The sequence below is a fragment of the Elgaria multicarinata genome, chromosome 7 (genome assembly GCF_023053635.1).
Source record: "Elgaria multicarinata webbii isolate HBS135686 ecotype San Diego chromosome 7, rElgMul1.1.pri, whole genome shotgun sequence".
Classification (NCBI taxonomy): domain Eukaryota; kingdom Metazoa; phylum Chordata; class Lepidosauria; order Squamata; family Anguidae; genus Elgaria; species Elgaria multicarinata.
The window spans coordinates 40,341,966-40,630,323 of NC_086177.1; the positions used below are offsets into that span (position 1 = coordinate 40,341,966).

Here is a 288,358-nt window from a genome sequence, read left to right on the forward strand (position 1 = left end):
AAGGAAGGGTTAGACACAATTTTTGAACTAGATTGACTACGCTTGGGGCATGTCAACAGCCCACTCAAAATCCTGTCCTGGAACATTGCTGGCTGGAAATCCAAAAGTAGAGACCCAGATTTCCTAACATACCTTAACAACTTTGACGTTGTCTTGTTCCAGGAGACTTGGGGCCTTGCTAGACCTGCCGGCTTACGCTGGCAGGGAGGCGGGGCCGAGGCGCGCTACCGTTAGTGCACCTCCCCCACGCTTCCAGATGCCAGAGCCGCAGGGAGGACGGAAGCCCTGCGGCGTCCGCCATTTTTTTTTTTTTGTTTAAAGGGGCCGCGGGTGGCCCGAAGACTTCGTGAAGGTAAGAGGTGTTTTTGTAAAAACCGGGGGGGGGGAAGGATGGGAGGGTGGGTGGGAAGGGGGGGCAGGTGACAGAGGGAGCACTGCTCGCCGCCGCCGCCGCCGCTCGCAAGCAGGCGAGCGCCGCTTGCCCAGGCAATGCTCGAGAGCTTCAGGATGAGTCGAACCACGCTGTTTGAAATCGTTGCTGAGCTTACTCCAGCACTACAGAGGAACCAGACGGCCATGAGGAAGCCACTTTCCGTCGCAAAGCGTGTCACCATTGGTATTTGGAAGCTGGCTAACCCTGGGTTCTATAAAAATGCAGCAGAGCAGTTTGGGGTTGGCCGCTCGACAGTTGGCGAAGTCTTCGTTGAAGTGTGCTTGGCAATGGAGCTAGTTCTTCTTCATCGCACAGTCTATCTTGGCGATTTTCGAAAGGTATTTTTTTTTCTTCTAAGCTAAATTGGATGCACATGTGCGCATGTGTGATGAACGAACGCATGTTATGTATATAGGAATTTTTTTTCTTTGGCCCGTAGTTGGATGCACACGTGAGCATGTGTGACGAACGAACTCATACTATGTATAGGATTTTTTTTTCTCCCTTTGGCCCAAAGTTGCCGGTACACGTGCGCATGTGAGACGAACGATCGAGAGTTTTGTATAGGCAGGTTTTGTCTCCCTTTGGCCAGAAGTTGTCTGTCGACATGCGTATGTGAGACGAACGAACAAGTGTTTTGTATAGGAAGGTGTTTTTTTTCTTTGGCCCGTAGTTGGATGTGCATGTGCACATGTGTGACGAACGAACTCATGCTATGTATAGGATTTTTTTTTCTCCCTTTGGCCCCAAGTTGCCTGTATACGTGCATATGTGAGACCAACGAACACCTGTTATGAATATAGGAAGGTTTATTTTCCTTTGGCGCATAGTTGGATGCACACGTGCGCATGTGTGATGAACGAACTAGTGCTATGTATAGGAAGGTTTTTCCTCCCCTTTGGCCCCAAGTTGCCGGTACACGTGCACATGTGAGACAAACTGCTATGTGTTTCAATTTAAACATTCCTGTTGGTTTAAACATTGTCTTTCACTTTTTAATACAGGTAATGGATGGCTTTGCAGCTTTGGGATTCCGGGGCTCCTGCGGAGCCACAGATGGAACACATATTGAAATTGTATGTCCCATTAGGCAAGGCAACGATTTCATAAATCGGAAAAACTATTATTCTATGATTCTTCAGGGGACTACGGACCACACTGGCCGCTTCACCCATATTGAGGTGGGGTGGAGTGGCAGGAACCATGATGCCCATGTATTCTGAAATTCATCCCTCTTTGAGGCAATGGATGCTGGAGTGTTTTGCCCTTCCAATGAGGTTTGGAGAATTGGGGACGTCAAAGTGCCACCTTTCATTGTTGCTGATGGGGCTTATCCTTTGCGGAAATGGCTTATGAAGCCCTATGGGGGTAACCTTAACCCTCTGCAAGCACACTTCAATTACTGCCTTAGCCGTGCCCGGAACGTTGTCGAACGTGCCTTTGGGAGACTGAAGAGCAGATGGAGGTGCCTCAGTGGTCGGCTGGAAGTGGCTGAGGAAAATGTTCCCTCAGTTATTATTGCTTGCGTAATTATGCACAACATCTGTGAAGGCAGAGGTTACGCAATCATTAACAGTGACGGACCACAAAACCGTGTAACACTTGCGACCCTAGGACAACCCTATGTTAATAATGAAAACGAGCGTGGAGCGGAGGGAATCAAAGTTAGGGATGCTATTTGTACATACTTGTGGCATAATAGGGAGTTGCGTCGGTAAAATTAAAGTGTAATATAATGGAAATGTTGCTGCTTTATATTCGTTCACTCTCTTTGCGACTTCATGTTTTGTGTTACGTTGTTTCATATGGAATAAAAAACGTTTGTATTGGCATCTGCACTTCCCTTTTCAATTAATATCAAAGCGCATGTGCGATTATGTGTAATTACTTTTAAGGGATTATAGGGGGCGCAATTCAGGAAGTAAACCTTATCCTTCTCTGTTGGTGAACAGGAGAAACATGGCTCGCAGAGTGGCCTTCTGGCAACGGGACGAGGTGGAGCTCTTATTAGAAGAGCTCCTAAAATCAGGCCAGGCAGAGCAACTCATGAGAAGTTCCAACCTGGAGACTATCTCAATATTTAAAAATGCTGCACGGACTCTAACGTCCGAAGGGTATCCGAGAAGTGCCCTACAGGCCTGGACCAAATTTAAAACCCTTAAAGGGAAATTTTTTGAGTCCATGGAGCGGCATGAAGGGCCACCCCCGGATCATCTAAGACCCCCCCCCCATTATAATGCCCTACATAATCTGTGGGTGGATGCAGGGGAGCCAAGCTGGATGGAGAGGCGACCTGCCAGTAAGTTTTTATTGTTAAGGAAAATATACCCATTTTGCTTTTTAAATACTTCCTACTTAATTCATAAAACTAGTTAGATTTTCGTTGCAGTTTAGTTCTGTTATAGAAAAATTTCAGTCATGTCTAAGAACCTGACTGTAAATGCAGCTGTTACAGCATAACACAAACAAACAAGTGAGTTTAATGCTAAGGCAGTTTCTACTGCTGTACATAGCTACTTGTTGCATTACATTAATTAAAATTAAAAACAGTACTTAATGAAACTGTTGCACAAGTTCTTCACCCCAGGGACGAGATCCAATTAGCCCCAAAGCACGACTCCACACTTCAGCGACAGAGGGTTCAAAAGTGCTTTATTGATTATAATCAAGATCTGAGTCTCTTTGAAAGCAAGCAGTCAGACAGAGAAGCAAGGAATTCAGTACAGCATTTGAAGCCTGCAAAGGGCAGTGCCCAGTAGCAGCATGAACCAATCAGAACGTAACACTGGAGCATAGCTAATCTTTGTTAAACAATCCCTTTGCTCTACTGTAAGCTAACTTTTGCACTGGAGTTGAGGCTCTTGTTGTTGTTAGATAAGACAGACACAAGGAGACACCCTCGCGTACGTGACTCTTTGCTTGTTGCATAATGGCTGCTTCATAGTTTCCTTTTGAAAATGGAGTCACCTATGCTAACATTTCCCCCCTTTAAAGCAATTTAAAACTCAAGCTTGCTAGCTTCTTCTAGGTCATCTATGGCTAAGGCTTCATAATGCAAATACATGGATCACAGATTTTGCAAGATTTTTCACAAGACACAAAATACAGGGAAGACAGAAAGCAAGGATAAGCAAAATCATTACAATAAGACATAATGCAAGAAATCCCTCTTTTAACCACCCCATATTGGGCAACTAACTAGTGATATAAATAATAGCTAACTTACAGTTAGCTGTTCTCTATCAGAAGACAACCAGCAAGGCAAACATGCAGCCTAAGTGAAGAGTCAAGCTGAGGTCAAGAGGTAAGCGCGTTATCTGGAAAGACCCAGCTCAGTCAACAGACAAAACACAGTGAGTTTCTGCTAAGAATAGTATTCGCAATGCTATGAGTTTCTTGTTGAAATATACCCAATCATGACACTGTATGACCTAATACGTAACTTGTTTGCAATACAGTATAAAAGTCCTGGATGCAAAACATTCAGGGCTGCTGCTGCTATTCCTAAATTTGAAGCAGGCAGTCTTTTCGCTGCGGAAAGATCAAGGCTTTGCTCTTACCCCATGTCTATTTGTTATTTGGTTCCAGCGGCTAGACATGATCCTAGAGAGAGAGCTCAATTTGAGGGCTCTTACCACACTAGTGAGCCATCTAAATAGATCATTAGTGGGTGGTTGTCCTGTTTTATGAAAGACTTATGAAAGTGGCTCCACTTTCGCTGAAAAAGAACACAGAGTTGTTTAATAAGGCCACTGATTCATTTTTCCAAATGACATATGTGAAATTTAAACCATAGAGTGTAGGATAGGTAAGACTACAGGAGAGCATGTCACTAAAACTATATGTGCCACTGCATGTAGATTTTTCTTTGTTAACTTTCTTTTCATCAGTAACGTAGGGCTCTAAAAGTCCTTGGGTAGAATAAAACCATAATATGTGTGCACAGTTCTGAACCTTTAACCATCCTACATCTTGGCCAGTTGAATTCTCTGATTCTATGCATATTGAGTGTTTTATTTCATTAGGTATTACTTGGTAGGCTACGAGTCCTTTTGAACGTGGATCTCGCACCCACAAGCCTCTGGTAGCATGTGTGTAATTCATTTTTAAAACCCAGTCAGCTGCCCATCCTGTGTTTACTTTTGAAGTCCAATAGGTTAGGGGCACAGGGACTGGAAGTAATTTATTACCTACATCTTTCTTCCCTAGTTGTTCACAAATCAACAGTTTTGGGCTTGTGTGGTTGTCACAAGCTTTTGTAGGGCAGGAAGATGAGGGTGATTAACTTCACTCCACAATTGCAAGGAAAGTTTGGCAATTGTGGAGTGAAGTTAAGTTACTTATGAGTGGTAAAAGGCACAAATATAGGCAAAATTCTTTCTTAAAGACATTTGCCATGGCAATTAAAGAAGCACTTGGAACCACCAAAGTAAGAAACTTATGAACAGGATAAGAATTATCAAAATTACAGCTACACAATCTTCACACAAATGTAAGTTCATTGGTTTTGCTTATAAAATTTAACTTTAGTGCCCCCTAAATGTTGGGCTGAGTACTTAGGTTGCTCCGTGCTGGTTTCTTCACCTGTGCTTCTGGTGGCTTCCGGTGCACCAGAAGGCAGAGGGCTGTTGCTCTCAGCTTTGCCTGTGTCCTCTGAGTTTCCGGTACTCAGGGGAGGCAGAGGCTGATGAGGCTGATGGAAGGGCTTTATTCTAGAACAATGTGTCCATTTATTTGTCCCTAACAACTTCACAGCAGAATGACTTACAAGTGCAATGCAGTAAGGACCTTCTCACTTCCAGGATTCCACTTTTGAGCAGGACTTTATCATCAGGCTGGAACAGGTGGATGAGTCCTTCAAGTCTCTGGAAAGGTGCAGCGTAACGATGGAGCTGTAAGAGAACAAAACTGCAGGGCAATTGCATATTCTTGGAGTAAATCATTCCCCAATTCCCACTTAATTTCTTCTCACTCTCCCACTAAAACCCGAGGGGGAAAACCAAACATTAGTTCAAAAGGAGACAATTTAAGACCTTTTCTGACTTTTGATAACACAATTGGAAGTGTATCCACCCATTTCAAGGAGGTTTCTAATTGAATTTTTGTTAGGGTTTCTTTCAGGGTCCTATTCATTCTCTCTACCTGTCTACTAGACTGGAGTCTCCATAGGGTATGGAGGTGCCAGTCTATTTGTAAGGCTTTTGCCATGTTCTGCACTACCTAAGAAGTAAAATGGCTGTCTAGATCTGATTCTATGGTTTTGGGCAGGGAAAAGCCTCCACCCAACTAGTCAGTTAGTCAACAAAAACAAGTAGGTATTTAAAAAGCTTTTACATTTCAAGTCAATCTGGATTCTTTGAAAAGGATAACAAGCCCATGTCCTCCCTCCCATGGCTGCAGGGGCTTTTCTTGATGCATTTACTTTTTGACAAGTGAGGCAAGTAGAAGCAATTCGTTGAGCATCTATCCATATTCCTTGACTGATCATGGTTCTCAAAAGTCCTTCAACCATTGAAGAGGCTGATGAATGTCCATCTTGGGAATGTAGGTCTTTAAGCAGGGTAGTCATGATGATTCTTGGCACTACAAATTGACCATCAGGGCTTTTAACAAATCAGTTGTTAATTTTCCATGGGCCATTGGCTGCCCACTGGCAGTCACAAATCCTCTTTCTTTCCAAATCTGTCCATGTGCATGAATTACAGAAAATTCATATTTTGAATCAGCAAATAAATTTAGTCTTTTGCAAGTTTCAGGGCCTCTGTGCATGCTACGAGTTCAGCTGCTTGTGCAGAAAAATTGCTAAGTAGCTTTAATTGTAGCTGGATCCATCGGTAAACAACTCAAGGTCTGCATCTGCTAAAGCTTCATCATACAGGTCTAAGCAGGGTTCAGGTGTCAAATTGCAAGGCTTCAAGGCAATCATGCTCTGGAACATCTTCTTTTCCTTGTAGTTCAAGCATCAATCTGGCAGGATTCAATGAGGCAATGGCTTTGTCTTGAGGGTTATATTATTTATAAACCCTTTTGTTCACTATACCAGTGAATTAGCAGAATAGCAGCGGTTCTTAACTATGAAAGTCAACAAAGACCAAATTAACTTCAAGACAGAGTCTGTTTTGTTTGGTACAAAAATAAAGTATTTTACTGATAGAAAATAACACAGTTTATGGCAATACAAATTTACACCAACATACTCACACACTTGGTCATACACGTTACAGCAGGGCTCACAGCAGTAGAGAGGGAATATTTTAATCTGGTTACAAAGCTCCAAAACTCTCTTTATATACACTTCCCTGAACAAATGATGAAACCACTAATTGGCAATGGCAAGACAATTAGACTTTTGCATCATCCCAATAATTCAATAAAGTCCACCTGCAAACTTGACCTTTAAGCTGATTGACTGATGCTGAGTCTTCAGTTTCTTCCAGGTTTTGCAGGCTTGTACAAAAATATGGAAATCACAAAAACCAGTCCTAATTCAGGACTCCAACACCCCTTCTTTTTGGGTTTTCTACTATTTCACCACGTTACAACATTTGTACAGTTAATCACATTTTTAGCCCTGCCTGAAACCTAACGTTTCACAAATCTCCCAATGTTTGATGGCTCCTAACGGTTTTGTAAAGACGTCTGCCAAATTATTCTGGGACTCACAGTAGACTATGTGTTTAAACTTTAACAGTCACTGGCTTCACCACTGGGACCTTAAAGTCCTTTATTGCTGGATCAGTCAAGTAACTTTACCACTCACCAGCACCATACTTAGCCTTTTTGTAATTCGCCACACAACTCTTGCTTCTTGGAACTTCCATGATTTTGGCTTACTTCCAAATATCAACATTCCAACGTTGCTTTTCTATCATTTGCACAGCCAATGCCAATTTGAATCAAAATAGCACAAAAATTTTCATCTGACCTCTGCAGAAAAATTTCTCCAGTGCTCCAAGGTTCGAGATACCTTAAGATTCCCTTAGACACTCCAGGCTGAATTTGTTTTACTACATAGAATAAGCACAAAGAGTAAAGCATATGATTTCACAGTAGAGAAAATGACGTTAAAGTCCCTCCCTATCCTGACTAAATTCCTTGGCGACTAGTTTCTAAGAAACTCTGTTTACAAGCGGCTTGCTGTTAAAAACTTCTCCTCAGTGGCAAGTTAAAGACTTCTGTCCCGGAGGCAAAACCTTCTTCTCCAAAAACCTCGTTGACTCGAAGACTAAGAATTAGGCTCACAGCTCATATTACAAGCATGTATTCCAAGCCTATGGGGAGGCACGCCTTTGTTTTGTCTTTGAGACCTGCGGGGGATCTGCACCTCCTCCTCCTCCTCCTCTTGTTGCTCTCTGTCTTCTGGCTCGGTCTGAGTTGCTACAGGTCTACTAAAAAAATCTAAATCTAGTAAAACTACTGGATTGTCTCTTGAAGAAATATCTTCCTCTCCACTTTGGCTCATGTCCAGGAAAAACAAAGCGTTTTTTAAACTGGCAGTCCCCTTCAGTTCTCCATGCCTGGAAATAAAACATTTCCCCTCCTCAAAGGAGACAGAGAACTTTTTCTCCATTAGGTTTGACACACCTAAAAGAGAATGACTTAAGTTGGGAACAAAAATAGCATTAGCAAAGCTTTCGTTAAGGACAGGAATATGGCAAATGCCTTCTCCTTTCACTTCCTGCTTTGAGCCGTCAGCAAGGAAAATAAATCTGTTAGACGTGACTCTGAAGTCCAGGAAGCTTTCCTTTCTAGTAGAAATAACGGAATTACAAGCTGAGTCTATCAGCCAGATAGCTGAGCTTCCGTTTCCTTCCTCCTTCGACATCTTGCTCACTCCGGCTGTAACGAGCTGTGCTGACTTCTTTGAACAAGAAGCATTTTTCCAGCGATGCTCAGAAACTTTCTCAGGTTGTAATCTCACTCTACAGTCAATTTTCTTATGTCCAATTTTGCCACATTTCAGCAAACAATTGTTTTTTGTGGCTTGTGCTTTTTAGAAACTGAATAAGCAGATTCAGTCTCCTCCTTTTTCACAGTCCCGGTCTTAACCCCTTCAGAACCAGACCATTGTTGAAATGAGTCTGCCTTGCCGTTTGAGCTCACGGCTTCTCTCTTGAATGTCTTTTCTGTTGTTCTTCTAATAATTTTCCGCACACATAATTCAGGGTTAAATCACGGACGGTCACTCCCTCTAGGGTAGTCACCAACACGTCCCAAGACGTTGGTAAGCTAGACAAAATAATATAAGACTTCATTTCCTCTGAAAGAGTCAAGCCAGCCGATGCTAAACTTTGGAATATTTCTCTCAGCTCCTGCAAATGTTTGCCAATATCTCCAGATTCTTTTAGCATCGTCCTATACATTCTGCGTGTTAAATTTATTCGAGAACCTGCTGTATCTCTTACATATACTTCACGCAATTTTGTCCAGATCACATGAACAGCATCCTCTCTATTAACATAGAATAGCTGATCATTCCTCATACAGAGGATTATGTGGGTTTTAGCTTTCTCTGCATTTCGATTCCACTCTCTCAAATCAGCTGCACTTAAATCTTTATCGGGTGGGTCTGTAACCACTTCCCACAGCCCTTGGTTCCTTAAACTCATTTCAATCTTAAATGACCAAGTAATATAATTTGTGTCTGTGAGTTGTTCCATTTGTGTATTCATTCCTATTTGAAGTGCCATAACTGCTAATTGGTTGTTTTTTCAACCCTTTTGTTATTTGAATTTCCTTTTTGGGAACTGACCGGCTTAACAACCTCAGAATCCCTTTTCAAATTCAAAAATAGCCTTCTATCAGGCACCGTGTGACTTTGCAAGACAAAAAGCTTTACAAAAAAGCCTCTTCCTTTGTCTAAATCCCAACGTTCTTTAGAAAAAGCAACGCTCCAGGGCAATTAGTCAACGCACGGCTTCTCTGTCTTATCAGGTCCTACTGTTTCTCTGTTAAGAACTAGAATTATGTCCAGACTGTTACTGGGCCCATAACCTCTTGAGGGTTATATTATTTATAAACCCTTTTGTTCACTATACCAGTGAATTAGCAGAATAGCAGCGGTTCTTAACTATGAAAGTCAGCAAAGACCAAATTAACTTCAAGACAGAGTCTGTTTTGTTTGGTACAAAAATAAAGTATTTTACTGATAGAAAATAACACAGTTTATGGCAATACAAATTTACACCAACATACTCACACACTTGGTCATACACGTTACAGCAGGGCTCACAGCAGTAGAGAGGGAATATTTTAATCTGGTTACAAAGCTCCAAAACTCTCTTTATATACACTTCCCTGAACAAATGATGAAACCACTAATTGGCAATGGCAAGACAATTAGACTTTTGCATCATCCCAATAATTCAATAAAGTCCACCTGCAAACTTGACCTTTAAGCTGATTGACTGATGCTGAGTCTTCAGTTTCTTCCAGGTTTTGCAGGCTTGTACAAAAATATGGAAATCACAAAAACCAGTCCTAATTCAGGACTCCAACACTTTGAAGGTGAGCCTTGGGTCCAGGACTTTTGAGTAGTACTCCACTGGTCTCCAGGTGGGACTTGACTTTTTGGCACAGCACACTTGAGGCTATTCTTTTCCTCTCATGGATGTACAGTCGGTAAGGTTTTCTTCTATCAGGTAAGGCTAGTGCTGGTGGTGAGTGCAAGCTTGTGTTCTTCAAACGCTTTAATCATTTCAAGAGTCCATTCTTAAAAAGCGATAAATAGCTGTATAAATAGCTTCTTCTGGCTTCCAATTTCAAAGGATACTGATGCAAGGACACAGAAGTGCTTCCAGGCTTCAGTTGTAGTCGCATTTAGGGCTCAGGCTGGCCCAGCATTGTCCCATACATCCACTTCTGAGATCAGCATGTCTTCATTGCTTTCTCGCATTGGAGATTCATCTTGGAGCAGGGTAAAAAGGGCCATCTGGTAGTTGCCTCCTTGTTGTTTAGGCAAAAGCACTTCAAGTGTTCTATTAGGCCAAAGGAAATTAGGGCCTGCAATAAGAATATCTCTGCCCAAAAGAGCCACTGGGCAATATTCAGAACACAATATTCAGAACACACAAAAAATATAGCAATTCAGTATTTCTAATCTTAGTCAGCAGAGGGCGCAAGACGTCAAGATTTTGAAATTGTCCATCCACTCCAACCACTGCTCCCCCTCTCTCTGCCGCTGGGTGCCCCAAGAGGAGACACCCCTGTCCCCGACACTTTCAATCCTCTTCGGCATAAAACATGCGCTGAGTTGGGGCACTGACCAGGGGCAGGCACTCTCTTGTTCCTGCTTTTTGCTTTCTTTTGAGTGCTTCAAATGTCCTTTCAAATGTCTTTTCTTCTAATAAAGCGTACACTTTCAAAATCTTTTCAAGGCGGGGCCTCACCCCCCTTTTCCACTCTTCTGGTCAAAAACCATGCCAATGAACTTCTTATCACTTCACCGCTTCTCTTCAAACACTTTCCTGTTTCTTTCAACTTCATCACGTCTTTCAAAACAACTTTCTTAAAACAACCTTTTCTCAGCCGCCCCTGGTTCTCATTTTCACTCTGCTCTGCGCATCTGCAGCCTTCTCTCTCTCTCCTCATCTTGCATGTGATTCCAGGCAGGGGTTCCGGTTGGCAAAACGTCTGCACTATTTGTGCTTCCGTAGCACTTAAATTCTGTTTTAAGAAGGCTTGTCTAGCCCCTGCAAGGATTTGAGCTTTAACTTCAGGCAGTAAAGACATTGAGCTGGTAAGCTTTAAGGGGTCTTCTGTGAAAGTGGGGTTCTGCGTTTTCTAATTATACAAATCTGAGGTTGTGAAAGGCACATACACAAAGTCACTCTATCTCCTTGGACTACTTCACATAAAGGCATCTAAAAACCAAACATTCTTTCTCCACTGAGATGGAAAGAGTTACTCCCTTATCTCGAGCCACGGCACGCATTAAAACAGGAGAAGCAGCAAACAACGGGAAGGAGGAGACGGAGGGGGAAGTAACGCTGAGGGGGATCTAGCCGCAGGAGGGGAAACAAAAGTATCAATTTCTTCACTTGGGCCGGGTGGAAACACAAACTGAAAATTCTTTTTCTTTCGCTTTTTCACAAACATCTTACTTTTCTGTAATTTACATTTCAACATCCTAGGAGCCGACAATCCTAAGAATGGTACATTACTTAACTACATACCTACGTATACAAATTGATTCCAATGACCATCCTTTGTAACTACAGCGTGCACAGCTGAAATTAACTTTGGATCAAACGATCCACCAGGGGGCAATCCAACACAAAAAGACGTCCATTCATGCTCACAAAAACTCTTTTTAACTCATTTTTACACAGTTTCAAATCTCCATTTCAATGAAAGCTTTCCAAATACAAAGATAACAACCCATTGGGCTTGGGGACTCTTCCAATACGGACTGTAAACTTCCCATTTCTGAGGTCTACAGAGTTACCACCCACTCCCTCATTTCCCCATCACTTGGGGTCCCTGGGAAAGGGGTTTTACTCACCAAACAGCCGCAATTCCCGTCTCTGCCCTTTCTGTCACGTCTGACTGCAATTTGTTGCTGCCTGGTTCCCTTCCGTCCGTTGGGTGGAGTCAATTTTCCAACCTTGGCTCGAATGGTCCCGTCAATTCTGTCTCCGTGGTCTGCACAGTGCACGATCCCGTCAACTGAGAGGCGGAAGAAATCTCCCGGCGATCGCTTCCTCTCAGTCAAGGCTCCCCATTCCACTGGCAGACACAGGCCGAAGCTAGGGCTTGATCCGAGTCACGGCACCAGAATTTTTGCACAAGTTCTTCGCCCCAGGGACGAAATCCAATCAGCCCCAAAGCACGACTCCACACTTCAGCAACAGAGGGTTCAAAAGCGCTTTATTGATTATAATCAAGATCTGAGTCTCTTTGAAAGCGAGCAGTCAGACAGAGAAGCAAGGAATTCAGTACAGCATTTGAAGCCTGCAAAGGGCAGTGCCCAGTAGCAGCATGAACCAATCAGAACGTAACACTGGAGCATAGCTAATCTTTGTTAAACAATCCCTTTGCTCTACTGTAAGCTAACTTTTGCACTGGAGCTGAGGCTCTTGTTGTTAGATAAGACAGACACAAGGAGACACACAAGGAGACACACAAAGAGTCGCGTACATGACTCTTTGCTTGCTGCATAATGGCTGCTTCATAGTTTCCTTTTGAAAGTCACCTATGCTAACAAAACAACACTGTAAGTTTGTATCATTAATACTAGTATGGAAATACATACTGCACTTTAATGTGTTGTGTTTCCAAAGTTACACACATTGGAAGAAGGAACGCATTAAATTGACTTAAGACGGAATAAATAACAGCGCTCAAAAGCCGGGAAACTGCTATTTGAAAGTACGCCTGTGCGTCTTGATGAGCTTCGGGGCGCACTCGAGACGCACGCAAGTGACTTCACAACGACGTGTAGACTTGCCCCTGGTTTGCATGATCACCACTGTAATGGTGGGTTGCAGTGCATGCTGGCTATGGGCTGGTTTAGGGTTGTTTAATCCTTGCATAAGTGTTCCCGTGGCTATAGCCACAGCATCTACCCACTGCAGCCTGCATATTCAAAAAGGTTACTGGCACATACTGCGGTGATTATGCAAACTGGTCCAGGGGTCCAGCAGGAACTAGTTAAAAGGTAAGCTGAGAAATGCATGAAATATGGTGAATAGTTTATTACCATTATTTTTCATTATCAAATACAATAAGTCTGTTTCTTTTCCATAAGTCCACAAAAGTACACTAATTTATTTGGAATTCACCCTGCTTTATTTGAAAACAATGTTAGACTTCTTGTACGGTTTTCAGAATGACCATTTACCAATACTTATGTTAGATCCTTTTCACTTTCTCGCCATGTGCACCTGATCTTTGGATGGGCCAAAGCATATTCAGATTTTAAATAGTTGTTGTCAGGATCAGTGTGTCATCATGAGGTAATTGTGGAAAAAAACCTTCTGTAAATTATGCTACTGTTGCTCATCATGCTTTCTTGACTCGCCAGGTGTGCTGTCTCCCTGGAGCACAGATTAGAGATGTGACTGAAGGGTTACCGAAGCTCATAAAGCCCATGGACACATACCCCTTTCTTCTCATCCATGTGGGAACAAATGATGTTGCCAAGCAGAGCTACGAAGAAACCATTTCAGACTTTGAAGTTCTGGGAAGGAACCTGAAGAACTTTGGGGCCCAGGTAGTTTTCTCATCCATCCTCCCGGTTCTTGGAAGAGGATTAGAAAGGGAAAGAAAAATACTCCGGATGAACGACTGGCTTCGAAGGTGGTGCCGTCGTGAGAGTTTTGGATTCTGGGACCACGGGCTACGCTACTTGGAACATGGACTGCTGGCAAGGGATGGGTTGCACCTCACAAGGGCTGGAAAGAATGAGTTCGGCCACAGCATGAAGAACTTCATCAGGAGGGCTTTAAACTGAATCTTGCGGGGGTGGGAGACGTAAATTTTGAGGCAACAATGGATGAAGGCCAATGCACCACAGTACAGAGAACAGCTCCAACAGAGTCCCAAAATAGTGTCTGCAACAAGGTAGGAACAAAGTCAGACTATAAAACACATGGTCCTCGATGTCTATATACTAATGCCCAGAGCATGGGAAACAAACAGAATGAACTTGAACTCTTATTACATGAAGGCAAATACGACTTGATAGGTATAACTGAAACTTGGTGGGATGACTCCCATGACTGGAATATAGCAATTGAAGGATATAACTTGTTCAAAAAGAACAGAAGAAATAGAAAGGGAGGTGGAGTTGCACTATATGTTAAAAATACCTATCCCTGCACAGAAATACAGGCGGATGAGATTGGGAGCCCCGTCGAGAGCGTCTGGATTAAAATAAATGGGGCTAGGAATAAAAAGAATATGATAATCGGAGTCTACTACCGACCACCCAATCAAGGAGAAGACGAGGACGAAACTTTTGAGAAACAAATTGCCAGTGTTTCAAGGAAGTGTGATGTAGTAGTGATGGGGGACTTCAATTACCCTGATATCTGTTGGGAGACCATTACTGCCAAAAGCGGCCCTTCCAAGAAATTCCTGACATGTATGGGTGATAACTTTCTCCTACAGAAAGTGGTGGAAGGAACTAGAGGATCGGCAATCCTTGACTTGTTATTGACCAATAGGGATGACTTAGTGGATAAAGTGGCAGTTACGGGAACTCTGGGGGAAAGTGACCACGTCATACTTGAATTCTTGATTATGAAGGAGACAAAAGTCGAGCGTAGCCATACACGTACTCTGGATTTTAGGAAAGCTGATTTTAATAAACTCAGAACTATAATAAGTAAGGTCCCGTGGCAAGGGAGCCTAAAGAGAAAAGGAGTGCAGGATGGGTGGGAGTATCTAAAAAATGAAATTTTAAAGGCACAGTTACAAACAATTCCAACAAGGAGAAAAGATAGAAGACAACAGAGGAAACCAATGTGGCTCCACAAAAAGCTTATTGATGAACTGAAAACAAAAAGGGATACATATAGGAAGTGGAAGGAAGGCCAGGCTACAAAAGAAGACTACAGACAAGTGGCGCAGAAGTGCCGTAATGGCGTCAGGAAGGCTAAAGCTGTGAATGAGCTGAGATTAGCGAGGGATGCTAAAAGCAATAAAAAGGCTTTCTTCAGATACGTGAGTAGTAAAAGGCAGAGGAAAGAAATGGTGGTTCAACTGCTTAATGAGGATGGCAAATTGATAACAGATGACAAAGAAAAGGCTGAAGTGCTCAATTCCTACTTTGCCTCGGTCTTCTCCCAAAAGCGGGTCTATGACCCCCCTGGAAAAAGTGAAGCAGAAGTTGAGGGGGCAGGATTGCAGTTTGAGATTGATAAACAAATGGTCAAAGGACACCTAATTTCCTTGAATGAGTTCAAATCCCCAGGGCCCGATGAACTGCATCCAAGAGTAATGAAGGAGCTAGCGGAAGAACTCTCAGAACCTTTGTCTATTATCTTTGCAAAATCATGGAAGACGGGTGAGGTGCCGGACGACTGGAGGAGGGCTAACGTTGTCCCTATCTTCAAAAAGGGCAAAAAGGAGGAACCTGGGAACTACAGACCAGTCAGTCTGACATCCATCCCTGGGAAAATTCTGGAGCACATTATAAAGAAGTCAATCTGTAAACACCTTGAAATCAATGCAGTGATTACTAGAAGCCAACATGGATTTGTCAGGAACAAATCCTGTCAGACTAATTTGATCTCATTTTTTGATAGGATAACCTCCCTTGTGGACTGTGGGAATGCTGTGGATGTCATATATCTTGACTTCAGCAAAGCTTTTGACAAAGTACCACATGACATTCTGATTAACAAACTAGCTAAAAGTGGGCTAGATGGAACAACTATTAGGTGGATTCACAGTTGGCTACAGAATCGGACTCAAAGAGTACTTATCAATGGAACCTTCTCAAACTGGGGAGAGGCAACGAGTGGGGTGCCGCAGGGCTCAGTCCTGGGCCCAGTGCTCTTCAACATTTTTATTAATGATTTGGACGAGGAGGTGCAGGGAACGCTGATCAAATTTGCAGATGACACAAAATTGGGTGGGATAGCTAATACCCTGGAAGACAGAAACAAACTTCAAAGTGATCTTGATAGGCTGGAGTGCTGGGCTGAAAACAACAGAATGAAATTTAATAGGGATAAATGCCAAGTTCTACATTTAGGGAATAGAAACCAAATGCACAGTTACAAGATGGGGGACACTTGGCTCAGCAATACTACAAACGAGAAAGATCTTGGAATTGTTGTAGATCACAAGCTGAATATGAGCCAACAGTGCGATATGGCTGCAAGAAAGGCAAATGCTATTTTGGGCTGCATTAATAGAAGTATAGCTTCCAAATCACGTGAGGTACTGGTTCCTCTCTATTCGGCCCTGGTTAGGCCTCATCTAGAGTATTGCGTCCAGTTCTGGGCTCCACAATTCAAGAAGGACGCAGACAAGCTGGAGCGTGTTCAGAAGAGGGCAACCAGGATGATCAGAGGTCTAGAAACAAAGCCCTATGGAGAGAGACTGAAAGAACTGGGCATGTTTAGCCTGGAGAAGAGAAGATTGAGGGGAGACATGATAGCAGTCTTCAAATACTTAAAAGGTTGTCACACAGAGGAGGGCCAGGATCTCTTCTCGATCCTCCCAGAGTGCAGGACACGAAATAACGGGCTCAAGTTAAAGGAAGCCAGATTCCGGCTGGACATCAGGAAAAACTTCCTGACTGTTAGAGCAGTGCGACGGTGGAATCAGCTGCCTAGGGAGGTTGTGGGCTCTCCCACACTAGAGGCCTTCAAGAGGCAGCTGGACAACCATCTGTCAGGGATGCTTTTGGGTGGATTCCTGCATTGAGCAGGGGGTTGGACTCGATGGCCTTGTAGGCCCCTTCCAACTCTGCTATTCTATGATTCTATGATTCTTTTTTAAAATAAATATCCCATGGTTATTCTGAAATAATAATAAGAGAATGATTCTAAAAATGTACAGGGAGCTGTAGAACTTTGCAGCATGAAGGTAGGTGTGTGTGTGTTTTTGCATGCGCACATGCACCTTGAGGACTAGCCTGCCTGAGCCAAGAGGAGGCTAAGGATACACTTAATTGGGGGATGTACTCAAAAAGGCATTTTTATGACATCCAAACAGACACTTTTAACATACATTTTAAAGCACACATTTATTTGTGTCACTGGATTTTACTAGCTGGATACAAAATGGGATCTAAATTAGTCTGGAAGTCCAAGCTATGATGCAAAGGAATTATATCATCACTGTATGGTAGGGCCTAGAGGCCTTCACACCCCGGATCAAGGCCTGCTCCAGTACTCCCCATATTGCATGATGGAAGACAAAGGGATGTGAGAACTTTAGATTTTATGGAAGCCTTGGATACTGCTCCTACACAGTCATAGGGCAGCTGAGCACTAGACCAAGAAGCTGGACATCAGTTGTGGAAGGGATCACATGATGTCAAGCTGCTCTGGATGCACTCCACGGGTTCACCTCTTAGAAGCCCGTCACCATCTGATGCTTCCAGCCATTTTCTTTGCCTCCTCAGGAAGTAATGTGAAGGGTATATTGGGGAGGGCTCCAAGTTGTAGCATAGGCCTCACACCACATTTCTGAGGCATACTAATACTGATGTCATCAGTGTGCCCCCGTACCCCTACAGCAGGGTTGGGCAATTTGGTGGGTCATTGTTGAACTTGTGCTCCTGAGGAAGGACTTCCTAGGCCTACAAAGAAATATTATTTTAGCATCTGGGTTTCCTCCCTCTTTTTTCTTCCTCCAGGAATTTTGGCTTACAACTCCCATCAGCCCTAGCAAGCATGCACAGTAGTGAGGGATGATGGGACTTGTAGGTTAAAACATTTGGAAGGTCACAAATTGCCCACTCCTGCCCTAGAGGTTTGTGCAAAGGCTTAGCAAGGCCTTTATGTACCAGCAGAGGGCAGAGTAGAGTGATAGCTTAAAAGTCAAAAATTACTTTAAATGAACTTCTTTGGAAATCTAGGTAAATTGTACGGTGTTTCCAAATCAGACTGGGAATGCAGCAGATTTTCAATATAAAGGTGTTTAAAAATAAAGCAATTTGATGGATTTGTTTTAGTTCATTTCAGGTTAAAACACTACAGAACAAGGGATTAAAAAGCAAACATTTCTCTGTGCATGGCCAGCCAGCCAGTCTGCTGGCCCATTGGCTAGCAGCACTGGTCTTTGGGAGATCCTGAACAGTCCAACACTATGTCATAGAATCATAGAATAGTTGAGTTTGGAAGGGTAGCCATCGAGTCCAAGCCCCTCTTCAATGCAAGACTGTTGATGACAGGTTTCTCTTCCAAACAAATATGTTGGTGGTAAAAAATCATTTATTTATTTATTTTATTTATTACATTTTTATACCACCCAATAGCTGAAGCTGTCTGGGCGGTTCACAAAAATTAAAACCATGAAGAGCATAAAAAACAACCAACAATCTGCCAAGTTGAATGTTGGCACTTGTGGCAGCAGTGGGAGATAAGAAGAGTCAGAGTAGCTGCACTGTGTGTACCTTTCCATTGTATTTATTTATTTATTTCTATACAAAAATTAAAACCATTCAAAGTATAAAACAACAGTATAAAACCATAATACTCTTCTTTTTTTACTCCTGGACATATTAATTAATTAATTAATTAAATTTATATACTGCCCCATAGCAGAAGCTCTCTGGGCGGTTTACAAAGGTTAAAAACAGTGAACATTAAAAACCAATATACAAAAATTTAAAAACATCAAAAGCATAAAAACAACAATATCCATTTAAAACAACTATTCTGGTGCCTGGGAGAAGATAGAAGTCTTGACCTGGTGTGAAAAGATAACAATGTTGGCGCCAGGCGAGCCTCATCGGGGAGATCATTCCATTATGGGGGGGGGGGCACCGCTGAAAAGGCCCTCTCCCTTGTTGCCATCCTCCGAGCTTCCCTTGGAGTAGTCACTTGGAGGATGACCTTAGATGTTGAGCGTAGTATATGGGTAGGTTCATATCAGGAGAGGCGTTTCTTGCACACAAAAATTCCTGCTGCGGTGGCACATTCAGTGGCAGGGGGGTGGGGGTGGCCCCTGATGGGTTCCAGAGGAGGGCAACGTGACCCCCTGCCCTCCAGAATTAGCCCACCCCTTGGCTAGAGGCCCATTTGTAATGGGTTCCTTTATGTTTCATAAGATCACAGCTCCAGAATTGGGTTGGAGCCAAGCAAAACCGTTTCTGGAGCTCAATCCTGTGCATGTTTGCTCAGAAATCTCTAAAGTTAAATGAGACTTACTTCCAGTATGCATAAGAACACCCCCTTCCTCCAGCCCAATCCTATGTGCATTCACTCGGAATCAAAGGGTAGTATCCAACTTTAGTCCAACAGTAGAGTAGAACCACTGAAACGAATGAAGCAAGTTAGTTATGACTAAGGTAAGTCCCATTAATTTCAATGGGACTACTCTATGTTGGGGTAACATTGGGTACTACCCAATGCCCATAAATTTAGTTCGATGGGGCTTACTCCCAAGTAAGTGCAGCTTCCAAAGAACCTTCCCTTCTTTAAGATCCACAAGAAAAAAATAAAGAGGGTGGTAGAGGGAGGATCCCTTTCGCCCATGCTTAGACCGCCTCAAACCAGTAGATGGCCCCCGATCTCTCTCCATAGCGCTCTCTGCCGAGAGAGAGAGAGAGAGAGAGAGAGAGAGAGAGAGAGAGATTCCTCCTCCTCCTCCCTGCCTGGCTGTGCGCATGGAATGTGTGCGCAAATGTAGGACTGGCAGGAAACGCGGCTGAGGGAAAGAAATCCTCCCGGCCGCTGCTGTCTCCGTCCGGCAGCCACATCGGCGAGCGGACGAAAGAGCTTCGCGGCGGCGGCGGCAGCAACTACTCGCTCTCGCGAGGTGAAGAGGCCGCCGCTGGACTGGGGCCGGTGCGCGCGCGCGCGCTTGTATATGAAACGAAGCCCTCGCCCGGCTTGGGCTCTCTGGGAGTCGGGAATGCCGCCGCCGCCACCGCCTTCTCCTCCTCCTCCTCCCACGCCTTCCGCTTGCACCTCGGGCCAGGAGGTGGCTGCGTGAGGCAGCAGGGGGAAGCGGGAAGAAGGCAGGCAGGAAAGCCAGACCGCCAGCAGGAAGAGGGGAAAGAAAAGCGAACCCGAGGAGCGCAGACGCAGCGCCAGCAGGGAAGAGGATTAGTGCCACGGGAAGGCAGCTTGTGCTGCGGTCTTGCCTGTGGAAATAAGCCCCCGCCCCCGGGCTTCTCTCTGCGGCTGAAATGAAGAGGCGTCATGTAGCAATAATCTCGGAATTACCCTTCGCTTTCTCGCCTGTTTAATCCCGCCCTCCTCTTCCTCCTCCTCTTCCAGGCAGTAAGGGGCGCCAGAAGCCTTCCCCCCTCCTTCCCTTCCTCTCCTATTTATATATATATATATATATATATATATATATATATATATATATATATATAGCATTTTGGAATTAATTTTAGTCGCCCGTGTGGCGAGGAAACGAAGGGGTCCGCGACGCGAGTAGTTGTCACCAGCAACCACACACACACCTCAGCCTAAAAAAGAAAAGAAGGGGGAGCAACAATGACCGAAGAGAGCTCAGACGTTCCCAAAGAGTTGCTAGGTAAGCATGTGCATTTCTTCCTCTCTTCGCCCCCCACCTCTCTCCCCTGCTGGGTGAATAACAAGCGCTTAAGTGCATGGGGGATATATGGGGAGGAGGGCTCGTTTCCTGCCACAGATATTCAGGTAAGAGCTGAGGTCTGTGCCTGCTCCCCCCGCATTCAAGGCGTTCCATTGCCCTTTGCATTAAATGCTCCATTGTGGGGAGGGGAAATGTAGTTACTTGTTTTCTCGGCTAGGAAGGTAGGAGGAGGGTAGGTGGTGATGGTCGGCGAAAGCCGAGCAGTTTCCCTCGATCTCCCCCCTCCCCTGTTGCTGGAGGAGATTTGCTTACGGGTTAAAGGGAGGGGGGCGTGAGGGGGGGAGTGAAAATTGCACAGCCTTTCAAAACCTTGGAAATAGGCAAAAGGTACGGAGCGTTCCGCATCTGTAAACCAACTAAGTGAAAGGGATATTAACTCCTAGAGGCGGGGTTGATTAAGGCTGCCTGTTCCTGAAAGCCAACGTTTCCTGTTCTCCTTTGCCCTGCTGGTGTTCAGCCGAGGGAAAGGCAGCTGGCAGCCCTTGGGATCGCTCAAGCCTCCGGGGTCTTCTCGTGTGGCCCCAGCAGAAACTCCATTCGTAGTGGTTTCTTCCTTCTCACCCCATTAAATGTATCTTAGTTCTCTCCTGTAAAACTATCCCCCCACCACCACCGTACTAGGGTTCTGATTCAGATCAGCTCCCCTATACTTACTCTGGGGTAAAAATGAAAAAAAGAGAAGATGTTGCTGCTAGATCCAGATTTAGACACAGGAAAAGAGAACCCAGGGGTTGGCAACATGGTGACCATCAGCAACATGGTGACCATAGGCACCAATGTGCCCATGGACACTTTTCTTGGCATCTGGCAAGGTGCCCTACCCCTTCCACTTATTTTTTTTAAAAATTCTTAATGGCCACTGGTGATGAATATGTTTCTGTTGATTTTGAAAACTGTGAGTTCAAAGGAATTTTTTAGTGTTTGGGCGCAGGCCATGCCTGCCATCTACTCAGTTTTGGGCCAGTTACTTGTCTTTTGCCATGCCTCCCATGGCAGCCATTTTGTGGTGGTGGCCAGGACAGATTCTCAACATGAGCCCACAGTCCAAAAAGGTTATCTCCTTCTGTAACCTTTCATTCTCAAGAGTGTTCTCCTGTTCTCAACCTTGCACAAGCTAAGGCAGAAGCTAGCCTGCCCAGAATGTCATGTCTTCCAGATGCTTTGGACTACACCTTTGATCATTCCTGACCATTGGCCATGCTGCCTGGGGCTGATGGTGGTGTTGTCCAAACCATCTGGAGGTGCTAGGTTGGGGAAGGCTGATGAAGGCAAATGGGCTTTAACTGATCAGGTTCATAACAGGGATGGCTTTGCGAAGCATCTGTTGCTATTCATGCTTGGGTATATTTTAAAGCCCCTTGCCTGTGTCTTGATTTGCAAGTGTGTAGTTGGTTAGCAGAGCTGATGTTCCTGGTCCTTCAGCTCTCATTTGATTTATTTATTTTAGGCATTTATGTTCTGCCCTATAATAAAGTTCTCTGGGCAGTCTACAACAATATTTATTTAAATATAAAGTTTGACATTGGTAAGGCTCATTAGGGGAATATATCAATATTTCCTTTGCCTAGTCCACCACAAATGTACAATGCAGATGCATGTGGTTCCCACTTTCCAGGGAGGGAGCTGAAGTTGATAGCCTGGTGCTTTGCCTATTGACTTGAGAGTAAGTCCCACTGAGTTCAGTATAGCTTTCTCCCAAGTAAATATTTCTAGATTGTAGCTTGAGATATAGGCCTTAGCTAGACCTAAGGATTATCCCAGGCAAACGGAGGGGTCGTCCCTGCCTGCTCCCGGGATCCCCTGTGTGGTGTTTGGATGCACAGGGATGATCCCGGGACAATCCCGGGATATAGGCCTGGTCTAGCCATGGCCATAGTGACCTAGCTAGGAAAGATGCAGCTCTTCTTGTCCTTCTAAAGTATATTGGATGTAGAGTGGTATATATATTGTGTAAATAAATAAATAAATTATGCAGCACCTCATTTTGTCTGAGCTACCCACCATTCACAACTCTCCTTCCTCTCCGAACGTCCTATTGCTCATGCAGATACATATATGGTGGTTGCTCTATGAAATAGCTGGGCCTAAGTGGTTAGGTTTATCTGCAGATATTAAATGTTTAATCTCCTATTTCTTACAAATCCAATCAAGTATTTTTTTTAAAAAAAATTATACTGTTTAAAATACCACAATCTACTGTTGTTAATATAAGAACATAAGAAGTAGGGGTGTGCACGGACCCCCGCTCCGCTTCACTTCCAGATCCGCGATTTGCGGATCGGGCCGCTTCGCTCCACCCATGCCCGCTCCGCTCCGGAGCTCCGGATCCGGATCGGAGCTCCGTTTTCTCCCCCCCATAGGCTTGCATTAAGCTAAAAAAGTATACAACTTTTTTTCTTTGAAAGTTAGAAACCTCACGTTTGGCACCATGACACCTCATGGAGGTATACACACGCACGCCAAGACTCAAGGCAGTCCCATCATCCCCTGATTTTTGGGGAATTTATGAAAATCCAACACGCCATTCACACCCCTTTCGATAGCTCCGTCAATTTGCACGTTAAAAACTTCAAACTCGCCACCATGATAGCTTATCCAGGGACACACACGCACGCCCAGACTCAAGGCAGTCCCATCATCCCCTGATTTTTGGGGAATTTATGAAAATCGGGCACCCCATTCACACCCCTTTCGATAGCTCTGTCAATTTGCACGTTAAAAACCTCAAACTCGCCACCATGATAGCTTATCCAAGGATACACACGCACGCACAGACTCAAGGCAGTCCCATCATCCCCTGATTTTTGGGGAATTTATGAAAATCCAACACCCCATTCACACCCCTTTTGATAGCTCCGTCAATTTGCACATTAAAATCCTCAAACTCACCACCATGATAGCTTATCCAGGGATACACATGCACGCCCAGACTCAAGGCAGTCCCATCATCCCCTGTTTTTTGGCAGGGCTTAAACCTGCAGACATCTCAATGGGGCCATTTCAAAGGAAATCCCAACATGCCATGAATTTGGGAGTAGAGATCAACCTAAATGAATCTTCTTCCACACTTGAAAAATGGATTTGGAACTTCCAAAACTCTTAAGTGAGCGCAGGAAGGACTTCTCCCCTGAGTCAAAGCCACACACATGCAACATCCCTGCGAGGTGGGCAGGGGAGGAGGGAGGGAAGGCAGGCAGGCAGGCAGCAGACATTTCTGGGGGCATAAGGAAGTGAGCCAAGGATAAGCCAGTAATGCATATAAAATGGAATAAATAAATAAATAAACAAAGGAGGGGTGGAATTAAAAGCAGCAGTGTTGCTGAATAAACAACAAGAAGAACTTTTTAAAAAAAGGCTATATCTGTCTTTTACCAGCAATAGGGGGACGTGCCCAGGGGAGGGGGATGCAGCTGCCAGTTCAACTCATGAAAGCCATTGCTTCACCACGAGAGCTCTGAGGAGTAGAACTCTCACTTCAACTCATGATAGGCATTGCTCCACTGGGTTACTCTCTTTGGAGGGCTCTGATTGCCCTCCAAGTACAGGAGAGAGTGGGGGCACGTCCACATGGGATGCCCTAGGGGAGCTTATCCCCTTGCACCACATCTTTTCAGTTGTTCCCCAAAGTTAGGGTGGGTAGCAGTGCTGTGTTTCTATCTCTTATTCTTGGCTTAGTATATGATTTCAGGTTGTGTTTGTGCATTTGGTGGGGCTACTGTTTTAAAAAACACTGGGAAAAGTCCGTTCAGACTAAGAAAGAGAAGTTCCCAGAATCCCAAGTTACCCGTTTTGCCTATCCCCTCCTCCAACTGTGGGATCATGTGATCATGACCGGGAGTTGACTCTGCCCCTCAGCCCTTCGGAAAAGGTATTTTCCCGCCGGTTTTTAAAAAAATTCTAGCACACGAACCGCAGCACGCAGAGAGCTGAGAGTAGGCTCAAAATGACCCCCACCCACGACTCTCCAAGTACAAGAATTTTCAGAAAGATAGCTTCAAAAACAACACAGTTATCCCCTTTTCTTTTCCGCAATGCAATCCTATGGGTGAAATGTTTCAAGATGGCGATCAGATCAGACCGCGGAAACCGGAGCGCTCCGAAAATGGGAGCTTCTCTTCGCCTTGCTTCTAGGGGTCCGCAGTCCGCTTCTACTCCGCCTCTGGGCAAGGCGGAGCAGGCCAATTCGCTCCTGCTTCTGCGCTTCTAATCGGAGCGGAGCACATGCCTAATAAGAAGAGACATGCTGGATCAGACCATGGGTCCATCTAGTCCAGCACTCTGTTTGAGCCATGGCCAACCAGCTGTCGACAAGGAACCCACAGGTAGGACACAGATGTAACAGCACCTTCCTGCCCATGTTCCCCAGCAACTGGTGTTTATAGGCTTACTGCCTCGGATACTGGAGGTAGCATATAGCCATCAGGACTAGTAGCCATTGATATATCTGTTATGAATTTCTGATTCACAACAGTAGATATGTTCCACTGGTAGCACTCTGGTGCCCACTGTATAAGACCATTGGGAATAGTTGGGAAATCTTTATTGCTAGTAGCAATATTTGGGGCAGGTTCCTCTGACTGCCAACTGTGTACCAGATTGCAACCCATTACTTTGTCTCTCAGAACTCAATGGAATCTATTAAAAATCCTCTTCTGTACAGCTCTGCCCTTATATTTTGTTTCTATAACACAGAAATAGAACCCTAAATTTGTGTGTGTGTGTGTGTGTGTGTGTGTGTGTGTGTGTGTGTGTCTTTCTTTTGATAGAATATTAAAGTTACTAAAAGCTGATGTGGCTGAAGTGGAAAAAATGTGAACAACTTCCCAAGAGTATTGGGGTGAGATAGCCATAACAATGAATAGATGGTTATAACTGGCTGTGTGAACCCTGTAGATTGTGAAAATGTCATGAAAAGTCTGATAGTGCATAGATAGTTGTCCTTGCTATGTATTTAATGAATTTGAAGGTATGGATAGGAAAAATAATTCTTATGCACAGAATATTTTTTAAGTGTATGCAAGAACTTGCTTTGAATAATGTAGAGTGCCAGAAGAGAAGGCTGCTTTAAAAGGGTGACCATTGCTGGAGGGATGGCGAAGAGCTGGGTGTAGAAGCAAATGGGCATATTTGATTTCAGCTCTTCTTGGCAACTTTTAGATGGATAAAATTTCTCACAGACTAATGGATTTTAAATAGAAATTAATAAACAACGATAGATTAGTGCATTGCTTATCTAGAAAAACAAACCTGAATTTTCTTCCATTGCACACATAAATTAGATGTTTTAATGATTAATATAATACCACTTACCCTAACATCTGTCAGTGTTCAGAATTAAAGCTTGATCATCAATACTTGTGTGCTCTGAGGGTCCTGCTGTGTCTTCAAGATGTAGCAAAATTTCTCCCAAGTTTCACTGTGCACGCACCTTGGTCTTTTGGGTGGATCAGCTTACCAAAGTGATACCTTGCCTTCCTCAATTAATGTGTTACAAGATACATGATCCGAAGATGCATTAGTTAAGCTGCTTTAAGATGGTCATGAAAAACGTAGCTGTTATGCTTACTGTGAGCTGTTCTTCCTTGATGTGTCCTGGACTAGCTCTAAAGGTATAGGTTAACCTCTGGCTACCCACTGATTGGCAGAACCTTTCAAATTTTCAAAGAAAGCTTCGGTCACCACCTCCTTGGCTCCTCCTCCGTCTCGAGCTCCTCAGCCCAAGTCTTTGCCACATCAAGAGGAAAAACCCAATCTGGAAGAGCAACAACAACACAAAGTAGATTGTGGAACAACGTGCATTGAACCATTCAACAACAGGTGGACAGCTTTCAGCCGAAAGCGTAATGCAGGAAGGCATGACTTCAGAAGCTAAGCAAACAACAAGCAATACAAGGATAGGTGGCAAAAAGCCTAGCAATTACCATCCACCAATGCATAAAATGGGTGGGCTTGGAGCTACTCTGGGAGAAGTCAGGCAAAAACAGCTTAGTTGTATTTTCTCATGACTTCTCCCTACAAGCTCCAGAGGTATGGGACATACCAAAGCTATAGTGATACAGAGTGGGGAACAACAGTTCTGAAGAGTGGTAGGACCTCCTTTTAAGCGTCATCGAGTAACAGCCTGAAGGAACTTGTGACTGAAGGCCACCCTGGTGTTGATCTACTCCTGAATACTATAATGATTAACAAAAGGGTGATTAGCAGCCCACATGGCCGTTCATTCATTTCTTCCCAGGACAACCTGGACTGAAGAACCCATGCAGTGAAAGCCTGTCTAGTGAAATGAGCTAGTACCCTGGTAGGTGGAGGAGTTTGTGATTCCTTATAGGCCTCCGCAATACAGGCCCTCATCCACTTATTGAAATTCGGGGGCTGAGACTCTCTTGCCACTTCCAAAAACGATGAACAGGGCCTGATCTATTCTATAGGGTCTTGTACGGTTGATATAAATCTTGAGGACCCTACACAAATCCAGGGAGTACCAAGCTTTCTCACTCAGGAGTTGTGGATTGAGGTTAAAGGAGAGCAGGACCTGCTCTTGTTCTCTTATAACATCCCCTGACCAGATGTTCTACTGCTAGTAGAGTGAGGTGGATGGCCTGGAGCTCTAGGACATTTATATGGAGGGTCTTCTCCTGCTAGTTTCATAGCTGCTGTGTGAAAAAGGAGCTGTACACAGCATCCCACCCTCCAGGCAGGCATCCATCATCACTACTGTTCTGCCTCTGATCGTGAGAGGGGACACTCCTGTGTGTGGTAGAGTCAAAACCCACCAGTCCAGCGACTGGAGAACCTTGTATGTGAAGCTGATCTGCATTTATAGAGCTTTTAAGATCTCATCCTGAAGAGGGGGCAGGAAGGAGAGGAGGGGTTGAAGATCGAGCATTGTCCATGGCACAATTCCCAGGCAGGAGACAAGTAGGCCCAGTAGGCGGGAAGGGATTAGTAAAGGGAGGCATCGTCATGAGTGGGTTTCCCAGAGAGCCTGTAATAGTGTCTGTTCACTGTGAGGAGCCAGAAACATGGTGAATTGTGTTATGTCCAGGATCCCATCATTGTGAGGTGACTTACTGTTAGGTTGACTGTCCAGATGGCCTCTTGATTTGAGGGAGCCATGAGTAGCAGGTATCCAGATGGGTTGAATTGGCCACTCCCTGTTCTCTGATGGTGGCCAAACTGCTACTAGAATCTTGGTAAAAACCTGGGGACTGGAAGAGAGGCTGAATGGGAGAACCTGGTAGTGCCAGTGTTGGTTCTGCACACAGAAGCACAAGAAACGGCTGTGTTGGCTGTGGATGGCTACGTGTAGGTATGCATCCTGAAAGTCCACTGATGGTAGGAAAGCTCCCGAAGGGATGGCTTGGCTATAGTGGACAGTGTCTTCATATGGAACTTTTTGATTGAGAAATAAGGGCTGCAGTCTCAGGTTGAGTATCAAGCATGTCCCTCCTCTCCTTTTATCCGCAGGAAACACGGTTGAGTAGAAGCCTGTGTGTCTTTCAGAGGCAGGAAGCAATTCTATTGCATTTAAGGTCTGTAAACATGACAAAATACAGTCTGTAACTTCCTGATCTCTTGGGAGGGCGAAGGAAAGGAACCGGTCCTGATTTCTTGGGACAGATTCCAGGGCTTAGCCTCTTGCCACCGTGTCTAGGAGCCAGCTGTCCCTTGAAATGTGAGTCCAGGCCTGGACAAATTGAGTCAGCTGACTGCCTACTGGCTCTCCCCTGACGGGGAGGGCAAAGGAGTCAGTCGTTCTTGGGTGGGAAGGGCTTCTTGGAACCATGATTTTATCTGGAATTAAAACCTCCATGAAGTCTGTGGGACTGTGATCAGGGTCATGGTAACCAGGAGGAATAGTATTGACCATGGGAGGAAGATTTGTTGCGATGAAAGGACTGTTTGGAGGTTGAAAATGGCAGGGATAATTTGTTCTTTTTAGACAAGTCCTGAAGACTCTAATCCAATGTTATCCTTATGAGCCTTCCAAAAAATGAAGGCTCATCAGGTTAGCTTTCAAAGAAGGAACTGCCTGCCAGTTTTTGAGCCACAGGTTCTGTCTTGCTGCCACCTCTAGACCTGCAGCCTTGGCTGAAAGGGTGATGGAATGAAGGCACATGTTGGTCAAGAGTGACAAAGAAATCTTGGTGAAAGTGGGTGCTGGCATGTGAGCTTCTGGGAAAGCCTCTTTCAGATCATCCAGCCAAGATCAGGCTGGTGTGAAATATAAGTTTGGGCGGTTCACATACGATCCCATGATGCTTGCTGTGAAGGAGAGCATAACAGCTCAAAGCCACACATGATGAGAGCTTCCAGCTTACGGTCTTAAGCATCTTTGAGCGGGGCCTCTGCTGCCAATGAGACTGCAACTTTTCTGCCCAGGGCTACAGTGGCTGTATCCACCAGCAGTGTGCTGAGGAGGGGTTCCTTGTCCTTGACTAAGCAGTAGAAGGAAAGCCATGATTTGGGAGGCTTGGAGCTCTTAGTTAGATCCTGCCATTCTTGCAGGACTTGTTTCTCGAAGCTAGGATTCAAAGGAAATGCTGTGGAGGTGTTTGGTGCAGAAAAGCCACTGGGTGTGTCCTCCTCCTCTGGCAGATTTGCCTGGGAAAGACCCATCTCCTGGTACACTTTGGAGATCATTCATTGGAGAAAGGCCCAGGGAAAGAGGAGTTGATAGGAGTTAGGAGAGGCCTCATTGTTGGAGCCGGAAAGCTCTCCCTTCTCTGCCAAGGGGTTTGCCTCTACCTGTTATTCCAACCAAGAAGATTTATCTGGTACCTCTTGGTGCTTAGCCTTAGAGGTCCATTTGCATGACCTGGGCATGACTGGTTCACGTTCTTGATTGAGGCTACATTCCATATATGATGATGTTTGTGATTCCTTTGCCTGAGCCCGGAATGCTCTAAATTGTGATAAAAGCAGCCCTGCCTTTCTCGTCTTTCAGATTCCTCTTTGAGGCCAGCCTGTTTATCCTCGGAGAGATCTGGGGGAGAAGAATGAAGTATTCATGAGCAGGTAGAAGGGAGTAGAATATGAAGTGAGAGGCAGGGTGGATTGTATAGATGCAGGCAACCTGAGCCAGCCTGCTGGCTCTTTTGAGCCAGTAGACCATCCTAACAGTTCAATGGCTGAGCCCTGTGGCTGTCTAGCTGCAAACAAGACTGGAAACACTGGGTGTAGAGGCCAGAGTGCCAGCCACAGACAGTAAAACCCAGACGGGGGCGAGCAGGGGTCTAATGTATGCAAAGAAGGAGCTTTCCTAGCATTATCCTTGTTTAAGCTTTTTGCATGTTTAAAAACAGAACAATAAATATGTATATGCTTATATGTTTGTGTAATTCCTTCATGTGAATTTTTTCTTTGCCTTTTTGGGGGGCGGGGTGAGCCAAACATGGGGGGTTGTCAAAAAAGGCCCAATATTGGACTGGGTCAAGTGTGGGCTCCTAGCCAGTATGGGCAGAGATCCAAAAGAGACCAGGAGATGTGGTAGATGCAGCGAGGAGGAGGCCACCAGCCTGAGGGCTGGGAAGTGGCATGAGTGGTAGCAGAGAGGATGTTAAGCAAAAGACTAGGGCTGGACAGTGTGGGCTGTGGCTGCCTCCTGACCGCCAAGGAGGGGAGCCAAGGATCAGGTCTCCTCTAAGTAGGAATCATGGCATTGAGGCTCTGACAGGGCAGGAGCCCCAAAGTGAGCAATTGGGCCCTCCTGCTTGCTAGTGGGATTAGTATTTTCCCCTCCAAAGGAAGATGCGCAGCTCCAGGTCCCCTCTGAAATAGGGGGCGTGGGTGGCTGGACCCACCTGCAGCTCTGAGCCGCTTGAGCAGAGAGCCTGGGAACAAAGACACCATTCCAACTTTCACCCCAGCACTGGGTCCCTCTTTAATTGGTGAGATGGGGTGGTGGTGGTGGTATCTTGCTCCATATTCCTAGTCCCCACCACATTTCTCCTCCTGTATTTTCTGAGCTGAACAGAAGAGACTGGGGAGCTTGAGCCAGAGGTGGAGCCAAGGAGACAGGGACTGAAGCTGAGTGGGTAGCCAGAGACTAACCCATGCTTTTGGAGCTTGTAGGGAGATGTATAGCACCTAATGCTATTTTGTCTTTCGGGCATTATGTGAGTCACAAAATATTTTACCTGAGCATTTTAACATGTTAAGTAATGTTTATTAAAATAATTGTTCTAATCTGCATGCCCTGGTTGACACTGCGGTACCTTCTGCATCATGTTATTATATTTAAATTGATATGGAAATAGAGTTCTTCCTTAAGAGATCAATTTTAACTTAATCACAATGAGTTACAGATGCTGGTATCGTGTTTATTAAGGTGGATCCAAGATGGAAGCAGCCTTATGCTCCTGAAGTGTCTTCATCTTGGATTGTGCATAGAGTTCAGGGCCAGTCCTAGATCAATCTGCATTTGGATAACACGATAGTCAATGGTGGGGTAATAATCAACTTGACAGTTGTTTATCTAGGGGGTACTCCCCACACATTATGATAATAATCACAAGTGGTATGGATTAGGATCAGTGTTGAGTTGACTATTAGTCCACGCTAAGTTGAATCACTCATCCCCCATCCCCTCTCCTCCCTCAGTCCTCCCTCTAGTATCCCATCAGCCATTGCTGCCGAAAATCTATCCTGCAGGCTAGATTAGAGTGGCAGCCACTGCTTTGACTGCTCTTGCCTTGCGACTCAAGTAACAACTGAAGATGAAGTGTTTGTAGTATTTGTTTCAGGTGTTGAGTTGATAACCTGTGACATATGTTCCTCAAGCCTGGCAACCCATGCAGTTACCTGCTCTTAAATCTGGCCCTGGCTGTCTTGTCCTGGTCAGTTCCTTCCAGAACAAGATAAAAATCTCTGCAAGTATTTTGAGTTCTTTGACATGTGTGACAAATTGTACTTGAGTCAAAACTAAACATCAAAGTGTAGCAGCAGTTGTGCTAGTAATAGTTCTGTGGAGGGCATATCACTATGGTAGCTTTCCATGTTCTTGGCTTGGAGATTCAATATTAAACTGAAGTGCTTGTCAAACTACTACAGGGTCATTGAGCAAGAGATTTCCCATGCTTGCTCTTTGACTTCGAGTACAGCAGCGTAATATGCTTGCAGCCCACACAATGTTTCGTGTGAAATTCAAAGGTGGATGATGTATCCTGTGCATGTATGTTTCCTTTTCAAACTACTGTTTGCTGGACTGAGAGACATTCTACATCTGTCAGATAAGAACATCTGGAACTGTTCTTGTGTTACAATTTAGGAAACGACCCGGCTTACTTTTAAAACAGCAGTGATCTTTTATTGGAGTTATTTGACTTCTGAAATGTGAGAGCCTGTTGTGTAACATGAGTGAGTGAATGAGATCAAGCCTTTGAGTGCTTCTATATCAATCAGACTTTTTTTTAATTCATAGATGTGCTTCTCTTATGAGATGAGAAAGTAAACCAGTGCTTGCCTCTTCAAACTTCATTAATAAACTCATGTACACAAAGGTGGTTTTATTTTTTAAATAGAGGTCATATTGGTATATTTGACTTGGGTTGTTTTATAAGAATAGGGGGAAAGTTTATTTCAGAAAAATGTCACTTAAAATGATTTGGGTAGAAAAACATTTTCTTGGCAGTATAATAGCATAGCTACATATTTTCCTTGCTTCTTGAAAATGAAAGCAATTTTATGTTCTCTGCTATTTCAGAAAGTGTCAAGGATGTGATTGGGAGGAAGATAAAAATTTCTGTGAAAAAGAAAGTTAAGCTCGAAGTCAAGAGTGACAAAGTGGATAACAAAATATTGGTAAGTACATTCTGTTTGTGTTATGAAAATCTTTATTTTGAAAAAGTTATTTCTTGATAATAATGATGATATTTTTTGCCTGTGAGTGATAAATTAGAAGGTGAAAGCCAACAACCATTTTTGCTAGATTCATGCTCCTCTGCTAGTTATTTTCAGGGCTTATTCCAGATCAAAATAGCTAGTAAAAAGCTTGCTAATGATCTTCTCCATATATTTCAAAGAGGTTGTTAGAGTGGTGAGCCATCTCCACCATTCCCTCCTGCAGTTCAGGTGTGTGGAAGGGGCAATGAGCTTTTGCTTAAATGTTAAATGCTCATCCTGCCCCCATGAATGGGAACATTTTGCTCTTAGTTTTCATTTAAGATAGTTGTTCAAGAGTATGGGTATCTATAAATAGCTTACCCCTTTCTGAGATTGACTTCTTAAGGAATTTCAAATATCTTTCTTGGGTAGTGCCTCCACAAAGATTTTTCGCTCTGCCCTTTTTTAAATTCATGGCCCAAGGGTCTACAATTTACATTTTCCCTGCTGCTGGTTGGGAATGTGCCTGTTAGTTGATGAGGTCTATTTATTTTAAAATTGTTTACATATTTCACTGGCAGATTATTTCAAGTAGCAGAATGGGACTGGCTTATTCAAAGTTATTAATATCAATGGCATATGTATTTGATCCATTGTAATTCTCTTGAGATGTGATGTCCAAACCCAGCATGCGCATGTGTGTGTTGCTGTAGCTAACGAACCACCCATAACCCAGAAACAGCCCATGGGTTGTAGGTTATTTGTTAACCATAGCAACAATCCACTTTGTAGCCAGGTTCAGACATCCTGATAAGCTAGGATACAAACTTTCCTGAGGCCTCTCCAGCCTCCTTCCCTCCTCTTCCGAAAAGCCCCAGCTAGATGGTCAGAAAAGCCCATCTAGCGCAAAATGCAAAGAAGGAGAATTGGGGGGGGGACCACACATCCTGCACTGCATTGGATGATCATAAGCCTCAAGAGTTAGGAAGCTTGCAATCATTGAGGGTGGAAACTCTAATTTTGTGCCCTGAATGCTTATCTGTTCCTTGTGCCTCTTAGCTCCCAGAAAGTCTCAACACAAGCTGAGAGTCTGAAATGAAACCAGCTTGAAATCCACAGGCCCTTAGTTCTCATATTATTTGTGTGAGCATTGACAATGATCTTTAAAATGCTCCAGCTAGAAGCAGATGAGAAGCAGACTTCTTTAAAAAATAATAATTAATAAATAGTGGACTTCACTTGATTAATTCCAGTTTAAACATCAGAAATTTACTAGTTGGGAGATTTTTTTTTCCTCCATGTTTCCAGCTCTGTCACCTAGGTCTACATTTTAATAACACTTTTTACAATCTTCATCCACCTCCAATTAAATGCTGAGGATTTATACCAATGTATAGCCATCCATGAGAGCGTTGAAAGTGTCTATGCCTATTTTAATACTTTGGGGTTGGATTGTGCCATTGCCTTCTTTATGGTTAAATGTGTGGCTTGTGACGTGGTTAAAAATTGAAGTGGTCCATGTCATTTATTGCATTGTAAACTTTATTCTTGATGGTGGAGTGAATTCTTTGCTTTTAACAACCCTCTTAAATATCTAGCTTTTAGCTGTGGGAATTCATAATTGGATTTTTAAACTGGAGTGAGCAGAGCAAGCTAGACGTCAAGAATTTGTCTGCTTGATGGATTAGACCATTTGGCACTGGACTATTTGGCTTATGTTTATGTTTTTAGTTTGTAGCCTTCCTAATCCCAAAGGGTTAGGGAATGCAACCAATATATTTATCAGCCAGTTAATATCAGTATCCCTTAGCCCACTATGCTGAACCACTAAAAACTATTACAAATATTGTACTGATTCTAGAAGTTAATTAGGCACAGGCTTTGGAGAGTCTGCTGGGCTGAAATTCCATAGTTAAGGGGCAGACACGAAGGGCCAAGCTAGACATTGTACATACAAGTGCATAAAATCACTCCAGCTCTACTGTTGAAACTAGATTCCAGCTATGGTGACACAGAGTGATAAGGACCCATGTGATTGGCTCCATCCACATGGTGGTAGGCCTGTAAACATTACAAAAACCCTGTAGAGTGAACCCTCAGAAAATCAACTTCTTATACCGAGCCTGCTATTGAAGGGATGCAAAGTTAATATTGCATGCAGATACAAGACTGTTAGGTTTTGACTGCCAGTGTCAATTTAAGAGTATTATCATAGTCTTCTAAAATATATGGCTAAGCTAGGTTATGGTTTAACTATATAGTGAATGCTTTTAGGTTATTTCTAAAAGTGTTGGAGTTTTAAACAAGAATAATTGTGATTATGCTGAAGGCAATTCACTGCTGCCGTCTTGATTTGTCTGATGTTTTCTTAACCTTTAGGTCAAACCAGCTTGAATTCATTTATTAAGATCTGCTTTATTAAGAAATTCCATTCAGGAATCTGCTATGCTGAGTGTCCACAGGTGCCTCAAAGTTCAGGGTTCAAAACTACATGGCATGACAATACAACCAGAGCAACCAGGATGATCAGAGGTCTAGAAACAAAGCCCTATGAAGAGAGACTGAAAGAACTGGGCATGTTTAGCCTGGAGAAGAGAAGATTGAGGGGAGACATGATAGCACTCTTCAAATACTTAAAAGGTTGTCACACAGAGGAGGGCCAGGATCTCTTCTTGATCCTCCCAGAGTGCAGGACACGGAATAACGGGCTCAAGTTAAAGGAAGCCAGATTCCGGCTGGACATCAGGAAAAACTTCCTAACTGTTAGAGCAGTGCGACGGTGGAATCAGTTACCTAGGGAGGTTGTGGGCTCTCCCACACTAGAGGCCTTCAAGAGGCAGCTGGACAAGCATCTGTCAGGGATGCTTTAGGGTGGATTCCTGCATTGAGCAGGGGGTTGGACTCGATGGCCTTGTAGGCCCCTTCCAACTCTGCTATTCTATGATTCTATGATTCTATGTATTTAAACCTGGGGTCTGATTTCATGCGAGTGCTAAAGTGGCTTAGCATTCTTTAGTCTGTCTCTTGACAACACTCTTTCTTCAGCTGATCTCTGATATAGGAAGTAAGGGCAGCTGAGTGAGAAATACCTGGGTGGTAGGAACTGGATTTCAGGAAGTTAGCGACTGGTAGGGAGAAGGTTCTGCACTGCTTGCCAGTGTACAGGTTTTGAACTTTAAATTAGACCTACCACCACCTTCTTAAAGACATGGTTCTGCTGTCATTTGACCCTTAGGGATTGCATAGCCTTTGTAAAATCAACTTTTGTACCCTTTCGTCCGTAACATGACAGGTGCTGTAGGAGATATGACAACCCCCTTCAAATATAAGTCCAGTTTGATCCCTGTGTAATTCATGCATTTTGATTTAGGAATAGCAATAAATGTTTGTTTTAAAACTTACCAAAGTCGACAACAATAATAAACAAATACAAATAATAAAAAAAAACCCACCTAGTTACCTACCCCTATGCACTGAAAGTTTTCTAAACAAGCTCTTTGGCCTGTGTTCCCCCATCAATCTGTACAGCTAGAGACAACCCACTTTCTCCCATAGTTTACTCCACAAATTGCTGCTGCTACTTCTAGGCCTGTCCATTTCATGAAGGTTAGTAAATATTCAACTTTTGTGATTGTAATTTATCAATTACAAGAGTGGTAGAGGGTGAATTTTGTTCATCCTTTTTAAAAAATACAATATTTTATTTAATTTTCATGTGATTAATACAAATTCATACACGCAACAACAAGGAAACACAAGGGACAGCATACAGTTTGACAAAGGCAGCGCTGATAATTAATGATTGATTCAGTTATATAAAGAAGTTCTTCCGTCTAGTTATGTGTGAAGTCAGTGGTATTCCTTTGATATCTTAATTCCTGTTATAATCCATAAAGCAATACCAGGTACTGGTAAAAAAGAGTCTGAACCTTGTTGCCCTTTAAATATTCTAACTTTGCTGGTAAATTTTTCAGCCAGAGCAATTGACCATAAACGACTGTACCATAGATTTAGGGTTAAAAGTTTGTCACTTTTCAAATTAGACATCTTGGTTATTTGGGGGATTAGAAATATGGAACTATGGGATAGCAGTTCTAGATTTATCTGTACTATAGATTCTGTAGCTGTAAACACAATTCTGTGTATGTGATAGGCATGTCAGGGCCATTTTAATTTCAAACCAGCTGCTTTTGTGGATCTGGATGGAGGGGAAAGAAACTTTGTTGCTTGTAACATATGGCTCTTTGGCAACCCTTCCAAGGCTATCACCTGTGTGGTAGGCTGGAGGGTTATCTGACTATTTACCAATATTTTTTGTAGTTTTTATTCTGTCATCATTTCTGAACAACAGAGTATCTGGTCAATTTCATTTGTAAATTAGATTTACAATATACTGAAAATAAAAATATTTTTTAAAATATGTTTTTGGGCATTTACAGACAAAAATAAAATAAAATAGTGCTTTTGACTAATTATCTAGACTGTGTACTTCAGAAGCCCTTTGCTTACAGGTGAAATCCTCTGGGCTGGGTGCTTCTCATGAAGAAAGGTTGTATGAATATCTAAAGTTATTTCAGCCTTTGGACTTGTAATGGCTTTCTACACCCACCAAGAACTAATAGAGCTTGATAGTTATCTGCTCCATATATTTCAAAGTAGTTCTTTGGGAAGTGAGCCATCTCCACCCCCACCCCCTCACAACTCAAGGTTTAAGAGAAGAAAATCTCGTCCTTTCATCAAACCCCATCAAGAACTTCCTGTTCCAATTTCTTGGGCTAATTGCCAAAATCATTAAGATCTAAGTATCTTGTTCATGTGTTGAATTCTGGTAACTAACTTCCCCATTAACAAACATCTGTTCTGTACTTTTCCTATCCACCAGGTAGTCTGGTGTGTCCCTGTCAAATCAAGCATATTATGCATTTGGAAAATCTAAATTGGATTGAGCTTGAACTATTTGTTTTTCCTGCAGTCACAGCCCAACACCCATTTCTTTCATTCTTTGCATTTCTTCCTTTTAAACATAAAGATTAAAGAAATGCCTTTTCTGTATTTTGCTTGATTACTAAACTTGGTCCAACCTTTTTGGTCCTAGCCATCTATTGGAGTATGGGTGAGAATTCACTTCTATTTCTGAGAGCTAGAGTACACATAATATTCACAGATGTGTGTGAGCTTCTCTACATTAAAGGAAAACCCTGCTGCCTTACCAGGGCTTGCTGCTCCCACTTTGTGGGATTGCAATCGGCTCCATTACATGGGTTTGAATTGAAACCTTCCATTCCAATTCTCTCCTATGTTTTTCATTAGACAGCACCATCTAATGGTTACAATATTGTGCTACACTGACATTACACACTATGGTTTATGCACATTTTATTTTAATACTTATCTCCAGTGTTTTTTGAAAAGAGATAAACCTGAAAAGGTGTGGGAGGGCCCTGGATGCTGACAACATCATGTAATGGACCTGCAACTTCCATGAGTAGTCAGTCACAAGCATGCAATAAAATCGCTGGTGTAGAGAAGCTCCATATCTCACTCCTGAACCTTTTTTTAAAACCAAAACCAACACACACACACCCCCGGGAGATTAGCTTTTAAGTGGGGGTGTTGGAAACATGGCACTTAACCCTTTGCCACAGCTATTTTTCTATTCAAAAGTGCCCTCCAAATTCCCTTAAAGATGGTGGTGGGTAGCATCTAATTTAGCCCACAGTAAGAGAATAAGGGCCAATCTAAGTATGTGCTTGCCCTGTTGAATAAAGTGTGTGTATAGGCCAGATTCTTTAATCAAATAATGTGTATTGGTGAAGAGAGTTAAACCTCTGCATCCCTGTGCTCTGTCAATTCAGGCTTTGTTTCCTCCATCCCATCTTCTGTTATCCCATGCATTTCTACTCCTATGCATGTCTACTCAAAAGTAACTCCCACAGACTTCCATGGGACTTATTTCTAGGTAAGTGTATATAGGATTGCAGCTTTAATTTTTCAGTAGCTACACTTTAATTATTCTTTACAGGATATTTCTGAACATGTACAGTTTCGGGAGAAAAGGACATTATATTTATGTATGTATTTATTTATAAAGGGGGTCCTCACTACCACATGCTGTGGTAGTTTAAGTAATGGTCACAGGTCCAACATCACCCAGTGATCTTTATGGGATGGGATTTAGACCTTTGGGCAGAATCCAATAGTGACCGCCTGTAAGTGGCCAGTCCCACCAATTCTGTTCCTCAAGCGGCATCCACAACTTGCGCAATGGAGATCTTGCGCTTCTGGAGGCAGCCCGGAACAAATGGAAAGGCTCGTTTCTGGAACAGCTTGCATAAGTGAGCTCTGCCAACCAGTCCCATTCCAGGAACAAGTGTTTCCATTAATTTAGGGGCTTCCCCTGGAAGCACTAAACCTCAGTTGTGAAATCAGTGGGTGCCACTTGCGCATCAGAATCAGTGGGGCTGCCTGCTCGCAGAAACGAAGCCACAGTCCTCACTTTTTGTAGAAAGGCAGCATTAGATACTGCGCTGGGTCTCCCTAGTGTTAGTCCAATGCTTTAAACATGACACACAAAAACATCTATCACCAACACACTCCTCCAATCTACGTTAACTTATTTTCACTTCTGCATTTTCTATAGCTCATGTACTCTCAATGTTCTCACTTCAAGATATTCTTTTGATTGCAATTATCCTGAGTGTTTAGGCATCCAGCACTTTTTTCCCCAGTTTCTGAAAGATCCTGCTTTTCTTTAGGTTATTAATAAGTACCCTAATGTTTGTTCCAGTTTGTTCTCAACAGTTAGCTGTTTCAGACAGGGCTTAGATAAATGCCAACGTTACCAGGCATTTCTTCCTCAGGGAAAGAAATTTTGGAAGCTGTTTTGCAATGTCACTGCCTATTTAACTCAAGGAAATAAAAAGAACCTTAACTAGAAGTGGGGGATTGGATTAAGAAAGAAAACCAGCATGAATATGTTATAAGCCAGCTGCGTTGAAGTTCAGATATGCAAAGGTTGCTAATACTAAACGACTTAAATGCTGGGTCCTATATGGAGGCTGCACAAAAATTGATTCCATGTGGCCGCACGCAACCTGGTTTGAAAGCCCCTTCTAGTAGATGTTGGTGTCTAGTAGATGTTGTATTTAGTGATTCCATGTAATCCCTGGTAACTTGCATGATTGTACGCTCACATACGCACCAGCCACCAAACAAGGCAGGAGATACTGCACTTTACTTGGCACTGGGGGACTTCCAAATATTAATCCCGACAAGCTGAATAGTGTCACAGAGAAGCACTTTTCCGCTTCCACTAGGACTTGTAATATTTAAGTCAGCACTCTGATATATTTCAGAATTTGATGAAGATTTATATTTGCATGTAACTATATTCCTTATTGGGAGACTATAACTTGGTTTAGAAAGTAAAGTACAGGAACTAAGACAGCTAGGTATTTGTGGAAAGATTGGGTGACAGATGATTAGGTGATTAAAAAATTTATTTAGGATAAGATCTTCTAGGAAAAGATTGTTAACAATATAAGGTTTTTAGAAGAAGTGAAAGGAAGCTGAAACACAAAAAAGGAAAGCAATAGAGAAAATTGCCAAAATGCCTTACTATGTATATACTGACCATTATGGTATGTGGTTTACAGCTCCTAAGACTTCTGCTTGCTCTCTGTGGGAAATCTGTTGTCACACTGATTATATTGCATATTCTGCAAAAGGGATAGAAAAATTTCCAATTTATATGCCTGTTTCTATGCTCCTCCTCCCCCCCCCTTTTTTTTTTTACCATAACAGACAAACAGTATGCTGAGTAATGGTTTATGTGTTCTTTGGATGAACATTGATGGATGTGTAATATATAGGTAGTACCTATCTCTGCCTATTCCATAAGCTTGTTACATTTGGCATTAGCAACGTGTTCCCTCCCTTTTCTATTTCTGTAAGTTATTTTCAATTTTTTACAATTTTAAATTGGCTTTGGGTGAATTATCTACATGTCTCCCATTTCTGTTAGGATTACGCTGGTCCACTTCAACTAAATTGTAACCTCACCATCTAGCTTTTATTTTTAACCATTTGACTTCTCAACTATTAGCTATTAGTACTGCTATTCATGTCTTGCTTGCTATTGAAAGCAAGCAAAAATGACCTGAAAAGGTGACATTTGTCTTGGGTGGCAATGATTAAAAGGTATGTACAATCTAGGCTGTTTAACTCATTGTCATCAGCTTCTTCTCAATACCCTGAGTAACTCCTTGCTTTGTCCTAGGCAGAACTAAGTAAAGCTATTATATTATTTCAGGACTTAGCCTTTCCTAGCATGATGACAATATTTTATTAAATGAAAACCTAAGTAGTAGGAGCATATAAATAGGATGGGAACCTTCTATAAACTCTTTGTGGAAATATCAAAATGGGACATGCACACACACATATGTATTCATCTTGAGGCATCAATAAATCTCAAAATTGACCATTGTGTTTGGCAGAATTTTAGACCAACTTATCCATATTAAAAGATGCTCCACGTATATCAAGACTAAGGGACATGTGCTCTGAAGTCCTTGGAACTCTATTTAGGTACTAAGCAGTACTTGCTGAAGAATGCTACGCCTACTTAATGCCTCTTATTCATCCATTCGTAGCAATATATTTCTCTCACCTGTAGCTACATTTCTTTTTAGTTATGTCTAATCTGTTCAATAAACTTAGAGAAGGAAAAAAGATATTCACATATAAAGCATACTAAAATGAAAGATGCATTATAAAATACATTTGTACCGATCCATGGCTGCTTAAATAAATACTTCTGTATGTTTAAAAAGTGCCTTGCCTTGCCTTTAGCAGACAGTCACATGGGGAGATCTTCCAGAACTGGGGAGAAGCCATGCCTTACCTGTTATAATTACCATACTCTGTTAAGAAGCTACCCTGTGCAGCCTGTTATTATCATGATGAGATGTTAAGGAGAAGGTGGGGTTTTAACTATGCAGGAGAACTTTTGACCATTTTATTTTGTAATTGCCATGTCGCTTTACATTTCACTTTGCTTTTCTCCCTTCAATTCTTTGCAGGGGATGGATTAATAGTTCTTGTTCTATTTTTACTTTCAATTTTGTAATGTAAATTTCTTAGAGGCAGCTGCTTCCTTCCTCTTTTATTTTGGGTATTCAGGGATATTTTGGGTAGTCTTTGTGTCTTGTTTCATTGTACCATTTTCCTTGTGAAGCAGAGTGGTTAGAGCTGCAATCCTACACCCAATTACCTGGGAGTACGCCTCTTTGTACTCAGTGAAACTTACTTGAAAAGATTGAGTTCTAAATCAAGACATTTCTAGTTCAGATCTTTCGTCTGGCATGGCCTGAGAAAGGTTGCTGTTTCTTAGCCTTTAGGTCCTTTCTGAGATAAAACAATATAATATTTATTAATTTCTACTTCTTGTAGAATTAGATGATTGCCATCATAAGAGTCCTTTAGCAGTGAAACTGAAAAGAACGTTTTCTAGTGACATTTTAACCCCCGATGGGTTAAATAAACCACAATGGTCTTTTCCTACCCATCATGGGTTATTTCCCCCAAATAAATCACCCTGGGAACCCACAGTCTGTAGTGAGGGTTATTTTACCTATGGTGAGTTAGCGTGTCATCTGTTGCTCCAAGTCTGCCTACAGAGATGCTTGGGAAGAGTGCCCCAAAACTCTGCCTCTGTGACCTCTGAGCGAGCTTGTTTTCTAGTCACATTCAGCTGTGTCTCAGTCTCTGAAAAAGTTCCCCTGCTTGCGTGGTTCCTCAAGAATTTCATTTGTGGATAAATTTTCACTTTTCCATGAAAACGCAAAGTCCTACATTTATCCAGTATGCATGTGGTGGTTCTCTATAAGGGGAACTTGTGTATTGAATTTAGTTCCATTTCTGCACACTTTTAAGGAGTTAACACTCCCCTTCCAATCCACAAAGGAGACTGGGATACTTACCAGGCTGGGCGGGAGGACTACAGGGAGGGGATGGGCAAGGGGAAAAATTAAACTATGCTGTGTAGCTTATTTGTCCAATTCTCTCTCAGAGCACAGTAGGGTATTTGCAAAAGAAGCTACTGTGCGTTGATTATAAGCCACTATGCGTTAATGTGACATGTGAACAAGCCCTATGTAATTTATTTTTAAAATCCTCATTGCACTTTATCTTTCCAGAAACTCAAAGTACTAAACAATAATTAAAACAATAATACAAACTACAAAACAATATACCAAAATAAAGAGCAGGAAAACGGAAATAATTAAGTATATAGAATTGCCTGATCAAGAATGAAAACATTAGTAATTGGTTTGTTAAAGGGAGAAAATAAAAACCTATTCTAACAGAAGGAAAGAATTGAGCACAAAAGTAAATTGAGCACAAAGATCTTCTTGAAGAACCATTTTTTTTCCTTAGCATTTGAAGGCATTTAGTGTTGGGGCCCGGTGGGCCTCCATAGGAGAGGCATGCCATAACATTGGCGCAACTACTGGGAAGGTTCTGATTCTAGTAGGCATCCACCAAACTTGAATTGGTGGCCTTGGGCCTCAGATGTTAAAAAGGGTGCAGGGAAGTACATGTGGCAGGAGGTAGTTCTTAAAGTACTTGGGTCCCAAGCAATTTAAGACTTTAATAAGTACTGTAAATTGAGGCCAGAAACGAACAGGTAATTTGTGCAAATTAAACAATACTCACTGTTTATTAATTAATCTTTGACAGTAACCTGGCACAGTGGCAATTTGTACCAGTTGAAGTTTCCAGATAACAGAGCATGTTACCTGGTGCTCATTTCAGAGGGTTATTCCAACATGTATGCAGCAATGAATTTAAAAGCCAGTTTATGAAGTTTGAATCATTACTTAGAGTGATTTTGTTGTAATTTTGCAGTAGATATGGGAGTCCGTATTACACTGTAATTTAGGGCAATGTTATGTTGTATTTGGGGTGTGGTTGGAATTTAATTAATACATTTAGAACTAAAAAAATGGTTGATTTCATAAAGTGTTGTAACTTCTTTCTATTTGCAATCCCTAGTCTGTAGGCTGATTTTAAAAGCGATGCCAGAAACCCTTGAAAATCTTACATTTAGAGTCCTATATGCCCAGTGTTGCAACAAAATTGAATTGCCAACTTCTGTATGTTCCACATTAGCACTCTAGTGCATTACTTGCTACGATTCCCTGACATGGTAATTCCACATACAAATAAGGTGAACCTAGTTAGAGATGATGTCAGAAATATGTGCCTCTGTATGGTTATATCTTTTATGCACACCCAATGTGATGTTTAAATTGTTACTGAGCATGCAGCGGGAAGGGTACTGGGGTTGGGGTCAAGCAAGTTGTTTGTGACCATTTCATTCCAAATAGTGGTCTGGCGTGGGAGTACCTGTATCAGGATTATAATGCTGTCAGGAATAAGTATTGGGAATAATAAGATAAAAAGAAATTAAATCATATAACTCGGCTTCCTTAATACTGCTTTGAATCTATAAACACACTTTGCATGCAAATGGAGGTCGTGGCTCTCATGGGGATGTATGCGATGCATAACTAAAGCCCTGTGCAGCTATGCTTCTGCACCCCAAACAGGGGTGCTCTAAACCCTTGAAATTTTCAGGACTGGGGCCAAATTTCACCCACAGGTTCCCATTATGGCGATGCATCCAAAGCAGAACTTATGTGGCTATAACTCTCTGTGGGAAACATGGGGATTTGACTTTGGAAGTTTGCAGAGCACACCGCTGAGATAAGGGTGAGGGCAAAGACTGTAATCTATTGCTAGGCAGATCTCAGAAACAGAAATCTCCTGAAAAGAGCAGAATAATGAAGGCAGTCATTTTGACCAGTCTTGCCAGGCGACTCTGTAGGTGATGCGCTTAAACTACTCTGGAGCACCAGACTCAATAAGTCATGATGGCTTAAATAAATCTCACTGCAGACTGTGACTTTTCTTGGTGCCTTTTTTTTGGGGGGGGGGGCTAAATAAACTACCGTGTTTGGGGAAAACAGCATGCAGATGACACAATAAGCCATCATGGTTAATTCAGAAAAATAAGCCATCATGGCTTAATGTGTTGTTCGAACCTAGTCCAAGTGTGACAAGCTTTGAAAAACCCTGCAAAACCTAACGTTCATTCTACATCTCAGGAGACTTGAGATTTATATGCACTGCCACGACAATGTGCCTTTCAAAGTTGTGTGATTGAAGGAATCTATACTTGGACTCTCCACTTTTCTTCTTTTTCCACAGAGAGAAATTTCCCTGCTTCTGCTGTCAGCAGTTTTTGCATCTCAAAATGCAGCCTGTGTTTTAATTTCATTTGGCAATTTGACTTTACCTGTAGAGAGCATTATGTGGTGATCTAAGGCATTTATTTGCTGTGGCATGTTCTAGAGGTGTTGATGACTCAGCAAGGTTGCTAACTATGCATTTTGAGTTGTAGTGTTTTAGCAGGAAATCTATGTTTTAGACTAGAGGAATTCTTGACCTCTGCATAGATTTCACTTTGTTACTACTTTTTGCGAAGATAATGTTGACTTAAGAATAAAGTAGAGCTATGACATAAACTACCAGACTGGTGGCTGGTGGTGAGTTGTTATGTATATAAATAAAAGCTGGAGGAAATTGGCATAGAATGTTTATAGAAGCTACTAACCTTGTTTGGTGGGAGCACCTGAAAAAGGGCCTCTCAAGATGGCCTTAGGGTTTGGGCAGGTATATTATTGTGTGTGTACCTATCACGGAAGCATGGACATTTCATTGAAAAACACTGGTCTATTCAATGGAAAAGTTTTGACTTAGGAAAGTTCTGGACACTTGGGGCTTGTTAGGCAATTGTACATAGAGTATTCCTAGTCCTCTTAACCATGAATGGTCAGAGTGCTGGATTTGGACCAGAAAGAGATGAGTTTCAATCCTGCCAAGGCAAACCTTGTAAATAATTCCAGAATTTACTAGTACATAAAATTGTTATTAGCCTGTCTGCCATATATACCAATGTTGGTCATTTGTCATACATGAACAATTTGAAAAAAGAACTCATTCTCATCCAGTTTAGAACTTATTATCAGGAGTTAAAATGACAAATTATCCAGAAAAAAAGCACCTTCATTTGTGAAAAAGTTGCTTATCCCTGGCTTACACTAACCTCTGTTATGCTTCAAATTCTCATTAAAAGCCTACTCTGGTTAACATTAACCATGGTGATTGGTGGTGCCAACAGAAACCTTATTCAATGATTGAGTGTGGAAAAGATTTAGGGGTGAGAGCAGCAGTTCTCTGAGAGGTAGTGTGTGATCCAATTGCCCCCGCCTCTTAGATATTAAGGGACATGAAGTGTTGCGTCTGCATAGGCTCCTAATGCTGCTTTGAGGAATTTTAGGAGTATAGCGAAGGACACATTTGGCGATAAAGTGCTTTTTATCTTTGTGCCTAACCAAAACAATATGCAGTTTGAAGTATATCTAAAGAACTATTGGAGACAACACGGTGATTGTGAATATTGCCTCTAGTGAAAGTTATGTGGGTTGCTGCTGCTTCATCTTGATTGTCTATTTAATCTTGTGGGATTTTAATATTTGGTCAGTATGTCATAAAATATGGAAATGTACCATAAACAAAGTGCTGTGATATTTATGTTACAAATCCACCATCTGGTTATGTATGTGTTTGGATGTTAATGCCTCGCATTGATATTATTTTAAATTATTTATATTTTTATGGCAGCTGACTGTTCTTAACTGTGTTTCATGATGAGTTGACATTAGTAAAGGCTGACCTAATTACATAACTAAAGCTACATGAAAACAAGAATTTTGCTAACCCATCAGAAAAATGCTGGCAGTTGGTAACACTGTTGCTGATATTAAAGTGTCCTTTTTAATACCAACTTGGCCAGTCAGCACATTCCAATCTGTGGTTTTTGTTCATTCAAGAACTTCTATTTACATTCTAGCATCTTGCTTCTTCTTGCAAGCAGCCTTGGAAGGAGAGCAAAATGTTACTTTTCCCTACTACTTTAGCATTTAGCTTAACAACCCCCCTCAAAATATGCATCTTTAATCTATGCTTTTTATGAGATAATGTTTTATGTTCCCCCATCCCTGCTTTGTTGGGCTTTTGTGTCTTAGAAACTGAATGCCAGACAGAAATATAGCAGGTGAAGCTTTTCGTGGCACACAGATGCAATCACAGAAAAAAGCTGCATCTGCTGCATTTCTGCCTGTTGTACAGCTGATTTTGGGAGGTATATAGTTCTACCAGAAGAAAGTTGATAGCACTATACCAACCTTTCGCAACCTGGTATCTTCCAGATATGTTAAACTGTAATTCACATCATTCCAAGTCAACATAGTTTGCAATTTTGGTTTGTAGAGAGCACTCAAATGATAGTTTCCCAAGTCACATGTTAGTGAAGCATTTGAAAATTCAGAGCAAGTTATATTTCCCACTTCTTACATTAAAATGGGTAGAGGTGTTATGGTGGTAAATGGAAATGGAAAAAGTGATGCAAAGTGTGCAATATAATTCTCATCTGAGATAAACATTCTCTTCCCCTATTCTGTTTAAAGGACAGAAGCAATCTTCAGTCTTTCTCCCCCACTGTTTCCCTTCCAACCAGCTGCCCCCCCTCCCCTGATCTGAGAGCATAGAGGCAGAGTAGGGAATGTATAAACAAACTGAATTCCATGTTCTCACAGTTGAGAGTTGACTGCTGAAAGATGGAACTAGTGCTAACTTGAACTAGTGGAACTTGAACCTGAGCGGCTTGTGAGATGGACAAATCAATAGCTGTGTTCGCATGCAGTTATAAACCAGAATTCTGAAGAATCCTGGTTTATTCTGAAGAATCGTGCATGCTTGGCTCTTCCTGCTAGCATGGCTTGCTAAAAAATCCAAAATTGCTTTGTTTAGGATGCTAGCCAAACCCAGTCTCCTGATTTATTTTTACTGTTGCAAGCCAGAAGCGCAGATCAGAGTTTGTTATTGGCTTATGATTTCTAGTTTGTTTGGAGCAACAAACTAGGATCCTGGGTTCTGATGACTCGCTAAAAAAAACTATTTCTGGTTTATTTCGCTCAGGAGTGCTGAACCTGAGGGCCAGATTCAATTTTGGAGAAGCTCTTGGGTGGGAGGGGCAAATGGTAAAATGAGTAGGGGCAAAGGCTGCAAGGCCAAAATACCCATCATCATCATCATCATCATCATCATCATCCAATATATTTTAGCTTAAAGCTCTTACTGCTAGTAACTAAGCCTTCAGAGATACATTTTAACCCTTTAGAATGGGAGAAAAGCACCCAAAAGTCAGGAAAACATATACTGATTAGCGGTCGTGGGATGGCGGTGGGGCCAGGGGGAGGCCATCTGGAGGGCCAGGTTCTGTACCCCTGGGAGGAGACAAGAGGATGTGAACTGGCTGCATATGCCAGCGTGTTTATGAGTCCCCAAAATTCTGACTTACCATTGTGTGCAAATGTTGTTAGTTCATTAGCAACAGGTACGGTAGAAAGGAATTAGCATAGTGTATCCAAAGAGAGGGAGAGTAAAAATATAAATCCTTCATTTAAAAATATCCATTACAAGGCTAGCAGCACTAGAGGTATGCCTGATTAAGCCTCGCAATTATTGTTCCCAATTTCCTTTTATAGGCTGCCACCCTTCAACTGGGTATAAGCCCAGCTCTCTTAGCTGTTTGTAAACACTCTTTCAGGCTTCTGTTAAACCTTTCAATCCCTGCATTAGCTTGAGGGTAATACACAGATGATCTCCAATGGGTAATATTATGCCCCTCTAAGAAGGTTTCAAATTCCACTGAGGTGAACTGAGCTCCATTATCTGAAATCGGGTCTTTCAGATTTCCTTCTGTACTAAAAACAACGGAGAGGAAGCTAATAACTGTAGCTGAGGTAACTTGAGATGTAAATGGTACTTCCGGCCATTTGCTATAATAATCAATTAATGTGATAGCATAATGACAATCAATTGGAGCAGCATCAAAAGGTCCTAAAATATTAATTACAACCTTTTCCCATGCAGCATCTGGAAGTGGGACTAGCTGTAATGGTGATGCACTTGTTATTGCTGTCTTATCATGTAATTGACAAGTAACACATGATTTTACAGCTGCTTCTGTTTGAGAGTCCATCCCTGGCCACCAATAGAGATATCTTTGCTTAGTTTTAACAATCCCTTGTTGGATATCATGTGCCAAACTTATAAATGTAGACTGCAATTCCTCTGACACAAATAAATGATGTGCTCCCCATAACAAAACACCATCATGGTAGGAGAGTTCGTCACGTATTCTAAAATAAGGCTTTTTCTTATTTGGCCATCTGCCTGTCAAAAAGTTCCCATAACTTTTGTTGGATTGGATATACCAAACATGCAGCTAGAAATTGCTCTTGTGTAACTGCATTAAGTACACTAGTAATAATAGCAACTACATCATCATCATCATCATCATCACCTTCCAATGGATTCTCAGGTGATGGCAAAGGTAAGTGGGACAAACAATCAGCAGTCACATTTTGAATCCCTGGTCTATACTCCATTCCATATGTAAAGGAAAGTAGTTCTGTTGACCATCTAGCACAGTGGTTCCCAAAGTGGGCGGTACCACCCCCTTGGGGGCGGTGAGATTGCATAAGGTGCCGCTAAGAGGCAAAGGGGAGGCAGGTGGTCTTTTGCGAGAAGCGCCTCTCCAGAAGGTCTTAAAACCCAGGGACATTTTTATGGGAGAAGGTAGTTTGGTCCCATATAGGGGAAGAACCCACGCATGTATTGATATAGTTTCAGAAGAGTCCTTTTAACAGTGAATTGAAATGTTTCAAAAGCACCAAAACGCTAATGAAGAGACATACCCTACTTGGTGTGCCCCGCCACGCCAGCTGCAAAACAGAGACGTTCACTCTCTTTTCCCTCCCTCCCTCCCTCGGCAAGCCTGCGGCAGGCACTTCCCATTTAAAGGGGCCGCGCGCAGCGCAGCCAATTTTTTCATTCTCAGCTGCTCAGCTTAGTTCCTCCGCCCGGCCACCACCACTGCTCAGCCTGGGCGCCCAGACCAGCAGAATCCAGAGGAGCGCAGCCCCTTTAAATGGGAAGCCCCCACCCCAGGCTTGTCGAGGCAGGGAAAAGAGAGCGAAAATTTCCTTTTCTATGCAACTGTTAAAGATACAGGAGCCAGTCCTCCTTTTCATATGGTCACCCTACTTACCCAAATATACTACACTCATCATCTAAGGCCCTCCTCAGAATGCTGCCTCCTGGCAGAGGTTTGCAAAAAATTGAGATGATTTTTTTTAAAAAAGTTAGGATACTGCTGTGATTGACCTGCTTTTTAAGCACATGCATTCTCTTGCAGCAGCATTTTGGCCCTGCTGGGCGTTCCTTGCCGTGGGGCTTGCCGCTGCCGTTAACTCCTCCCCGGCTCCATTGGACTGCCAGGGGGCACTGGGCATGAGTTTGTGGAACCAAGGGGGTGGTTACCTGAAAAAGTTTGGGAACCATTGATCTAGCAGTACGATTTCCTACTCAACCCACTCCCTTTGTAGTTAACAACGCTGTCAAAGGCCTATGGTCAGTATGTAGCTTAAATACATGGCCCCATAGATATGTCCTCCACTTTTCTTTAGCCCAAACACAAGCAGGTGCTTCTGTTTCAATAGTTGAATATTTCCTCTCAGCCTCATAAGTGTTCTTGATGCAAATGCAACAGTCTTTTCCACCTTAGCCTCATGAAGCTGTGTAAGTACTGCTCTCAGTCCATAACAGAAGCTCCGTTATCACAATTATAGGTAATGCAGGATTAAACAATGCAAGTGCAGGACTGCTTACAATCAGCCCTTTCACATTTGCAAAACTAGATTGTGCATCTGCTGCCCAAACGAAACTTGATGTTTCTCTTAACAGTTCACAAAGGGGCTCAACAATAGATGCATAATTAGGAATAAGTTTTGCATACCAAGAGGAAAGGCCCAAAAAGAAACGTAAAGTTTGTACATCACTTGGGGAAGGTGCCTCTAGCTTTGCCAACACATGATCAGGTCTCAATCCCTGTGGCAAAATTATATGTCCCAGAAAAGAAAGCTCAGTTTGGCTAAACTTACATTTATCCAAATTATGCTTCAAGCCTGCTGCACTAATACAGCCTGCAAATTACTTTCATGTTCCTCAGGAGTATTTCCAAACACTATAATATCGTCCAGATAACATTGGACTCCCCCTTTTTCTTCTTAAGAATTATTGACATCATTTTTTGGAAAGCACTAGGTGCTGATGCAAGTTCATAGGGGATACGTTTAAAACGAAATAATCTGTCTTGTGTAATAAATGCTGCAAGGTCTCTGCTATCTTCATGCAACATAAATTGATGGTATGCACTCTGCAAATCAAGAGTAGAAAACATCCTTGCTCCCTGAAGTTCTGCAAAAACTTTTTCTATATGTGGAAGGGGATGCCTATCAATCACCATAGCTTTATTTGGCCTTCTCAAATCTACACAAACATGGATGTCACCATTTTCCTTCTTTGTCACTACTATAGGTGAGACCCATAGCATCTTGTTGTACCGTTTTGTTAATCTCTTCAGAAATAGCATCTCTAACTGCAAATGGTAAATGCCTTAACCTCTGGCATACAGGTATCATATTTGGTTTCTTTTTAACTTTATGAACAAACCCATGTGCACAGCCAAGTTTTCCTTCATTCTGGTCTTCCAACACAGCTGAAACTGGTGTTTGTTCTACAAAAGCGCTTAACTGGGGAGGAACAACATGCCCATCAACTATTCCAAGGTTCAGTGCAGCAAATACATCCCTCTCAAGGATAGGAGACCATCAGGGACAATGTAAATCTCTGCAGATGCACAACATGGTTCAAAAGTTACTTTTACAGGCAAACATCCACATACAGGAATTTGGTTCTTCAGATAACACACCAACTGCATTTTTGGTTCCATAAGTGGTATATCTCTAAAGTAATGCCGATAAAATGATTCAGGCGATATAGAGACTGCTGAGCCAGTATCCAGCATTAATTCAACATCTTTTGATACCCTGTTGCAGAAATGTTAACAGTACATATGCTTTTTTCTACCCTGTGCGTGCAACTAGTCCACACTCAAAATAGTAACATCTGGTATTGTAACTACATGTACTTGCTGGTTATTACGCCAACATAACTTTAGCAAAATGTTCCAATTTTTTGCAATAATTACACTGAACCATCTTAGCCGGAAATTCATTGTGATTTGCAAGATGCTGTGAAGATCCACAATGAAAACAGTATTTAATTAGGGTTTGACTCTGTTGGTTTGATTGCTTTTCATCAGCTTTCTCTTCATAATCTATCTTCCTTCTATTTGAATGCCTATGCCAAGGATCCACCGCTTGCACCACACATCCTTTATCCAAACTCATTAGTTTAGCTTCCTCCAGGGCTGCCTCAATTTCAGTTGCAATAGTTATAGCTTTCTCTAATGTAAGGTCCATCTCTAGAAGTAAGTGTTCTCGTATATGGGGCAGAGATGTTTTCTCAAATTAGCTGGTCTCTAATAATCTCTTCCACCATATCTCTAAAGTTACATGAGCCCATTAAGTCTCCCAAAGCAGCAGTATACTGTAGTACTGATTCCCCCGGTTTCTGCTTACGCTGACGGAATTTGTAGCGATTAGCTACCAAATTCACTTTTGGCCCCAAAATTTCTTTAAAGCAATGCATGCAGCCTCATATTTATCATCAACAAGTCCTTCAACTCCCAAGCAATGAGTAAGCAACACCCTTTTTTTTTTGCTTGAGAAAGCTCCTTATTGCTGACTGCCAACAAGTAGTTTTCAAGCATCCAAATCCAAGCAGGGGATGCAACTGGAGGCTCATCTGGGCTTTGAAGAAAAGGTGCTGGTGGGTTCAGTGGTAAAAGAGCCATTCTTCATTGCCAAAGTATTGTATCCATAGAGAGGCAGAGTAAAAATATAAATCCTTCATTTAAAAGTATCCATTGCAAGGCTAGCAGCACTAGCCGTATACCTGGCTAAGCCTCCCAATTACTAATCCAAATTTCCTTTTATAGGCTGCCACCCTTCAGCTGTGTATAATCCCAGCTCTCTTAAAGATGTAATGCCTATACAATCATCACACATAGTTAACTTGCATCTCTAACTGCCTCTCTGATATTTCTGCTTGGATGCTTCATCATTGTCTCAAACTTAATATGTCTAAGGCGTAACTTCACATCTTCCCTTCTAAGCCTTCTTCTCCTTGAACATTCCAAGCCTTCATCTTCTTATCCATGGACAATATTACTACCCACTGTAATCTTTGACTCCTCCCTCTCTCTGCTTTATTCCTCATATCGAGTCTGTCATCAAATGATGTTAATATTCTCTTCACAATATTGCAAGAATATGTCCCTCCCTCTCTGAACCCTTGACAAAAGCACTGGTCTATGCCCTAGTCATCTCTCACTTAGACTACTGCAATCTTCTCACTCTTCTTTTGTTGTCTCATTTTTGTCCCCTCATGTCTATCCAGCACTCTTTTGTCAAACTTGTCCACTTCTCACTGCTCTAACTAAGTGAGCCCTCTGTGGTTAGCAAAACTGTGGTTCTCTGTGGTTAGCACTAACCTCAAGCCATGCTGTTGCACACAACACTTTAAGCCATGGTTAGAGCCTCTAACCCTGCTGCAGATGGTCCGATTGTGGTTAGTGAGTGAACAGGGTTTAGCAAAATGCATCGCACAAGACACTTAAACCCTGCTGCTAAACCAAAAGCCTTAACCAGCAGGGTTTAAGGTGTCTGCTGAACAGGCCCACTGTATTCCTGCTGCTCTTGGATCCAGCACAAGCTCCTCATCCTTAACTTAACTTAACTTTAACGTGCCCCCTTGTATCTCTGCTTTTAGATCCCTTTATGTCTCTGCCTCTGACTTCTGCTCCAGCACTCTCCACCATCCAAAGGTCTCCTGTTCCATCAAATGACTCCTCCTTTTGTGTATTGCTTCTCCTTTTCTCTCTTGTACTGTCTCCAAGAATATCTCCCTAATTCTATCTCTATTACTTCTTTAAATCCTATCTCAAAGTGCAGGAACTTGAGGCTAGAGGTGACAAATGATCCATGATGTGGCTGTTTTAAATCTACTGCTGTGGCTGACTGAGTAGGGAACTCCCTGTCTTTTGCCTCTGACACGACTTTTGTGGCTTGGCATGCTTAGATTCCTTCTAGTGGGACTCGGACTTACATCTCCTATGCGGCAGGGTCTTGCTATTTACTGTTTTACTCTGTACAGCACCATGTACATTGATGGTGCTATATAAATAAATAATAATAATAATCTCCAATTTCCCAACCCTCTGTGCTATGTAGTGGAGGTTGTTGCTGTCAATGTGTGGTTGTGGTTTTTCTTGTTGCCTTTATCCTTTCCCTTCTTAGCAAAAGACTGTCTTCCCCTCTCAGATCTTGTCCCAAGGAGAGCTGTGCATGTTCTTTGCAGGTCTTTTCCCAAGGGAGACGTTTGGATGCTGCGCCATATGGCCTCTCCTTCCTTTCGTTTGCGTTGAAATAACAATAAACAAGTACTTGTGAACAGTGAGAGGTATGTGGGGAATTGAACCTTTGTGACGACGGATGCCCGAGGCTCTTAGTTTCTGGTGTCTTCCTGCCTGTGCCAAAGTGGCTCACATAGTGGAAAGAGCTGTAGCCTATTTGGCAGGTTGTGTGGGTGGGATGGGAGAATGTAATGAAGGTGGATTGGTTCCTACCATGTCTGGCTGAAATGGGGGCATTTCCATGACATCACAATTTTGCCAAGTCATCTCAAGTGACTTCTCCTCACTGGCTGTGATTGGTGAGCACTGGTAGTGTTGCTGGGATGTGACACTTGCTCCATTTTCTGCTTTTTAGAGAAGTTTGTTCCCGCCCCCCTCCTGTATTAGGCTGAGTGAGTGTAAGATTTGACAGACTTTGCACTAGTATAGTTACAGTCTCTCTCTCTCTCTCTCTCTCTCTCTCTCTCTCTCTCTCTCTCTCTCTCTGGCCTTAGCTAGACCTAAGGTTTATCCCGGGATCATCCCGGGTCATCCCTGTTCATGTAAATAACACACAGGATATCCCGGGAGCAGGCAGGGATGATCCCAGGACGATCCTGGGATAAACCTTAGGTCTAGCTAAGGCCTCTCTCTCTCTCTCTCTCTCTCTCTCTCTCTCTCTCTCTCTCTCTCTCTCTCTCTCTCTCTCTCTCTCTGGCTTAATGGAGTGCAATATTGCTTTGTATATAAAACTGAATTTTACTTAAACCGGGAAGAAAATTAGAGAAAAGCAGCATAATGTGTTGGTTTTCAGCTAACCAGTGCTCAGTGCAGTTACAGACTTCTGCAGGAACAGTTAATTTTATTCTCAGAATGTTTTTGCTCTACATCTTTCAGGCTAGCCACCCAGACACATTAGTCATCTGTTCCTAGTTGTTTAATAATTGTGCTAGTCATTGAAGTCCAAAGTGTAAATATGCAAGAACACATTAGCTAGTGGCATTCCATTATGTTTTCACACTATTTGCCCACATACAATATTGCTGGAAGAATATGAGTCTTCTGCAAATACAACCACCTGTAAACTTTATTTTGTAGTACTCTCCGTTTCTCCCAAACCCTACTGATGTTTCTAATTTACAGACATGGCCAATATAAATAGATTCAAATGTATTATGTCATGCACACATCCTCCCTCCTCATTCCCCCTCCAGTTTTAAATCAACATCTTGCTCTGTTTAAATATTGGTTAGACAGCTGAGCTGTCTTTGGGCGGATAGAAACAATTATTTTTAAGAGTTGAGAGTAGTTGAAAGCCCGCTTTCTTCCCATTTCTTTTATCCTACTTTCACCTCTAGTCAAACATTTTTTAAAAAAAGAATACGCAAACCCACAACCCTCTTTCCCAGAGTAAAGCATGGGATGAATGTAAACTCTACAAGCAGCTACCCCTTTTTCAAGCTCTTTTGAGGGCTGAGGGGATACTTTCTTCAGCCTCTTTTTCTTGTCCCTAAACAATGGGATTCTGAACACAGTGGCCCATTTGAGACAATCAATTCTCAACTTACTAAGTTGAGATATGCACAAGCCTTTTTGCTGCACTCACAGTCCTTTGTGTGTCCTTAGTTAATTAGAGTGTTGCTATTAAACCAGTAAGACTCTAACTATAGATTCCCATTTCACCTGAACAGCTTCAGAATACACCAGAATCTTAAACCAACTTCAAAACATGATTTAAGATCTTTGCTTGTTCTGAACCATGTTTGCCAGGTTTGAACAAAATGGGTTATTATGGTTAAGTGGAGAATTCCTGGATGGATGTTTGGTAGGAAGGGAGAGGTGAAGGAGCTGCATGCATGGGCAAAGGGTTAGAACATAAGAAGTGCCCTGATGCTGGATCAGACCAAGGGTCCATCTAGTCCAGCACTCTGAACACACAGTCAATGAGGGACCCACAAGCAGGACAACAGCACCCTCCCACCCACGTTCCCCAGCAACTGGTGTGCATAGGCTTACTGCCTCTGATATTGGAGGTGGCACATTGCCATTGGTTCTCCTCCAGGAACTAATCCAACTCCTTTTTAAAGCCGGCCCAATTGGTGGCCATCACTACATCTTGTGGTAGCAAATTCCATAATTTAACTATGCGCTGTGTGAAGTACTTCCTTTTATCTGTCCTGAACTCCCACAAATTAGCTTCATGGAATGACCCTGGCTACTAGTATTATGAGAGAGGGAGAAAAATTTCTCCCTATCCACATTCTCCACACCATGAACAATTTTGTACACCTCCTTTTTTCCAAACTAAACGATCCCAGCTGTTGTAACCTTCCCTCATAGGGGAGATGCTCCAGCTTGTCGATCATTTTAGTTGCCCTTTTCTGCACTTTTTCCAGCTCTACAATATCTTTTTTAAGTTGTGGTGACCAGAACTATACACAGCATTCTAAGTGTGGTTGCAGCATAGATTTGTATAAAGACAGTATAATATTGGTAGTTTTAGTCTCAATTCCTTTTCTAATTATGCCTATCATGGAGTTTACCCTTTTTATAGCAGGCACACACTGGCCCTTTCTACACCTAAGAGTTGTCCCAGGAAAATGGAGGGATTGTCCCTGCCCGCTCCCAGGGTCCCTTGTGTCGTAGTTGGATGCACAGGAACAATCCAGGGAAGATCCTGGGGGAAAAAGTAGGTGTAGAAATGGCTACTGTGTGACACTTTGGTAGGGCTGTCCATGCAGTCCCAAGATCATTTTCTTGGTCAGTCACCAATACCTCAGATCCTTTCAGGATATACTTGAAATTAGGATTTTTTGCCCCAACATGCATCAGTTTATACTTGCTTATGTTGAAACGCATTCACCATTTGGATGCTTATTCTCCCAGTGTGGAGAGATTCTTTTGGAGCTCTTGTTTTAACCACCTTAAATAATTGAATGTCATTGGCAAACTGGCCACTTCACTAGTCAGTCCTAATTCCAGGTCCTTTATGAACAAGTTGAAAAGCATTGGTCCCAATACAGATCCCTTGTGCGTATATCGAACTAATAGCCTAAGACGTGCTTGTCCAAATGCAACCAATATCTCAAGTAGTGTTATGGCATAGCTTTCATTCATTTCAGTGTTGGAATCAATTATAGCATATGCCAGCCTTCCCCAACCTGGTGCCCTCCAGTTGATTGGATTTCAACTCTCATCAGCCCTAGCCAGCATGGCCAGTGGTCAGGAATGTCAGGAGTAGTAGTCTAAAACATCTTGAAGGTACCAGGTTGGGAAAGGTTATTATATGCAGTCACAGAGTAAAGTCCTGGTTTACTTGTGCTTATTACAAATATACTACTGAAGTTCTTGTCATTAAAATGAGACAATATTGCAGCGCTATTAAAAATACAAAGAGCTTCAGTACATACTTCACTGCTTTGAAGCTATATAAATAAATTTATGGAGGTTCACTAAATTCCTGCTCCTCTGCTGTTTTTTCTTCTTGTTAGCCCATTATTTAAAGGGCTGGTTTTATGATTACTTGTCCTGAATAAGAGAACTGATTTGTTGACTCCAAGCGGAAGCTTGGGATTTTTCAAGCCACCACTCAAACCACATTGAGGTGATTTTCTGGGTTGTGCAAAATTTCCAGATTTGTTTGTAGTTAACAGATCAATTACTTGTTTGCTATGGGCAGGCAAAAACAGCCATTCCAAGCAGGGCAGTTTATGCATTGGCCCTCATTCTGCACTTGCTTTGGGACCAGGCTTTACAGAAACTATATATTGGGAATTGACTGACTAATGATAAATAAAGCTGTAACAGGGAATGTTGAGAACTCTTTTTTTATGAGCTGTTGTGTGCAGGAGTCGGTCATTAATATGGAAGCAAGTCTGTAGGCTAGAGAATATGTGCTAAATTGAAGCTCTGTTCAACATATTGATCAAGGAAAAGATAAAGGAAGCTTGGAGGGAATGCATTCAAACCGGCTGAGTGCTCTGCATATATAATACAACAAGCCTGTATATCTGTGGAGGAATAGAATTCTGAATTTGGATAACAACATTCCCAGATGGAAATGCAAGTATTTTGAGACTTGTAAAAGCTGAGGTGGTATCTACAGTCACATTTTTAATTACACAGCAATATATGCAAATAAACCAAAGATACATTGTTTGCATGCCGGTTTATTGAAAAAATAGGGGATAACTTTTAAAGGAATTTCTGCTAATATTTGAAAGCTTTAAATGATGTACCCCTATTCTTTATTTTCAAATGAAAAAGTTTTCCTAATTCAAGACTTAACACTAAACTACTCACTACAATAACTAGTATGGAGCAAATGTGGTGTAGTGGTTAGAGTGTTGGACTGGGGAGAAACAGGTTCAAGTGATTTGGGTCCAGTCACTGACCCAGTTTACATAATCAAAACAAGCCATTGTACCTTATTTAATCTCCAGCACATGCCAGCCTCCATTTCTCTAATTACTCACCCAGTTGTATGGCTTTTTTGAGGAGAAAACCACCCTCAAATATCCTATGGCTGTTGGGTTATTAGAAGGTAGTTTTTTCTCTCAAACAAGCCATGCTGTTGGGGTTTGGATGACATGACAAGCCATTCCAGGTGGGTAATTAGCTCTTACCTAGGTCTCACTGTTGTCACTTAAGCTTATTTTCAAGTAAGGATGCTTAGGAGAGCAGCTTTAATATTTACTTCTAAAATGAACACTGCTGCAACAGCTGACATTTGATAATATTTTTACTTCTTTCAATGAGAATAGAAAGCATAAAATAAGTGTTACAATCCACATGTCAGTGAAATAAAAAACATTGACTACTGCCAGAGTATTTTAACAAAATATTTATCTGCCAGCCAGTTTCCAGTGTGCTGTCACATAACATACGGTGGTGCTATGCATTTAGGAGCAGGCTTGATTCTCTAAGATTTGGGACTTGGGGGTTCCCAGAGGCAAGAAATAGGTTTAGCCCCTAGTCTAATGGTACCCTTGAGTGCATTCTCCTATTTACTTCCGCCAACAAAGGAATGAATGCAGCTGTTTATCAGGGTGGGCGGTGGGGGTTGTACATTAATTCATCAAGAAAATTTTTCAGTGCAAATATGCAAGGTGTAAATGCACATCACTTCAAGGAATTATGTCATTCAGTATATAAATCTGCAATGGCTATTATACGTTGTGCTTACAAAACCAGTAAAACAAAATATTAGGAAATGTTTGTCTTTCTAAATAAGTGGAAAGTAAACAAAGTGCATGGCAATATGTTTATTCTGTAAATAAGATCCATTTATCCAGGCTACCACTCAGCTTAAATCAAAAGAAATCTGAGAAGCATTTTCATCAGTCTTGCTCCCTCTTTAATATTACAAGACATGTTATAGTCCTGAACACCTATACATTTGCTATAGTATGTAGCAAATATTCTCACCAGTTGGGATGCACATTGCCCTATTCTTGCTTAATAGAGTCGCTGTAAGGGACATATAAGTAGGATATAAACCTAATTTGGTGATTCCATACACGTTCTTCCCAGTTATTGAAATTATGCTCATTGTGTGCAGGTTGCAGTCTTCATTCGCTTACCCTGAAGTAATGTTATATGCTTAAATAGAGCTACTCTAAATAAATTGGCTTGGGGGCTGGCAGTTGTAAGAGTATCTTGATGAAGGTATCAGATTTACAGTCCTGGCCACTGCTGGTCATTGGAGCTTCCATGCCACTTTTAAAAATGAGTAACAGTATACTTTTGCGCACTTTTGTAAATTGTTTTCTTTTGCAGCTGGCTTCTTTAAGCAGGAGTTCTATGTTTTATTTCCAGTTGATCGAGAATGAAGCAAACTCATTGAATTAAACGGAGTATCATTTCAGTGCAAGACATTTTAAGTGTCGTGTTTCTCAAAACTTCTTGCATTCTTGGGAGACAATAACGAGGCCTGCTAAGTAAGCTACAAAGCTTTATTCAAACAATAAACATCTCTTCCCACCTGAAGAGAGTCTAATCTCTAGGAACTTTCCCCTAGGCAAAACTATGTATACTAAGCAAGACAATTGTCCTTTCAAGAAGAATGGAAAGCCTTTTCCCAAGACAGAGAGACTAGTTCTGAGGCAGCTTCTGATGGTATGCGAGCCGGGCTGACTTTCTCTTGCCTTCCTTTAGCTCCTTCCATTTTACTCTGCAGTGTACTCTAGGATCGGCTAACCTGTCTGTGTTCTCTCCTTTGGAAGAATGTTGGCTTCCCATTGACTCTGTATCATTTGCGCTTGATGAGATAAGTTCTGGAGAGAGTTCACTCCCAGCTGGTGAAGAGCCTGTGAGAGCTTTCTCCCCTACTGGTATAGGCTGGCCTGTTTCTGGCGCCGACTCCTCTACTTCAGAGTCTGATTCTGATTGATCACCTGAAACACCTTCTTCCAACCCAGGGGGAGCAGGGCTAGACATGACATTAAGCATTATCCAGAATGCTGGTCACCCTTCATATTCTCTTTTTCTCTACATATAAAACAAAGAAATGTGTGAAGCAAGTGAATGATGATGACAATAATAATTAATGCTGTGAGTACAAACATTATAGGGAATGGTATGAAGCCCAGTTATAGCGAACTGTAACTGCAGCCCAGTTACAGCCACTTTGCTATTGTGCAGGTAAGGAATGGTAATAAGGATGTTTGAATCAATATGATACAAATATAATTATCCCCCTCCTGCTTTGTTGTCATGACAACGGAAACAAAATCAGCCCCAGAGGGGAATATTAAATCTATCTCTTGATTAGTTCTTAATTTCTAGAAAAAGATTCTCAATTGGAATCAACACTCTTGGATGTGAAATCCCTTGGATTGGCCCTTGCTCAGGAGCACTTCCACCCATTCTTTGCGTTTTTGAAGATTAAGCTCCGTCATTGAAACTAGATGTTGAGCTCTCCACAAATTGACTAATGTTCTTGATTCCTTCTCTGTCACTTTCAACTCAATACAGTTCTCTGTGTTTTGCATCAAGGCATTGCTTTTTTCTTTCTAAACTTTAAATTTAAACTTTAAATCAAAGTTGCTGGTAAGAGTAATGGTTCCACTTATAAAATGTGAACTTCTGTTGGTGGGGTTTGTTTCGTTTGTTTTTTTACAAAGCCAGGATTTGCCAAAGTCCCATTCATCTATACACATTCCCTTTATCCCTTTTCTTTCTCAAACACATACACAGATCTGGCTTTAAATCATAGCTCCAGGTGTTTTGCTTGCACAGGGCAGTTTCAGCAGCCAGGAGCATTAGACCTTTTTGTATTCTACTCATGCTAGCAGCTTACTGAAGCAACCGGTTGGACCAGTTGCACAAGCTCCCTGCCAGATAATAAAGAGCCGTAAGCCTTTTATTCCTGACTGCAGGCTTTTGAAATTGTCCTGCCACCCCACTCTATTCACAGGAGCATGGTAGAATGGATCATGCAGTAGACCAACTCCCAGTTGAACCTGGGAATAGCCAAGGCTGCTGAAATTGTAATGCTTGTAATGCTATGTATATAGCATTTTATAGAATTTTCAATAGGTTGGTGTTATTATCCCCACTGGCACTGTCCTCTCTGCACCCTTAGCAAACGCCCTGGTCATCTCTTGCCCAGACTATTACAGTCTTCCCCTTATGTTTTATTCCACACTGTCCTGTCAAAATCATTCACCTGTTGTTGCTCTGATCAAGTGACCCCCCTTACTTTAATCCTGACATTAGCTGCCTATCTACGCCTAGATCCACAGCAAGCTCTTCATCCTTACCTTCAAAGCCCCCCATGGTCTTGCCCCCTTGAGTGCCTAGTTTTCAATATCTATTTATATCCTTCCCTGTGACATTTGCTAGGACACCCTCCACTGTTTCCTCAAAAAAAAATTGTTTATTGCCTGTTATGCCGTGTGCTGCTTCCCACAACAGTGGCATTGTGATATGTGGATGTATATACCTTTAAGAGGCCTGCAGCTGCTAGTCTCCAGGTCCTCATCGAAGGCCTGGGCGGGGCCTCTGTTTCAGCCACTTGGTGGTGTGGGCCTTGCTACAGGGTTTTGGAGTGTCACTGTTCTAGGAGGTTTTAGTAATAAAAGAATCCAACAAGGAAAAGACTCTGAAGTTATTGCCTGGTAGTCTAAAGGCAAGTGGCAGGCTGAGCAAGTAAGCTCACCCGTATGGTCCCTATGCCTGAGGGATACTACATGGTGTCAGAAGTGGGATATCCCCTTCAGAAATCCACTTGAAGAGGGGTTTTAGTGCCCGCCGCCATATTAGAATAAAACAGAGCATTTTAAACCTCCTTCTGAGCTAAGCTTTATTGAGAGACTACAAGTATACCTTACAGTTACAAAAGCGGAGAAAGAGTCAGAAGACTACAAAATTGCTGTAATGCTGCACTGCATAAGAGAAAAGGCTTTAGAAATTTACACCACCATTCCTAATATCTATGCAGATCCTGAAGGTCAGACACTAGAAGAAGCCCTTGCTGCATTCAAAAATTATTGTGAGCCCAAGAGAAACCCTGTTTTTGAACGGTACCAGTTCTGGCAGCTTCCTTATAATGAGGAAGCAGGCATAGACTGTTTTGTTACAGCCCTTAGAGAAAAATCTCAGCATTGTGAATTTGGGGCCTCCACAGACCTGATGCTTAGAGACAAAATTGTTTTCAGCATCTCAGACAGCAAGCTTAAAGAAAAGCTTCTAGAAGACCCTAAGTTGACTGTAGAGCAAGCTATTACCATCTGTAGAGCAAAGTCTTGTCCCCTTGAGTGCCTAGTTTTCAATATCCATTTATATCCTTCCCTGTGACATTTGCTAGGACACCCTCCACTGTTTCCTCAAAAAAAAAATTGTTTATTGCCTGTTATGCCGTGTGCTGCTTCCCACAACAGTGGCATGATTCAATCTCTTTATTTCCTTCAAATCCCTTCTCAGAACTCACCTTTTCCTTAAAACCTGTGACACAAGCCTCTAGTTTGTATGCCATACTGCAATTAAATCTGTAACCAATCCTAAGGATTTTTCTATATGAGGCTTTTAACCTCCCACTTTGTGGGATTAGGATTGGCTTCTTTACACATGCCCCCCCCCCCCCCGGTTTTCTTTCTTTGCCTTTTTATATGTTCCATTAAACAAAAAACAGGTGGTGCTGTGGTATAGTGGAACTGCACAAAAACACCAGGCTTTCATGCTGCCATTCACAGATATACCAGATTTTCCTCATTGGCAAAAAATACGCTACAATGGTTGCAAAGAATGAGAGAGGCCCCGCAAACTACCATGAATGAAGAATCTTGAGCACACAATAAATGCCTCATGTACAAAAGCTCTGTGTATGCTGAACTGGAATAATCAAATTCTTTTCCTATTTACCCTGCCTCAACTTCCTTCTCATATGTTGAATTTTAGATCGTAAGCTTCTTAAGCAGGGACCTTTCCTCTTGTATTCTGTAAAGTGCACACTGATGTTGCTATATTAAAAACTAATGAAGCATTATAATACACCTTAAGTTGGAGTGAGCAAGCTTTTGAAAAAGGTTGATAACTGATCTCCAAAGTTACAACAGTTCTTAGTTTATCATCTGCAGAGAGGAGAATTGTGTAAAGGTCAATTTGGCAGGAATTGAAAGCCTCTAATAGATATTAGTGTCAGAAATATCAGATATATGTGCCATGTATGGTGCCATAATCTCTAGATGAGAAATGAACACAAAAATATTTTAGCTTTTAGTTAGCTAAAGAAAACAAAAACCTAAGTTAAGACTTGAGTGCTGAACTATCAGAGCAGATATGGGAGGTTCCCATATGATGTTCACAGGATGGCTGGATGCAGGCTGCTGGTTATGTTTTATAGAATTGTTTGTGCAGATAAATGAACGATGAATTCCATAGTATTTGTGCACTGAAAAAGTAATCCTAAACATGATATTATAAATATTTTGACATATCTGTCTGGTATACTTCTGTTCTTTGCTATTTAGACTATAAGTGCTTGCAGACATTAATGTTTAAGTACAGGCTACAGTTCAATTACTGGTACTTAAGTAAATAGTTTCACTAAATCTATTACAGTGCCTTCTTTCTCTTCTCGCAAAGTAAATTGACTTCTGCTGATGTGCTCACTTCCAGAAACAAGTATTTCCACTCGTTTCAGTTTGCTCCAGGAAGTGCTAAATCTCTGTTGTGTTTCCAGCCAATCACTGTTGGATACTTCCTTAAGTACATGTAGGAACAAAATGCAACTTCTAAAGCAACCCTGAAAATTTATGATACCTTGGGTTGGTGGCAAAATCTCTATAGTGACACAGGGGGATGTGGATTCTCTCATTTAATGATTGTGCCATATAGTTTTTTAAAAGCTGAATTCCTGAACATTTCAGGAGTGACACACAGACCATGAATGCCGTTCTGAAATAGGAATGTACACATCAGCAAAACCTGAACTTACTGAGGTTCTCTGAATTCCACCGACTCATATCCATATCAGTTTGTGAGCTGTGTTTTTTTCTTTGTGTACGAAAATTTATGCATAGTTTCATGCATATTTTTCCAAATGTACACATTAATTGCGCACATTTTTGAAATGTACCAATTTTTCTCCCATATATTAACATATGTGTGTGCACATTTTTTTGTGCATTTTTCAGTCGTATGCATTTTAAAATACTTTTGTTGTTCTGCGGAGTGCAAGCTTGGAAAAGCACAGACTTCAACTGCAGATCGCATTCAGGTCTGTCTTTGATTCCAGGAGGTACAAAGTGGCTAAACTCTAATAAAAAATGAACTGAAATAAATTTATCATGTATCCCTATTCTGAATTGTTTCTTGTGGCAGCTCTTCTAACTTTTGTAGCCCTCTTGCAGACTCCTATTAAGCATACTGAAAATGATACATCAGCAGTAGCAGTGCTTTTTAAAATCTTTCGGAATTAGATCAGCATTCAGATTCCTGGCCTCTGTGGCTAACTCAATGCATGCATTAGTAATTAAGCTGTGCTTTTTCAAACACACAGTGTATATGATTATACTCTGTTCCAAAGGCCTTACTTTTATGGGAATTCTATGGTGATGAAATGTAGTAGGGCACAGAATAGAAAAAAGGAGGCTTTCCTATCTTTTGTTTTCAAAATAAACATTGCTTTCTTTCCTTCAAACTTAATTTATTTTGCAGATCCTTCATAAAAATGTGCTGTGTTAATGAATGCTTGAGTTGCTATGTGTGTGCACACATCTGTGTCAATGTCTAAACTGTAGAGCAGTAAGTTTGATGGGATTTCTTAGAAAGCTATACATATGCTTTTCTTTACCAAGTATTAGCTTTTCTTTATACTATATTGGCTGATAGCAGCATGGTATGAATAAAATTGTATGTGTGGTGTGCTCTATTTCATCCCTCAGTCCAATCAGATAAGTTGCCTGTTCTAGGAAAAGTCCAGAAGCAACATGAGATGGTAGAAGAGGAACATGCATGCCTTACCCTCCAGAATCTCCCGGTATTCTGAAGTAGTATTTTCCTAGAAGGAAATCACAACTGTGACCGTAGGGAGCCCTTCATAGTTTCCCATTTTTGCTGTAGCCCACTTCTAATGCCAGCATGTGAATAGGACTTTATTTGTGCAGAAACTGGGGTGACTATTCCATCATTGTCAGGCTGCTGATTTAGCATGTCCTATAATGCATTTTTCTCCAATGAAAATTCCAATGTAATTCTCTGGCAGGCTGGCAAGGGTAATGGATTACTTTCTCATTCTTTTATCATCTTCATCCAAATGCACAAAACATCACTGTTCTGTCCTTCTCTGTTGTACTTAGCCACTGCAGGCGGAATGGACAAGCCTGACTTACAAAATGAGGGACCTTTCACAAGATATCTTAAGTATTTGTCATTCTGCCAGAGGAGTTCAAGATGCACATAAATAAATGACGTATTTGATAGTATGGCTTTGTCATTTGTGCAAAATGTGTTTGTGCTTTCTCTTTTGGATATTCAGTAGTTTTCCTTAACGCTCAGCTGCCCACTACAGTGTTTGTGTTATGTATGGAATTTTGAGCAGTACGTGTATCTTGGAGGCAGCCAAGCCTGTGGCCTTTGCAAGGAGAAGCCTAGTTGGAAGTTGGCTCTGATATTCAGCAGACACCAAGGTGCTTCAGAGCTCAAGATTGGCCACCAGGGGATGGAGACAGCCAGAGAAGATCATATCCATTGTTCAGGCGAGATCTATGAGTCTTTTCAGAGGTCACATTTGAAGGTAGTAGAAAGGCCAGTACGGATCAGGTAGTGGGAATATAGCATTTAGGCTCAAGCTGTAGTTATGACCTGCACTGTTGCTTGGCTTGCACAGTCAAGGGAACAGCTATATCTATGTTCAGGAAAATTGGTAGCAAGGTCAACCTTTGGCCTGTCGTTGATTTAGGTCACTTTCTTGAGTCACATGGAGCCATGAATTCCTGAGTACCCTTTCACTTCTCTCTGCTGGTATTATACTGTAGTTAGGATAATAGGTAACTTATTTTATTTTATTTATTTAAAATTATTTTTAGGCTGAATTTAAGGGTAAAACCTAATTTGTGGGAGCTTGAGTATAGAGGTCCTTCTTCAGAGCAGTTGTTTTCTCTGTGATACTGCAAATGCAACTGATCAGAGTACAACTGAAGTCAGATGCTTAGAAAACAAAAGGTTATGGGGGATTTTACTATTTAACCATAGTTTTAAAAACAAATTATTGTATAAGATTGTTAAATTGAGTTAAAAGAACTGGCTTAAAATACACACACACACACACACACACACACACTGTTTATCGTTATTTTTTTGAGATGCACAGCTTTCAAATTCTGTTATACTTAACTGTAATATTCTCTCCTTGCAATGCCAGTATTCCTAAAACAATCCTCAATGGGTGAGTTAAGCTCATGCTTAGATTTCCTCTATTTGAAACCTGTTGGTTTTAGAAACACCTAGCTATGACTAAGTGTACACTTCTATGCATGTTTAGGCAGGAAAACCTCCTGGTTGGGGCATGCTGGGAGTTGTAGGATTTTTTTTCTGTCTAAATATGCATAGGATTGTACCCTAAGGCTGTGATCCTGTATACACACTTACCTGGGAGTAAGTCCCATTGAATTTAGCAAGGCTTACCTCTAAATAGACATTGCATTGTCAAGTCTTGAATGCTGGAGTAGATTTACAGTACAGTTCTATAAATCCTTACTCAGAAGTAAGTCCAGTTGAATTCAGTGAGGTATACTTCCACATATGTGTATACAGGATTGTAGCCTTAGGCCATGGCTAGACAAGGGGGTGGAGGGGGATGATCTTGCTATATGATGATTGCAAGATCCTCCCCCTCAGTCTACATGCGGCGCGCGAAGTCCTGGGAGGATGTCACGGCCACCATTTTGGTTGTTTTTTTTTTAAAGGAAAATGAGCACACAAGTGCTCAAATGCAACTGTAAGGTTTTTTTTTTTTTTTTTAATCCTCTCGCTTCCCCTACCCTGATGGGCACGGAGCTCCTGAGGAGCTCCGTGCTCGGTTCCCAGCTCGTTGCGTTTTCTCATGAGGTGCTGGGACAAACCGGGATGGCAGGCCACACCTCCCATGGTCTCGGGTTCATCCCGAGATGGTGGGGAAAAATGGGATGGAAGGGTAGGGCAATATCCATGGGAAAGGAAAGAATCATCCTTCCCTGCTCCCGGGATCCCCTGTACATCATGTGGATGCACAGAAACAATCCTGGGGCAATCTCCGGGATATCATCCCATCTAGCCATGCCCTTAGTCAGGGGCAATCTGTGGCCCTCTGAATGATGGTAGACCCCAATTCCCATCAGCCCCAGCCAGCATGGTTGATCATCAGGAATGATGAGAGTTGAAGTTCAACAACATCTGGAGGGCCACAGGTTGCCCACCCGTGCTTCGAAGATAAAACACAATGCAATGTTGAGCCGGTCTTCCCCATACTGTTGCCCTCTAGGCACCAACACACATCTGGAGGGCACCAAGTTTGGGAAGCTGCATTGAGATATATAAGTGTAGCTAGGAGAAGTTGTAATGTTATCTTTAATTACTCTCATTTCTAAGCTTCAATTATTATCCTGAATTTATGTGCTATTTTAAAAATACTTTTGTGTGATTAATAGTGGTTAACAAAATTTGAGGCTCATCTGGGTTGGGGGTGGGGATCAGAGTAGTACATTTTGAAGTCAGCTTTCCATCACCAGGGTGGGAAATGAGCCTTTCAAAAACAATGCAGAGCCTAACAAATTATGGTATTAATAATTCTTTTTCATGAGCTGTTTTTGGAAAGTGCCTCAGCAAGTTCTTCAGTGCTCTAATTACATACAAAGACAGGCTTTTATTTTAATCAGTTTGCATAGACACAGCCACATCTGGTTTCATAGTAAGTTCGTAGCTGCATAGCAGCCAGCCTATTTGTTGGCTGGAGAGGGGGAGGGGGAGGGGGAGGGGAGGGAGAGCCACATGCAGATATATTTGCATATAGGAGCAGGTGTATGTGTGTGTGTGCACACGCACGCACGCATGTGCATTTTCTTGCACTGGTGAGCTCTTGTTTCTTCCCCACTGTTCAAAGAATAAATGTGTTGCCCCCAACTCAAATCCAAATAGCCTCTTTGCTGTTCCTCCATGCCCCTGAAGGTGTTGTGTGGGTGTTGTGTAGTTTCTCCTACCCCCTCAAGTGCTTTGTATCTTTTTCTGATCTAACATTTGTTCACCATCTTTTCTTTTCTTTTTTTTTAAAGCAATACTATTTTTAAAACAACAACAACAACAACAACAAAGCTTTCTTAACTTTCAACTTCTCTGAGATGTGGAAGGGTAGGGGAGAAGATGGCTTTGGGACAGAGACAGAATCGTACCTTGCAAAATCTTGAGCTACATTTGGGGGAGATTGCATACGTGCCCAAAATATTGCGAGTCTGCTTCCATACGGCTAAAATGTGTTTGTTTTTATTTCCACCTTTGTGCCAAATTGTGCAATGTGACATACATGGATGTATCTGTAAACACAAGAGTTCTGCATTTCCACCCTTAGGTTTTGTTCTGTCTGTGAAGAGAATATGTGGATTAGGAGTTAAATTCCTCCATCCTCAGTAATTATCCTCTTTTGCTATCAACAGCCCATTCACTTTCTGTTTAACACGTCAACAACTTTCTGCAGAAAATAAAAAGCACAGCTTTCAAATTCTGATATGCTTCACTGCAAAAGAGCAAGATGGTTGCTGCTTGGAACACAATTGTGTCAAAAAAGCTTCTTAAAGGAAGTAATTTATGCAAAGTGCTTCACTACACATTTAGGGTGATCTCATCTGCACCAGTGTAACCCATTTCTTTTTACAGTTTGGGCATAATTGAACTGCAAAGTGGGAATGGGTTTCATAGGAGCAGTATTGAAGGAAGAGCCGCTTCAGACAACTTTCAACCATGTTTAGCTGCCTCCATGTGATAGTTTTCAAGCAGCAGCCATATTTCTCTTTCTATCTCTCAGCTGGGCTGTACTGCAACTAGTCCCTTCCAATTGCTATGGACAAAGAACCATAAACCTTGCAAAATGTGAATATTTCCTGATATTTAAAAAACACATGTGATCTAAAATGTCTCTAGGCAATTTACAATAATGATAAAATCACAAATAAAATTACACTAAAACCAACAATATAAAACTAATAAGCATGCCAACAACAGCACAAACTGTAATTTCACATTCTGCAAGGACAAGGGTAATAAACACTACAGGGACTAAGAGATACACCCTTGACATTCGTAAGCCTCTGAGCTTGAAGGCTTACAAGGGCACGGAATAATGAGCTCAAGTTACAGGTAGCCAGATTCCTGCTAGACATCAGGAAAAACTTCCTGACTGTTAGAGCAGTATGACAATGGAACCAATTACCTAGGGAGGTTGTGGGCTCTCCCACTCTAGAGGCCTTCAAGAGGCAGCTGGACAGCCATCTGTCAGGGATACTTGACAGTTCCTGAATTGAGCAGGGGGTTGAACTCATAGGCCCCTTCCACCTCTACTATTCTCTGGTTCTCTGATCCAGTCCAGTGTGGAAGCACAGTGGAGGCAATTGAGGCATTATGGAGTAAGAGGCCAGGAGGCTGGAGAAGCCTCAGGATATGGCTTTTGCAACTTCGGAGAACCAGCTGGTGAGGTTCTCTGCATCAGCAGCAAGGGGCGTGAAGTTTGGATTCCTGGCTCCGAGGTCAGAGCACTGTCCAGGAATCTGAAATGTCCTATCTCCCCACCTCAGACTGTCTAGGGGTCCGTAGGATTACTCTTTCCAATAATAAATTACTAAAATATTTACAAATACTTTAAAACACTTCATTTAAAAAAAAAAGATACTGGGAGAACAGTATTAGCTTGGCGTCAGAAAGATAGCTTCCAGCTCTGGAGAGCATTCCAGAGCTGGGGGGCCACTAACAAAAAAGCTTGCTTCCTTGTCGTCCTCCAAGCATCAGATGACCTTAAAAGTAGAAGCAGATATGTATGGAAGGAGACTTACCGAGGTAAGTCTGTATTTGAGCGGCCAGATCTTTAATATTTTCTGTGATAGATTATCTCCACCTTAGATTAGACACACACCTTTTCAAAGGAAATACCAAAAAATATTTTCTTTAATTTGTCTTCTGAACAGCAGGATAAATCACCCATATGTATGTGATGAATTGCAGACATATGTGATCCTGGCAGATGATCATGATGCAGAGCATGATAAGCTGTTACTTACTGCCTGCAGTTTTGGAAGCAGTGTGCCCTGAATACCAGTTCTTGGAGAACTTGAGTGGGAAAGTGCTTACACTCGTGTCCTGTGTGTGAGCTTCCTATGGGCATCTGCTGGATTATATAGACCTTTGGTTTGGTCCAGCAGATTTTGTCTCAGATTGGACTACTGCAAGGTGCTGTATGTGGGGTTGCCTTTAAAAACAGTTCAGAACTGCAGCTGGTTCAGAGTAGGCCACAAGGTTATTAACTGGGACTGTGGCTATTTGGACATACTGTGACTATGTTTTGTTGGCTGTGCTGGCTCCCAGTCCCTTTCTGAGCTCAATTTAAATTGCTGATGTAAAGCCTTAAGTGGCTTGGGACCAGATTATTTGAAAGGGTGTCTTCTCCTGTGCCTATCTCCCCAAACAGAGGTGATTTCTTATTAAGGGCAGGGGGTGCCCCCCACATATCCTCCAGCTATGTTCGACCCCCCTCCCTCTCCAGTCCACCAAGCAATCATTAAGTTACTTGTCCTTCCTTTCTAGTTTGTTCCAGCTGCATAGAAGACAGCTATGTTATTCATGCATATTCCTTGAGCCTGTCACTTCCAGGGGGAAAGAAAGGCCCTGCCTTTATTAAAGTCCCTCAGGGATTGCCAGAGGTAAAAGGTATAAACCAGCGGTTCTCAACCTGTGGGTCGGGACCCCTTTGGGGGTCGAATGACCCTTTCACAGGGGTCGCCTAAGACCATCGGAAAACACATATTTCTGATGGTCTTAGGAAACTGTATTGACTGAACTATGTCATGTATCATCTTTTGTAGTATTAAAACTGTTGTTATGTATTATTTTCATTAGCAAACCATCCCATGACAATGGATCGTGTAGAGAAGAATAAAAATAATTTTATGGTTGGGGGTCACCACAACATGAGGAACTGTATTAAAGGGTCGCGGCATTAGGAAGGTTGAGAACCACTGGTATAAACACACCTTTTTGTTGATAAGTGAGGTATTTCTGACCAATGCCCTCAACCAATCATATTACAACATCTTCAGCGCCTCTTAACCTCACTATTAGTTGCAAGGTAACCATATTTTATAGCCTCCAAAGTGTTTGAACACACGACATTGGGAACTGTCCTTTTGGATCAGCTACTTCCAACGTGTTGCCTATAAGACATCTTGGTAAGCTTGAAACTAACAATTGTTTTCTACTTTACTTCGAGGCTTTGACTTGAGATGATATTGAATGTATCATGTCTGAATGTATGCACGTATAAACTTCGTATGCAGTATCGTTATGCTGATATTTTATAGTAAAGAAACAAAAGGGAAATCTTGTCTGAAAAGGTGATTTTTGGAAATAAAAAACTCTGGCGTATATCTAGAGTGAATAATTTAATCTTACTATTAGATGGCATCACTTTGTTTGAGGCATTTAAATATGTGTGGTTAAATAGGTAATCCAGGGTTGCCTACCTATTGTTAACATATTTTGGAAGAACCTCTGAACCTGGCCATGTGCCACAGCAGTTATAACAGCCTTCCCAGGGAGTTACTTCTGGAGTCATCCTTGTGGTCCTTTGTATTCATTCAGGCCTTTTAAATAACTTCTGTAATCTTGGCCTCTCAGTTTTAAAATCTGCGTTTTAACTCTGGGGTTTTTGTTATATTTATGCTGCTTTGATTTTATGGTTTTATGTAATTTTATTGTTTTTAAATTTGCACTTATTTATTGTAAGCTGCCCACAAAATAAAAATGATCCTTTCTGAAATGTAAAGCTTTTATCTCAGCTTTATCTCTTCAGTCTGCAGGTGGGGGCTCACATGATGCTCCACATTGAGGGGTCCTGCATGTAGAAAACTAGCATGTTCTAACCTAGGGCATGTCTACACCATACCGGTGTAGAGAGAGGGAGCGGGGAGATCGCGGGATCCCCCTCTGTCTACATGCGGTGTGCGACGACCCGAGAGCAAGAGGACATCGCGCCCGACATTTTGTTTTTTTTTTTTAATCTGAAAAGCGCACAGGAATGCTCCTGTGCAAAAAATAAGTGTTTTTTAAAAACAAAACAAAACCAGCAAACCCACTCCCCCACCTCATCCCCCCGCCCGATAGGCACAAAGCAGAAGTGTGCTGGTTGTTCCATATGAGAAATTGTAGGTGGTTCTCTTTCTAGTAATCTCTGCACTGTATAATTGGCGTGCTTTACAGAGATCATTCATGTGATTATTGCAAGGCAGCAGGACTTAATCTCATAACTTCCTGATTAGTAAGGCCTTTTTTGTGAGCTAGTCTGGATAAAGTGTGTTCAGATCTCAGTCTCATTGGAAAAAATACAGGGAGTAAAATCTGTGTTTCTGTACAAAGGTTGGGTTTGAAAGTTATTAAATTTGTTGGAGTTAAATTTCTTTTAATAACATAAATTGGCCTTTGTTTTTGACTGGATCTACATTTGTAGCGTACATGACTCATCTCTGGCAGTTAAGTCCCTAGACCTAGATTCGATAAAGGATGTTGTGAAAGAACATATCTTCCTTTGGACACATCAGCCCAGAAGTATTTTCTGTGGTAGCTGATTCCCCCCTCAGCCTTCTCTCTGAAACTACTACATAAATCATTTAAAGGGCTATTTACATGTACATTTGTTTAGGCTTTCAAAACTCAGTTATGGAAGCATTACTTGAAAGGTGCATTTGCAGGAATGTTCTCAATAGATCTCTTCTACATTTTTGTATTGTGTATTCCTAAACTCAAGACACTTTAAGTACCTTTGCAGGAAGAACTGTTAATATGTACCTTTGATTTTAACAAGACATGTTTAATATGGAAGTCTGATTATGGATGATGTTGACAACTGGTTTGCTGCATATTTTGTGTTGTTATATCCATATGGTGATAGTAAAACTCTTCTTGACACTTGTCCGGATAATAGAATCATAGAATAGCAGAGTTGGAAGGGGCCTACAAGGCCATCGAGTCCAACCCCCTGCTCAATGCAGGAACCCCCTGCTCAATGCCAGCTAACAAAGTGGTTACATGCACGCTGTAATTAAAAAGTTGCCTGTCTATATCTTCTAGAGTTTTATTTTTAAACTATAAGTTCTCTTTAATCATGTTTGTATATGTGAACCGCCCAGAGAGCTCCGGCTATTGGGCTGTATAGAAATGTAATAAATAAATAAATAAATAAATAAATAAATAAATAAAGTAGGGCAAAAGTGCAGAAACTAGAACAGCAAGCAAAGAACTAGCATTGGTGAAATCTCTTATAATGTGTAGCAGGTAGGTGTGAACTGGATGCCCAACTGTCTCCTTCCTCATCTTCTAGAGCCCTTGCTCGGAAGGAAGCTGCCTTAAAATCTTTGGGACTTGTGGCTTGTTCACATGTGTGTTCATCACTTGGCTGCAAATTGAATGATGCATGTCGGAATGGCCCATCACAGATCTAACATACTGCACACAAACACACATTTTCTTATCACCCCATGGCACGTCAAACAAAGGCTCTTCAATTAAATCAGTTCACACGTTTCAGGCGACAGCTATCAGGTTATGTACATGCATCAGTGAAATTGTCCTTACCTTCAAGAAAATATGTTGAATCTGTGGGTGGATAATAGAGAAATATAGATTTGGATTCACAGAAGGGGCTGAAATTCCATTGAGGAATTTGCCCTTATGGGGTAGGTTCCAATTTTCATAAGTTAATACTTTTCCTTTGAGCCTTCTGCCCCATCTTCCTCACTGTTCCAGAGGGTCCTTCAATCAGCATGAGGAAGGGGGATTTGTCGACAATCAACATTCCATAAGTGGAACTCCACTCACAGGATATCTGCTTCCAACCTATCTATAGTTATTGAGGTGGAATTGCTTCCAAATGAGTAGGTCAGTTTTAGAGATTCAAGTTGATTACACCAAACTGACCTTGATATTTTCTCATCTGAAATATTTCTGATGTCTCCTTCCTCTCCATTCCTCTGCTCCCAAACTAAGATGACATTTGGTACTTGAAAGGATTAAGACTGAGAAACTGTACCCTACTTTGTAAAAGTCAATATTGCAAGTTTCCAATTTATTTTAAGTGACTGTTTGTAGAAAAGCTTCAGTTTTTAGTACCTGTCAAACCCGCACTTCAGATAGGTACTTTTCTTCAATGTCAATGCTTTTGACTGGCTTAAAACCATCTTGTAGTATTATTACCAGATAGATTCTAAGCCATTTTGGCATTTTAGACCTCATATGCCGGCTTTCTGCTTGTTGTATATGTTATTATCTGGATGGTAATGGCCCTGTGGTCCACTAGATTAAATTAAATGTCCTTACATAATATAGTTGTAGTAGTAGTGTCAACACTATCATTTCCTTTAAATGTGTTTTTTCACCTATTATAAGCTTCTGGACAGGGCTATTTTTGAAAAATAATTTTGTACAAATAGGTGCTTAATATCTTATAGCTGCTATTCAAAGCACTATGTAATATGTCAAGCCTCAGGGAGAGAGTATACTTGCTCAGCCTAGTAAGCCAGGTTTAATTTTTAATTAATTTCATAAGATTATTATTATTTTTACCCCTTTGGGGCTCAAGGAAGCTTGCAAATATTGTAAATAAAATATATAACAAAAGCAAAGCAATAATAAAAACAGGGCGGGATCCAACACCATTTGGTTGCTAGTGTTATTTGAATTATGCTAGGAGAAACCAACTCGTGTGTATTGTTGATAGAACTTCCTAGTGTGATGGGTTCCCCGGGAAACCTAGCAAGCGATATTGGTGTTGGTTTCCCCTAGTGCAATGTAAGTAGCACTAGCGGCTGGAGACTGTTAGATTCTGCCCAGTGAGGTAATAAGCTAGGAGCGGTTAGAAAATACTTAGTGGAGTAGGGCAGCAAGGACTCAGACCAGCCCAACAGTTCTGTAGGTTGTGCTGCTGGCCCTCCATGCCCAAGAATCTAAACTCCTTTAGTAAATTTTACTAAAGAATGTGATATAAAAGAATAAGAGTGGCATGTTTATTACAGGCTGCTCATTATCTAGGATGATGGGGTCCAGTGAGGGTTTCATTTAACAGTGGTCTTAAAATTACTTTATTCAATTTTCTGGCACCTCACTCTTTCTTAAAGAAGCATTCACAGCCTCCACCACTGAACTGGATCGCTTCCTAAATCTGCCAGGAAGGGCAAGGGTCAGTCTGGCCTCAAGCATCCAAGCAACCTGTTCACATACTCACTCTGAATAAATGCAAACATATCCATCAAAACAGGACAAGCAAGACGCTGTGGGTTTATCTATAGATCCTGATATTACTGTGGAGTCTGTAGGAACGGATATGAGCAAACTTATCAGCAAAGTGCCTTTCAAACTAGTCACAGTGGGCCTCTTCTCATTCTTGAGGCCCAGGATGCAATAGGCTCCTTATGACTCAGAATCTATCAGTCTCTGTTAGCTCGCCATCCTAATGAAGCCTGCAGAGATTAGGAAACCCAGTAAATTTAAACCTGGTTAGTGATCTTTCCATAATCGCCTTGCCATCTCAAATTCGCTTACCCGGAATTCACTAATCCTGTCTGGTGAGAACCAAAGCAAGAGTGTGTCTTGCACAATGGATAAAGTCAGAAATTGAAACAGGCCCATGGTTGTCATTGAGACCATGAAATCCTCAGCTGCTGGAGATGAAGGGGGGTCTCAGCATTGATCATAGAATCATAGAATAGCAGAGTTGGAAGGGGCCTACAAGGCCATCGAGTTCAACCCCCTGCTCAATGCAGGAATCCACCCTAAAGCATCCCTGACAGATGGTTGTCCAGCTGCCTCTTGAAGGCCTCTAGTGTGGGAGAGCCCACAACCTCCCTAGGTAACTGATTCCATTGCCGTACTGCTCTAACAGTCAGGAAGTTTTTCCTGATGTCCAGCTGGAATCTGGCTTCCTTTAACTTGAGCCCGTTATTCCGTGTCCTGCACTCTGGGAGGATCGAGAAGAGATCCTGGCCCTCCTCTGTGTGACAACCTTTTAAGTATTTGAAGAGTGCTCTCATGTCTCCCCTCAATCTTCTCTTCTCCAGGCTAAACATGCCCAGCTCTTTCAGTCACTCTTCATAGGGCTTTGTTTCCAGACCCCTGATCATCCTGGTTGCCCTCCTCTGAACATGCTCCAGCTTGTCTGCATCCTTCTTAAATTGTGGAGCCCAGAACTGGACGCAATACTCTAGATGAGGCCTAACCAGGGCCGAATAGAGAGGAACCAGTACCTCACGTGACTTGGAAGCTATACTTCTATTAATGCAGCCCAAAATAGCATTTGCCTTTCTTGCAGCCATATCGCACTGTTGGCTCATATTCAGCTTGTGATCTACAATTCCAAGATTTATTTATTTATTTATTACATTTCTATACCGCCCAATAGCCGAAGCTCTCTGGGCGGTTCTTTCTCGTTTGTAGTATTGCTGAGCCAAGTATCCCCCATCTTGTAACAGCATTTGGTTTCTATTTCCTAAATGTAGAACTTGGCATTTATCCCTATTAAATTTCATTCTGTTGTTTTCAGCCCAGCACTCCATCCTATCAAGTTCACTTTGAACTTTGTTTCTGTCTTCCAGGGTATTAGCTATCCCACCCAATTTTGTGTCATCTGCAGATTTGATAAGCGTTCCCTGCACCTCCTCGTCCAAATCATTAATACAAATGTTGAAGAGCACTGGGCCCAGGACTGAGCCCTGCGGTTCTCCACTCATTGCCTCTTCCCAGTTTGAGAAAGTTCCACTGATAAGTACTCTTTGAGTCCGATTCTGTAGCCAACTGTGAATCCACCTAATAGTTGTTCCATCTAGCCCACTTTTAGCTAGTTTGTTAATCAGAATATCATGGGGCACTTTGTCGAAAGCTTTGCTGAAGTCAAGATATATGACGTCCACAGCATTCCCACAGTCCACAAGGACGTTACCCTATCAAAAAATGTGATCAAATTAGTTTGACAGGATTTGTTTCTGACAAATCCATGTTGGCTTCTAGTAATCACTGCATTGATTTCAAGGTGTTTACAGATTGACATCTTTATAATCTATTCCAGAATTTTCCCAGGGATGGATGTCAGACTGACTGGTCTGTAGTTCCCAGGTTCCTCCTGTTGGAAGTACTCCTCAAGAGCAAGCAGAGTTTTAGACGCTTCCGAGTAGAAACAGTAGAAACCAAGAAAGCTCACAAACTGTTTTAGTTTCAAACAGAGCTTTACTGAAATATAGGTTGGTTTAATTAAATATATATTTACAGCACACACGTAGCATCAAATATTATACAGCACATACACATACTCACATTGGTCACAGGAGAGAGAAAGAAGACACATAACCAGGAGCATTATATACATGACAATCTGTACAATCAGTCCAGCCAATAATTGCAATTAGACCCACCCCACTAGCAACTAATTATCTCAGTGTCCAGATGGTGGCCTTGACATTTCCAGTATGTCTTCAGTCAGAGGGCATACTAAAAAGCTGAGGAACAAAGTAAAACTGATCAATTCCAGGATCCAACACCTCCTTTTTGCCCTTTTTGAAGATAGGGACAACGTTAGCCCTCCTCCAGTCGTCCGGCACTTCACCCGTCTTCTATGATTTTGCAAAGATTATAGACAAATGTTCTGAGCGTTCTTCTGCTAGCTCCTTCATTACTCTAGGATGCAGTTCATCAGGCCCTGGAGATTTGAACTCATTCAAGGAAATTAGGTGTCCTTTGACCATTTGTTTATCAATCTCAAACTGCAATCCTGCCCCCTCAACTTCTGCTTCACTTTTTCCAGGGGGCAATCATAGACCCGCTTTTGGGAGAAGACTGAGCCAAAGTAGGAATTGAGCACTTCAGCCTTTTCTTTGTCATCTGTTATCAATTTGCCATCCTCATTAAGCAGTTGAACCACCATTTCTTTCCTCTGTCTTTTACTACTCACGTATCTGAAGAAAGCCTTTTTATTGCTTTTAGCATCCCTCGCTAATCTCAGCTCATTCTCAGCTTTAGCCTTCCTGACGCCATTTCGGCACTTCTGTGCCACCCTGTCTGTACACTTCTTTTGTAGCCTGGCCTTCCTTCCACTTCCTATATGTATCCTTTTTTGTTTTCAGGTCATCTCCAAACTCTTTGTGGAGCCACATTGGCTTCCTCTGATGTCCTCTATCTTTTCTCCTTGTTGTAATTGTTTGTAACTGTGCCTTTAAAATTTCCTTTTTTAAATACTCCCACCCATCCTTCACTCCTTTTCTCATTAGGGTCACTTGCCATGGGACCTTACTTATCATAGTTCTGATTTTATTAAAATCAGCTTTCCTAAAATCCAGAGTATGTGTATGGCTACACTAAACTTTTGTCTCCTTCATAATCAAGAATTCAAGTATGACATGGTCACTTTCCCCCAGAGTTCCCGTAACCGCCACTTTATCCACTAAGTCATCCCTATTGGTCAATATCAAGTCAAGGATTGCCGATCCTCTAGTTGAAATCCTCAGGACAATTAATCTGGGGAAGGCTAAACACACACCTGAGAGCAATTCCAACATCTCAGGTAGGGCATTATGGGCAGTGGGGTGAACAGTACACCAACTGTCCTGTCTTGATTGCCTGCCACCAGGTGCATGTACTCAAAATGATGACACTATCAGGCAGGACACTTTGCGAGGAGGATAGAATCATGATAGATCACTGCAACTCTGATTCCTGCTCAGCCAGATCTTGCCTGCTGGTAAGTAGTGGGACAGAATTTAGACTTGTTGATTCCGCCTTCCGTATCCAACAAGATCTCCTTCACCACATGCCAAGTCAGCTTGTTCATCCAGGACCAAATTCTGGATTGCATAGATCATCTCATTCACTGACCTAACACTTAACAGTAACATTTTAAGACCTGGAGGGCTGTCTTCAAGATGACCAGAAGGTAATGGGCTTGAAGAAGAACCAGAAGGGGGAATGGCATTCGTATGTCTGTTCTCCCTTCTCCTATGCTGTCTCATTCTATTGCTGCCACCATATTTCACCCTGCCAACCGCATGAAAGATAGCGGTTTCCCACTTTATTTGGGTTGAGGATTTTTTCTGGCAAATCCTCAATCCAAATAAATATACAACCTCTGACTATCAAAATTCATTTTATTTAAGAAATTTCTCCACTGCTTTTCAGTATTAAAAAATTGTAAAGTATGAACAAACAATAAACTATAGTAAAGTAATAGAGCATTGACCCAAACAAACAAACAAAACATAAAATGGGGAAGAATAGTAACAGATAAATGACAAATAATAATAATAATAATAATAATAATAATAATAATAATAATGTTTATTTATTTGAAGTACTTGTAGGCTACCAGTAACAAAGGTCTGAGGGTAGCTCACAACAAGCAATAAAACAAAAACAATATCCCGTAAAAAGAGACAAGACAGAACAGTTTAAAAGTCCAAAACAGAATAAAACTTAAGCTTCATATCTTATTCATATACTCATAAGTTGATCTCAACTCAATACTGTGAGCAAAAGAAACCCCCACAATATCCTTTCACTGGGGTCTCTGAAGGCAAATATGGTTGGTTCTTGGCCTTGTAGCTATCTGAAAGAGCAACCCCAGTGGGTCAATCACCTTTTGATGTGGTGCGCTCCCAAATGTGGCTGCAGCCTGATGAGACTGTTCTTTTGGGCTAGGGCTTCAGGGCCAAACTAGAGATGGTAGGTGCAGTTAAAAAACTGCAACAGCATTTATGACACTAGGGAGCACTTTATATGACAAGCAGCCCTATTTCGTCCTGCATTGCATCCTTCATGCAAGGCTGCTTGTGAATAAGTTCACTTGGAAGAGTTCTATGGGCACAAATTGAAAGAATTTTCTGAGTTTATTCCAATGGGAAAACTCTAGGGAAAGCCTTGGGAAGTAGCTCACTCAGTGGTATCTATGCTTGAGCCTCCATATTTGTATCCTTCGTGTTTCCTAATTGCTTCTCTGCCCACTGCCACATATTTGTTTTTCCCGTGTCTTCTTAGATGTTGAGTAATGGGTTTCCTTCAGTGTTCTTGATTCAATCTGTCCCTACAAACTATAAAGACCAGCAAATTAAATAATTAACCTGAGTGCCATCCTTGTTTTGAAATTGCATGTGTGAAATAAAGTGCATATAGTTACAAATTCTGAAACATTTCTAACTGAATAATGCATACAAATTTAACATGGCATGCTTATTAAAAAGTTTCCCTACTTTATATTTCTCCTAAATAGGCCCTAAATAAAATGTTCTAGTAATATTGGTGCAGGGGAAGATGGAATAGTTTTTGGTTTTAGTTTTGCTGAAGAAATGCTGTAATATGATGAAGTCAGCGTTGTTTGGAACATGAATACATTATATGTATCGGTATCCTATTGAAATCTTTGCCCTTAGTTGTCATATCCAGCTTTCTACCTGTAATTTTCTTTCCAAACCAAAAATATTGCTGAAAGAAGTGCATGTCTGAGAGCTATGTGCGAGATGTTTTCACTGGAATGCAGGACTCTGCTGGCTTTTATCTCCTTCTTTCCTCCACATTTTATAATACTCTTTTCAGTGCTGCTCCAAGAATCCAGAGGAAGTTAAGGAAATGGATAAGCCAATATTAGTATTTGCAGTAAGCCACATCTTCCAGATATGCACAGACATTTTGAGTACCATGAGAAAATGGAGGAAATTACTCATGATACAATGGCCAGCATTTGGTGGAAAAGAGACATCAGTTCTTTATCCCACAATTCCACCTTAAATCTCGTCTTGCTGCTTCATTGCATTCTCTCTCACACAGTTTCTTCCCTAGAACTTGATGCTGCACCTTGATTTCTCATCTCTTCATAAAGAATTTTGACAGGAAGGACTTCCACGCAATAATTCTAATTATGATTCATAACTGAAAGAATAGAATTTTTGGTTAGGTAAATAATATTTGGGGGGCCCTCATTCAATTTGATACTGTTGTTTTAGGTTGATGTACTCTAGGCTGTCTTGCGGTAGAGGATAACTACATAAATAGCACTGTGACTTATCCAAGATTTGGAGAAGCCAAATATTTTTGGAGTTTGAGTAAATGTCATATTATACAGCAACTTAAGACTGTTAGAAATTACAGCCTTACCCATAATGCTATAGATGTTTCCTAACCAGAATATCTTTATAAAACACAAGTACATACGTAAAGAAACAGAGACAAGAATCATGTTGCTTAATTATTTGTAGTAGGGCTGGGTAACTTGTGGCCCTGTAGATGTTTTAGGAGTTATAGGTCAAAATATCTGAAGGGCCACAAGTTACTCAGTCAATATTTATAGTCATAGGTTTATGTCCAACAGTGTCTGTGCCAGCAGGATGGACACTAGCAGGATGCCCCTGTGGCCTCCCCACTCAGTCCCTAAAATCTGCAACAGCAGGTTGGGGACCCACCAGAGCAGATTTGGGGGCACACAGAGGGCTGCAGGGGAGAGGAGGGAAAGGGGAACTCCCATTATGTAATTGGAAATGTCCTTGTGTAATGTTGCATAGCTCTATGTTTATGTGTACTGTATTCAGGGCAGCAATAGGTGAGTTTACATAGGAAAACTAACCATGCTGGCTGGGAATGATAGGGGTTGCAATCCAACATATCTTGAGGACCCCAGGTTGGAGGAAACCGGATTATTGCATGGATGGTTAGACAGTGAGCTGCATTCTCCTTCATTCTAGCTCCCAAGTGACACTGCAAGAGAATGACATTTATTATTATTATTATTATTATTATTATTATTATTTATTATTATTTATTTATATAGCGCCATCAATGTACATGGTGCTGTACAGAGTAAAACAATAAAATAGCGAGACCCTGCCGCATAGGCTTACATTCTAATAAAATCATAATAAAACAATAAGAAGGGGAAGAGAATGCACCAAACAGGCACAGGGTAGAGTAAAATTAACAGTATAAAAGTCAGAACAAAATCAAGTTTTAAAAGCTTTAGGAAAAAGAAAAGTTTTTAGCTGAGCTTTAAAAGCTGCGATTGAACTTGTAGTTCTCAAATGTTCTGGAAGAGCGTTCCAGGCATAAGGGGCAGCAGAAGAAAATGGACGAAGCCGAGCAAGGGAAGTAGAGACCCTTGGGCAGGTGAGAAACATGGCATCAGAGGAGCGAAGAGCATGAGCGGGGCAATAGTGTGAGATGAGAGAGGAAAGATAGGAAGGAGCTAGACAGTGAAAAGCTTTGTAGGTCAACAGGAGAAGTTTATATTGGATTCTGAAGTGAATTGGAAGCCAATGAAGAGATTTCAGAAGTGGAGTAACATGGTCAGAGCGGCGAGCCAGGAAGATGATCTTAGCAGCAGAGTGGTGAACAGAAACCAATGAACTGATGTGAGAAGAAAGTGATTGCCCTACTTGTGCGTAGGGCAATCACGTGTAGCTCCAGGAGCAGGGCCATGCTCCTGGCCCGACCCCCAACATCCCGCTCCTGGGCTAGCTCCACCCCCGACTTCCCATTTTGAGTGTGGTAGACTGAATAAGCAGTTCTACTTGCGAGCAGCTGCTTGTATGTTGGAGATCCACATGATCCGGACATCTGTGCCAACCTGTAAAGATTTACCATAGATCATTCCAGTTATCATCATTTGTCCTGGAACGGAATTGAGGATGTGCAGCAATTATGGAACAAACAGAACTCCTGAATAAATATGACCTTTTTTCTCTCTCGAGCATTCTCTCCACAATTGCTAACCCATATTAAAAATTGGCTTGTAATTTTTGCTACCTCTCTCTCAGCGTGCAAAACCCCTCCCCACCGCTCCGTTTATTACGGTTGTGAGGGAGAACTGGGTAAACAAAAGAGAAAATATTTTAAAGTTTGTGAACTTCTAAAATTCCAGTTCATTTCCAGGTTCTGCTTTTTTGCTTTGTTTTTAATACACCGGAAAGCCATTATCTAAAATATTAAGCGCAGACATGGACTGAGAAAGATATCTGTATACTTGGACTAATCATGGGTCTCTGCAGAAATATGTTCTACAATTAGTAATATTTGTATTTCCTGTGAAACTTTCTTCTTCTTTTGAATACATAGCAAAGCCTTATGTTCCAAAATAGCCCTGAATGAAACTCACACATACAAATAATAATAAAATAAATACCAATATGCTTTTGTTGTTCTGTTAAATATGTTGATTTGACTCCAGAGAAATGTCTGTTTTGGCTCAGAAATCGTTAATTTTATTTATGTATCTTACAAAGCAGAAAATGAAGTGTCATTCTGTCTTTTCGAGGAGTGTTTGAAGCCTGTAGTTGCCTCAAGCTGTAGCTGCACTGTAGAAGAGTGTCTGAGAAAGGAAGCTTTTATTTTTTTCATTTTTGTTTTGTTTTGCTTTCTGAACACAACTGATGTTTAGAGGGTCAAACTGGTTGTTTTTAGTAAGCACTTTATTTCAATTTTTAGAGTATTTTAACAATTTAACAAGGACTGTTAAGTCTTTGCTGCTTTCAGCCAAAGGATGCCTAACCCTCCCTGGAAGGGCTTACGTTGGACCCAAGTAATGATATTAGTTTGATCCAGACTACGTATGTTTAGTTGAACTTTGGTTTCATGAAAATCAGTGGGACAAATTAGTCATGACATACATTTAATTGACAGATGGCTGGTTTTATCAACTATGTTGTGACTTAATTTTCTTTTTGTTTTTGGGGGTGGAGTTTCCATTATCTCTCTTCTCTCTTTCTCTCTCAAAGCAACATGTCAGAGGTGGGGAACCTCATGCCCACTGGCCAAATCTGGCCCTTCTTGGATGCCAATTCGACCATCCAGGGGTCTCCAAATGGCCATGCCTCTTTCCCTGACTGCCAATCATTTGGTAGTTTTCCAGCTTTTGCATGGTTTTTTTTAACCCATTGTAACAGTTGCTGCCATTAAGAATTTAAACTAAAATATGCTTTGGGGTCCACCCCTTTTCCCTTTGACCCAACCCACTTCTCTTAAGCTGAAAGACTTTCTCATCTCTGCAATATGTGATCATCACTGACACAGCTGACAGCTCCATCAGCCTCTATTGCCCACTGCTGCATTGGGCAGTATGTTGATTTCAGCCTTCGTATGCCTATTGTAGGGCTGTCCTACAATAGATCAATAGGATCTTACAATAGATACAAAGGATCTTATTTTGTTTATTTATTTATTACATTTTTATACCACCGAATAGCTGAAGCTCTCTGGGCAGTTCACAAAAATTAAAACCATAAAGAACATAATAAAACAACCAACAATCTAAAAAAACAATTACAAAATACAGTATAAAAAGCACAACCAGGATAAAACCAGGCAGCAGAAATTGATATAAGATTAAAATACAGGATTAAAACAGTAAAATTTAAGCGTAAGTTAAAATTAGGTGTTAAAATACTGAGAGAATAGTATTTTATTATTATGAAACTGTTGGTCTAATCTAAAGAAAAAATATCACTTTTTATATAGGAACATATATATTTTACAATGGTCTAGCAACATTGTCAGTTTTTCTCAAATGCATACACACTGAGATTTGGTAGGGTTTTAAAGGATCGGCCAGGTTGGTTGACAGTAATGCTTTTTATTTGATGCAAGGGTCTCATACCCTGGGTCAGCCAAGTTTCCATAGCTAATAAGATGTTTGAAACATAGAACAAAACAGAGGCAGGTGTTTTTTGGGGGGGGGATTGGTGTTGGATTTCTTTGAAGCTTTGCTTTTATTTTGATGAGTTATGTTTTAAAATGAATATGATAGTAACAAATAAGATCACACCACTGCATTCTTTTTTTAAAAAAACACCCAGTAAATTTATCAGGGTTATTTTTGTTTACTTCTTGACTCTTTGCAGTTCAGCTTCAAGACCAACTTTCTAGGTTTTTGGATGTTCATACTTTCACTTCCTTCTTCTCTTCATAAATCAGAAGTGAAATTGACTTAATTTGCAAATACAGCAATCTCAGTGTGGTAGTCAACTATTTATTTAGGACTTAATAGGGTCCAAGGTATTTTTGTCCTACCATAAATGTTAAATTAGCATAGCAAAATTAGGAAGATTGTGTTAACAGTAATTACTGCTGTTGCGAATAGTCAGTTGACTTATTTTATATATTCTAGCTTTGCACATAAATTTCAAACTGTCTTATGCAGTTCATAGTCTTTTGGCCCCACACTTTACATTGCCGTGTGTGTGTGCGCGTGCGTGCACATGTGTGCATATTATAGATCAAAATCTCGAAATGAATTCTGGTCCACAAAAACTTCTACCACAATACATTGGTTCACCTTTAAGATACCATAAAATTCTTCAGGTTTTCTGAAACAGACTAACCCTTTTGGTAATTAATTCATGTGTGGTAGACTAGCTAGAAGCATTAGCAATTTTGCTTTTGACGGGCGTGCTAATTTTCAGTTGATCAATTGGTATATCTGCTTCCTGGGTTACAATTTATTCATGGATGTGCAAAAACAAGTCACTGCTCTAATATAAACTATAGTACGGTCAGCTCTCCCGCAAGATATAAACTTGTGTTAGGCAGGTCACTGCCTTTTAGACTTCACCGAGCTTTCCTCTAATCAGGGGTTGGCAAGGTGGTGCCCATCAAGGTGCTCTACTCCTCCCATTTATTCTTTTGAATTAGCACATTTTCTTGCCTACAGTTGGGATTACTGTTAAATAACTTTTCTCTTGGTGCTGAAAACTCTGGGTTCAAAGGAATTGTTTAGTATGTTCGGGCTCAGTCTCCCATCTCTGCCTTGTACTCAGTTTTGGGGGCAGGTTATTTGTCCTTTGCCACACCTCCCATGGCAGCCATTTTGTGGTGGTGCTCAGAACTATTTCTTAAATAGATTTTAAGAACACAAATAAATAAATGGCCAAACATGTTCACAGCTCAAAAAGGTTGCCAACCCCTACTCAAAATTGTTGACCTGAGGTGTGCTGCACGAGTAACCTCACTCTGTATTTAGAAGCCAGGGAGAGAAATTGGACACTTCACTAACTAGATGGATTTTCCTGTTGGGTTTTTCACAAAGTGATTCTGAATAATAAAGTAATCCTGATAATGGGCAAGTTAGCTCATTCTTTTATTCTGCGCCTGACTTAATAGGCTTTCAGTGTATGCCAACATAACTTGGCATATCTTCAGAAAACGATATTGCTTTTCTTCCAATTAGCCTTTTAAGCTCTTTGATTAAACGTGGGTTATGTCCTCAAGTGATGAATGTGTGAATTTTCCTATTATTACAAAATCTGCACAGACTGTAGTTTCTAGAGTGACGGAACATGTGTAAGTGGTGAGCTCAAAGTTCACTCTTCAGACATATTGATTACATAATTCAGAAATGAGAGTCACATTACCTGTTCATAAAAATAAAGCCAGCTAGTTAATAGCATGAATGTCACATTGTGGATCTCGCCTGCTGTATAGACTTAAGATCACACACTGGAACTGACTGTAAAATAATAGTTTCAAATAACAATATATCTGGGTCATAAGGAAAAAAAGGTCTAGTTGACAGTGATAGAAAAAACAATAGTCACAGGTTTAAATAATCTTGTATGCTGGATTCCGAAGGTTTGATGCATATCAGGTTTTCGGTTCTTACTATTTTAGCTGTCTAATGCTACAGTGCTGTACCCTGTTGGGTTGAATTTAAGGCCATTAATCTCAGGGGAATTAAGGTGATATAACTGGGTATTACGCTGCAGTCTCAGATCTTAAAAGAGAAATTTGGACTTCTATATCTTTATTTATTTATTTATTTTTAAAAAAAGATGGTTCCAAATCTGTTCATCTTGTCTGGCTGAATTGGTTTGAAGATTTCAATAAAAGAGCACAATTCCAGGAAAGTTGAGCATACCTTTGAAGTGCTACTTGACCCATGACTCACTTCCTTTCTATGTCAGGTGATGTAGAATATTGAGTTTAACTGAGTAGACTATTCAGTGGGATACACAGTACCGATGGTAACTGCATTTGTGATAATGGCCCCATTCAGACAACATGCTAAACCATGCTGCTTAACCACAAAATGGTTAATGGAACGCATTAAGGTTAATACATTCCGTTAACCATTTTGTGGTTAAGCAGCATGGTTTAGCGTGTTGTCTGAACGGGGCCACTGTCTCTTTTTTCCTACAGTCATCTTTGATAGAATGAAGGCAGTCAAGTGCACCGCTGACCCCAGGTTCTGCCTGTTACTCTTGGGTGGGAAACTGAGACATGAAATTTACAATAGCTGTGGTTGTGAGAGCAGATTCATACCTGTAGAACTATAGGAGTAAGGGCCAGGTTTAACCACAGTTTACATTCATCTACATATTAGAAGTGAAGTGACAAAATTTCAAGCTTTTGGCAGTATACAGTACTGTAGTTAGTTAATTAAAGCCATTCATTGGTTCTGTGGAGTATTTTTTTCACTTAACAGAGGTGGGCTACTATGGCATACTTGAGAGTGGTTTGATAGTCCCTAGGAAAATGAAACTGTCTGTGGCCTGGATTCAAAGGGTCATGCAAGAAGCTTCATGCAGCAAGGCTTTTGAGGGCCACTTTATCAATTCAGCCCCTCTGTTCTATGCTACAAGCTGCTCCTAGTATTTGGTGGAATTTCAGGATATCTGTCCAATGAAATACAAGGACCTATGATGTGAAAATAACCTGGAGAAACTCTGGTGTGCTTTGATCCCAGCCCTAGACTGTTCATTACATTTGGGGAAATCAAATGAAGTTACATAAACATATACCTTGCATTTAGAATTTTTATTTATTTTATTTGCAACAATCAGATTTGAATGATTTTTAAAGTTAGGCAGAAAACTTACATTTTTATAAATGGGATAAACTTCCTTGAACATTAATGGGAAATTGCCAGTGCCCAGTTTGTTTGGAAAGTGAGTCATTTTTTTGTGGACAAGTTGGGTGAAAATGAAGGAAACTGGGTACAAAAGCCAAATAAAAACTGAGTAGTGCTGGCCTTCCTGAAAGAGGAAAATGTGAGAGAACAGGTTCTTTTTCTCTCTCCGTGGCTTGAATACTGTGAAAAGAGCTCACTCTCCTGTTTTGGTTGTCTTTAGCCACTGACCTTACAACACATTGCAGGAGGTGTTGTAAAGCTCAAAAGTTTGCATTCTTCTTTTTAACCAACACATGTGGTCCAATTAAAGATACTACCTTATCTATTGTATTGAAAATTGAAGAACTGGTGTTCAGTTTTTATTTATGCAGAACTTTGTGTGTCTTAGGTGTTCTTTTGAAGGCTTGATTTTTGCCTTTGATACGGGCATTAGTTGATGCCAATGATTTTTTCACCTTTGTTGTATCTTGGACCTGCTAAAGCTAAGCATAGGAACATAGGAAGCTGCCTTATTCAGACAGGCACAGGCTCTCCTGGATTTCAGGCAAGTAATTTTCCAGCCCTACCTGGAGATGCCTGTGATTCAACCTGGGACCTTCTGTATGCAAAGTATGTGCTGTACCACTGAGCTATGGTCCCTAATCACTGCGTTTTGGCCCCCCAAGCCACCATATTTTCTTGCCTTTATGCTGTCAAAAAAAGGTCTGTTTGAAAAACTTCCAAAGTAAAAGTCTGCCTTTGGAGCTCTGAATTTTGTACTAACTTGAACCGAAATGTCTTGACTGACATGGAGCATGTGCAAACCTTAACAGTACTTTTTACTTAACAATTTATCTTATACCATACATCCAAAATTGGCCACTGTTTGTTCTAGGGAAAGCCATCATTGTGATCTTGAGGACTGTCTAGAAGGACTCCACAGACCAAATAACTAGTTTATATCATGTAATATCAAGAACGTTTATTCTGCATTGAAACAAGCCACAATTGTGAAGGCAAACCCCACCACATCTTTTGTCATAGATCCCGTGATGTTCCATTAGCAACTTTTAAACTATTGCATAATCCAAGAATTTAAATAGCACAAGGATCTGATTATAAACAAGTTACTTTAATGTAACATCACAGGATTAAAGACAACCAACGTGAAATTAATTTTTTGGGGTGGGGTGCCTTCACAATTGCGGCTTGTTTCAGAGCAGAATAAACTCTCTTGTTATTACATGATGTAAACTAGTTGGATCGGAGGAATCCTTTCCAAAACCAGTTCTTTTTAAATTATTTATTACATTTATATACTGCCCCATAGCTGAAGCTCTTTACAAAGATTAAAAGACTGAACATTAAAAATCAATATACAAATTTTAAAACCATAAAACTATAAAAACAGCTAACATTTAAAACAATTATTAAACTCTCAGCCAGGCTAAAGACAGTTCTATACTAGATGCCTATTCTAGACTGGTTTGCAGTCTGGACATTGGATTGCTATTGTGCATAAACAGTGTTTGAATATCTCTCTTCTCTAATTTATAATTGACTCAGGCTTCTAGAGAGAATTGTGCTACAGAAGCCACTGTAAAACGTATTGATGAAGAAAAACCACATGGCAGATGGTGTTCGGTCTCTTCTAGACAGGATCAAAACCTCTACTCAGTTTCAGACTCTGGGATTGCTTATTAATCCAGAATTGTCATTAGAGCCTCAAATGACCTCTGTGGCTCAAAGTACCTTTTAGCAGCTTCAGGTGATATGCCCAAAGTGACCTTACCTGGATGGAGATAATGTATTTCTTCGATTTTAAGACGTCATCGATTGTAAGACGCACACTAATTTCAGTACCACCAACAGAAAAAAAACCAAAAAACCCTAAGACACACCTGCGATTCTAAGACGCACCCCATTTTTAGAGATGTTTATATGGGGAAAAAGTGTATCTTAGAATGGAAGAAATAGGGTAGCTTGACTAAATTTCCCCATGTTCTGCTGATCTCCTGTTTAGACTATTGCAGTATGAGCCTCTCATAGACTATTGCTATGAGAGCCTTCTTTAAAAACATGTCGGAAACTGCAATAGGACTGTAAAATAGGACTGTAAGATTGCTAACTGTGACTCGGCCATATTACACTTGGGTTTGCCAACTATACAGCCCAGTTTGCATGATCGTGGATGGAGAAATAAGCTATGGTGGCTTATTTCTCCTGCTGTACATGCTGGTTGTGTGGCATGGTTAGCGGTGGATTGACATAATTACCCTTGGTAGTGCAGCGTGTCATATTATGCAAACTTGACTCAGGTGACTTATTTACATGGGTAACAAGGCATCTAGATCTCATTGGCTGTTACAGGGTTTGGGGTGACTTGTTACCCATGGCAACAAACCACCATGGCTGGGTTTGCACAACACAGCAAGGTATGCTGCCACAGGAAATTATGTTAATCTTCCTGGCACACGCAGGAAGATTAACATAATTCCTGCCATTGTGGTTTATTAACCATGCGACAATTGTGTGAACTGACCTTCCTAGAGAGTTTCACCTGGCAGTATTCTTGTGGTCTTTTTTATGCCGGGTGGAGAACTTTCTGTTCACCCAGATCTTTTAAATAATTATTGTAGCCTGTGTTTCTCAATTTTAATATTTGTATTTTAATTTTGTAGTTCATGCGAGTCTTGTTCTTTGTTTTCATGCTGCTTTTGATTTTATTCATACTTTGTTTTTGTTTTAAGTTTACTGTAAGCCACACAGACAACTTTGTTATGAGGCAGCTTTCAAATATAAATAATTAAATGAGAAATATTCATGAAAATATTAGATACAGTGGAGACAATAGATCATGGAAACATTTTGCCCTTTGCGACAAGAAGTGTTAGCCACTGGAAATAATAAATAGTCAAGAATGCTAGAAGACTTTAATTAAATTCTCTGCACCCTCTGCTGTAACTAGTGATCCTGTGTTTGAGTAAGAGACCTGCATATAATATGACTTTCCCTTTTGCATCTCTGTATTTTAACGAGACATTCTTCTGTTGAATCCAAATAAGAAAATGTATTCTCTTGGGCTCTTGCTGTTATTGTGAAAAGGTGATAAAAGGGGGTGGTGTGTAGATTTCTGTGAAAAAGGCTTGCTAGAGAGTGGGAATTTGAAGCAGGGCACCCACAAGGGTCAGGGCAGTACTTAAAACCGTGGGTATCACCTTGCTAGGAGGGTGCTCTTGACCCCTATGCACAGTTTCATCTTGTCAGTTACCTTGTATGTTTGACACCTGAAATATACAAGACAGCACACAAGGCAAACCTATATATTTTTGACAGCTGGAATTTTGCAACTGCACAACTCTGAAAACTCGTCAAAAACTATAACTAAAAAAACTAGGAAGACATTTGTATACATTCCTGGGGCTGGAAAATAATAAAAACAACCCCATTTGCACAAATGTTGGGGCACAAAATATTTTTTAAAATCTCCGAACACGACCGGGGTCATGATCGGAGCAGGGAGGGGGGACTTGGCAGTAGAGAAGATAGGTTCTGCAACCAAGCCCCTGGAATACCTCCTGGAGCCAGCTGAAGGATAATGGGAATGGGGTAAACAACCCACGGTAAGCCCGATCATCTATCGGGCTCTCTGTGGGTGATTCCATGGATTGCATGGCTTATTTGTCAGGGTAAGTTGTTGTGTCATGTGAACTCACCCACTTTATAAAAGTGAATTTTAGAGACTGAGGCTATTTTCAAGAAAATATTAACTTTGTTTTCTTAGTGCTTTAGTATCTGATCGTGAAAATAAGATTTGTTCTCCGATCATGGTGAACCAGTATGATTTTTGAGAACCAACAAACTGTATTGGCTATTTTATAATATTATTGATGACAAAAAGCAAGTGGGTTGGCTTAAAAGAACTGTTGTATTAAACTATTCCCCCTTTGAAGTTTCAGATTTCATTTAAATTCTCTGCAGGTATAAAAACACACCTCATGCTGACCACATGCCTACTACATAATATGTAAAACTCAGCAAGTCTGTAGTTCAGAAGGTAGTGTAGTCTGTAAAATATTGAAACTGACATCTCCAATCAGAGTGAATAAGGAATGAGGAAAAAAGACTGAATAAGCAAAACCAATTGCAGGAACCCCCCCCCCTTTTTTTTTTACACAGAATCAGAACTTCATGCAGTCTGGATGAGAGGGTGTTCAATCTTACCTGCTGTCAAAGCTGTCAATTGCTCTCAAACCTAGACAGAAAGTTTAACCAAAATGCCCTGGAACATAAATATAAACTCATAATTAATATCTTCTAGGTCCTGAGTAAAATATACTTTCTCTGCTTATGAAAAGCAATCATGATTTCATTTAATTGAATTAGTCTTCAGACCATATATTTATTTATTTATACGTATGTGAATATATACGTATTCACATTTTTAAAATACAGACTCAAAATTAAATACAAATAACAAAACAGGCAGTTGTAAAGCAACAACTCAATAATTTATTAAATCTAAGGATATACGGTTTGCATGTAAATATGATTTAGGCTGCACTGATTCCAAATGCATTCAGCAAAGTTCCACTTGTTAGCTTGGAATAAGCTCCATTTTAAATGACATATTAATATGGCAGAGTTAGCCTGCATTAAGTAGGAGCACATTGGCAACAATGTCAGTAACACCCAACATCTTCCTAGTAAAGGTGCAAAGCAGCATAGTTGCCCTGGTAGCAGATATCCGTAGTCTAGACAAAGCCTTAGTGTATGTGCATCTTGGCTATGTGCCAACAGGGAATGAGCAGTCGTCAGCTAAACTATTTGAAATAGATAGAAATGAGGAACAAGAAGTACTTCCACAAATAAAGAGGCATACAACAGGGGCAACAGAATAAAATGTAATAGGGAGGAGGCTTAATGTAGATGTTCTTGTTGCTTCAGGAATTTTAAAATTTAAATTTGCAATATGGTATGAGGACAGACAGCTGATAATCTATCTAAAAGCGGTAAAAATACGTGGTTGAAATAAGTGAAGAAGCAACAGTGTTGTTCCAAGGTTGAGATGGGTTTCTACCTGTTTATTCTGAATCACCTCGATTCGCAGACAATAAATATTATACAATAAAAGTCATTTTAAGTGCAATCCTATGCATGTCTGTTCAGAAATAAGTCCTATTGAGTTCAGTGGAATTTACTTCCAGATAAAGGTGTATATAGGATTAGATCCTTAATTGGAAATTATCCAATATTAATGATGGGACAGGTGAAAATGGCGTTATTTCTAGATGTGTTTCATTTAAAACACACATGCTGATGAAATGAGACAGATATGTTTCAAGTTCTGAAGCAAGTAAAGTAAAATATAGGACCTATTGGTAAGAATCCGATACATTTTTAATGAATCTTGGATTAGACACAAATAGTGCAATCCTATAGATGTCTGCTCAGAAGTAGGTCTTATTGATTTCATTGGACTTACTCTCAGGTAAGTGTATGTAGGATTCCAAGCTTCGGTACTAAAATTATTTTAATGAATAAGTTAGCAAGGAAACTCTGAGATAGGTGGTTTCCATTTGGAAAGGGTCTGTCCCACCCACCTTGACTCTAAAATGGCAGATAAACACTAGTTCTCTTTGTCCCTTTTTTCTGGTGTTTCCCCTGGGATAGAGTGAGTGGAGAATCAAGCAAATTGCAAAATTGCAGTTAATGATAAAAACATAGACCCCTTCTGGATCAGACCAAAGGCATCCTGTTTTTCACAGTGGCCGTTCAGATGTCTATGGGAAACACACCAGCAAGACATGAGGACAATAGTCCTCTTTCACTGTTGAAATTTCTAGGAACTGGTATTCAGATGCCTCCCAATTTAGAGGTAGAATATAGCCTTCATGATAGTAGCCATTAATAGCCCTGTTCTCCATGAATTTGTCTAATTCTCCTTTAAAGCTAAGTTGGTGGTCATCACTATATCTTGGGGTAGTGAATTCCCTAGTTTAATTATGCGCTCTGTGAAGAAGTACTTCTTTTGTCTGTCTTGAACCTCCTACCATTCAGCTTCATTGGACGATCCCAGGTTATTATGATATCCATAATAATCTTATGAACTAGGAACACAATAAGGATTTACTCCAGCAATACTTTTTAGAAACAGGGGAGGGGGGATAGCCTGCAAAGTAGGAGAGAGAGCAGCAATTTGAACAGTGACAGCCCATTTTTGCATATTCTGGACTTGCTTAGAAGAAAGAAGGAAGAAACTATTGTATCTAGGGAGAGGGCTAATGGAATGTGAAGTGCTCTGTGTCATATGGCTTCTGGTAATAAGGTCCAGTTTTGTTCTGACATGCCTCATGTTTCCTACAGTATACAGAAGAGCCTATACTGGTAATGCACTTAAGCTGGCTGTGTTGTGGGTTGTGGCATTACTTGATGTACTGAGCACCATATACTTTAAAACAAAGGAATTCAACAGTGTGATTGCATTTTCAAAGCCCATAGTTTCTGTGTAATTGCACTTATAAAGGATTATTAAAAAACTTTAATTTAGAGGATGAATTTTAAATGCCTGGGATTATACAGTTTAACAATAAAAGTCTTAATGGTTGAAGATGACATTTCCTAATTATGCTGCCATGGTAAACTTTTGAGAGCACCCTCTGTGACAGATTTAAACATTTTGGAGCAGTTATTTTCAAGTGAAGTGACATTTCTCTTCTTAGCAAAAGTAATCAAAGTTGACCCCTCCTTAAATTAGGAGACTATAAATAAGGGGTAGGTGACTATAAATGAAGGATCCAGTTGCAGGGCTTTTTCACTGTCAACTCACAGCTTTTATCTTACAAACCACACAATATTTTACTAAGGTGGCATACCCGAACTTTTTCAAAAGCCCTGACTTCTCTGCTTGTCTTTTTCTCCTGGAACACCTTACTTAGGGGTTACATTCACAGTGCACTAAAATCTGATATTTTGAAAAGTGGGGGGGGGGATACCAACCCTGATGAAGAATCAGTGTGCAGATAAAACAAATAACCTTTATGCTACCTCACATGTGTGAGCTGATTTTTAAAAATGATTTATTGAGGTTCGGAGTTGACACCTGGCACTGGTGCTTGAAAACTGCCCAGAGAACTTCAGCTATGGGGCGTTACATAAATGTAATAAATAAATAAATATAAAAAGAGTTTGCAGGGTTTGCTTCCCACTGCTCTCTTACAGATTCTTGACAGCATCATATTGATTCATGTGGGGAACAAATTAACTGAAGGGGAAATGACTTCAAAGGAAACTAATGTTTTGGGGCTTTAATGGTTTGATGTGGGGCTCAACCTTGTACTCAGTCTCCATCTAGTCTAGCACTTTCCACTAATTTACCCCAAATAGACAATAAACTAACAGGCTCCCCTTCCCCCACCCCTCCAAATTCCTTTTTAAAAATTGGCATTACATTGGCCATTCTCCAGTTCTCTCGTATAGAGGCTGATTAGAGAGACATGTTACATATTTATGTTAAAGATCAACAATGTCAAATTTGAGTTAAGAACTTTCAGATGGATACCATTTGGACCTGGTGATTTGTTTGATTTGATTTTGTCAATAAAATGTAGAACCTAATCTGTTGTCCCTGCTATTCGCTGAAGTTCCTCAAATTCCTTTCATGAAAACATCAGTTTAGGCATTTCCCTACATCTTCTGCAGTGAAGACTGATGCAAAGAATTAATTTAGCTTCTTTGCAATCTCTTTATCCTCCTTTAGTATTCCTTTAGTTCCTACGTCATCCAATAGTCGGACTGCCTCCCGAGACAGATTCCTGTCTCTAAAGTATTAAAAACATTTTTATTCTTCTTAAAGTTACTAGCAATATGCTCCTCAATCCTTTTCTCTGTTTTTGGAATCCCTTATTGCCTCCTTGCCTCTGTGCAAGTTTGTGCTCCTTTTTGTTCTCATTTGGGTAGGATTTCCATTTTCTGAAGGAAGACTTTTCGCCAATAGCTTCTTTGACACAGCTTGTTAACCATGTTGTTGACATTTTGGACTTTCGTGATCTGTGATATTCATTCTAGCTGAGCTTCTATTATTGTGAGTTTGAGTAACCCCAAGCATTCTCAAGAGATTTGACCCACTTGACTTTTCCTTTCAGCTTTCATTTTTCTATTTTCATCATATCCAACACATTTCCTTTTCTGAAGTCAAATGTGACTGTGTTGCACTTCCTTTCCACCACAAGGTCTTAAAGATAACTTATAACACAAAATAAAATAACAAAAAGATCAGCATACAGACAACTAAGCATCAAATTTAGGGCCAAAACAGACATTACTGTCTTTTGTTTTTCCCAAGGGACCCAATCCATTTTGGAAATCCAGCATGGGAGTAATGGGGCTTTAACTTGGGCCAGATCTACACCAAGCAGAATATAACACTTTGATAATGGTTTGAAAATGTTATATCAGATTAGATTATTGCAATGTGCTCTACGTGGGGCTGCCTTTGAAGACGGTTCAGAAGCTGCAGCTTGTGCAAAATACAGTTGCCAGATTGATAATTGGAACCAGAAGGTTCGAGCATATAAAACTCACTCTGGCCCACTTGCCACTGCGTGTATGTTTCTGAGCCCAATTCAAGGTGCTGTTTTTAACCTATAAAGCCTTACACAGCTTGGGACCACAATACCTTATGGAACGCCTCCCCCAACATGAACCTACCTGTACACTACGCTCAACATCTAAGGTCCTCCTCCAGGTGCCCACCCCGAGGGAAGCTAGGAGAACGGCAACAAGTGAGAGGACCTTTTCAGTGGTGGCCCATAAATTATGGAATGATCTTCCTGATGAGGCTCGCTTGGTGCCAGCATTGTTATTTTTTTGGCGCCAGGTCAAGACTTTTCTCTTCTCCCAGGCATTTAACAGCATATGCTGAGGGTTTTTTTAACTTACCCCAGAATAGTTGTTTTTAAATGGATATTGTCTGTTTTTGTTTTTATTTTATGCTTTTTATGGTTTAAAATTTTACATATTTCTTTTTAATATTCACTGTTTTTAATTTTGTAAACTGCCCGGAGAGCTTCAGCTATGAGGCAGTATATAAATGTAAATAATAATAATAATAATAATAATAATAATAATAATAATAATAATAATAATATGGAATGTGTCCTGGGCCCCAACAGTTGTTAAAAAACCATTATGAAGCAGTAGTGTAGATCCTGCTCCGTTCTCTCCCACTATGGGCCTGATCAAGGTCGGTGGGGCCACGCTTGCAATTTCTGCTATGAAATAATGATCCATAATACAAATTAAACTGTTAGTGCTTCTTCTAGTACCTCCTTCCAGTCTGGGTTAATGTAAACATGACAACGCACATGGAGGTTGAAAAGGTTAAATTCACCTTCATCCTGATTACGTTCCCATCAAAGCTTCTAATGTCTCTGGCATCTTCAGCTTTCTCCCATCTGTTGCCTTTACAGATGCTATTTGTTTAATTCCCTCAGCTGCCTGTTGTTATGGATTGTTCACAAACATTATATCACAGTATATCACCAATTAGTGAGGCAGGCTTGCTGCTTTAACACTTTCGCCTACAACATTACAATGTAAGCGTTCTACATTCTAGATGAGAATGACTGTAAGTTCCAATTTGGGTTCAAGTGTTTAAACTTTGATAGCCTTTGAAACTATCTAAGCTTTAAGATTCTGCCATTGAAGGAGCTAAACTTGCAGTCAGAGAAGAGGTGTTTTATCTTGTGTTTATGTATTACATTTATATGTCACCCTTTTTACAAGGAGCTCATCATGGCATACATAGTTCTTCCTCTCCGTACGTTTTATACTTGCATCAACCCTCTATGATAGGTTAGACTCAGAGACTGTGACTGGCCCAAGGTCACCCAGTAAATCCTGGTCTCTCAGGTCTTAATCTAATCAGTACCCCACATTGGCTTTCTCTCTTGCTGTCTGTGTGTGTGTGAGAGAGAGAACACATGCAGCCCAAAGCCATTTTATAATAAATAAAAATTAAGAAAATAATGACTTACCGATCATAATTACTTTGGATGTAATCTCCTTGTTTTTAACACACTGTAGTCTTTCAGGGGCTGAGAGAAGGACGTTTCAGGTTCGTGTTTAAAAAACACACACTTAATTATCCACTGGATATTTTTTTTTATCCTACTGGTGGGCTAATATCTGAAGAGCAGCTTGAAGTTTTATTTTGTGATGTTAAGCAGCTGTCTGGCTGCTTTCTAACATTTGTTGTCACTTATGATTGACATCAATAAAATATGCCATTCTGTATGCAGGTCACATCTCATTGTTATGTGTTTGCAAGTACCCTCCCAAGTAACCTTCCAAATACTCTTGAGAGCATCTAAGGACATTCCTGTATAATTTTATTTTCTTTGTGCTGTTTTTTTTTAACTATACAAAATCAGTAGAAGATTTATCATTTAAAATTATTCCAGATAATTATGTAACTTTTTTTTAGAATTCTGGTCATGATGCTTCCCCCCCCCCCCAATAAACCAATTTTGCTGCTTTTCAACCAAGTTTAATCTCAGATGGTCAGTTGCTAGACATCAATCCAGAATTCACATAATCTTGTTATGCAAGGAGGCTATCCTTGTTTATATATGAGGCTACTTGTAGTCATATGAACATCAATGCCTTTCCCATTATTTGAGAGAAACCAGTAGAATTGAAAAATAGTTCAAATTCAATAATTGAGGGAAGCCAGTAGAATTGAGAAATAATTAAGATGATTCAACAAATTCATTATATATATATATATATATATATATATATATATATATGGTGATGAACAATCTAGTGTAATGTGTAATAGGAATTGTAATGTTGAAGGTAAGGAGATTCAGATTCCCAGATGCTGCTGGGAATAAGATGGGGAAGGTTAGGGTGGCAATTCTGTCTGATTAAGCAGTTGCTAATTTAATTAGAAGACAGAAGTTTTTTGATGTGTTTGAAGCTGGGAACCAGTGGAGACGAAGCACTCCCAATAGCTTAACCATGGTTAAGGAATTGGGAGCAAGATCACGAGCTGCCTTCTCCTCCTTGCATGAATTCACCTATCCTCCGCCACCATGGTTAAAAGTTATGTTAGCACTGACCTTAATCATGGATAACACTAAGTAGGGGTTGCTTTTAATTCGAGATTGAAACAAGCTTCAAAACCCTGGTTTAAAATGCTGATTAAGAGTGAATACAGACTACATGTGCTGCTTTTAATAATGTATTAGTTTTAAATGTTTTAATTAGTTATGTGTATTTTATGGTGTTTTCATTTGTGTTGTACCCTGCCTCGATCTGGAGGGAGAGGCAGGTAACAAATAAATATGTTGTTGTTATTGTTGTTGTTGTTGTTGTTGTTGTTATTACAAAACCGTGGCAGTCAGGTTTCCATCTAGACCAAAAGCCATGCGTAATACAAGAAATGAGCAATCAGTGTAATTATAATGAGTAGGCTCTTGCTGTGTATCTCTGGACTTTGCAGGAGGAATATGTTTCCTGCTTTTTTTGACATATTAAAGTTGTTTCTCCTAATTTTTCTTCAATTGACCATGAATTTTACATCTGAATTGTATGTGAGTGAATTTGATTGATTAGATTAAATGCCTGACCAGATATGAATTACAAAATTCAAGATTTTGTAATTAAAATTACTGGACTGCTGGGCCAGTATACTACAAGAGTTAGAGGTGGGAGTGGATCTACACGACATCTGATGCATGAGGTTAGGGGATTGTGGGAGAGTTACTTTGTATAGTATGGGACAACCGTTCATTTTGAGATCTTTCCATGTCTAAAGACCCCTTCATGCTTTACTCACAAGAAGGTGGGTTCTGATGTCATGTGTGCCAACTAGTCCCACTTCCAAGATCCATATATAAAGTGTTGGTATCTGCAGTGGGAAGCCTATGCACCTACATCTCTGCCTATATAGGCTTCCCTGCTACAGACATCCACACTTAATGCATGGATATTGCCATGTAGGGGTGGGAAGCTATTCATTGTGCTCAATGTCAGGAGGAGGGGTCAACAGTGTGGCCCCAACCTTTCAACACACTAAGCCCACCTTCATGTGAAATAACACATGAAGGAGGATTGTAACATGTCTGATTCTGGCTGGTGGCATGTGTTCCCTTTTTTAATTTTAGAATTTCACAGGACACCTTTATTTTTACTACAGGGTAATACCAAAAATGTAATTAATATTTATCGTAATAAATAGTGCAGGCATTGTAGTTCGCATTCTTTTTATTTTTAAAATTTTCATCTTGCAGCCCTCTTACCGTATGTACTTGGGAGATTGTGCAAATGTTTAATGGTTCTAGGAAGCCTAATTTTCCTTGGAGGTTAATAAGAAATAAACACTTCTAACTATTTAGACTCATTAGTGTAACATCATGACCACTGTTTGAAAATGAAGTGCACAAAGCAGCCTTACTGCATGTTACCTAAGTGAGTGGCTATTACTGGCTCCAGTGTCTCCCACACCTGCATCTTCCTGGTAACATTAGTAAAAGATGCAGTATAAGCACATTCATTATTTCCGTGCCTTCTGAAAGTGGCATCCAGGAGTGGGGACTGAGAAATCCAGAATGTGATGATGTCATATCATGCCTTCCATAGGTCTCACAGGAGATACGTGGGTAAGTGGCAATCACTTGTTTTCAGTAACATCTTGCTAGGCCTAAAGAAGGACTGTTGTGGAGTTTGGGGAATATTCTTTCAAACGAATCTTTGCAAGCTTATTCCAGAAGGGACTGCATAGGGCTTAGTCAACTGAGAAAATCAGAGATGGAATGATATTTCTTGTTTGACAAGAAGGCTGCAAATCTATGCACGCTCATGTGGATTCAAGTTTGTTTACCTGCACATATCAAGTATATCTAGCGTACTGTTACAAAGAAGCATGTAAACACTTCTGAGTATAGGGTGCTCAAGTTTTGTTTGTTTTTAAAGCTGAACATTGCTTTCAACCTTTGCTCTTTATTTTGTAGGTGCTAACATCATGTCGGGCCTTTCTGTTAACTTCCCGTATTCCTACCAAGGTAAGGCTAATTTTTCACTACTGTTTTTTAACATCATGTTAAAGTTCACTTATTTTAAACTAACTTACTGTTTACGATCATGGTAATGAACTATGGGGGTCATGGATTACCTGAGATTAGCTTAATAGTGCATATTCTGTATGAAATCTCTTCCTGTTCTGTCCATGGGGTCTTTTAAATACGACACTTGGAATCAATTTACCCAATCTAGGGGAGGGGCTGGGAAGGGGAAATAATTTTTTTGGTCTGTTCTGCGCCCCTTCCTAGAGTCGGAAGACCTAAAGACGGTAGTGCACGCGCTAGTAACTTCAAGGCTTGACTTCTGCAACGCGCTTTACATAGGGCTACCTTTGTGCCTAGTCCGGAAACTTCAACTAGTTCAAAATATGGCAGCCAGGCTGGTCACCGGTACACCTAGGGGTGGCCATATTACACCAATTTTAAAATCTCTTCACTGGCTGCCAATTTGTTTCCGGGCGAAGTATAAAGTGTTGGTTATCACCTTTAAAGCCCTACATGGTTTGGGTCCAGGCTACCTGCGGGATGGCCTTCTCCCGTACAATCCGCCCCGCACACTCCGGTCCTCTGGGAAGAACTTACTCCAGCCAACAAAAACAAGGCTGACAACTATTACCCAGAGGACCTTTTCTTCTGCTGCTCCCAGTTTGTAGAATGGCTTGCCGGGAGAGATTCGTCAACTTAACAGTCTTCCGGAATTTAAGAAACCATGAAGTTTGATCTCTTTCGGCAGGCCTACCCAGTTGAATTTTAAATTTGTCTTTTAATAATGTGCTGCTTTTAATAATGTATTAGTTTTAAATGTTTTAATTAGTTTAATTAGTTGTGTTGTACCCCGCCTCGATCCAGAAGGAGAGGCGGGTAACTACTACTATTATTATTATTATTATTATTATTATTATTATTATTATTATTATTAAATATGGAGTTACCTGAATATACCATCATGTGTCCAGAAGCCAATTTATGCTAAATTTAGACATGTTCAATACAAGCCAGCCCCATTGCTATGTATATTAGTCCTCTGACCATGGTTAACATGAATAGATGTGTGAAGGTTTGTGATAAGCTGGATGAGTCATGAGTTGAGTTGCCTCTAAGGTTGGGGAAACGATCAATGTTTGAGCTCACCAAGATTCTCCAAATATCACCTCGCTGCTCGTTTCTTGTCGATTTGCGCTCGTGTTTGCGATTTCTGTTTGACGTGTGTGAATGGGAAATTGCACAAAATGAACAGCTATCAAACGTGAGTGTTAATTTTAGGAAAATCCTAAGAAGATCCATTGCCTAGCAGCATTATATCTGCAGGATACAAGACTAATTCATCTTCTGTACACAATGGACATCGTTATTAGCCTTTGAAACGACTCTTGCAAGCGATTTTATTTCAAATTGACAAACTCATCCAAGAAAATTCTATCAAACAATCATCCTCACTGGATTTGGGGGATGAATTATTCTACCAAATTTGTGAGAGAACAGATTCTGAGATCAGATACTTTGTAGGGTCCATTAGGTCCTCTGTCACATCAGCCTCTAATAGGCTTAACCTGGTGCATGCTGTTGATTTCATTAGTGCCATGCCAGGGCCTGCTGCTGTTTCCATATTTACAGTGTGGATTTCTCTGAGCCCATGGATGGAGCAAGGAAGCTCAATGAGAGCTGTTAACGCAGAAAAGGTCTGGGGAAAGACTGAGGTTATACAGACCTGGTTCACACATTATGCTTAACCCATGGTTGTTGAATTCTCAGTTAGCATGATGTGTGAACCCAGTCATGCTAATAAACCATGGTTTCTTAACCATGAGCAACCCAGAAACAGACCCATTATTTGTTCTTGGGTTGTGAACCATGTGCAGTCATTGACCTGGTTGAAACAACACAGTGCAACTCATCATGGATTATTTAACCCACAAGAAGCTGCAGCACCTGCAAGCAGTACTTTGTATATCCAGTTCCCGCTTGACAATTGTCGCATTGTGAAAACCTGGTGAATGTGGGTTATACAAGGGTTAAATAACCCTCGCATAACCCATGTTCTGATCTGGGGTTATGCTAGGGTTGTTTAATCCAGACTTGCCAGGTTTACATAACCCATGGTGCATCTGGTTCATTAAGTGTGAATCCAGAACCATGGGTTGTTTCACTGGGTTACAGAGACCATGGGCAAACATGATAAAGAAAATCCCAGCAGCTCTATGTGCCAGTACTGCAGTGCCACAAAGGCATTTGGGATAGAGGGAGGGAGCAGGCAAAGGAAGAGGAAATCAGACAATCCAAGGATTAAGAAATTCACAATTTGTTCAATCATCTGCCAGACAAACCTTGGGCATGCAGCAAACTATGGGTTAACCATGGGTTAAATAAACCATAGGTTAGTGTTATGTGTGAACCTGGTCATATACTGGCTTTCCATATCATCAGTCTGTTTCTTTCTCATCATGAGTAAATCCTTGCTCCTGAGCAAACCCTAGGTAAAAGGGTCTTCTGGCAGCCAGCTAGGCATCATAATGACAACTCTGAGCTGTCATTGCTTTAGTAGGCCATGGGATGAGGGAGGAGAGTCTGGAACTTGTGACAGGATTGAAAGGATTCTTTGAGACTTCAGGCAAGACATCTCTGCAATGAAACTACTCAGGTTGCCCTATGTCTTCTGGGGGAATAGGATTTGCTGAAGAATACCAACTTTCTTCCTCCGAAGGGGTCTTTTCTTGAGCTTGGGTCAACTGGGTGTCTGACAGGATTGAGACATCTCCATCCTGATTACTCCATCCTGCTCCAGCTTGGCACAAGTGATGGGATTCATGGAGACTCAATATAGAACTTGGTGAATATCCCCTTCTCAGTAGTGTGGTGGGATGACGTATTCAAGCCCCCAAATGGGTTATATCACACACACACACCACTCTGAATTCTTAATTGTATTGGAGTTTCAAAACAGGAATGTTCCCTAGTTTACTATAGCTACATTATTTATTCACAGTGAAGTAGTAACTGTTGTTTTCTCTGGAACCTGAAGTTGCATCTTATGACTTGTCTAACAGCATGTTCCATGAAATACTTTGATTCTCATGACAATTGGAAGTGATTGTCTTGGCAGAGGAAAGACGTCTTTGCTTTTCACAGATGATGAATTTGTATCTGGAGATAATCATCCCACATGGACTCTGGCTAACATGATGTTGGCAGATGTCCATATTTTTCCTTTTGTGCAAACAACTCCAGAAAACTAGCAAAATAAAACAGGAGTGGGTCTTAGTTTTCTCTTCCTTGATTATATGCAGCGTATATAGAAGCTTTAGTCACAGTCTAAATTGTAGTGCAGTAATGTTAGCAGAATGTGAATTATGGTGAACATGCCAGGTTAAATGTGCTACATTGAGGATATGGTTAAAATTTTAAAAATACATTTGGCATTTAGCTTGAAAAATCTGAAAACTACTAAATACCTTTTTTCCACAGCTGAAGGAAAATCAGAAAAAGGGGGAAACAGAGCCCCAGAGGAAAACATGAATAACACAAAACTGTCCTTAAACTTAACCCGAAATGAATACACTTGCAGTACATTTTCTATTTAGGCATGGAAGAGAAGTGCTTCTTTTTCTGTTATTGCAGAACAGAAGCTGAATCTTTTATTTAATTAGAACTGCTGTTTGTAAGGAAATGCTCTCAGATGTTCTACTGGAACTTGTTTAACCATTTTCAGTGCAAACTAAGGACCATGTTTCTGTTGCAGTCCAAAGTGTTTCCAAGTCACACATTCAGAGTGTTTCCAAGTCATGTTGTTTCTTCCATTTACTTTTCAAAAATACTATTCTTTCTCACCGCACAGTTTGGGCACTATAACCTTCTCCCTTCTGGTTTTCTCACCTCTTACTGTTTTGAACACCAGAACTCTTCTCAGATCTCACCATAGTGGCTTCCTGTCCACTGCTGAATCCAGCAAAAAATTCCTCACACTTACTTTCAAAGCCCTCCATAGTCTTGCTTTCCATCTCTTCCCTCTCATATTCTAGTATGTCCCGGCGCATGATTTTCATCCCTTCAGGCCTGCCATCCTCAGCTGTGTGAAGCTCTCTGGCTCCCTCAAATGACTCAAACCTTCCCAAACTCTTCCAAATGGTTGTAAACCGTCCAGAGAGCTTCAGCTATTGGGCAATATAAAATGTAATAAATAAATAAAATCTTATGCCGGGAATTACCTCCCAAACCAACCGTGTTGGGCTACCTCTCAGTTCCTTCAAATCCCTATTTAAAATCCACTCTTTCCAGAAAGATGTTGACATAGAATCATAGAATAGCAGAGTTGGAAGGGGCCTACAAGGCCCTGCTCAATGCAGGAATCCACCCTAAAGCATCCCTGACGGTTGTCCAGCTGCCTCTTGAATGCCTCTAGTGTGGGAGAGCCCACAACCTCCCTAGGTAACTGATTCCATTGTCGTACTGCTCTAACAGTCAGGAAGTTTTTCCTGATGTCCAGCTGGAATCTGGCTTCCTTTAATTTGAGCCCATTATTCCGTGTCCTGCATTCTGGGAGGATTGAGAAGAGATCCTGGCCCTACTCTGTGTGACAACCTTTGAAGTATTTGAAGAGTATAACTTACGTCCTATTGTAACTAAGCCTAAATATGTGTAACTGAAATACCATCTCTCTTTCATCTCTCTCCCCTTCCTCTGTTTTTCCCCTATTTATTGAATTTTAGATATAAATTAATCAGGGCTGAGATTTGTTCTCTTGTATGCTGTGCCACGCACATTGATGGCGTTTTAGGAATTCATTTAATTAATTAATTAATTAATAAAAATAGGTGGCTGTGTATTCATTATTTATCTAATGGCTTAATCTCTGCTTAATGTATATTTCTTACTCTGTTTGAATTACAGCTAGAACTAACTTTCAGCTACTTGGAAATCCAAGGAATCACCTGCAATAAACCAGGCCAGGTGAATATTTTAGTTATAAAAGGATTTAATATTGTGGTAATGCTGTCTAGAAGCTTAGAAATATGTTAATTAGATTGCTAGTCTCTGCCACCTCCACTTCAACCTTCTTTTAGGATGCAATCCTATGATGTTTATACAGAAAAATAACCCTTCTACTATTCCCAAAATATCCTAGTCAGGTTTTTCTGTCTGACTTAGACAGAAAGCATAGAATTGTGCCTTTAGATGAAATACATGAAGAAGTTATGGAAGAAATGTAGATGTAATACCACCAATATTTGAATTATGCTGTTAAAACCATTTATTTATAAGATTTTCAGTTGCTGAATTTGAAAAAGGAGGGTCATTCACAGGAAGATAAAAAGTAACTTGAAACACAAAATATAGATCAGGAATAATTTAGAAAATCAGGAATCATTCCACTATAATTTGGAATGTAATTTGCAATGAAAATATGAAAAATGTGCCTTCTGAATGCAAAATCTATGAGAACATTGTAGGAATATTCAATGGGGAGGAGACAGAAATCCATTCTTCTACTTACAGAATTTCCTTTTAAATGTCCATGTTCCTTTTACACTCCAGTATATACTTTTTCCACCTGCTTTTCTCTCTCAAGGAAAACATTGTTCATATGTATTAACCAAAACATGGTTTGACCATTGAGCCCAAGCCACAGGCTCCCACACTCCCTCCATTATTTATGCCCTGAGATACCCTCCCCAAGGTACTAGTTCATGGCTAACCCTAGCTTGCAATTACCACCAAACTGGGAAAACTAAGTTTTTACAAACCATAATTTGAAACCCACTTCAAATCATGATTTGATGAAAAAGTGAGTCCCGTCCGCCCCCGTACAGATATAGGAGCAAACTAGGATTGTCACAAACAAAACCTACACCTCGGAATGTATGGGAATTCTGTTTGAGGGGTGAAACCTTGATGGGTTTTTTCTGGTTCAGCCCTGCGGGTGCAGTCTGTTTCCTCCCACTAGCGATGACTTGATCTGTAAGAAGTTGAGCCAATATGCAGATTCTTTTTATTTGTTTTTAATGGCAGCAGTCTGAGCCAAAGATTTTGGAGGATCTTGAAATTTGCACGAATGATTTCATGATTTATTTTTTAGAATGTTACTGATGATCCTGTGCAACTACACACAATCACAATTCTGCCACATAGCCAGGCATATTCCCATCTTGTCAATTTTACTCACACACACACTCTCTTTTGCTTAGAAAGTGTGAAAGTGGAGCATGAAATTGACATGTTCTTTGACAAGTACGGAATATGGTTCTGCTGGGCTAAACCCAGTAGTGTATGGAAAGGATGGAATTGACAAGGTTTTTGACAATATGCCTCTATAGGGCTACATAGCAGACAGGCAGTTAAAAATATTTTTTAAAAATTGCAACACTATTTCAGCAAATTTCAAGATCCTTTCTACCAAAACTGCACAAATTGCAATTTGCACAAATGACAGAGCCCTAAAAATATACAAAATATTTTTGGAATTCTGGGAGGTGGGAATCTGATACAGTGTACCACTGCTTTCTTGCTGTAAGGAAATGTGATTCTTTTTGGATTATTTGTTTGTTTGTTTGTTTAGCATAGCATTACTAAATATTCCTTCTAATAGTTGTTACTGAAGTGGTATTTGCGGGGGGACGACATTTTAAAGACAAGTTTAAATATACTACCTCATATTTTACTAACTTTGTTATGCAGCTGATTGTAGAAACTGAAAAATGCAACATTTCTATGAAGCTGACTTCATCTGAAGATGTGCATGAAGTATTGGCACACGTTGGAACATGCCTTAGGAGGATATTTCCTGGTCTATCTCCAGTGTAGGTATTCATTGGGAGAACCGTAGCATATGTTCAAAATCCAGTTATTCAGTCAGACACATACACACACGTGTGTGTGTGTGTGTGTGTATAGTATGAGGTGAGTATTGATTGAATGCACACAGGGGAAAACGTAGTATGCATCAGGTGAATGTGGATGTATTTATCAACAGCTTTTGCGATAGTCACATATTTTTACAATTTCTGCGATCACACGTATTGTAGAGGAGTACCTATGTAGTCATCAATTTTACACAAGACTTCTCTGGGGGCACTTGACACTTCATATAGATAATTTTTTTAGTGTTTTGAACCAGTCTTTAAACAGGAAGACTTCACCCGGAGAATCATTATGTCAAGTTCTGCGTTGCTGCAAGTGATAGTGTAAGAAATCTGGGGATTCATTAATGGGAAAGGAGAGACTGAAAGCAAAACGTGGACTGCAGCCCCACTGCAATCTGCAGTTTATATAGATAACTTTAACATAGTAATCTATGTTTTAACTGGTGTTCTAATTCGTATCTACATTTTGCTCTTGCATGCAGGAGAATCATGAAAAAAGTAATTATGGAGCCCCCGGAAAGACTGGCTAATCTCCAGACACTGTGGGACAGCCAAACTGTGGCAGAATTAGGACCATGTGGTATGTGTGTGTGCTTTTTTCAGATTGAAGTGTGTAATTTCTGAAATCACCAGTACTAGGAAGCTTAATTCTATTTCTGGTGCAAGTTGTGATTTTTGGTAAAGTATAATTATCTCTAAAGTGTAGTTAGAATAGAGTGTCATTGTGATGGGTGTGGGAAGATGCTATTTTTATGCTTTATTGTACCTTGCTGTATATTACACAAAAATGTGGTGTAGACTCAGTTAGTTTCATATTGTGCCTGTAGCATAGCATATGTGCACAGAGGAGAGGAAAATAGAGATTTCTTTTAAGATATATGCATTGGCTTTTAAGGACTTATTCCCGATAGAGATAAATGGTTTGTGTTCCTTTTTTTGTTTCTAGGAGGTTTTTCTCAAATGTATGCTTGTGTTTGTGACTGGCTTGGTTTTCCATATAGGGAAGAAGTTCAGTGGGTAAGTACAGAAATCTCTTTGGTGGACCTTATTTTCAGATAACTGGGCAAGGACTTGGGGCAAAACAAATCAAAAAAAGTAACCAAAGCTAAATGCTTCCTTTCTGCCATGCTATCAATTGGTAAAACCAAATGAACTAGTTTTCCGGTAAAATATATTTCATTGTGCTTTTTTAAACCAGGATGTTGATACAATTTATCTGACTCAAGATACCAGGGAATTGAATTTACAAGACTTTAGCCATCTTGACCACAGGTAAACACTAAGATATTCTATAAATTGCTCTAGGTCTGAAGTATGTTATAGAAGTGTAACTAAATGACCAGTAATTATAATGTCCCCAGTAATATTAACTGCTACTTACACTCCAGTTGGTATGCTGTGCATCTCTAAAATATTCCTTTTTCCACTCATTTGAAATGTTGAAGGCATGACATTGGGGGCTTGCTAGGATGCCAGCATAACTGTATGATCTGCAGTATTGCTCTGATGTAACTACTGGTTTAAACGCCCCCCCCCCCCCGCCATCCTAAACCTTTGCTTGCACTTATAGTGTGAGATCCCTACTCACACATTGAAGAGGGGCAGAAGTTCCTTCTAGTAACAACCTTCCATACTTCATGGCATGCCACTTGGGGAAAGGGCTCCTTATCTTTTGATGGGGTTTATAGGAGGCTGCTCTTTGAAGGGCGGCTTATAAAACCTCCATATTTGTGTAGAACAGCCACTCATGCCAATTTGAGTCTTGGCCATACTTATGAACTGTAAGTTAGGGTTTTCCCTTAAGTTATCATCTGTAATTCTAAAGTTATTTTTTCTCTTGGCAGAAAATAGGAAATGGGTTATAAAAATTAAATATTGAAGTGTGTGTGCTGGGAGGTAATTAGAAATCACTGCGAATCTCATTTCAGACCCTGGCAGACAGTAGCTTCTTGTTCAAAGCCAAGGAACCATGGGAATGTTAAACCATATCAGTTCCAACAGCTTATTGTCACAGTGGAGCAAAACACTAGCTCTTTCTTAATCCAGGGAGGTTTTCAAACGTAGATTTCCTTTTGAATACCCAACTGGCTTACAAGATAATTTCATATGGTTTCAATATTCTTCTTCAGAGAGCAGACTAGCCTTTGTTCTCAGGTCTGTTTGTGTAGTTATATTGGCTGCAGTGAGGATATTGTCATCAGGTTATAGTGGTGATAATGTTTACCTTCTCTTTGATCTATGTAAGTGCCTGGGAAGCAGTATTGTGTAGGGCATTCACTCTGGAGAACTGTGACATGGAAATATCGGTGATGATAGCTGACCTGCTTGGAGCAACCAGATCTGTGTTTTAAACCAAACATCTCCAACTTCTTCTCTGTAGGAGTAACCAAGCTCTTGAAAACACATATCTGGTTCCTGCAAGCAGGCCTGTAGTCATCACCCAGCACCAGCTACAGTGACTCAGAGCCCTGGCAAGTTCTACCATTGCTATACATACATAGGACAGTTGCTATACATGCATAGGACAGTTGGGTCTGGAAAGCTGCCATTTTAAATTTCCCACAATGCTCTAGAGTGCCCAACATAGCATCACTACAGGGCATTGTGGGGGGAAATGCTCATTCCATCTCATGTCTGTATCACATTGCAAGCTTTTTTTTTTCTTTTCACATGAAAATCCATGCATCTTTTCCCCACATCAACTGTACACATCTTTGAAATGTATGCATTCTTCTCTCGTTGAGTAAAGTGTGCTTTTGTGCAATTTTGAAAAGAATGCATTTTATGCTCATTTTCCAACCTTACATACACCGTCGAATGCATTTTTTAAAATCTGCAAATCACATTGCAAGCTCGGAAATGTACGGACTTTGACCACAGACTGCGTTCCAGTCTGCGTTTGGTCTGGAAGCTGTGAACTGGGTAAATCCTGATCAAATACGATCATACATTCCTATCCACAACTGATCACTAAAATCCTTTAAAAGGAAGAACAGTTCAGAAAAGAATCTCAGTTACTTGTGGCGGCATGGAAAAATGCCTCCAAAGTTTATGTATATAAAGAATCCTGAGCCTAAGGATTTATTTTGAGTACAAGAAGAACTGAACTGAGATCAGTCCTTACATAGAAAAGTCCAATCCTGGTTACCCTGAGGTTTCTTCATGTCAGCAGTATAATTTAGGACTGGAGGGGAGTCATTTTATTGCTATTATTAACAAGTCACAAATCCTTGCTGATCTACTGCAAATTATCCAGAGATCTTCCAGTAAATCTAGACCTACCTTTTGCCCACGTCTAAGTTACAATATGTCAGAACCTTGCTTCTGGGCACCAAAATGCCTTTTCAGATATAAGGGATTTTCACTACTTTTGATATGATGGATGCCCTTCGATAACCTTCTGGGGAAGTGTTTTCAAACTGCAGAGCAGCCACCAAGAAACCAAAGTCTACAAATATGATGCACCCATGTTATTAAAAGGCTGCTTTTCGACAGTTTTAGAGCATATGACAAGGTATTTGCAGTGCCTTATAAGTTCAGTGCTGAACCTTGAATTGAAACACTAGATTTGATACACTTCTGTAACATGTTTACATCTTGTTTACATTAGGAGCCTTCTATATTTAGTTGCAACTACACACAACGCATGGCACAAAAACCAAGGCTCAATACAAATGCAATATTGATTATAGTTTCTGTGTGTGCTACTTTCAAATAAACGTATTAATCCATTTGACAGCTTACATGTCTACAGAGGAATAAATGCATAGGTCAGGATGCAAAGAACCATTAACTGATTCTGCAGTTGCAAGGGGTTCTTGAGCTTGTATTTCTCAAACCCCCAGTACCACTGTCTTTGGAATTGAGAGGGCTATCTTTAAAATTGAGAGGACTATCAAAAAATTGTTATATAGTTCAGGATTTCTTTTTTAAAAGGAAAATCTCCTTAAGTGTGCCTAGGGGGTGCCTTTGGTACAGCTGAAATAGTTATCTGGGTCCTAGTTATAATAGCTGGTTCATAGTTTATTCACTATTTAGATTTAGCAGAGACACCACACTGACAACAAAGGTCCGCATAGTTAAAGCAATGGTATTCCCCGTAGTAACCTATGGCTGCGAGAGCTGGACCATAAGGAAAGCTGAGCGAAGGAAGATAGATGCTTTTGAACTGTGGTGTTGGAGGAAATTCTGAGAGTGCCTTGGACTGCAAGAAGATCAAACCAGTCCATACTCCAGGAAATAAAGCCAGACTGCTCACTTGAGGGAATGGTATTAAAGGCAAAACTGAAGTACTTTGGCCACATAATGAGAAGACAGGATACCCTGGAGAAGAGGCTGATGCTAGGGAAAGTGGAAGGCAAAAGGAAGAGGGGCTGACCAAGGGCAAGATGGATGGATGATATTCTGGAGGTGACTGACTTGACCTTGGGGGAGCTAGGGGTGGCAACGGCCGACAGAAAGCTCTGGCGTGGGCTGGTCCATGAAGTCACGAAGAGTCGGAAACGACTGAACGAATAAACAACAACAAAGTCTACCCTTTACCTTCTCTTGCCAGGCAGTAAAACAACTTAAAACCACTATTGTGGGTTTGGATACTCATGGTCACTTTCCTTTTCCTCACAACATGCAAACCATAGTTTGATCAACTTGAACATCACTGGAAAATGGTAGTTTGCTCAAACCAGAGACAAAAAGATCTGAACACACGAGGGAAGTACTGAGGGGAAGGATAGATCACGTGAACCCAAATCTTGTTTCCTCTGTCTTAAGTATAGATTTCCCACATTTGTATATATTTGATTTTTTGTTTAAGTTGATATAAAATAAACTTTGTTTTCTAGTTGAAATTTGAGCATAAAATATCTGAAAGAAACTAGACAAGCACTCTAAAGAATAACAATTTGTAGTAAAATGGCTTGAGCTTCAGAGTGATTGCTTTGCTTTAAAATCCATTGTATGCTTCAAGAATGTTAAATATATTTGTATGAGCTATATTTGAGCTATGTAGCATACTAAATGCTCTGGTAACACTTAATGAGATTTCACTATGGTTGGCATGCAAGCATTTAGCAATGTGCCTCTAATTTAATGGATAAACTGACAGAGGGACAGCATATCAAATTAAAGCGGCTAGGATTAAAAGAAAGAAAACCATGCTATAATTTTACTTGTAAAATATCCTTTACAATTAGAGGAGAGCATGGGTGGATAGTTGTATTATTGTTTTGTAGGTGTCCAGTATACTTAAGAGTATAATGTAACCCTCGAAGAGAGATGAGAGATGTTGGCTGATTCATTCAGGCTGCCTAAAGTCTTTTAGCACTCAACTATAATTACTATGATGATTAAAAGTGACACAAGCTGATTTTTAAAAACTAAACTGTAATTCAGTAGCTGAAATCCCTCCCTAACTAGGTGCTTATTTGTTAATTAATGTATGCCTGCTCGGAAAAATCAGACTAAACAAAATTTTTTGCATTTTACCTTACCACTTCCATTTTATTAGAGATCTATACATTTACAAAACTCTCTAAAATTTGTAAAATATTTATTATTATTATTATTATTATTATTATTATTATTATTATTATTATTATTATTTATTTATATAGCACCATCAATGTACATGGTGCTGTACAGAGTAAAACAGTAAATAGCAAGACCCTGCCGCATAGGCTTACTTTGACTCAAAATAATAATGTATTTAACAAAAACATTGGTTAAGATCCAAATTTAGTCATTCTTTAAGTACCCATATTGAAATCAGTGGGACTTCTTAGTCATGCCTTACTTGTCCTATTGATTTCAATGGGTTCACTCTAAGTATGACTAAATCTTGATCCAACCCATATAATATATATGTACAAATTTCCAAACAGAGAAAATATTAAATCCTATGAGAAAACATTTACAATAGATACTTCGTTACTGGCCAAAGGGTTAGGACCTTTTTATTATCTAGCAGAGTTAATCCTTCCTTCCCACATTTGTATGAAGCTTGTCTACTAGACCATTTCAGCTTGTGAAGATTAGAAAATATTTTCCAACATTTTCCTCTACTTCAAGTTACTTATACCTTGCTTTTTTTTTCAATATATGGTACTTTTCCCCCCTAGGGACTTAATACCTATAGTTGCGGCCCTGGAATACAATCAATGGTTTACAAAGCTTTCCTCCAAGGACCTAAAGTTAGTAAGTATTAGGGTAAAGGGTGACTATCAATTATATGACTTTTTGGAACCTAATTTTATTGAATTTATGATGTTAGGTAATAATAATTGGAATGAAAATATTGTTGCTGCAATTCTGAATGCAGTTCACTCGTGAAAATTGATAAATCATCTCATTTTTAGCTGTGTCGTTTCAGATAATGAAGCAGGGCAACCCCCCCCCCCCTTTTTTTTTAAGCAGCCTGGACATTAAGCAATTCATTTGAGAGAAAGTTACCTTCTGTGATTTTAAACTGTTAGAGTTATTGTACTCAAAAAGAGCAGCTATTCTGGAATAATTTTTGAAAGCTATTGTTTAAGCGTACCAATGTCATTTTGAGATGAATTGGCTTTGTTTGGATAGAGCTAACAATTAAGGTTTTTTTTCTTCTTACATCGAGTGAACAGATCCAGAAAAGTCATTTGTAATTTGATTCTGACTATGACATAACCTTGCAACTAGATTCTTCAGGCTATTCCCCAGGCACATGACTTCATACAATTCGGCAAAAGGGGTCCCAGCCGTAGTGTCATCTTGACTACTTGGCATTCTAAAAAACTATGTGAGTTCTTCAGAAGCCCATTTAATAGTGCAGATCCCTTCCTGTCTATAATTCATTTGTATTTCTTACCCCTTGCACTGATTTTGCTTTGTGTCATTTTATTTTGTGCTATTTTAGTATTGTTGTTTAAATTGTGGTTTTCGATCTTACGTTTTTAACATTTATTTGTACATTGCCCTGACAGCTTCATTTATTGGGCAGTTTAAAAGTCAAATATTAACATTATTTTTGTATAATAGTGTTTTTTCATGGCAAGTGAGGTAACACAGAAGGACTGGACCTCATTTGAAAAGCATAGGGTGATGCAAAGTACTGTGTTAAGCTGGACTACTGAAGAATGAAATGCATATTAAATGCAAGATCAAGATGAGCAGATTTTTTAAAAATTAGCAAATAAATACAGTAAAAGTAACTGTATTCTGTGTCCACATTTTGTCTAGTTAAGGATACAAAAATTGACCTTACGTTTGACTAACTGTGAAAACATCCACACCTGAATTTGTCCAGGGATAGTGGCTCACTGAATTCAACCACATTTCCCCCACAAATTTCTTTTAAATTTTGCCACATCACGATTCTAAACTACTCCCAACTCTTTATTACAGCATCAAGTGAAAGGCTCCTTCTTTGCATCATGTGGGCTGCATGATCACTAAAAAAAATAGCTTTCAGTCTGGTGGAAGATCCAAACTAGGGTTGTGAAGTTTTGTGAATGATTCATTGCATGGAGATGCATGCCCAGTCTCCCATCTAAAATGTTCACCAATCCATGCCTTTCTATGGGATACTGTCTCTAATGTGGAGAGTCTTTGTTTGGAGACCAACCACATGAAAGCAGTTTCTGACACCCACGTCATGTATGGGGACAGGCCGTTATTTGCGACATTCTTAGATCGATGATTATGTTTTCATTGATACTTAATACTATACCACTATTGTCATGACAGTCAACTGATGTTTGTGAGCAGATCCTGAGAGTGGTGAGCAGATCCAATAGATTGGAAGAGCTAGTACTGGAGAACGCTGGTCTTAGAACGTAAGTCTTTTTTTTTTTTTTAGTAAATCATAGAATTCAGCTTAATGCTCTCTCTGAGTTTAAGACAGCTGTAAAGACTAGTCTCTTCCAGGAGGCCTACCTAGATGAATTTTAAACATAAGAATTTTAAGATGTTGTGATTGTTATTTTAATATTGTATTGGTTTTATAAGTTCTTTTAACTAATTTCATGTATTATATTTTATTTAGTGTTGTTCCCCGCCTCGATCCAGAGGAAGAGGCGGGTAATAAATAAAATTATTATTATTATTATTATTATTATTATTATTATTATTATTATTATTGTAAAGTCCAAGAGTATCAGAGGAAGCTGTGAGTCTGAGGTTGCAATAACATATATGCTTACCAGGAGTAAGCCTCATTAAACTCAGTGAGGTTTACTTCTGAGTAGAAGTAAAATGTACAAAATGTAAAATGTGCCTTCATCTATATAAGTTCTTTGCAGTGCAGTTAAAAACATACAATGCTTGCGCTCATATAAGTGCATGGCGGATCTGTAAATAAGAGTAGTAAATAATTAAAGAGAAATCTTAAGAGGGGTAAACATCAATCACGCCAAGAAGATTGTTTTATTGTGGGGATAGGTCTGCCTTGGAGCAACCTTGTAAATGTATTTCAATGTGTTTTCTTGATACATTGTGTATACTCTACCTCACAAAGAGACATATACACAAGGAAAATGCCAAATGCTTTTTAGTCTCTCATTACTGTGTACCACCCCAACAGTGTCTGTTACTAAAAATAGACATGGTATCTTCCTTGCACACTTTCCTCCCTCCATGACTAGTGCAGCATGACACAGAAAACGAGCTGAATGCATAACACACTCCTTGATCTAAAAGAGAAATGGTTCAGGATTGCAACACTGTCCACAGCTTCCCTAATTCTATGTACATGCTTCTCAAGTAATCGGTTCATATCAAGCTCCTGAATATTATGTGATACAAAGATAATATAATCCTCTTTTTATGTGTTTTTTTCTTATCTTAAAGAGATTTTGCACAGAAACTGGCCAATGCCCTATCCCATAATCCCAACTCAGGACTTCATACAATTAACCTTGCTAGCAACCCCCTGGAGGACAGAGGTACTGTAACACTTTTCCCCCCTACTGATACAAGCCTAATAAGAGCATTAGTGTGCTTTCATTCAGATATTGTCTGAATAATACAACGTTCTGCCTAGTGTAATTGCTTTGTAAATATCTTTAGTTCATAGATGACCAAGAACTCTCTTCTTTTGTCCAGCTATTGTCCCGTAGCCTGGAGTGCAAGCCAAGCAATGTTAATAGTTATAGTGGCCATCAATTTAATTAAGATTGGCATGCTTTAGTTTCACTGAAGTTATGAACATTTAAGTTAAAATAGTAGTGGATAGTTTGGAATGGAGGGGGAGGAATTTGGCCACAAATTAGAAAACTTTTGAACTTCCATAACGTTCACCCTAGAGAGAGGTGTTCCTCTTTTCAGTGCTCTATTTCACATGGTTTTGAGTAAATAGATATGTTCGTATCTGATGATATAAAACTTAAATATTACCATATATTTTAATGAATGAGGTGGATCTTTCAGTCATCAGTATCACTAGTGTCTAGAGCAACCAGTCAGTGCAACAATAATGAATGATAAGCTTATCACTTTATAGCACCACACTGAATCATGTTTTAATCCCCAGGATTCAGTCTAACCTTTGAGAAGTGTCAGTTAAATGATTCAGTGGGCCTGAATACTTGTCCATCATCTGATTTCCTGCTTTTTTAAATCTAAATAATTAAAACGTCTTTTAATATATCAAGGGGTAGGAATTCTCATGTATTTCCTTATGTATTAGTATGTGTTCTTCTTAGTAAAAGTCCTATTTCATGTAAGAAATTAAAGTTAAATAGCTATGTCATTCTCTATGGGGATGGGGGAAGAACAGTTGTCTTTACTGTTAAGAATTTGCCATTTAACCCATTTAGCTGGATTGTTTTTGCTGTTGAAAACTTGCCATGGAAACTCATTTACTTGCAAGTTAAATTCCATTGATTTCATTGGAATGTATTAACAGTAAATGCACTTAGGATCATATCCTAAAGGCATCACTGCACTACAAATTCATCAGTCTTAGTTAGAGACGCTTAGCCCACCCAGGACAATGATCCCAGGATTACCTAGGTGAATAAAATGATTATTTTTAAGTCTATGATGTAAATGCGTTATATATAACAGCTAAGATATGAGAATAAGGCATTACTTTTATTACTAATATACCCTTTTTATGTTTCTTAGCCCCACTGCAGCCTTGCAAAATAGGTTACTGCCTTATTTTACAAACCTGACTTGCCAGAAGCCAGATTGTGTCTATATTTGAGCAGTACTTTGAGCCTAGCTTTTAAGGTGTAAGCCTAATGCAGTGTCAGTTGGATCCTGTTTCCTGTCAGTGTAGAAATATAAGACTACTTACGATGTAAACTGTTCCCCACTTTGGGTGTGGGGCTTTCTTTTGTTCTTTTTCAGGTGTGTCCTCATTAAGTATTCAGTTTGCCAAACTACCAAAGGGGCTGAAACAATTAAATTTATCGAAAACCTCATTATCACCTAAAGGTATTTAATTATAAAACAGGAGCTTTCTTTTTGGCCTCTGTTGCCTAAATATTTACTTCCATTCATAACTTTTCTAGCATGATCCAGTAGGCAACATAAGAGTTGGACCATATCTTGCATCACATCACTAATGTTAAAAAATGCTCAGCTGTCCCACTAGATTCCCTAGTCTAGACCTTAATAATAGCCATCAGGTTTAACTGAGCTCCAATTCAGTGGATGCCAAAGGAACTACAATTGCAGGGTAAAATATATTCAGGGTTGTGTTTGCTTTTTTCAAAGACTTTCTGCACTCTGGGTTTAGATTAAAATTGCCCAACTGGGGGAACACAAAGCTTCTGTGCACCACACTCTATGCTATCATTAAGATATTGTATTAGGTCAGTCCTTCAGTATTCCTAAAAAGATACAATCCAACTGTAATGCCTCTTCTAGCAAAAAAATGATTGTATTGCTGAGAATTTATGTCAGTGTGTGAGAGATCTTTCTCCCCCTACCAACCAGTGATTTCTCGCTCTCTGAAAAGAGCCTTCAGCTATCTTGTCTCTTAAAGCTTTGTGGCTTTTAGCTTAACTTTCTAAAACATTCCTTAGGCTTGCAGACAGCACTTCATTGCTTTAGCCACAGTTGGAAACCTTCATCAGGAGCCTAAAGGCAAAATTGTATTAAAAATTAAAGATTACAGAAATTGTTTGTCACCTGAAAACTCATCCCAGCAGAATATATAAGTGGAAATCCCCCTGCTTGTCATACACACACACACACACACACACACACACACACACACACCTTTTCAAGGGAGATAGTGACAAAAACTACTGGACAATGACCTTCTGTTTTAAGCAAACTTGGTATTCATGTTTTTCAAAAGTGTATCTAATTTTTAACTTCTAATCAAGATTTCCATTGGATTTTACATAACAACTTCCCCACCAATCTTTTTCAAATTTCATTAGATGTCTTGAATCTTCTGTCACAATGTATTAAACTTCTTTTATACTAAACTTACAGCTTTGCTAATAGTACAATAGATACAACAGGCGAATCCCTATTAAAACTTTAGAGGCATAAAATCCTTTTTCAGATAATTCTCTCAGTTATCAAATGTGTGTTCAGCCATCTTGAGTGCAACTTCTTTATTTTTCTCGTCCTTGTTTTTGTAGGCAAATATCTTATTACGAGCTCCATCACACCTTCACATTTGTCCTGGTTTGCCCTTGAATTATCTACCTTCAGTTCCATAGCTTATGAAAGCCTGAGCACTTACACCTTTTTACTTTTACATTTCATTCATCTTTATAACTCTCCTCTCCTGCGCACCAGTGTATCGCTGTTGTTCTGTTGAGAGGCACTCTCAGATCTCCTTTTTACCTCCCCCTACAGTTCATTGTTCGTGGTAGTTGGACACCTCGCCCTCCCTAGTAATCGACATGGGGCACTGCTGGTCTTGCACTGCTTTTTCCTTAAGTAGCTTCTCTTGTTACTGAACTCACTTCAGGAAAACTCTGTCTCTCTCCTACGTACTTTCGTAGCTATTTCCTATTGCCTAAGCTACACCGGTTTCCCTCACCCTGCCTGGAGGCTTTGGAGAGTGAACTGGAGAGGGTTGCAGGGTTGTGTAAATATAATTGATTTCAACTGCATTTACATCCAATTCATACTAAAATCCCATGCATGCTTACCTTTGAGTAAATTCCATTGAACAGAGACAGATTTACTAAAACAGAGTTTACTCAAAGGTAAGCATGCATGGGATTTTGGTATGAATTGGATGTAAATGCAGTTGAAATCAGTGGGATTTACGCTTGAGTAAGGGAACCAGCAGATCGCTATTTTATAAACTTGGAAATGCACAGCTTAGCATGATCAAAGGATCGATCCTTTGCACTTGCGGACTGCCAGGAAAAGGGTTTAAGGGGGAAAATTAAAAAAATCAAGGGATGGACCAATCTCAATCTCATTCAAATTTGGCATGCTGAAAACTCTACTTAAGAGCTATTACTGTGCAAATTTTGATCTCTTTACCTTTCAAAATCAGGAAGCTGTGGGCAAGGAGGGTGCATTTTCCAGATTTCTTTTAAGGTGAAAATGTACCCCTGGTCACGCCTACTCAGGAGTAAGAACATAGAGTTAAATGGGAACTCTCTCCCTCCCCCTTCACGGTTGAGTGGAGAATTGCACCGCCCTCCTCTTTTGTTAGCGAGACCACCCTTAGACACACATGCCCCCAACAAAGAACAGGATGATTGATAGAATGCAACCACAGAAATACACATGAGGGAAGAGAGCATTTATTTCGCAGGGAGGGAAAGTAATCCAGACTTTCTGCTCTCCAAAAAGAAATGAAACATGGAGGATAAGAGCCGAAATGAGTGCAGGATATGGATGACGTCATGTGGGTATCGGGCTGCAAAACTGCATACCAGGCATGAGGAGTGTGCGATAAATAGCTGGTGTGATAGAGACCTGCATGGTTGGGATAAGCTTTGTTGCTCGAGTATTGATTACTCTTTTCTAAATGTCATCTCATTTTACTTTTGGGGGTAACCATAAATGATAGAAGTAGTTGTAAAAGCAAACTATGACTCTGATGATGATGATGATGATGATGATGATGATGATGATTTCTCTTAATAAATGGCCTTTCTGCTGATGCAACAGTTTTTTAGGTTCTATTTCCTTTTCACTCCGTTTTTCCATTTATTCCTTTTCTCATCCTGCTATCTCTAACTTGAAGCAGGTTTACATCTTTATCAGTTGATCAAAACACAATTCTTCTGCAGTATCTTCCCTGGATCACTAAAGCCTCAGCTGTTCTGTACAGCCAGTTAACTATCTGCCAACCGCCTTCCAAGCTCTCTCTTTATTGATGTTTTTCTTCCCACCACATTTGTCTGGAATGTGTCATTTACCCTATAAGCCTGTTGCATAGAGACTGGGGCATTTTGCTAGCCTGCATAGCACCTACAACCCTCTTCTTTTGTTTCAAGAACTGGAATGTTTGTTCCTCTTTAAACAGGACTGTACTAGTTCACAGTGTTCAAATATTCTTGTAATAAACTTTCTGGCTACTTTTTTTTTCTTACAAATGAAATGTTTGTCTAACATCGGGCTAAAAGCTTTCCCAGTTGTCCCTGAGAAATGGAGGGATCATCTCTCCCACATTATCATGTGGACGCACAGGGATGATCCAGGGGCGATCCCTGGGATAAGGCATGGTCTAGACATGCCTATGATGCTGTTACCTTAAATATTCATTGTGTTTATATTTTTTTGATAAGGTGCAGAACAGGACATTGTGAAATTTTTCATAGAAACTGTATACTAGTAGAGTGTTTGCTAATACTTCATTGACCACAACAAAAGTAAATGTTGACCATTTTGTTGCAGGGCTGAACAGCCTTTCACAGTCACTGAGTGCCAACCAGCTCTTAGCTACCACGCTCACCCACCTTGATCTCTCAGGGAACGTTCTTCGGGGTGATGATCTTTCAGTAGGTGTTAATTTTTACAGTTCCTAATCTCAGCTGTTATGTCAAAGTGATGAATGAAATAAAGACAAAATAGAAAGTTAGGCCACATGCTCAGCAAAAGGCATTTCCAGGGCATACAAACTGATGATTCCTGTACAGAATGTGAAATGCTTCCCTTCCCTATGTTTACCAGTTCAAGCCACGGATTATAAGGCGGGGTAACTTTTTTCACTGTTCTTTGAATAACAAGGACTCCAAAAATTCCAGCAGAGATTTTGATATTAATTGGACAAACAGATGGCAAAAGAGAATGAGGTGTTTAGTAGCACCTTTCCTCTTTAATATCTGCTTTGTACTATGAAATAAGAGGCCCGTTCTCCCTGTTTATCATCTAATACATCATAACTTGCCATGTTCTGTATATGGATACTAACTATTAATACTGAAAAGTTACTGTCATGGCTGTATACAAGTTTGGAAAGCTATGCATTCAAAATATGCTAGATGTGAGAATCTTCCATAACTACTTTGAAATATTCACTTGATTCAATACTAGCAAAATATCCATCATGTAAGATGAAGGAGTGGAGGTAGATGCATTTCTACCACATGCAAAATCACTGTCATCTGACCTGAGACAACCCTGTGTCAGGAATGCAGGTGTGAGGCAGGTTTTACCATCCTCTGTCCACTGTTACAGCCTGTTTACTCCACTGCATGAAACTCCGTGACTCCCCCTAATTTCTGTGCGGAAAAGTAAATGAACTGTGTTTGGGGGCCAGTTTTGCTTGCTCTCATCTGGGACACAGTTTGTAGTTGGTTTCTTCACCACCACTACCACCACCACAATATACAGTGACAACCAATGTCAGTCCACCAACAGAGTGGCATCTTCCAGCGAAGCAGATTCCCCCTCACCACTGCAGTTATCCATGCTCATCCCCAAAAGTGCTCCAGAGTCTTGGGGGGTTCTTCCAGCATGGGTGGCAGCAGAGGGAACAAAGGGTGGGAAATGCTGTTGAATAAGAAGAAATCCATCTACACAACATTAGATGTATTTATTGCTGTAAGTCACCTTATTTATTTATTTATTTATTTATTACATTTTTATACCGCCCAATAGCCGAAGCTCTCTGGGCGGTTCACAAAAATTAAAACCATCATAAAACAACCAACAGGTTAAAAACACAAATACAAAATACAGTATAAAAAGCTATTGCCTTGAAAGGTGGCCAAGAAATATTTTAAATAAAATGAACGAGTGGATGTTGTGTAGGAATAAAAGTGGGTCAGGAACACCCAGTAAGTGAGATGGATTCATTCCTCTCCCCCCACCCCCCAATCCATAGGGATAACACATGTAGAGCCTTATTCGATCTTGGGCTCCTAGTGATTCTAGAATTGAACTTAGGGGATAACTAGGTCCAGGTTCAACCATATGGACATTATCAGACAGTCAAAGTGTAGCGTAGTGTTAAGAAACAATTTTTTACATTGCCTTAAATAGATTTGCAGTCATTCAGCAAAAGATAAAAGAGGCTTGTCACTTCATTTGGCTTTCTGCTATTTTATTCTGTGACTTCGTAAAGCTTAAAAATAACATGGTTAATGTCAGCCCCTTTTAATAATGTACATAGGTCTCAAATTTTCAGGTTTGTGAAATTGCTTCTGAAATCCCTGAGGAATTATAATTCTGGGTAGAGAATGTGTTAATATAAATGCTGGTCAGAATGAATTACTGCATTCAAATATGAATTAATAGCTATCCTTTTGTAAGGGTTTAAGTTAAATAGACTGGGGATTTCATGCTATTGATTGAAAGGTGGATGGGAGATTAATCTATTTTTTTAGTTAAATAGTCATCATTGCTAGCCAATAAGCAGTACATACAAAATTGCTATTTGATCTTATGAATGCTTACATTAGCACTTCCAAGGTATTTTGTATTTAAGATCCTGCATGTCATAATAACAGAGTGAATGAAGATTATTTATCAGAACAGCAGTTGCTTTGAAGTTCAAAAAGTAGAGTTGGATGCCGCAAGAAAACTAAAACTTTTTAAATTTGTCTTTCTTTTATAGTTCCTGTATAACTTTTTGGCTCAGCCAAATGCCATTGTTCATCTGGATTTATCCAATACTGAGTGTGCATTAGACATGGTAATTTTATTTATCTACTAAAGAGAACTCCAGCTTTTTTATTCCAAATTGGTATATGTGCAAAATTACTATCTTCTTCTTTATGATTTAGATGTGTGGAGCACTTCTTCATGGTTGCCTTCAGCATCTTGCCATTCTAAACCTATCCAGGACAGTTTTCTCTCACAGGTCAGCATTCAAAATACTACTTTCATTGTGAATTAGGTGCTGTATCATTCATATTTGTTCTCCCCCACCTGTCCCCACCACACACACACACACACACACTCACATGCACAAGATCTCAAAGAACTTTCTTTACATAGTAATCTTTCTGTAATGTACTGCCGCACTTTTCTTTTAGACTAATGTACATTATATGGTTCTACATAGTGGGGAACGTATTGGTTATCATACAAGAGATGCTGAGCTATTTCTATTCATTTCAGTGGGAATTGCATGGAAAGCCCATGCAAACCCCTTGAATAAATATTCTTGAAATTAATTGAGGCTGCTGTTAACTTGCCCTGAGCTGAGATGACAGTAGCCCCATTCAGACTAAATCATGCTGCTTGACCACAAAATGGTTAACGGAATGCATTAATGCATTCCATTAATCATTTTGTGGTTAAGCAGCATAGTTTAGCGTGTTGTCTGAACGGGGCCTAAATGTATCTTGTGTTCTTTTTCATGAACATTGAAATGCAGCTCATGTTTTCAGTGGTTTTTCAGCGCCTGCTTCTCTTCTCAGGGCCATTTTCTTTCTTCTTTGTCCTTACAACCCCTGACTACATTTGCCCATACTTCCATTTAGTTTCTTTGGCTGTGGCCCTCCCGTAACAATTTCATTACAATGTTATATCTCACACAATGATGTCATAGGTACCCATAAACCAGGCGTGCACAACCATTATTGCCTGAGGGCCATTTTCAGTGAAGCTCTTGTGGACCACATTCCAGTGATGTGCAGGGACAAAGGCAAAAGAGTTGTGCAAAAGGGGTGGGTGGGCCAACACTCCAAAAATACCAGCGTATTGTAGTTTAAAGTTTATACTGCCCTTTTAGACTGTGGAGAAGAAAAAAAACATGCAGAAAATCCAGGAAATGATCGGTGGTTGGGAAAAAGGTGACGGGAACAGGTAAAGGGGACATTCATAACTGAATGAACTAGAATCCCAGGCCTCTGGCCCTGAAGTTCTGCATCCCGGCCATAAACAAAAGTCTACAGGTTGTATGTACATCCAATCAGATTAAATAGCAGCGTGGGCAAATGAAACTGAGGACTCAGAGGGTGAAGAAGAAAGAAAACAGTGCCAACAAGAAACAGCACTGGAGGGATAAAAGGGTCACTGAACATCACTGAGGCCCCGTTCAGACAACACGCTAAATCATGCTGCTTAACCACAAAATGGTTAACGGAATGCATCTTAATGTATTCCATTAACCATTTTGTGGTTAAGCAGCATGGTTTAGCATGTTGTCTGAATGGGGCCCATAACAACATATGGGTTTATATACGTGTGTGTGTGTATTGATTTGGCTATGTTAAATATGCAACTTTCAAAGCAAATTTGTTGAAAGCAAAAGAATTGTTGAGAGCAATAATTTACTCTTTAACGGAAATCGAAAGGTGCCCATGAGAAGGATTTGCAGAAACACTCTGATTCTGAGAGATCTTAAATAAACAATTTAGGTCATATTCCTATGAATGTTTAGATAGTCAACAGTCATATAACTCCAAATATTTCCCAGGCAGCATGAGGGGTGTATGTTACATGCAGCAATTTTTCATGTATAGGAAATACCAATTATGACGTAGCTCTTTTGTATGTGTTTATCTGTTGTGCCTTACCTCTGTGACTCTAACAATTCTTGAAAAAGGAACATTTAGTATCAAATAGTACGGCTATGTGAAGAAGTAACACATGCAAATATGATTAAGGCAGCACAGCTGGATGTCAGCTTTTCATTTTCATTTTAAAATGTTTGAAAACTACTTCCTTTATTCATGCTTGTTTTGATCCTTACTTCTCTTACCTGTGCCATTAAACATGGGATGGGCAACTTTTGGCCCTCCAGATATTTTGGCCCATAACTTCAATGACCCTTCACAATTGACTATGCTGGCTAGGGCTGATGGGTTTTGTAGTCCAAAATATCTGCCCACCGCTGCATTAAACCTTATACACTATTGGGTTTGATATTCTAGTTTGTTTTCAGCTGGTGATGCTAATTCATCCAGGTGTTTGAGATTGCTGATGAACGAATATTATAGTATTCTGATAAGCTTTAATAAGTGTATCTGAACTGAAGTACTGTTACTGTGTTACGTGGACAATAATAAACATAAATCACTAGATCTATTGATGTTCTTTGGGGGATTGGAGATGTTCACTTGTTCTGTTTGTCTGCTTTATAGAAAGGGCAAGGATGTTCCCCCATCATTCAAACAGTTTTTCAGCAGTTCATTTGCTTTGATGCAGATCAACCTTTCAGGGACTAAACTCCCTCCTGAGCCTCTAAAGTAAGTGCACTATACATTTTGTCACATGATTGTTCTAATTTCATGGTGTCATTGTGTTGTATAAACCTGTAGGTGGGTAGGAAAATAGAACATAGGATCCGTTTACCTTTAGCCCTATACATTGTGAGACCGAGAGTGGTCATTTGGCCCTTGCATGCAGAAGTAAGTGGCCAAACTGGGAGATCCAGCATTTGTTTGAACATGGATTGTCTTGACCCTGGATTTTCAGTCTTGATCTCACCATACATAGAGGAGAGTGGGATTAACGTCTCAGCAGTCTGTATCTAAATTTGAATCTGATAGATTCATACATAGGGCTAATGTATTACAACTGTCTTAAAGATTCTAATAAAGACTGATAGAACATATCAGATATTTAATTCTGCATTGTTGACCTTTTCACAAACTTAAACTTATGTTCATGTTCAAAACTGAACACTTGTGCAAAAGCTGCTTTTTCATGCTTTAGCCTATGGGGGAAATTACACATTTTGAGTGCACAGTTTTAAACATGCACATCTTTCCTGATTGAAAATATGCATTTTCCTGTTACAAAAAAAGAAGAAGTAGATACTTGTGTTCAGGAACCTGAGTGAGGTGAATCAAGCTTCTAAGAGGAATTCAGCAAACCTCGACGAGTTCAAACATCACATGTTCGCCCATCCCTAACATAAACAAACATTCTAAAAAAAAATTGTGCCGTGAATTTGGTTAGATAAAAGGCTATGTGTTTGCTTTGTAGGGTTGTGTTCTTCCTTTATGATTTGTATTTTATGATCTGCGCAATCAAGCAGATCTTTCAATTTTTGTTGAAACTTGCTTGCTTGATATTTTAATACTTGTGTAAAGAATGTTTCACTTTAATTGTGTTTAAATGAGAGATGTTAATATGTTGGCTCAGTTAAGATATGCATGTTCTCTCTTTTCACTTCCTGGTTTTTGCTGTCCATAATTTGCCATGATATCTGAATTACAAAACTGTGCTTCCATTTTAGGCAACTTTGCTTCCATTTTTTGTACAGAAGGAACAGAGAAAATGTGAGAACCTTTGGGGACTATCCCAATCTACGAACCACAGCTTGGCATTACATGTCATAACTGAGCCAGCATATTCCTTCAGATTTTTAATAATAATAATAATAATTTATAATGTGCTGTATACCAGATGTAAAACATTTTAATATACTGGAAATGATTTCTCTGACTTATTCATGCAGTAACTTTCATTCTGGGATTCCATAATAATTCTTACTTATTTTTCAGAGCACTCTTACTGGGTCTTGCTTGTAACCAAAATTTGAAGGAGGTATTTCTAGATCTGAGTAGCTGTGAGGTAGGAAATACTTACTAATACCATCTGTAAATGTCATAATTATGTTGTTCTTCCCCTTAAACGTATGAGATCCATATAATTGCATGTCCCATCATGTTGAAGAAGTAAGAAATTGATCTACAAACCTGTTGTATACTTGCAGAACCTGAATCACGTTGTGTATGTACAGATGCACGCATCTGCATTGTTGTTTTTCTGAACAGCAGCAACACATAGCAATCTAGTTTGACATGGGAGAGATTCAAGGCATGGCTAGACGAGCGGGGTTGAGAGGGATGATCTTGCAATTTGATGACTGCAAGGTTGTCCCTCTCGTCTATACGCAGCATGCAACACTGTGGCTACCATTTTGGATTTTTTTTAAAGGAGAAGGAGCACATGAGCACTTGAACGACTGGTAAGGTGTTTTTTTAAAAAAAACTTCCCCTCCCCCCACCCCAACCCAGATGGGCACAGAGCCCTAAGGAGCTTCATGCCCTGTGCCAGGTTCCTGACTCCTCGCGTTTACTCGCGAGGAGCCAGGACATACCAGCGATGGCGGGCCACACGTTCTGCGGTCTTGGGATCATCCGAGACTGCAGAAAAATCGGCATTAATATGTAGGGCCATATTCCGGGGAAAGGGAGGGATCTTTCCTCCTTGCTCCCGGGATGCCCTGTGTGTCATGGGATGATCCTGGAGCAATCACTGGGATATCGCCCTATCTAGCCATGCCCTCGGATGAAGTTTTTGATTCTACATAGGGGCCTGCTATTAAAAAGTCTAGAAACTTTCAGTGGGTCTGTACAAGTCCATGGGCAAAACTAAAAAAGCTCTCTTGGAGTTATGTTTCATTTTGGGTTTTGTGTTGATGAGGCTAGACTCTGTTGTTGCCTTTGCTGGCTTGTGTGAGCTTCAATTTTATCAGCAGCACAATTTGAGATGCCGATAACTTCGCTGGTGCCAGTCCCAAGCCATGTAAATAAGCAGACAAAGTAGTGCTCCTGATTTATTGACCATCTCAAAGCCTGAGAGGAATACACTTATTTCAAGCAGAGAGCCAAATGCTTCCAGCTTTTCTTTTCGTTATTGTTAGTTCAGATCACTTTGTCCAAACCGAGCCAGGTCTTCATCCTGCTTAGAAAAACATTTAATTTTCCTCAGCACCTCAATTTTATCAAGCAGCAAATATCTGACCTACTAACACTGAACTAAAGTTTCATTACTTTATTTTGCTGATTTTAATATAGAAAATATTTTAGTTGCTAAGCACTGATGTATTTCCCTTTTTTTCCTCCTTGCTTCCATTAGCTTGGTCACTGTGTAAGTACATCATGCCTTACTTGCAGCTTTTTAACTATTACCTCAAAAGCGTTTGCACTTCCTGCTTAACGGCTACATCAGCCTTCCCCAACCTCATGCCCTCCAGATGTTTTAGACTTCAACTCCCATCAGCCACAGCCAGCATGGTTGATGGTTAGGAATGCTGGAAGTTGTAGTCCAAAACATCTGGGGGCAGGTACCAGGTTGGATAAGTCTGCACAACATGTATTTCTTCTGCTATCCATCTTTTGAATTGGTGGAGATCTGGTTGCTGATACTTGGCCATAGAATAGGTTTGATTATTTTATAGCAGAATTATTCGAAATGTCAAAGAATAATAAGTGCCTGGTTTGATGTTACTTTGGACATGCTTTTAAATGTCCACATGCCAAACAGTCTGTAGATTCCCCAGTGCATATGTATTATCCATGATTTTAAGTGTTTGCTGGAAAAAACATGGATGTAACAATGGTGTATCTGCAGCGGTTTGGGCTGCTGTGTAAATGATGGAACCACCCTGTGAGGGAAAGAACCCTAGACTTGCCTTATGTCCACTCCCCATACCCCACTTCCCAGATAGAGACGTATTCAGCTGACCCTGCTAAATACTGTTTGTTTATATTTGGGATCACCCTGCACACAGTCCATCACCCTGTCTTGAAATAGAATAGATGGCAGGTTTGGGGAGTTTCTGAGTACATATAACATCCTAGGATCAAGCTGGTTCCACTAATGAGAAGGAGGTGGTGGAGCGCATGGCGGAATGAGGGTGACTATGAACCCAAGGCTTGATCCCTCTCATACAATGCTCACAAAGTACTAATTGATCAAGCTCTCGATTGAGCCCCTTCTTTCATTCTTTCAGAGGTGCTTGGTAGTCATACATATTGTATTTCTCATGCTAAACAACCTGTTCATAAAACTGTAGAAAGATGGTCAATTAGTAAAATGCTTATGTGTTTAATGTCTTTAGATAAACAGCATTTTAAATTAGTTTTGAGATGTATATTCAATGTACAGAATTTGTGCTCTGCAGTTAAATTCTTTTTATCCAGTCTCAATCCTTTAAGTTAAACCTAACATAAAATATGAAAATATATGTTAAAAAAAATACAAGAAAATCTTGAATATTGACTGGGGGCATGTCTACACCAGTCTTTATCCCGGGGATCGTCCCGGGATCATCCCTGTGTGTCCACATGACGCACAGGGGATCCCAGGAGCAGGGAGAAATGATCCCTCCATTTCCCTGGGATATCTGCAGGCCCTTTCCCCCTGTTTTTTCCCAGGGTCCCAGGATGATCCTAAGGACCGCGGGTGGTGTGGGCAGCTTCTTCCCTCCTCCCCGCATGTAGCGGGGGTCAGCAGAGGGAAGGAGCTGGGACGGGGGGAGTCCAGGGCCATTGGGAGTGGGTGGGGAGTGGGGTCGAGGCTTTTCTTTGGAAAAAAAAAACTTTTTTTGCTGGAGCGCAAGTGCACTCTAGCTCCTCTTCTTTTTTTAAAAAAAATGCTGGGTGCGACATCCTGCTTCCTTTCTGGATGTCACGTGCCACGTGTGAACCCATATCGCGAGATCCTCCCTGCTCCCTCCGCTGGTATAGACATGCCCTGGAAGTCCTGAGAAAGGTAGATGACATTACTCATATAGACTGTATTCTTCTGACATGGTTTTTTCTGCTATACATTATTTTTCTCAACTGGAGGCAGACTCCATTTGTAGGTACCACAAAGAAAATCCATTACAGTTTTTAACATTAGGTTGTGCTTTGCTTTCAGGTGTCAAGCACTTGTGGGAGTGAGGTTTTAATGCAGGGAAAGTAATCTTAACTTGAGCACAGTTCTTAAGGGATACTGGTGAATGTTTAAAGTTTGATTAAAGGCCAATATGAGATTTGTCACTGTATTTTTAATGGACATGCCAATGAATTTGATGAAAACTTAGTATTGCTCCCCAGTTTTGTTCCCCGGCTTTATGAGATCACTCCCTAGACATAGCAATCTCATAAAGCGATGCTGATCCCGAGAGAGCAGTTTAATTACTGCAAACTGGCACTCCAGTAGTTTTAAGTGGGCCATCTTTTGAAAATTTAGGGTAAAAAAATATTACTGGGAGACAATACTATCAGCATACACTTTGTATATAATTTATAACCACACACACAAAAAATCTATATTTAACCTCTAAGTTGTATTTCAATCTTGAGGTTTTAGAATATATTTATATTTTGATAACTATTAAAGTTTTTGGGGTTTTTTTTAAAAATGAAAGGACTTAATATAATCCCATGAACTACTATGAATACTTATTTTAATTCCCACACAGTTAACTGAAATGACCTCTTTATGTTTTAATATTAGAACATAAGAATGTTAAATAGTACCTTGTTAGACTCCAATATTTTCCTTGGCTTATAAAAAAAAATGCATCTGAAAAGAAGGGGCTGATAAATGTTTGTAATATTTGGACATAATTTGTTAGTATTTAGTGAGCCAAGCATATTGCCATGCTTACTATTGTTAGTTGATGCTAACAAAGCTGAATTAAATTGTACATAATAATTAGGGGACAGTTTACATGCTCATGTGCTTCCCCATTCAGCATATGACTGAATTTTCCTCAGGTCAGATATTCCCTGCTAAAGGGAAGTTAATGACCAAACACCACAGCTTAAACATGCCACAGTGGCTTGTTTAAGCTGCAGAGCGGCCATTCGCCTAATTACCCACCAAGGTGGCTTGTCGTACCGCCTGGGCACAGGTGGTATTTCATTTGATTTATTATGTTTTTATGCCACTCCTTAGCTCTCTTGTTGGAGGGGAAAGCAACCCTCAAATAACCCATGGCCTGGTACAAGTATAGCAAGGGTACACGCATAACATTCTCCCTCATACACCAGCTTTTCTGTGTGCTGCTCTTGACATGGGAGAAAATTCAAGTATATGAACTCTCCACCTGCATTCTGCTGTAGAACAGAGCAAAAGAGCTGGACCACCTTACTTTTCCAAACGTGAATCAGCTTTGGTGCTGCTACTTTTATCCAGTTAAGCCAATATCATCGATGTGATAAAATGCAAATGGCTTTCTGCCTTCTCTTCTCTTCTCTTCTCTTCTCTCTTGGTCCTAACACACACTTTGTGTTACTTTGTTATGTTGGAAGCCAAAAGGACAACACTGTATAAACCAAATCATTTGGTTCACTACAATGCCACCCTTGCACCTAAAAGTTCACCTGAAATTTTTATAGCCTTGGTTGTTTCCTTTTCATTGTTTCACTTGCCTGTGAGTCCAGTCGAAAATTGGTCAAGAGCGATGCAGTCTATAACTTAAGCCTGAAGAGGCTCAAACAGGTTGAAAAACATTTAGGACTGGTCTGTGAGCATCCGGTGCTGTAGCAATTTTGAAGCTACATGGGAGTGTACCTGGACACTGGCTAGCTCAGGAGAAAATTAGGAACCCCATGGAAGCTTCCTAAAGAACTTCATAAAGAAACAGGATATTACTTAGGATGATATTAATTTTATTATTTGTATTACTATTCTTATTCTTTATGGTATATACTTTATAAGAGGCATTATTATTCTCTGCTAGGAATTAAACCACATGGTATTCCAACTTTATTCGTACCTTAGTTCCCATAATTTGCAAAATTGCTGCTTCTAATTCCACATTCTCAGCACCCTCTATTTAAGTGTGTAATGCTTTCTTTTTCCCTCTAGCTAAGATCAGGAGGTGCACAAGTTTTAGAAGGATGCATAGCAGAAATACATAATATCGCCAGCCTTGACATTTCAGATAATGGTAAGATGTACTGATGGTCCAGAAAATAATCTGTGCACAGAGAACTGATCAAGGGATATTAGTCATTTACGGCATGAACCTTTGCATCATTACTTGGGGGGGGGGGGAAATTACATACTGATGGGACTTCCTTTCATGCCGATAGGAATAGGAATAGGGTCGGTAATCCTAAAAACAATTATTTGGCAAAAATCCCATGGAAATCAATCAGCTGCTCTGAACCATAGTCCTGCTAGAGTGGCACTCGCTCCTTTCACCGTTCTTGCCAGGGAACTCTGTAGCCAGTGGGGAAATTAATAACAATAATAATCACAGTCAACTCAATGCAATGGAAAATTCACACAAAACGTAACACAACGGTTGTGCAGGAACTCTCCTCTGCACTGCGTGGATATTCAGCATGGGGTGTTTTCCAAGAAAACTCCTCTGTGGGGTGGAGTTTTCCTGCCAGACAACACATTTCTCAACGGTGGTGTAAAAACTCCACCATGAAGTTCTAAAACCACCATTGTGAAACGTGTTGTCTGAACTGAGACTGTACCTCATGTCACTACTCAATGTACTCCTCTCAGTGGTGGAACAAAGATTGGCTTCTCCCATAGCTCTAAGAGCAGAGGCAGGCTAGAGAGGTGTTTGTTTAAATATGAAATAGAAACAAACCCTTGTTCTTCCACAAAACCTCTGAAAGCCTGATACTGGATTGTCAGATACTGTCAAATACTCTCTTCCATTTTAGACACAGAACCAAAGAGTGGTTGCATCAGTTTATTCACATGGCATATTCAAACTTAATTGGACACAATTTCTAAACCACTGATGAAATGGTTGGAGAGATAATAACTTCTAAATGCCAAAATATGTTGTACATTGGGATTTAAAGTTATTAAAATTAGATAAGCCAAATTTTGTGGTCATAAATCTCAGAGGAATGGGAGAGGTTTCCAATGCTTAAATATATAGCTGTCTCTATCTCAGCTAATATACTGTGCATCCAACTACTCATATGCATGTAACAAAAGTGCAGTGGTTGCTTTTCTTAGGGAAAACAGTCTTCAGGAAGTTGGAATTTGAAGTGGAGAAGCTGTTTTTCCTTTTCAAATTGCCCTTTCCCAAACCTTCTTTTCCTAAGAAATGTACAGTTGTGCCCTGAGAAAATAAGGGATTGTAGTATCCCTTTTTTCACCCTGTATGCTAATTAATGAGAGTATTGTATTTAAATTGGTGTCGATGGTAATTTGTTAATATTTTTTAAAAAAGGAATGTGTCACCCAAATATCCAAAAAAAAAGAGGAAATGCAAATAGACAAATTTGTATAAATTTGCATATGCTAATTTATATGTATAGATACAAATTTAGAAATAATGTTTATAATTTAAATAGAAATGCAATACACCTCACCTGATCAGTCTTCCCCACTATGGTGTGATGTATTGAATTTTCGATTTAAATTATATGTTGATATACAGTTAAAAACGGGGTGGGGGGGGGAACACTTGCCCAATTGCTTAAGTGTGCAACTGTGAAGCAAGGAATAGCCGGAAGAGCAGCTCAAGTTCCTATGTTGCTTCAGTAACACAACTGTGAAGGGAAGAATAGGCGACTAGGGAAGGGTGCAGATGAAGTTTGGTCCCGTTCCTGCAACCCTGCAAGGTGATGCACCCAGGATTTCCCCTCCTCTGGGTGTAAGTGCACAGGGTTTGGAAGGTGGATTGGGTGCCTCCTGACTAGAGGAGGCACAGGTGAAGTTTGGTCCTAATCCTGCAGCCCTCCAAGTTTAATTTAACCCTTTAATGGTTAAATTCACTAAGATGGCACATGGTTTTAACTGTTTTAATTGTTTTTACTGATTTTAAATTATATATTGTTTAAACTTGGTTCATGGTTTAATTTGTTTTTAGATGTGTATTTATTGTTTTATACTGTATGGTTTTATCTGTATGCCACCCTGAGATCCTAATGATATAGGGCAGGATACAAATGTTTTAAATAACAAATAAATAAATAAAATAATATACGGTTTTATTTGTGCCACCCCCTTTTTGATGCATCCGGAATTTTCCCTCCTCGGGGTGTAAGTGTGCAGGTGGATCAAGTGCCTCCTGAATAGGGGAGGCTGTGGCCTGGTTCAGACAACACACTAAACCATGCTGCTTAACCATGCATGCATTCCTTTAACCATTTTGTGGTTAAGCAGCATTGTTTAGCGTATTGTCTGAACCAGGCCTGTGTTCCTGCTTAGTTCCAAGGACGTATAGCCCCCAGCCCCTTTTGGATGTACCTGGGTTTTCCAGTCCTCTTAGTCCAATTGTGCAGGGCTTGGAGGGTACATCGGGTGCCTCCTAACAGGCTGTGGGTGACATTTGGTCCTGAGCCTGCTGACTTCCTAGAATTTACAGCATCCACCTCCCAGGTTTTCCACTCTTGCGAGTGGGACCCAGCATGATTTTGCTTCTTGCAGCCCCTGCTGCAATATTAAGAATGGGTGAAACAGCGCTACTGCTTGGGTCAGAGGACTGCAACGGGGCCGGGGCTGGGGAGAAGGGTCAGGTTAGGACTAGTAGCTTAATAAGTGATGTACACTAGCGTATTAGCCCGGTTGTGTGGCGGGTGGGACATTATGGACTATTTCCAAAATAAGCTACTGTGCTTAGTTTATTAAGCCAAGGCCACCTTAATTTAGTCACTTGCCTAACTCTAGTGTGGTTGATTCAAACTCCTCTGACAAAAATAGATTCATGGGAATGTTGTTGTTCTTAATTATGTATGTAATCTGATTCCTCACAGGCCTAGAATCCGACCTTTCAACCCTTATAGTCTGGCTTAGTAAAAACCGATCAATAAGACACTTGGCATTAGGCAAAAATTTTAACAACATGAAATCCAAGTAAGATTTTTTATTTATTCAATTTTTTGAAAAAGGAACAAAAATGAAGTAAAAGTCACTGGTTTCACTTTTTCTCTTGCTTGTTGTCTCCTTCAGAAATCTGGCCCCTGTACTTGATAATTTAGTACAAATGATTCAAGATGAAGATTCAGTGAGTATTGCTATCTTTGCTACTTTAATATCATCTTCAGCATCACCATTTATCACTGTCAGTTATTTTAAAGTAACCTTCCTCAACATGGTGCCCTCCAGATATGTTGGATTACAACTCCCATGCTGCTTGGGGGTGCTGGGGATTGCAGTCCATCAAGGTTGGGGAAGACTGTTGTAAAGTGTTGACTAATATGTAAAGATATTGCTCATGTTTATTAATCAGTCCAGATTTATACAACAAATGAGCATTGTAAAAAAAAAAAGTCTGACTTGAAAATGTTAAACATTTTAATTCTAAGTATAGGTAGGGCCCATTTCACAATTTGTAAGAGCCAAACCTCAATTTTCAATTGTTACGGTGTCGATTTGTGAGGAAAACCTTTTTGATTGTGTCCTCACATGCTGAGAGCTTATGTAGACATACATATCAGCACACATAGAAACAAAATGTTCACAACTCAACTTTTTGTGTGTTGTAAATTGCTTTGAGCCAATGCAGATGTAATCACTCCCTCTGATCATGACAAAGGTAGTGATGCCAATAGAAATAGATCCAAAATGAGCCCACTGAGAATCAAGACGGAGGTACCAGCATGCTCAGGGGAACCTGAAGGGTGTTTTTTTTTAAAAAAAAAAATCCCTACCAAATGAGGCCGCAGCAGGCTCAGTAACCGTAGAATGTTGAGTGTTGGTTGAAAAAAGAAAACTGAAAACTAGTGGCTGGAACTGTAATACCATGCTTGGAGAATATGGGTGGCTGGAACCCTAAACAGAAAAGAGAATACATTGCCACATTTTGTTGCACGTTCCATTTTGCAAGTCCTAATACCTTAACCATGGAAACAATGGGTCGGATCCAATAGTGTGCTAGCTAGCGCTAATGATGTTGCAGTAGCATAAACCAACAGTGTAAGCAATGTAACTAGGGCAGTGAGAAGAAATGGTTATTTGCCGCCAACAAACAGCTGGATCCTACCCAGAGATATTCAAACAATGCATTAAATAAATGAATAATTCTGCTAAGCATCAGTTCAGACTGTGCTCTCTTGATCAACATATTCTTTATACTGAAAGCGAACACCAGATTTGAAGCTTGGATAAACACCCTAGTTAAGAGCTAAACAAAGCATAAAGTCTATTTTATTTTGAAAAAATTAATTGATACCTAGTTTCATAAGCTTGTGACCTTCAATTGCCCTCACACATCTGCTGAACAGATGGTTGGCATTGTTGTATGTAACAGTGACAGTCACCTGCTAGAAGGAAAAACAATGCTTGGATTATCTTTTACTGCTTTCTCCCTCACACTCCCAGACATACAACAACCAAACAACTTCAGGTATTGGCTGTCCACATGAGGGTACAGCTTCTGTCCAAGGTGAAATGAGACTGGGTAAACAACACTGAATGATTAAAAAGGTCCCCAAAAGGGCTGGTGCTGGGGAGGGTGGCGGCAGCCGAAACACAACACCAACGGACATTTATTTATTTATTTGCATTTATATACCACCACGTAGCTGAAGCGCTCTGGGCAGTTCTTAACATTTAAAAACAATATGCAAAAATTAAAAACCACAAAAACGTGCAAAATTTACATACATTTAAAACCACTATATCAGCTTTAGAAATGATGAGCCAAAAAAACAGACCCAGGGGTCATTACATTTTGCTAAATGCTTGGGAGAAGAGAAACTTGAAGGTTATACTTGTGCAAGATGAAGGTGTTTGCTTGACTGTTTAAGGGGATTTTTATCTTTGGTGTGCAGGCTGTTTTAATACTTTATCATTCTTGTATGCCATACGTAGCTGAGTATACGCATTAACCAGTACAAGGCTATTTTAGGAATTGAGAGACAGGCCACGTTTGGACGACACGGACTGAGTGGTGTGGACTTCTAGCATGTCGCTTTTAAGTATCACAGTAAAAGTTGTCCATGGGGTGGAGTTCACCCACTGCGTGGGCTAGTCTTCTCTCCCCTCCTCCGCCCTCCCCACCAATTGGTGGCGCTGGTTCCCACCTACCATTTTGCAGTGAGGTGCCACCACTTGTTGCTGGGGCGACGAGTGCATCTATCACCGATGCAGCTGACGCTGTAGGAAGAAAGGGGCGGCAGGTGGAAAAGCTATCCTCGGAGAAAAAGCAATTTGTCCACTGCAGGTTGCTGTAGCTGCACTGAAAAGAGAAGGGATATTTCTCGTGGTTTGATGATACACGTCAAGCTGCGGGAGACATTCTTCACCCCCTGCTCTGGGAAGTATTTGGAGATTGGCACTAGGGGATGGAACGAGCTCAGGCTCTCTCCTGAGAGCATCAGGTGAGCTCCTTCCATCCCCTCAAGCCGATATCTACATGAAACACAAGTCAGGTGTGTGTGTGAAGTGACGTGCACGTCCCTGGGGACATGTGGGGTGTTGCAATCACAGTGCCCCACCCAAGGATGGCACAATCAGGGCTCCTCAAGCGCATCCCCAATTCTTTCCCATGCCTATAGAGCCCTACTGGGCAAGAGCAGCTGGGGTTTCTGCTGCTCTTGCCTGGCAACTCTGTAGACATGGGGAAAAACATGGAGCCCACCAGATGACATGTGACACAACAGCACAGCGTTGATATTCTGTGTTAAGTGTTTTCCAAAAAAAAATCCACCGTTGCATGGAGTTTTCCCACCAGATTACAGGTTTCTCAGCAGTGGTGTAAAAACTCCACCACAGAGTTCTAAAACCACGGTTGACTAGTGTGTCATGTGAAGCGAGCCACCATTACAGTTGTTTCTTCTTTATCATCTGCATTGGCCTCTAACTTTCTCCTAGTTGGTTTGATCTGAGCAAAGGGATTGTTGTGGGAGAATAGTCTTTTAATCTGTTAATTTAAGGGGTTTATATTATAAATTATAGGTAGTACTATTGTTGCTACTGTCAAAGATAAAATATCCACTTTGGTTGTAAAGTAAATCTGTTTTATTGAGCATAATACAGCAGTATGGAGAGAGTCTTACAAAGAGCTTATCAACTGATAATGTGAAACACAGGTATATTTATATATAGTAGCATCCTAACCAGTTAGCAAAGTTATAAAGCAAAACAAAAATAGATTAAAAAAACGTCTTCATTATACCTTATCAACAGATGGCCCATTACTCCTGGATGGTCAATCCTCCTTATCAAGTTAGCTTATTTGTCTTCTACTATATCAAGAGGTCTTGACAGTTAGAAATTCCAATTAAACATTTCCTTTCTGATGTAACAGTTTAAGCATTAGGCTCATACATTATTCCAATCCCATCATGCTGTTCACTTGCCAGAAACAAACTACATAAAGAGGCCTACATACGGAGCAGGTATATCAAGGCTTCTGGCCTTGTTTTCTCACTACTAATGAGATTATATATATATTACACATTTTAATTTCAATTTAAAATTGCAGTCTGTGATAACACTAATTAGGTTTCAAACTTGAGTATCATGCCTGGCTAGAAAAGATAGTCCAGGAATTCTCTAAAAAATTCTCTATTTTTTTTTTTAAAACAGCAACAACAACCCAGTCTAACATCTTATGCAACTACTTTGACAAAATGAGTTGTTTGAAATGGAGCAGGGGCAGATTTCTCCCAGTTTTTGTAGCCTATTGGTCTAAATTCAGGAAAGTGAATTTTTGGAGATGATTCTCACGGTCCAGGGGATTTGAAAACCTTGGCCAATGGGGCCAGTGATATCGTCTTTGCAGAGGACAGAATTAATTTGAAACAGATAACTGAAAGGGATGCTAAAGCACCCTTGGAACTAATAATCATACATAATAATGAATGATAATTTAGGTCACTTTTCCAGGGATAAGTGATCTCCAGACCTTAATATGACAGCTCAAGGTCTTTTGCTTTCTGGATTCTCAGAGCAAGAATTTCACTCTTAAATTGTCATCATAAGAACTTTATTGTATCAAAGTATGGTTCACTGCAGGGCAATCTTAATAACAGCTTAAGTTCTTTGCCTTTGCCTTAATTAAGGAACCAAAGTCTTCTGACTGGACAATCGATAGACAGGATAGTTAGAAAAACATCCCAAATTAAATTATTTTGAACCCATTTTAATAGCATTTTCTGCACTAATGCAGATGAATACTTTTACTGCTGCCAACAATTTGTCTGAGTGGATGATGGCAGTTGCAGCTGCATTCTAAAATTGAAAAAAAAGAGTTAAATTCTGGCGTCCAGGTTGGAAAGATCTTTCAGGAACTGGAGATGCCCCCCCCCCCCCACCTTTACTATTTAAAATAGTAATTATGAGGGGAAGACTTTGCAGTCTAGGATAAAGACAACTCGTTCATTTTGTAATAGTATATCTGAGAGGGATATATATATATATATATATATATATATATATATATATATATTGACCATGGAACACCTCTTATTAATAAGCATGAGGCAAAAAAAGGTCCCCCAAGTATCAAATGGGCATAGAAATTACCCTGAGTAACAGAAATGGTATTTGATGTACAGCATCTAGTTTCATGTGTAAGTGCCAATTCAAAGAGTAATCCTGACTAAGTAGAAACCATCTCATTAAGTCTTAGTTTATTCATTATGTAGTGTGCCAGTTACATCCATGATAATTCAGTGTTTCTGTTTCTTAAAAGTAGAAAAAATATAACAGTTCTTGACACAAAATGTACTCATTTGGAAGATGAGACATATAGGGACAGTACAATGTTTTTGAGCCTCACTCTTCCCCCAGGCTTGGCAATTACATTGGGCCTCTACCAGTTCCTCCCCCTGGGCCCAAGATTAACATGCCCAGAGATTTCCCTTTCAAGGACAGGCACTGTGTATAAGGGGTTGAGTTGTCTGCCACCATGACCAAAGTCATCACCCAGTTGAGAAGAGCAGACTAAATGAATGAAGGAGCCATATACTTACTTATTTGATTTAATTTGTACCCTGCCTTTCTACTAAAAAATAGCACTCAAGGCAGCTTACAGGAACAATTAAAATTGATTAAAACAATAAAGCAATACATTAAAATATAATAAAAACATAAGAGTTATCAAATAAAAACAACAACAACAACAATACCCAACCCAATAGATACACTTAAAGCCAAAAGTCTTCTTGAATAAAATAGTCTTTGCCTGCCAGCAGAAGGACAACAAAGAGGAAGTGCACCTAGCTCCCCTTGGGAGGAGTTTCCACAGCCTGGGAGCGGCCACCGATACAGTCCTCTCTTGGGTCACCACCAAACATGCCTCTAAAGTTGGCGGTCTTGAAAGAAGGACCTTTCCAGAAGTTCTTAAGAACTGGGCCGGCTTGCATGGGAGAAGGCAGTTTTCAGGTAGCTTGGGTTCAAGCCAAGATCTTTCAAGGACAGTGAATGCAGATCAGGTGACCCCCGGTTAAAATGGTATCCCCACTATAAACTGAGTCATAAAAAGGAGATTAGAAAAAAGACATGCCAGATTGTAAGAGGAGGAAGCACTCACAGGATGTACATGTTATGGAGGAGACAGAAGCTTATTTCTTTCCATAATGATAGTAAACGCCTGCATTCTGTTCTGATTACCTTTTTATTTTTTTAATGTTTTGCCCTGTCATGTACACTGTAAACATGTTCTGCTGACCTGATTAGTATTTTAGAAAGATGAACCATACTGTTACAGCTTTGTGCTGGATTCTTTTTCAGAAGCATGAAGCACCTCAATTAAACTTTCGCTGCCATTTCCAAATACCATACTAATCTGAAGCTAATACTCTCTAAATTATGTGGTGAATAAAGTAAGGATGCACTTGGAGATTAGGAGAATTAATATAGTAATTTGATAGCTGTCATTTAAACTAAAACGCTTACATTTCTTTGTCAAGGACAGACTTGCCAATTATGCATTCGCAGTGCACTGCCTTCCTAGTTTGCATAATGGCCAGTTCCAATTTAGAGTCATCCCTCTGGGTTTTTAAAAACTTGCATAAAATGTGTATGGCTACAGCAAGAACTAATAATCTTTTGCAAGCAATCTAAAAAGACTGCTACATTTTTGTTTGTTTGAAAGGTGAGTTGCAGATTCAAAAACAAAGAGCTACGTGGGTTGAATGTGCACTTCATTGTAAGGCATTTGATTTTAGGGCAGTGAATTGTGTGTTCATACCACTTCCACCACATTAAGAATGTTTGTCTACCTTTACCTTAATATGCTAAGCCAAAAATGTATGAATGAATGCACTTCTAGTATAAGCCTTATTTGGGAATTTCCTATTGCATGTAGGGAGAGCGTCACATTCCCAACCTCTCAGCCCCAGAAGCCTTCATGTGTAAGGACTGAACTTCTACAGTGTAGATTCCTCACATAATTTAGAACCCAGGCTGTTCACATCATTCTTAGGACATGGAAGTTATAGGAATCAAATCAGTCACTTGATAAGGAAAATGAATAGGTGAATCTATGGAGAGTTAATGTAACATCAATTGATTTTCATGGATTTGAGTTGCAAGATAAGTCTAGCATTCTATGCTAGAATCTCTTTTCATTTCACTTATTACATTTCTGTACTGCCCAATGCTCTCTAAGCAGTTTACCAAAAACGGAACCCTAAAATATAGCATAACAAACACAATATAAAATCTTTAACATACAGAAATTTAAAACAATCTGAAACAGCTAAAACAATAACAATAGAATACCCAGACCCCGTGGAAATAATAATTGACTAAGGATGCAATCCTATGCATATTTGGACAGAAAAAGTCCCAACAACTCCAGCACTCCCCAGCCAGCCTTCAGACCAGCATAAGTGGTGATATTATTCATTATTTACCCCACAGCCCTTGCAGTCATTATCTCTAGCAGATTCCAAGCTGAAGACAGAGCTTACTATCATCATCAATGCTTTGGGTAGCAATACATCTCTTACAAAGGTGGATATTAGTGGAAATGGCATGGGAGACATGGGAGCAAAGATGCTAGCAAAGGCTCTTCAGATAAACACCAAACTCAGGTACTGGAAGTCTATTTGCATTTTAAAACATACCATCTTTATTAACTTGAGCATTATCTGTTTTTTGTATGCCAGGAACCCTGGCCCTTCTCAAAGTCAAACTCTTCATATGTTTGTTTCACATTGTCTATGTTCACAAAACATTTTGTATTATTATTTAAAAGCAGCATTAGAAACTGTAGTCCAGATTGAAGGATTTGTGGCTGAATAGCCCTTTCGTTTCTTGCTATTTTTCCATTCAATTCTCTTGTCACCAAACTGTTTTCATTTGTATTTTTCTTCTGAGAGGACAAAAAGCAGCTTGGGGGCGGGGCAAGGGTTAAACATCCCCTGCCTCTATCATTCCTCTTCAGAAATTGGCAGTTCCCTGCAGCTGCTTTTCAGTGTAAAAACAGAACAAACAGCTTAGGAGCCGTGCCATATCCTGACTTTTTCAGAAAGCCTTTGAGCTAAATTAAGCTTTGTTTTAGCACTGTTTTGGCTGGGCAGATTTTTATGTACTGTTACTGTTCTTTGCTGGGTTCTATTGCTTGTGATTTTGGGTTTCTTTCTGCTGTACTTCTCTTTTTTAATATTGTTTGATTCTTTTAGGGATTGCATGTTGTTAGTCACTGTATTTGTCTTCTGACAAGAAAAGCCAAGATACACATTTTTAAAATAAATTGACCGGAATTGAAAGCATGAGATGTTTCTAGAGTGGGAGGGAGGAAATGAAATTTCTGAAGAAAGTAGCTAGATCACAAATTGGTGGAAAAGATCTAAATAGCTAAATGCTTTATTCCTGATGTTATGCTTCCACCAGAAAATACATTATACTGCTATCCTTTACTGCTCAATTTTCTGTCCAGTTCCAAACACTGAAAATGTCCTGTTACTGATAGAGTTCAACATGTTTTTTGTGTTTCTTTTAACAATTTCGTTGATGTATCTCTGTAATTTCTATTTACCCAACAGAACTGTTATTTGGGACAAGAATAATATCACTGCTCAGGGCTTCCAGGATATAGCAGTGGCACTAGAAAAGTAAGTTCTATGCAGTTGTTCAGTATAGTTGGCACAAATTAGATTGCTTGGTATAAACAGAAATTGAATCATTTTGGTTTCCCTTCCTCCCGCTTATATATCAGTATTTAATTCCTCAGAAAATAAACGGATGGTTTAAATTAAGAAGTTAATTTAACTTTATTAGATTCCATAAAGGGAGGAATAATTTTTTATTGTGAAAATAAGACAAACTTCCAGTCTCTAGATTTTTTTTTTTACTTTAAAAATGGGAAATAAATATTTTTAAACACTACAATTAAGTCGGCTGTCAATGTCTTATTTTTAAATGCATTTAGTTATCGCAAATGATCCATGAAAGTGCCCTATTTTGGCTGCTGAAGGGCAGTTTCTCTGAAATGTGGAAAAATAAAGTTAAAGAAGGCTATCATTTATTGATAAAAGAAAGGGGATTGTCTATGGGTAGTATCCAAGATGAAGCAAGTGCTAAGGTAAATTGCATTGTGTTAACTCAAGGGATCTCGAGTACAACGGCAATAGTATTAAGTGGCATGACAGGATTCCCTGGAAAACCTGTCACACCAGCAAATGCTATTGGTGTCTTGCCAGAGGTCCTATATGCTAGCGCAATGTAATTTATGATAGTGCTCATGTAGACTTTGATACTGCCCTATGTTTTAATAGTCAAATTTTGGAATGTGGACTATAGAACATTTCCTGTTATGGTGACGCACCACAGCCAAAAAGGTTTCAAATTCAGGACCCATCAGTATTGTTCAAAGTCCAGGTTTATTAGAGACATTTTAATTTCAACTGCACTGTCAATTTCAGTTGCCTGTGTTCCTTTTGCTAAGAGGAAATGGTTTGATTTGTTTTTAGCTGTGTATATTGACTGTTTTATGCTGTATGCTTTTATCTGTACGCTGCCCTGAGATCTTAATGATATAGGGTGGGATATAAATGTTTTAAATAAATAAATAAATCCACAGTCATATCAAACTAAAAGTACAAAATCTGCTAGCTGTAAATACAAATGGCAGAGGAAAGTGCTCCTGTTTAAGGGCTTAATCAAACTTGGGACAGGGAAGACTGAGCTGCTCTGTTTGTGTGGACTGAATGGCAGCAAAGCCCTTGAAGGAACCCATAATGTTTGCATGATCTCAACTGTACTGATCGATGATACGGCGAGTTGATACTGCTATTAAAGCTTTTGTTGCTTGATCTACCAGTTTTCAAATCAATTACTGCTTGCAGTTCTAAGAGTCTTGTGTAATAAACATAAAATCCAGCTTGTTTATCATTGTTTCTTAATGCTTCAATATGGCATCTTGGTGAAGTTCCAGTTAGTGAAAAATCAACAGACAGCATTGAAGTCAATAGCCAACATTAGGGTGCAGGGGAGAGGAATCCCTTTACAGACTGATGACATACATCTTGTTGACAGAAAAGGGCTCTCTAACATCTGTTAAGTATATGAAAAGAAATACTTGCTTAGTCATTAAAATTGTGTGTGTATGGCTATCTCAGGGTTAAACAGAGAAAGTCTATCTGTGGGCAATTACCTTGAGATAGAGGCTGTTCTGGGAACCTTGCCAAGATTCTAAGTTAGCCTCATCACAGCTGTATGTAATGTAGATAACAATTGTGTAAGATGTGTATATAGTTTCTCACTTGTGTAAAATGGATCTGATCACTGCTTACTGATCACTGCTCTATGATCACTGCTCTCTGTGTATGCCTCAGTGTGCTGATCTGAACTGATCTGAATTGGACTGCACAGAAGCCTGAAGGAAATAAACCAGCTCTGCTGTGTAAGACCTGCGTGATGTGTGTTTGTTTCTGAGCACAAACAGAGTTCCAGAGAGAGAAAAGTTCTGGCACAATAACCCAACAAAGGTTATGGGCCCAGTCCAGTCCAGGAAGCCTACGCCAGCCTAACCCAGGCAGAAGAACCAGAACTTGATGGGAACGGTGCAGTATCAGAACCAGGAGTCTGCTAAAACAGAAAACTGTTGATGAAGGAAGACATCAAGCTAAAGCCAGTGCTGCAAAGTGAGGAAAAATCTCAGTCGGCTGACTCTGAGGAGGACTCTGAGCAGGAGGACGGTGAGATACCAATTCCTAAAGCAGAGGGAATGGCAGGAGCTAATATGTCTGGTTTGCATCAATTGTTAGAAAAGCTGAATGACTCTAACTATGCATTATGGTCTTACAAAATGCAAATGTATCTGATTCAGGCTGAACTGTGGTATGTAGTCACAGAGGATCCACCAGATAGAGCAGATCCACAGAATGCTAAATGGTTTAAGGACGATGCAAAAGCAATGGCAGTTATTGCATTAGCTGTGGAAGACTCTCAAATTTCCTTCATTCAGTTTTTGAATACATCAAAAGAGTGCTGGAATGCGCTACAAGCTGTATATCAAAGAGAAACAGCGGGCAGTAAAATAATTCTAACCCGGAAGCTGTATGGAATGAAGCTGAAACCAGGGGAGTCTATGTCAAACCATTTGAAAAGCATGAGAGAAATCTTCAATCAACTCAGGGCACGAGGGATGGAGTTTACAACTATACACCAAGTCTATGTGATTTTGTCAAGTCTTGATTCATCGTACGACGCGGTTGTCACCATGATGGAAAGTCAAGAGGAGAAAAATTTAACCCTCGAGTATGTAGCTGGAAAACTACTGGAAACCTATGAAAGAAGACAAGCTTCAAAACAACAGAGTTTTAAACATCCTGTGGCTGAATTTCAACAAAGCCATAAATCTTCTGATGTGGTGGCTGCATTAAAGGCAAGGAAATGCTTTAATTGTGGTTCCACAGAACACTTAAGGCGGGATTGCAACAAGAAGAAGAAAAAGCAGCCGACAGCAAAGTGGAGAGAAGAAAACAACATGAATGAAGCTGAATCAAAAAAGAAGTGTCTTCTAGCAAGAGTCAAAGAGACAATGAATCCTTGGTTTTTGGACTCTGGGGCTTCAATAAGTATGGCAAAAGACAAACTTTCATTTGTAACCTTGGAAACTTCTACTTCAGAGCAAAAGTGTGTTACCCTTGCAAATGGAACAAAAATCCAGATTTGTGGTGTGGGTAATGTATATTTTGATTGTCTGGGAGTTGAACTACAAAGTGTTTTATATGTACCAGAATTAGAAACAAACCTTCTAAGTGTGTTTCAGTTAACAGAAATGGGGTATGAGGTTTGTTTTACTGAAGAAAATTGTACTATAAAACATGGAAACAAGGTGTGTGTGCAGGGAATAATGAAAGAATCTTTGTATGTGATTAATACCTGTACAGAAAATGAAGTTGTAGCCAGCAAAGTCACAACAAAAACAATAGCCAATTGCAAACCACACCAAGAGTGTATCCATTTAACTCATAAAAGGTTTGGTCACGCCAACTATAAAATAATTTCTAAGATTCCAGAATTGTGTGAAGGGGTGAAAATCAAACCATGTTCTAACTATGTAGAATGTAATGTATGCAGTGAAACCAAGTGTCATAAGTCAAACATTCCAAAACATAGTGAGAGAACAACAAAAAGAATTTTTGAATTAATTCATGCAGATCTTGCAGGTCCTTTTGAGACAAGTCAAGGAGGAAACAGATTTTTCTTGTCTATTGTTGATGATTACAGTAGATTTGGATTTGTGTATGTGTTAAAACAGAAGAGTGAAACTTTTGGAAAGTTTAAAGCGTTTGTTAAGTGGAGTAAAAATAGATTTAAAGAACCTATAGCTAATCTAAGAACGGACCGGGGAGGTGAATTTCTTAGCAACCTCTAGTGCAGAAGCAGAATATATCAGTTTATCTCTGGCTTGTAATGAGATTGAGTGGTATAAACAATTATTTGCTGATCTAAGGTTGGAAATTGAGACACCAGTAACCATATTTGAGGATAATCAGGCATGTATTAGTATGGCTACATCTGAAAAGTGTAAACCAAGAACTAAACATGTGGATGTTCGTTATTCTCATGTGAAAGATATAATTCAGAAGGGCTGGATTAAGCTTGAATATTGTCCATCTGAAATGATGTTGGCTGATTTATTCACAAAACCAGTATCAATGGTAAAACACAAAGAGATGCTTTTAAAGCTGGGTCTCAGATTGTAACACAATTTAAACAACATGCGCAAGAGGAGGACTGTTAAGTATATGAAAAGAAATACTTGCTTAGTCATTAAAATTGTGTGTGTATGGCTATCTCAGGGTTAAACAGAGAAAGTCTATCTGTGGGCAATTACCTTGAGATAGAGGCTGTTCTGGGAACCTTGCCAAGATTCTAAGTTAGCCTCATCACAGCTGTATGTAATGTAGATAACAATTGTGTAAGATGTGTATATAGTTTCTCACTTGTGTAAAATGGATCTGATCACTGCTTACTGATCACTGCTCTATGATCACTGCTCTCTGTGTATGCCTCAGTGTGCTGATCTGAACTGATCTGAATTGGACTGCACAGAAGCCTGAAGGAAATAAACCAGCTCTGCTGTGTAAGACCTGCGTGATGTGTGTTTGTTTCTGAGCACAAACAGAGTTCCAGAGAGAGAAAAGTTCTGGCACAATAACCCAACAACATCCTGTTTATAATCTGTCTTCTCTTCTTACTGCCAAGATGGATAAAAAGGGATCTTTTCCTATCATTGAGAATGAACGTATCTGACAGAAAGTGGAAATGTTGGTGCTAATCCAATAGCCATGATTTCCTAAAGTTTCCTAAATCTTCTGTTTCATTCAGTGTTCAAAAAGCCAGAGATAGTGTTGATGATCAAGATCGCTCTAAACTTGGAAGAAAGCTTTTCCTGTCAACCATGGATAACACAATCTATTTTCAACCATGGATAATACAGTCTATTTCAAACCTTATTGGAAACAGCTTCTGTATGTTTCTCAACAAATTAAATGACACGACTAATAATTTTGCTCTTAGGTTGTTTGTCTTATAAAATTAATAAAAATTCTAAAACATAGCGTCTCCATTTCTTGGCAACAAGAAAAGAAGTCAGAGGAAATATAACCATTTTGTTTTTAACTACATTAAAATAACTGATAAGGGATTTTTAAATCATGTCCAATGCTGTAACATATCAGTATACCATTATGAAGAACAGCAAAGAGTGTTGTATTTTCTCATCTTAATTACCTTGGTACAATAAGGAGTGATTTATGGACAGTTACTCTGCTGGGCTAAAAATGCAAAGTCAAACATCAGGGTGAGATAAATGTTGTGCATTATGATGATGCCAATTTTCAGAACACATTTTCAAAGAATGCTAATGATTGGGTGGGTGGGTGGGGGGTACTTTGCCATTTAAAAAAACATTTATAACCCGAAAGACAAAGGCTGCAAGCATATAGATTTGCATCACAGCAGTTAAAAATATATCAATATATAGATAGAAAGAGGCTGGAACAACATCAAGAATTTTTCAAGTTAATTCCGCAAAAGATTATCTTTTGTTTAGGTAATGTAAGCTAGTTCCAGCACGTATAATGTTAAAGCTGGTGAAGCTTTGAGCAATTTTATCCCCATCCCAAAATATTCTATTGGAAAACTCAGTTGGTAGGTTGTATCTGCATGGAGGGCTCTTTGCTACATTTATTATCAAAAATCTCAAATTCAGTAGGTTGGCAGTACACCTGTTGTATATCCCAATAATGTGACTTTGTTGTTACTTACTATATTTCTTAGCCCCCCTTCAAATCTATAGTCTTCCTAAGGCATCTTACAATATACAGCAATAAAAGGCAATATTAAACAAACATAAATTTAAACATTGTTAAAATACACCAGTTTTTGATAGATTGCTCTATTTTATTTGCGTATTCATTGACTTGTTTATTTAAAAATGTATGTCCTGCTTTTCTTTATAAGAGAAACTCAGTGTATTTATTTTTTAACCGGCTCGTCCTCTAAGGTGATCAGTTGCATTTTATCCTCATGTTTTACACTCAGTGTATTATTGGCATTATCCATCAGTGTCATTCTGCAAACTCAAATAGCACTAGCAGAGCTCTGATCTTTCCATTGCACAAGTGATTTTGCACACACAATACACAAGGAGTTGTGCATGCATAATGCACGACTAGTTGCACAAGCAGACTTGCGCAAATGTTACTTCAGTTAGATTCTCTTCTTGCGCATAGTTTGGAAATTAGTTTCCACTAGTGCAGCATCATTTATTTGCACTAGCAGAATGACAGAGTTGGATACTGCCCTAAATGGTACCTTCAGTAACATAAGGCAGAATCCAAGAAATCCGTGCTGGTTCCTTTCTGCTCCACTGATTTCATTCCACAAGCAGTGGTTCTCATCAATTCCGCTATGCAAGCGGGATGGAGGCTGCTTGTTCAATGCAATTGGCAGGATGGAAAAGAATTGTTGGGGGCATAAGCGTTCTGATGGATTTTGCCCATTGAATGTAGAGCATATGCTGGTTATTCCTCTGATGCCATATTTTCCAGTTTGTATTTAGAGAAAATAATTTTTCCCTTGAATATATATATATATATATATATATATATATATATATATATATATATCAATATCATTGTGGATAAAGACCAATCTGTGCAGCTGTTTTCTTTCTGAGCTGATGCTTTATCCTTTTGAACATAACTCAGAATTTTTGAGAGAAAGTAAATTGTGTGCTCAATTGAACAGAGGAGTTAAATGAATATGGGTGTCCTTCATCCAATCCCAGCACTAACCAATACACCTCACAGCCTTGGCTCAGATGCTTGTTGAACCACCTGGATAAAGCACCAGCACAGAAGTTCACCTGCTTGTTGCTTGTGGTGCACTATGGTCTGTAGGTTTAGGGTTAAGTGTGATATGGATTTGGCTGACAAGTCACTTCAGACATTGATTCTGTAATGCTTGTGACACTTAAGTATTCATAGGCTGCGTTCAGGCAACACAATAGACAATGGTGGGTTAATAGTCAACTCCAAGGTTGATTATAATCAACTGTGGTGTGAATTAAGGCCAGCGTTGAGTTGACTATTAGTCAACAGTGTGTTTGATTGACACATCCCACGCCCTCTCCCCCCTCAGTCCTCCTGCTGGTATCCCATCAGCCATTGAGATTTCTGCTGGCTGGACTAGAGCAGCAGCTGCCGCTTTGGTCACTCTTGCCAGGGGACTCTGCAGTCTCCAAAAATAACCAACCGTGTGCAATAAAATCCAACACATGACACAATAACTAACGGTTGTTCAAATAATCAACTCTGCACCGTGTTGGTTAGTTGTGTTGGTTATTTCGGCCAAATAACCGGCCGTGGTGTGAAAAAGTCCAGACAGACAGTACTAGTCTCTAGTGTCACAAAGACATTTCCACGTATTGGAGTATTTCACATATTGGAATTGAAGACTTGAAAGTCTAATAGCAGACCTAGTTTGGCTCGCTTTGTCCAAAATGGATAATAGCTTAAATGCTTGCAGCTCAGGACCAAACTCACATCATTGGCCCTTGCTTGGCTATTTCCCACCTCCCAATAAATAGCTAGTGGTGGGGGCAGTGATCCTGATCAGGGACATGGTGTGTTGGGAGGGGGGCTTTAAGCCTTTGCCTCTGCCATGGTCCTGATCCAATTCATGGTGTCCATGCTAGCTGTTTGGCTAGCATGGGCACCAATTGGTGCCAGTCACAGCTTTCCTTCAATTGCAGATAGCAGGCACCTGAGCTATAATTCAGACTGTATTTGCAGTGGGAGCAAAGGGTTAAAGCCCCCTCCCCTCCACACATACACACTATGGTCCCTATTGAGCTCTTCCTCTCTCCAACCCTACACCAGTATTCATTGGGAAAGATCCGCCACAGAAGGGGTAAAAGCATGACTCATTTTGCATGCATTAAAAAATGCTTACCTTTATTAATGTATATGTTTTGCTTTTAAAGTAAAACTTGACAGTTATGCATAATCAAAACCCATTCATTAAGTTTTAAATTTTTAAAAAATAAATAAATCTCTGAGAAATAGAATTAAGGCAATGTTCACATTTTGCAGTGAATACAATTTTAAAATTATAATTAAGAACATGTGATTTACTTTCCTGTCTAAAGCAATCTAATCATAGCATAAAACATCTAGCCTGGTAATTTCAGATTTTTACTGGGCAAATAAAGTGTTGAACTTTTGTGGGCCTCTTTTGGGAGGGAGTTCAATAAAATCCTGATGATATCTTAATGGCTATTTGCTGCCTATTTTTTGTTCTGGGCACTCCTCCCAAGCTGAAAAGGAGTAAAAGTTCATAGTAAGCCCACAGTTGTGGAAGGCAAATAAGTCTTGATACTAAAAAAATGTGTGTGTGTGTGTGTGTGTATCTGTGAGACAGAATAATCAAATACTTTGCAATCAAAATAAACAGTGGATTGCAAATTACTTTGTGGTGTTCATTTTATAATTAATTTTCAAAATCATGTATAGACATGCTCATTAGTCATTGACTATAATAATCAGTAAGTGCTGTTGTCATTAAGTCCTTACAACCTGCTGACAATATGTGTAGTAACAAAAGCAAATCTAATTATATATGGCGCAAAAGCACTAAGAACACTTGCTGTGCAACCTCTATTTATTTAAGTGGAGCTCTTTCTTAAACAAGTTTAATTTCCAAAAAGTAAAGTTATGTTCATGCACCTATATGAAGGATTGAGATCTAAACTACAGAGAAGGGCTATGACTAAGAAATGCCCTTTAAGAAACATCCTACATTTGTGTATCCTGCAAAACTGATATGTCCTTTTTCATATTGCATCTCAGCTGTATATTAAAGATGTAATATTACTTCTGAAATGTTGACCTGGAATCATCATTTCTGTTCTAGTTTATGTATAATACTATAACAAATGTGTGTGTGTGTGTGTGTATCAGATAAAGGACCAGGTGACCAGGGTTGTTGTTTTTTTTGTGTGTGTGCATCTAATCTTATTGCTTAAACTTGTTTTTAAGGAATTATACTCTAAGGTTCATGCCTATACCTGTGAATGATGCTTCTCAAGCACTCAAAACAAGCCCTGAGAAAACTGAAGAGGCACTCCAGAAGGTATTGCCTACAATTACCAATTCACAAATTGGGGTGGACATGGAGAAACAAAGTAGCTAATACGTTGAAATGATTGTGATTTCATGGTTGACCGAATAGAATTCTCCAGCGGACTTATTGAACATCATTTTTTCCCCATGGGCACATCTGAGCATGGTTTATGGGGTTAAGATAACCAAAAATCAGAACAGCGTGAAAATGTGTTTCTTTCCACATGATGCATGGGAAGTGAGAATAGCAGCAGCAATGGCTTAATAGTAAACAGTCCTATGTAGTACTAATTAAACAGTGAGAATTTTTAATGTACTTAACAGAGATAAAAATGCATAATTATGCTTGTGTGCATATTCTTAGGTACTTAGGAATATGTGTGTGTGCATGTCATTATTTTTAAAGTGTGTAAGATGTTCTGTGTTTTGGCTGACTCAAACGTCACCAAGGAATATGCCTACACAATGCATGATAATGAGCTAATAACAGGATACATTTTAGAACGTCAGTAGACCTTGGTCTATCCTTTCTCTGGGATATTATAACTTTTGTTTTCTGGTAGGACTTCATGTTTTTGTAATAAGTCAGAAGTCATGATCTTTCACCCCACTTCTAAACATGCTGTATTGCAGAAAGTTGTGTCTAATATGTCTAGAATAGGCGGCCAGTCTCTGATGCAAAACTAAGGCTGAAATCTTATGCTACTTATGTGCCACAACTAACTCAATAATACTAACTCCTGAGTAGACCGGTATAGGCTTGTGCTATGAGCATTAATTTTGTATGAACTGTGTGAAGTTACATTTCTTAGTTTCTGTCAATTAAAAAATGTGTATGTTTGGCAGCATGCTCAGGTATGTAGATTCAGAATTTACTTTGATTTCTGCTCTTAGATAGAAAACTATTTACTTCGCAATCATGAGACCCGGAAATATTTACAGGAGCAAGCTTATAGACTTCAGCAGGGCATAGTTACTAGCACTACGCAGCAGGTGAGTGCTCTTTACATTTTAATTAACATAATTTTTAATGCTTTGGATCCAGAGATGCCCTTCTGTGAATGTTGATCCTATAGAAGTTTCCATTAATACCAATGGGGGGAAAGTTACTTTCAGCCTCGTGCACCACCTCTCAAGTTGTTCTGGAGGGTCCACAAGCTTATGGAACAAATTTGAGAGGTCCTGACGGGGAAAGGGGAGGGACACAACCAAAGCTTGTCCCATTCTATGAGTGGAACTCCACTCGCAAAACTCTGGATCCTTCCAAGTGCATTGCATAATCCTGAACATTGCATATTCCTCCCAGAATGTTAGCTATTGGGTAGTATAGAAATGTAATAAATGAAATAATGAAGTCAAATGAAGATCAGGTTCTGGCCTCCCCACCACCATTCAAAGTCTGGAGCAAGATGGATACTGTAGAATTGCTTGATGAACTTGGCCTCTTGCTGAGACCTTTTTGACTTACTAAAAATGAATATGTTTTACCATTCTTTACAATGAGCATACAGAAGGAAATAAGCTTCGGCTATTGGGCGGTATAAAAATGTAATAAATAAATAAATAAATAAATAAATAAATAATAAGATGACACAAAGGCTTTTGAACGATGTAATGTGTGGAGCCGTAGACCCTAGACTTGTTCTCCTATTATATTCCAAGAAGAACTCACAATCTGTCATGCATAATAATGTTTTGTTGTTGTTTTCTTCTATTTTTAATATCTGTTAAACCACTCTGTTGATTGTTTATTGAAACGCAGTATAAAAATCAGATAGATAAATATAAATAGGATGCAAAATAACAATGTTCATGTGGACAGAAGCCCAAGAAAATATTAGCACTTCATTGCTCTGTTCACGTTACAATTTAATATTTTATATATTCTTTTCTGAGGTTTTCTAATGTTCTGCTCCCTCGCCATTTTGTTCCCGTTTAGATGATTGACAGAATATGTGTCAAAATACAAGACCACCTCAACTCATTAAGAAACTGTGGCATTGACACTATACAAGAAGATCTGAAATCAGCAGAAAGACTTATGAAAGATGCCAAGAACTCCAAAACAGTAAGTGGTGCTAGGTGTTTCAGATCACAGGTGTACCAATTCTACTAGAATGGATGATGTTAATATTTACTTTAATATGTATTACGTTTTTAAAATAATATATTTTGTATATCTGCTTAACATGTATTTGTAGGTATTGTTCCTAAGTGCCAGATTGATTTGTTGCAATCTGTTTTACAGTTATTACCCAATCTGTATCATCTTGGTGGAGCTTCATGGGCAGGACCAAATGGTTCCTTATCCAATCCAATTCAGGAGACTCTAGAATCAATGGCTGGGGAGGTCACCAGGGTTGTCGATGATCAGCTCAAGGTATTGACTAATAAAGAATTGGTGTCAGAAAAAGAAATGTGGGAAGTTGCCTGAAGAGGAAGTCAATCTTCACAATTACCCTTTACTGTTTGTGTAAATCTGAGTGTAACAGGCATGAGATCTGAGACTTCTATAAAACCCAATTATATCATTCAGTTTTGGCTCCAGATTTTGAGTTTTGGCTCAAGGTAGGCCCATCTTCTTTCCATTGGGCATTAGCTTGTCCTTTCCCTCTGGACAAATCCACGCTACTGCCTAAAAGGAGACGTTTAGGCAAAGGGAGGAGGAGGCTTCTTTCCTTGCTCATGTCACTGCTCATACACTTGGAGAGGACAAGGGAACTGACAACATCAACAAGGATAAAAGAGCAGAGCTCAAGGTCTCTGACGGTCAGCAGTGGGCAGCTGCTAGGGTATGGGACTCAGCAGTGCTTAGCAATGCTGGCCCAGACATGGTTGATATTGAAAATGAGAGAGTAGGTAACCTGTCACTCTGAAAATCATTCACTACTAAAAAAGTATTCAAAAGAAGTAGTGATAACTTGGTATAAAAATAAATTCCTAGGAAACAGAGAGAATATACCACACCAGTGGGGCCATTTGGATCAACCAGCATTTGGAGGTATCATCCAAAGAACATCAGCTTATAGTGCAGCTAAACATCCTTAAAGTAAATCAGATTTCCTATTGTCTGGTTAGACAAAAATAATTATCAGATTTACCACTAGGATTTCAAGTATCATCTTCTTTCTCATTGCCTGGTTTCTAGTGCAGTAGCATAGATCACCTTGTAAGGGCAGTTAGAAAACTGCAGGAAGCATCATCTACTCAGTCATGAGCATAGCAATGCCTAAAATTCACTGGAGGTTTTTCACCATCAGCAGTATCTGTGTGAAAACCTCATGCATGAAAAGCTTAAAATTTCTCCCACAGCATGTTCTCCTTTCAACTGCGTTAATGTATTTGTGAACTTAAGCAGCAGCTCTAAAATTGCAGATTGGACTTCTGCTCATGTGAGACAAAAAGAAAATGCTTTAGTCAGTGGGAAAGTAATGAAGAACTTTAGAAATACAGCATTGCTAATTTTTTTTTTTTTTTTTTGGTCTAAATTAAAGAAATTAATGAGGAGGAAAATGTTTCAATTTAGAGATTTTAGTTCCCTTTAAGCCTTTTTATATGAAGATTTTGCGTATCAGTTTTATTCAAATCGCAGCGTGCCAAAGTGTTAGGATAAACAAAGTCCCCACAAGATTTCAGAGTATAGAGCTTCCAGGCATGTAGCCCAATCCTATGTATTGATGCTTGAAAGTAAATCCCATTGTATGGTTATCAGTTTGTGAACAACCAAGGAAATTAAACAATGGCTTGAAGGTGGTTTAATATTCTGCCGTGTCCTGAAGCTGGTAACAATAGTTTCCCATTTTTCCAAATTAGGAAACTTCAATTAATTAGAGCCTTCCTAGTCTGATTGCTCATACCGCTAAGAGAGAAGGGGCTTCATGCATGGGTTAAAGGTTCATTCAGATATGATAATCCAAAAAGTTGGAAAGGCTTTTTCCTTCCAGCTTTTCTCCATAAGGCAGGACCATATATAGCTTGATGAAGTCATAACCACAGCAACACCAAATGGAAAGCTCTTAAGAGCAAGCCTTTCATCCAAACCTAGTATGTGGGAGAGTACCAAAAACTACGGCATCACTACAAAAAATATCTTACAACATTTTAACCTGTTATGTTAGTCCCTGGAAGTGGTTTTTAGCTTCTGATGCTTTGTATTTTGTACTGGGGTTTTATACTACCATGCTTTTCAACTATTTATTGTGGTTTCTATTACTTTATTATGTTTTTAACCATTGAACAATAGCCAGACAACATGTTTTATGAGGACTTTAATAAAGAAACGAAATAACAATGTTGGGAAATGTATAAGATTTGACTTCTAATGAGTCTACCATTGTGTGAAGTATGAGTTCAGCTTTCTCCTGGCTTCCCAACTGAAATGGCAGATGTGCAAATCAGTTAATTGAATGCTGGCTCAGCTGTCAGTCTTGCCTCTCCCCCTGCTTTACGTGGACTTATCTAGGGTGACCATATGAAAAGGAGGACAGGGCTTCTGTATCTTTAACAGTTGCATAGAAAAGGGAATTTCAGCAGGTGTCATTTGTATATATGGAGAACCTGGTGAAATTTCCTCTTCATCACAACAGTTAAAGCTGCAGGAGCTATACTAGACTGACCAGATTTAAAGGAGGGCAGGGCACCTGTATCTTTAACAGTTGCATAGAAAAGAGAATTTCAGCAGGTGTCACTTGTATATATGGAGAACCTGGTGAAATTCCCTCTTCATCACAACAGTTAAAGCTGCAGGAGTTATACTAGAGTGACCAGATTTAAAAGAGGGCAGGGCACCTGCACCTTTAACTGTTGTGATGAAGAAGGAATTTCACCAGGTTCTCCATATATACAAATGACACCTGCTGAAATTCTCTTTTCTATACAACTGTTAAAGATACAGGAGCCCTGTCCTCCTTTTCATATGGTCACCCTACCTGCCTTTTAAAAAAGTTCCATATGTGAGTTTATTCATCATGTGTTGTCTTGTTTTACAAGAAAGGGAATGTAATTGGGTTTTTCTAAGTGCATAACTACTTTGGTGATTGGAGGATGGGGAATTCTTAATTATTCACAGCTGCTATACAATCAGCACCATGGAAACTTCTGAAATAAATGTACATAACTTTTTCCCCTATGAAGAGTTCAGGTACATTTATGTTAAATACACTGTGCACACTCCCACAGTGGCAACAGCACTGTAAAAATTGTCACTTCTGTTTTTTGGTTGTTAACAACTGTGGACCCAAGCATTTTGGATTTATATGAAATATGATTTATATAAAAACCTTCATAAAATTATCATACGTTGGTACCTGCAAGCTATTGTCATTTCTGTTCCAACTTCCATTTTACCAAAGTCAGCTTTCAAGTAATTCTGTAAACTATGGATTAATTCTGGATTGGGTCATATAAGATCTATTGAAATGAACATTCTTTATGTTAGTCTAACTTAAGTCCCATTGATTTCAGTGTGTCTCCTTTAAATATTCTGATCTTTACATGTGTAACACAGCAGTGTTCGGCTTTTTAAGAATGCAAATAGAATTCAGTGCACTCTGCTTAATTCAAAATTTGTATTGTGGTCAGATGCTTCAAAAAGCAAACACTGATCATCATTTGTTATGAGTGATAATGTTGAAGGCTACTTCTGATGTTATTCAATTCTTAATACTGAAGAAACTGTGAACTAGCATTCATATTTCTACTGGATGGCAGATTTGTTTTGATTAAATATCATTCCCTCTTCTGTATTTTGCATTTAATTAAAAATGTTTGTGCTGCTACTTTGTTCATTTTGCAATCATTTCTTGTTGAGATCCCATGGAACTTATTCAGCTAATGCCACCATGCAAAATTGAAGTTATCCAGAATTGGTATCACAATCCATGCCAGTAACATGTTGAGTAAGTTCAAAAGATAAGTTCATATGAATCTGCCTGAGGATCAATTGCCAGGATTACCATGTGTTGGAAGAATGTGGTCAAGGCAATTGGCATTTAGTTTGATAAATCTTTGTAATTTGCGAGTTGCAGGTATGTCTCACCAGTCTTAAGCATAAAATGCCCTTCTTGTGGTATTATGAATGAGATGATGTCATGATCCACATGGTTTCTTTAAAAATCTTGCTTTCCATCACTTTTTGTTACAGACACTGCTTGAGTCAATGGTAGATGCAGCTGAAAACCTCTGTCCGAGTGCAATGAAGAAAGCACACATAAGGCAAGACTTGATTGAGGCATGCACTGAAAAGATTTCCATTCCACGGACCTTTGTTAAAAATGTTCTCTTGGAACAGTCTGGTATTGACATCCTTAATAAAATTAGGTGAGTCAATGTGCTTCTTAAATTCTTGTATGGAATCACTGCACATACTTAAAATTGTACACTGTTGAAAGCAGGCTCTTGAATCCAGAGAGGCCATAGCTCAGTGGTGAAGCACATACATCTCCATGTACGTGGAGCCCTGCCTGAAACAGTGGAGAGCCACTTCCAGTCAGAAATACTGGATGGACCCATGGTCTGACTTGGTATAAGGCAGCTCCTATGTTCCTGTGGAGTAGCCAGTAGTTAATACAGGCTGTTTTAGACAAGGGATGCAGAACCTTAGGCCCGTAAGCCAATGGGCTTTATCCTTAATCTTGGCATAAAAAATCATATTACGTAAATAAATAAACAAACGGGGGTCCGAATCTGACCCCAGGGTTGGCCTTGCCCCCTTTGGTTTTGTGCAATCCCCCCCTCCATTCTAAAAGGTTGAAATGCCTTTCCTAATTTAGTTGCTGCCAATAAGTGTTATAAGCTAAAGTATGCTAATTTGGTATATTTGCCCCTGCCCTTTTTTCTGTTTGGCCCAGCCCCCTTTTGTCTTCAGCCGCACCCACTGCCGGAATGTGCCAACCCCCAAGAGCTTCTCCCTAATGGCATTCAGGTCTTTGACTGAAAGGGGTTCTGCAGTCCTGTTCTAGACCTATGTTACTGCCTACCTTCTAAGGCAGCCTTCTCCAACCAGGTGTCCTCCAGATGTTGTGGGCTACAATTTCCATCAGCCCCAACCAGCATGGCCAATGGATGATGGGAGTTGTAGTCCAAAATATCTGGAGGAAACCAGGTTGGAGAAATCTACTCTAAGGCAAATACTAATGCCCTGGATATTCAATTGTTTGATTCTTCTCTCATCTCCTAGGTAGGTCCTAATGTATACACTGGTTTCTAATATGTCCAGCTTTGGGCATGCTAACGCTGCTTTGATTGCTTTGCAGACACACGATGTGCTGCAAAATATCCATCCAGGGCTTTGTTAATCTTATGAAGCATAGCAACTGCTATTCCAGCAATAGTGCCATAGTTAATGTTAACTTGTACCTAATTTCAATATTTTGTTTTAGTTTACTAGTTTGACCTCTTCAGAATTGTTGGCAACCAGCATTAGAAAAAAATACCTAGACATGATGGTGAACACAGATTCCTATGAAACCTCCACAGAATACAAACTTAACAAAAAGAATATTGATTTACTGTCTCAATATTATGTACATGTGGTTTATTTACTACACCAATTAGCCTCTGTTTGATATATTCTTGTTTAACACAAAAGCAACAGCTACGAGATTAGTTGTAACAAAAATGTAAACTTTCCAACCTACAGCCTGATCCTATTAAAATGCAATAGTACAAGCAGAGGTAAATGTCACCAGATCTGCCATAGCAACTGGTTTCTTTCAAGGGAAACTGAATAGTCCAGCTCTACTACATATCAGAAAACTGCTCCTGTAAATACTATAAGACTGGTGCATAGTTATCCAAGCATCCACGGCTCAGTAGTCAATAGGACACTCTTCTTGTATTTTGCAACTTGATGCCAATGACGTGGGCAGGTGTTTGCTAGAGCTGAGGCCATATTATAGAATTGACATGACTCCATGAGCTATGTATCAATACTGGTGGTTTATTTGAAGCTCTCTAAGAAGAATTGGACCCAACAAGAATGTTGACAAGCCACTTTAAGATTTTGCAGTATTGTGAATTGAAGTACTTCAATTTAAAGTGTTTGCACATCACATTGTAAAAAGAACTGTGTGGGGCCAAGTAATGATGATAGTGGATAGTATAGAAGCAACTAATTTAGATTCCTTGTTGCAAATGGAAGGCTATGAACAAGGGAGCAGGGAACATATTCCAGATGTAATTCTTGAATCAAAATTCACTTCAAGCCAGATTTATTTCTTGTAACATATTTGAATGCATAAATCAATTAGCATATGTTTTATATTCCATTTATCATCTAGATGTTTTATTCCTGGTGTTAGAAATAATTTCATGCATTTGGTGAAAGATTGTGCAGCATTTCCTGATTTCTCAAAGACTAAGATTAATAATCATTTTTGTGAAATGTCTACTCTGCTCCATGTATATTCCTACGTTTTTCTTTGGAGAAAAGTGAACATATATGTAATTCTTACACCCTACAACAGTATTGTAAGGGATAGCAGGATTTTCTAGTGTGAATTAATAATTTGTATTCTCATTTTCGACCTCCACACAGTGAAGTGAAGTTGACAGTTGCCTCATTTCTCTCAGACCAAATAGTAGATGAGATCCTTGATGCTTTGTCACATTGTCATCATAAGCTGGTGAGTATTTGCACAGGTTTGAATATTTCAAGATATCATAACAGCTCAGCATGATGTACTTACTATCTGTTCTCACTTGCACTATGGCTTCCACATATATGCTCATCTCTCTGTAACATGTTGTAGTTACAAGAGTGCCACAATGTTCAGTAAGACCCCAAAATCCAAAATATATGTATGTTCGTATTTCACTGATTGTGGTAGAATTCAAGTTGATTTATATGCTACTGTACTTTGGGCAGTGTTAAGAAGGACAAAAAGCTCAATTGGATATAAATTTAAAAACTAGCCTATGGTCTGGAACAGTTGCACAACCTTGATAAAATGAACCCATGCTCTTATTCAATAGTTCTTATCTATGAATGGGATGTACAAAAACTGTGTCATTTTGGAGCAAAATAGGACAATACTTTGCTGTTCCCTGTTAGGCCTACTGGCCAAAAATTCAACATAGACAAATGTGCTCCTTGAATTTCAGGAAAATTCATTTTAATAAGCTCAAGAAATGCAAGGTAAGATTCCATGGCTAAATATATTAACTGGTAAAGTAACACAAGATGGGTGGGAGTTCATGAAGAAGGATTTACTAAAGGCATTTGGGGGATGGGGGAAATCAGATGCACAGGTATTGGGTGGGAGACACCTGGGAAAGGATCTCAGGATCTTAGTTGATCACAAGCCGAACATGAGTCATCAGTATGGAGTGGCTACAAAAAGGCTAATGCAGTTCTAAGCTGCATTAATAGAACAAAATTGTACAAGTCATAGGAAGTCATCATTCCACTTTATTCAAACCTCGTCTTGATTGTCACAATTTAAGTTCTGGTTGTCACAATTTAAGTTCTGGTTGTCACAATTTAAGGAAGTTGTAGGAAAATTAGGACAGTTTCAGAGGCAAGTAACAAAGATGATTAGTGATATGGAAAACAAATCCTAATAGAAGAGGTTAGGAATTGGGTATGTTTGGCCTGGAGAAGACAAGGCCGAGGAGGGACTTCAAATACCTGAATACCTTCAAATACCTGAAGAACTGTCACATGAAATAGAGCAAAGATTTATTCTCTGTTGCTTCAGAGGGCAGGATTGGATGTAATGAGCTTAAGTTACAGGAGAATAGATTTCTGCTGAATATTACCAAAAAAATTCTTGATGGTTAAAACGGGTAAAAAAAATGGAACCAATTACTTAGCTGGTTGGTGGGCTTCCCCTTGCTGGAGGTCTTCAGGTGGAGGCTGAACAGCCATCTCTTGTGAATGCTCTAACCCTGGATTTTCTGCATTGAGCAAGGAGTTGGGCTCAGTGGACTATAAGGCACCCTCCAACTCTATGATTCTATGAAGCATTGGTCATAGATCTGAGTTGACACATCACCTTTGGCAACATTTATGTAGAATTGCTTTCATTAATCTTTCCATCTTACAGAGAGTGCTTTTTTTTTTTTACTTTCACCTTTCCTGTAGGCTGATCATTTGACCAGGCGAGGCAAGCCCCTACCCCACCAGGAATCATTAGAACTAGCAGAGGAGAAACCTACTAAACGTTCCATCATCACAGTTGAGGAGCTAACTGAAATTGAACGTTTGGAAGACCTAGATACATGCATGGTAAGACACCTTTATCCCTTGTCTAGATCTCAGTATTTAAAAGGTTCTCCAGTTCATTTAAACATCTGCTATTCATTATTTGGCTATTGGGCATTATAGAAAGGCAATAAATAACATCAACACCAATAACTGAACTATTAAATATTTGTAGCATGCCCAAAATTTGTCAAAAACAACAGGTATTGTAGACGAATGGAAGAATAGCACCTTCTTTCCCTTTTCCCTTTATCTCTTTTATCTGTTTATGATTTTTTTTATTTCATACTGTGTTAGTATTACTTATAAATGTGCCATGATAAATTGGGCCACACTGCAATAGCAAACTTTTGCTTACGACAAAATAGAATTTTCTGCCTGGGACATGATTCAATTTGTTTACAGAACCATCTTGCCCACTATTTTTTGCACACTGATTTTAGGGCATTTAGGTCTTTTCATTTTTTTATTTATTTTTTTGTATGAAGACTATAAGAATTATGGTTCTGTTTGTCTCTGGTTCTGTGTTTCTGTTAATGCTGATTTCTTTTGTTCATGATTTTAAATGAATTAAACTTTGTGTAATAAAATAAATATTTCTGAAGAAGCCAAGAAGGAATAGAAGTGATTTGTTAACTATAACCTAGTTTCCTATGGAGTTGCTGCTTTAGTAACAATAGGGAATCGTTGCCAAAAGAACACTTTAAAAATGTATTGTTGGCTCACTTGCCTACTGTAAATGTCCATTTAGTGCGTTTTTTCCATAACTTGCAGTATTCTTAAGCTATTTACAACAAAAAATATTGTAATTAGTGTATATTCTTTCCATCACAGTTCAGAATCAAATAGGTGCAGCTGTTGGTGGTTTGCAGAATGTAATTACACATGTCAGAATATGGTAACATAGAATCCACTGAGTACAGGACAAGGCAAGACCCTTTCTGAATACCAGCTACCCTTATGAACCGATGAATCTGCCTTCTAATGAATCGTACCAGTGGCCCATCTTGCCGTGTACAATCTACTCTGTTTGACATAGGATCGCTCAAGTCTTTGGCAGAATTGTTTATCAGTCCTCTCACATCAAATCTTCATAACTGGGGATGCCAGGTATTAGGATATTTATTTATTTTTAGGCTGCCTTTAAGGGTAAAACCCTCTCATGCAAACCATGTACTTGTATCGCTGAGTAGTGCCTCCTACGCTTATAATTATTTAATAAACATCTCACCACCACAAGAGGTTATAAGGTACCTGTGGGTCAGAATGGCCACTATATCTGAAAAAGAAAAACATGGAACACACAAGATATGAATCAGTTGTTCAGTCCAGAAAGCACTGATTGCTTCAACAATGTGGTCAAAAATACCTGTCCAGGCTATCAGAATTTTGAGTGCCGCCTTTTGCATTTCCTCCCCTCACCACTTTATTTTGCATATGGTGAGGTAGGTTGTATATCCCCTTCCCTCCCCACCTTTTTTCACAACCTGTGTGGTAGATTGTAGTCCATGAAAGCTTATGCCAATGTATATTATTTATTTATTTATTTATTTTAAACATTTATATCCCACCATATATCATTAAGATCTCAGGGCGGCATACAGATAAAAGCATACAGTATAAAACAGTAAATATACACAGCTAAAAACAAATTAAACCATGAACCAAGTTAAAACAATATATAATTTAATTTAAAAGCAGTAAAACGAAACAGTTAAAACAATGTGCCATCTAAATCTTTAAGGTGCCACAGGAATCTTTGTTATTTTTGCTGCGGTAGACTTAACACAATTATTCCTTTGGCAGTTTTTTGTGTGTTTTTTGGTATGTCCAACTACAAACAAGCAGTTACAACTGTTTGTATTAACTGAAACTGGTTTGAAAAAGGAGCAGCGTAATATTCTTAATTAAAATCTTTCTAATGTATAATTTAGGGCTAGGTATTATCTCATGTATCTCGAAGAAACACTCCTTGTACCAGAAGTGATAACACTAATGCACATGATGTTAGATCTTCACTTATTTACCTTTTCACATAAAGAGACTATGGCCTTAGCTAGACCAGGCTATATCCCGGGCTGATACCTGGGATCGCTCCTGTGCCTCCAGACGACGCACAGGGGATCACGGGCTCAGTGAGGAATCAACCCTCCCTGGCCCTGGGATATAGCCTACCCCTTTAAGCCCGATTTTTCCCACAATCTCGGGCTGAGCTCGATAACGCAAGCATGTAGCCCGTTCCGCAGCTTTTCCTGGCTCCGCGCAATTACTCGCGTGAAGCCGGGAGAAGCTGCGCCTATCGGGGGCAGGGTGGGGGGAGTGGGGAAATGAAGTTAATTTTTTTTTAAAAAAAACACTTACATGAGCGCATGAGCATTCGTGCACAAAGCCCCTTTAACAATGAAAAAAATGGCGGACGCGACGAGTCTTTTCTTTAGCTCATTGCGTCTAACGTCTAGACTAGGGCGACAGCCTGTGATAGTTGCATCGCGGGCTCTCCCCTCCTCAGTCGCAGATTTTAAGGAAGGTCTAGTAAAGGCCTATGTAAGTTTAGGTAAAATCACATCAGGTGCTGGAAGAAGAAGAGACAATTTGACTGTTCATAGGAACAATAAAAGATAAGGCCTACAATCAAAGTCCTGCATTCAAAGGCATTCTCATTGCAATTGCCAGTTCTGGGAAGGTAGTGTTTTTAAGTATAAGGGTTTCTCCTTCTCAGTATCTGATAGCATACTAGACTTAGAATAGCATAGATACTATCAGATACTTCGCAGTATCTGATAGCATAGTAGACTTAGAATTTTTCACACACATAAAATTTCCCTCAGGATTTATTTGTATAATTATCCTTCACTTTCAAACTGTGCTTTGACATATTATGTCTAATACACAAGGTTTGGAGATCTCAAATTGACATGGGCAATGTATGGGGATGGGTGTGGTTTTATTTAGGGGGTTCCAGAGAGAGAAGCAGAGGGGGAGAGAAATTATAAATTTGTTTCCAAAATCTACCCATGCTTTGTTTCTGATCTTACCACTGTGTGTATTTAAGAGTTTTTGACATATCTCTAAAAGAGTTCAGAGACTAAACTGTTACCCTTATTTATTTCATGTTTTTTGGTCTTGACCATGGACACTGCATCACTACTATTTTTGCTCATTTCCCCCATAAACTCTGGGGTCCCGACTCCATTCCATCTTCTTCCTTCCCCTTCTACAGTAATTTAAAGGGAACTTCTCTTTCCATCTCTTCTTCCTTCTCTCAGTTCTATCCATTTCCCCACCCCTTGATCTCATAATCTGATCTGCACCATAATTTTATGAATCTGGTTGTAATCAAATTTGTTGCTGTGATTTGCACTTCAAATCTTGGAGCACTCAAATTTGCAATAAGACATTTGACCTGATAGCATTAGGGCATCCCTATTTAATATACTGCAGTATTCTAAGATTAACTATGTCTCTTTGATTAATCTAACATCAAGCAAGCTTACTTACTGTTTGTCCCGAAGTTTTATATATTGATTTTTTTCAAGTATGCCCCCTCCACATACCCTTCTTAATGCTTTCATGATTAGTTTGGCCTGGGTTAGGTTTCTTAGGCTGTTCAGGCCAATCCAATTTGCCTGGAGGCTTCACACTATATACTAAAAATAGATCATTCTCCATTCTATCTTGTCTCCGTGTTTCATGGTTCATTCACTTTAGTTTCAGCATTAAATCATAACCTGCTTGGAGAGAAGGTGTGTGTGTATGCAGGCTTTTTTCTGTATGAATATGTACCTTCAGACAGCATTAGCCAGGACTAGCTTGAGGAAAGGAAAATAAAACTCTACAAAGTAGGCATAGGAGAGAATTGGCTTTCATTGTCAGAGGCCAGTATAGTGGTGGCATTAGTGTTGTAGTTTAAGTTATTTTATGTTGCCTTATAAAGCTGAACAGGGTATTTAAATATTTTTGTTTTGCCCTGCTACATTGACTTCAGCTGAACTCTAGTTTGATTTAGTGGAACTTAGGAAGCTGCCTTATACTGAGTCAAAGTATTGGTCCATCTACCCCAGTTTTTTCGACACTGACTGGCAGCAGCTCTCCAGGGTTTCAGGCAGGTTTCTTTCCTCACTTACCTGGAGAAGCTGGAGATCAAACTGGGGACCTTGTGCTTTCAAAGCAAGGACTCTACCACACTGTGCTATGGCCCTTCCTCTTGCTTCCCTTGCTTTGTGTGATAGCTAAAGCTGCATGGTGGTAGACTTTACAGGTTCTATGACTGGCATAGGAGCAACTGTGAGATCTATTTATTTATTTATTTGTTACATTTATATCTTGCCTTTCCTGCAAGGAGCACAAGGCAGCGTATATGATCCTCTTCCTCTCCATTTTATCTTCATAACAACCCCGTAAGGTAGCTTAGACTGAGGGCTCTTCTACACCAAGCAGGATATTGCACTATGAAAGCAGTATAAAAGGCAGGAGCCACACTACTGCTTTATAGAGGTATTGAAGTGCACTGACAACTGTTGGGGCCCATTGACACATGTCATATACCATTTTCATAGTGTTATATCCTGCTTGGTGTAGATGTGTCAATGGGCCCCAACACTTGTCAGTGCACTTCAGTACCGCTATAAAGCAGTAGCATAGATCCTGCAGTGCACTTCAATACCGCTGTAAAGCAGTAGTGTGGCTCCTGCCTTTTATATACCGCTTTCATAGTGGAATGTAAATGTAATAAATAAATATCCTGCTGGTGTAGATGAGCCCTGAGAGTCAGTGACTGGCCCCAAGTCATCCAGTGAGCTTCATGGCCATGTGGGGACTAGAACCCATCACTGCTGAGTACAAATCTAATTGCTACATTACACTGGCTCTCAACTGGTATCAATTATGCTAGTAACAAGATTTATAAAGAAGGTTGCGGTTTCAGTGATTTTCTATGCCTCGTGTTGCCATCGTCATTTAGAAAATTACAGAAGTGATTAAAAGTGATCTGCCAATGCATTTCTTTTAATGCTGAAGGATATTTGCATTTCCTCTTTCTGTTCCCTTCATGTATGCTCTGTTAGATTTCTCTTTTAAAATAAATGTGTGTGTATATGAACTAAATTGCAAAGCGTGATTTAGTGAAAACACAAGTCCCCTTACCACATGTGCCATTCACAAATTACCGGCAACACGCTTTTTCTGCTGTGGCAGCTAAGGCTGCAATTCTATGAACTTGCCTGGGAATAAATTCCAATGAACTCTCCTCTGGGTAAAATGCATAGGTTTTGAGCTATCAGTCAGTGTGTTTGTTTTTATGTTAATTTGTTAATGGCATTTAAGCACTGAACAGATGAATCTGTTCTGAGCTTTTATGTATCCCAGCTTTTGGAACTTGGACCTGGGACATGATGTAACACTGAGCTATAATACTGCTATTACTACTATTTCTACCATCTGAACCAGAAACCTATATTACTTTAATAAAAATCAAGGTTCTCGAGTTTTTTTTGGACATGCTATTAGATTCTACAATAGAATTCTTCATACTCCACTCCCCGTTTTTGGTAATCAGAACAGTTCTATAACTGCACACTTTAAGGAATTGTAGCTGGCTGTAAATGAAACCACAAAGAAAGGGTTTCTCTGTTTCACATCTATATGCATCAGATATAAAGCTGTTGCCATTTTTCCTTAATGTAAAAGGTTGGTATCTCATTTTTGCATATCTCTGCTTCAGTACTTCTAAGAACCTAAGAAGTGCCCTGATGCTGGACCAGACCAAGGGTCCATCTAGTCCTGCACTCTGTTCACACAGTGGCCAACCAGCTGTTGACCAAGGACCAACAAAGCAGAACATGGTGCAACCGCACCCTCGCACCCATGTTCCCCAGCAACTGGTACACACAGGCTTACTGCCTCAGATACTGGAGGTAGCACATAACCATCAGGGCTAGTAGCCATGACTTCCAATGCTAGTAGACTTCTCTTCCAGGAATTTATCCAACACTCTTTTAAAGCCATCCAAATTGGTGGCCATCACTACCTCTTGTGGTAGTGAATTTCATAATTTAACTATGCGCTGTGTGAAAAAGTACTTCCTTTTATTTGTCCTTCTGCTTCAGTATTTTTTATTTGCCAGATTTCAGCACTGCTTTCCCCTCCCACCCTGCCCCCCTCTCTTTCTAAACTGCTCTTGCTTTATCTTCTGCCCATTCATATTCTTTTATCTTTCTCTTTTGGCTGCATGGAGACTCTCTGCTGTACAAGTGTAAGTATTTTTTTTAAAGCTTCGCTGTTCCTTGCCTATTTTGTTTTTCTTGCTCCATTTGCTTCTGTAAAGCCTTACTAATCTCTTGGGAGAATGTAATATCATCAGTGTGCAGTTACTAAAAGAAATAGGCAACAATTTCAAAGCGAAGTTGGATTTTACAGGACGTTTTAGCCAGCATAACGTGTGGTGAATTTAAAACAGCCCTCAGAAGACATGAGAGAAAAACCAAGAAGAATAGTCACGTAACACTAGTTAATGCCTAAGCAAAGCTCTTGATTCACTTTTGCATTGATGCTAAGTTCAATTTCTTAAAACGAAAGCTTTAAAGGAGTAGAAGGTACGCATAGACATGCAAGGTGACATATTTTCTGTTAAACTGAATTGTCTCTGCTTGGCAAATGCCAATCAAATATGCTATATTTGTTACTTTGGAGAGGAAAAGGAGAAGAGAAAAAACAAACTGAATCTGATCTGAATGAAAATGCATTCAGCAAGTTTGTGTGGCTGGAACAGAACTCAAGTGGCAACAGAAACAGGGAAAGTATTGTATTTAACCTCTTCTGGAGTAATTTCAGCTCAAATTATGCTAAGCAGTGGCATGTAAAGTATTTCTTAAAACCAAGATTGACTCTCTATACGTTCTAAAATGTAATTTCCACTTCTGGTTATAAGAGAATATAACAGAGAAATTCCAGGTTTTTTCCCTTGGGCCGTGGGAAAATCAATAGGTGAGTCTTGCCAGTTTTTCTTAGTTGTTTGCTTCCTCTGGCAGTTCTGAGCTTCCATCTCTGTTTTTGACAGTTTGCCAGCCAGGCTTTGATTTAAGGAGGATCAACAAATACAAGTACTGCAAAAGGCATGATTTATTTGCACTGGGATATTAGAGGTGATGATCCCATGTTAAAAACACACACACAGTCATCATAATCTACTTTAGGAATCCAGAGTAGCATGGTCACTCATTTTACATTAGAGTTAGATTGTAACTTTGTACTTGGAAGGATTTGCTTTCTCTCCCTTAAACTATGGATGGGTGGGTCAGTCTGTTTCCAGTGCCAGTGAATTTCACAATATGCTCATACATAAATCCATTCCATTTTGTTTCCACATTAGTCTGTGGTGTTGTTTTTAATGTATGAAAATTCACAGGATTTCTTAATATATTTCTTCACAAATTACAAATCACAAATCTTCACAAATCTTCACAACCCTGTGAGGTGGGCTGGGCTGAGAGTCTGTGACTGGCCCAGTCACCCAGTGGGTTTCCATGGCCGAGTGGGGACTAGAACCTGGATCTCCCGACTCCCAGTCCAACACTCTAGCCACTACATCCATGTATTAGTCCAGGAACTGCAAATTATGACAATTCACTTAAAAATGTGGACCAAATGAAATCCTGGAGCATCTCTACCGTGGATCTCATTTGCAGTACATGACCTTCTCTTTACAAGTCATGAAGATTTGGTTTGCATCACAAGAGAATTTTGTACTGTTATGCTTCCTAATTTGTACTGTTATGATCCCCATGGCCCTGTATCTAGTATGCACTCTCTTAATGCATTGGGTTATGGAACAGTAAAGGAGATTTCACACATGCAAATATTTTATCTATTCAGGGGTGTGGGGTTAACGCCAATATGCCAGACCTATGCAACTGGAGGCCCTCCAGTGCCTTTACTGTAGCCCCCCAAGGATGCCCTGATCACGATTGCTCATGTGTGTCTGTGTATTGTGTGTCACCCCCAAGCTCCGAATCAGCATCACATGTGGCTCTTGGGGCCAAAACATTTGTGCACCTGTTATATATAGTGCCATGTGTGAAAAGCATACATGTCTGTTTTAACTTAGTATGCTTGTTAGGACATTTGTTATTTAGAGTGCACTCCCAGAGACATATTTGCCTAAATGGGCACATGTATTATCATCCCGTCCTACATTATGGGCTATTGGGCAGTATAGAAATGCAATGCAATAAATAATAGCACAAGGATAGGCAACCTTTTTGGGATCATGGGCACATTTCACATATTCATAAATGTTTCCATGGGCACCGGGCACCATACTTGACTCCTCCCCCTGCCCGGTCACTCCCACACTCACCTTCTGCTTCTTTGTTAGGGTTGCTAAGGTGAGCACAGCAGCTGCAGCAGGGGGAGACAGGTGGCAAGTGAGGAGGAAGAGAACATCCTGAGTGGGTCTGCCAGGTGTATTTGGGGATCTGCGCTGGCTATTCTTTGCCTACAGCTGCCATGTTGCCAACTTCTGCACTAGAGTGAGGGAAATGTTGTCTGTAAAGCAGTCCTAATTGGATTGCTTTTTAGAGGAATAAGTGTAATTTGCTGGTCCATCATATGCTGACAAACTTACAGTGTTTCTGCTCATTCATTACAAATTTTCAAAGGTAAAAATGGTGGAGTTTGGGTTCTGCTAGAATATTAAACAAGCTCATTCAGCCCACTGGTCCCAAGTCAGACTCCCCAGAGGTAGAAAGGGACATGGTGCTGGCAGAAGAACTCTCAGAACCACTGTCTATTGTCTTTGCGAAATCGTGGAAGATGGGTGAAGTGCCGAATGACTGGAGGGGGGCTAATGTCCTTATCTTCAAAAAGAGCAAAATGGAGGAACCTGGGAACTATATACCAGTTAGTCTTGAGAATAGAAGACTGAGGTGAGGCATTGTAGAGTGAAAGAGTGAATGGGAAGATGGTATGGTGATCAAATTAGCACCAAATATTACCCAAGATCACCACCGTACAAAGGCTGACAATTAAATGGAAAGCTTTCAGATGTATCAGAAAACATAATCCACCATGAGGGGGACCCCCTTGTGGGGTTGGGCTATACAGACTAGTCAATAATGGAGAATGCTCAGGAGCCACACTAGGTTGCTGACTTTGCTGCCTTGGACTATGCTAGCTCCTTGGTTTACCCCACAGGCAGACTTACCTCCAGTTATCATTCACGTTGTCATTAACAACCTAGGACCAAAACTATGTAAACTGTGAAAACAATGCCAGTTGTGACCTGCTCCTATCTAGGTGTGTGTTTATGTATGAGGGGGAGGGAGGGAGAGAGAGATAGACTCCCATTCTTCCTTCCCCTCTCAGTTCCATATCGCAAGCATAATGTCTGTAGTTTCAAGGAGGAATTCAAGGAGGGGATGCAGTAGTTGGATGTTTGTATTAGTTACAAAGGAGGAATGGAACATACCAGGAAAATAATTTACAAGGATAGCAAGCAGATTAAGTAGGCATGGTGTGTTGCACGGCAGCAAGGTGATACAAAAGAAACTGCTGTGGACCAAGGAAGAGGCGTGTGATGGGGAAGTCATGGTGTGCTTCTCAGTTGTTGCACTCTGGTGTACCTTAGATTCCAATTAACTGCTTATAATCATTTAGTGTGGTTTTTTAAAAAAAACTTGTACATTTTGGTTCAGGAACTGGTTACCCAGGCAACTGACAGACATTACACTCGACAAGCTTACAGAAGAACTACCACCCCCCGAAAACTAAAAATTCTAATTATCAGCAATAAATATTTTAACAGAAATTTAAATGTAGGGAAATACTTGTGCCATCATTTATACCACTGCAGAAGAATGCAGGATGATTAAAGAAACATCGGATTTTCTTTCTGAGAACCACACTCTTAAGAGTATAACTCCGCATTATATGGTAAACATGGGCTACTGTTGAAAATGACATCTCCTTGTTGAGTTGCCTCCTCTCCTTTTCATTCAGAGGAACTTGTGGCTCTCCAGACATTCTTGAACTGTAACTTCCATCAGCTTTAGCCAGCATAGCTAATGGTGAAGCATGATGGGAGATGCAGTCCACATAACCTGGAGGGACATGTTGCTTTAATGATTAGTAAAACTGATCCAAGTCCTGATGGTATCATGCTGTGAATTTCTCTACCCTTACTTCATGCTGGCAAATATACAGACTCTAGTATATTTTATTGCATATTATGGAGGGGAAGAACTCAACAGGGATGGCCACATCTGTGCTGAAACAGTTCCTCTTTTATAATGCCTACTAAAGTGTGTGTGTGTTTATAAAACTGCACTTGTAATGTGCAAGAAAGCCACATAATGTAGAATGCTTTGATTTTTGTAGAGCTGCTATGATGACACTCACAAAAATGTTTACAGTGAAACTAAATGTTTACGGGTTCTGTTACAAAAATAGAATGCCTGATTTTTAAGTTGGTTTTTTAGTGTTTGACACAGTAGTATGCTGACATACATACATACTTAGTTATGTTACATGAAGCTCTTGTATTATATTACTATCATTTATAAGGAGATCATTATTTTAACATGCAAATGAGTACAGTACTGGTGTGTTTTCTGTAATATCCATATAAAGCTAAACTGTAGCTGGCCTGTCCTCCTATCCCAGAGAGATGGCGTGGGACAGGGGGAGAAGTTGGCATCACTTTCAAAGTGAACTACGTCATCAATAAACAATTTAAAAAGGAGAGTGGTCAGCAGACTTTGCTTGACTTGCTAGTAAAAGTGAACTTTGAAATGCACCCAAGAGGGATTGATGTCTACCTTGGACTATATCTTATAAAACTAATGTCTATTTGTTTATAGTTCACTTCTGTCAATGGCGTCAATGGCTATATCTTAAAATCAACACAGCCTTCCATTATTCAAATATATTTTGTGACAACTTAAACACAAACCAAAGAGTCTATTGCATTTGTCTGAAGTTATTGTACAGCTATTATATTGGTTTCTTCCATCTATCTCTCATATTTAGTTAAAACAAATATTGTTTAAGTCTGAGGTCTCTTAAAGTGGTGCTCAGGGCACCAGTGTGCCCACGGACACCTCTCTTGGTGCCTGCCTGTCTCCATGCCCCTCCTGATTTTTATTTTATTTCTGAAGACCTTTTTTTTAAATTACATTTTTTTAAACTGGGAATCCAGCATGCTGCAAAGCAAAGTGCCATCCTTCAGCACCATCTTTGTTTTAGTTTTATGTTTTGGAGTTCAGACCCCACATCTGCCTTGTAGTAAGTTTTTGGGTAAGTTACTTTTGTTTTAGTCTCCTCAGTTTGCCTTCTGGGAAATTAGTGTTTTCTGACTGCTCATGCCTACCATGGCAGCCATTTTATGAATAGGCAAGCTGCCCTGTGGCAGCCATTTCATAAGGATGCCCATGATAGCCTTTCAAAATTCCCAAAGAGGTCAGAACCCCCTGGTATAAAGCAATCCTAATAAGCTGGTTGGCATTAGGAGTATGAATCATCTCATCCATTTTGCGTTTCTGTTCCTTTAATATCCTTCTAATGATACTGATAGTTGTATGTTAAGGGTGTAGCTAGAATTGAGACCTATCAGGCTGGTTCTGCACACAAAAAGTTGTGCAAGGTCATTGGCTAAGGCTACTTTGTTCTTTTAAGCTGGTAACCAGCTGGAAACCAGATTGGCATATCCAGGAAAAGACTCCCCATTCAGAGTTTGCAAAGGTCTAAAAACCATAGCAGATTAAATTAATATGTATTTGTGTGTAGACTTCTTGTTTTATTTTTCTTCTTTCTTACTCTGTGTGTTTGAGCTTTGTTTTATCATTGTGAAGGCTTTCCTATTTTCAGAGAAATGACAGATATTGCACAATCCCCAAGTTGGAGCTTTAAGCAAATGAATAGATTGTAAATTTACTAGGCTGATATAGCTGTAAAGTCTTAGGTCTTAATATATTATTGTAACTCATAGGTAGTACCATAGGGGTGGGGTGGAGATAGTGAAGATAATAACAAGAGTAAATTTTGGGTGAATTCAAAGTAGACATCACCAAGTTTATTTTATTTATTGTAGCATTTTTAAATTGCATTTGTCTATTATAAGCAGCAACCAAACTAGCGTACAAAGTTTCATGTTCAAGGTTAACATGACTTTAGTAACTTTTCAAGAATGTCACTGTGCACAGTTTGTAGTATGGAATTTACCTGTTCTCTGTGTATTCACTATTTATGTTACTTCAATCCATTAAAAAAAGCATTAAAATGTTGCAAATTCATTTTGTATTCTGAACATCAAGTTTGAATCCTTTCCAACACAGCAATCTTTATGAATATTTCTGAAGAGTTAGCTTAATTAATAATTCACTTGATTTGTGATCCAGAATTCAATGTAATTTGCTCCATCTTTCACAGCTGTGTTGACTTCATAGATTAACATATTCTAGTCTTATTCAGAGTTAATGGATAAAATGGTACAGTTCACTTTCTTATCTCTACAAGTGGGAAGAAGTCATTAAATTCTGCTTCCTTTTTGATCTGTAGATGACTCCTAAGTCTAAAAGGAAGAGTATCCACAGCAGAATGCTGAGGCCTGTATCCAGAGCTTTTGGTAAGTATGATTCTTTTTTGGTAGTCCTGTTTTTCCATAATGTTTTAAGCTACTTCCTTAAATTTTGATTTATAGGAAACTAGCTCCACTAGTTAAAATTTCTGGTGCACTACTATGCCACAGGCGCAATGTGGAAAAGAGATTTAAATGACCCCTAGGCTGCTTAGTTGATCAGGTTAAGACAACTTGGACCTTATGAGGAGAAGACAGGAAACACAACCAATTTGTGAAGCTAGCAAAAGGATTTGTTTAAGGGAATTGGAGACGGGAAATAACAATTTATTTTTATTTATTTATTTATTTATTTATTGCATTTGTATGCCGCCCCATAGCCGAAGCTCTCTGGGGGGTATACAAATGAATAAAGCAATATAAGAAAAGCAATCACAAGTATTCACAGAGAGTCTCACACATTTACAGTGTTTCACACAAACTCTCTGAAGGCAGAAATGCTTAGGATTGTGGAAGCCCAGCCAACCAAGATTTGGGAAACAGAGCCCCCTGGATTGCACTTGATGTCAATGGACAATGGAGAGTCACACCAGAGGGCCCCTTCACCCTCCTCCTGATCAGTAGCACAACCCTGAGTTGTACCAATCCAGCCAACTAAGTCTTGGAAGCAGAGCCCACTGGATTGCACTTGCTATCCATGGGCAAGCAAGAGGCATGCCAGAGGGACTCCCTCCTCGCCCCTTAATTCGTAGTACAACCCCTTAGGAGTAGCCTAACCTCCCGGTTACCAACCGTGGCACTGTTTTTTCCAGTCGTCTCTGTTGTATTATACAATCTTTGCCAGCTGAGTCTTGGGACACAATGCCCTTTGGATCACGCCTGCCAACAGGCAGGCAGGAGTCAGGCCAACGAAGCACTTCCTTTGCCCCTCAGCTGGTTGTATAATCTGATACAAAAGAGTGCAGTATGACAGAGCAAGACGGTCCACCCTTATCTTTGACCTGGACGATGAATTCCACCCATGAAATCCACGCTACACATACTCACATAGGGGTGACTTGTCCTGGCCAGGGATCAAGCCAGAGCTGCGGTGCATGGAGGTTCTATCCTTTGGTGCACCCAAGATCGTCCGAAATGCCACGACCTCCTGAACAAAGGAAGCCAAGGGTTTTATACCCTCTGCCTCTCATTAGGGTCTGTGGCCATAAGAGAGGTGGGTGCCTGAGATGCTCTTTGTTGATCATTCATCATGTTCAGTACCAGCACAAGTTGCTTGCTTGCTGCATGATTGACAGCCCCTCTGTGGCTCCCAAGGTTGTTCTTAGAGTCATATACCCCTTTCGTTTGGGAACAACTGGCTTACTTCCCTTCAGACTTGTCTCTGTCTTGCTACATCCGAGAATTTGGGGTGCTTTGTATGCATCGAATTTCCTCCCTTCATTTGTCTTTCCCAGAATCTTAAGGCCATACACTTTCTTTCACACCTTCCTCCCACCGGGACCAGGGCACATAAAGTTGCCGTCCTTGCCTTTCTCATCCCTCCTCTCTTGATATTACCCATTGACACTTACATGTTTTAGAAACGTAGAGACAATCGACTTATTTACAATTCACATTTCATCCGAGGTCATGTTGGCATACATCTCTTTGCATCACATCACATTTATTACATTTCAAATGGGTTCTAAAGTTTACTGTGGCGCCTGTGTTTACATCTGAGAGGAAGTATGGGTAGAAGTTTCACTCACAAGGCCATAGAGCTGGCAACTTTATAGATAGGAAGGGGGAGAAGGAATGAGGGAGGGTGGCAGACTGGAGAAAAAGGAAAGAGAGCAATCACTATTGATAGGAAGGAGGGGCATAGCAGGCAAAGTGCAAAAAGGTCCACTAAAATGTAGATAGAGAGAGAAAATCCCAAAACTTGGCAGCCAAAATCATTTGAAAGAAAGCGTTTTCTTGATACATTTATGCTGTCTCCACACAAAATATATGGCTCGTGTGTCATCAGTAGGTAGATATTTTACAAATATGGTCTCTTGAATGAATGCTATGGTAAGTCAGAAGGGTTTGTGTTGGTTATGTTTTGTTTCCAAAATATCAGATGTTTTGGACTACACTCCCATAGTCCCTGACCGTTCCATGCGAGCTGAGATATGGGAATTGTAGTTGAAAACATCTGTAGATTGCCTCCTCTGTTCTAGCCTAACTTTATAGGAGAAAACAGTGTGAAAAAGACACTGATGTTCAAGGTATTTTAAAGGGTGTTGCACGAGCCTGCCTCTCTACAAAGAATATACCTAAACAATTTGAGATTTGCAAGTCTATATTTAAAGATACTGTGAAAGAAAAAAATGTTTAGATGCTATAGGTCTGGTCATGGCTAAGCCTTAGGCTTGCATGCCCCTCCCTTCCTTCGTGGGCTCAGATTTCCTTCTGTACCTCCTGGTTTAAGACAAACCATAGTTCCACATTATATCCAAACTGGGCAAGCCATGTCTTCCAGTTCTTGTTTGTTGCAACCCAGTAAATACAGTATGGGAGGAGTGAATGTGTAGCCCAGAGTTTGAGATCCAAACCAGCTAAAACTTCTCTGCTTACAAATATCTCTTCCCACTGAGTGAGGTCATTGACAGAATTATGCTTGTCTTAGGGCCCAAAACATACATTCCTTTATGTGTGTCCCTAGAAGCTATGTCTTCTTTTCATTTCTACTCTACAGTAGGGGGGCAATCCAGATCATAAAAGCCTCCCATCCCCCAAGGTCCCAATCCCATTTTTTAAAAAGAAAGAAAGATGTAGCTGCTAGACATACGTTTAAAGTAATGTCTGTTTTGGACCTTGAGATATCTGACTTGAGAGAGAAATTAAAACCTAATAAACTTTAAATATTTCCATTAGAGATGGAGTTTGACTTGGACAAAGCATTGGAAGAAGTCCCTATCCACATAGAAGACCCTCCATTCTCTTCCGGGAGGCTGGAGAAACGAACATCTGGGTTCATTTCGGAGCTACCTTCTGAGGAAGGCAAAAAACTGGAGCACTTTACAAAACTAAGGCCTAAAAGGAATAAAAAACAACAACCGACACAAGCTGCTGTGAGTGAAAATGTTGTTGAAGACATTGTAGTCCTTATGTATTTGAGCTTTAATGCCAGACCTTGATGCATGACAGCCAAACTCTGCCTTGTTATTATATTACTTATCTATATCTGATTTCTGTCAGAGTGTTCATAAGGAAACTATTTCTTCTCAAACCAATAGGCAATTATGGTTTTGACAGCCATAACTAGCAATAGTGAACCTTCAAACATCTAGATTAAATAAGACTATCTTTTTTTATTAGGTGAATAGTGCAATTCCTCAAGATGGAGAACAGAATGGTCTGATAGGAAGAGTAGATGAAGGTGTCGACGAATTTTTCACCAAGAAAGTGACAAAAATGGATTCAAAGTAAGTTTAGAAAAACAAGTTCTTAAACAAGTTACAGTAGCAGAAGCTGATGTACACTTCTTAATTATATAACATGCAGGAGCATTTTGGGTACGATTTTTGTATTTTTAAAAATCAAAGTGAATTTTATTTATTCATTACTTTTTTTATGCTGCTCAATAGCTGAAGCCGAATAGCAAGTGAGTTCGGTTTATTTAATTATTTATTTATTTATTACATTTTTAACCCCCCAATAGCTGAAGCTCTTTGGGCTATTCGGTTGCATGATTGAAATTACTTGTATTTTAAAGTTAATGATGTATGCTAAAAGCCTTTTTTTGTTGTTTACATCAGCATACTACCATGTTACTGCATTTGGATTTGTTATGGTAGCAATTGAGAGAACAGCTCAGTTTGTGTCAAATAGTAGTAATGAGCAATGCTCTTATTTTGTGACCTTTAAGGATTGGAGGCAATGGTTCCAGGGCAGTGTGAAAGATCTATAAGCAGAAAGAGGCTTCCCTTCACAAATACCTTGTACTACCTGTGCAATAGGTAGTGAGAGTCAATGTGGTGTAGTGGCTAAGTGTCGGACTAGGAGCCGGGAGATCCGGGTTCTAGTCCCCACTCGGCTACGGAAGCTCACTGGGTAACTTTGGGCCAGTCACAGACTCTCAGCCCAACCCACCTCACAGGGTTGTTGTTGTGAGGATAAAATGGAGAGGAGGAGGAGGATTATGTACACCGCCTTGGGTTCCTTGGAAGAAAAAGGGTGGGATATAAATTCAATAATACATACATACATACATACAATAGGTTACTTTGAGGTATGGATCCCATATCCAGAACCCCATGCATGTGTGGTCTTCCTCTTGTTCTCTTTCCCTCTTGCCAACACTGCAATCCTCGGCACGCCAGTGCTAGCTGCTAGCATGGAAGGATAACAGCAGTGGGCATGTAGTACTCCCTTCTTTAAAAACGACTTGCTCTGTACAGTCATGAGTGTCTAAAAGGGCCTCTCATTTGGGGCAATTTTCAACACTCCCTTTTGAACAAATCCACATTTGTTCTAAACTTTTCTTCTCTGCACCATTTCCCCCTTCTTTTCTGTCATTGCCATTTAATTCTATTGGCTGTGGCGATCTACATGATTTTGTTGGTGTCACGATGCTGCATGTGATTGTAAGTGGTGGCCACAGCCAGTTTGAATAAAGAGCAGCCTAAGCAAACAAAGCTGAAGAGAGTGAAGGAAGAAAAGGAAGAACAAGGTTCCAAGAAACAGCATCCGGTGGAACAAAAGTGTGCCAAACAGCATTGAAATAATGCAAATACACACAGACATGCACAGACATACACGCATCAAATTTGATGATTTTGAGGCAGCTATTTATTTATTTATTACATTTTATACCACCCAATAGCCGAGGCTCTCTGGGCGGTTATTAAAATAGGGTGCAGCATTAATCCTTATTTCAGGGACCAAAATGAATGTATTTTTCTTGGTTATGATAACACATTTAAATATTTTGACATTAAGGTTTACTTCTCTGGGCATATAAAGATACATTATTTATAATCAACATGTCTAAGGATTTAACCGTAGGAAATAAGTACAATCCTGCAGAACAAGGAGCCAACCTAAAGTCCACAAGTTGTATGTATGCTTAACAGAACCAAATGCTAAAATGCCATTGTCTCAGTGTAAATTTGCAAACAGAATGTAAGTGTAATGACTGAGGTGAATTTATAGTTGCTTAAGAGGATGGTTTATGCATGTTTGACATTCACTTAAAAAACCGGTGTTGAGAAAATGGCATGTGTAAACTACTGAATATCTTGAAACTTAAGCAAGTGATAATAGCCATTAAGTTGCAAGCAGATAGTGAAAATCAACAGAGTGAAGCATGAGAATCGCTTTGAGTGTAAAAGGTGGTATAAAAAACTGCAAACTGTCATTGTACGATGTTAGCATGAATTATTTGTATGACCAAACTTTCTTGATGAACGGCTATTGAAATAACTTGAAAGTGTGGATATATGCTGAATAGGCAGAGTAGCTTTGTTGGCACTTTTATTTTGTATTTGTTGTAATACCAGCGTTTTATGCTTAAACAACTGCACAGTTTATTTTGTGTGTCTAAATATTTGTTTTCAGTGGCTGCCTTTAACTGTGGGGCCATTTCTAGTCAAATTCTCTGGTTGTACTGATCAGGGGGAAGCCTTGGTGGGAGGTGGATTTTGCCACCCTCCCTCCAGCCAATTTTTGCCTGGGGGTGGGGGCCTTTTCCTTTCTCTAGCCAATGGATGGATCTGTCCATTATCTTAAATAGGGATATTTAAGGGGTGCGGGGGAGTCTTCCCTGCCCAAAACCAAAAAAAAAAAAAATGAACAAAAAAGCTCAGAGGGCAAAGTCCACCCTCATCAAGGACTCTTGAATGGGTCCTTAGAATGTGTGGGTGTGGGTAAACTTCAACCCCTCCAGCTGTTTCTTAGCAGGGAGGACTTTTTTCCCTTCCTATTTAAGATTAATTCATTCAATTAAGTATGTTTAGGATTAGTATAACTGTGCTAATAGAACTTAGAAAAATGTTTAGAACTAGCTGTTCAGCTACTTCGGTGGCAGTTTTGGCCTGAATATATGAGACAAGAGAAGCAAGGTAAGTAGCTTACTTTTGGTAATTGTGTACAGACAGACATTTTAGTTTTCTGAGATGTAAACTGCTGTTCAGAAACTACACTGAACTGCTGCTATTTCCAGGAGAAGCAACTTGAAACTCTAAATCAAATGCTAATAATTTTTTTTTTAAATCCCTCATAAGTGACGTTTGGATATAGCACAAACCCTAAACTGTGATTCTTTCTTAACTATGGTTTATTGAAACAAGCTAGCTTTTAAAACCAAAGTTGGAAGGTTTTTTTTGTTTCAGTAAACCATAGTTAAGATTAACTGCAGTTTGTTTAGGTTGAGACATAACACTAAACTGTTGTTAGTCAAAACCAGAAGCAAACACTTCTGATCTCCTTATGGCCACACCAGAGGAGGAGAGGAGAAGAGATATGTGAGAGCTCAAGGCTTGCCCATGCTCATCCATATTATATTTTACATGTATTCTCTTTTTATATATATATTAGGAGGCCCTCAACAAAAGGCGCAGATGCCAGCGAATCTGGTGAAGCAGCTGAGGAAAAGAAAAAAAGAGATTCTCGGAAAAGTGGCTTTCTCAATTTAATCAAATCTAGGTCCAAAACTGAACGTCCTCAAACTGTACTGGTGTCAGAGGAACCTTCACCACCCAGAAGTTTTGTCAAAGGCTCCACAGTGGATACTACAAAGAAGGAGGTTAAATCAGCTGAGGAGAATGGCGGCACAGAAAAAGCTGAGGAATTAAAAACACCAGAATCAATAGAAGAGGCTCCCTCAGAGGATACTTCAAAACTTGAGAGGAGCGATAGTAAAGGCAGTCCTCAAGGAGGACGTAGGTATGGGGTGCAAGTGATGGGCAGTGGCCTTCTAGCAGAGATGAAAGCCAAGCAGGAGAGGAGAGCTGCAACAGCACAAAAGGTGAGGGCTATTTTCATTTTAATGGTCCAAGCCAGTTCCTAAGCAGTTAATGTGATTTCTTATAAGTGAATTATTCCTCTAATAGTATTAAATAATGTGGCTCATATTGGTGGTTATCTTCAAAATCCTCCTTAGGACATACAGTTTCTATGTTTTTATATGTATTATGATAAATTAGCATATTGTCTAAGATTTAAGGTACAGATGGCTGTTTAAATTCACATCAAGATGATGTAGAAACAAAGCCATAAGGAATTTACTGTTTGATGCATGACCTAGTATAGTCTTATTACAGTTACTGATGATGAGCAGGTGTGTGCTAAATGAAAGATGGCAAATGCTCTGTGTGTGTGTGTGTGTGTGTGTTTTGCTTTGAATTTGATGTGTGAATTTGCATGAATGCTACAGATAAGTGAATGGGGATAGTCAAGTCTCCAAGCAAATATTCGGTGGTAGTCTTGCTCCACCTAGTGTTTGAAGAGCTAAATATTAACCCCAGAAACAAATGCAATGCAAATAAGGTCATGTGGCATGGATTAATTAGCAGATCAAAGGGTTTAAAACTAAGAGCTCTCCAGCAAGAAGGAATCAGGCTGATCAGTTTTAGATGATATTTCCCGTATTAGTCAGGAAATTAAGTTAAACATTGAAAAAGCTAACAATTGCATTGTTTATATAATTGCATTTAAATAGACTGCAACTATTTTCCTGCTTTTTCTTACTAGCTAAGTTGATTGGAATTTATTTTAGTAATTGTAAAGTGGTTGCAGTGATGTGATAAGTGAGCCCACATACGCAAAGGATTTAACTGGCTTTCTTTTTCTGTTAGCTTTTTTATTTTAGTTAAATCTTCCATAGAAGTAAAGAGTATCCTTGCTATGTACATGTCATGTTTTTGTTTTTGGAAAATGAAGCAACTTCATTTCTTCCAAGCTTCATTTCATTTCGGCCTGTTCCATGTTACTTTGTGTGACTAGCATAATATCAGTATTGTTACCTTCCTTCATCCTAAGCATATTTACCCCTGTTGCAGTACATCCCTTGCTGTGAGCTAGTCTTTATATCCTTAGGATGCTTAGAGTGGAAATTGCTACGGGTATAGGAATGTCAGAATGTCAAACCAGTGTGTTCAAGGCAACAGCATACCAAAGAATTTAGACTAACCATCCTATAACATAGGAATGTTTCTGTAGGGTTTGAGACTACTGAAATAATGTGTTGGATCTACTATGATAATAATAGCTAACACTTGGTCTGGTATAGCACACTGTCAAGAAAAGCTGTTAACACTACATAAATCTGATGAAGATGGGACATGCAGGTGGTAGTGATCTGAAGCAAAACTGAAATTCACATACCTTCATAGAGGCATTCTGTTCACCATATTGCTATCTATTTCAGTACAGCAATAGCCTCTTAAATGGGATTTCAGCTGCTCTAATTGGATTACAATTAACTTGGTCCTGTGTTACTATAATATCATAGCAAAAGGATATTTTTCATGTTTTTATATTGCATTTTATAAAATAAGTATGCAAAGGCCGAAAGGAAAGTTGTTCAGCATTTTTCCACAGGTGATATTTGCAAAGTGAAGAAAATGCAGGAGTAATAGAGACATGCTGCCAGATTGGGATAACTGTTTTTTTATCCTACCTTATCACATTTATCCTCAATAAAATTAAAAGCAAAAAATGTTAAAACTATAATAAAAGCAGCAATAGCAAGCAGTAAACCAGCTGATAAAATCAATTAAAACATCAAAAGACAGTTAAAAGGATCTAAAACCTTATTAAAAGCCATTAAAAGCACAGAATTCGCATCCTTACAGTGGTGACACTCAATCTTCAATCACTACCCTCTAATACTTCAAAAGATGGGGCGTCTTGGAAGGGGCCTCTGCAGTAGATCTTAACTAGCAGGCAAGTTTGTGTAGGAGAAAGTGGACCTTAAGAGACTTTAAAGGCTAAGACCAGTACTTTGAGCCCTGAAACAAACTGGCAGCCAATACATCCCTTTTAATATCAACATAATATGTTCTCCATAGTTGAGTCCTAGTTTGCAATCAGGCTACCATGTTCTGTAATAGTGGGAGTTTCCAAATACTCCTCAAAGGCATGGTGGTCTATAAACATCTTTAAATGGAATTTGTGAGCTTTATTTTGGAAAGGAGACCTAAGAGATTATATAGCAAATAATTTTAAAAGAATCTGCTATTTTTGTGTTTTAAAGAAACTAGGGAATGATGCAAGAGACTCGACAGATCTCTCGGAACGGCTGGATGGAGGTGGTACAGGTGTGTTCCTCTAACATACTTAAAGAATTCTGTAAGGCTAGTAAAATGAGACCATACTAACTTGGAACTAGTGCCTGCAAGCTTGTTATTTCTGATAACTTCAGCCCTATTCATGCATTTGGCCTGAACCCGTGATGGCACCAAATATGCAGCAGCCAGGCCTACATCCATTCCTGACTTTTACTCGTTCAGTGCGAAGGACTAAAGAGGGACCCTGAGTAAGTTCAGCTTAATGCACTTAGAAGCCTCCCAGTGATCCGGAACCCTGCATTATCAGGGTTGCCAATCGTGGGGAGACTTAGCGGAACAATCACCCTTCAGCTGAATTTATTTATGTTTTCATTTATTTATTATTAATTTTTATATACTTCCTTTTCTGTTGTGTACAACAATTAAACAATAAAACCTAAAAACAATAAAAACATTTAAAACTACGCATTTGAATAGGCTAAATTGCATCTTTACACACTTTCTAAATGCCAACAGAGCGGGGGTGGGGAATCATAATTCTTATGGGAGTGCATTCCATAATTTGGGGGCAACACATGAGAAAGTTCATGGCACAAGGTTCTCCGCACCCTCAAAAGGGCCTCTCCTGCAGATCTGAATACTCAGACAGGTTCATAGCGAAACAGGCAGTCAAAGGAGTGGAGCTTAAATAACACACAGGGACATGGGATGCACATTCACTGGTGGTCCCCTGTAAACTTTGTGCCTGAATAAAGCTGTTGAGACATGTACAATAATGCTTACAGGAAATATTCTTTTTGTTAATGTACTTGATTGTATAAAGCTCAGAGTCTATATGTCTGTAATCACACCACCAATCATGGAAATCATTGGTTGCTGTTCATACCCGGAACAGATAAGTCCTGGTGCCAAGTTCAGGTAGATCTTTGCTAGGAGCTTTTTCACTTTTAGGATTCACCCATTTGTAGGATGCCTAATTCTCCTTCCTGCATGGCCAGCTCTTCACCAGGAAGGGATTCCAGTCCACTTTGGGCCAAAAGATAGAGTCTAATTGCTTTAGGGTTCTACCTGGTTTGCCTGTTCTAAGCAGCAAAGTGGTAATGTAATATCCCTTTTAAGGAAGCATCCAGGGGTCCATTAAACCTCACCAGAAAAACTGGTACCAAGGCAGAAGAAAATATTTGATATTGTCTAGCAGCCCCCTTGAGAGTTCCTTAACCTACTGCATACAAGCTATAATCAAGGAAACAAATTCTTCCTCTCTGTTTTCATCAAAGTGTCCCAAACATCTGTTCCAGGTAGTAGTACAGGCTATGATCCCTAAAATCTTTCCCTCAAACCATTTTGTACAGAATGAAAATCCCTCTGTCTAAGGTGCTTCTCTGTGGAAAGGGGACCACATCCAATTATCCCCACTCTTCTATGTTTTAAAAGAATCAACCTGTGCTCCTTTGAGAAGTCATCCATGCCTCCTCTGTCCTACTGGAGGAACTCATGCCCAGTGCCTCCAAGGCACTTTCCAGAAATCAGGGCTGTGAAATGTAGGTCCAAGCATTCCAAGAATCAGGGTACAGGTTCTCCTTTTAATGCTATGATAGGGCTGTATCCGATCCTGCTGCTCCAGTTATACAATTGACATAGCACTACCATAAGAGACCTCTAGTGTATGCTAGTGCAACAGGCTTTTGAGGAATCTCATTGTGCCAGTGTATGCTCTTCGCATTGCACTAGAGGCCACTTACACTAGTGCTATGTAAATGGTGAAGTGGCAGCATAAGATACTGCCCATTGAGAAGGATAATGAACTGGCTGTCTCATTGGACTTGCTTGTCAAAGGGCACATGGGAGAAAGTAGCATTTCTTATTGGCACTCCACATATGTTCCTCTGTATCTATCAGTTTTTCTCTGCAACTATGGAGACGAGAGACTTTTAATTAAATCTGTAGCACCCTTGTTCTCAGTGTTTGCTGGGTCATTTTTTGTTTCAGTAACCAAACTTCATCACTCCTCTCCAGAGAATCGAATTGCCCTGAGTAAGGGTGACTCCATCACAGTCTCACCAGAAAAAAATTCAAAAACTGAACCAAAGACAGAAACTGGGGCAAGGACACGAAGTTCTTCCAGCACACCTACCAGTCCAAAGCCTCCCCTTCAGTCAATAAAGCCCAGCCTAGCAGGCCGGCCAACAGTTCCTCAAAAGCCACGGTCTGCCTCTCGGACTGGTGAGAAACCTTTTAAAATGACAGTAGTGTTAAAACAGTGGCTTATGTGTGACAAGTTAATTGTTAAATCCTGAATAGATTTTTTTTAAGTGACTGGTTTGTTTTGTTCAGTGTTATTTTTTTAATTGTTCTTCCCTGCTAATCCTAACTGATCTCTTAAATGCTAGAAATAGGATTTTAATGGTAAATTATGAGAGAGAATGAGATTTCCCTAAACACTATACTAATTAGTAACTTTTCATTATGCTACTGCCTAAAGGTCCCCAAGATTACTAAATTTCTCTTGTGTCTGATTTAAACAAGCTCCCTGCCACCCCATGACAACAGAGAAGGAGAGAAGCCATTAAGCAGGACTCAACAACCTGGTACCCTCCAGATATTGTGGACTACAACTCCCATAAGGCCGAGTCAGCATGGCCAATGGTCAGAGATTATGGAAATTGTAGCCTAAAATATATGGAGGATACCATGTTGCCTACCACCTTCCATATAGCATGATGACAGGTAAAGAAAGGCAGGTGAGCAGAACAGTGGATGGGTGGCCATCCGAATAGTATTATCAAGGCTGATATTAAATGCCTTTGCATGGTTGGTTAGTTGGTTGGTTATGTAGGCGATTTTCCTGGAAGCTGTACGACTGGAAATAGAATTTGTCTGTCTTTGTGTTTCCACAGAGGACATCCCAGAGTCTCCACCTGGTCCAGGTTCCCCTAAAATCGCTCTGCTTCCACCTGTTTTGAAGAGAGTTCCTTCTGATAAAGAAAAAGATAGTCAAAGCAGCTCCCAGCCTGCTGTCAGATCTTTTTCACATGAAGGTAAAAACGCTAATATATTTTCCTGATTATTTTTTTCTGGTGTAAATGTTTATTACCGTATTTCTTCAATTCTAAGACACACTTTTCCCCCCATATAAACATCTCTAAAAACGGGGTGCGTCTTAGAATCGCGGGTGCGATTATTCTTAGAATCAAAGCTTTTTTTCTGTTGGTGGTACTGAAATAAGTGTGCGTTTTACAATCGATGGCATCTTACAATCGAAGAAATACGGTATTATTACATGTATACCCCACCTTTTTTCTTCTTGTGATGAACCCAATGTGGCTTACATAGTCGTCCTCCTCTCCATGTTATCCTCACAACAACCCTCTTAGATAGGCTGATAGTCAGTAACTGGCCCCAAATTACCCAGTGAAGTTCATGGACGAATGGGGACTAGAACCCAGATCACCTGAGTCCCAGTCCAATGTTCTAGCCACTATACCACACCGGCTCATACCAGTTTCTAATTTTTGTGAACCACCCAGAGAACTTTGGCTGTTGGGCAGTATAGAAATGCAATCAATCATCAATAATCATGTTTCCAATTTTTTTATGGTAGGAGTTGTTTCTGCTCTCTGCCGCTTTTTAAATGTGCTGAACAAAAGAACTGCCAGGAAAAAAATAAAACTTTGTATTTTACTTATTCAATGCTGATATAAATGGGCCTTGTATTACCTAATTGCAGTATATTGCAGGTCAGCAATCAAATTTTAAATCTGATTTTTAGTTTGTAAAATACATAGGTTTTCAATCCTTTTCTTCATTTCACTCAAGCATCTTAATCTTCTATTTAGCTTTTGCATGAATATGTTCCCATATTAATAATGACAACTAAAGTGAAATTATCATTTTGGTTGATGCTGAATAATGAGATGTACTCAGCTATCAAATATGGAGCAATTTCTTTCTGTAATTTGTTGAGAATATGAGTATGTAAGCCATCAAAGCTTTGAAGGGAGCAAGAACAATTTCAATTATTGTCTTAAGAAAAGATTGTTAATTCTTGGTTTAACTGTTCATTTGTGCACATCACATAATATCCTTGCTGTGGCAATAATTTTGCTCTAAATCGCAGGAGCACAAGCTCCTGCTTATACTTACCCACCTTTTGTCTATGATGAAATGAGTTTGACAGTGTGTGCAGCGTAAGAGGATTTTAGTTTCAGTCCATTTATCTTTGTAGGTGATAAATTCTCTGTACAGCTGTGATGGCTTGATCTTAACTTAGCTTCTTCTTAAGGCTTGTTGTAAGAAACGGCTATACAACTGACTTTTATTTGATTAAAACTGCCAACATCTTGCCTTCACCAGGATTCTAATCTAATATTTATTGATTTTGTTGTTTATTCGTTCAGTCGTTTCCGACTCTTCGTGACTTCATGGACCAGCCCACACCAGAGCTTTCTGTCGGCTGTCGCCACCCCTAGCTCTCCCAAGGTCAAGTCTGTCACCTCCATCCATCTTGCCCTTGGTCGGCCCCTCTTCCTTTTGCCTTCCACTTTCCCTAGCATCAGCCTCTTCTCCAGGGTATCCTGTCTTCTCATTATGTGGCCAAAGTACTTCAGTTTTGCCTTTAATACCATTCCCTCAAGTGAGCAGTCTGGCTTTATTTCCCGGAGTATGGACTGGTTTGATCTTCTTGCAGTCCAAGGCACTCTCAGAATTTTCCTCCAACACCACAGTTCAAAAGCATCTATCTTCCTTCGCTCAGCTTTCCTTATGGTCCAGCTCTCGCAGCCGTAGGTTATTTATTTATTTATTTATTTATTACATTTCTATACCGCCCAATAGCCGGAGCTCTCTGGGCGGTTCACAAAAATTATAACCATTCAAAGTATAAAACAACAGTATAAAACCATAATATAAAATACAATATAAAACCTCAACCAGATAAAAACAGCAGCAATGCAAAATTACAAATTTAAAACCATGTTATTTAAAATTTATAGATTGTTAAAATGTTGGGAGAATAAAAAGGTCTTCACCTGGCGTCTAAAAGCATATAATGTAGGTGCCAAGCGAACCTCCTTAGGGTTACTACGGGGAATACCATTGCTTTAACTATGCGGACCTTTGTTGTCAGTGTGGTGTCTCTGCTCTTAACTATTTTATCAAGATTTGTCATTGCTCTCCTCCCAAGAAGTAAATGTCTTCTGATTTCCTGGCTGCAGTCAGCATCTGCAGTAATCTTTGCGCCCAGAAATACAAAGTCTGTCACTGCCTCCACGTTTTCTCCCTCTATTTGCCAGTTATCAATCAAGCTGGTTGCCATAATCTTGGTTTTTTTGAGGTTTAACTGCCACCCAGCTTTTGCACTTTCTTCTTTCACCTTTGTCATAATTGATAGGCTCATTTATTATAAACGCTATGATGTCTTCAATATATGAAGCCCTGCTATATGATTGGTCTAAATTATCATACTTCTGTCACCTTTCGTTGGTTTCAAGTTAGGCCAGATCTACACCTTGTGTCAAATTATTATGATCACATCAAGGTAACGCTATATCCCTCTTGCACATTTATATCTTGTAGGACATACAATGACATTTGTTGCGGTATGTTGTGGAATAAAAGGCAGGAAATAACACTAGGAAAGCAATACATGGAATATGTAATGTGCGCTAATAGTTATCAGTGAACTTCAATACCGTTATAAAACAGTGGTGTAGATCTAGTCTTAGGCTGTTTCTACACCTGCCTTTTTCCCCAGGATCATTCCTGTGCATCCAAATGACACACAGGGGATCCTGGGAGCAGGCAGAGACAATCCCTCCATTTTCCTGGGATAATCTATTCCTTAGGTGTAGAAAGGGTCTTAGTTTCTCCCCCAACCCCTCATCACATACACATGCACGCACACAAATGAGATTATTGCTGTTACCTAGCATGGACAAGCTGAACATGGATCCTTTTACCACACCTAACATAACAGTGCCCATCATTTGCGTGAGACTGGCACCAGTTCTATACTTCAAAAAAATTTTTTAATGGTCGTTGCTATTAGAACTGGCTATTCCAGCTATGAACAGCCCAGGATTATATATGAAACCCTTTGGGTTTGGATCAGCAACTTCTGTTGTAAACAGCTAGTGTTCAGAATTCAGGATGCAAACTTTTGAGATGCATAGAATTTTCAGGATGATATTCAAGAAAAGATCAAATGAATCAATAGATCTTCCTGGTCTGCAGGGAGTGCCTGATGATCCAAGCATGTTTTCCCAGCTTGAATGTTCTATCTTTTGATACAGGTGCAAAGAGAAGTCCAGGACACCAGGCTTATGACTCCCAGGAGCAAAAGCAGAGGTCTTTAAGTAAAGATGGCCAGCAAGGAAGCAAGTCCAGTGATTCTGGAGAAGAAGCAGATAAAGATTTTATTTTTGTTTAATTGGTTGGTCATGTGCTTGGCAGTGCAAGGTCTTTTGTAATAATAAGGGTATAGCTATCAACTGCCCTTCTCTTTCATCAGCTGTTTTTATAGAAAAGCATTTTAAGGTTTAAAAAAAGGCAATGATTGCACTGTTAATCACATTTCATGAATTTGGTTCTCTAATTTTTCTGACTTGTACGATTTCAGACATTCCTTTTCATGCCTTTACTAAAGCCAGCAACTATTCCAAATCTTCTACTTGAATTTCTCTGAAGCAGCTACAAAAATAATGCCTTGCATTGGGGCTTTGGAAGAAAAGAAAAAAAACCCAAGCAAATGAACTGGACATTTCCTTACACTAACTCACACTGTACAGCAGGAGAGGTGTTGTACTGCTGAATGTAAATGTGTCAAACTTGCACGCAACTTACTTTATAAATATATTCTTGCTGAATGCAATTGCACATTGTAATTATATCAACAGAGCACACTAATAAAAAGAATTTGTATAAATAATATATATTAGATGCTTGGATATGATTTTTATGTTCTTCTTTTGGGAGGCTTTTTCCTTGTTTGTTGTACTGTATATAAGATCACAATCTCTTACATTTGTGTACTGTTCTAAAGCACAACAAAGAAAACCGAATTACTAACACCTTGCTATGCTTCCACTTCCATAAGTAAATGTATGTTGTTGATTGGAATGAGGGAAATGGACATTTTATTAATATTGGTATTTCCTAGAGGCCATTTTAGGGTCTGTCTGCATCTTCTCTAACTTTTGACATGTACTTCTAAAAGAAAAGTAGTTTCTTGTCTGTAAAAGCAATTCTGCATTTTTTTCTTTGCATATTTCATAGGCATCTCCTTGCAATACAAGCTGAAGGAATTTTATTCATAATGTATATTTGTACCAATAAAATGATTTTACAACTGGAATAGAAATGTCTAATCTTTAAGATATATTCTCATGCTGCCTTTGAATATAATTTTTAAATCTATAGTTTCCTACTCAAGCACATAAAAGAGGGAGAGAGAAAGGGCAGTATCCAACACTGCCAATCCACTTACGCTTCTGATGTGCCCCTAACATAAGTGACCTCTAGTGGCACACTAATAGTGTAAGGTGGTGCAAAACGTTTTCCAGGGAAACCCATTGGGTCAGCTTATGCTATTGGCATAACTGCTAGAGGTAAGGTCACTTATGCTAGCAGTACATCAATAGTATAAGCAGAGCAGATACTGCCCAAGATTTTGAAATTGTTTCAGAACATTTTTATACATAACTCACTGTTATTCCTGGTCCCTCTCTGTAGTATCATAGCAACCGAGCCGCCCCTCACCATGGTGCCCCGGTGCCATCGCCAGCTGCTGCTGCTGCTTGGCCTCCTCACTGCCCTTGGCCTCCCACTGCTGCAGTGGCTGCTCAGCCTTGCAGCCGCCCCCCATTCTCCACCATGGGCTCCTTCAGACTGGTGATGACATCATTGGCATGTGGCCGGAAGCACAGACCCCGTTGCCTTGGTGACAGATGAAGGGGCACCGCAGGTGGCCATTTTCAAATGCTGTGCCGCTGCAGCCAACGAGGTGTTTTTGGGCATGCACAGAGTGCCTCCACTCCCTCCCTCACTCCCTCTTAAGAGCCAAGGCTGCGTGCCATGCTTCCCCCTTCGAGTTGGAGGCAGATTCTGAGAAAACAGCAATATCAGGACTGGGTGCCTTTGATTTGGAATTGGGTTGACTGCGTGAGACCTACCTTAGGAGACAGGCTTGTGAAAGGCATGCAGCGCCCACCTGGCTGCACACTCACAATGACCACCAAAGCCTGGTAAGTCTGCCCTCCCCCCCAAGGCAAGCTGGGAGTTGTAGGAGAAGCCTGTTGTTGTTTTTAATAATTTCTTTTAAAAAAATACTTAAACCCCCAAAATTTGGGTTTTTCTGGTACATTGTACACAAAGACCTATCAGTGTGCCAAATTTCAAGCTTATACCTCATGTGGACGTGGATAAACATTTCCAGACATAATAAACATACTTTCATCTTTATAGGTAGTGACAAAAGAGATACGTTAATGTGGACCCCCCCACACAAATGTATTTTCTTAAAGGTCAGCTGTTACTTACTAGTATATATTACTATAATATACTGCTTTTGTACACCAACCTCATTCATTTCAGTGAGACACATGCAGGAATAGAACTTGGTGGATTACACTCCTGATTTTCATTATTTGCACCTAAGTCACATTGAAATCAATAGAAATTTTTATTTGTTCTTTTAGTTCCACGGATTCCAGTGAGGCTTAGAGACATGTCACATTTTGGCATAGTAACTGCTGCCCATGCCAGAATCTCATAGCAAAATCATTGAACTGCATGGATCAGCTTTCTGCATGCCACTGTGCGCTCTCAGTGGTGCTGCGAATGCAGTTGGCAGTGACATGTGGTTTACTGATATCTGGAATGTGCAGATGTTACCATACTACAAGTAGTTATGTCAGTCAGCAAATCTGCATAAAATCAGCATATGCTAATTTATATCTATATTTGCAAATTTAGAAATAATTATGGGGATTTATTTACATTTCACAGGAGGCAAAGCCAACCAATAATTTCTCATTCAAATAATCTCAAATGAAACAAATTCTTCATTTAATTTACATCCTGCTCCATTCATCCCAAACCAACAGAAAAATATTTTCCTAAGCTTTATTGCCATGTAGGGGAAGATATTTTATGGGCCATTGTAGCAAGTGGGGAGGACAGAATTATCTGATAATTAGGCATAGAAAAATCCCTTCCATTAGCATCACTGGACACTCAGGACTCTAAAAGATGTCCAGGGTTCTGTTAAATAGATTTGGGCCCAGATCCCCAAGTGCCCAGGCCTAGCAGTGCCCCTGATAATTATGTAATGTGCTGTAGAGATTTATTTATTTATTTATTTATTTATTTATTACATTTTTATACCGCCCAATAGCCGAAGCTCTCTGGGCGGTTCACAAAAATTAAAACCACAGTAAAACACCCAACAGTTTAAAACACAATTACGAAATACAGTATAAAAAGCGCAACCAGGATAAAACCACACAGCAAAGTTGATATAGGATTAAAATACAGAGTTAAAACAGTAAAATTTAAATTTAAGTTAAAATTAAGTGTTAAAATACTGAGTGAATAAAAAGGTCTTCAGCTGGCGACGAAAGCAGTACAGTGCAGTGTAGGCGCCAAGCGGACCTTTCTGGGGAGCTCGTTCCACAACCGGGGTGCCACAGCGGAGATCTGGCCATGTCCTCTGTTCTATTAGAATAAAATTCTATTTTTAGTATTTGCATTCTTCTCAGCTTTGCTTTTTCAGCCACTAGTCTTGAGACTCTTAACAAGATATCTGTTTCATTTATTGTTGTCTTGGTGTGTGTGTTTTTCCACACCTTTCTGTTACACACACACACACACACACCACAAAATTACTTGAAAACAATAATTGAATATTGGGTACTGCTTACATTTTAGACTAGCAAGTACCTCTAATATTGGGGGCTGTCCATTTAATCTATATCAGAGCTGTCTAATGTGATATAATTTTATCAAATATCTTAATGTGTCATATCCATCACTAATCATCTTGATCATTCCTTAGGACTATTTTAGCATTTCAAATGTTAACTTTAAGCACCTTTGAAATACTTTCCCCCAGTATGAAGTATACCCTGACAACTTCTTCTAATGTAAATTGAGATTGTGTTTGACAGGCAGAGCAATCCTATGGTACCTGGGATCCTAGGATGATGCAAATTCCCCACCCCGTATGTCTTTTGGGGAGGGAAAACCTGAAAAGGGATTCAAGAGACCCATCTAACTGAAAAATACATGATAAGGTGGAGCAGGAAGTGTTTTCATTCCATTGTTCCATCCATTGTAGGGCTTTGGAAAGATCGAGGGACATTTAAAGAGTGGCAATCAGGTTGAATTGCGCTCTGATTGTTGTACCCATCTTTTAAAGTGGTTGAATCCTTCTAGTTAGCCCTCTTTCATGGAAACCTCTTTGCTCCTCTTTTTAAAAGGAATTGCTTTACAATGTTATAACATAATCTAATTAAGCCTATATATGCCCACACAACAAAAACAACTCATATTCACAGCCAGAAGTCAGTTCCATGTTTTATTTGCACTTGCCAGCACCACTTACTTTAAACTTAAAAGCACTATGCTTCTTTAAAAGTATGGGTGGTTGCAGTGGAAACTTCCAAGAAGTGTGCTGCACAGGTGGGTCTCAGCATGTAAATTTAGCTTTTTTGGATTGTTGTCAAATAAAGGAATCCATATACAAATTAAACTAGATTAATACTTTCTAGTAAACTGGCAGCAAAAGGCTCCTGTGCTGATAAATTAATTCACACCATATAAATCCTTCAGTTTCAATCCTCATCTGTGCAGGCCACTGTAGCCCTATACAATCTGAATGCCATATGTATTTATTATTGCATTTAAATCCTCATCTAAATTTTCCTCCTGCAAGGAATCCAAGGCAGCTTCTCTCCATTTTATCCTCACAACAACCCTGTGAGGTAGGTTAGCCTTGAGAGTCAGTGACTGGCCCAAAGTCACCCAGTGAGATTCGTGATCAAGTGGGGATTAGAATCCATATCATCTTTTAGCCCAACACTCTATCCACTACACCACACTGGCTTTGATGAATTTGATTGTATAAGGTCATATGCTTTTAGTAAAGATGATAGGAAATTTACATATAATATGTATTTGCTCCTAGGGTAGCCTTTCCCTCTGAATTTAGAGGATCCATGCTTAGCTTCTCTCTCACTTTGTAAAATATAAAGTAAACAAGTAATCCAAGCAAGTGAAAAACTTGATGAATCCCTGCAACAAAGTAATTCAACACATACGAGAAATGCACTGAACAACTATGCCATTGCTTCAACAATGCCAAGGCCATTTTTATTAATATAAGGATAAATCAGACCAAGTGAACTAGTGATTAGCCACTGCAAATCTTCATCTTTCTTTAGAAGAATCATTTGGGTAATGTCATCTTAGGGGGGTTGTCTTTAATCATATCTGATGAGCAAATCAAACTGACCCTGGACTCTCCACCTTTTGAGTCATTTTTCTTCTTCCAGTAAGATGAGGTGAACAGAGCCAGAGAAGGATAAAAGCTATCTTAGAAGAATTGTTAGTTTAATTAGATTGACAAAAACCAGGAAGGGGAAGGGAGGAACTGCTATCTGGGCAAATCCAATTTGCTTGAACTGAGCAAAGTTAACCTTTTCTAATTTCTGCTGAAAGACACCGTGAAAACAATAAAAATGAAGTGAGTCTATTCTTCCTATTTCCCATCGATTCTGTTCTCCAAAACACTGTGGAAGTAAATACAATTTTCAATATTGATTAAAGAGCTGGAGGTTGGGAAAAGGGCAGCTACACATGTTCTGTCTCACTAGATATGATTATCTATCAGTGTTCATAGACTAAAGGAGAATTCCCACATTCAGTTACTATGAATGTTGGCACCTTTTTAGTACCATCTTGCTAATTTTGAAAATAAAAACATTAGGGGGTAGTTGCCAATTCTTTGATCAAGGCCATCAGAGTTTATTTATTTATTTATTTATTAAATTTATATACCACCCCATAGCTGAAGCGGTTTACAAAATGGGACAGGTAGGGACAGCTTACCATTATCACTGGTAGACTGCAGCTGAGCATAGATTCCCATTCTTCCCTCCTTTCTCCACCCCCACCCCCACCCCACAACAAAAGAGAGTGCTGGGTTTGCACAACGCACTAACCCACAATCAGTGGTTGAATTAGGGTTGTTGTCCAACAGTGGATTAGCATGTTGTCTGAACCCAGAACATTTTCCACAGGGTAGCTTGTTAACCATGTAGTGTGGCTTATTTTTCTCAAACAAGCCATCTTGACAACCCATGGTTTGTTGTTGAGTTGTTCAGGGTGGCTAACAAGCCATAGTGCATGGTTAACTACTCTGCCTCTCTTTGCTTCTCCAGGTCAGCAACCCACCCCTCCTGGCATTCTACCCTCATAACCGTTTTTTGTTATGATTGCTGTTATAGGGTTTGTTTACTTGTTCGTTTGTTTTAATTTAAGTTACTTACTGTGAGTAAGGAAGGGAAGAGTTTACAGCCCTGGCTTCCTCGCCCTGCTGCTAAACTCGCCCAGTTGCTTAACTCGTGTATGTCCTATGCTTTGTCACTGGGGCTCCTCGTGCTCAGAGCACTGCGCAATACATCACAACAGACAGACACCAGTTTGAAAACTGTAGAAGAGGCAAGCAATGGTGTTAGCTCTTGGAATTCACAGTTTGGGGGCAGCGCTCCATTCGTGGTTTAATGGCTTTGTATATTTTCAGCAACTACAGAGTGGCATCTAGCAGCAACTAGAGACCATGTATGCCAAGAGGGCTCACCTGCAGTGCCCCCAAAGGGGAGCAAATAGCCTGTTTCCCCACATTTTTAGTGTGTGTGTGTGTGTGTGTGTGTGTGTGTGTGTATAGACACTTCAGTACTGTTGCTTGTAGTGTGGCTGCTCTTGACTGTTTTTTCTTCATTGCCTTACAGAGATGGAATGGCAGCTTTCATTTCCTCTCATATGAGGAAGCAGATCACTCTTCCCTTTATGGGGTCGACAAATGGCAACACTAAGACCTTGCAGTTCAGGTATGATGAAGAAACTGAGGACAGAGGGCAGTTCCATGTCTCTCTCCTCTCCTCAGCAAGCAGTTTCCTCTTCCAAGGCCCTGGGTTGGAGCGTGACAGCTGAAAGCAGTACTGGAGCCTCTCAGCTCAGCGGAGGGCAAGAGCAGCTTTTTCTCTTTCTACTGAGCAAGCAGCTTCCCCCTTCCCTACCCTTTATGAGATCCAGGGTTGGTTGGAGTGTGACAAGGTATAAACGCCATCAGCAGTTCAGACAAGAACGACATGGAGAAGGGTTGTAGTTGTGTGTCTCCCTCCTCTCCTGTGGAAGCAGCTCCCCCTTTCCCCTTGTGAGGAGCAGTACTGGAGTCTGACAAGCACCAGACGAAAGCTAGAACGGAGGCCTAGCTGTATTCAAAACAACAGGAGAGGGTGGAACCTCCCTGAGATTACTTTGGCCATTTGGAGGGGATTTTTACTCACTGGATGCATTGAAGCGACTTGCTTTATGCAAGCCTGCTGCTGTTGGAGGACATTGTACCTCTGTAACTAGTAAGGTTATAGTGGGCAGCCCTGGATTAACCTGTAAGCAATATAAACACGTGCTTAGGGCACCAAGGGAAGGGGGGCACTACAGAGTACCGTTACTATAACTGTAGCCATCTAATTTTAAGGAATTCCAGATAAAAAATAGTTTAATGTCCTGCCTGGGTGAGGAGGTGGTGGCCCCTTCCAGCTGGGCAGAAAGAGTAGAGCCTCTCTGTGGGGTGGGGTGAAGAATGGAAGGAATGGCTGTGTGGAAGTATGTGTGAGCATTGATGGATATGTGTGTTGGGGGTGGTGGTGCATAGATGCATGTGTGTATCCAAATAGTTGCATGCAGAGTGTATGGATGTGGAGAGGGTGTGAATGGATACATGGGTGGGGAGAATCTAGCAAGAAATTTTCTTTCTGACAAGAAAATGTGGCCTGCAGCAATAAAAAGGTTGCCCACTCCTAATATGACCCATAATTGAGAGCCTTGGCAATTGGGCGGTATAGAAATATAAATAAATAAGTAAATAAATAAATGTTAAGGACTCTAGTGGTGGAGTCACAGAAGCCCCACTGGCCTCCATCCAGCCCCTTCCCAGACTAGTTAATGGTTCTTAATGTTTACATAGGGTTCCCCCCCCCTACATGATCAAAGGACGTCATAGACATTGACAGTAATCCTTACCACAACTGAAGCAGCATTATCCCTTTATTTCAGATTGGGTGGCTGAGGCTCAGAGATAATTACTGCCCTAAGGCCAACTGGATGAAATGAGATATGAACCAGGGACTTCCTGGTTTTCAGCTCTTTCTGGTAACAGCTACTCCAAACCAGCTTTCAGGGCCACATCTGGGAGCTGATACTACTAATGAGATTATTTTTCATGGGAGGGATGTGGTCTAGCAGCTCTCAATCTGCGCCCAAAATGTACAGCCTGGAGGTGAAGGTGTATTGCAAGAAAATGTTGATCACAAGATATGCCAACTGACAGCTGATATTGCAGCTGTTCAATAAATAAGGGTATATTTTAGGGTGTTAATTTTTCTGAAGCACCCAGCAAGGTTTAACTATTGGGTGGTATAGAAATGGAATGAATGAATGGAGTAACACTGGCTTTAATAGGCTCTCTGCCTGAAGTCAATATACCTTCCATTGGAGCATTACAGAAGTTTGTCAGTAGTAGGGTGACCATATGAAAAGGAGGACAGGGCTCCTGTATCTTTAACAGTTGTATAAAAAAGAGAATTTCAGGAGGTGTCATTTGAATGCCTGCAGCCCCTCGTGAAATTCCCTCTTCATCACAGCAGTTAAAGCTGTAGGAGTCCTGTCCTCTTTTGTAGAGTGACCAGATACAAAAAGGGCAGGGCTCTTGCAGCTTTAACTGTTGTGATGAAGAGGGCACTTCACCAGGTGCTGCATGCATGTAAATGACACCTGCTGAAATTCCTATTTCAAAACAACTGTTCAAAATGTCCTTTTCACATGGTCACCCTAGTCAGTAGGATTGGTATTCTGAATATTAGTAAAAGCCATATTGAGACATATGGGGCATGGTTGCATCCAACTGCATCAAGCCCCACCCACCACCCCATTGTCATCTGCAACCTGTGCCCCTCCCAACTGGGAGGGTGAGGGGTGCTCTGGGGCCTGTGCCCCAGTATCTCCATTGACAAGTCAGAGATAACCGGGAGGACTTGGGTGGTGGGGGACTGAGCCAGCATTGAGAGGAGCAGCCACCCACCGGGAGCAGCCACCAGAACTGATGTATTTCTATTTAAATTATAATAATTCATTCTAAATTTGCATCTATTGTTTATTCGCATAGTATCCTGATAGTTTTGCAGTCATTTAAATACTTAATTCAATATTTCTAGCAACTTCTTACAGCTGGTAGGTTTGAAGAAAGCTCATTGAAACCTGTAACAGCTTTTGACAATTTCAGGGGAGGGGGGAGCCAGATATCCATTTGCAAAACAACCATTTTCTTCTGCAAGCATATGCAAAGTGGTTTAGCAACTGCTGTCACTTTTGTTAACACATTCAGTAGTGTATAAGAATTCTAGCTTGTTTGTAGTGTTACTTTATAATAACGAAGACAAAATACATCATTAACAGTGAAAAACAGATGCAGACAATTTAATTAGTTCTATTCATTTTCTCTCATAATATTATATTTTGCTTTCCATCCAGTTAAATGCACTTTTCAGACCTTTACATTTAACAAAGAATATACTAAATGTAGACTATCTTTTGTGTTTCATACTGTACATTAGACTCAATTTGCACTTGGATGCCCAAATGAGGAGAGACTCTAAAAAGTGTGTCTCCTGCTTTGAAATTTATACCTCTCAACACTAGGTATGCTGAGACACCCAAAGCAAGGCCAGAATGGAAGATGATCAAATGGGTTTTACCATCAAATTGCTGCCCTCCCACCTTGCGATTAAAATGAGAAGCTAGGTGTGAGTATGACAAACCCCTATTTCTGATATAGCTCCACAGTGCCCCCTAGAGCATCTGATCTGCTGCAAAACCTGGATAGTTTTATCAAGCCGTAAGCTTTATCCCACCTACACTTTTGTTCTGGTTCTCCTTCAAATTATCCCACTTCGGTTATAAAGCGTTTACATAGCGTATGACAGCTTACAAACTTATACCTCTGCTGTAGTGCATTGCTGTGATCCATTGAGGTTCACTCACACACCTTGTTGTTTTCGCCATCGTTTCCGCCCTTTGATCTCCTTTGTACCACCCCCTACAGTTCATTGGTTGGTGGTAGTTGGACACCGCGCCCTCCCTACCTACGTTTTTATTACCTGTTGCCTAGGCTACAGCCATTCCCCTAACCCTACCTGGAGTCACCCTCCCTCCATGGCTCCTCCTTAGGAAAAGCTCCTGGGTGCGGAAAGAGGGGAAATCTTTCCAGCACCCCCCCCTCGCCGTTTCTCTCCCCCCCAAGCACAGAACAAGGGGAAGCATATCATGTTAGCAGTTGAAATAAATGGGATTTACTTTTGAGTAAAGTAAATCCCATTAAAGATGCACAGCTTTGCATGTTCAAAGGAATGGAAGTGTGGTCCTATGTTCCTTTGCACTAGCAGACTATAAGCTCCAAAGGATTTGAGAGAGGAAATTTAAAAAATCAACAGATGACCCAATCTGATTCAAATTTGGCATGCTGAAAGCCCTCCTTAAGTCCTACCACTGTGCCAATTTGAATCTCTTTATCTTTAGAACTTATGCAGATGTAAGCATTTGTTTAATTTCCATTTAAAAAATCATAAAACAACAGATGACCCAATCTGATTCAAATTCGGCATGCTGAAAGCCCTCTTTAAGACCTACCACTGTGCCAATTTGGATCTCGTTATCTTTAAAAATGACAGTGCTGCTGGCAAGGAGGGTGCATTTCCCACATTTCTTTTAAGGTGAAAATGGACGAGTTAAGATGGAGGAAACAGGAGGAGAAAGGATTTGAATTGGCAATTAAAAACACTTGCTGGAGATAAGACACACCCCTTTCTTTTGTCAGCAATTCCACCCCTTGAAAACGCGCCCACAGAACACTGGATTCAAAACGAGGGATAAAAGTACATGTTGCAGTTTGAGAGGTGTGCTTTTACACTACCAGAAGAACCAGATTTTCCACACACCAAAATATATCACTAAGAGGGGGGAACAACCACAATCACAGCAGGACATGGACTGTGACATCGGAGTACTTCGCCATGACAGCAGATTATAAGGTAGACAACATCGGAGTCCTCTGCATGCAATTCGCCGCGATGGCAGAGTATAATGCTGGTGTGATAAAGCTCCGTAACTCACTTCTTTGTTCTCCAAAACAGGAACAAAGCCTTAAACTTTTTTCTCGAATAGGCTGGACTGGTTCTAACCATCTTGTGCTTTTGAGATGGAAGTCATTGACATTAAGGTGAGTCCAAGCACTAGGTAATTTTCTGATTTGCTGGCTAGACTACTGACATAAAAAATGGAGGCTATTGTGTTATTGAACAAACCAACTATGAGGCTTTGCAAAGGGGCTGGGTTTAACTAAGCAGAGATTCTCATTAAAAAGATCCCCTCAGTCCTTCTAGAATTGTCCAGATACTCACTCTCTCTTTCTGAGAACACCCTCTCTGCAATAAACTTGACATAGGGTTTAAGACCCAAGAACAGTCAAGCAGGTAATGTGACTAGATAAGTTAGGCTGACTTTTTGACTTTTACTTTGAATTCTGTTTATGTATGTGGTTGTTGCCTCTCCATGGCCCCCTGCTCTCATTTCCCCTCTAAATAAATTATTTTTTATATAGGACACATATAGGGCTGCTGCTGCAGCTGCTACAAGCACCATAAACAGAGAGGCTTGTTGTATTTGAGGCCTTCTAACACATTCTGTTCAAGGCAATGTTCCAAGAGGAGCGGCTAATAGAAGAATGCAATAATGAGGGCTGTGAAGAAATGGTAGGAAAGAAGCATCCAAGCCCCAGCATCAAACTGGAGACCTTATTCTTGGAATCTGGCTGCCCCAATGCTAATTCAATGGGGAAAGTGAGGAAGACATGTTTCCCTAAAGAAACTCTCCTCTGCAGTAGGGCTGGAACCATCGGGACAAAAGGCAAGGTGGCCAATACTAGCAGGCAAAGCCAGAGCCAAGTACTTCTAGTTCTGTCCCCATCCTCCTCCAGTGCGATGGCATTAAGAACACCTAAGCACTGCAGTACAATTCCTTAATATCTAGCTGAACTGATAACTGAAGAATAATCTTTTACCAGGGATGGGTGTGGATGTCCCATAGCTGGTAAAGCAAAGAAAAATTTGTAGATGCCAAGAATTGCCATGGAGTCAGGCTGCCCGATCCTATGCCTTCTCCACTAGGGTGACCATATGAAAAGGAGGACAGGGCTCCTGTGCCTTTAACATTTGCATTGAAAAGGGAATTTCAGCAGGTGACATTTGTTTATATGGAGAACCTGATGAAATTCTGTCTTCATCACATCAGTTTAAGCTGCAGGTGCCCTGCCCTCTTTTAAAATTGTCACTCTAGTATAGCTCCTGCACTAGAAGTGTTGTGATGAAAAGGGAATTTCACCAGGTTCCCCATATGTACAAATGACAACTGTTGAAATTTCCTTTTCTATGCAGCTGTTAAAGACACAGGAGCCCTGACCTCCTTTTCATATGGTCACCCTATTCTCCGCCCACTGCTCTTTATTCCCTCTACCTTCCCTCATTGCTTTTATTCTCCCACTCGGAAAATTGTGGTAGGGGGAGTAATAAAAGGATTTGCTTAAGCCCATTCATTAGATGTGGAAGCATTTTTTTATTCTAGACACCACTTTGAACATTTCAGAAACCTTTTATCCATAGCACAATAGTGATTCTAGTCAGTTTAGGACCTCATGGTGTTAATTAAGTACTTCTATTCTGGTGGCAGTGCCTTTTTCACATCCAAATGTTTTGTGCTCGATTATCATAAAAGGTTGGTGGTTTTATTGACTTAAGATTAGCTTCATTGAATTTCTATGTATTATATTTATGAAAATGTTAATATAGGGGAAGTGACATATCAAAAAGTATGTAAAAGGTAAGTGTGTGGGAAATGGGACCTCTAAATGAACTCTAACTTCCACCAAACTTGTTCCAAGATTTTCAGTCCTGGTTATTTTAACATGGGCTTCCAGGATGCCTTTGAGCTAGCACAGCCTTCCCCAACTTTGTGTCCACCAAATGTGCTGGACTACAGCTTCCTGCCAGCCATGATAGAATACCATCACTTCCCTCATCTCCTTCTATTGCAGCCTCCTTTTTAAAGCTAATCCCTTACTCTTGTTAGTCGATGTAAACTAGGTGTTTAGAATCTTACGCCTGGGAGCTAACCTAGCCCACCTGAGGTTCCAATCTGGCCAAGGTGGCCATGCCAAATTTCTCCCAACCACAGAGCATTCCATGGTTTCCTGGCTTTTGTGTGCAGGCTTTTCCCCAATTCTAAAAGGTTTAGAATGCAATCCTGTGTATGTTTGGGGGATGCTGGGCCTCTTTTGCTGTCTAAACATGCATAGGATTGCGCCCTTAAACTAAAATATGCTCATTTATTTACAATATTTATATACTGCTCCACGTCCTCCAAAAATTGGACTGGTGAACAGCAGATGGGCTTAAAGAATAAAAACACCATATTTAAGAAAACCACCTATTTTAAAAAGAAACAGAGTTCTGATAAAACCACAACTGGTCACTCAAGGAAAGCTTCCTGAAACAACGTTTTCAGGAGATGCCAGAAGCGAGTCAACGTTGGCTCCTGCCTGATCTCCAAAGGCAGAGAATTCCATAGGAAGGAGGCTACCACACGGAAGGCTCTTCTCCTGGTGGACTCCAGTCAGATCACAGGTCCATGTGGAGCCACCAGAAACATGCTCCCTAATGACTTCAGTGACTAGGCAGGATAATAATGGAGAAGGCACTCTCTCAGGTATCCTAGTCCCAAGTTATTTAGAGCTTTGGACTGGAATGTGTTCCCTGAAAGCTTCTGCAGAAAGAAATTGGTCCCCCTAGCTGAAAGAGATCCTACACCCCTGATGTAAACTATGAGACTAAACCACCCAGCCTCAGAGGTTTCTGTAAGTGAGTGTCTTCTGTATTCCATTTGGTTCTCATTATTTTGTTCTTTGTAAATGTCTTGTGTGGTTGCTGTTGTCCTCCACACAGATATACAGCCGTCTCTTGTTTCTGGATATTTTGTTGGGGTTGGTCACTTGAATTTCTAATCAGCTCTGCACCATAGATGGTGCCACAGGCTAGATTAGGTTAAGCAAAACTGAACTAGAGTTCCCAGGAGGCAATATAATAGTGCGCATGTGGACAGTATCCTTTAGCTGTGGAGGATGGTGGCTCCGATGTCAGTGGGTCAGTGAATCTGCTCTGGGTTTCAGTCAGAACTCTAAAGGAACTATCCAATGTGCTGAGGTTATTTTGGGGAGCTCTGACTGCAACCTGAAACAGATTCACTGACCCACTAACATTGGAGCCATGAGCCTCCACTGAGCCTTATAAAAATAATAACTGGGGACTGCACAAATGATAGTGAGACCAGGTCCCCTCCCCTCCCCTCCCCACTATTCCCAGTAATGCAAGCATTGGGCCCATCTTTATATGGGCCCACTCCCCCACGAAAGCCAGTGTGGTGTAGTGGCTAAAGTGTTGGACTGGGAGCTGGGAGATCCGGGTTCTAGTCCCCACTTGGCCATGGAAACCCACTGGGTGACTTTGGGCCAGTCACAGGCTCTCAGCCCAACCTACCTCACAGGGTTGTTGTTGTGAAGATAAAATGGACTGGAGGAGGATTATGTATCCTACCTTGGGTTCCTTGGAAGAAAAAAGGCAATAATAAAATAAAATAAATAAATATCAGATCATTATTCCAAATATCACTAGGAATTATATTTTTTGAAAAGGTATCAAACATTGTTCAAGTTCTTGGCCTTCCCCATCCCCTGAGTGACAACTCTCATGGTTCCTGGGGCACAATTGTAACACCTGCCCTTAGCTAACTGTACTGTCATGGAGCTGGAAAGTAGCTAGAAGTTGTACAGAGCAGCAAAGGCGGGAGGATCTAATCATAGGGGTTGTTATGCAACAATCTGATTTAAAAGCTTTAAAACATGGGGGAAGCTATGAAGGAAGTGCAGAAAGAGTGGATAATGGCTGTGAGATGGCATGCTCAGAATTAATGCAAAATGCTCGCCTAAACATTTTAGGATTCCATCTGCATGTACCTTACCCAGATTAGTCCCTATTTTATGAGGTGCTAAATTACACACTAAAAACAACAAACCGGAAGCAGATAAATAATTGCTAAAGGGATCAGGATTGGGTACGAATTTCCAGAGGGGTAGCTGTATTAGTCTGCTGCAAAACAACAAAGCATTCTGGAGCCTTAACTGACTTAGTGTGACACAAGCTTTTTCTGAGTCCATTTGTAGGTTCTAATTATCTAGAAATGGACTGGTGTACACAGCATTCTTCATTTCAGTTAGAAAAACCAAATACAGTAAAACTGACATTACACTTGCATATCAAATTTGCACACCCATGGATGGAGCAGCTGGATAAACATGACTGTATTGTGTGCATTCTTTTGTTTTTCTAGGGTTCCATTTAAGCACCTTTTGTATTGCTGTTTTGGCTCTTTTATTGTCTTTCCATTAACTTTAAGCCTTTGATAAAGGCATCCCACTAATTCAAAATGAATACTGGAAGGAGAAAGGGGGAACCAGAAAAAACGTAAGGGATGCGCTCTTATTTTTTTGTTCAACATGTTGGCTGAAGCACTAAGCAACAAGGTTTTCTAACTGTAGCTGTACTGTTAAGAATAACGCTCACAATACACAGCATTGCCTTTTTGTCCAAGTTAGAAGTCGTTAGGTCACATTATTGTCATAGAGAATGATGGGGGCTGCCGTTCTTATTGATCTGAGACACTTTGGAAGACAAAAATTGTCTGGAAAGTGGGATAAAAAAATACAATGAATAAAAAAATAAAATACAATTCTATCCAGAATATTTACCTGAATTTTTTTCTCTGTGATGCCTTCTAACTAGGAAATGTTATTGTACAATCCAGTCCTTGTAACGTGGCATCCTTAAGATGTGTTGGACTACAACTCCTATCAACCTGGCAATTTGGTTGTACTGTCTGGGGCTGGTGTTGTAGTCTACACATCTGGAGAGCACCAGATCTATTTGCAGCGAAAAGCCGGCGCCAGACATCTCTTTCGAGCCCTTTCTCCTAGCAGGTGTGAGAGGAAACTTGGATCGGGCGGGCGCAGGGGCGGCGGTAGCAGCCTTTGCCTCTGCTTGGCTTTCTGGCTGGCTCCGACCTCTTCTCCAGGCAGCAGCAGGTGGGAGTCTGGCAGGCGGCGCGGGGCGTGTCTGCGGCTTGGCTGCCTTCTGAAAACCCGCCCGCCTCGCCCGCACTCGAGGTCAGCAGCCGGAGCAAGCCGGAGAGAACGGCCTGCGCTCGGCCTGAACTTTGCCAGCTTGGGGTTTCTCTGCCCGCGCTGAGCAGCACCATGGACAGCGGTCCCCTGCAGGGCCTGGACGCGGTCGAGTTCCTGCGCCTCTGGCAACGCTTCGACGCCGACGGTGAGCGCGCTGCGATCCGGGAACGGGGAAGGGGCAAAGCGGCCGGCGAGGACAGCCTTCCCCAACCTGGGGCCCTCCAGAGGTTTAGGACTACAAAGCCCAGCATTCCTAACTATTGGCCATGCTGTCTGGGGCTGAAGGAAGTTGAAGTCCAAACCCTCTGAAGGGCACCAGGCTGCAAGTGGGCTGGAGACACGTGTCAGCGGTTCAGGTTGAACATAAGAGGGAATGCGCGCACTGGGGGCTGGTGGTCCAATGTCAGTGGGGCTGTGACTCCCCTCTGGGTTTCAGTCAGAACTCTAAGGGAGCGATCCAAGGTGCTGAACCCACTTGGGGGCTAGGGTTCAGCACTTTGGATAGCCCCTTTCAAGGTCTGACTGAAACCCAGAGCAGATTCACTGCCCCATCGACAACAGAGCCACCAGCTTCCACTGAGCATGAGCATTCATAGGAGTTTACATTCGCACTTCTGGCTTGGAAGGCAGTTTTTACATTGGTGCCATCTAGCACAGCTTTCTCCCACCAGGCATTATATTGGACTACAACTCCCATCATCCCCAACCAGATGATGGGAGTTGTAGCCAACACATCTGGAAGGCACATCTAGTGGGCACCAACGCTCCCAACCAGGTGCCCTCCAGCTGTTTTGGACTACAACTCCCAGGATTCCTGACCATTGGCCATGCTTTCTGGGGATGGTGGGAGTTGATGAATATCTAGCAGATATTCTTCTGATGCCTCTACATGTTGTGCATTTTTTTTTGCCACCCAACCACATATGCTTATTAAACTTGTATTCCTGTGATTATCTCGAACTGTCTTGTGTTTGTAGATGGGAGACAGCTTGACAGAGGATAGTGGCATTAGGGCTGCTGTCTGACTCAGCCATTTAGGCTACAATTCTATACACACTTACCTGGGATTTAAGTCCCATTGAACTCTGTGGGATTTACTTCTGAGCAAAGGACAGGTCCTGCTCCAAGGGGCTTACAATTTAAATTGTCTCCTCTGATTAAATATCACTCTGAATGTATTATCTGCATTCAGATGAATAATTCAACATATACTTAGATTTCTGTTAGACCTATTTATTCTAAATTAAAATCCAAATCTTAATTGAATAGTGTGTTTTCCCATTCATTAAAGCCTTCTCTCCTCTTTCACTCACTTCAAAGTTCTATATGCCAAAAATCTCTCCAAAGTTGCTAGATCTATTGTGGAATAGGTAATTTGCATCTAGTGCCCAGAGTCTCCCATGTTTGTGTCAATCTAATTCGTGAAATAGATCTCTGCATAAATACCAAGTTTAAACATTTGGTACAGTTCTATTCATTCCAGTTAAAAGGGAAGCTTCTGGTGAATTTTGCCCAAAGTTTCTATCTCTTATTTATTTGAATAAAAAGAAGAATCTTTAATTTTAAAATCTATAATAAATTAATTTATTTAAAAATTGATTAATGTAAAAACAAAAACAACCCCTCCCCCTGCAACTTAGACATATTGCTAGCGCATGCCAGTTTGGTTAAATGTACTTGAGTTTCTCTGAATAAAGAAGGCATTCATAGATTTATGAAATGTTCATGGTGTGTGCAATTTGTTGGGCTTATAGTCAACTCTCATTATTAACATATGTTCAGTAATATATATATTTTAATTGATTTTAGACAATGGTTACATAGAGGGGAAGGAGCTTGATAACTTTTTTCATCACCTGCTAAAGACGTTGGGCAGTGAAGTAAGTACCACATCATATTATCTGCATGTGAGGATGAGCATGAAGCACATATATTCCTAGCAAGATGAGGAACCCTGGGGACAAATGGGTGCTGGACTCAATTTCCTCTCCTCACTCCAACAGCTGGCAATCCGTATTCTGGGGGCTGGATTCATTCTCTCCTTCTATGCCAAGCAGCTGGAAGGCAAGGGTAGTGTGTTTAAAGGACTCCCCAGGTGTTGTCTTGCCCATTAGTTGCCTGCTGCTTTGGATCATGATGAGCGTTTGACCATATCTGTCACCCTGGCTACTTGTTTCCCTAGCAATTCCTTAAGGAAAGAACATTGTTTTCTGCTGGCTGCAAAAGTTCCACTTTAGGTTATTTTTGCAACAAGTGTACCAAACTCATTATCGCTGTTTGTGTTCTGAGTCTCCACACTTGCCACCCACTCAGTGGACATAACTCCAGCAAAAAGCAAATCCGTTTCCTTCGGCAAACTGACACACACACACACACACACACACACCACATTTAGTTAGATTAATGAATCAGGAAGCTTGCATACACATTAGTTTGGATGAAGGGAAGGAGAACAGCAGTGTGTGTGTGTGTGTGTACTTATTCAAAATGGCTGATTAGTTTTGCAGAGGCAATATTCTGGCTTCCAAAATCAATTAACATGCATCATTGTCCAGGGTTAATTTACACTTGCTTAGGAAAAGGGATCTGTTTAGAAACAGCTGTAAGACTAACTGTAGAGTCAACTGCATGCCCAATTAAATGTATGTCATCTTCTGATTCATTTCATCTGACATATTGTCCCTTTATTTTTGTTTGCCTGCTGTTCAAAACAGTGAAAAAGACCACATAACCATCAACATGTGCCTTCTTTGCCGATTCTCTATTTAGGGTTACCATACCATGAAATATATGAAGAAGCACTAAAATACTACTGTGAGCTTGTTTATGTTGTTAATTGTCTTGCTCTGATAATGCCTTAACTCATGTCAACTTTTGATTTGTGTTTTCTATCAAAAGATAAGTCATAAGAGAGAACTTAAGTTAAAGGGCAAAGGAAATCCCCTGAATGATGAGAAATTCTTTCTGAAGTGTTGCTGTGTCCACTTGGGATAACCAATTAATGTTGATATTCTGATGCCCACCAGATGTTTGGACTACAATGCCCAGCATCCCCAGCCATTGGCCATGCTGGCTAGGGCTGATGGGAGTTGCAGTTCAGCCCCCTGGAAGACACTGGCTTGGCTACACCTGATGTAGTACATCTAGTGGGTGCAAATGGGCTCTAATTCTTCATGGTGACTATTGTAGGCTGCTTCAGACAATCTTCTTTCTTCCCTTGAAGTTTGAGAATTCTTGTTTATAAACAGAATTATTTTGTAATGTGTGAACAATAGATGAGTGTCCATGTCTCAATGGATTTCTGCTAGCACTTATTTCAGGAAGCAAGTTCTACTATATTAAACCCTTCCAGACATTTGTGAGGACAGGGAAAGGAGATAGGAATATCAAAATAAGGGCACAACATATGCTTCTCTTGAACCAGACTGAGTAGAAAGTGTGGGGTATTTCCCCGTGGGTGTTTTGTGTTCAGGGAAGTTAGGTTGTTCAATCCCTTCAAAGATTAAGCACTGTGATGAGAAAAGTTTGGAGGAGGTAGGGCAGATTTACATCTGTGGGAGCTGAGATCTGAGAGGGAACAAGAGTTGTATCCAATATTAGGCCTACTTTGACTAGACCCATTAACATGAATCGGAGTTAGGTTAACCTAACATTAGTTTTAACTCAAGGAAACTTCCTACACAGCCTTCCCTAACCTTGTGCCTCCAGATGTGTTGGCTATAATTCTCATAAGGATATTATGGGGGTTGAAGTTCTACACATCTGGAGGGCACCAGGTTGGGGAAGGCTGTCCAAGGGCATGGTTTATTCAAAAAGAGGGAATGGCTTCTAGCACCACACTTCAGTGATGTTGCCAGCAGAGCACTCCCAGCTCTTCTGAGGTTTCCACCAAGTGCTTCCTATCAAAATGGAAGCCTGCCAAGATGATACTGGCTTGATTGTACTGACCCATCATTGCCCACAATGGTATTTTCTATGACAGCACTGGCATTCCATTTCAAGAACACTGTGAGAGAAATACAGGGCTCCCAATCCTAGTTCCTAATAATGTCCATGCAAGGGTGGGCAGGTGAGGGGGGGACCATTTGCAGGGAGGTATGTGGGTTGGGGTTGTGCTTAACTCTTCCCTCATCCACCACTGCTCTCAGACACCTGCCTGCCTGCCCCCTCCACCCGGTTATTATTGTTTACTGCCAGGCTCTGAAACCAGTAGTAAGGCTGGCTGTAGAGAAAAAGGCCTTGGGGAACATTTGCAGGAGAGAGGTGGCTGGCACAGGAGGGATTGAGCACCCCTCCATCATCACAGGTGTTGACCTGTAAATGCCATGCTATTACCCACATTATCTTGGCAAATGGGCACCCTCTGCTATGCCTCTAGTGTTGGTCAGTTACGCCTCTGCATGCATTTGATGTACATTTCTTCCACAGTTTTGCTGTACTGTAGACCCTAGGAGTGGAATAATTATGTAAGAGCACAGAGATGGAGGATGGAATAGAATCTATCTTATTTTCTCAATGCAATGTAAGACTCCAATTTTGTCACAGTGACTTATCACAATGTACAGTGACTTCGCCAACGTATCAGACTAGTTTTGTGTGCATCAGACTCATACAAGCTTGCTTACTTAGCAATCTAACAAGTGTATAGTGAAGAAGAAGAATTAGTTGCTATTTCTGTGCTTAGAAGGTTTAGAGTGCAATAAAATAGGCCAGATCTACACTACTGCTTTAAAGCACTTTATAACAGCTTTGACAACTGTATATGGAGTGTGTCCTGGGCGCCAACAGTGTTCAAAACTGTTATAAAGCACTTTAAAGCAATAGTGTAGATCCTACCGTCGATAGCATTATGTGCTCTGAAAGTTGTCTCTGTTTGAATAGCAAACAGTTTCATAATGATTGTTTTTAACCTCTGTGCTCCCTGTTGTTATTTCTCCCTAATGACCATTATAGCTCTGTGTTTTTCCCCCTCAACTGCTCTGATGTGTTCTCATCTAACATTAAATGCAAAAAAAACCCTGCAACCCCAGCTGGAAAAACAATAGAATGACAGAATCCAGCAGGCATGCAAAATGGGGGAAGGGAGGAATAAACACTGGCAAAGGAAATGGGGATTCATTATTTGTTTTCAGTCGGGGTGGGTGCACCGTGAAGTCCTGCCCTTAATTTTGTGTGTCCCCAAAAGGAGAGCTGTGAATTTCGTGCATGACTTTTTAAGAGGGATCAACCACCATAAAGATACAAAGATGCCACTTTTCATTGTTGTTATTGAATTGGCACTTCAGTTTGAAAAATGCCGTTATATCTTCCTCAGGGTGGACATAAGGGTGTAATAAGAGAACTTATAACTATGTATGTCAGTAACAGTTGGATCGCAATCACTCCAAGCCAGTGGAGGCTTGTGGCTCTGATGTCAGTGGGGCAGTGAATCCGCTCTGGGTTTCAGTCAGAGCTAGTCAGAATTCTAAGGAAGCTATGATGCTGTATCCTATCCCCAAAATAGGCCCAGCACCTTGGATAGCTCCTTCAGAATTCTGGCTGAAACGCAGAGCAGCTTCATGTTCCACTGACATTGGTGCCACCAGCCTCCACTGCTCCTGGCTTCCAGTGACCTAAAATTATGAGCAAGGTGAAGCATGCCATAATCATCTTGAATAGCTGTTGCTGCAGGACAGGGGCTGATGACTTCTTTCCAGTTGTGTTTTTTATTTATTGGTTTTTGTTTTGTTTTGTCCAGTAGTAGTAAAGTTTACAACTTAATTTCGGGTTTAATGGAGAACATAATTTAATATTTCTCTTCACTGATATCCCATTAAAACAAGAGCTCACAAATCTTCTTGTAAGCAAGGGCACACGTAGAAACCTCAAAGAGAAAATTTTGGTTGGCTGTATGTCTTCTACTTACAATGCAGGAGATTTAAATTTAGGAAACATAACTTTAGAAGATGAAGATGACTAAAGGAAGCAGAATACATACTTCTCTACTCTCTTTAATTTTTATTATATTTTTCTGGTATTTTAATCGGTCTTACACTTCGCATGTTGTCTCAAGTCAGAAAATTGAGACAATAATCATACATGATCTTTCATGTGAGATAAAAAAATATTTTGAAAGCATTGTGGTTCTCAATTACCCTTCTTTCCAGAGAACATTTGGAGCATAAGCAAACCATATTGACACATGAACACTTGGATTCTGATCTTATTCTGAGAAGGTTTAAACGCTACCCACCGTATTTTTGGACCCTCTTATTTCATTTTTCTAAGCTGTAATTCTCCAAGTCATCCTATAAATCCAGAATCCCCCGGATTGTCATCCCAAGGTCTGAAGAGGATGTTGTGCCACATGGACAGGGAGAAGCCATTGAAATTATGCAGGAAACTATGCAGTCAGCACAGTGAGCACACCAGTTGTATCTGCGTATGAAGGCTAGAATCCTCTTTTTATACATCTTAAGGAACAATCTTATGCATGTATAAAGAGGGAGAAAGTCCTACAACTCCCAGGATGCTCCAGGCAGTTGAAGGACTTTTTTTTTCTGTCTAAATATGTTTAGGATTGTACCATTATCTGGTTTAACTTCAGAGGTGGGCAGTTACAAGTAAGGTCACTGCAACAGTATATCCCATCAGCAGTTACTTGCAGGTGGCCTTGTGTAGCAAAGCCTTTACTACTGGCTGGCTACTGTTCTGTGTAGCTCCTGCATAACACTATTCTGTAAAGGTCTCTGTAGCATTGAGGAATACACACTTTGGACCCACTTGTATTCATGTTCAAAATGTTCTGCTGATGTCTGAGTCTCTGGACCGTGGCTGGTTCTCACAGCTGAGCTATGTGCAGGCATCCTGTCCTTCCAAGTGCTGTAGTGGACGCACTGGCAAAATGTAAAGACTAGTCCTGCACCTCCTCGTTGTTGCTGTTAGGATTTCAGATTCTACCCTGGAGACAACATAAGCTTTTGTTTATTTATTTGTGACACTTTTATGTTAATGATATGAACGCAATATCAGATTTCAGTGCTTCCAGTGGTATGTCACCAAATTATTAATCCAGAACACTCTAGGAACAAGTGTGACCTATAACAAAATGTTGCAGTATGGTGTGCTTCTGTTCAGAATTCCAGCCAGCCAACTAGCCATGCCTACTTTTATGATATTCCATTCCATTTCTCTTCCCCAGTTTTCCATCCCCCACCCATACACACACCAGTCAGTGAACATTCTCAGTACTAATTTGACTGCTCCCCCCCCCATTATGTTTCTTTTCCTAAATATTTGCTGTTCTTCTGAAAACCTTGGGATTTCCCCCCAAGTTGTTGACCCTTCCCTCTTCTGCATGGTTGATGCCATTTTGTCTACATAAGAATCCACACTTGGAAAATGAGTGTGCTATAAAAAATACGTCTTATATACAGCATGGAATACTGTGGTACAATATGCTAGAATTTTCTCCACCTGATGACACTGTGTCTTTGGAAAGATTGCTCATACACTATTTCTGGCAGTATTGTGGCCCTTTGCAGACTAACAGATTTCTTATAGCATTAGTTTACATGGACTAGATTCCACTGCAGGAAGTGTGATCTCCAGTTGGTGACTATACATACAGTAGAAGTGAATTGTCACAGACAATGCTTTTCTTTTTTGCATTTCATTGCCCTTAAACTCAAGCTTAAAACATTTCCCCATTCTATATGTATAACTGTCAACTGAGGATTACACTTCATGCATCTGACGAAGTGGGCTCTAGTCCACAGAAGCTTACACCAGAACACATATGTTTGTCTTGAATATGCTTTCACAGCCAAAGACTGAGAGGCCCAGCCCTCTGGAAATTATTTCAGGCAGGGATCCCTAGCTATACCTGTAAGGCAAGTTGTTTGTCTTACACAAGGAGGCAACGCTATTTGATTTTTCACATGCATGACATGCTACTGCTCTCTGTCCAGATGCATCATGCCTCAACATATATTTTCAGGAACCGCAGCGTGGTTTTCTCCTGCTGTCAACTCCTTGTGCAACTGTTGCCTGGAATGCTCTTGTATTTCAGGCTGCAAACCTTATCGCTGAGGGTCTCATCCAGCCTAGTTTGCTCTTGGGATACCTCGGAGATGATTTAAACATCTTCCACTTTTTGTCTGCTCCTGAGCCTTTCATACAATATGGAATCTCTCTGTTTCCATCTCCATGGATAGTATCATTATATAGTTTAGTTATTAGATGGCACTGGACTTAGTTGTATCTGAGTGGAGTCAGTTTATTGTTGCTGTTTTATTCTTGTTTAAGAGAGATAATAAAGTTATTGTCTAGCTTCCTGACTGCTGCATCCTCTAAGCCTTCCATGACACCATCTCCCATTCTCAGCCAAACTGCTAATTAATGATAGATATAAAGATACATTCAAGCTTCCATGCCTTTGTCATTTCTTCTAATAATCTTTTTTATATCTGCAGGGAAAGATGGAATGGACTCGTGCTCTTGGACTGTTATACATCTTGTGATTCTCTGTATAGTAATTCTGGGGGTGTGTGCGTGTGGGTGTATGCCTGCCAGTCCATGTCTTCTAGTCTTCAGAATGCAAAGTGTATTGAACTGTGATTCTTTATTAGCAAACCAGAGCAAAATGGCTCTTACTACAAGTTCCATTCCTTTCAGCATAAAGAATACATCCACTGCAGTTCTTGCATGGCTGAACTTAAAGAGACAGAACATAATGTATTACACTCAGAAAATTGGTTTTATCCATAACTGTAAGGTCAGTCTGTTGCTTTTCATATCACAGAGCACCATAACAGAAGAAAAAGTTCAGCGGGTGAAAAAACGCTTTATGTCCACGTACGATGTAACTGCAGATGGACGCTTACAGATACGAGAGGTACTGGCTGTCTTTTATTTTTAACTTTTAGAAAATAGATCATATGTAATTGAGGAATGTCACAAATGCTATTAGATCATGCAGCATGGAACCACGTGTCCAAATATCCTTCTAACGAAGCAACTTATTCTGATTTAGATTTTGTTGCTGCTGCTGTTTTGCTGTTTCTCCTTCTGCTTTGCCCTATGCCTAACCTTGTGATATAGCCATGTACCATTTACACCAAAATAGTACATTTCTTGAGAGTAGTGATCACATTACAGAAATGTAAACACTTCTTTTATATTACTATTATTTTAGCTTGCAAATATGATCTTGTCGGAGGATGAGAACTTTCTCCTGCTTTTCCGAAGAGAAACACCTTTGGACAACAGTGTGGAGTTTATGCGGGTGGGTGTGATTTCGTGCTGTGTGTGGTTGGGTTTTTTATTGGGTTGGTATATTGGGCACACACTGAGCCCAAACTGCCTGTGTCAGCAACAGACCCATTTGTTTAGAACCAGGATTGTGTTATAAAGCAGGAGCTGGAGGATGATTTTTAGAGTAAAAAGGGTAAAGGCATGAAGGGATCCTGGCATTTACCTCCCCACATCTATAGCCTTGTTTCCACTCCACTGCTTTTTCATCAGCTTTTTCATCACTTCCTATGCTAAAATCTGATGAGGATTAAAATATGTCGAAGATCTGGACAGCAGGGAGGTAAGCCATGGGGGATGGGGACAGGGCAGGTAGCACACACTTCATATGTTCTTCAGCTCATTCCTAAATGATGCTGTAATATATATTCTTCAATTCCTTTTCTTAAAGGATAACATCTTACTAATTGCCCCCCTGCAGATATGGCGGCAATACGATGCTGATAGCAGTGGTTTCATTTCAGCCAGTGAACTCAAAGTAAGTTCTCTAGAGAGTCTTCTTGTGCTTTATCCAGATGGCACTTTTAGTCAATCAGTATCCTTTGATCACATAATATGGTGGCCTCTTGCGAATCTCTAAAAAAGAGGTCAATACTGTACATCTATGTATAGATGCAAATTTAGAAATTTAAGGACACACAGCCATGCATCCTTAGTTAAGGTCCAACAGGAAACAAAGCATTCTATTGTGATAAAGGGATAATCGGCGGCTTGGTCATTCTAAGATTTATAAAATCAAAAATGTTTCACTGATCTTCCTGAAATGTACATGCAGCCCTTAGTTGTTCATCATCAGTTTTCCAAAACCCCACAGTCACCGCTGCATATCCCATTCCTCATCCTTTCCTCATGTTTTATCTGCTTTAGGAGAATGAGAGTTTCACTTGCACTTTCTCCCTCCTTAGGGAGGATGTGGCATTAAGTCTTATGAGCCTTAACTCCTAATTTCCCTGTTTTTTGGTGCTTGGTTGAAAACTGTAGAGCCTTAATGTTGTTTTGTAAACTGTAGGTTTTTTGTTTAATGAATAATTATTATAATTTAAATAGAAACACAGTACATAGATCTATGGTGTGGAAGACCATGACCAGGTGATCTGGTCATGGTCTGTCTGCTGTCCAGGTACTGTTGATGGGCGGCTTCAAGTCCCAGCTCTTCCTTCTGATGGTTCTTTAACTTTGATGGTTCAAAGTTGGACTGGACAGCTCTTCAAACAGGGGACACTTTCAAAGTAGGGGGCAATCCTCTGACAGTCCTTCAAATAAAGGGCCATCATTTGTAAAAGAGTATGCAAGGCCACCTTACAACAAATTTAAGTACATTCAAACAAATATCTCAGCTGTTCATTGAGCTAGATATGTGTTCAGCTCCTCTGCTGAGCCAGATCTTGATTCCTTCATATTAATTCTTAGTATGTATCTGAAATAGTAAAAACCGCCTCTTTTACTTCTTTTCTGACAACAGAACTTTCTGCAAGGTCTTTTTCAGCAACATGGAAAAACAATTTCTAAGGCAAAGCTGCAGGAATATACTGACACCATGGTAAGCAGAGGATATAATATCTACAACATGCATTATTATAGTAATTCTTTGGAATTCTAGGCAGCCTAAAGATTTATTGTACTGGATGGAACTACGTAGCAAAGGATAATTATAAGAAATTGGGTGTTATTGTTGTGGTTGTGTTGTGTTGATTTATTTTATTAATTTTAAAATATTTTTAAGTCCAAAAGCACTCCCAAACTCCGCAATTGATTGTTCAGGGGGAGTTCAATCTCATAATAATAATAATAATAATAATAATAATAATACTTACCCGCCTCTCCATTTTGATCGAGGCGGGGAACAGCAGTAAATATAAAATACATAAAACTGAATTAAAACATAATATACATTGTTAAAACATCCTAAAACATTCTAAGACCAGATGTATTCCACTATCCAGATTGGTCAGTTTCCCTACCCACAGTACCTCCATCTTGTCTGGCTTAAGTCTTCAGACACTGGATCAGGCATTCAACAACTTCCCTAGCAACACATTAGAGGGAAATGAGAGGTAGAGCTCCCAGCTCAAAGCTCCAAATGATTTCTCCCAGTGGTTTCATGTAGGTGTTGAAAAGCACAGGGGACAAGATGGAACCCTGAGGCACTGCATTGGCCAATAGTCATGGGATGGAGCAGGAGTCCACCACCACCACCTCCTGAGAACATTTACCCAGGAAGGACAGAGCCACGATAACACCATGTATTGTAAGGGTGTTGTAAGCACTTCATTCGGTGTCTGTGGTATCAAAGGATGAAGACTACATCATGCCAGGAGTGCTCATATGCAAAGGAAAAGCTTTAGTAAATGAAATACAAGTGCCCAGTCATCATGACACTTAGCAGGAAAAGGTGAAAGTAAAACCAGTGATCAGCCAATCTGACCAAGGTGAAAATTTCTTCCTAAACCTCATCTGTCAAGTTCCCCAGAAGAAGAGAAAAATCATTCTTAGAATCTTAGCACTAATCTGTTTCTAGCTGTAACTATCTCTGATGCATCTGGGGAAGGGGGAAATTATACTGAATTTTAAAAGGTCACTAGTTATTATACAACTTCTTGCAAAATGTATCTACATTTGGAAATGTAATTTGTTTAGGAAAATTTTACCAATATTTTGAATGTCCCCCAGAGTCATTCAGATATATTAGATTCTACTGCAGTTAGTAAATCCTGTGTGTGTGTGTGTGTGTGTGTGTGTGTGTGTGTGTGTGTGTGTGTGTGTGCATTCTGCAATCCACAGAGTTACATTTTGTCAATGTCACATGCAAGGAAAGCTCATTACTGGTTTATTCATCTGCAAATCACATTACCTAGGCTGCCAAAATAATCACATCCGGACTAAGGTTATTATTATTCATTGGCTAGAATAGCAGGTCATGATAATATCAGTCAGGCTGTCAGCAATGGGCTTTCATTTGAGCCACACAATATGTTTCTATTGAATAAAGCAGCACCTTTATCTAACAAATAACAGACAGTTCAGGGCATATGAAAAATCCATGTGCTATGTTTCCATGAGGGCTTGCTTGAATTAACTCTCTGCTTCCTAAATCTTGAGAGTCTTGCCATCAGTACATTTGTCCAAATGGGTAATTTTGCTTACTAGATCCCTTGCATGTAAAACAGGTTCCGGTAATGAGCCCTGATTCTAATTAAACCATGCAAGTCATTTTGCTATTCAAACATTTACCACTGTGGCATGGGATGGGAAGACACTTTTTATTTTATTTATTTACAATATTTATGTAAGGAAGCTGCTCCCACACCACTAGCATTAATGGGGCCACTGAGAGGGGAAAATGAGACCTGTGGAAAATTCTAGAAAGTATTTCATGCAGAATGTATGGGAAAAAATAGTCGGCTTATATTGGGCTAATCTGGATGTAACACTAAACCATAGTTTAACTTACAATAACGAGTCTAGACTCCACTCAGGCTTGTGTAAACCTTGTTGTCCTTCAGCATATCTGTGAGAAGTTCAGAAGGTTTTGCTTTCAATTTAGACTACCATAGCTTGTTGTTCCATCTGAACTCAGACAAACTGTGGTTAATGTTAACGATAATTAGGGAAAGAAGCCAGAGCCAAACAATAGTTTATGAAGCTGGCTTGTTTTCTCTAACCATAGTTAAGATTAAACACAGTTTTTCAGATGATATACTAAACTGTGGTTAATGAAATAATAGAAATGGAGGCTTTCAATCTCCTCATAACCATGCTGGAAGAGGAGAGGTGTGGGAGAAGCATGAGCCCAGGTGAGGCTAGGCTCATTCTTGTAACACTAAACCATCTTTACTTTTGTGTCCCAACATTGCCTTTTGTAAACTGCCCAGAGAGCTTCGGCTATGGGATGGTATATAAATTTAATAAATAAATAAATAAATTATGACTAGTATTAAAACAGATTGGTGAAAGGCTCCCATAGCATCCCGTAAAGCATAAGACTTACTGCTCCAGTTCTGCCTGGCATTCCAATTAGCCATCTGTTGTGAAGAGATCCTGTGCATTTCCAGATGTTGTGACTGGTGGTTGACAGATTGTTGGTTAATAGTCTGGGATGGTCATTGATGTTTCTTCGTTGGGATCTAACAATTAGGAAATAGTTGGGGATAAGAACATAAGAAGTGTCATGCTGACTCAGACCAGGAGTACATCTAGTCCAGCACTCTGTTGGCTGAACAGCACTCTGTTCAGCCAACCAGCTATTGACCAGGGACCAACAAAGGAGGTCATGGTGCAACAGCACCATCCCACCCATGTTTCTCAGCAACTGGTGCACACAGGCTTACTGCCTTAAATACTGGAGGTAGCACATAACCATCAAGGCTAGTAGCCATTGATAGACTTCTCCAGGAATTTATCCAACCCCCTTCTAAAGCCATCTAAATTGGTGGCCATCACTACATCTTGTGGTAGTGAATTCCATATTTTTTCTATGTGCTGTGTGAAGTCCTTCCTTTTATTTGTCCTAAATCTCCTACCAATATGTTTCATGGCATAACCCGGGGTTCTAGTATTTTCAGATCTCATTTTTTAAATGAGATTCCCATCCGAGTTTGAGAAAGGTGATCCCCTCTAGCTGAAGAATGGGGGGGCAGATGGAAAATATGTGTGTATGTGGGGGTGGGGAGAGAAAATGAAGTTGGCAGTTTGGAAGAAGCAGAGAAAGTGTATACTGAGAGTTTCCAGCAAAAAATAGTTGAAACTTGGGGGCAGCTGAAATGGGGAGATTTCCCACCACTTCACCATGGGTTTCTCAGAGCTTTATCACTAAGTGGATAACATTAATAAAAGGAAGGTTAACCACTAGCTCAGTACTGAATATTTTAGAACTGTAGCCAAACTGTGCAATACACCAAATCATCTTCATGCACTTAAAAAATTAAATCCAGTTCCTCAACACACTTTTAGCATGAATTATTCATACTTCTACTCCATTCAACTTCTTCCCCGCCTCTATCCCCGTCTTTCTGAAAAACGATGGCCATTTTCTTATGCCCTGCTACAGTGTTTAGCTGAGAAATGATGGGGGAGCTGCAAAGAGAAGCAAATCAGCCCAGAAGGGAATAATCAGAATAGAGTTAAGCAAAATCTGAATATATTGCAGAGAGAGGAAAAAGCTTGTTATATTCATCAGGATGACTGCCGTGACGCTAAGACAGGCCTGAAATTTCCTAACAAACTTATTCCTGCAGAAGCAAAGCTTTTTTTGCCAATGCCAAATATATTCATGAGGCTTAGCAAGATAAAATGCTCTCTTACCTGTGCATCAGAAGGAAGGAAGATCAAGAATAGTTCCTCTGTTGGTTGATGTCTTCTAATGAGAATTCAAGAACACTTGAACCTGTATGCCAGGGGTGTCAAACCTCAGACCCATGTACTAAATCTGGCTCACCGCAAGTTGCCCAGAATGCCGTGCCCCTTCTCCTGGCCCACCCTTTTTGCTGGTCACTGATCGTCCAGTGGCCTCCCAGTGTTTGCACACCTTTTCCCCATTCTAAAAAGCTAAAATACCTCTCCTAAGGATTAGTTACTGGCAGTAAAAAAACTTTCACCTAAAATTCAACAGACCTCCTGTAGACGTTTGTTGACACGGCTTGCTTTGGTGTTATTTGAGAGTGGTCCAGCCCTCAAACAACCCTGACCACCAAGGTTCACATGACCAGACAAGCTGTGGCAAGGTGGGCGCCATACAAAAATGGCAGCCACAGGCAACCAGTGCAATGCAGCAGCCCACATGGGTAAATTAAGCTATGGTGGGCTGTCGTGTCGTGTGAACTAGGCCACTGCCCTAAGAGACAGCCAAAAGTACTTTGTTTGGAAGTGCTGTATCCCTCCTCAACATTAAAAAGTTCCCATAAGGATGTCAACGTCTTCTGAGTTTCAACCCCACTGTTTCTTGACAATGTTCATGTATTCATTGCCCTATCCTTAGGATTCAGAGTGGCTTACAAAATAATCTGTTGTTTATTTTCCTTCATGTTTAGCTTGCTCTGTCCTTGGGGGCCTTTAGTTTGGTTTCTGAAAAGACACTGCAAAATATTGCATCAGTGGGGTATTTGGAGAGAAAGATAATTTGGGAAGGAAAGAAATTTATATCATCCTCACCCATATATTCAATGCCCAACAGGCGGATAGAGGGTCATAAAGCATTCTTTCAATGTGGCCATGTTGCATTGGCCAAATATCCCAAGAGGAAATCAGGGTGGGCTTACGATGGCACCTCCAGGCCACAGCAGAACTGATCTCATAGCTATTCATGCTGCATGACTCACAACAGTATGGGCAATACCACTCTGAATAGTAAAAATTGATTATATACTCAGGTTCTTTGACATTTATCCTAATATTAACAATTTTACAAAGGCTTCCCCCTTTTGCTTTTTAGATGAAGCTCTTTGACAAAAATAAAGATGGGCGACTGGATCTGAATGACCTAGCAAGGTAGATGTTCTCCATTTCTTCAGAATGGACTTGTGGAATTTGCAGTAGCTTCAACAAGTGTAGCGTTCCTCATCAATAGGTCTCCATATTTTAAAAGCTATACCTGTTGATTTTCTGCCTGTCATGCAGCTGCTAAAGGCTCAGAATATATGTTTCAGGAAAAAAGATGGCAATCCTATTTATGTTGCAAGCTTCTGTTTCTGAAAATGCTGGCTCACTCCTCACAAGCTTCCGCCTTTGCAAGATCTGTCAGGCAGAACTGTCTATCTTAGTGGAGGTGATAATATCTGAGAACATAATGAAATTGGCTCTTTCCATTTAGGATTCTGGCTCTTCAGGAAAATTTTCTCCTTCAGTTTAAACTAGATGTAAGTACAGTAATTTTCAGTGCACTTAGTCACCATTTTCCCTCCATTTTGGAAGGTGTTTTTTTTAACCATTCCTTATTTCTCCCCCACCCCTCCTTCCATTCAGGCTTGTAGTTCAGAAGAAAGAAAGAGAGATTTTGAGAAAATCTTTGCACACTATGATGTTGTAAGTTTGTGGGGAGGTTTTGGTGGGTTTTGGATTACTGCTGATTAGCCGGCACATCAAGCCTTACAGAGTGATGCAGTCTAGCATAATATTTAAGCATCTTATTGATACTGCGTTGTCACAACCCCTATTGGTGTGAATTTCCTAATGTTTACACAGTGCAGTAGTATATTGTACAGGCATTTATGCTGTGTTGTTGTGCGAGTCAAGCAGAGGGGCTTCCAAATCATCCCCAGATTGCCTTTCAACCCTAACTGAGCCAAGGGCACTGATGTAACATTAGACTACCTTCAGCTTCTAGTGGATGGTCATGTATTATATGTGAGATATTTAATGCTTCAACAATCCATAAGGATAAAAGAATCGCTTTGGTGGCCTGGACATATGGTCCAGCATTCTGTTTCCTGCAGTAACCAGACAAGTCCCTGGGAAGCTCAGGGCACAAAGTTGACTTCCATCAGGGCTGGCCCTAGACCAAATGGTGCTCCAGGTAAGGAGTACCTACCCCCCTTCATTTGTTTCATTTTTTAATGTCTTACTTGGTAACACATTTCATGACTTTGATGCACAATCGGCATGCATGATTTATCTCTGACATATAAGATGAAAAATGCACATGCATGGATCTGGTCATGCTCACTCACGCATGCATCTTTTGTCAATCTTGTACATTTTCCTGCTTATAAGATAAAAAACAAATATTAGCTCAGTGCTGGCCATACAAGTCAGTGCTGTCAGCTTTACAAATGAAGATGAATTGTTTGTACTATTTGTTTCAGCTGTTGAATGAACAGTTGAGTCGATAGCCATGACAGGTGTTCTCTGGAGCTGCCTGTCACCAGAGTTGCCTGTCCCTAGATCTGATACCCATCCTGGGATATTTATCCTCAGCATCTGGTACTCTTTGCAGGACAGAAATAAGGGGAGAATTTAGAGGCACACATTTCTGCCAGATCCAGAGGAAGGTTTTCATCAATAATGAATCACTTTTAACCTGTGATGTAGCAGACAAATACCAAGTTGTTCCATGATCATTTCAGAGAACCCATACTAATTGATCTTTTAAATTACTGGACTATACCAATTAAACCTTACATAACTTTGATTTGATCGGCAACTGAGAATGTCAGAAGTTAGTCATTTTGATGTCTTTAGCTCTTCCCTCAATTTGGTTTATCTCCAATGTATTTCAACACATATGCATATATCAATCTACCTACTACAGTCTCATTCCACATGATGAAAAGAAACTGTTGCTACAAGTGCTCATCTCACAATACATTGTTTACCACCTGCATTATAGCAGGAGCACAGCTCTGTCAGTGTTTAAATCAGCTCTGATGGACATTTTCCTGGTAGATATCATGAGAGACCCTTCTCATGAATTCAAGAAATATGCAGTTGCTTTCTCAGTTGACATAGAACATCCATAGGCATGTAGAGGGAGTGTTGAACCTCAGGCTTGTGGGCCAAATATGGTCCACCTGAGGGTCCCAATCCAGCCTTCCAGGGTTCCCCAGATCCCTCACGCCTCTTCCTTTGCCCCCCCCCCCATTGGAATGCAGTCCCTGAAGAGCTTCTCCAAAATTGAATTTGGCCCTCAGGCTGAAAGAGGTTCAACACCCCTGGCATATAGTTTGCCAGGCTGAAGATAACGGCCCTGTTCAGAGGACACACTAAGCCAAGGTGGTCAAGCATTTTGAGCTAAACATTATGGCTTAGCATTGTCGTGTGAACCATTCCTAACCATGATGGCTACATAACCATGGTTTAAACACCCATGGTTTGTGAACCGCCCAGAGAGCTTTGGCTATTGGGCAGTGTAAAAATGTAATGAATAAATAAATAAAACACATTCACTAACCATTTGCTGCAAAAGGATTAGTGGCCTAATCATGGCTTGGTATGTTGTCTGAACAGGCTCAATGCTACTAGAAAGAGGACAGGCAGAAAACTACCCATGTATGATTTATATATATATATATATTCCAGAGCAAGACAGGAGCACTTGAAGGCCCAGAAGTGGATGGGTTTGTAAAAGATATGATGGAACTTGTCAAGGTGACTTCCTAATAGTTTCATGTTGTTCTTCATAGTTCTTGTTACAAAACTTGCTTAGAATCCAGGAGTTTGAAGAAATCACAGAGGTCAACTAGACCACCCTACTGTCAATGCCTTAGTACAGTAGGGCCAGATCTACACCAAGCAGGATACAACACTTTAAAAACGGTTTGAAAACTGTTTATGTAATGTGTCCTGAGCCTGAACAGTTGTCAAAACCGTTATAAGCAGTAGTGTAGATCCTGTCTAGCTTAAAACTATAAGACACAATAACAAATAATTTCATTAACGTCAGTTCTGTTGTGAGGGCGTTTTTTTACTTGCTTTTCTTCATTGCTTTTTTTTTGTCATAAATTATGTGCTGAGATGCTTTTATTCTTTGCTGCAGGTTTTATTCTGGGCTATTTTTATTTTTTGTTTAATGTTTGTATTTTATGCTTTTAATGTATTGTACACTGACCACAGAACTTTGGTTATTGAGTGGTTTAAAAGTACAGTAAAAAAATACATAAATAAGTGATCCTCATAAATTCTTGATATTAGAAACGTAATCCCTGAGTGAGAAGGAATATTTTGTCTTCTAAAAGCAATAATTTCTCTTTGTTTCTCTTTTCCCTCCCTTTCAGCCCAGCATTAGCGGCACAGACCTGGACAAGTTCCGCCAGATCCTGCTACACCATTGTGATGTGAATAAGGATGGCAAAATTCAAAAATCTGAACTTGCCTTGTGTCTGGGAATTAAAATTACCCCATAGGCCTGAATGTGCTTCTCCGATGGTTTGCCAATTCTTGTCTTTTGTGAGAGCCTGCTGGTACTGGTAGAACATTTGCAGTGCTGTGTTGATAATGTTTGTTACGCTGAACCTAGCAGATAGGGGCAACTCACTGTGGATATAAATATTCATGTACAAGGTTGCAGCCAAACAGAATCCATGTTATGATGAGCAGTAACTAGTTCCATGCTGTTCCAAAGGAGAAGTTACCTATGGGATTTCTAAGTGGTTTCTCAGAAGGGCATGGGGTCACCGTACCTGGACTGCTGCTACATAACATGACATCGGATTATGTTCCTTTGCCCAGGCTACATCCCTAAAACTACTGCCCCTGTATTCCTTCTTAGTGCTCCATGTTTGTGACAATTGTGTGATGTATGAAACTGACTGTACTTCTTTTTTTAAGGCATACGAGCATTATAGTACTGGAGGCAGCTGAGTGTATTTGCATAAGAATAAAAGCAACAGTTTAGAAAACAGAGTACAGCTGGTGTCCATATTTACTTACAATGTGTAACACTCCACAGACTGGTGGCTCTGCTATACTTGGCTGTTTGGTGTCTTTCTCTCTTTCATAGAATCAAGTGGCAGAGGAGGACATAGTTGGAAAAGCAGAGATTTTGCTGGGCAGAAACATCAAAAGCCTTTCTCATCTCAGAATAGAGCCTGTTCCCTGATCAAGTCTCCTGGGGGCTGTCTAACAACATGAAAAGCTCTGGGGTGGGTGCGCAGTGGCACTGCGTGGATTATACGACACAGCAATCACCACACACACCCCAGGACTTTGGGGTGAAGCTGTGGAGAAAAAAAGATGGGGCTGATTTTTTTTTTCTCCAGAGCAAGGCAAGTGCGGTGTATCTGGCATCTATCCTCGCTCCAGAGTCACAGTGAAGGTGTAGCCAGGTGGATGGTGATACCTGCTTGGTCGGCATTCACCCAGGCAAAGGGCCCAGCGAACCTAATGGCTACCAGAAAGCCCGCGCTGCCTCCATTCATGAAGATTACTTGCCACCCACCCACACCAGTGATACCATGGAGTTTGGAAGTGGAACGGCACCAACTCGGCACCATGAAAACAGCCCCCTGGAGATGACCTTTGGCAGTGGTCTGATCTTAGTAGCCTTCCATTTCAGCACCTAGAATCCATCTCTCTTGTGTGCATCAATCCATAGATTAGCCTATGACAACTCTCACCTCTAATATTTACAAGCGTTTTCAGATTCAGTTTCTCCTCCAAGAATATGCTAGAATCAAACCCATTGTTAATGTGACCTGCTTATTCCCACCATGGGACTCGTAGGCCTTTTTCTCTTTGGCAATCCTAATCCTGTCACCTATGGGTATCTTTGTATATAGTGTCAACCCAATCTAAATATTATGCATAATTCAGTCCAGGGACAATTACATGCAACCATTGAATGTTTCACTAATTTTCAATGAAACTGTTGCAACTGACTTCCTCATAACCAGATTAGCCACAGGGCTAAGAGGGCTGTAGCCCCTGGCCCAACATCTCAGGGAGCCCATGAGCTAGCCCAGATTCCCAGCTTTCAAATAAAAAGTACAAGTCTACAGCCCTTGTAGGATCCAAGATATGAGGCAAAACATCCGGGCATTTTCCAATTATTTTGTGGAAAATGGATAATCATTTTGTCCATTCGTTTTGTATGAAATGTGCCTAGTATCACCTTTCAGCATGCTTAGCCAATGAGTGAAGTCTCTCCTATGATCAATATTTGGCCATAGACATATGTCTAGTAAAGACTTGTCGGCAGAAAGGACTTCCTGGTTCATTTCGTCCTCACCCCTTTTTTTTGAGTGTGTGTGTGGGTCTACTCTCATGGATTAACGCCCATAGAAAACAACTATGAAATTCAGAATTTTAATATAACTATGATTGGGCAGTAGCATATCCAGCCCGGAAAATGGGTAGCAGGAATTACAGGAAGTCATGTTCTTTCTAAATCAGGTCTTATTTCATGCTGGGAAGAAAAGCAGTGTATGATATCACTGCACTGTAGTTCAGACTTCTTAACTAGTCTACAAATAGGGTGTGTGTGGGTGTCATTTTTAAGGGAAATGCAGCTGTGAAATATTGAGGATATTTTCCTTTGTTTCCCTTTTTAAATAATTTCTGCATGTAATTTCCTTCTCACCTCATTGTTTACAATTTTGCCCCCAACACCCCCCCAGCACAATATATGCTGTATATAAACATGAAAATTTCCATAAGAGAAATGCAGTACATCTCAAATATAGAAGATTATGACCAGCTGACTTATGTGCCTGTCTCTTCCATCTACTGTTTAGGTGCTGTTGATGGGCGGCAGTTCTTATGGTCACTTATCTATAAACCTAACTTGGTCTGGTCAACGCTTCAAATAGAGGATGCCTTCAAATAGCGGACAGTCCTTTGACAGGCCTTCAACTAGAGGACTATCCTCTGTGAAAGAGGACACATGGCTACCCAGCCCAATGGACAATCAGCACTAATAACAAAACAAAAAACCAAAATCTTTCCCAGTGACCATCCAAAACCCATATGGCTCACTCTGTAAAATGGGTGAGTGTGGATTGTAGTGCCTGATAAACTTGTTCCTGCCTCTTGATCCAAGCGGAACCGAAGCTTAACCTCAAGCCGTGTGAGAATCCGAGAGAGCGATCCTAGGGTCCCTGGACAAGTGTCCCAGAGCTCATAAAATGGCTCAGATTCCCCCACTCCCACCTGAGGTTGGAGTCAGCACTCCAACCACGGAAAGAGAAGTCAGAGATCCTCCTCCCCGTTTCCCTTGTAGCTGGCACAGAAAGAACAGTGTCAGTTGTGTTCCGAGGTCAGAAAAACGACCGAGGAAGAAAGGGGTTGTTTTGGTGGGTGGGAAAAGGAGGAACCACAGAGGCCAGGATTCGAGTTATCCTGAGCCTCTTCCAGATTCCTTTCCTGCCCCTCAAAAGCACAATTGTTAGATGGACTAAAAAGTCCATCTAGAAAAAATAAAGGAGATAGGAGAACAGGGAAACAAAGATTACCTCCTCTGGCACAGCATAGGAATCTTGGAAGTCTCCAGATTCAGGGGCTTCTGAGCAGCAAGGGTGCAGTCCGTAGGACTGCGCCTCAGGCGATATATGCCAGGACCTCACAACTTCAAGGCCTTAAAGATGGCTACCTCTTCCGCCCCACCTGCTAGTACTCACCAGCACTCACTCCTCTCCACAGACTTTGCCATCACAGGTTGGGGCTTTCATATTTTCCTGCCCCTCCCAAAAAAATAGATGAGATAATATTTGAACTTGAAAGACAGAATTGTCTCCTAAATCTCATTCTGATATCTCAACATTCAAGAGAGTTGTTATACTACAAACAGGGCTAGAAGCAAATAGAATGCCAAATGGGAGACTTAAACATAGGGCCCAGTTGGCTCAGCCAGTTATAACCAACATAACCAGCAGAATGGAAAAAATATTTTGTTTTATGCTTTCTTTTCATATTACTATTATTCACTGATTCCCTTTCTCTCTATAGCCAACTGTACCTTTTTCCCCACCTTCCATGAGCTTTCATTGTGAGCCAAGTATACTGGCTGCCATCCAGATAAAATTAAGCATTGTTCATTTAAATGCTTTAATGGGACTGAAATATGCTTCACTTCCTTTATGTTACACTCAATCTGACAGTATTTTTTGTTTAATTCTTCTAGAACAGAAGCTGTGCCAGCAAGAGAAACAATATGAGTAGTGACTAAAGCAACCTTACCCAACCTGGCGCACTCCAGATGTATTGGACTACAACTACCTTCAACCCCTGGCAACATGACCAGCGGTCAGGGAAGATGGAAACTGTGGTCCAGAAACATCTGAAGGGCCAAATTTCCCACTTCTTTTCTAAGGCTGTCACAAAGCCTGAGGCTGTGCTTTGATTCCATAAGACAAGAGGCTGTCTTCATGGCACCGAGTTGACGCGCCCCCCCCCCACTACAAAACCCTGCAATTTTACTCCCCCATGGTGGTGTTGGGTAATCCTGACACCAAGGAGGGAGTCCAGGGTTTCTGGCAGCCATCCCAGTATCGGAGCCGCCACCCCACCCTCTTCCTGGTGGAACGCAACCAATCGCTGGTCGCCTTCCACCAGGGACCACCCCCAGATTGACCCTGGAGCGACATCAGATGGCCGAAGAGTCTACTGAACTCGCTCCAATTGAAAAAGACAGGGTAAGTCCCTGACCTTTTCAATGTGCAGCTTCATGGGAAAGTCCCATGGTGGCTGCGAAGCTGCGGCTGCATCATATAACTGATGCAGCACAGGCCGACAGCCACCACAGGGCTTTCCCTGTGTATAGATAGCCCCTTGCTCTGACAGCGTAGTTCCTGCCTTATCCAGACCCACTCACCCATTTTAGGGAGGGAGCATCCTGTGCTGGTTACCGGGAAAGAAAATTATTTTGTTAATGCTGATTGTCCATTGGGCTGGCATGTCTTCATTTTCTTTGCAGGGTGCTCATTTCTCTTGGGTGGGCTTTAACTGTGATGTGGTTGGTTGATTTGGCTGTTTAGTCATGCTAGCTGGGGGAGATGGGAGCTGTGGTCCCACACATCTGGAAGGGGGAAGAGTAGATTAGAGAGTTGAGCTGGATGGGCAAACCCCAGTTTCAAATCTTCCCATCTCCCCTCTCCCTGCTCAAAAGCTCATTGGGAAGGGCCTGTGGCAAAAGTCACGGTCCTTCAGCTTCACTTACTTAGATTGCATTTTTGTTGCCGGCAGGAAGGATGGGAAAACAAATGTAAGTAATAAATATAGTTGCTTTTATCTCTGGGAAAACAGGAGTCATATTTAAATCATTTCAGCATATGCCTCCAAAACCGACTACTTTAAACACACACACACACACACACACACTTAAGTTTTTAAAGTTGGATTCAAGTTTTTAAAATTCAAGAAAACTGCTTCCAGCTATAAATTAACTGAGCATCAGAAAACCTCGATAGCCAGAAATGCTACAGGAGCACCATTTCAAGAGGAGAACAAGATTCACCGCAGGATATATTAAAAGCATTTGTTATGTTTGCTTTTTGCTTTTCCATAGCAGAATAATAACAGTAGCAATGTTACTAATACAGGCCAGTCACCTTTTTTTGTCTTTGCTTTTTGGGTTTTCTTTTGTTTTTAATAGCAAAAGACATTGCACTTTTGGCATGCATACCTAACATGTACCTACCTAATATGTTGAGGCTGCAATCCTATAGACACCCGAGAGTAAGTCAGCATATAGGCAGGTGTGTCTGGTTCCATACACTTAATTCCCATGTAACTGTTCACATCTCCAAAGTCCATGTGAAGGAACCTTAGCAACACACATTAGTTAAACTCAGAAACGTGTCACTTTTGGAGGAGGGCAGCTGTAGCTAAGGAGAGATGCTTCCACCAGCCATTTGATCTGGATAAGATTCAAATTATGTGCAGCTGCCTTGAACCCTCAAATCACGTTCAATTTGCTGCCTGCTTAACCATATTGACACTCCACTTTCAGAGGGGAACAGAGGGGAAAAGACTATTTTACAAAACTGTTCCTTAAACTGCTAGAGAATCCTCTACTAGCTCCACTCAAAATCAGAATCAGAAATATGTATTTTCAGGAGAAATAAATCTGGCTGAGTTCATTTCCCCACAAAAAACTAAAACAGGAAATTATCCTGGTTTCTTGGTATTAGAAATCTGCAGCGCACAAAAGAAATTTAGCAAGAGACCATAGAAAACGAAGAGCTTTTTGTTGATGAGACTGGAGCCCCCTGTAGAGGGCTTTTTTGTTTGCAAGTTTTTCCTACACAGACGCTTTATCCTGCAATGCAGAGCAACTCCAAAATGCAGGACATTTTTTTGTTTCCTGAACAGCGCGTTCCAACTTTCCATTCATTTTCTGTATTGCCTTCAAAAATCTCCAAGCGAGTTCTCATGGCAACATTGCTACCCGTTGTAAAACCAAGCCAAAGCAAGCTGAAATACTGTTCTGGCTCTTTCCCAGAACAATCTCAGCAGTCATACCCTTCACAATCAAGAGCCAAAATGCCATCATCAACTGCAGGTGTAGAAGCAGCCAGTCCAGAAACATCGACTGGGATGGTTCTGGTCATGCTGGCACAGCGTTGTGTCTCTTCCACCCCCTCCAGGGTTCTGATTAACTCAGTGCATCGAACTGTTGCAAACCACAGATCATCTGATCCGTCACTAGTTTGGTCTGCCCTGGGCTATGCATAGATCTGCGACATGGAAAGACTTGCAGAACCCTACGCCACATAGCAGGTCCTAGGATTATCAAGTCAAGCAAGCACTACCCAAAGCCATCATTGAACTGAATGGTGTATTCCAGTGTGCTAGAATCAGCCAGATTGGACAAGAGTCTAAGACACAGATGTATGTAGATGTCTAAGTTTTAGGTATACCTATGTGTCAGAAATGGTATTTAAGAGGGAGTGGTGACTTATGATCTCTTAGTACATTATGAAATGTGTTCATATTACATAGAGGAGGAACTAGCATGCATGATTTTGGTGGGAAACTGTTTCAAACTCATAGCTCATTGCAAAAATGGGAACTACTACACAGGTTTGTAGACTTTCCTCTTTCCACTATTGGGCCATTTAACACACATCCCTTTAGTATTTTATAAGATTGGGGGTTTGGGCAGGAAATGATTAATGGAGCCAAAAGGACTGCCAAAAATATCTGTAATAGTCAGTGGTAAAGTTGCCAGGTACATCTTTTGTTAGGGAAATTGCTGGCTGATTGTTCTCAATAGCTGGCTCTTCCTCAAGTCTTCTGAATGGGGTAGAAAAGCAGGCCAAAGCTCCCACTCCATGGTATTAAGGAAAGGAAAGGAAAGGAACCTCTCGTGCAAGCACTGAGTCATTACTGACTCTTGGAGGGACGCCAGCTTTCGCTGACGTTTTCTTGGCAGGCCTTATAGCGGGGTGGTTTGCCGTTGCCTTTCCCTGATCACTGCAGCCCACCAGGCTATTTTTGAATATTAAAGCTACGGCCACTGCTTGTCATGTCATCTGACTTGGGTAGCGAGGGTTATGTGAGGGGCCAGATATATACCTTGAATGTCATCACACAGGGGAAAATCGTGTTTCCTTACTCTCATTTCTCCACCCCTGCTTTGTCCCTCATTACTTCCTCTTTCTGCCCGGAGGAGAAAGAGGAAGTAAACAAAGACCATGTGCCCCATTCAGGGGCCATTTTAATCGTGCTGCTTTTCTGTACACAGCAGGAGATCATGGCACATTCCATTTTTTTTAAAAAAAAAGTCAGGTTAAAAGGGGTTTATTTTGGGGTAAAACGAGCAGAAGGAGTGGGAAGCCTGCGGGAGGCAGACGACAACCTCTAAAGGACATGCACACATCTATAAGTGGGCAGTAGCAAGCGTGTGATAAAACGTTCATTTCATGAACCTCCTTGTGTCAAATCATTATGAATGTGGAATAAAAAGCAGGATATAACACTACAAAAAAGGTATATGGAATATGTCATGGGCCCCAACAGTTATCAGTGCATTTCAATATCGCAATAAAGCAGTAGTGTAGATCTAGCCAGGGTTTTGAGATCCAGAACGTTGCTGTTATTGTTAAGCAATTGGGAGCCAGAGATTCTACTGCAAATCACTCCAAGATCTACCAGTAGATCCAAATCTAACTTCTGCCCACCCTGCTGTAAGCTGTGGAAGCATTTGGATGGGTAAGTGGTTGGGCTCTCCATGGAGATCTGATGGGGGGGGTTGTTGGTGTTGGTATTTATCCTGTGTACCTCACCTGTGTTCAATTTGTATATGCACAGTGCAATGACATATTACAAATACCATAAGACTACATTAACCACCTCCCAAAGCAAACAGAAAAATGGGTAAGTTCCCAGAGCAAATCTAACACTACTTTAAGAACCTGGTACAAACATCTAAGGTTTATCTTCACAAGAATAAGGATTCATCAAAGCTGAGTAAGACTAGATGCCATGAGCTGGCTCTTTGCTACTCATGTCAGATAGGCAGAAGGTTGTTCATTACCCCTCACTTAAATGTTGTTTTGTTTTGTTTTACATATTGGCCTCCAAAGTGAGCCATCCAAAAACTGATCTCATGCCAAGCAGGCATTTCCCTACTTTTTACTGCAGAAACAAAAACTCTTATTCTTATGGCAAGCAGCCCCCAGGCATTTCAGTTAGTCATTGTTACAGCTAGACCTACTTTGGCAATTTTATCCCCATGAGCACTTGCAGAAAGTGGCGGTGCAGCCGGCTAGCTTCCGTCCATTATGCGATTTAGACAGCCATTCTAAATGCCGGTGGTTTGTTTTGTTTTTTACCACCCAGCAGGCCTCCAGCAATTCAGTCACCCAATATTTTTAAGCATCATGTTTCTTCATCAGAGGAGAACACAAGTACTTTTCAGCAATAATTTCTGGAGCTTTGGGGGTGGTGGTGGTGCTATTTGGATGCTTACGGCAGCACGTGCAAAATTTCTTCTTGATTTTAGTCCGTAGCATTGCTTTCTGGATAAGGAAATTTTGTTAAAGCAGTGCTATGCCTGCAGCCCGCTCTGAGTCTGTAAAAACGATCCCAGTGCAAAATGTGTGTTTTGTTTCCAATTCTTCCCTGTTGTAAAGTCACTTACATGGTACCTGGAAATCAGGTTATAAAGGTGCAATCTTTCATCTAAAGCATTTTGGCATGCCATTGTCTCTTTCTAAGTGCTCCATCCGACAAGCGTTTTATTGCACGCTCGTTACTGGACACTCATGGAGTTTGCTCAGGTCCCTCACATGATGTCATCTGCCTCCCGCGCGCCTTCTGGCCTTCCTTGCACAACAAAATAAAACCTCGTTAAGTCCGATGTATTTTTAAACATGGAATTGCTGCTCTCTCCTGCTCTGTGCAGGAGAAGCAGTGCCATTAGAATAGAGGACTCGTAGCTTCATCACACCAGGGTTATACTGTGCAATCACTGCAAATTGTATGCAAAGGACTCCGAAGTTTTCCATCTTATAATCTGCTTTGACTGTGAAGTACTCCCATGCATCCTGCTTTAATTGTGCTTCATATATAAAAGAACCGACCTATTTTGCGACCTCTTTAGGAGCGAATCTTTTGTTGTTCTCCGAGCGGCCACTGGGGGCGCAGGAGGATGATTTGATATGTTTAAAGTACAAATTAAACAAATGCTTACATCTGCGTAAGTTTTAAAGATAAAGACATCAAAATTGGCACAGTAATAGATATTAAGGGAGGCTTTAAGCATACCGAATTTGAATCAGGTTGGGTCATCTGTTGATTTTTAATGATTTTTTACATTTCTCCCCCTTAAACCCTTTCCTGGTATGCAAAGGATCTTAGGAGCACTGCTGCCCAGGGTGTGATTTAGAGCTAACAACAACAACAGCTTTACACTATGGGGATAATTCGAGGGAAACGGGTACGTGGGATGAAGCTCTAAATGGGCCTCGTGTACTCCATCTTCTTGAAAGAGGAAGTAACTTGAGGAAGGAAAACATGGGCGGAGAAGTGAGGTAAGGAGCATGTTAACCCCCAGTGTGATGGAGCTTTAAGTTATTGCTGCCCAGATCTGTTTTCTGGGCAAGGTAATTTAATACACGCCCCCCCCCCCACACACACACATATTGCAGATAACTCCCCACTCCATCCTGTTGCTTGGTTATGAGTCAATCAACATTTTCAAGGTCAGTTTATCCCACCAGTATTTTTGTGTTCAACTCATGTGTTTGGTGTGGACCAGTTTGGGCAGTACCCTCTCACAATATCAAACAGTAACCAGATGAGATACTAGTACAAAGACAACATGTTGGGTTTGCTAGCGCATTATTGTAAGCTCTGGTTGCAGGAGAAGCATGTTTAATTTGGCGTTAAGTGTTCTCACTACATGGTTTCTAAGCCTCCAGCAAACATTGTCATTATGGTTTCAAGATATCTTTGCTATCCTGAAAAGAAACAGCATCCAAATTTGAACAAGTTTCTACGGACCAGGCAAAAATGCCTCAGGGGCTGCTGCAAACTGATGGTGTTAACCATTCCTCTTGTAATCATCTGCTCTCTAGTGATTCAGTACTAGATACACCTGCACCAACTTTTCACAGACAAGAGGTGGATCTGGATCAATGACCTCATGAGTTGGGCCCTCTCAGAACCCTCCGATGTGTTTCAGCTGAGTCCTGGGTGAGGTTCTGGGAGCTCCAGCTTATAAACTCTCAGTTGAGCTCTGCTGTTTGCTAAAACAATACCTTCTTTCAGCCCCCTCCATGCCAAATCTTTGCTTCCTTCGGATTGATGCGTTGTGCTGCTGACTCCTGGGATGGCTTGATTTTAAGCTGACCTGTTTTCCTGGACTCGAAATACTGTGTTTTGCAATTTGTTTTCTTCTTGTCTTGGCTAAATAGATCTGCACCCACTTTGCTAAAGGGCTGACCCCAACCATAGCAGGACACTGTTCACCCCTGCTGGCACCTCTGGTTTAAAGATGAAGGGCCATAAGAAAGGAGGGCAGGGCCTTGGAGCTTGCCATGTCACCTGGACTGCAAATTGAGCAAACACACTGGACATCTGGCTGCTGTTTTCTCCACAAGGGAGAGATTTACTATGGGCAGTATCCTATTGTGCCTGTGTGCTAGCAGGAGCAACTGCTGGCACAACAGGGGTTTAATATTTCTTAGAGCAGCCTGAACTGCGTAGAAGTGCTTATTTCTGGAAGAGGGCAGGTCAGCGGAGCTCTCAGAAGGGAGCTCTACTGACCCGTCCCCAAAAAGAGCATTTTCATGTGTTTCCAGGGTTACTTTTCGAAATGCTAAATGCCTGTTGTGCAAGCAGTCATGCCCCCTAGCACAACACAATCAGTGGGAGCACAGTGGCCCAGTAGGACACTGCCCTTTAGTTCTATTTAAATGAGTCATTATTTCTCGATTTACATCTCTATATAAAAATTAGCACATGCACATTTTATGTAAAGCTGTGTTGTTTTCTGGCTCTTTTGGGGTGATGCATAAGTGGCCACCCTAGTGGGGGGGGGGGGCAGGAAGGCAGTAGTGGCAGCTTCCCTCTGGCCTTTCCCATCTGTTGGAGGACAGAGTTATGTGTCTCCCCTGCCATCCCTAAACTCACTTGCTACCCTCAGGTGTGGTGGAGGATGCTGAATGGCATTTTAAAATGCCAGCCCATTTGGCTTGTGTAGATGGAAAATGGGGAGGGGCATCTTTCAAAAAGTCCTGGCCAAGCCCTGATCAGGACACTGATTCACCAGTCACCGTGACCAGAAAGCACTGAGTGTCCCTGATAAATAGGGACTGTTGGAGCATACACAGGGATAAACGCAAATGTATCTCCTAAGTTCTTTGAAGATAATAATCTGAATAGCAGCCAGAAATACAATCAAAAACATAACAAAATGCTACAATATTTTGATTAAACTGCATGGCTGGTTGTGTGTGTGTTTGTATGGCAAGAAAATATTGTTGGCACTAATGAAAGTAATTGTCTATAAAGCTGCCAACAAGAGTATCGCTTAGCATCTGCCGCCTAATAATAATAACCCATCATGAGGTACACCCTAATTACCGGTATTATCTCTTAAAATGGACGGCTAATGGTAACAATCATCTGATTGGGAACAGAAAGTTGCTGTGATGAAGTGAAACCTTTAATGGGGCATTGTTATATGTAATTACATGGTGGGCCCTAGCTATGAAAGACCCCCTATTGTCTTCTTTTTTTGTCAGAGACACCAGCAGATAATGAAGGGCTATTATTATTATTCGGCCATTAGCTGCACCTGTATTTTTTTCACTCATTCCATGAGCAATTACATCTTCCAGCAAGGAATGCTTGGAGAAGGCCAACAACAGGGGCAGAGTATGGAAGGGGAACATTGTTTGTGGGCAGCAGGACTGGCTCAATTTACCAAAGAACTCTGTCTACCGGCCCATAAAAGCAACACTGATTGTTCTTCAAAATCTCCAAGTGGGTAAAAAGTGGTATTTGTGGAAAGAAAGAATTGCAGCCTGCAAAACAGGCCATAATTCTGCCACTCTCTTCTGATTTGGACACGACAATGCAACTATATGAGTAACGGGCCTTTCAATATGACCATACCATGCCTCAAAACTATTTTAGTCAAATGCTGGAGCTGGCAACCTAGGATCTAATTTAATGTAATCCTCAGCGTAATTTCAAAAGCTCTCCACATGCAATCAATTCAGACGTCTGGTTAGAGCAACCTGACCATTGTTTAGCAGCCTGCTGGGTGAGAAGGAAGAGGCAGAAAGAGAATAGGGTGACACACTCACTGTTGGCTACGGCCCTGCCACGGCTGGCTTTGGGCCCACCCATCACCAACATGCAGCCACTATTAAAGCAGTGGTCTTCAACTGGTCCAGAACTGAGATCCGCCTCAGACTCCCAATCTGCATCATGGGACCCCATTTCGCAATTGCCCAGCATGGTGTCAACAGCTTTGTGACAACCCGTCTGGACTGCCATAACTCGGTGTGATACAGCACATGCTGTGTGTGCAGAAGGTCCCAGGTTCAATCCCTGGCTTCTCCAGGTGGAGCAAGGAAAGGAATCCCTCCTGAAACCCTGGAGAGTTTTATTTATTTATTTATTACATTTTATGCGGCGGCCAGATTGATAGCTGGAACAGGGAGGTTTGAGCATATAACACCGATTCTGGCCCGCTTGCATTGGCTGCCTATACGTTTCCGAGCCCAATTCAAGGTGCTGGTTTTAACCTATAAAGCCCTACATGAATTGGGACCGCAATACCTGATGGAACGCCTCTCCCTACATGAACCTACCCGTACACTGTGCTCAACATCTAAGGTCCTCCTCCAAGTGCCTATTCCGAGGGAAGCTCGGAGGATGGCAACAAGGGAGAGGGCCTTCTCGGTGGTGCCCCCCCCCGACTGTGGAATGATTTCCCCAATGAGGCTCGCCTGGCGCCAACATTGTTATCTTTTCGGCACCAGGTCAAGAGTTTTCTCTTCTCCCAGGCATTTTAACAGCATTTAACAACATTAAGTTTGTTTTTAATGGACCCCAGAATTGTTGTTTTTAAATGGATACTGTTGTTTTTATACTGTTGTTTTTAGGTTTCTGATGGTTTTTTAAATTTTGTATACTTTTTAATGTTTGCCATTTTTGGCTGTTGTGAACTGCCCAAAGAGCTTCAGCTGTGGGGTGGTATATAAATGTAATAAATAAATAAATAAATAAATATCGCCCCTCCATTGCTGCCAGTCAGTGTGACAATACTGGGCCAGATGGACCAATGGTCTTCCTATCTTCCTACTTTTGGGTTGTGAAGACCACTGTGTTAAAGAATGTAGCTCTCAACATCAGAGCAGTCAGACAATGGAACCAACTGTGTATGGGTGGGCCCATGAGTGGGCCCTGCAGCTCTGGAGGCATTGAAGCACAGACTGGACAGCCATCTGTCAGAGCAAGGGGGTGGAGCGAATGGCCTAAACATCCCCTTCCAACTTGATGATTCTATGAAATATTGTAGTTTGAGTTCTAGAAAAAATGAGCTATCAAGAACAAAAGTGCATCCTTGAAGGAAAGTGTGAGGTGTGTGAGCATAGCGAATATGAAATGCAGGCACATTTAATGCGCCAAAAAGGCATAATGTTGAAAGGTCCAAAGAAAATGAAATGATATTTAATTGCAATGCCAGTGTTTTACAATATGTCCAACAAACCATGAAATCCAGAATAAGCAACTTGGTTCCACTCTTTGAAATGTGGCTAATTAAAGCACAATTATGTGGATTTGTGGTGCAATTCTATATACATCTATTCAGAAATAATACTCCCAGGTAAGTGTGTTCAGGACTACAGTCTTAATAACTTTGTGCATTCTTCTCTTTATAAGTAATTAGAAGCATTTTGCACTATGATAGTGCCATGAATTGCCCCTGCAAACAAAACCAGTAATCCAAGAGAAATGATTTGTCTAATGGCTTTCCAGAGCATCAAATCAACCTACTAAAAATAACTTTGCAAGATTTACCCCTGAAAATTTTTCAGTTTGCACAATCACACACAAGTGCTTGGATCTGGATGTACTCCCATGTGTAGTAATCTCCAGAACCTAAAAGACACCATGTTTGCTTCAAAGGGGCATTGGGACTGCTGTTCAGCAGAACAAATAGCTACAAATTCATTTTTATACCCATGTACCTGGATACATGACCCATTAAACTCAATTGGACTTACCTCTGAATAGACATGCACAGGATTGCACTGTCAGTTAGGTCAAGAACATACAATGGTGCCACATACAGAGATAGGGCTACTCTACATTAAGAAAAAATCCAGAAGCCTTACCGGGGCTGCTGCTTCTGGAGTCTTTGTGAGTTTACAATGGGCACAATATACACACTCCCCACCCATTTATTCCTGGTTCCTATATGGGCATGTTCCATATGTTTATAAAGCCAGTAGATGGCGCTACAAGATTTCTAAAATAAGGCACGAGTCTTGAATTACACCACCATTTCGCTGGCAGTTGTTATTTGTTACTGAATTTTCGGCAATTTTTAAAATGGAGGAATAAACCTAAAGAAACAATGAGAGAGGAACCAAATGTTGACAATGTCATGAAAAGGACTTGCAAACATCTGCACGATAAATGCTTCATGTAAAAACACCCATAATGTTAAGGTAATTCTTTGGGCTTTCCCAGACACCAGAGATGCATTAATGGTGCCTTGGAAAGGATCTGCAGTTCATTAGGGCAAGGTTGTATTTGAATACGTAATTGTTACAACTGTTTTAAATTTTGTGTGTTTAAATTCTATTGTAAGTTGCTTTTGAGCTTCTCTACATTATGATTTTGTGGTGCAATCAATGTTCCTCAGGCACGGAATTTACTGGGAGCTTTACATGGTGGCATTATTCTACTGTTTCTTTCCCAAGATTTCCCCTTGCCTAACTCTTTCTTTTTTTTTTTACGCTGGGGAAAATGCAGTGTTTTTCCTACTCACGCCATCAAACCGCCATTGCCTGTCAATGTATTGTTGCCATATCGCTTTATGTGGGCAGAACTGAGGGGTGTGGTTATGAGTCTGTGACAATGATGGGGCTGTGTGTCGCCTCCCCATTCTGGGCCTTTCTGGCTCTGCCGTGTGCAGTTGCGTTGGCAGGTCAGCAGGACGGCCATTGCTGAACAAGGATAGGTAACGACATGGCTGAGAATCTTCAGCATGCTGTTTCTCCCGCTGCTGCTTCTCCTCCGCATGCACGGCCACCTGGGTAGAGGTTTTTTGTTTACAGTGATGCTGGGCTGCCGATCGCCCATACTGGAAGGCTGTGTCAATCACAACAGGTTGACCAATAACCAGCTTGTGGTAGGGAAATGGCTGTGAACCACAGAGGTAGATGCGAGAGTCAAACATTCATATAAAGTCTTCACTCACAACCATGCTGCTGCTCAAGAGAGGTGCTGCCAATCTGTGTAAAGATAAGAAATGGAAAGTCCCAGGTTAAAACCAGCCAATGTAAAGGGCCTGTGACTTAAAGAGGAAGCAAAAACTGTGATACAGTTCTGGGAAGGAAAGCCTCATGTGGAAATGCCCTTGGAGTGTGGGTTTTTTTGTTCTTTGAGAAAGGTATGTAAGAAATTTCGATGATGATGATGGCTATTAGCCAAGCAATAGAGGGCAATCTCTGGGAAGGACATTATTTGACCTTAAATTTCTTCTGAAGCCCACCTATGTGACCATCATATGTCATTTCCTTATTTTTCAACTTCCCCAAAAGAAACAGGATTTGGAAAGTCATTGCCAAGTGATTCCAAATATAACATCCTCTCTACACAATGTTCGTGGGCAAGGATATAATTTTGCCTTCTTCTGTCATGAATAACTATCTAGCAGTCTTACTAAACTATACATATTTTTAGCTGGTAGAGCTCTATTTCTAGATCCTTTATAGTGCAGTATCCTAGCTATGGATCTGCTTCCCTTTCCCATCGTCCTGTTCTTTCTAAGTATTTAAAAGATTTTAAGAACCCACTTCAGTAAAGCTATCAGGTAGTGAAAAAACATCAATATAGAATCACAATTAAAATAAACACAAACAAATAAACCCAGGGAGGGGGGAAGTATGCTTAAGAGTACAATCCTATGTATGTCTACTCAGAAGAAAGCTCCATTGTGTTCAATGGGAATTACTCCCAAATAAGTATGCATAGCAGGAATGTTGAACCTTTTTCATCCCAAGGGCTGGATTTCATGGATGCAGGATTCCAGTGGTGGGTGGTGCCAAGGGCAAACAGGGGCAGTCCCACCCACCCCGTCTCCCCTCATCTCCTTCCACCTCCCCCATCCCATTGTTATTAATGCACTTTACTCTACACCATTATTTCTGGTTGGTACATAGCAATAAACCAAGCCCCCGTCTATACAACAATGGGATTGAGCCTAATTAAATATAAACCTGAATTTTTGTTGATTCGAATCCAGGTTAAGAGCGTCACTCTGCAGCCGTAACAGCGATTTATTTTGTTTTATTGCAGTTATTAATGCTCATATGCACACATGTGCACATTTGCACATACGAGGCTATGGATTATAGATGAGGCAAGCTATAAATTTTGTCTACGGAACTCAGCAGATTCACAGAATAGGAAAAGCAAGTGGGGAAAGGAACGAGGCAGCAGAGGAGGATTCGAGCTGCCCATCCCCCCTCTTTGTTTTCATTTTAAAAGCTCCATCTTAATTTACTATTTACTGTTTTACGCTGTGCAGCACCATGTACATTGATGGTGCTATATAAATAAATAAATAAATAATAATAATAATTCTTCAACATGAAAACGGCAGGAAAGAATGAGGCAGCCTGGGAATCAGCCAATCACTTTGTCCTACCCTCAAAGCTCCGCCCACATGTCAAAATGTGATTTAACTCCTCCAAAGACACATAACCATAACACGGTGCAAACTTGGACGTGATCCAAGAGTCGTGGTAAATTGCAAATGCGAATATGTGCATTATACGTTAAAAACCCGGGACTATGGCAAATGGATGGTTGTGTCATGTGCCCTGAAATGTGAATATGCACATTTAGGTTGGGGTAAACAAACTGTATAGACAAGCACCAGGAACCGTAGAAACTAAATCCTGGTTTTGTCCTCTTCTCAGCATCACAGGGAGAGTGGGGGAGGGGACAGAGGAATCACACCAGCCCAAGGATTTGTTCAGGCTTGCAGAGGCTCAAGCACATAATGCTAAACCATACTGAAAATGTCTGCTGTATGAAATGGCTTTTGTTCAGAAATCAAAGGAAGGCGATTCATAGCCTCTGAACTAACAAATTTTTGTTTAAATTTTTGTTTTGTGTAATTTTTGTATTTGCTTCTATGGCTTCTAATGATTAGATAGATAGATAGATAGATAGATAGATAGATAGATAGTATGGAATATTAATATGCATGCAATGTGGCTGATTTTAAGAACCATAAGTACCAATATACCCATATGACATTTGTTTTCCTTTTACAGTTTATTTTTGAAAGGGTATTTTATTTACTGCAGTCTCTAGGAGGATTACTTTTCCATCTCTTCTACTTGGAATACAGGGGCTATTTTCAGAAAAGAACTGTGTAACATAATATTTTGCTTCTTAGAAAATATACATGGCTTTCTTCTTAAAAGCTTTTAGATATTAATGAACAGCAAAACATCTCCTGCCAGCCTTTTATGCACCTTTAAAAAACAAAAAACTGCATTACACTGTTCATTCAATCTGTTTTGGTCTTATTTTCCTCATATTGTTTTGACTCGAAAACCCAACAGATTTCTTGGATTTGCTCCAGTGTATGAAAGGAAACCTGGAACATTATGTTGTAAACAGAGGTTTTTTTTAATATAATTCTAGTTTAATTGAAGACTTTCTAACACAAGCCCCAAATACAAAGTAGGCAAGGCAAAAGACCAAGAGTGAGAGACCACTGTATGTAAGGACATTTCTCTAATGTTCCACACTTGGAGGGCTTCCACACACAGTCTTCGGGGTGCCCCGAAAGCGCTTCAGGGCGCCCCGAAACTCCTAGTGTAGCTACCTGGTCAGAAGAGACGGAGGACGAGGCGGCGGCGGCGAAAAGTTCCCAGGGCTTGGCGGCTTCCTTGCCGCCGAGCCCAACTCCCCGCCGGCCTCCTGCTGCCGGCGAAAGAGCCACCCGGGTTGGAGAGCTCGGCGGAAGAAGGACCTCACAATATTCTGCTCATGAGATCCTCCCCTTTGTCCACATGCGAGTACGGCATCCCAGGAGGAAGGTGGGATGTTGCGCCCGCCATTTTCTTTCTTTCTTTTTTTTACAGAAGATGAGCACACGTGCACTCCAACAAAAAAGTGAGTTTTTTAAAAAAACACGCTCCCACTCCCCCCCCCACCCTCAATGGGCACAGAGCTCCTGAAGAGCTTTGTACCCCATGCCCGGTTCCCACCCTTTTGCAGTTCCCACCTCCGGGATGGGCACCCACACACTTCCCACAGTCTCGGGACGATCCAGAGGGTGCAGGAAAAATTGGGCTACAAGTGGTCCCAGTTATTCCAGGGAAATGGAGAAATCATCCCTCCCTGCTCCTGGGATCCCCTGTGCATCATATGGACACACAGGGATGATCCCCGGGATAAACCTTGCCCATAGTCATTTTATGTGATGAAGCTGGTCTGACCTTTGCCTATAACTTCTATGTACTGAATATTCCTTTAGACTATGGTCCTGCCACATACTCTGACACACACCAGATTAAATGGGTACCTCAGCAAACTGGAGAGATTACCTAAGCATTTTAATTTAAAGCATAAAGATCAACCCTTTAACTCTAAACTAGGAAAAGCCAGGTTTCCTGTGGAATTGGGAACTATGTACATGTTTTCCCCCTCTTTCTATGTGAGAAACACCAACTTGTCTGTCTACTCAGAGAATCTCAGACAACCAAGTTAAGATGCTAGGACAAGAACACTTCATTCAGAGCCTATTCACTCTCTGCTCCCTTAACACTTAGATAATGGGAGGTCAAGTTCTACATCTCTGTTTTTAATTCTACCTTGTCCCTTTCATTCATTATTCAGCGCCTTCAGTTCATCTGCTCAGCATTTTCTGGTAAAGCTTTTCTCTCTCTCATTCTGTCATGTGACCCCTGTGCTCCTTTTTCAGTCTTGCATGCAAAGTGCAACACAAGTTCTTTTTGGCTTCTCCTCGCTGTAGCTTAAAGCTCGAGCACCATTTAGACATTCTTTACAGTCTGCTTAATTAGGGTGACCATATGGAAAGGAGGACAGGGCTCCTGTATCTTTAACAGTTGCATAGAAAAGGGAATTTCAGCAGGTGTCATTTGTATATACGGAGAACCTGGGGAAATTCCCTCTTCATCACAACAGTTAAAGGTGCAGGAGCTATACTAGAGTGACCATGTTTAAAAGAGGGCAGGGCACCTGCAGTTTTAACTGTTGTGATAAAGAGGAAATTTCCCCAGGTTCCCCATATATACAAATGACACCTGCTGAAATTTCCTTTTCAATACAACTGTTAAAGATACAGGAGCCCTGCCCTCCTTTTCATATGGTCACTCTAGCTTAATCCTGTTCTGCCACTAGAAAAATAGGGAAAGTAACAACCTCCAGAACAAATAAGGTGGGTGTGCTGGATGCAGAAATCCTCTGTGTCTAATTGGGTAAAGGAGAGGATGGAGGAAAATCTCTAAAACTGGTAAATCTAATTGCCAAAAAAGGAGACATGCATAATAAAAAAGAGGACTCTGATTCACGTCTGCTCATTTATATGTATAGATATAATCAGTCAATAGAACAGAACAGTATCTGGATGAGTAGAGAATCCTTTTCCTAAATATATTACAAATAACTTCTTACTAATGGGCCAAGTAAGCACTATGATGCCATGATGAAATCTGTAGGGCTGTGCACCGCCGCAGGCCAAATTCCCAAAACTGAGGCGAGGCGGGCTGATTTGGCCCGCCTCAGTTCTGGGTCAGTTCCGGATCTTCCTGAGGCACCCCAAAGCCAATTGGCACTGAAGCTTCGGGGGCCCTCGGGCCACTTCAGAGCAGCACTGGGTCCTCCCTCCCGCCATCCCAGGAAAGCTGGTGCAAGGCCGGCCATGAGTCCTTTGGACTCACCTCGCTCTCCCTGATCACCTGCTGCCATCGCCACCACCATATCACTCCTACCACCATCACCGCCGCCGCTGCATCGTTCCTGCCACCATCGTTGCCCACCACATCGCTGCTGCTGCATCGCCTGCCACAACCAAGAAATGCGTTGCTCCTGAGAACCAGGCAGCAATTTCAAGATATCGTGGGGGCTCTGATTAGTACCTCTATGACCACAAACTATGGTGGCCATAGAGGTACTAATCAGAGCCCCCGCAATATCTTGAAATTGCAGCCTGGTTCTCAGGAGTGACGCATTTCTTGGTTGTGGTGGGCAGCGATGGCGGCAGGAGCGATGTGGCAGCAATGTAGTGGGTGGTGATAGTGGCAGGTGAGCGGGGAGAGGGAGGTGAGTCCAATGGACTAATGGCCGGCCTTGCTACTGGCTTTCCTGGCTGCTGGCTGCGCACTGAATTGAGGCGGGCAACCCCCAAAGCACCCCGAGTCAAGTCTGGCCTCTGAGGTGAATTGGGGGAACTATGCACAGCCCTAAAAATCTGCACCTTTTCTTCTACGGCTGGAAAAGTAGTGGGGAAGAGCAATTTTGTGTATGAAAATTGCTGGAAAAGGGTTAAAACTGAGCACCCCTCCATCATCTATTTGATATTTCAGCTTCCTATGGCTGCCTTTAGTTTCTAAAAAGTCAGGACTTGCAAGTTGTACGTACATAGGAAGATAATGTTGAACTCTACATTAAGCAAAAAACTCACAGCCTTACCAGGGCTTTCTACTTCCTCCTATTGAGCTATAATCCCGCCCCTGTTTCAGTTGGAGGATTGATTTTTACGATCATCTCTGCCTAAGGTAGCTCTGAGACAAAAATCAGTCACGCTAACTTCCAGTGGTGCCAGTCCATGGTGAGATAGTCATGAGAAGCTGGCAATGTGGCTCACACAGGATTCAGCCCAGATTTCATCTTGGCGTACCAGTACAATAGGAGGTAACACTGGATTTCTACTTGAGTTTTTATCTTAAATACCCAGTCTGAGCAGGTTGTCCGACTCAGCCCTGGGTTGCATTCTTTCACGGTGAATAAAGATGTTGACACAAGCATGGGCAAATGTGTTAGCGAGAGAGGCAACTGAATGTGTGTGATGGATTGGACTGTGAGAAAAAAATGCTTCACCAGAGGACTAATGAGAACAGATGGGCCGACAGCACGTTGAGCGGGCAACTTCTAATGTATAATAACTCCTTACAGTTCTCACTTGGTCTTCTGTAACAGATGTTCAAGGTTGGGAGGGGGGTTGCAATTTAGCAATTAGATCTAATTATTAAGCAAATTATATTCAGTGCCAGTTTAATGAATCACTTTGTAGGGAATAATCCTTGTTTTACGACTTGACTAGAGAGAGCCCCAGTTCAATGCAGTTCTAGAAAGAATGGCATAGATGGATAGTGAGCATAGATGGTTAGGGAGATGTTACTCCCTCTGTTACTAGAACCAGGCCTCACCTGGGGAGAGATTCAAGACAGAGCAAAGGAAGCACTTCTTCCCATAGTCAAACCATGGAATTTGTTACCACAACATGTAGTCGTGGCCATCAACTTGGGTGGCTTTGAAAGAAGATTAGACAAATTTATGCAGGATAAGGCTCTCAGTGGCTACATGTTACTTCCAGTATCAGAGACAGTGTGTTGCTGTATGCCAGCTGTTGGGGAGCATGAGTGGGAGGGTGCCATTGCCTCATGTTCTGCTTGAGGTTGGCCACTGTGGGAGCATAATGCTAGACTAGATAGACCTTTGGTCCGATCCAGTGAGGCTCTTCTTATGTTCTGATGATTTAGGATTAAAGTTCTCCATCTATGCTTAGTTGAATGCAAAGATAACACCCAGGTATTAAATGCTACTCCTCCATTCACAAACAAAGCCAGCTTAACGAAGTGAAATTTTAAGCCCACTGATTTCAATCAGCGCCGGAGCAATTGCTTGTAAAGACAGAGACTTTCCCATCTGCCACATCGTAACAAAAACAAAAAATTGCACCCTGCAAAGCCAGGTTTATAAAGTTTGCCCAGAGTAGAATAAATTATGGAAATTTCATATTTAGGTGTCATCTCATTTTTGCACTTCTAAATCAGTCAGAGCTGGCTGATGAAACACACACTTAATTCAGCAACAGTAAGAAGTAGTAACAGTTTGAAACAGCTTGGAAAAACAGTGGCCTGGTTTTATGACATGCATTTTCTCTTTTTCTCATCCAAGTCTATTTAATTGTTTTGGTTTCCTAGTTGCAAATGGTGCTGAAAGAAATCGACCAGCTCTTATATTTGTACAGCATCTGTCACCTTACCTGGCAGCAATCATTGGCGTTCCAGTGTTTAGTTCTTCATAATTGCAAACAGAGCAGAATAGAGGCCAGGAGACTAATTTGATGTATTGAAATGAATGACTATAAATGAACTTCCTGCCTTAATTATCACTGTGGCCTTTGCGGTTCAACTTGCAGGTGTACAGCATCTAATAATCAATTTGGACTTTGGCAAGAAGTCTTGAAGAATTAAGGGGGTGATCTTCATTTTTTTTTTCCAGGCAGGAGCCACTTTGACTCCTGGCCCTGCCACCGATGCTACTTGGGGGGCTCTCCTCTCACCTCCCTGCTCAGCTGCAGCGCTGTGCACCAAACTTGAACGGAGGCCTTCTCCAAGTTGTCCAAGCTAGGTCTCAGTCAGTAACCAAGACTGGTGGAGAGGTACTATAGCTCAGTGTGAAAGAGTACGTGCTTTACATGCAGAAGGTCCCAGGTTCAATCCCTGGCATTTCCAGATAGAGCAAGAAAAATTTCTTCCTGAAACCCTGGGGAGCCGCTGTCGCTCAGCGTCATCAGTACTGAGCTAGATGGACCAATGGTCTGACTCAGTATAAAGCAGCTTTCTATGTTCCTAGGTCACCAGGCAGGTAAAGTCTGAGAGGCTCACTTAGTCCTTGGATGGGGATGGATCTCTTTTTTTCATCACTGAGTGCTCTGCTCTACTCAATGCTGCAAAATCTTGCAGGCCATGTCTATGTTGTGCTTTCTCCCTCGCTTGCACATTCAATTTCTCCTCCATCTCCCAACACCTGCACAGTGAGCTACCAATCACGTTGCTCTTTGCCTCTGGGGCTCCTCCCACACAGTACTAATTGGCTGATTACTCCTGCATTCTCCTCTTTCTCCCACCCTTCAACTGATGACCCTGGAAGCCTCCTCTGGTAGTCCAGTTCAGAGCAGCCGGCCCACCATTAAAACAAACAGCAAGGTAAAGCTTGAAAGCTCCTACTGAGAGTGAGCAAGTGCTGGAGAGGGGAGGGGGCGAAGAGCAGTACTTGAGGTGACTGGGAGCTGCCAGTGGCCCCTGGCCCTTGCAGTGAAGAACACTGAATGAAGGACATACACAAGGGTGACTACAGCAAGCTTTTCAATGGTTAAATAAATAAATATCTCACTCTGCATTCCTTCCTACTGCCCATTACCCAAACGGTAAATCATAAAGAGATTGTGGATTGGCTACTAGAAATATCATTTGTAGCTCACTTCCCCTCCCCGCAAGGAACACAGGATGGCATGTGTTGGGTGATCCAATTTTAGATCCACGAAACAAAACAAAAGCAAAAACGAAAAAGAAATTAAGATGAGGGCTGGCGACTTGCCCAAATGAATTATCTGATCTGGTAATAGACCACCTCCAAAGGTCAGATACAAGGAGGGTGGGTATTGGCTGTGTTCTAGAGCAGAACGCTGAAGGTACATCTTGATCTTTTGGAAGATCATCGGATGTATTGCACTAAATCAACAATGGTTTCTAATTCCCCATTTATTTGTTTTTACAATAGTAACGAAAAGATACATCATCGTCCCCACACACACATAGATAAATTAGGTTGTTGGACTCCCTGATCAATTGTAACTCAGATGTATCTCTGTACATGCAGGTACAATAGGTAATTGGCTCTGCCTCTAGGCCACCGTTTTGCACCTAGTGGACCTCATAAAAAAACAAAGTGGGTCGAGCAAGCCTGAAGTCTACTTACATGTGTTCTGGATGGTGCATTCAGGTCTCATGAATTGGCAGTGAAGCCATTGGGCCTGCATGTGGACTGGGTGAATTGGTTGTATGCTCTAGAATTGTAGCCCTCCAGACATTTTTACCTACAACTTCATCAGCCCTAGCTAACATAGCAAATGGTGAGGCATGATGGGAGATGTAGGCCAAAACATCTGGAAGGTCAGAGGTTGCCCACTCCTATTCTAGAATATGTTCCAGAGTTATTTGCAATACACAGAGATTATTGCACAGTAGTTAACGTAATGTTGAAAGGGTTCCTAAACAGGCTCCTCCCCAGGTGTTTGGGATGTTATGCAGATGTTTTTCCTACCCCACCATAAGCCTCACCCTGACCTGACAGGAGACCCCCATTCCCAGGTATGTATAATTCCAGGTGTTGTCACAGAACACACATGCTCTTCCTTTCTCTTCGTCTGGCTATGAAAACCTTCAGTAACAGAACACTTTACTTATGGGATCTCAAGGCAGTGCTCCAGGCATCCGTAGATGACCATATAGTAATATGCCTCAAAACCTGACTAGTTCAATGGATAGTACTCCTGATGGCTCTGTGCTACCTACCAGAGGCAATAAGCCTTGCTGGGGAACATGGGCGGGAGGATGCACCTGAGTCCTGCTTGTAGTTCCCTGGTCAACAGCCTGTTGGCCACTGTATGAACAGAGTGCTGGACTAGATGGACCCTTGGACTGATCCACCATGGCTCTTCTTACATTCTATATTTGTGCTGGTTTTCAGGACACAATAAGAGGAATAAAAATCATTTGTCGAATGGAAGTTCTTACTTTTTAGAATTTGTGCCAGATTTCCAAATTACACACACACACACACACACACACACACACACACACACACGATGTGTGCCAGATTTGGAACTGACTGACTTTTACAACTATTAATGACTCATGGTTCCACATTCTATTTCATGTGTTCTCTTGATTTAAAATGTTGTCAAATGATATAGCATCCTAGGTCATATTTCTCCAAGAGCTTTGTTGCAGAGGTGGGCATCATTCTATTTATTTATTTATTTAAAATCTGCTTTAGAAAAAACAACACAAGGATGTTTCCAATGAAACAAGCTTTCTCCAAAAGAAATAAATGCAGCACCAGGACACCTGTCTTCAGTGTGCTTAGCAGTTATTAATATTCATAGACTAATTAAGGGAATAATTTACTGATCAAAAGAAGAACTGCAATTCAGTAAAAATGTCAGTGCTGGTACTATAAAGTAGAAGCCCCTGCAGACAGCACAGTGAGGATAGGGTTAATTTAAGTATATTCAAGTGCAGAAAAAGATGCCAGTAACAACCTAGGTAGCTAGTAGAAACAAGCCTCCATACTGAGGTGTCAAGGGGCACAAAGAGACCTGGGAGTATAAATGAAAGATTGTAAGAATTAGGTAAGAAAGCTTGGTCTGTGGTGGAGCACCTCAGCAAGATTACACTCCAAAGTTTCTGGGAACAACATGATGGGAATTTCTAGCATCTAAACTACAATGATCTAAATGTGGAGGCTGATATGGATCTCATGATGAGACTAATGTTGTTGTTGTTTTTATTATTATTATTAAATTTTTATTAGACTACTAAATACAACAAACAAATATAACAATTTAACATACCATACACAGAAGAGGGGGAAAAATCAAATACATAACAAATTTGAGTATATAGATGTTTACATATAATACTTTATCCATAACATAATCCAACAAGTGCTCCCCCTTCCGTTCGGGATCATTCCTGTTTCCAAAATCTTAACGCCTCTTCTGATGGTGGTTTCCCACTTCCCTTAGAGAACACAAATATTAGGAACTGTTTCCAAATTTCATCAAATTCATTCGTTTTTGCTATACCTCTTCTTACTTTAATATTACATGTCAATTTATCATTAATAGCAATATCCCATACTTCTTTATACCATTCTTCAATACAATAATCACCTTGAATCTTCCAGTTCCTAGCTATAATTAACCTTGCTGCAGTCAGCAAATTTGTTATCAATTCCTTAATTTCTTTTTCACACTTTAAGTCTTCAAATAGTGAGAGTAATGCTACTCTTGGTGTCTCTTCTATCTTCTTTCCAACTATTTCTTCATTCTCAGAGAACACCATCTTCCACAATTTTTGCATAAATTTGCATTCCCACCACATGTAAATACGATGAGACTAATGTTGGGTGTGTGAGAAGAAAGAGTGTAGTGATCCTGGGGTGATTTATTTAGACTGGTCTAGGACTGGGGTTTGGATTCCAGATAGAGGAACACTTTCCTTTGTGCACGGGCTTACCCAAAAGGTTTCAGCATTTAATTAAGCCCATTGTCATGAATGGAAGGACATGTTTCTTATTTAGTCTCTAAGACTTATGGGTTTATTTCATCCAGGTTGGATCCAAACTTAGTCATACTAAGAGGATACCATGAAAATCAATGGAAAATAAGTTAGTCATGACTAACTTAAGTCCTATTGATTTCAGTGGGTCTACCCTAAATAAATCTTGTCTTCACCAATATATGTCTCTTCTTTTATTGAAATCGAAAGGTCCATTTTCGCTGTTGGCTGGCTGGGTGTGAATCTATATCACTATCCTATTACATTCATGAGTGGCCTCATTTATGAAATGGACGTGTGCATGCCTTCCTTCTGGCTTGATCTCTTGCCTTCTAATCTTCAATTTCTTTCAGTTCACTCCTCTCTGTTTTCTGGTAACAGACAGACATTGTAGTTGGGTTCACACAACAGAACAAACCAGAATATGGGTTGAGTGTAAATTGAGTATGAGTTGTCAATGTGGGTTAGTGTTCAATCATGAATTGATGTGTTGTGTGAACCAGGGCCGGTGCTACCATTAGGCCAACTAGGCAGCTGCCTAGGGCGCAGACCTCAGAGGGGCACAGTACTGACCTTTCAGGGTCCTTTGGCCTGCGGGGACCCACTCAGCAAGTCCACTTGGAAGGCGGAGAGGCTCCACTGGAACCGGGAGTGGTGTGCTACAGGCTGGCTGGACAGGCAGAGAAGGTACCGAGCTGGTACTCCCGAGCACCACCTCCCGCCTCCCCCCGCAGCTTAATATGCACCGCACTTGCTAAGGCGTCCTCCAAACTTCTGCCTCTCAACTGCCTCTTTTCCCCTCTTCTCCCCATGTCGGATTCTAGGGATGGATCCTGCAGATCTTTAAGGCCAATTTTTGAGGGGAGGGGGTGCAAGTAGCTCACCTTGCCCAGGGCATAAAATAGTCTGGCTCCAGCCCTGGTGTGAACCCATGGGCTGTTAACCACAAACAACCCACAAAGAGTACCCATGGTTTGTTGTTGGATTATGAACTGTGGGTTGTTTGTGGTTAACAAGCCATGATTTGTGTTGGGTGAACCTAGCCATGCTAACAACTACCCATGATTCAACCCACTGGTCAACAGCAACCCATACTCTGGCTTGTGTTGTGAAAACCAGGTGTGTATGTCAGAGCCAGTCAGATGATAAAGAAACCTCAAGATGATAACGAAACCTTAAGTTGAGTGACATCAGCATATAGAAAGTAAAAGTAGTTGTGTTGACTGTTAGAAAATTCCAAAGATATCTTGAAAGCTTGCACATTTCTTGTGACCTTTTGGTTGGTGTTACATTAATACTGACATCAGAATTTAGATACACTTATGTGTGAAGTCCAAATCACCACCATACCCTCTCTAGTAGTTTCATATATATGTTGATAAAGTATAGGGTGGGATCCTGTAGGACTCCATGGGCAGAATCATTCCGGGATCCTGAAGGATCCTTTCCGCAGCATTTCCCAGACAGGATTGAGCAGAGCTACTCAAGAACAATCCCCTGAACACCCATAATATTGATTCCCCTCTGCCCCATGTAAAAATGCATGACAGGATCGTGACAATGCATCTCTCTGTAATGAACTCTCCTTGTATTTTCTAGTGTTCAAAACCCCTGGCTAGTAAAAAATACATTATGTTCCAAGTTTCAGTTTAACTTCAACATATGAAGCATTATACACTAGCCTTGATCATTCTCCTTCATGGAAAGGGAAGAGCAGGACATTAAACAGAACAATCTGTCACGAAGGCCACTTAGCCGTTCTGTTGCTGAGCAGCCGTCAAGTGCATCTATGGCTGAGTAGAGTGAGCAAATGTAAAAACAAAACATGATGCAGCAAACGAGGCCACTGAGTGCAAGACCTTTGCTTCACTTGAGCGAGCTGCTGTTTTGCTTGGGTAGAAGCAGATGGAATCATGATGATGATGATGATGGAGGTGAGATTGAAAGGGTGCTCAGTTTGCTTTACCATCCATCAGTGTTTTTATCATCTGATGACCCCGTTAAAACGTCTTTAAGAATGTTTTTAAAAAGCACCAGACCCAGGCAGCCATCTCTGCTCATATCAGGTTATATTTGCACAAATACTAATAATAAACAGAGGAGTTTCAAATCCAGTGTGAAGGGTCCCTTGCTGGCCATTACACAGGCTGGCTCTAAGATCAGGTGAACTGAGATGCTGTCCTTGGATGGTGACAGCTGAGTGAGGGTGCCCTGCCGCCGCCGCCACCACCACCACACTCCATGGCTGTCCCTTCTCTGACCACTTGGCTCAGCCGCACAACTGCCCATTGCAAGTCATGGTGGCACTGCTTCTGCTGCCCATTGCAAGTTGCGGCCATCCAGATGTTTTGGCCTACAAGTTGCCCAAACCTGCATTATGCCAACACAGTATTCAAATATACTGGCAGACTTTTGTGGATTGGAATATCAATCTTACTAAGGAACAAGTCAAGCTAATGGGTACTGCAATAGCAGTCTTGACATAATACAAGGATTATGTTCCATGGTATTAATGACTCATGGAAACTCCAGGTTGCCAGTTTTCTCCTGGCATAGCTCCTGTCTGGCAGATTCTGCTTCTCCGGCTTGCAGATGCAGTGGTGATGGGGGAAAGCTTCATTGACTGAAATTCTCATCAAAAAGCTTGTTTAAGGCACAGAAGCCCTGCCAGGAAAAAAAAATGAAACAAAAACAATTAGCAACACTCAGGGAGAGGATTGCTAGAGTTTGTGGTGACTTTTAGCTTACCAGTAGGGATGTGCAAATCAGCAAAATGCAACCTCACTGAAGTTCTCCAAATTCCTACTTGAAGCTCCTTGTGACGCAAGTCCGTATCAGAGTGTGAGTTGGAGTTGTTGTTGTTTTCGTACGGAAATCTGTGCTTATTGTCATGCATTTTTTCCTAAATGTATGCATCAGTTGTGAGCATCTTTGAAATATGTGCATTCTTCTCCCATTGATTAAATTCATGCACATTGTTCTTCATGCGCATTTCGTACCCACGCCATTGGACGCATTTTTTTCTGTCCAGAAATGACACTGCTAGCTTGGAAATGTATGGACTTCACTTGCAGATTGCATCTGAGGGCCTTGCTAGACGAGGCCTTAGCGCACTTTGTGGGCTGGTTTCCTGCTGTGCGTCCAGATGACGCACAGGGGAATCCGGCGCCAGGCCGCACTGAGGCCTCCTCTAATGCGCCATAAGCGAAGTTGCTTATGGCGCTCCTTTTTCACAGCCCCGGCCTCAGGCCGGGGCTGAGAAACGTCTAGGAAGGTCCGTGGCTTTTTGCGGCTACTTGCTTACTCGCGAGTAGCCGCAAAAAGCCACGGACCTGGCACAGCGCTCATACGAGCGCTGTGCCCATTGTGCCGGGGGGGTGATCCAGGGGGGAGATGGGGGACCGGCAGGAGAGGGGATGGCGGAGGGCGACGAACAGGAGATGGCGAGGGGGGACGGAGGGCGACGAACAGGAGATGGCGAGGGAGGACGGATGGGGGGGTTAACTAAAAAAAAACCTTACCTTCTCCGGAGTCTTCGGGCCGCACATGGCCCCTTTAAACTAAAAAAAAAAAAAAAATGGCGGACGCTGCAGGGCTTGTGTTGTCCCTGCGCGTCCGGCGTCTGGAAGCTGAGGCGGCACGCGCTAACGTTAGCGCGCCTTGGCCCCGCCTCCCTGCCGGCTTATCCCAGCAAGTCTAGCAAAGCCCCCAGTCCATGTTCAATTGGGAACATGCAAACTGGGTAAATCCTGATCATAAATGAATTGAAACTAGTTTCTCATACATTCCTACTCACCAGTTCCTATGTTGAAGTTCTAACACCCTTGTGTTGCAGAATTTTGTTTCTCCCCTGGCAGAGGTGATTTATCAGCAGAAATAAGTACTAGGGTTAAGGCTTCCACCCCTGGTAGGTGACGTCCACTTTAAATACAAAAACATAGGGAGTGGGGTGGGGGTGGGAGGGTTACATTCAAGTTAGCATCTGGGGCAGCCCTAAATGAATACATAGAAGGGGTATTCTTCCTTCTATGTATTCATTTAGGGCTGCCCCAGATGCTAACCTGAATGTAACCCTCCCACCCCCACCCCACTCCCTATGTTTTTGTATTTAAAGGGATTCAGCAGCAAAGACTGCAATCTGAAAGAAAGAACTGCAATCTGAAAGAAAGATCTGCAATTGGGGGAGGGAGTCTTAACTCTGAAAATAGCTCTCAAGCTATTTGCACTCAGTGGGTGCACATTTGTTTTCTTGATAGTGTCTCTTCCTTTCTTTAAGAAAATACAGTCAGTCTGAAGTGGACGTCACCAACCAGGGGTGGAAGCCTTAACCCTAGTACTTATTTCTGCTGATAAATCACCTCTGCCAGGGGAGAAACAGCTTGGGGGTGGGGGGTGGGCATGATTTTCAGCAGAAAAACCACCAGAAGTTAAAAGGTTTGGGAAGCCACTCGCCAGCCTCTGCAGGTCTTCTGCTTCAGCCTGTAGCCTCTGTGGTGCATTTTTATTTTTGTAAAACATATAAGAGCTCCATGCAACTTAGCATCTCATCACATGGAGTTTGGTTCTCAGAGTTATACCACTTTAAAGAGAAGTGTGGACCTGTGTGGGGTGGGTGGGTGGTGAAGTTATAGAAGAGAGAAAAGGAGCAAGGCATAGAAGATTTCTTCCCTCCTTTTCCCCTCCCTCCCCCCTACCATCCTCAGAGAGAGCTGCCTCATCCAACCAAGCACCTTCCTTGCGTGCAGAAGGCTCCAGCTAGAGCAGAAGGGATGTAGCAGTTGTTTGCTTTCCGTCCGCCTGGTGGTCTTAGTTGGTGGAGGGCTTCTGCTCTCCAGATTCCATGCTGCCATGATGGCAACATGCTTGCACAGCCCCCAGTCCGCAGTGGGTTGAAGGCGTTTTCGTGGGGAGGCTTCTTTGGAAGGAAAGGAAAGCAAGACCCTATGAGCTCCATCCCACGAGCATTTTACTGCACGCTCCTTACTGGGCACTCACGGATTGCTCACATGACGTCATCTGTCTCTCTCGCGTCTTCCACCCCTTCTGGCCTTTCTTGCACCGCAAAACCCCCCAGAAAAAGTCTAGTTGCTGCTCTCTGCTGCCAGACTGAATGGGTCTCGTTACTTCCTGTTTTCAGGAAGTGACGTTGGAGTGACAACGGAGAAGCGTCAGGAACCGCGCATTTCTACCTAGATGTGATGGAGCACAATGTCCCCCCACCCCACACTTCAGGTACCCATCCGAGCTCTCTCTTAAATCCTGTTTTGTGCCAAGTGCACCAACATGCAAAAAACTAAAAAGAAAAAGAAAAAAAGAGTGAGAATAACCTTGAGTAGGGATGAGAGAACCAACAATTTATTTCTTTTTAAATGGAAATTTATTATAACATTGCAAATATACAAAATCAAACAAAACAGAATATCCTTCTTAAATAAACCCAAACATAAGAACAAGTGATTTTGAACTTTCCTAAATTCTTCAAAAAAATCACTTCAAGGGTAATTTTGACTCACTCCCATTTTCATTTTTGACCTGTTTCTGGTTCGTACGAATGGGGAAAGCGTGCGTTTTTGTGCACATTTTTCAAAAGTCCCCTCTTCCCCCTATTAAGTAAAGAATGAACATTTGTATTGTTTGAAAAATGCACATTTCAATACAAATTTTTCAAACATGTTCATAAATTTGGAAATTTGCAAACATTTCTCAAAAATGAAAGAGCTCCTGCTTGTGTTCGGGATTGCAAACCGGACATGTTCACATGATTTGTGAATAGAAGTGAAGTTCTTTTGCATCCCAATGAGAAGTTCGTCTAGAAGTTGGCTTTTACTCCCTCTAGAGGCAAGAGCTAGATAAGTGGCGGAGGGTGTCTCCCTGCAATAGCTGTCTCTGTATCGCAGCACTCTCCATCCAACAAGCTAAAATTCAGAACTTTTTGTGAATGACTAGATTTTCAGAATACAGCATATCCGAAGAGTCTGATTTGCTCTTCTTTGTTCTGTAGTAATTACCAGTATGGAGGTAACATATGTTATGGAGAGCAATCAAGGAAACTCTCTCTGCCCTCCCACTTCTCGATATGCAGCACGCCAGGCTTCAACGCACTCCTGCCTCATGTGTGCAGTAGCTCCATGCAGTATGACACTGGTGGGGAACTTCTAGCTTGCAGCAGTTCATGCCTTCAGATCCAGCCCTCAGTCTCCCCTCTCCACAGAGCAATTAGCTTAAAGAAAAAGACAACCTAAGGGCGCAATCCAGGCTTGATTCAAAGTGCTGGTAAAGCCCTAAACAGCTTGGGGCCAGGCTATCTGAAGGAATGCCTCTTCTCATATGTACCTGCCCGGACCCTAAGGTCATCCTCAGGGGATCCTTCTTCATGTGCCCCTGCCAAAGGAAGTGAGGCAGGTAGCTACCAGAAGGAAGGCCTTCTCTGCTGTGGCACCCTGACTGTAGAATGAGCTCCCTAAGGAGGTTCACCTGGCATCTACACTATATTCTTTCAGATTCTCTCAGCATTTTTTTTTTTTATATAATTTTTATTCATTTTCAACACTATATAAACATAGATAAACATTACCAAATATAACTAAAACAACACAATAAGAAAAAAAAATAACATCAAACATCTGTTACATACATCTTGAATAAATGTTGAGTACAATATCAAAAGCTATTACATATACCTTATCAAACTATAACATCTTCGCTCTTAACATAAAAGTGCACCCCCCCACCTCGGGATCATTCTTGAGTCCAAAATCTAATCGTTTCTTCTGCTGGTGGTTTCCCACTTCCCTTAGTAAACACAAACACTAGGAACTGTTTCCAAATTCCTTCGAACTCATTTATTTTAGTTATGCCTTTTCTCCACTTAATGTTACATGTCAATTTATCATTGATGGCTATATCCCATACTTCTTTATACCATTCTTCAATAGAATATTCCCCTTGGATCTTCCAGTTCCTAGCTACCATCAACCGTGCTGCTACCAACAAACTCGATATCAGCTCTATAGTTCCTTTTCCACACTTTATCTCTTCAAATAGTGACAGCAATGCTATTTTTGGTGTTTGTTCTATTTTCATTCCCACTATTTCTTCAATTTCTGAAAACACCATCTTCCATAATCTTTGTACATATTTGCATTGCCACCACATATGTAAATACGTTCCTTTTTCCCCACAACCTCTCCAACAATTTGCTGAATGTTGATCACTTATCTTATTCAATCTAACCGGGGTTAGGTACCACCTCCATAAAATTTTAAAATAGTTCTCCTTTATTCTTACTGATAAACTTCTCAACACTCTTTGTTTCCATAGTCCCTCCCAGCTCTGTCGCCCTATCTGTATCTTCAAATCTGATTCCCAAACCATTTTCTCTGTATTCTCTCTAAACTCCTTCTCTAACAATATTTTATATATTTCACTCATTAATCCTTTTGAGACTATACTATCTCCTTTTCCTTTCTCCTTACTTACTACTAATTCTTCAAACCTCGTCATCTTTCTACACTTTCTATTGTCCTTAATCCACTTTTTATTCCATTGTTCTAATTGACCATATTCTAACCACGATAGCTTCTTCTCCTTTAACAAATTTTCCATATCCTCTCTTGTTTTAATATCACTTAACCAATCCTTTAATTTTATTTTATTTTTTTCTTTTAATATTTTACACAATCTACCCTTTAGATCCTCTGGGAAATTCTTTAACATTATTATCGGTGCTAAGGGAGAGTTGCTCGGAAGCAGCTTCCCTTTAAATTTACTCCAAATTTCCCATTGAGTCCTCAGGAGTGGATTATCTATACTTCCAACCCACTTTCTTCCTCCATCTTTAAAAAAAACATTCTCCAAATTCATCTCTACCTTACTTATGTTTTTTTCTTCCATCCAATATAAATCTCCTACTCCCATAATTGCTTCTACAACATGTCTTAATCTATTTGCTACGTAATATAATTTTATGTTTGGGAGACCCATTCCGCCCTTTTTTTGGCTTAGGTACCAATTATTTTTATTCACTCTTGCTCTCTTTTCTCCATTACAATATTTATTAATAATATTTTGCCAACTTTTTATCTCGGTTTCTGATATTTTTATAGGTAACATCCTAAATACAAAATTAATTTTAGCTAATATCTTCATTTTTATCGAAGCTATTCTCCCAAACCAAGATAAATTTAATCTTTTATATTTCTCCAATTTCTCTAATACCTCCTTCTTTAACTTCGTTAAATTTTCCCTTTCTAAATTTTCTAAATTTTTGGTAATTTTAATTCCTAAGTATTTAATCTCGTCCTTGACTTTCACTTCCATTCCCTTAAGTGCCAAATCCTTTTCTTCCTTCTTAGTATAGTTAAATAGCATCATCTCTGATTTAGACCAATTTATTTTTAACCCTGTAATTTTCTCAAATTCCCTCAACTGATATTTAACTCTTTCTAATTTTCTTAATGGATTCTTAATGGTCAATAAAGTATCATCCGCGAACATGTTTAACTTTATTTCCCTTACCTCTCCAATTCCTTCTAACTCTTCATCCTCCCTTAGTGCCTTCGCCAAAACTTCCATAACCATTACAAACAGGACCGGCGAGAGCGGACATCCTTGTCTTGTTCCTCTGGCTAGTCGTATCTTTTCAGTAAGTCCGTCATTTACCACCACTACCGCCGTATTTTGGGAATATAACTGTTCTATTACATTTTTAAATTTATTTCCAAATCCCAGTTTATCTATAATACTCTTTAGTGCCTGCCAGCTCACACAATCAAAAGCTTTAAAAATATCCAATGCCATAATACCTGCCTTAATATTTGCTTTTTTTATTACATTTATTACATTTAAAACTCTACCCACTAAATTATGCATATGCCTTCCTACCACAAACCCACATTGATCTGCTCCTATATATTCTGCCAAAAATTTATTTAGCCGTTTAGCCATAATAGATGTAAAAATTTTGGCATCCTGATTTATTAAAGAAATAGGTCTATAAGAATCGGGATTAGTCAAATCTTTGTCTGGTTTTGGGATCAGAATTATCACTGAATGTTCCCATGATTCAGGTATCTTCTCTCCTAATAATATCCTATTATAAAGTTCCATTAATTTTGGAACCAAGTAATCTTTGAAGACCTTATAGTATTCTGGACCCAATCCATCTGCTCCCGGTGATTTACCAACTTTTAACTTATCAATAACCTCTTCAATTTCTCTTTGAGTTATTACTGACTCCATTAACTCCTTATATTCTAATTTTATTCCCTTCTTTATAAACCTTCCAATATACTCCTCCACCTTTTCTTGTTGAATTTCTTTACCCTTATACAATTCCTGATAAAATTCCTGAAAAATTTTTATTTTGGCTTTCATTGCATATTAAAAATTTTTATTTTGGCTCTCAGCATTTTAACGGTCTATAAATTTAATTTTAACTTTGCTGTTTTAACTTTGCTGTTTTAAAATTGTATTTTAAATTTGTATTTCTGCACTGCTGCTGATTATATCCTGTTTGTGCTTTTATATTGTATTTTATATCATGTTTTTATACTGTTTGTCTTGTACTTTGAATGGTTTTAATTTTTGTGAACCGCCCAGGGAGCTTCGGCTATTGGGCGGTATAGAAATGCAATCAATCAATCAATCAAATGTGGGGATGCCTGTAATCTCCAAACGCAGAGGCTTACAGCTATCCAAGGCAGAGTGAGGGCGGGGAGCAGCAAAGGCCACCTTTGTCTTGGCTCTCCTCCCCTTCTTCACCCATCTAGCTAAAGACAGCTTCCCCATCCTCTCCCCTCCCCCGCCCACAGGAATTTCACCTTCCCTCCAAGCTTGCTTTTTGTGACATCAGAGGGGCACCCAACATGGTTCTGTCCATGCCAGTTGTGAGAGGGGAGAGGGAGGTGGTGGGGAGTTCAGACTCTGACCTTGGATCCAGGAATCTGAACTATCCTGAGGCCCTCCAGACACTGTCTAGGACTGTAGGCCTGCTCTCATCATCCCTTAAATCCTTTCTACTGCAGATCATCTACAATGTAACATACGAACGTTTCCCATTTTCTCTCAGGATTATCCAAGAGACGGGGGAGGGATTCTCACTGCTCCTTTGGTAAGAACAACAGCAGCAGCAGTAGCAAATCAAAACTCAACCAATGTGGATTTCATCTTAGTTGCATGCATTCAGGATAGGAGAGAAAAGGTCTGAAAATGTGATGGTAGCCAAAGAATCAGTGTACTAGACTAATGTCCGTGTTTCCAAGCATTGTAATGTGAATGCTGTCCCACTGTGCTGAGGAGCCCTTATGTACCCCTTCATTTCAAGCAGCTGGAACACTCTGTTGGAAAGAGCTTCCTGTGACAATTTCCAAATGTATTGTTTCTTCCAAATGAAGCATGGCTTTTCCATATGACAAACGAACTCCAGTTTCCGTACTTTCCAGACCTAGGAGCACTATATGTTGTAGGATGGTCATGTGTCTTCTTTTACAGAGGGCAACCCCCTATTTGAAGAGGTGCTAGAGGACTGTCCTCTATTTCTATACTGCCCAGGGAGCTTTGGCTATTGGGCGGTATAGAAATGATATAAATAAATCCAAGTCCAGTAAATATCTAAAGAACCATCAGAAAACAGAGCTAGGCCTGGAAGTTGCCCATCAGCATCACCTGGACAACAGACTAAGCAAGGCACACAGGTACCTTTTACCCTTCTTTCATTCTAAGTGCATGGCTGTGCCATTATGCTAGACTTCCCTAACCTGGTGCCACCCCACAGATGGGTTGAAAGACAACTCTCAGCATGCTGGGAGTTGCAGTTCAATTCTATTGGAGGGCATCAGGTTAGGGGAAGGCTGCACTAAGCAAACACCTGGCTCCAGGTGGTAGATCTCAGGAATCTACTCAAAAGCCAAAACAAAGTACATCCAGGGGAGGCAGGTGGCTCTGATCTCAGTGGGCTGGCAAATCCACACCTTGGAGAGCTCCTTTAGAGTTCTGTCTATTTCTTACTGAAACCCCAAGCGGATTCACCACCCCACTGATGTAGGAGCCACCAGCCTCCACTGAGTGCATCCCACAAACCTGAAGTCTGCCCAGCCATGTCTTATAGCGGTTGATGTTGGAACCACTCATTCAATATGCATACAAGGCAACCTCTTTAGGAGGTGTAATTACCCATCCAGAACCACTGCTGTGTAACCGGCAGGAGCTACCAACATTTATCATGTGGAAACAAAGTGAAACAAATCACCAGTCTTCCTGCAGAAGCCTTATTACATCATCTCCCCCCATTCCTTACCAAATCTTAACCATCCCTTCTGAATCCTTTAACAGACCACCTGTCACTGTGACTTGCCGCCACTGCCCTCTGTGCACATGGGTCAATCATCCCGTTCTTTGTATCTTTTATTAAGTTCAATGTGAACTTTAGAATTTGCAGACACCAGTTGCCATGGCTGTGTTCCTCTGTAATTACCTTGTCAGTCTTTACTGCATTGCTTCTTTCTGGTTGGGAAGACCATAGTGAACTATTGTTCAAAAATATCGCATCAGACAGGCTCCCAATGTAATCTTTTTTTTTATCCTGGATGAAAGAAATTACCCATCTTGAAACCTTTTTGAATGCTCTGATATTCTCACCTACGCGATAGTGCCCTACTTGAATGAGGCCTCCAGGGGATTCAAATTGTAGTTTCTATATATAATTGCGAGGGGCTGGAGACAGTTATGGATTTACTTCGCCAGAGATATTTCTTCAGTATATTTCAAATCAATTTCCTTTGAAACATTCAGAATGCAAAGGATACATTGTTATGGAGGGGAGAGCATGTGCCTGAAATAACATATTTTTGGTTTCCTTTCATGGGAGATGTCTTTCAGTGCAATCCTGTACATGTCTATTCTAGTGCGCTGGACTTTACTGTCATTTGTGGTCTGACAGAAATGACTAGAGGTTGTAGTGGGCAAAGACTGAAAGATCCAATGAAGGAAGGGTAGCAGTTTAATGAATAATTGGTTGATATTGGGAAATTGATAAGATTCTTCCAATCAAGGAATGATTCAAAACAGAATATTTTAAAGGTATTTGCAAAGAAATGAAAGTAGCACAACATAACTGCATCAGAATAAGGGGAGGAATGATGGACTGGAATTTCTTTTTAAAAAATGGTTTGCATTAAATAATCACTGGAATGGGAGTGGAGAAACCATAAAACAAACCCCACAGGTTCTTCTGATTCTTCTAATCAGTTTTATACAAGTTAAAGCAGTATTATATTTTATACAAGTTAAAGCAGTATTATATTGCAACTTTCCCCTTCCATTTTTAATGTCTTGTATATCCCTACTTTTTGTTAGATTTTTTTTTTAAAAAAAACTCTTTTAAATATTTGTTTTTTCAAACAGAAAGCTTTGGGTGGAACGCTCCTACACTTAAACTAATTTTAAAATGTTTGCTGGTTGTTTTTGTTTTTTACTTCCTTCTTGCTTTCTGAGGGGCCTCAGACATTCTCTTCCTGTGGAATGCAGGGCTACATCTGCTCCACATCAAAGCTGTCTTGCTGTTTCTCTGCCCCGCTTTGTCACCGTGTAATATTTTCAATCCATTCTCCTCTTCGACATTTTTTCCTCCACCACCAAATCCAAAGATCACCCTTGTCATTGAGGACACGACTGTTTCATGTGTTACCAAAACAAAAGGAGCAAACCTATGTTATTGTTCAAAGATCACGGAACGTCTGATGAACTCCCAGCAACCCTGCATAAGGCAAGGGCCTCCTCAAGCCTCTGTTACTGATATCATTTCCTGCATAACTGCTGTTTATTTTATTAGCTTTGGGAGAGCGTTGCTGCAAATATCCAGATGGGCTGAGTTTCGATGACAAAGGTAACTCTAACCTTGCCAGCTGCAAATCTGGACTTCTACAATGCCCTTCTTTGGTACAAAATATCCAAGATGCTAAAGTCCACAAGAAGATGTATGTATGGGAAGACAGGAGAATAGTTTACGCTCCAGAATCCTATCAAAAATCCAAATCAAAATGCAGTTGAACTGTGAAAGCAAAATATGGTAGAACTCACCTTTATTTGTTAATGTCTTTCCTGCCACCCCCCATTTTGAGGATATCAGACAAACAATTACCAAAATACAATTCTATCCAAAGCTAAGGAAGTTGAATTCTTTATTAGTGGAGTGACTAGGATTGTCACTTGCCATGTGGCTGTGTTTTGCTAAAAACAAAAGGAGGTAAGCACTCAGAACTGGTCAAAAAGAAGAGAAAAGGGTTCTCAGGATGCAAAATATTTATTTTCAGAAAGTCTTATGCGTTTCAACCTATTCTTCTGTTCTTTATTCTAGGCCTTCCTCAAGGGGTTGTTAGATGGTAATATCTGCAGAATTTCCTCTAGCAAAATAATTGTCTCCTGTGGCCACTGGTGCAATCCTATGCATATTTAGACAGGAAAAAAAATCCTACAACTCCCAGTGTTGGATGGGGAATGCTGGGAGTCATAGGACCTTTTCCTGTCTAAATATGCATAGGATTGACCCCTTAAAGCTAGAGTTACTAGTGTGTGTGTGTGTACATACATGTGTATGTGTCAACATGATCAAACTCTGATGGCCTTTCCCATTTCAAACATTCCAGAGAGATCCCTATATCTAGAAGCCATCTTCTAACTATTAGTTTCCATAAAGAGACATTGACTGGCCATTCTGAGCCTGGTTAGCACCTCAGTCCAGAAAAGCATCATTACCAGCAGAGGCTGGTTGCTCTGATGGCACTGGAGTAGTGATTCCACTCTGGGTTTCAGTCAGAACCAGTCAGAGCTTCAAACCCAGAGTGGAATTGCTGCCCAACTGACATCAGAGCACTCAGCCTCTGCTGATCATTACTGAACAGTTCTACAGTATATGTAATAGATTAGCCTGTTACACCTCTGACACATAGCCTCCTATGAGATGCCCGGGTATTTCAGTCATTCTGGTGCCCTACATGCCCTAAACAAAATCTTTTGATGTATTTGGCAGCTACTTTTAAATTGCCCTATGTGGGGCTTTGCCACATATAGGTGATGGAAGAAGAGTGTGTTCAGAGTCAGTGTAAGTAAGCCAATAAACAATTTGAAAACTGCCTATGTTTAACTTGCATGTGTTCATTAAATTACATATGCAGGTTCTGCTACTCTCGGAGGGTGGGCTAACAGTCATAACTACAGTGAATCCAGCAATTGTCATTCTGTGGTGAAATGAAAGCTAAGGCAGTCCTCTGTGCTGATTTAAACACCTTTCAGGCTCCCGCAACCTGGTGCCCTCCAGATGCTGGAGACTACAACTCCCAACAGCTCCATCCATCAAGGCCAGTGCTCAAGAAGGATGGCAGCATGGCTGGCTGGAGAATGCTGGGAATTGTAGGACTTTTTTCCTGTCTAAACATGCGTCAGATTGTGCCCTAAATGACCCATTCTGAGCCTGTGGCAGCTGTACCTTTTTGTTCAGCCCACAAGAACTGCCAGCCTCACTGCTCTGGGTGGAGCAGATGGTGTAACCGCCAGCTACACATTCTGAAATTGGCATGGAGGTATTCATTTCACAATATCTCTATGCTGCTTTCCAGCCATAACAGTACTCAAAGCAGCTCCCATCCATAAATTCAGATTTATAGGTGGATGATATTGCCCTCAACATGACAGTTCTCATAAAATCTATCCAGGCATTGGAGAAGATACTTTCTGAATATTGTTATCTTGCTAGTCTGAGAGAATTTATGAGGCAAGAGAAATAAGTCTCATTTCAGGCTCTTCTGACTTCAGAATATTAGCCATTGTCAATGATATCTGACAATGACATCATTTGCAACTCAACTTGAAAGCAGATCAAGTGCCAAAAGGTGTCACAATATGGCTGAAGTTCATCATGGGGTAGCCAAAACCTCATCTGCTACATAGGCATGTGCAAGGGGTGTGCTGGGTGTGCCCAGGCACATCCTAACCTCTCAAGCAATAAGCACCAGATTGAGGGGGTCATTGAGCAGGGATCCAGAGGGGGATCCAGACACAGTGTGAAATGTCCTCTGGCTGCCGTCCTGCTGCTCTGCCACCACACTGAAGAACTGCTGCCTCTGAGAGACCACCGTTGCTCCTGGCAGCAGCAAAAAAGAATCATTCTGCTGGGAGCATCTCTGCCAGGAGCTGCGCTTCAAAGAGGCCAGGAGGAAGACCCTGAAGGCTAATATTGCCTCATAAGTCCCTCCTCCAGCCAGTGTCACCACAAAGCCCCACCAATGCTATGGATTGAGGAACATCTCATTCCGCCACCCCCTCACCTGCAACGGTTCTCCAATGGTCAGACAAGCCAAACATGAAGTTGGGCATCAGCGTCTACAGTGCTTAATAAATAAATGAATAAAAATAATGTCCCTTATCATTGAGTATTCAATAAATCATAGAATCATAGAATCATAGAATAGCAGAGTTGGAAGGGGCCTACAAGGCCATTGAGTCCAACCCCCTGCTCAATGCAGGAATCCACCCTAAAGCATCCCTGACAGATGCTTGTCCAGCTGCCTCTTGAAGGCCTCTAGTGTGGGAGAGCCCACAACCTCCCTAGATAACTGATTCCATTGCCGTACTGCTCTAACAGTCAGGAAGCTTTTCCTGATGTCCAGCTGGAATCTGGCTTCCTTTAACTTGAGCCCGTTATTCCGTGTCCTGCACTCTGGGAGGATCAAGAAGAGATCCTGGCCCTCCTCTGTGTGACAACCTTTTAAGTATTTGAAGAGTGCTCTCATGTCTCCCCTCAATCTTCTCTTCTCCAGGCTAAACATGCCCAGTTCTTTCAGTCTCTCTTCATAGGGCTTTGTTTCCAGACCCCTGATCATCCTGGTCGCCCTCCTCTGAACACGCTCACCTTTAAAATGTTCACCTTTAAAAAAATATCCCTGGATGCACACCCTAATGAAATAGGCTGTGCATGCCTGTGATCTGCTACAGGCTCAAGCAGGTAATGGGAATAGTCCTAATATGAAAATAGAGTCAAGAATGGCTTTTCCTCCTGTCTCCAGTCTAATCCAGCTACACCGCTTGGGGGCAAAGAAGGGGAGCTGGCTGATTGTTAGATACTATTGCCCAGCCTTCATCTGTGCACATGGGTCAATCACGTTGAAGACATTGGCTGTAGCACCTGTGATGCCATAAGAGCTAATAGAAAGTGGTGACCCTTGAAGTTTCTGCAAGTTTTTTCCCAACTGAATTTGTTCATTTTGTTTGTAATTTCCATCTGCATCGCATTTCATGTTTCATTTCCCAGAGTTTTTTGGGGTTGTTTTTAGCTCTGGAAACCAGAAAGGCTAGTATTCAAAGTGTTGTATTTTGTTTTCTTACTACCCTTGGGACAGGCAGTGGGAACTAATGAGATGCCATTGCTGGCATTCAGTTGATCACCATCTGAAAGCTGTTATCATTCCCACCAGTTAATGTCCTGCCTTTTTAGTTTTGAAGATGAAACTCGCATTCTTCAGTGAAATGATTTTCAGTTTCATCTTGTTTATCCCATTTTCCTCTGCTTTCTATTTTCTTGCCATTTTCCAGTCTGACGTTTGTGGAACACAGATAGTTGCACTCTGCCACCTACCGGATAGAGGGAGAACTGAAGTTTGCAACAGGTCTTGCCAAATACTGCATACCGCTTACAACCGATGAAGTCCAGCGTAGCATTACCATTTCTCCTTTTAGTGTGTATTTCCTACTTGAACTAGAAAAAGCCATTGAACTATCCGATAAAGGTTGCTTAAGGGCTAGGAGATTGTGAAATCTTCCTTTGAAATTTTCAAGAAAAGGCTGTCTATATGGTTGGGAGTATTGTAAACCTAAGACACCATCCTGGCCTTAATCTTTCATTGCAATGTATTCATACAGGGGTAAGAGGTATTGATATAAAGGGAGGCAATGCAACTGCTTTTTAGAAGATGACGATGACTATTTGTGCTGTTGCCGTCCCCATGCAACCCTTGTTGATTCATTGATAAAGGAGAACATTAATTGTGTGTATATCAGTTATCGAGACTGTTACAGAGTGAGAGTATATCTATGTGAAAATGTGTGAGATGATGTGCAATATCTAGGCTATGAACTAATAACACACTCAAACACTCTAGAATAATTATGATATTCAGATTCATTATTCTGCAATCATGAATGTCATCGTCTTATAAACCCCAGATCAAGTAAGATCATATCCTGAAGAAACAGGTTTAAAAACCCTGATTTTATTATCACCTTAAAGGATGTTAAGAAAGACCTGCCCTCCAATGAGACAGGGTGAAGCAACTCTCCTCATTCAGGGCTGGCGTCAAAGGGCCTGCACCCTAGCATGGACCCACTGACAAGAACCCCCTGGACGCGTTCCTCCTCCTTACCTTTGCAACCTGTTTGTTCACCTGCCTCTCGCTTTGGCCCAGACAATGAGAAGGAGGAACAGTAGGCGCCACAGCCTATTTGCTCCCTAATTTTCTGCCTGGCAAACAAGCAAGTGGTAGCAATGATGAGAAAGAGCATGCGGACAAATAGGAGCTACTAAGATTTTATTTCAAGAGCTAGCAATCCTAAGGGGCCCGATCCAGAGCAGCACTGAGTGGAGCTCTGCTCATGTTCTCCCTACAGCAGGGTTTTTAAAAAAGCAAATTTTCCAACTGCACAAATGCCCTGTCAGACACCCCACCCCTGCCCAAGTCAAACACATTATTTCTCTTTCACGACTGGACAGATTATCACCAACACTAGTAGCATCTTAAAGTTAAAGACAGATTGACAGGGCCATATGGATACCCAGTAAGGCCGACAGACCAAGAGAAGTACACCACTGGTTATCACCTACAGTGCCCAATTGAAACCACTGCAACAGATCATCAGTGAACTCCAACCATCATAAGCACAGACACTTCTCCCACACAAGCTTTGGGAGGCAGATCAGTCCTGGCCCAACCTGAAGCAGATGCTAACCACCAGCAACAGTACACAGGACAGAGACAGAGGGACCAGACCATGCAATAGACCCAGGTGCCAACTCTGCCCCCCACACCTATTCAGGCAACACTGTCACAAGACCCAACAACATCAGCCACACCATCAAGGGCTCTTTCACCTGCATCCTTATATAATTTGTGTTACATCCCTGACTTTGTCTATTGTTAATTTCTTAATAAGCACATACACATAACACGTGTCTTATTTTTTCACCGCTTTTTTCAACTGCACATTATCAGATTTCCAACTGCACGTTTTTCCCCAACTGCACATTTTGTGTCCAAGTGCACACTAAAAAAACCACCTTCCCTACAGTCCACTGTGCCTCCTGAATAGCTGCTCTGGTGAGCTTGAGGACCTTTTGGAGCTGCAGGAGAGGCGCTGCAGGGGGCTGTAGAGGGAATCTGCAAAGATCACCTCCCCACCCCATTGTTCAAGTAATGGCCTTGGAGGTCACTTATGTACTATGTAATTTATGTAATTTACATAGTACATAATGTAATTTATGTTAGCAATAGTGTTGCATTGGCTACTGCCCAAAGACTCTAAGTAGATAACATGATGTTACTAGCCAACTTAGATTGACCTTTTTAATGTTATTTGGCATTCTGCATGTGGGTGGGTGTTTATTGCCTTCTCTTGTTTTTTCCCCATTTACCTTCCTCCCTGGCCCCCAAATATACCCCTTTTAAAATATTTGGATGTTTGTTTTAAAAAGGAATGTCTCACTAAAAACTCTTTCCCCTCCACATGGTTACAAAACTAAAACTTTCTATTCTTAGGATTTTTGCAACATTTTGTTCTTTGTTGCTGAAGTTTGGGCAAGAACATCCAGTGTGCTTGTCTTGTTGTTTTTCTTAGGCTGGGCTGAAGGGAGGGGTCTTTGACAATAGCGCTCAAAAACTCCCCAAAGAACTGGACACCCCATGGTTAACAGGAGGTTCATCCTGACTCCTGGCAACCTTAGTGGTGGCAGCCTATCAGTTATCCCTTTTCAGAGGAACAGTTGTAAATACTGGGGTACTCCAGTAGGGAAATTGTCCCTAGTCCATAATGTCTAACGAGCTCTATGCTCAGGCAGGGGAGAACAAGATGCACAGTTTGGAGGCAGTAAAACCTTCCAGATCTCTTTTGCCAGCTCATCATCTGAAATAAAACTTTCCAGATACCTTCCCCTTCACCTGTGCTTATATTGCAGCCATAATGAGCAACACCTCATGAAATTTACTCTCACAGAGCGAAATATAGGACAGAAAAGAATAAGGACTGCATGGATAGCCAAGGAAGATGAGAATATGGTGATGAATAGCTCATGTGGGGAAAGAGAAAAACTGCTCATATGCTTTAACTGTAATCTAAGGAAGGTATAAGAGGCAAATTGTGCTCACGGGAGGACTTTATGTATTGTGATTCTGAGCTTGAGTATGCCGAGTTTTCTGGCTCAGCAAAAACATATGCCATTTTTGCAGAAGGATTTGAAGCTTTTGTTATAAGGCATACCACAACCTTTCCCAGCCTGGCACCCCCACCCTCCCTGAGATATGCCATGTTATCCATGAAATGTCCCATTATCCCCAACCAACTTGCTGGCTATGATGACGCTTGTAGTACAACACGTTTCAGGGGGCAGGTTGAGGAAGGCTGGTATAACACAAGCTGAGACTGAATAGTTGTTGAGAGATGTACAATACAAAATCACTACAATTTGCAAAGTATTATAAGCTTGTTCTTCTTGAGGTGTATGTGCATGTGCCTCAGCAGCCAGCCAGCTTACTGTTCTTTGTGTGCACCCATGCACTCACCTCCTCTCCAATGCACTGCCTGTATGGTGTTTTCACCTTCAGGAGCTGACCGGTGCCTCTGGGTTAGGCAAAGTATCACAAGAGATCCTGGAACTTCCGGGACCTCTCACAATACTTTCCCAAACTTGGGCAGCTCCTGAAGGTGAAAACACAGAACAACCAGCGCATAGGAGAGGTGGCCGCATGTGCATGTAAGAGCGCACAAAGAACAGTAAGTCAGCCAGCCGGCTGGCAGCCCAACAGATGATGCCAGTGAGTTGAATGGAGTGGCGGTGTGATGCAGTGTGCGAGGAAGCCAGAGGGCAGCTGCTTCTTGGTCCTGCCAGTTACCAACATAGCTGGTCGGCTGGCCTGCCACACAAGCAGCCAGCAGGACCAAGAATGGGCAGACCCTTTGGACTGGGAGAGTGCCGCTCTTCCCATAATCCACTGCCTACTGCTCCTGCTTCATTTTGCTTCATGGCAGGGCCAGCCCTGTAAGAAGATGATGTCAGTTTATACAAAATAAAACCATGCTTTCAGCACCTTCTCAGAGGGTCGCACATCAAAGCCTAAAACTATGGGTTTTGTCCTGTAATTTTCACCAGGTTCCAAGAAGAATGCAAAAGCTTCCTTTGCAAGTGATGAGATCATGGCATGCCTTGTATATATACAACAGAGGTAGGCAGAAGATAGACCTGAACTTACTGATTGATTGCTGGGTGACCTGCAGTAGGATTTCTGATTTCCAAATGTTTAACAATAACAGCAAAAAAAAAAAAAAAATCTAAATTATACTGCTGAAACAAAGAAAGCTTGGGCAACCAGGAGTAGAGGTTTTGTGTCTGTGAGTGTGCAGTTCAATTCTTTTCGTACCTGAAACAAAATCATGGGCTCAGAATTCTTTAATTCTTCATGTAAATATATTTTGCACCTGGCTCCTTTTGGCGGATCTTGGATTTCTAGTAAAAACTAAAGTAGATCCCACAATCCTTAAATCTGCCCACCCCTGTTGTAGTGGTATAGGGTGAGTTAAAAACGTTGTCACTACTTTTTCAGCTTAAGAACCAGGTATGTGTGAGACTATTTGAAATACCCAACTGGTCTGTAGATGGCAGCAACAATTTATTTTCCTCCTTCGTTATGCGGTGTGGCTGAGTTCCCTGTGAAAAGTAAGCAAACAGGTTAGTCTAGGGTGAATGGAGAGGGAAGGGAGGGTGAAGATGTGAAATTCTAAAGCAGGTTGATACTAGCTGTCAGGACAGCTCTGTCTTCCTCTGAAGCAACTTCTTTGTTCCAGTGATCAGAGGAAATACTGAATGTCATCACTGACTGCTCTCAAAAGCAGGTTCACATCAAGCAGTAAGACTTGAACAAACATCTGATCAGTTCCCAACATATTTTTTTAAGAACTACTTACAAATCTTCCTGCAGATCTCCATTTTGAGACTGGGCGTATCCACAAACCTCATGGCAGCAATACCTGGCCAAATGTTTGAACGTTGCTGTTTCTTCCTGTCCACTGCTTTTTGTACCACCTAGCCTGACAAAGAGTTCTGAAGAACTCAAAAGCTTGCACATTTTTGTTGAATCTTGGACAATAAAAGTATTGTCCAACTGTGAAATCAGAAGATATTATTCAGAAATCTGTACATTGTCTTTCATGGGCAACACCTTTCTTAAGTGTTAAGAGCTGCACTGGAAACATAGCATGATTCAGAGGGCAGAGATCTTCATTTGTATATTTCAGCTATATGTAATTTATATAATTTGAATGAATGGGGTATATGCCAAACCACAGCTGGTGGAATGTGGTGCACTCACTCAGAGAAAATGTATACTCTGGCATTGTTCCTTGCAAAGTGATTGCATGATTGCTTCACCAAGCATCTGGATCCCAATTTATCTCTGTGCAATCCTATTTATCACACCATGGTTCAATCCTGGTCTTGCAGTGAGGCAGTAAACTGGGAACTAAGCACCCATGCTACTCCTAGGGTGGTCATGGGTCCTCTATTATAGAGAAAAGTCCTCTGGTTGAAGGGCTGCCAGAGGACTGTCCTCTATTTTTAAGTTGTCCATTTGAAGAGCTGTCCAGTCCAGGTCTTGTATACAGATAAAGAGCCAACAGAAGGAAGAGCTGGTCCTTGAAGTTTATTTATTTATTTATTTATTTATTACATTTTTATACCGCCCAATAGCCGAAGCTCTCTGGGCGGTTCACAAAAATTAAAACCACAGTAAAACACCCAACAGTTTAAAACACAATTACGAAATACAGTATAAAAAGCGCAACCAGGATAAAACCACACAGCAAAGTTGATATAGGATTAAAATACAGAGTTAAAACAGTAAAATTTAAATTTAAGTTAAAATTAAGTGTTAAAATACTGAGTGAATAAAAAGGTCTTCAGCTGGCGACGAAAGCAGTACAGTGTAGGCGCCAAGCGGACCTCTCTGGGGAGCTCGTTCCACAACCGGGGTGCCACAGCGGTTGCTGTCCATCAACAGCAGCTGGACAGCAGACCGAGCAAGGCACAAAGGTAGGGTGACCATGTGAAAAGGAGGACAGGGTTGCTGTATCTTTAACAGTTGTATTGAAAAGGGAATTTCAGCAGGTGTCATTTGTATATATGGAGAGCCTGGGGAAATTCCCTCTTCAGAACAACAGTTAAAGCTGCAGGTGCCCTGCCCTCTTTTAAATCTGGTCACTCTAGTATAGCTCCCACAGCTTTAACTGTTGTGATGAAGAGGGAATTTCACCAGGTTCTCCATATATACAAACGACACCTGCTGAAATTCCCTTTTCTATGCAACTGTTAAAGATACAGGAGCCCTGTCCTCCTTTGCATATGGTCACCCTACACGGTCTTCCACACCATGGTGAGATGTGCTGGATTTCTATTTTAATCATAATAATTCATTCTAAATGTACATCTCTACATATAAATGAATGTGCAAATTTCATGCAAATCTGTGTTTTGTCCTCTTCTTTGGCAATTTGCAAGTGGCCTCCCAAGCTGGGAAGGAATTAACATTCTGCAGAAGGGGAGCAGAGCACTGTGGGACTTTTAGCTTTGGTCCGTGTTAATTGAATGGTTGGTATTTCTGAACTGCTCAATGATGTTTACTTAAGGCTCAAAGTGGAGCAGCGACCTGGAGATCTAGTAAGCTATCAATTTTGCTTCCCAATAGCTGATATTCAAATATTTTCCAGCAGCTTCAGATCATCCACCCACTTGGCTGGTTTCCCCGATAGCACTGGAGGAGGAGGTTTCCAGATGTGTTCCCTTTTCAGCTTGAGAACAAAGATTATATACACAGCTCTAAACGTGATGGATGGCGTGCTACTCTGTATTGAACTTGCCTTTTGGCTGAGAAGCAGGCTTGTGCTCATCGAAAAGCTAAAAGCAGAGCCGAGAAGAGGTGAAGCCCTCCCAGTTGCCATGTAAACTGTTGCCTTTTAACAGCAGGCACCCTTTGTTTGGCTGATACATCAATAATCAGCTGCACAGCTTCCTTGCAGCTGCATACAGCTTGGCTCACAACCATCTTGTTATTGTGGATGCTTCCTCCATTTCTCAGCTAAATCTCTCAAAGACAGACCGGGTGGGGAATGGCTGATGATTAGCTTTTGTGGCATTGAGGATGTCGCTCCTATAATATGGCAGAAGGGCCCCAGGACCACGGCAAGGGAGCATCCTGTCTCCTCACACCAGCTCTGGGACCAAGCCCAGACTTAAGAACAGTGCAGCCACTGCCCGTGTACCTAATAGTATATGTCACCACCATGTCACACATGGTGCTTAGGTGGTCCTGCAGGAAGGGGAGGGGTGTGCCTTGTCAGTGATAAGCCTTTGCCGAAGATCCTGCTGTGGATTGACCAATCTTTTGTCATACCTCTGTTCAAAACGATCAAATTCACAAATGCTTGGTGGAGAATGTATATTTCTCTTGCTCTGTTTCATTTCAACTTCAGATGCAGTAACTTCCACTTTCCTATACTTTTTTGTTTTGTTTTGCCAGCCAGCCTTTCAGCATGATCCTATCAAAATCTTTAATAAAGACCATAAGGAAAAAAAATATGCTGGGTGGAACTAGGAAGTGAAAGAATTCCTTTTGTAAAATCCAGTTACAGGCAGGTCCAGGAATTTGAATCACCCCCATAGCCTGCTTTATCTCACAATCCTCACTCTTCTTTCCACTGTCATTCAACTCTCTTTTCAGAAGATAAGAGCCCATTTACTGGCTAGTTTTGCAATTACCCCTCTTTAATTTTTCTTGCAATCTTTAAAGCGAAACCAGAATAAATTCCTTATAAGCTCAAGGTCTGTAACGTGCGTGCTCAAATGTAGTAGAAACACCATATCAAATATTTGTTGTTTACAACGGTCTTATAAAAACTTAGCAGCAGAAAGAGAACTGGAAGGTGATATTGTACAACTACATTTCTCTACATAAGTCAGTTCATACTGTGTTGGGGTGGGATGTCATCTGCCATTGTGAAACAGCAGAAAGCTAATTACAAGGAGCCTCTTAGAAATATAGAAGGTGCCTTAAATCAGATCAAGCCCCTGGTCTATCTAACTCAGTATTGTCTACAATCGCTGATTGTTTAGTAGTTTCCCCAGCTTTTGTGCAGTGTTTTTTCCTCTGAAAGGTTGAAATGCCGCTCCTAAGGTTTAGTTACTGGCAGTAAGGGCTTTAAGTACCTTCATATACAGCATGCCAGGAGTTCATAAAACGAGTGTTTGAATACCAGGAAGACATTGATTTCTAGAGTTTTTGTATTGTGCTAGAGTCAGAGGTGAAAGAGTTCACACACAATGGAACTGTTGCTTTCAACTGCTGGCAATTCTGGGAAAGAAGGACTTTCAGCCGGAAATCTTTGGGAAATGATACAGGAACCAATATAAATTCTCAAGAAGAATAACTGATATCTTTTCCTTATGATCCTGGAAAAAGAAACTGTATTTTCTTATGTCTGCTATAACATGGACATAATCCTACCTAAGGGCTGGGCTTTTTGTAGTTGATGATTGTGAATATTTTTTTTAAAACAAAGGGTATATTTACAGCTGAGAATGTGCTGTAAGTCATGAAACAATCGATCCTAGAGGCAAATACAATAGTTTCTGCAGCCAAATATGCTAAACTTTCTTCTGTTCCCCTCTGAATGTCAGAAGGCAGCAGGAGTCTTTATAGTAATTATGTCTTTAATCAAATGCATCCTTTTTTGTAGGGTTTCAGAGCATAAGTATGGTCTGGTTTGCACATAAGGACCAAACGGGTTAATAAAGTGATGGTTGGTTGGGGCTGTGTGGGTGCGAGTGAGTGAGCACATTGCTTCCCACCCACTCGCTGCCTCCACTTTGCATTCTGTTTAGAACTCCCTGATTGTTTGGCATGATGTGCAAACCCAACATTCTGGGTTGTTGAAGGGGAGAGAACCCTGAATTTTAACCCCACAACAAACTATGGCCCTTTCTACACCTGTTATCCCAGGAAAATGGAGGGATCATCCCTTCCTGCTCCCAGGATCCCCTGTGCATCATTTGGTTGCACAGGAACGATCCCGGGACGATCCCAGGAAAAAAGGCAGGTGTAGAAATGTCCTAGGAGTTAAAATTCTAGGTTGTTTCCACCTCAACAATCCAGAATATCAGGTTAAGACATCATGACTAACAACCTTGGGTTGTTTCAGAAAGTGGACGCTAAGCAGAAGCAGCGAGGGGGCCAGAGGCGTGCCCTCACTCACTTCTGCATGGCCTCATTATGTGCAAACTAGGTCTAGATCTGCATGTCTGGTAACCAAAAATACACTTGTCCAATAGCAAGCAAATGGCTGATAATCATGATTCTCCCCTCCCCAATTCTGCAAATGAATCACATAAACAGAAAATGAACTGCCCGGAACTAACTAACCACTAAAACCTGAAGTCTAATAGCTTCAATGACGCCTCACAAAACAATTAAGGCCAAACTAGTCTCCCACTGCTATCTTGACATCCAGCATAAGGAGTGACCTCAGATCGAATCAGTCATGTTTTGATATCCTGAAAGGGGCACTCCAGAACTGTAAGTAGAGGAGGGTGGAAAGGAGGGGTGGGAGGACTTGTCCAAGCAACTTTTATTTATTTGTTTATTTATTTATTTATTTATTACATTTATATACCGCCTCACAGCCGAAGTTCTCTGGGCAGTTCACAAAAGTTAAAACAGTAAACATTAAAAATGTATACAAAATTTAAAAACCATCAGAAACATAAAAGTAACAGTATAAAAACAACAGTATCCATTTTAAAAAAACAACAATTCTGGGGGCTGTTAGAAAACAAATTTAGCGTTGTTAAATGCTGTTTCAATGCCTGGGAGAAGAGAAAAGTCTTGACCTGGCGCCTGAAAGATAACAGCGTTGGCACCAGTTATCATTAAATAAATGAAGTTCCTAGGTTGCATCCAATGGTGTTGTGCCACCACTAATAATGTAATTATCGTTGTTGTTGTTGCAAGTTTACTCCCAGGCCGAGTCACTTGCGGGATTTTCTCCCTAAATTGCGCAACTTGAAATGTTTTGTTTTTGTTTTTTTGAGGTGGGGGCATTGTATGCCATTCGATCTCAGGCAGCAAAATGTCTTGGGCCAGCCCTGCTCATACAGTGTTTCCAATTTGCTTAGGCAACAACTCGCCTAGGCAGCAAAAATGAGAGAGATGTTTAACCCTTTTCCATACTGTTTCCCTGGTCTACATTACCCTCAAAGCTGCCTTACCTGAACAGAAAACAAAACAAAACAGGAAGTTGTCTCCTTAGTGCAGAAATACAGATATTTGATTCATGCTTGGACTTTCCATGGGAGGAGGACAAAGAGCAGCTTTAGGGGTGATTTACACTGGGGAAATGGTGTGGAGGAAGGGTTAAAAACTCCCTCCCCATCTTGACTGAGCAAAATTAGAGCTTTCCACAGTTAAAGTTACCAAACAAACAAAAACGGACGAGAGATCTGGGCGGGATCTACACTACTGCTCTACAATGGTTTCTAATAGTAGTGACAACTGTTGGGGCCCAGGACACATTTCATATACAGTTTTCAAACCATTTTCAAAGTGTCATATCCTGCTTGGCGTAGATCTGGCCTAAATCACACATCTCCCACGTCTGTTTTGGCCTCTTAGGCTGCAATTGTTAATCCATTTATCGGAAAATAAGCCCCACTGAAATGGGGCATACTTATGAGTAGACATGCATAGGACTGCACGGTCAGTCTCTTTCTCAGTGATAAAAAAAAGAACCAATTTCTCTGCTGGGATCCATCAAGAAGCCATACTTATAGGGCTACATTTTGATTAAAGAATGTTAAACATGTCTGTTTCCCACTTGTCACCAGGGCCAGTCCTAAAATGTGGGTGCCCCTTTTCAGTCAGAATTCTACTTGCAGAACAATTGTCATAATGGTCATTTGTTATTTGGTATGATATTTATTTTATATTTTATTCTGTAAGCCCCCCTGAGAGCATTTATATCAAAGGACATCATAGATAGGCCTATAATTAAATAAATAAATAAATAAATAACACTGGATCAACGGCACTGAAGAGAATTTCCCCACTTCCTCCATTCCATTGGAGCTCCCTGAAAATGCTACACAGATTGGTCTCCAGAGACCCCGTGTTGAACGGGGTGAACTGTGGTGTTGGGGGGAAAGGAGGGGAGATCCCCAAAATTCAGATGGAGGGAACCTCAGTTAGCAGGGTAGCTCCTGGATTCAATCCATAGAATGTATATGCAAGTGAAAGACACAAATTCAAACAAATACTATTAGACCTGAATCTCTGGTATTTTAGGTTCTGTGATTGTTATTCTTTGATGAGTTATTTACACAGTAAAGGTACCTAAAGGCTTGCACTAGATAATATGGGTCCATTGTATGAACAGGCATTGACACCACATATGATGCCTCTTCTTACATTATTACAAGAAAAATATGTTTGTTTCTGGCTCACATCTCTTAATAAGCAGTACAGGCACCAGCCAATATTGTTAGATGCAGCATAGTAACATTAGACATCCCCATTGAATGGCATAGATTTGGGTGGTTTGCCTAGGGACTGGTGAATGACTCACCCATGCATAATTCTGAAGATTTTATATGGGTAGCAAGAAAACAGCCTGTGGATCAGTACCTGGACTAGTGATTTTCAGTGATCCCTGGGATTTGTTCTTACCTGACATATTCACAATTCAAAACTTATGTTCTGCGCTCAGCTGGATAGTCAGATGGAATGTAAATGGAATCAGATTTGCATGAACTGCTGTTGAACAGATGGTAACCCCGACTCGCACACATGACTGTGGAATGCAGTAAAATCAAGCCGTTCTGGGAAAATATTTTGTCTTCACTTACGCTGCTGACTAAAACGATGGGTCTGATTGTTACTCATGGAAATAATCCTTACAAACAAGAGGGAAGTGGTGCACAGGCCTATGATGTAACCATAAAGAAAATAGTTCTCTGGGAAATGTTAACAAAATGAAAGTGCCCCAGTTGTTAGCACAAGAAAAATACAGAGTGATAACAATTCTTCACCACCTTGTTTGGTTAAATACCTTAGAAAATAATAGGTTAAATAATGTAATAGTTAATTACGCACTTGTTAGGTTGGAAAATCAGATAGTCTTAACACAATTCTTTTATTTTTATTTTTTATTTTTCTATTTTTATTTATTTATTTATTTTTGTCTTAGGGACAAACTGGACATGATCTTGGGGTATCTTTTTTATTTTTACAAACCAAGGAGAATTGGACCAGGACCATGGTGCTGGTGAATTGAAATTAATTCTTTTACCCATGCAATTTTCTGAGTCTGAATTCATCCTCCCACTCTATACGGGTACCTGCATATTTTTCTCCTGTTGAAAAAACAGCAGCTTCAAGGAGAAAATTCAGATAGGAAAATAGTATAAGGAGTTAGGAAGGATTACATCTTCCTCTCTGACAGCAGGGACTAATATAATTCAACCCTTCCTCCAGACTCTCTTAGCTTAAGCAGCATATGTATATCAGATGCCTTCAGAATCTAGTCTCATCCATTTCCTATGTCAAAAAAATATAGCAGAAGGTTACCAGGCTGTAGGGGGGGAAACGTGGTATATCCTGAAACTTCTGGGCCACAACACTGACATATTTGTAGGAACCACTTACACATTGTGTGTGTGTCCTACACAGAGATAAACTTCACATTAGAAGAAATGTGTACACTGAATACATGGTGTGGCAGAACTGTTTCTTTTCCTGTGATTCAGACAGAAAATACACAGTGAAGCTTTTTCACCCATAGACTCCTAGAAAATCAACACAAGCTACAGTTCACAAGATATGGAATACGTGTTTTTTCCTACATAGAGATTCCTTATAGGAAAAATATCATGTATGAAGTGGACTTTATGGAACACCTGAACCTCTGTATTTGAACACGTTTGATGTGTAATCTAATTCTCCCCAATGCCATCTGCATTGCCCCACATCTTTCCGGACTCCATACAGTGGCCTGGTTCATTTTAGCGTTATATGCATAAACCCTTGGCTCACTCATTCTCCCATCCTCTTCTGTCATGGCTGTGAGGAAGAGATCGGAAGTGTTTGCTTCCATCTTCAATCAGCTGCAATTTAGTGTTACATCCAAACCTTAAACTATGGTTAATCTTAAATCATTATTTGAAGTTGGCTTTTAGTAAATCACAGTTAAAATAAACAACAGTTTGTTTGAGTTCAGACGTAACACAAAACTGCAGTTAAAAATGGAAGCAAAGACTTCCTGTCTCCTCATAACTGTGCCAGGGAAGACTGTGGATAACATGGGTATTTCTCTCCCCCACCTCCTCCCCAAGCCTCCAGGCCAGGAAGTGAAGGGAGAAGGGAGGGGAAGGGGTTCACAGAGGCCTTAGCTAGACCTAAGATTTATCTGGGGGTTGTCCCGGGGTCGTCCCTGGCTGCTCCCGGGATCCCCTGTGTGTCATTTTCATGAACAGGGATGACCCCGGGACGATCCCGGGATAAACCTTAGGTCTAGCTAAGGCCAGAGAGTGCCCAATCCTTTGTGATCCCATTGGAAACCTGTGCAGGCTGGATGAGGCTGGCACGCTGATTATACCCTGTTCCTGCACTAAACCATAGTTAAGCATTATGTCTGAATGCAGATACCAACCATTTCCTGATGTCGCAGTAGCATTTCAGTGCTACATGATCATGAATGATCCCAACGTAGGTTCATTCTACATTATTCCTAGCAAAATTTGTACATTCTCTACTGTGACCTGTTTCACCACATCATATCAGTGGGAATGGACAATGCAGGGATGGGCTCACTAAAGTTAAAATAGAGGTTAAATTATTCTCAGAATCTAGTTTTAAAGAAGTGAGTTAGGAGAACATCAAGTTAACTAAGAAGCAGCTTAGGCTGTAGGGCTGAATCTATGTTTAGTTCCATACAAACCCATCAACATGACATTTTAAAAAAATTGCTTTCAAAGAGTTGACAAATTAGGCTTTCTCAGACCATTAGCTATTTGATAAGCCCGAGAGATTTATCTTGTTAAAAATTTATTGGTATTTAATGAGAAATCAATGTACCATTTTATGTTCAGTGTTTGAGAACTAGTCAGTTATTTGAGAACTAAATCTGGGCATCCTTTAATAGAATATTAGTTTTAAACAAGAACAGAAAACAAAACAGCTTAGGGTACAATTTGTGCATGTTTAGACAGAAAGAAGTCCTACAACTCCCAGGGTCCCTCCATCCAGCCATGCTTGCTAGGGCATGCTGGGAATCGTAGGATTTCTTTCTATCTAGACGTACATATGATTGCACTGTCCGTAGACTTGGGACTTAAAAGAGAGGGGGGGACAATAAAGAGCTCTTCTTAATTTTTCATTTGCAAATTCACTAACCAATTCTGAGTTTTTTGAGCCTCATAGGCTCTCAGTGTTAACTACTTTGGAACTGGTTCATTTGCTTTAGTTTAAGAAAACTCATATTAAGAAGGCTCAAGATTACAGCCTGAGAGTTATATTTTAAAGGGTGTGCAGTGATTTTTGGGGACAACAACAACAACATCCCTATGAAAATAACAAATGGACCATTATTACAGCCTCTGGTTTGGCTGGACCAGGTATAAATACTAGCAGCCTGTGTATGTGCTCTTGCCAGGTCAGCAATGTAGAAGATCTATTCTGACAGCATTCCAGCTGCTATTCAGGCTCCATCTTCATCTCTGACTTTGAGCCACATTATAAATCCTGAAGAGATTGGACAAAGCACATTCCAGGTCTTGTTCCTGACATAGCCACCATGGTATTGTGTTAGCCTGGTCCTGAAACGTAAGCACACACTCACTGGAGTGCATTCATTTTCACCACCTCTAGCAGCAGCTCTTCAAGCTACCTTAGAACTCACTTCTGAAGTTCTGCCAAACTTGAGGCAATTTGTCTGGCAGTACAGAGGGCTGCTTCGGGGGTGGGGGGGAAGAGGGCTCATAAACCAAGCATCCCCCATTAAGTTTAACCATAGCGGATAGAACACAACCAGAATGGCTATCCTGGTGTTACAGATCTGGAAGCAGAACCTCCTCATATACTCTAGTCTGTCCAGCTGCTTGAGAAGTTTCCTAGCCCCATTGCCAAAGATTCTATCCATTCTGTTTCCTGACTTGGAGCTGAGCAGAAGCAGGGAAGTGCAGCTGGCCCAGCTGAAGTAGAAGCTAGAAAAGTAACCCAGTTCCCAGAAAGCGAGTGAACAGAGAGCGAGCTAACAGGAAGAGCAAACACGAGTTTGACAGGGGGAGTTTGGCAGGGGAGGTCAAGGGGGAGGCCTCTAAGAAACAAAAAGGGGGGGGAAACAAAGAAAAACATAAAGAGACCCCCCAAAACACACACACACACACACACACACACACACACACACACACAAACCCAACCAAAAAAATCTTATTTTCTCTTAAGACATACTCATATAGTTGTGTACCTTCAGAGAGGACAGGACAAAGCAAAGGCAATTCCACTATAATCAGAAAGGAAAAAACAAAGCAGAAATAGACGATATGGATGGAAAGGAGTCCCTAGAGGTGGTGACCTGCAAAGGGTGTGCAATGTTTGTGTTTCTGCCTGAGTTCAACATGGCGTACACCTGCAACAAGTGCAAGCTGGTGGCACTTTTGGAAGAAAAAGTGAGAGGACTTGAGCGGCGAATGTCCACCCTCCAAGGAATAAGAGAAGACAAGGAGTTCTTAGACCGAATGGTGGAACTGCAACAGCAACAACAAGCACATGAGATTGATGAGCATCAGCCAGCTGAAGCAGAAGTGGCGTATGCTGAGGGGAGGAAAGCCAATGAAGAGGAAACTTTCTGGAAAAGAGTGACAGTTAGGAGCAGAAGAACTAGAAGGCATTCTGCACCGGTGGAACCATTAGAGTTAAGCAACTGCTTTCAGCTTCTGGAGGATGAGACTGAAGGACAGTTTGCAGAGGAGGAAGTACAGGAGACACCGTGCAACAGTGAACAAGAGGCAGAAGGTAAATCAACCAAGAAGTAGAGAAGAGTAGTCGTTGTGGGAGACTCCCTGCTGCGTGGGATTGAAACCCAAGTATGGCGTGAAGACCCATGGACTCACCAGGTGTGCTGTCTCCCTGGAGCACAGATTAGAGATGTGACTGAAGGGTTACCGAAGCTCATAAAGCCCACGGACACATACCCCTTTCTTCTCATCCATGTGGGAACAAATGATGTCGCCAAGCAGAGCTATGAAAAAATCATTTCAGACTTTGAAGCTCTGGGAAGGAAACTGAAGAACTTTGGGGCCCAGGTAGTTTTCTCATCCATCCTCCCGGTTCTTGGAAGAGGATTAGAAAGGGAAAGAAAAATACTCCGGATGAACGACTGGCTACCAAGGTGGTGCCAACGTGAGAATTTTGGATTCTGGGACCACGGGCTACACTACTTGGAAGATGGACTGCTGGCAAGGGATGGGTTGCACCTCACAAGGGCTGGAAAGAATGTATTCGGCCACAGCATGAAGAACTTGATCAGAAGGGCTTTAAACTGAATCTTATGGGGGCGGGAGACATAAACTTTGAGGCAACAATGGTTGAAGGCCAATGCACCACAGTACAGAGAACAGCTCCAATAGTGCCCGAAAATAGTGTCCGCAACAATGTAGGAACAAAGCCAGACTATAAAACACATGGTCTTCGATGTCTATATACTAATGCCCACAGTATGGGAAACAAACAGAATGAACTTGAACTCTTATTACATGAAGGCAAATACAACTTGATAGGTATAACTGAAACTTGGTGGGATGACTCCCATGACTGGAATATAGCAATTGAAGGATATAACTTGTTCAAAAAGAACAGAAGAAATAGAAAGGGAGGTGGAGCTGCACTATATGTTAAAAATACCTATCCCTGCACAGAAATACAGGCGGATCAGACTGGGAGCCCCGTCGAGAGCATCTGGATTAAAATAAATGGGGCAAGGAATAAAAAGAACATGATAATCGGAGTCTACTAGCAACCACCCAATCAAGGAGAAGACGAGGATGAAACTTTTGAGAAACAAATTACCAGTGTTTCAAGGAAGTGTGATGTAGTAGTGATGGGGGACTTCAATTACCCTGATATCTGTTGGGAGACCAATACTGCCAAAAGCGGCCCTTCCAAGAAATTCCTGACATGTGTGGGTGATAACTTTCTCCTACAGAAAGTGGAGGAAGGAACTAGAGGATCAGCAATCCTTGATTTGATATTGACCAATAGGGATGACTTAGTGGATAAAGTGGCAGTTACGGGAACTCTGGGGGAAAGTGACCATGTCATACTTGAATTCTTGATTATGAAGGAGACAAAAGTTGAGTGTAGCCATATACATACTCTGGATTTTAGGAAAACTGATTTTAATAAACTCAGAACTATGATAAGTAAGGTCCCATGGCAAGTGAGCCTAATGAGAAAAGGAGTGCAGGATGGGTGGGAGTATTTAAAAAAGGAAATTTTAAAGGCACAGTTACAAACAATCCCAACAAGGAGAAAAGATAGAAGACAACAGAGGAAACCAATGTGGCTCCACAAAAAGCTTAGAGACGACCTGAAAACAAAAAAGGATACATATAGGAAGTGGAAGGAAGGCCAGGCTACAAAAGAAGAGTACAGACAGGTGGCACAGAAGTGCCGAAATGGCATCAGGAAGGCTAAAGCTGTGAATGAGCTGAGATTAGCAAGGGATGCTAAAAGCAATAAAAAGGCTTTCTTCAGATACGTGAGTAGTAAAAGACAGAGGAAAGAAATGGTGGTTCAACTGCTTAATGAGGATGGCAAATTGATAACAGATGACAAAGAAAAGGCTGAAGTACTCAATTCCTACTTTGCCTCAGTCTTCTCCCAAAAGCGGGTCTATGACCCCCCTGGAAAAAGTGAAGCAGAAGTTGAGGGAGCAGGATTGCAGTTTGAGATTGATCAACAAATGGTCAAAGAACACCTAATTTCCTTGAATGAG

The 288,358-nt window shown here is 40.8% G+C and overlaps 2 protein-coding genes across 4 annotated transcripts; both read left to right on the forward strand.

Moving 5' to 3' along the window:
* Positions 1-20,443: 20,443 nt before the first annotated feature.
* On the forward strand, positions 20,444-192,978 carry CARMIL1 (capping protein regulator and myosin 1 linker 1). Of its 2 annotated transcripts, none has more exons than XM_063130459.1 (37): positions 20,444-20,605; positions 32,391-32,488; positions 101,652-101,702; positions 106,605-106,664; positions 108,390-108,511; positions 109,057-109,154; positions 109,521-109,591; positions 109,773-109,846; positions 114,691-114,766; positions 116,294-116,382; positions 117,395-117,489; positions 118,901-118,987; positions 122,378-122,481; positions 124,542-124,619; positions 124,711-124,787; positions 127,018-127,122; positions 128,386-128,455; positions 133,475-133,556; positions 136,342-136,441; positions 136,538-136,592; positions 143,402-143,574; positions 144,529-144,597; positions 153,541-153,634; positions 154,519-154,617; positions 155,564-155,692; positions 155,873-156,004; positions 159,767-159,942; positions 162,161-162,248; positions 163,709-163,852; positions 176,378-176,444; positions 179,295-179,491; positions 179,739-179,845; positions 182,958-183,387; positions 185,617-185,680; positions 187,640-187,873; positions 188,548-188,688; positions 191,941-192,978. In XM_063130459.1, the coding sequence occupies exons 1-37, from the start codon at positions 20,566-20,568 to the stop codon at positions 192,075-192,077; spliced, it is 4,113 nt and encodes a 1,370-aa protein (XP_062986529.1). In that variant the 5' UTR covers positions 20,444-20,565; the 3' UTR covers positions 192,078-192,978. The 2 variants fall into 2 exon arrangements, with proteins under 2 accessions (XP_062986529.1, XP_062986530.1); XM_063130460.1 differs by having other exon boundaries at positions 187,667-187,873.
* Positions 192,979-208,336: 15,358 nt separating this feature from the next.
* On the forward strand, positions 208,337-227,887 carry SCGN (secretagogin, EF-hand calcium binding protein). 2 transcript variants are annotated; one of them, XM_063129790.1, is made up of 11 exons: positions 208,337-208,413; positions 210,078-210,148; positions 217,051-217,143; positions 217,444-217,533; positions 217,981-218,037; positions 219,022-219,099; positions 223,987-224,042; positions 224,365-224,410; positions 224,517-224,576; positions 226,569-226,637; positions 227,264-227,887. In XM_063129790.1, the coding sequence occupies exons 1-11, from the start codon at positions 208,341-208,343 to the stop codon at positions 227,390-227,392; spliced, it is 822 nt and encodes a 273-aa protein (XP_062985860.1). In that variant the 5' UTR covers positions 208,337-208,340; the 3' UTR covers positions 227,393-227,887. The 2 variants fall into 2 exon arrangements, with proteins under 2 accessions (XP_062985860.1, XP_062985862.1); XM_063129792.1 differs by lacking the exons at positions 223,987-224,042; positions 224,365-224,410; positions 224,517-224,576.
* Positions 227,888-288,358: the final 60,471 nt, after the last annotated feature.

Excerpts from the sequence above, each read along its gene's own strand:
- CARMIL1 (XM_063130459.1), top strand. The coding sequence starts at position 20,566 with ATGACCGAAGAGAGCTCAGACGTTCCCAAAGAGTTGCTAG. Across the intron at positions 183,388-185,616 it reads GAGCTGCAACAGCACAAAAG|AAACTAGGGAATGATGCAAG; the intron begins GTGAGGGCTATT and ends TGTGTTTTAAAG. Across the intron at positions 188,689-191,940 it reads CAGATCTTTTTCACATGAAG|GTGCAAAGAGAAGTCCAGGA; the intron begins GTAAAAACGCTA and ends CTTTTGATACAG.
- SCGN (XM_063129790.1), top strand. The coding sequence starts at position 208,341 with ATGGACAGCGGTCCCCTGCAGGGCCTGGACGCGGTCGAGTTCCTGCGC. Across the intron at positions 224,043-224,364 it reads GATCTGAATGACCTAGCAAG|GATTCTGGCTCTTCAGGAAA; the intron begins GTAGATGTTCTC and ends CTTTCCATTTAG. Across the intron at positions 224,411-224,516 it reads TCCTTCAGTTTAAACTAGAT|GCTTGTAGTTCAGAAGAAAG; the intron begins GTAAGTACAGTA and ends CCTTCCATTCAG.